Source organism: Macrobrachium rosenbergii, chromosome 25 (genome assembly GCF_040412425.1).
Source record: "Macrobrachium rosenbergii isolate ZJJX-2024 chromosome 25, ASM4041242v1, whole genome shotgun sequence".
NCBI classification, from domain to species: Eukaryota; Metazoa; Arthropoda; class Malacostraca; order Decapoda; family Palaemonidae; genus Macrobrachium; species Macrobrachium rosenbergii.
The window spans coordinates 30062972-30351329 of NC_089765.1; the positions used below are offsets into that span (position 1 = coordinate 30062972).

At 39.6% G+C, this 288358-nt stretch overlaps 2 protein-coding genes across 3 annotated transcripts; one reads left to right on the plus strand and one right to left on the minus strand.

Moving 5' to 3' along the window:
* Nucleotides 1-15128: 15128 nt before the first annotated feature.
* On the minus strand, nt 15129-170335 carry LOC136852524 (ATP-dependent DNA helicase RecQ-like). The gene is given in 20 exon segments (XM_067127235.1): nt 15129-16116; nt 34687-34844; nt 41747-41833; nt 41836-41887; nt 42438-42552; nt 42868-42996; nt 46124-46274; nt 58983-59124; nt 73668-73782; nt 80598-80777; nt 86499-86686; nt 89174-89259; nt 92557-92753; nt 111419-111526; nt 118092-118203; nt 128579-128696; nt 131986-132126; nt 137492-137635; nt 145081-145318; nt 170210-170335. Coding segments are annotated over 19 exon segments (3333 nt in total). The 5' UTR covers nt 145318; nt 170210-170335; the 3' UTR covers nt 15129-15243.
* Nucleotides 170336-258361: 88026 nt separating this feature from the next.
* LOC136852522 (lactosylceramide 4-alpha-galactosyltransferase-like) lies at nt 258362-286859 on the plus strand. Of its 2 annotated transcripts, none has more exons than XM_067127226.1 (6): nt 258362-258415; nt 260987-261082; nt 274720-274916; nt 279806-280029; nt 281016-281219; nt 285484-286859. In XM_067127226.1, exons 1-6 carry the CDS (start codon nt 258408-258410, stop codon nt 285619-285621), a joined length of 867 nt encoding a protein of 288 aa, XP_066983327.1. In that variant the 5' UTR covers nt 258362-258407; the 3' UTR covers nt 285622-286859. The 2 variants fall into 2 exon arrangements, with proteins under 2 accessions (XP_066983327.1, XP_066983326.1); XM_067127225.1 differs by lacking the exon at nt 285484-286859 and adding an exon at nt 283191-284479.
* The last annotated feature ends 1499 nt before the right edge of the window (nt 286860-288358 follow it).

Consider the following 288358-nt stretch of genomic DNA (forward strand, 5'->3'; position numbering starts at 1 on the left):
TCTGCTATACGTAGTCAAGGGTATGATGGGCAGACAAAAAGTTTATCATAATGCTGCATTTAGATTTTTTTATTTGTATATGCAAAACTTAGAACTGTTATGCAAACAGATTGTGCGTTTGTGTAATGAACAGATGGCTAATCCCAGTGGACACAGATGTTAAGTTACCATGTTATTTGATAAGAAAGAAAGATACACAAGTCTCTATTTTTCAAGGAAAAAGTATGTCCGTATGTCAGGAGATGAGCTGCTTTGAAGTGTCTCGTGCAGCACTATAAAAGTAACGGTACATATCTGGCTGCCCTTCTCAATAACACACGACTGAGACCAGTGAACAGTGTAAAAACCAAGAGATATCTGATACAAACATCTAATCCATCAAGATTTAAAGGTCAAAACAGCTGAAGCACCAAATTTGGAGGGCAGAACAGCTGCAGCATCACAATTTACAGGGGACCAGAATTTATATTGATGTCCATAAGTCTGCTTCAAGAAATTTGCGTGATTTCCCTATAAGCTCTTTACCTGTTCCAAACCACCAGTTTTTTGTAATAAATATCATCTAGATATACTGTGGCTTTATCATCACCTCAGAAAATTCTCACCCTCTGATATTCCAACTAGAGTACATAACTTGGGCATGTGTCAAAATTTAAAGAGGCAGATCAATGCCAGCTGGCAGCATCCTCAAGAGGTAGGTCAATGCCAGAGAAAGATTCTGAAGGATTTGAACAAGTATATGGAAGAAGTTCAAAAAGAATAATTAATGGAATAGATGATGTGACAACAACATGGGCTGCCAAGATGACAATGGGCAATAAAATGCCTGCATATCACTCGCTGTTCCCCGGCAACCATGGATGTTGGAAACATTATAAGTCTCCACCCTCCCTAATACGTAATAACTTTTGAACCCTAGGTTTCAGCCCTCACCATTCCACCCTGGCAGGTATAGAGGGTCCAAACCTAATCTTATGGCAGAAGTTACCTTTACAAAAATTTACAATTTTCTGTTATGGAAACAAGCCTTCCATTGGCCCTTGAGCTAATTCAGTTTGGGACATATGCAGGGATTACAATTAAATGGTGTAAGCAGACCACTGAGTTAACATACTGAACTTTTATAGGACTGGATTGAATGGTTTTTTCTTAATCCTCACCAAACCCTGACAGAGTAAACTTTAGGATGGCCATTTTCAAAGAAAGACAATCAATGGGACAGAGGAAGGCATGACCATGGTATAAAAACAAATTTCTTTCATTTTTGTTACTTACCACAGCAAGATGAAAGTGAATATTTCTGTTAGCAGTGAGCAGTGGCTTAGCTGACTGAAGAATTTGACTGGTGCACAGCCTCTTCACCAAAATGCTTGGAAAAATACCAGCTATAAATATTCTTTCTATTATTTCTTTGTACGTACTTGATATTGTAAAATTGCAACTACTGCTGATATGTATATCGTGAAGAGTTATGTCCGCGGACGTGTCAAGAGTCATGTCCTCAAACAGACTTGATAAAGTCACAACCACGGATGAGGGCAAACAGACGTGCATCAGCCTCCAAAGTTGGCTGTTACCTATGTAATCAAAAGGCACTGTACGGAAGTGCTGCTGATGACTTGTGCAGGGTTGTCGCTGACGGCCGCAGTCATGACACACAGCCATGGTCATGACTCGCACAGCTGCGGCTGTGATTCGGACGACTGTGGACATGATTTGGATGGTTGTGGACATGATTCGGCACCATTCTAGATGTCCAATCAAGTTTTATCAATGCTCTTCACCTGACAGAATAACAAGGCAGTAGATGGAAGGAAAACGGTACTGTACTTCAACATGGCATGGCTGTTGGCCATCCCATTCTCTTCTCAACCTTCCACTCGAGCAAGGTCGATGGTCTGTTCCCAGACACGCCATCTTGAGACAACTTCCACACACCCCCTGTGCGACAGCTGTATGTCCATGGTGTCATGTCTGAATGTAGGAGATGACCGACCAGGATGAACCAATTGCACAAACATGCATCTTCACGGACTCAGATGTGTGACAGGATTTGGTTGAGAAAGCTTGAATGAAGATCAGATGGTATTTTGGAAGAGTGTGGAAAGACGGTGACAAACGTCATGGATGTTCGAACATCGGGAAGACAACAGTCCTAGGATGGAAACATGTCCAAGGTAACTAAAATGAAGTTCTTACATCCTTCTTTGGTCCAAGTAAAGCTTCTATGCCCGTAGGAGTCACTGAAGAAGGGGCCTCAGACCCCTCAGAGAGATTGTTGAACTCATGTATGAGATCAATAACCTCCCTGTAGTAAGAAACTCATGACTCTCCCCATCCTCTGCTTCATGCACAAGAGGCTGACACCCTGAGGTACATGGAAGACAGAGATCCCAATCACTTGATGGATGTAGGCTATCCCTTGCCAACGACGAGTCACATCCACGAACGTAAGAACACGGCCATGCATCAGCTCTTGGGTGAGAAGAGCCACGTACGCAGATGTGCGAAGACGAACGACATACACGATCCCTTACAGGAGAGCGAAAAACCGAAGCATGAGACTTAGGCCTAAGTGAGTCACATCCACAGACTCGGGAAGACAAACGATGTATGTGGGTCCTCCTAGGTGAACAAGACACAGAATATTTCCTCCTCTTGAGAACTGGAGAACCACGGTAACTACCAGATCCACAGATGTGGCTAAGAAAACGTCCGCGGACAACACGATCAGGAGAGGGAACCCTAATCATCGAAGGAGAACGTCTTGCAGGCCTCGGAACAACTGGACTTCTAATGGGGGGTCCAATACTTTTGACTTCTTAATCGGAGCCTTATTACCTTTCTGCCAAACTTGCTTGGAACAAGGAAGAGAAGAATGAGTGGCTGAAGCTGACTTCTGAGGGGTTGCAGAGCAATGAACACCATCCACATGAACACAGACGCGACTACATCCGCACACGTGAATTGGAGACACGTGTCCTTGGGAAGAAACTGATGAAACAGTCCTGGGCTTCTCCAACAGCGAAGCAACAAACTCTTCAATCCTCCAACGTCTACCTTGAGCAAGAGTAGGGGGAGATGAAGACGATGATGATGACAAAGACGACAATGAGAGCAATGAAGAAGAAGGCTGAAGCCTACACCTCTTCTTGACAGAAGGACCGCCATACCTCTCATGAAAGGCAGAGTCCAGTCTGTCCACCACAGTCTGAACAAATGCCTCCAAAGGATCGCCAACTCCAGCAGATGACGTCACGGCAGTAGTCGGTTGTGACATCACGGGAGCAGTCGGAGGAAATGACGTCACGGATACTGTCGCCACAGGGAGAGACAACACACGGAGTGATGTCACAGGCAGGATTCCGACCCAGGCCCAATGGAATTGCTGTGGGTAAAGACAAACCAGGATGATGAGCAGCTAGTAACTAAGGCGTCCTGCTAGGTGGCATCACACAAGAACCAAAGAAGTGGAGGCTGGGAGGGGGGGGGAACTTCCAGGGGAGCCAACACTGATAAGCGTGAAGAGACGAAATATGACAACAGGCCATCCAGAGAGGTACCCCGGGTAGGCCTAAGGAGGCCCAAATAGATGACATCTTTTGCTCATCAGAATCTGAAACAAAGGAACAAGATGGCGCTGCCTCCTCTCTCCCTAAGGGGAAATAACCCCTCTCGAGTGAGATGGGGCAACATGATACATAAAATCACCTTGATCAACTCCCAATGCTTCCAAAGACAAATCAATGGAAGAAAAGGAAGGAGAAATGGCATTAGTGGATGACGAAGTGGATGGAATAGGCCTGGAAGAAGGGGGAGCATAAGCATCCACTTGAGGAGGAGGAAATCCTTCCCAAGATGGAACCTCCGACTTTCTTTTGTGTTCCCTCCTCTTGTAAAACTTCTTCTACCGCACAAAAGGCCTGGAACGACATTCCGGGCACGGACTGGTAACATTACAAAAATTAGAACGGCATCTACTGCAAAAAGAATGGGGGTCTATCTCTGAAGCAGCCAGGAAGAGGGGACATGGGAACCCTCACACACTGGGACACATGCATTGGCGTTCACGGGGCTTCTTAGGTTGATTAGCGGAAAGCAAGATAACACCACAAAACACACACAGACACCCGAAAACACATCACAGCCAATAGGAACGTATTACAGACTTGGGACAAAAACTGGCTTGGGAAAAGGAGAGCAAAAGCGAATGTCCACTCTCCAAGGCGGTTGAAGAAAGACTGAATGCGTCATGAGGTTCCAGCTGGGTCTCTGACACTCCTCCGCCTCATCTGCCTATCAGATGCCAAATGCCACAGATTCCTTGCATATACAATTTTTTATTGTTTTTAAAATGGTTTCCAGCAGGCACCAGAAGATTTATCCTAATGTTAAGACCGAAGGTTTGTTTTGCGTATGAACAAATAAAACTTTATCATATATATCTCTTTCCTTGAGCACTGAGGTCACTGATATGAAAGCTACACTAATTCTTCATTGTATATATCACATAGGGAAGACTATTGTTCATACACAGAAATAAAACTACTGTACCAAGATTTAAAATATTCCTCAGCAATTTGATAAGATATAAAAGTATTTATAAGTTGAAAGAAAAATCATATGTACATATTACCTGAATAACCGATATGCAAAAGTGAAATCATCTGGAGAAGGAGGTGGGCTGCACAGCACTGTTAGACTTATTTTCCCCGTTCACAATCTGGGTAAGTTGGATGTAGCTCATTATCAAGCCCTTAGTAATGTTCTTGATGGATTCAGGATTTTTCTTTACCCTTCTTAGAGATGGCTAAGTAATATTTACCATGGGAAGAGAAGGCTTTGAAAGGTGAGAATGGCACGGGTGCTTGAAATGGCATTTTCTCCATTCCCAAGAAGCTTTTTCCTCTGTTGGCAGCATTAGTCTGACAGTAGCAGAGGCTTCTTTTGGAATATGAGTAGTTGCTGAAATATCACCTGGCAGTGGTTTTATTGTGGTGGCCACTTCTGATGAAGCCACAGTTGTCTTCTTGGGGTTCATCATTAACTGGTTCAGGGAATCATAGTTTGGATCACACGACAGAGACTACCTGGAGCTGGACGTGGTCTACAACAGCAGTACTTCATTTGCACAATGGCTGGCATTTTTGGAGGCGAGATCATGCTGCATCCCCGATGAGTGAAAGTGGCAGTGGTGTCAGGGTGCTGGAAGCAACAGATGGTGGCACAGCAGCACAGCATGATGACATTGGGCTAGTAAGCCTGTCCAGTTCCCTTCCACGAGGCAATAAGTCACTGGACAATGAGCCAGCTGTCAGCAAGGCTGACTCGTGCGGTTTCACCTTGCCTGCAGTGTGGCCCATGATACCAGTCATAGGAAAGGGCATAATAGGCACTGTGACACTGTCCAAGGAAATACATTCCCTGTCAGACAAAAGGGGAGAGGGAGAGACTGGGGAACGGTCACACACTGAAGAGTCTGATGATGCTACTTGCATGGCTTTCTAAGATTGATACATGTAAATTATTTTCTCAGCAGAGCAAAACCAGTAGTCTACATCCCACTTCTCACACATCTGAGAATTCCCTTGACAAGAAATAGACAGTTTAGTTCACACCCAGCACAAACCTTGATTAATATGTAAGCAAAAATTACCGGGCCAAGAAACATTTTAAAGGAATGAATAACAAAAAAAAAAAAAACCCAGGCAAAATTCAACTCGGCAGCAAATAACAAGACAGGAACAGAGACTGTCCTTAGCAAAAATTATGCCTAAGAATAGAGTTAATAATATGGAATTTTGCAGAATGAAGGCTGAAGGCAATTGCCATATATGGCAGGAGCTCTGTTTCTCTATAGCAAGTTGGTGGATATTTCTACATTATAAGGAATCTTATGATTATTGGGTTGAAGTACATAAGATACATTTATTAAATACAATATACATACAGTAATCAAGTACTGTACAATGCACATAAGAATGTTAGTGCACCCAAGTAAATCATGGGTACCTGTAAAAAGCATCAAGTTCTAACACATTGGTTCGTTCTAAGTGCGGTTCTGCATGCACTCACATTTAACCTGACTGCTTTAGCATTCTTTTATGTAAGTTGCATTTGGTTATCAATATTTTGTTTAATAAATATATTTTTTATTCTGCTTCATCCACTCAGTTTACAAGAGGATATGTCAATACAGAATTTTCATAAACAATTTAACAATTGGGTTTTTTGAAGGTTGATGGCAATCAGTATACCCTCACATAATATTATAAATAATATTCTTAAACCTTGGGTTAGACCATAACCTTTATCACAGTCTTCCAATCTTGGTTTTGAGTTCCTATGCTTAGAGCATGGACAGCAAAAATAAATCAAATTACCCATAAAAATATGCTATGTACAGTGGTACCTTGATACACAAGTTTGATTCATTCCGTGACGAGCTTGTAACTCAATTTGCTCACAGATCAAATTGAATTTCCACATTAAAATGAATGGGAATGCTATTAATCCATTCCAGCCCCCATAAAACACACAAATATTTTTTACTGGGTGTTTTTAATAAGAAAAATGTGTTTTATAAATAACAAATGTATAAAAATTAATAATACATAATAAAAGTGAATGTAAAGAAATAAACTGGTTTTATTAAAAGTACTTTACCTTGAAAATCACATGAAGATGCTGGTGGAGATGGAGCAGCGAGACGAGCGGATTAGCGAGTGTCTCAATGGGTACAGAGGGTGGAGGTAGGAGGCAGGAGACTGGCGGTGGAGGTTTTTTCACATCGTGCCCTATCGCTAACTTAACTTACTCACTACACAATTAATGCTACATTGCTAAATTTAACTTACACACTGTGCCACACTTTATCGCTAAATTTAATTGCTACTTTTTAAAAATTTTTTTATTTTTAATCATCTTCACTTGGCTCACTTCTTGAAGCAAAAAATTGCGAGTGCATCGGCTCTTATCTGAGAAAACTTGTACGTTGGTTCATTCTTAAGTCAAGGTTTGACTGTATGTGCATTTTATGAGTCGGAGAACAGGTGAAGTATGTAAATTAAAAAGGAGTGAGCAAACATGTTGGGTGACAATAAAGTAAGAGGAGATTACTGATCCTACTCTCCTTTATATAAGTAAAGCAAGGGAGGTGCATGAAATTAAAAAAAAAAGTTGAAGCTACTGAGAATTGTTTGCATAGCATATATGTTGTTAGAAGATCTGAAAGGATGACAAACATATAGCTATACAGTAAACGCCCCGTATTCGCGTTCTCACGATTCGCGAGTTTCTCTGTGGAACATATCTACCCATTATTCGTGGAAAATTTGCCCAATAGCAGTATTTTTCACTGAGAAATATTCACTAATTACTGTACTTTTCACATAATTTTCATGAATAAATGCACTTTTTGTGATAAAACTATTAACCCTTAAATGCCGAGCCTCTATTTAAAAAAGTGTCTGCTGTATGCCGGCGGGGTTCGGGAGTTAGTGCCGAAGCGGAAAAAAGTTTTTTTTCAAAAAATCACAGCACACTTAGTTTTTAAGATTAAGAGTTCATTTTTGGCACCTTTTTTTTCATTGCCTGAAGTTTAGTATGCAACCATCAGAAATGAAAAAAAATGTCATTATCATATATAAATATTGGAATATATGACAGCGTGAAAAAAAATTTCATATATAATTGTATACAAATTGCGCTGTGAGCAAAACGGCTAAAGCTAATGGGCTATTTTTTTTCGTTGTATTGTACACTAAATTGCGATGATTTTGGTATATAACAAATTGTAAAATGATCAAAGCAACACAGAGAAAATATTATCACAAAATGATGCATGAATTCGTAACGGGCGGATGTAAAAGTTTTTTTCAAAAATTCACCATAAATCGAAATATTGTGCTAGAGACTTCCTGTTTGTTGCAAAATGAAGGTAACTGATTGAATGTTACTAGACTATAAGTTTTTTAGCTTACAATTGCAGTTTTCGACCATTTCGGTCAAGTTAAAGTTGACCGAAGGTCGAATTTTTTATTTATCGTGATTTATATGAAAATATTTCAAAACTGATAAAAGCTACAACCATAAGTTATTTTTTGTTGTATTCTACATGAAATTGTGCACATTTTCATGTATAACACTTTATGTAACGCCTAACAGAAAACGGTGCGAAAATTGCGACAAGGGGACTAAAGAAATTCTGAGATTTTCAGCAGAGTTAGTGCGCACGGAGTTAAGGAAAAAGTTTTTTAAAAAATTCACCATAAATCGAAATATTGTGCTAGAGACTTTCCGTTTGTTGCAAAATGAAGGTAAATGATTGAACGTCACTAGAATGTAAGAGTTTTAGCTTACAATTGCATTTTTTGACCATTTTGGTCGAGTCAAATTTGACCGTAGGTTTAAATTTTGGCACATCGTGATTTATATGAAAATATTTCAAAACTGATAAAAGCTACAACCATGAGTTATTTTTTGTTGTATTCTACATGAAATTGCGCACATTTTCATATATAAAACTTTATGTAACGGCTAATAGAAAACTGTGCAAAAATTATGACAAAGTGACTAAAGAATTTCTGAGATTGTAAGAGCTTGACACCGTCTCTTCCAAACACGTGTGTGTTCATGTGTTCGTGTGTTCGTCGTCCATCAGAGTGGCGAGACGTTTGGCGTCTTCACAAACAGAAACATACACACAGTTTGATACAGAAGATTCGTTGGAACATTACGAGTACATGATTAGAATGCTTGCATGGCAATGCAAGTAGTGGTGATTGTACATACATCAAGACAACAATGGTTAGGGAGAAACAGACAGAAATAGTGTATGGTTGAAATCGCGTTCCTTTAGAGAAAGAAAACAAGATGCTCTTGTTGTCTTGTCCACTCCGATGGACGACGAACACACGAACACACACGTTTGGAAGAGATGGCGTCAGGCTCTTACAAGATTTTCAGCAGAGTTAGCGCGGACGTGAGGAAAAAGTTTTTTCAAAAATTCACCATAAATCGAAATATTGTGCTAGACTTCTCGTTTGTTGCAAATTGAAGGTAAATGATTGAATATTACTAGAATATAAGAGCTTTACCTTAAAATTGCATTTTTTTACCATTTCGGTCGAGTCACAGTTGATAAAAGCTACAACCATGAGTTATTTTTTGTTGTATTCTACATGAAATTGCACACATTTTCATATATAAAACTTTATGTAACTGCTAATAGAAAACGGTGCAAAAATTACGACAAAGTGACTAAAGAATTTCTGAGATTTTCAGCAAAGTTAGCAGGGATGTAAGGAAAAAGTTTTTTTCAAAAATTCACCATAAATCGAAATACTGTGCTAGAGACTTCTCGTTTGTTGCAAAATGAAGGTAAATGATTGAATATTACTAGAATGTAAGAGCTTTAGCTTACAATTGCATTTTTCGACCATTTTGGTCAAGTCAAAGTCGACCGAAAGTTGAAATTTTGGCACATTGTGATTTATATGAAAATGTGTCAAAATTGATAAAAGCTACAACCATGAGTTATTTTTTGTTGTATTCTACATGAAATTGCACACATTTTCATATATATAAAACTTTATGTAAAGGCTAAAAGAAAACGGTGCAAAAATTACAACAAAGTGACTAAAGAATTTCTGAGATTTTCAGCAGAGTTAGCTGATGCTTTCTTTTGGGATAAGAAAGAAATTTGTGCATGCGCAGCTGGGTCACATTTGTAAACAAAACAACAGCGTGATCCGTGAACTCCCAGCATCCCTCAAGGCGCGATTTAAAATTTTTCGCAAACGAGGCCTATAAGTATTTTTCCGCGAATATTTTAAAAAACTTTTTGTAGTCAACGTATTTTACATCCACTTGGCACCCAACAGACAATGTTTGTCGAAGTAAAATACGTCCAGTCGGCGTTTAAGGGTTAAAATACTCAGGTATAAGTACTTTTACAGGGTTTTTCTTGTTTAAACTATCAAAATGGGCAGTTCTAAGCATTTTTAAGTATTTACGAATACGGGGGATTCACTGTATGTACTCTCAAGAATTATTACCTTTCTAAATTATTTCTAATTCCTTATTTACAATTCTTTATTTTAAACAACAGATTTGCAATTTTATTGACAATTACATATTTGTTATCAATATGTATTAAATTTCGTTTCCTGCCTACTTTTCCCCATTTGTCAAACTCAGGCTATTCTACATGTCAATGCTGGCAGTACCATGGTATTTTAAATCTATGCTCATCATCTTTGTGTCCATCACTAATCCATAGTAAATAAACATGGGTCAAGGGGAAGAGTATCATTTAATCTGTGGGCTCCTTTTTTATTTTTTAACTGCATTCATACAGAGTGCATATACAAACTGTCAGCTTTCCCTTTACTGTATTTTCTTCCACAACTTGTCTTTTGTCTGGCCTCCCACTCATCCATGCTTGAATAACTTATTTCTAACCTCCCACTACCATCCATCCTTTAATCCTGTCTTTTGTTTGAACTCCCACTGCCATCCATTCTTTAACAACCTGTCTTGCCTGAACTCGAATTGCAATCTATTCTTGAAAAAGTTGAAGAAAAAAAGATTAATATTATCGCCCAACTCTCCAAGAGTAATGCTATCTCCTTGGGAGAAAACTTTTGTCTTTTTCCTTTGATTTGTCTATTTAATAAATAACTACAATATGCTTATGTCATAATGCTCATTTCACATACCGTTATCTGCACATGCTTGGAAATATATGTGCATGGTTTAACTACAATGAAATACTTACCCCTCTTCTTAAGGACTATAATTTATCCCTCCATGCATGCATCTTTGATTCATCTTTGTAAATATATCTATTACTTTCTAATTAAAGCAGTTTTAACATCACATAATTCCCTAAAACCGGACCACTAAACTTGTAATAAATACCTCAGTGAGCATTTCAATATTTTCTTCTCTTTTACACATTTACTTTATCTTTCTTTTACTTCAAATCATGACTAATGAATTTATGGCTGTGATGTATCAATATGACTTAGTGTTTTTTCATGGATTACTCAGATCAGCATTGGCAATGAATGAAATCTGGCTCAACAGGAAACTATTTTACATTTATTATAATTATGTTAACATTGCCCGTGAATTAAAATTCCTAACTTTCATATAGCTGTGTAAATGGTTGGTATGGAGAAGTGTTGGAAATACTGTTTACATGAACAAACAGGCACAAGGAAAGAGTTTTCTGGGGGAAGTAGGGGTGGGAAGGCTGGGAAAGAAGTACAGTGCTCCCCCACTTTTTTGTGGGTATAGGTTCCAGAACCCACAGCAGAAATGCAAAATCCCCTCTAAAAATGCTTATAACTGCCATATACCTTGTATCCCTTAAACTAAAATGCTTATAACTTTCTATTTTAGAAGTTCACTGCCTAATTTAGTAGTTCAAACAAAAATATTCCTTAAATTATCATACTAAAACAATTTAATATCAATTCAAACAAAAATACACCCCAAACCATCATCCCAAAACCCCGAGTCATCTTGGATTAGTACCCTTTTACAATTGTTACTTTTATGTATATATGCCCCTAAAATGCTTATAACAATGATTTACTAATTTTAAAATATTAATATTAATGTAAACAGCAAAATATCAATAAAATATTTAATACAAATTAAATAAATCTTAATACAAATTAAATAAATCTGTCTTACAGAACATTTGATAACTAATCAAGTAACCCCCCCGTATACATAAGCATAGCTGTTTTCTCTCATAGTATTGAAGTTGTCCTGTTTTCTTTATATACAGGAAGTCCCTGGTTAACGGTGATCTGGTTTTACGGGGCTTGTCTAGCGACGAAAATTGGCAATTTTCGGCGCCGAAAACCACTGATTTCCAATTATCGGCGTCGATAATTGGGTATTGGCACTGATATATACCTAACAGAGGCGGTGGTAACCAAAAATTGGCGCTTTTCGCCGCTGATAAGCCTCGAAATTCGCCGAAAAAGCACAAAAATCGCCGATTTTTTATTAGCAGCAATTTTCGGTTATCATCACACCCTCAGAACAGAACCCCCACCGATAACCGGGGACTGCATTGGTAAAAACAATCAAAATTATTACTAATTTGCTTTTTTTCATAGAGCAACACTGTTTATTCACTAATTACTGTATTTTTTCATATTGTGTTCATGACTAAATGCAGATTTTTATAAAAATATTTTACAATGTACTTACACTGAAGTAACGTTATGTACAAAATCCATGAATTAGTGAAAAGTTCCCCAGTGGAAATATGAATAATGTGTTCCACAAAAATCAGTGATAAAATGAGGTGTGAAAAGTGAAGCGCAAAAAATCATGGTGGCGCTGCACTGTAACTGGTGCAGTGCGCAGGGGGAGAGAAACATTAATAAAGCTGTCCACAGGAATAAGCATGCAGCGAAAGGGTTGGGGGCAGGGGAGTTTCCTAAGCTGAGAGGGGGTGGGAATGCCATGCAGTATGAGTGGAGAAAGGTGAGTGAGTGTTTGATATCTTGCAGTTGATAAAAATACTTTTTGTATATTTTCACTTTTATTTTTTTTTACATTTTATTGCAAGGATATAAACTTGTAATAAAATAATTATGAACAATGCACAAAGGAGAGAGAGAGAGAGAGAGAGAGAGAGAGAGAGAGAGAGAGAGAGAGAGAGAGAGAGAGAGAGAGAGAGAGAGAGAGAGAGAGAGAGAGAGAGCAGCTCAATGTCCTGCCAACATCTATGAAAAATTTCATGATGAAATTTGCGATATATTTTTAATTAATATTATACTGTGAGGGGTTACATTTCCCATGGGGGGATATATCGATATCACCCGTTACCATTGCATAAAATCTATGTATTTCTATAAAAAAATATTTCCTATTCGATCCATGAAACAACAATTTTCAGGGTTACTGGGAAATAACTGCTGTATGGCATTTTTTGGAATATTTAAGACTTCTTTTTTTGCATGCAGACTCGGTGATAATCATCTCTCTCTCTCTCTCAATGTGCCTGATTATTTTATTACAAGTTTTTATTGTTAATTAAATTGTAAACAAATAAAGTATTAATTGCTGATGAGGCTTATGAAACATGAATGTAAACATTGTGCAAGTTTCAAAACATTAACCCTTACAGGCCAGACTAAAATGTATATTAAGCACACCCCTAGAACAGGCAAACTTTAAGGTCGGCAAATTTAAGAAAAAAACATCAACGGAAGGAAGAGGATATGAGATGCACATGGTGTAAGAAAAAAATTTCTAAAAATTTTTCTGTACATTCTACGGAAGTTGAAAGTGAATATTTCCAACCATGCTAATTTTACCAAGTTATACATATTTTCACTAATTTTTTTTTATTTTGCAAAATTATAATCACAACTCACACAATATCATAACAAATAAGAAATAAAATCAGTAACAAATTCTGAGTATAGTATATTTATTGTAAAATATTTAGATATGCTAAAATGGGAAGGTATACATGTTTTTGTGAAGTATACACGTTTTCCCTAATATTTCTTTGCACCTTACTTTGCAAGATTACAATTATAGCTGACACACTATCATAAAAGATAGGAACTTAAACCAACAGCAATCCCTGGGTATATTCATGAGCAAATAAATAAATGTCTTGGGATAGGGAAGTGTAGTAGATTCCCTAATGAAATCTCAAGTCACACTGATCCTCTTCTATCCTGTACTCAGTGTACTGAGCTACTAGAGTTGCCATAAGAATTGCCATGAGTCATTTGTGGCCCACTAAAGTGATATGAACATTTTTCCCACAAAATTTGTTCAAAGCGTACAGCACGAAATATTGACTCTCGCCTGAGGCAGTCTGCTCCCCACTCTAAGAGCTATTATTATGCCTCACATGATCATGTCTGTCCAGTAAGGGTTAAGAGATGAACTGAAAAATTAATGACTGAGATTAAACATAAAACCAACAGTACCAAATTATTATCTTGTATACTGTTATCATGTGTGTCATAATCATATTAAAAAAAAGCTAAACAGTGATGTCACCACTGATGGAATGCCATCTTTGGACATGTAATCATTGAGAAACACCAACTATTAATGATGTAAACACAGGGTAAGTTTTAAATGCACACAGTTTTCGTGGTAAGGCGAAATACAAAATTAGACATCATAAAACAGAAGACTATTGATGACTTTTTAAATAATGTTCTTAAAAACAACATACTTAAAAAGTGCAGTCTATGGCACAATATGAATGATGCAATACAGTACTTGGCATCATTCAGGGTAAAAAGCACAACAGTACATATAAAATGCAAAATTTATCAAATCATAGGTAAAACAAATTAAGTATAATGCAGTATGGTAACGATAAAAAACTTGCTGTATAAAAATACATTAATGGTGATAAAACTATGGTAGGCTGTGTGTAAACACAGGCAGGCTATGAGGTAGCCCATATATATACAAATATATTGTACCTACCATATTGTGTGTTGCACACAAGAAGAAAAACAAGATGAAAAAAATAAGATGTTTGGTTTTTTACGTAAATTTTTTCCAAAGTTATACAGTATATTTTTTTTATGTGCTTAGGCAAAATAATTAAAACAAAGTGATACTCAGTAGTCTACTGTACATACAGTACACCTACTGTATTGTGTGCTGCTTATGAGAGAGAGAGAGAGAGAGAGAGAGAGAGAGAGAGAGAGAGAGAGAGAGAGAGAGAGAGAGAGAGAGAGAGAGAGAGTCACTTTCTTTTTTTTACAAAGTGTATTATACAGTATACTGTCACAAATATGGGAAAGTAAGCTAGCTAATTGCCTTTTGCATCAAGTTTTCAATTTGAAGTGTGATGGTTGTGGTTACGGTTTTGCGGTAGTATTGATGAGGTTGGGGGAGTAAGTGTACAGTCACCATTTTACATCCACTGAGTTTTATTTGCCCATATCCAGATCCCGACCTTATCCGGCAGGGCCTTGGCTTTATTATTGCTGATAATCGATGGATTACTGTAATACTATTCATTAAAAGCAACCTGAGCATTTATGTTACTGTACAGGCATTTTTTCTCAAGTACTTTTTATAGTTTTACCAAAGTTTTGTACAAATAAAGAATCTAAAACAAGTAAATATATTTATGAAATTCATACAAGAGTAACAAAATTAAAATGGTATTCTTAAGAAGTGTGGCTCTGGCTGTATACCAAGATTATAAAGAAAATATTTTTTAACTTATCTCTTAAATAAAGAATTTTGTCTCATTTTCTTCTTCATTTTACGAGCATCAATCCATCCACTGGATTCTAATTTTTCAACTCTCTTTTTATTTTCATTCAATATGCGCTCATACTTGTTCAAATTCTGAGAACCTTCCTTCTCACTATCAGATTCTGAGTCTGAAAACACTACACCTCTTTTCTTTGCAGCAGTTTTACTAGGGGGAGATGTCACCTTGAAGAGAGGCAAGGATGGTAATTGATTCGCCTCATTATTTCTTTCCATCTCATATAGCGAAGTAGATGCTCTTTCCCTGTCTTTCAAGGGTGTGCTGCATGTTTCCTTCTTCAGGCCTGTTGTGTCAACATCACAAAAAAAGTCATCGTTTCCATCATCTAATGATGATTCCCAACTTTCCTGATTACAATCTACATTTTCAATTTTCAAATTTTCTATACCCGCATCTTTTTGTTTCAAATGTTTTGTTTTCAGTGGTTCTAAATCATCTGGAAAATCATCATCATCCATAAGTGAAAGCATAGAATGATCATTTGTTCTTGGAACGGTATATTTTGGAGCACCCACATTTCTGTCAGCATCAATTTTCTTACCAATTTTTACACTTGTGTTTGAGATATTTGTTTCATTTCCCATTGGGCTTGATGGTGTTCTTTTTAACAATTCATCTGCTGTACTACTAATTACTTTGTCTTCCTCTTTTATAAGAGATAAAGAGGTAATAGTTCCTTCACTTGGATACTGTGGAGTTCTGGCTACCGATTTACTCTTTGGTGCTGATATCCAACCTGAAGAACCATCATTTTCATCCCTTGTATCGTCAACCTTTTGAGCAGCGGCCCCACTGTTTGATCTGGCTGAACACAGAGGCTGGAATGTATAGTAAAAATTGTGTTAACAGGGAATTCAGCACATTATTCCGATAAAAATAATAACTAAAGGAATATTACAAGGGACTGTCAGCCTTGTTAAATAATGTCTATAATCACTCTCTGGTATCCTATCTAGAAGTTAATCAAAGACTAATAAATTTCATCATAAATCTACAATACTCATCATTCAAGATTTTAAGGGTTAAATTGGCTTGATTATTAGTACACCACATTCTTCTTAATGTTTCATTAACTTATCCAAGGTGAAAATGGTCAGCATCAGTCTACTGAACTTAAATTTATACAGGAAGCAGAAACATCTTAAAGAGATAGTTTCAATTAACAATTTCAAAAGAACTTGCAATTAAGTAATGTAACGTAATAAATCTGATACTCATGCCAACACACCTAACAAAATCCTTCCAGGGATAAAATTTTAATATAATACATCTTCCCTAATCTGCCTACCTGTAATCTGGTTCCTTCAATAATTCAGATTTGACTTCAAATTTCCTGGGCCAGCATAATAAAAAAAAAATCTCCATGGCCAGCAAAATTCAAAATTTTTGGTTGCTGCACTGCCTCTCACTCTTTTGTAAACACTCACAAGAGATCAAAGCTTGTTTTCAAGCATTTACATATACTCTTATTTCACCACAGTTATATCTCCAGTGAATAGGGGAGGTACATCCCAGGCTGTGAAAATCATGAAGTATGTGTGTGCATGTGCGCGGCATTTCCATACTACAGCACAAAAGGCTATGATTTACTTGCTACGCTAATTATTAATATAGATTTTTTAAAAGTAAAATAAACTATGGCAGGAAATAACGTAACTTGTATTGCACATGACATTACAATAACAATTAAAAAGTAATCACAAACTGAAAACACTTCAAGGGCAAACACGAAACACTCAAGAAGAGCTACAGCGCAAAAATTACAAATAAAACAAAAGTAAAATCCTGACAAAAAAATATATTCCAAGCTACCATACTTTGCCACTGTCAATTTAAATACCTGATGCATTTAAAGAAGTAAGCAAGATAACACAATAAAACCGCCAAAAAAATGAGAAAGTTACGCCTCACTATGTTATTGGGTAATTCTTAGTTTTGAATTTTGGATGAAAAATAACTAAAAATATAAAGTTCAGGATCCTGTAATGAAACAAACAATCACTTGCACTGCCCTGAAGGAGCTGCAGGATGCATGGATGATTTTCTCTCTTCAATACAGCTTCAGGTACAGTGGACTAACCTCCCCCAAGTTACGGTAGAGGAAACCAAGAGGACACTGGTTTTTGCTACAACCCTACATCCACTAGTGCTACTTGGTTCCCTGGCACATAACTCTCCCAGCTACTCACTGACTCAAGAAGGTCCTGTGGGCAGTTCCTTCCTACCTGTTCCTCAACTACCTATTCAAAATTGGAACAAACACTTTTAACAATATGTTTCCTCTTCCTATCTACTTCTCTATTGTTCCTGTGTTTAACATACAATTTCATGACATTAACAGGCCAATCTTCATATGTGGGGTAGCACTCTTCAATGCCATATGCTTTACCTAACAAATTAAACACTACACATGCCCATCATGCTTAGTAAATGAAATTATTCCAACTATTCCTGAAATATCTAACTCCATGAATTGGCTTACTATACAACAAACACATCTTAAAAAAACAAAAGGTAGAACTGAACCAATTTTCCAGTACAGCACAAGTAAAACAACCTAAATACTTTCCAACAGCCAGAGCACACTTCCAGAAACATGTACACTAAGGCAGCAGAAAACTAAAGGAGTCATTGAAACCAGAGTTGCTCTCTCCTTACCTACCAAAGGGAAGGTAAACAGGAAGATGAGATAGGCTGATAAACAAGGTACAACCCCTTTATTTTCTTTTATTTTTTCTCAACTGCTGAGTAAGCCTGTGGCTCAAAACCTATAATTTTATGAATATTACATACAATTCACAGAATTAATAGATATCAGTAATCAATGGGGTTTGAACCCGAAGGGAAATGAAAACACTATTTTTAGTCTGGGAGCCGCGAGAGCCTCATGCAGTTACGTCTGCCTTAGGCAGCACCCCGGCTAAATCCCCTATCAGAGAACTTATAGCACAGGGTTGGCACGTATTCATCCCCGTTAATGGAAGCTTGTCACTATTGTGATAGGATATCAGGTCTCAGGGGGTCTGCACTTTGACCCCCTATCCGCCGCATTGATGAATCAATTCATGGCTAAACATCTCCACTGGTTACACCTTTCCATTTGCGCTTCCGTGGCTAGTTCGAATGAATCGGGTCAAAACGTGACTACGCATCTACTGCGCATGCACATGTTGCCAACCCAGTGTAGGAATAGCCGCGCCTCTCTAAAAGGTTATACTCCCTGCAAATGAAGGGGTGGGCATAACCCAATATACTTAATGCTAACTGGGAGAGTCTGAGGCTCTTGCGGCTCCCAGACTAAAAATAGGGTTTCCATTTCCCTTCGGGTTCAAACCCCGTTTTTTAGTGAAAGGGAGCCGCGAGAGCCTCATGCAGGTGTACCAGAGAACATTTTAAAGAGGCTTTTTGTATATTTATAAAGCCATCAAACATCATTTGACAGGGAGGATGGACTTTTAGCCACTATCCCTAACCAAAAAAGCTTTTTCACTTCCCTTGGGTTCATACCAAATTCTAAAATCCTTTCCCTTTACAGCTGTAACAGCCCACCCTTTAAGCTGTCTCCGAAGAGACTGTGTATTGGTGAAGAGCAAAAGAAATAGACTATAATAGGAAAAAATAACCTACCGGTTTTTAAAACACTCACTCACTTTAAAGGATGAGTTCCTCTTGCCAGCCAATTCACCTTCCAAGCGTCCTTATCTCTTGCCCACGACTTTGCCGAGGGATATGCCGCAGTCTGGACACCTCGCATTTGTTTAACTTAATGTTTGACAAACACTCCATGCCCAGACCACCCCGTGTACTTGGATACGTCCTCCATACTAAAGTTACCGAAAAAGGCAAGTGAGGCTGCATACTTACGGAGGTCATGTGACTTTGGATCTGATCCTGGGCATAGATCTACAATTAACTTACAAATGCTGGTTCTGAGGCTTTCTAGGCAAAGTGGGGTGCTTTCATTTGGTACCAAAAAGAGGGGCCCTTGCGTGATATGGTTGGTGCGATCAAAGTACTTTTTCACTGTGGCCACTGGACACAGCTTCGGATTAGAGGGCAAACAAGGGATACCTATGGGTTTCCGTCTATGAAATGGATTCTTGTTTTTAGCTAAATAATCTTCGAATGAAAAGGTTACTTTATTCTTTCCGAAAGAACAAAACTGATCCCTTTCTAGTGCATAGATCTCCGCTGATCTGGCTCCCATCGCCAGGCCCACTAAAAACAACGTTTTTTCTAACAAGAATTTCATATTATTGTCTGAACGTCTGTTCAGAGCAGCTAGGACTATACCTAGATCCCATGAAAATTCACATGGTTGTTCACTCAGCCTGCGGAGAGCCATTGATTTCATCATCATTTCAAACACTTCTGAATGCACCTCTACTCCAAATCCGTACCTTAAAGGAACCGCAAGGGCCGCCTTGTGATTTTTAATAGGGGAGGAAGCCAACTTTTTTACATCAAATAAAAATACAAAGAACTCCCCAACGAAGTTATTATCAATGGTAGTTGGTTTACGGTCCCTAACAAATGAGACAAATTTGTTCCACACTGACTGATACTGTTTGGCGGATTTCCCCTTGATATTAGTGATTAAGAATTCCCTGACTTCAGGTGACCATTCCATGAAGCACAGGGATCTGAGAAAGTCCACACGTGAAGGCTTTTCGTCAGAAAGGAGGAGGCGTAGACAGTTATTCCTTGAACCTGCTGGGAAAGAATAGGAAGATATAGTGGCTTGTGATGAAAAGTCAGCTTCTGTAGGGTTGGAAACCAAGGGCTGTTCGGCCACATTGGAGCAATCAATACTCCCCTCCTCTTGAACTCCTTCAGGAGTTGTACTACTTTCATTAATAAATTTGTTGGGGAAAACAGATAAATGTTCCCCAGCAGGTTCCAGTCCAGCAAAAGCCGTCTCTGGCCACTGCTCGAAGGTCATGATAGGGGGTGACAAAATTCAGTAATTTGTGATTGTCGCGTGTTGCGAACAGATCTACCTGAAGATATGGGTGATCTCGGAGGATCCCGCTGAATGACCCGCTGTCCAATTCCTACTCCCCTTCCTGGGCTTTGAATCTGGAGAGGGAGTCCACTAGGACATTCTGAGCTCCCGCAAGGTGGGATGCTGACAGAGTCCGTTTCTTCACCTGAGCTAATCTCATGATCCCCAGCACTATACGATTCAATGGCTTTGACCTTGATCCTCCACGCTTCGAGCATTGTACCACCGGCTTGTTGTCTATGAACAAATGAATGTGTGATCCCCTCTTGGGTTTCAGTCCCTTGAGTGACAGGAGCACTGCCATCATTTCTTTGATACTGATATGGCAAGATTTGAGGGCTCCCGACCACTTTCCGGACACTTTGTTCTGATCTGAGTGTCCCCCCCATCCGTCCTTCGACAAAGCATCCGTATGAATGGTCACTGAGACTGGTTTCAGGACTAGCTGGACTGAAGATTTCAGGGCCTGATTCGATGCCCACAGTTTGCACCTCCTTTTCATCGGGACCCTGTGGTCTCTGAATGATTTGTTTGCCTTTAAAATGAGAATCCAGTTCATATCCTTCAAAGTCGTTTTCAAGACTGGATCTACTATTGATGCGAATAGTAGTTTGCCCTGCAGCGCTTCTAGGTTCCTTCTGGAAAAACTCTTGGCTTTTCTGAACCTCTTTACCTGATCTACTATTGACCTCCTGGAGGTCTCTGGTAGGGCTAGCTTTCCGCTTTCTAGACACCATTGTAGGCCTAGCCATCTGAACTTCTTTTCTGGCTTCAGCCGTGACTTTTCCCAGTTGATTAGGAACCCGAAGTCCTGCAAGGTCTGAACCACTATTCAGGACGCTTCTAGACACTCTTCTATTGATTCCGCCCAGATCAGCCAGTCGTCCAGATACGCCATGACATTCACCCCCTGTGGTCTTAGTTGTTCTAAGATCACTTTGGTCAATTTCTGAACACTCTGGGGGCTACATTGAGGCCGAATGGCACCACTTTGAATCTGTATGACTGGCGACCCAGACGGAATCATAGATACTGGCGAAAATGAGGTTGGATTGGAATGTGCCAATATGCGTCTTTCAAGTCGATAGAAGAGGTGTAGCTGTCCCTTGGCAAGGTATGTCTTATCTGATCTATCATCAGCATTTTGAATTTGGGACAGTTTATTGCTTTGTTGAGGACAGAGAGGTCCAGAATGACTCTCCTTTCCTGACAGTCCCTCTTTGGAACACTGAAAAGCCTCCCCTGGAACCTGATAAAGTGGCATTTCTCTATTGTGTCCTTTATTAGCATTTTGTTCACAAATAGGATCGACTCTTTTGTGCTGCGCTGATGAAAGTATTTGTTGCGGAAGGGGTCCTTCCAATCCCAGCGTAGACCTTTCAATACCACTTGATAGGCCCAAGGGGACACTTTCCAGGCTTCCTGGAACCTCTTCAGTCTGCCCCCAACCTGAAATGTCTCATTGGTTGAATTGACCTCTACCACCACCTCGTCCTCCCCTGTTACCTTTCTTCCCTCGAAAGGATCTGCCTCTTCCACGACCGCCTTGAGCCTCCTGGAACTGCCTAAATTGGGGTTGTTGAGATGGCAGTGCATTGCTGCTCTTCAAGGATGGCTGAGAGTGCGGCTTAGGGAATTGTTTCTGGGAAGAGGGACTTTGTCCTGGATCTGGTGCAGGAAGAGCTGGTGCTTTAAAAGCCTTCTTATATTGTTGCTTCTTCCTGTGTTTTACCCCCCTTGGGTCTGCTTCCGGGTCATATCCTAGTAACTCCTCAAATCTGATACCTCGGTGGGTAGCAATATTATTCAGCTTGGTTACTAGGTCCCTAGGGAAGAGGTCACTACACATAGGGGAGGCAAAGAGGAGCTCCTTTACTGGTATAGACTTCTGGTCAGCGAATTTCAGGGCTTGACGTCTAAGTTTTAATTCGGACGCTGTCCAAGCCTCCAGAAGGTGAATGAAGATTGGGCCCACGTTCCAAATTTGTAACCTTGGGAGCACTGAATCTCTTTGCTGGTCACAGCGGTATGCCTGAGATTCCATTAACATCAAGGTTGTAATGCAGGACATTAATAGTTTCCTCGCCTCAAACTCCTGAACACAAAGGGTGTGGGCAAGGTAAGGAGTGTCTGCAAAAAAGCATGAACGGGCATGGTTTGCTAGAAACTTGCCTTTCTTCATCACCTCTGTGAAGCCTGCTAATGGTTTTGTTAGATCGTCCATGGGATCTGGCAGAACTGTTCCAAAGCCCTGGAGTTCCTTTAAAGAGAACTTCGTCCCATGGGCGGCTGACTCTACCCAGTTCTTTTCCCAAGATTTGAACAGTTTATTGGTGATAGATGGGAACTTCTCACCAACTGGTACTTTCTAAGCAGGAAGGTTCCTAGCAAGAACCTGGGTGCCCAGAGCACTACCTCCCAGGTCCTGGCAGATATTAGAAAAGAAGCCCTTCGCCTGATCCTGGGTAAAAATCATGGTTTCCTCCGGTACCATAGCCAGTGTCTTAGGTGTTTGGCATCGAAAGCGAAACTTACTACCTTTGAAGTGGACAAAAGGTTTTGCAAACTCTAACCTAGCTAGAGGGGTGCATACATCACTATCATAGAAGATGCCATCCACCGCTCTAGCTAGCCGTGATGCCACCACCCAGGGATTATACTGCTCTGGCTCGTCCTCCACCACTCTCAAATCTGGGAAATCATCTAAATTAATGGGTGGATCTGACACTTGTGCTTGCTCCGGAGTCTGTCCCTGAGCCCCTGTATCCAAAGATTTTGCAAGTGTAGTTCTATCAACTTGTCCAGCTTTGATTCCATTGCAGACATCCTAGCTTCTTGTGCCACAAGCTTTCTCTTAGTAAAGGCAGTTGTGCGGACTGAAACATTATCCTCATCGACGTCCATAGGAGCCGATTTACTAGGGATGCTGCCAGGAATCAGTTGATCTATTGGGGGTCGAGGCTCAGCATCAGATAGATCCCCCTCATCATCCAGATTTTCAGATTCTCCCAAATCAACTTCATCCTCCGGTATGAAGGGGGGCACCACAGTAGATGCATTAGGAACCACCACGACATCATCAGGTGAGTTCTCATAACCTCTGACCGACTGAATTCTGGCCGTGGGGAAGAGAAAATCTCTTACACCGTTGTCTGGCAAATAGCCAAGAGGACCTTTTGGGCTGATTTTGGAGAATCCTCTTACCCATGCTCTTAAATGTTGTATATTAATATTTGCCATAGAGCCAGAAACAGTGTGATTGCCCATACAAGCCCATGACAGCCATTCAGTACATATGTCACACCCTTCCGGACTCCAGTATGGATGGTCCGTACCCTGTACACTGCAGGGAGCACACCCCCGACAAAACTCATGCTGAGTCTTGATGGAGTCTATCCGTTCCTTACAGGTGGCATTAGTGCACTTATTTGGCAGAGCCTATAAAAGAAAATAATACTATGAAACACCCCTAAAATGTTTAAGGAACTATGTTATATAAGCCATTATATCATGAGAAAAAACAAGCATATAATTTTTATATTCTCGAATGAGGTGACATTCATTCTACTATCTATTTTTATATTCTCGAATGAGGTGACATTCATTCTACTATCTTGAATGGCTGGATTCATGTCCAGTCGACATCCCTGTTCGAGGCTCGCCTCCAATGGGCGCTAGGCACAGGGGAAAAATGGGGGGGTACTCACGGGGGGAGAACTACAACTGAAGGGCAATCTATGATCATGAACAAGGAAGTCGAATAGTATTGGGATTATGTCAGTTCTATGACAGGGCAACAGGTAAATCCATGCCATTCGAGTTGAGGGTATCATAGACCAAGAATGTGGGCTACCATGTCGGCTTAGCCTAAACTAGGGGATCTAGGTATATCCAATACAGGACATCGATCGCCCCAGACGAATAACGTTGGCAAGAATCGATACTCATGATTCTGAGTCAAAGACTTCGACAGAGCTTCGATGGAACCTTCTAGAATGTTCCATAAGCCCGCATCCTTTTTCCACACTGATAATGGGACATAAATCGAAGGTTTTGAACAAAAAACTCTATCAAAATGTCCAAAATATAGTTATGTCACATAAATAACACTAAAAAGAATTACCTTAAGTACCGAAAGCGGCTATCATCCACTTCAGTAAACCTAAAAGTAGCAAAGGTTAGGCTAACTTTAGGGCTAGCATTAGCATTCGGGCTATCGATAATTTCATAACAATCAGGTTTATATAAACTTTCCAAGTATGTTTAACAGTTCATGCTAGGGCTTTTTGACATGCAGAATCTAAAAATCCTACCCTAATCTATGCTTTTCACCTTAATTAAGGCAGAATCCTAGCCTAAATAAGGGGTAGCGGTATGACGCTCCCAAGCCATCATTTCGGACACAAAATATATGAAAATATTAGTTAAGCAGGACTAAATTTTGTGACTGCGGTAGGGGAGGTACTTATCTTATTCCCCGCTAACTGAGATGAAGACTCCATGCCAAATAAAGTTGAAATCCTTCAAATTACGACGGAAAAGATTTTATCACACACCAAAAAGTGCGGCTAGAAAAACATTGGGTTGGCAACATGCGCAGTAGATGCGTAGTCGCGTTTTGACCTGATTCATTCGAACTAGCCATGGAAGCGCAAATGGAAAGGTGTAACCAGTGGAGATGTTTAGCCATGAATTGATTCATCAATGCGGCAGATAGGGGGTCAAAGTGCAGACCCCCTGATACCTGATATCCTATCACAATAGTGACAAGCTTCCATTAACCAGAATGAATACGTGCCAACCCTATGCTATAAGTTCTCTGATAAGGGATTTAGCCGGGGCGCTGCCTAAGGCAGGCGTAACTGCATGAGGCTCTCGCGGCTCCCTTTGACTAAAAATCCTTATCTGAAGGACTCTCTAAATGCTAATTCTAAAGGAGTTACACACCAAAGATGGCCACTAAAAAGTGCAGATATGGGAAACAGTTAAAAGAGAGCATTTTTTTTTTCTCGTTTTTTAACACGCTTTTTTTCCCATTTTTATATGGGGTAAGCACGATGCCTTCTTTTCAAGGACTTTGATTTGGCGGTGGGGTAGGCCGTAGCCTCGATCGGCTGCCCTGCCTGACATCGCTTAGACCCCTTTAGCGAATGTGTACATGTATTGTACCAAATCCCCAGCCCCCTTTCTCCCAGCAGCAAGGAGAACTGGGCGGGTAGGTCGACAGTTCGAGACGTGTGAGGTGTCATGTTTTTAGATGTTGGAGTGGCTTTGTTTGTGTGTGTATTAGTCTGTAACACCCATTTGCTTTCAGCAAACCTATCCGTTGATTACATACGTAATCCTGGGGTGTCTACACGGATAGCAAAGTGTCTGCCTTCTCTGACTGGTCGGCTGCGGGGACTGAACCCTCGCCACAGACTTCTATGAAGTCTGAGGTTGCTGCTTCTACCAACCGAGCCATCGAGGCTCTAAAAGAGAGCATTGTCTACAAATATTAATTTCTGAGTCCAGTCCCGTGTCAGCCGGTGAAATTCCATTACAGCACGAATTTCTAGGTATAAAATGCTAGATATACCAGAGAAAAGAGCTTTCAGGAAAGCTGGGGTTACTACCCCAGTCGAGCGTCTTCTAGGAAGACGTCGGGTATAAGGAAGGGTGAGTGAAATACCACTACCACGGAAACATACTCGAAAGATCTCTCCTTATCAAAACCCCCGGAACAGAGCGGTGAGCCGTTACAGCCCCTACACTCAACACCCGCCAGGACGGCGACACCAGCGCCACCTACCTCATTCCATTTTCTAGCACGTGATAATCATCTTTCGTTTTGTGTGCTCGTGCCTTTTTGGAATTTTCCCTATTTTCATCATGTCATCGAGCAGCTTTACTATCTCCAAGTTAAGTACTATGTTATAGGGGTTTTTTCGTTTGTTATTTGGCTGTTTTGGTCTCATTTTATATATTTATTTTGAGATCTTAGTATGACGCCACAGCGTCCCCCGCCAGCCATGTCGACCACGAGGCGACCCCATCAGTTTCCTGCTGTTGGAGTAGTCTCATTGTCGTTATAGTTATATTTTTTTTTTGCCCCTGGTTCTCCTCCTGGCGGGTTTCCTGCGGTGGCACCCCCCTTTTGATAATTTAGCACTTCTAAATATATTAGCCTATAGGCCCTTGAGGGATGCCCCGTCCAGGTTCCCCCCCTCCAGGTTGGGTTCCCTTTTATTTTAGTCTGTATTAGGCTATTTTTATTTTTTCTTGGCGATAGTGCTCTCGGTTCGTTATTGTTTTATGTTTACCTCCTCGTGGTAGCGGCAGCCTTAGATCTAACCGTTGCCTCGGGGTAGGCTACGCACCCTATTGAGCACATTTTTATTTCATATTTTGGTGTGATGGTTTTTTTGTGTGGAGTAGGTTATTGCTTCCATCCCCTTGCCCTCGGCGTGGTAGTCCATCAGGTTGAGAGAATTTTGTTACTGTTTCCTCCGGGGTCGTTTTTGGTGGGCAGAGTGAGCCCCTTAGTTCTCTTCCTTCCCTTAGGGGGGAATAGAGTTCTTTGGATGTGTCTCCTCTAGGCTATTCGCCTTCTTGCCCCCTCTCCTCGTTCCCGGTTGATTCTCGGCACAAAATTTCTCTCCTTGTTGGTTCCCCCTCCCCTCCGTACTCCTGCCCCCTTTTTCTAACCTATGTTAGGTTAGGTCCCTATTAGGCTATGCCTAGGCAGGAGTCGGGCATCGAGGCTTGGTCGCTCCCCTTTCCTAGTAGTAGGCCACCCTCCTATCACAGTTCCAGTTCATTCTTGGAGTGGTGTAGTGCAGTTGAGCGGGTCATAGTTTTCCCCCGTCTTCTGTTTCGTAGCCTACCTTTCTCCCCTACTCCACCCATTCCTCCCCCTCCAGCCTTGCTCTACTCGTGCGGGTGACGCTAAATGGCGTTTTCTCCGAGTTCAGGGACTTCTCTATTTGGTAGAGGGATTCGCTCCCTCCCATCCAGTCCCTCGCATCGCTGTGTTTGGTTTAGTGATTCGTTCACTCGTGAGCTCGAACGTGTTCGAACACTTTATCCCGCTTTCCTCCCGCCCGTCCGGGCTACTCGGATGGGTTATTGTTTTTGCTCCGGTTTACGTTAAAATTCTGAGCATCTGACCCACCTTGTTTCTCTGGCGGGTAGTAGTGAAGAAGGTTTTATTTATTTATATAAGGGGTGAATCCCTCCGGTCTCCGGAGTAATTCCGTTACCATCACTAGTTTATGTTCTTATGATATAAGTATTTAAATATACATATGTTTGTTATCTTCGGAGTACTCTCCTTAGTTTTATACATGAGTCCGGTTCTACGCCCGGGGGTTCCGCCGTTATAATTAACAGGCAATCCCGGCGGCGAGTTCCTGTTGTCTCACTCCTTCCATTCCCTGGAGTATTCCGGGGTCTGGTAGTCTTACTTGCCACTCGGTGTATTTTAGAGCTTATTGGCCTAGTTTATTAAAAGGTATTTCTTCTCCACGGAGTATTCCGGCTGCAGTTGAAATTCCCGGCCTTTCCAGCCTTAAATCGCTTAGAGTGGTAGGTTCATGTTCGTTTTCCACTTACAGACTGTTCGCTGTGAGGAGCCGGGTGTACTGCATCACTGCAACAACCTTACGGTCACGTGGTGTGCGGACCCACGCTGGTTGCGCGGTCCGACTTGGACGACCTGGTAGTCTGGCACCCGATGGTTGTGAGGTTTGTTTCGCCTTGTGTGCAACCATCCAGGATGAGTCGGTAAGTGACATTCTTCCTCCGTTTTGTGCTCCTCATTTTGAATTTTGTTTATGTGGTTTCCGGACTGTTTTTTCACCCTTAGCTAATTCTTGGCTTTCTTTCAGGCGGACGAGTCCTCTAAGAAGTCGGCCTTGGAATCTCTCCGGGCCTGGGTGGCTGGGTTTGGAAGGAATGTTCCGTCGGGGAAGCCCTACGTCCTCGACGCGAAGTTGAGGGACCTGCTCTACCCCGGCGCACGAGTGGCGGCCGCAGTGCCAGAAGATCTTGCTACCCCCATCATCCAGCAGATCCGGGATGCGACCCAGCCACCCCAAGTGGATATTCTTTATTCAGAAGTCTCAGAGGACGTCGCCGCCTTGAACTTAGACCTCGAACCGATGGCTATTGAACAGGACCTGGGGGTAAGTAGCGAGGTAAGTGAGGTAGTGGGGGCGGGCGCCCTTTTCGATTCCCCAGCTTCTTCATTGTCCTCTTTTTCAGGTTTTGGGAAGTCTTCCTCCTTGGGTGATAGGGCTCCATCAGCTATCCCCAAGTTGAAGTTGAAGACTTCATGGAAGGCGAAGGGCTATAAGTCCTCGTCCTCCAAGAAAGCATCGCCTTTCCCCCCGTCGAAGGCTAAGGTCTCAGCACCTGTAGCCTCCGGGAGCAAGTCTAGTTCCTCCGGCAAAGGCGCGAGTAAGAGGGCATCAAGATCAAGCCCTCCTCGCCAACCTGCCTTTGACGCGGAGACCTTTGCGAAAGAGATGTTCCAAAGGTTCTCCGAGGACTTTAATGACAAATTCAATCAAATGTCCGAAAAGTTTGCCACATACGACAGTAAGGTCTCGGAGAAGTTTGCCGCTTATGACAACATGCTGGCGGGAATGAAGAACCCACCCCAGCTGAACCCCAGTATGTCATTCCTGATACGGCGGAACTCCGCCTTCGATCCTGGCAACCCTTGGCGTTTACGCTCTCCGGGCCATCCAACATGATGGCAAACTAACCATTGAAGGTCTGGGTGCGAGACGGTTGGAGGAGTTGGAGTTCTTCCCGCCGATCTTTTGCCCCCCATATCCAGGTTTCGTAAGATTGACTGAGGAAGCTTGGATACGTTCGGATAAGGTCCCCAGGGAGACTGTCATCATCCCCAGGGACCAAGCTCAGTCGTCTCTCCTGCGCACTCTGACGGAGTGGCAGGCAGACAACACAAAGTTGACTCCCTTCAAGGGCAGCTTCACTATGTTTGCCCTGGGAGAGAACTTACCGACTCCCTGTTTAAACAAGGTCGCCCTGGCTACGGCCCGAGCGTGCTTTGATGGTAATCCGTTACCACAGCTAAGGGAAACAGACCCCACCTCCCTGGTTTTCCCGGCAAGTGACGAGTTCTGGATGGAGGCTCCGTCCACCTTCACGGTCGGGAAATTAGACCCCCTCTGTGCTTCCTCCCAGTTTAGCGAAGAACTCCCCAAGCTGCCGGAATCTTTGCTAAAGGCGGAGTTTGATGCCCGGACTAAGCTAGCCCGGTCCCTGAACTCCGTCTGCCTCACAGAAGCCACTGCCGTCTCCTGCGCAGACGAACCCTTCTTCCAGGTCTTAGCTAAGTCCCTGTTAGCTGGCTTTCAGTCTGACCTGTTTGATTTCATCATGGCCAGACTGGAATGTAGGAAGTTCGTCTTCACAAACGCTTCTATCCGTCCACGAGCCTAACAAGCTCGTAAAGAGCTCGATCTGGGGACCTAACCTCTTCCCAGAAGAAGAGGTTACGAACGTTATGTCAGAGGCTACAAGGGCCAACCAGAGTCTGCGCTCTCGTTGGGGCATCCCCACCTATAAACGCAAGACCCCTGAATCCGGCGGTCCCCAGACGAAGGGAGGCAAGCGTTTTAGGAGACATAAAAGGCCCCACCAGCAGACGGTAGTTCAAGCCGTCCCAGTCTCAGCAGCGACACAGTCCTCCACCTCAAAAGCTCTCCCCCAACAATATGTGCTGGTCCAACCAGCTCATTCCCTTGCTGCGCCCTCGTATGTTACTTCACCAGCTTACAATCCCACCTACGAGGGCCGGGGTTACTTTCACGGCCTTAACAGAATCGCAAGGGGGGGAAGAGGCAGGGCCTTTCACAGAGGGAAGGCGAACACCACCCCAAGGGGAAAACCTGGACGTGGTAGAGGGAACAAACCCACTCCCTCCCACTGAGAAAACACAGGTAGGTGGTCACCTCTATTGGTTCAGGGACCAATGGACCTTCAGCCCTTGGGCACACAGTATAGTGTCCAAAGGCCTGGGTTGGAGTTGGATCAAGGAACCTCCTCCTCCAAACATGTTTTACCAACCACCCTCATCAATCCTACGGGATTATGTGGCAGAATTGCTCAACAAACGAGCAATAAAGAAAGTAAGGCACCTAAAATTTCAAGGCAGGTTATTCACAGTTCCCAAAAAAGACTCAGATCAGCAAAGAGTGATCCTGGATCTGTCGCGTCTAAATCTCTACATAAAATGCGACAAATTTCGCATGCTTACAATAGCTCAGGTATGGACTCTACTTCTGCGTGGAGCCGTCACCACCTCCATCGATCTTTCAGATGCTTACTATCACGTCCCGATTGCGCGGAACTTCTCTCAGTTCCTCGGTTTCAGACTCGGGAATCAAGCCTACTCCTTCAAGGTCATGCCCTTCGGCCTAAACATTGCGCCCAGGGTATTCACTAAGCTGGCGGACACGGTAGTTCAACAACTCCGGTCCCGAGGATATCCCTAGCAGCATACCTGGACGATTGGATAATTTGGGCACCAACAGTTCTGGAGTGTCAGAAGGCTACGACCATAGTCATCAACTTCCTAGAATCGTTAGGTTTTCAACTGAACAGACAAAAGTCCCGCCTGACTCCGGAGTCCCAGTTTCAGTGGCTGGGCCTGCAGTGGGATTTGTCTGCTCACACGTTATCCCTCCCACCTCCCAAGAGAAAGGAGATAGCATCTCTCACCAGAAAATTTCTCAAAAATCAATCGGCATCCCGCCGATCACAAGAAAGGGTCCTTGGGTCCCTTCAATTTGCCTCAGTGACAGACCTGCTCTTAAAAGCAAAACTCAAAGACATAAACAGAGTGTGGCGGAGTCGAGCCAATGTCAAGCTCAGAGACAGGGTCTCCTCCATCCCTCGAATCTTGAAAACAAGACTGCGGCCTTGGACCTCTGTCAAGGGCCTCTCCAAGTCAGTTCCGCTTCAGTTTCCCCCTCCGGCATTAGTTGTCCATACAGACGCTTCCCTAAGCAGCTGGGGGGGGATATTCCCCAAAACAAAAAGTACAGGGAACTTGGTCCACAATGTTTCAGCAGTTCCATATAAACACCCTGGAAGCTATGGCGGTCTTTCTGACTCTAAAGAAAATCCACCCCCCCAACCGGATTCATATCAGGTTGGTATTGGACAGCGCAGTGGTAGTTCATTGCATCAACAGGGCGGCTCCAAATCAGGTCGAGTAAACCAAGTAATGGTTGCTATCTTCTCCCTGGCGAACAAGCACGACTGGCACCTGTCAGCCACCCACCTTGCGGGGTGCGAACGTGGTGGCGGATTCCCTGTCCAGAACGACTCCGTTGGAGACGGAGTGGTCCCTGGACACGGAATCTTTCGAATGGATTTGCCGCCAGGTTCGGGTCTCCAAGTGGATCTGTTCGCGACAGAAAGCAACTTCAAGCTCCCTGTTATGTGGCCCCAACCTGGACCCTCAGGCATACGCCACGGATGCAATGACAATAGATTGGAACAAGTGGGAGAAAATTTACCTATTCCCTCCAATAAATTTACTGTTGAAAGTATTACACAAACTCAGGACATTCAAAGGTCAACTAGCCCTAGTAGCCCCTACTGGCCGAAGAGCAATTGGTTCCCTCTTCTTCAGGAACTAGGACTGCGGAGTCTTCGATTCCCAAGCCCATACTGACCCAGACAGTACAAACCAAGACTGTGTCAGCTTCCTCAAGAATTCAGAATGCCCTAGCATTATGGACTTTATAAAATTCGCAGCCCAAAAAGGAGCAAACATTGACCCTGTCAACACTCTATTTCTTGAGTCAGATAAAAGAGATTCTACTCTTAGACAGTATGATTCAGCAGTCAAAAAATTAGCCTCCTTCCTAAAAGCATCTGAAGCCAAGGTTATGACGACTAATTTAGGAGTCTCTTTCTTTAGATCACAGTTTGAAAAAGGCCTTGCTCCAGCTACTATTACCACAACCAAGTCAGCCCTAAAGAAAGTATTCCTGTACGGCTTTAAAATCGACCTTACAGACTCCTATTTTTCATCCATTCCCAGAGCATGCGCTCGTCTGAGGCCCGTAACACGCCCACATTCCGTTACGTGGTTTCTCAATGACGTCCTTAAGTTAGCATCAGAGATAGATAACTTTCAATGCTCTTATCAGGATCTGTTAAGAAAAACCTTATTTCTGATTAGCTTGGCCTCAGGTGCTAGAATCTCAGAGCTGTCAGCTCTCACTAGGGGTGATCATTTTGTGAACTTCCTCCCTTCCGGAGAGGTCCTCCTTTCCCCTGATCCTAAATTCTTAGCCAAAAACGAAGACCCACAAGACAGGTGGTCTCCTTGGAAGGTGGTGCCCCTTCTACAAGACCAGTCTTTATGCCCATTTCATACACTTAAATCTTACCTTTTAAGAACTCCACAGAGTAAGTCGGGTCCTCTTTTTATCAGGGAGAAAGGTGGTACTCTTTCACTGAATGGTATAAGACAACAAATTCTATATTTTATTAAACAAGCCAACCCAGATTCAGTTCCTAAGGTTCATGATATTCGAGCAGTTGCTACTTCCATTAATTACTTTCATAATATGGATTTCTCAGAGTTGGCTAAATATACGGGTTGGAAATCACCCCTAGTGTTTAAACGCCACTATCTAAAATCGCTCGAAGCCCTGAAATTTTCTACCATAGCTGTGGGAAGTGTCATCTCCCCACCTTAACCAATCATATCCTTTTCCTCCTTTCCCCCCCCCCCCGCCTGCCTCATTTGCTTCTCTGCTTGTCCTCCTGGTTGATTATGCCTCACTGCCTTGCTCCTCATATTGATGTATTTTGTCTCTGTTGAGTGGAAACTGTAATCTGACATGTTACCATAATGTTTTCTTGTGGGGTACTGGGCGGTTTTTATTTGCACCATGTACCCCAGTTGTCTGTATATACACTGTATGTTTTAATTACGGTTTGGTTGATCTCTTATGTGTTTAACTTAAGTTTGCGTGTGTAGTTTTAAGATTGTATATACCGTTTGAGTTGTGTACACCATTGTACCTATCCAATTTCGTGTAATTTTGTTCTTTAACGACGTTAAGTGGTTTTGGGGAACCCTTCCCTGTCGTGCCGGGGACCTCCCCTTGTCTTTCTAGTCTTAAGTCTTTGATGTACCCTAGGTTTAGTGTTTTTCTCACATGTAAGAGATTCCCTCATTAAACTGCTTTTGTGATTTATGTTTTTTTCTTCAGATTACCCAGTTTCCTCGTAGTTTGCAGCCTTGGCATGATTCTCTGTCACTATTTCACCGGCTGACACGGGACTGGACTCAGAAAAGGGATTTTGACAAAGGAAAAATCTATTTCTGAGGAAGGTCCCGTGTCACCCGGTGACCCTCCCTGACTCACCTATGGCTCCCCCACCCCTTTTTTCTTGCACATGCCAAGTCTGGGGTTAGTGCTAGCATGGAATGAGGTAGGTGGCGCTGGTGTCGCCGTCCTGGCGGGTGTTGAGTGTAGGGGCTGTAACGGCTCACCGCTCTGTTCCGGGGGTTTTGATAAGGAGAGATCTTTCGAGTATGTTTCCGTGGTAGTGGTATTTCACTCACCCTTCCTTATACCGACGTCTTCCTAGAAGACGCTCGACTGGGGGTAGTAACCCCAGCTTTCCTGAAAGCTCTTTTTCTCTGGTATATCTAGCATTTTATACCTAGAAATTCGTGCTGTAATGGAATTTCACCGGGTGACACGGGACCTTCCTCAGAAATAGATTTTTCCTTTGTCAAAATCCCTTTTTTGTCTTTCGAAATTTCCCAGGTGTCCATATACCATAATCCGCAACTTTTCCTTATGATTTGGTGCACATTTCCATGTATAACTGCCTAGAAAGCATGATTCACATATAGCAACTCAATTTTCATTTCAACTAAGTTTTAATCTCTGAAATAACATAAAATAAAACACAGATTCTTTAAATTTTGTATTGTTTTTGAAACTGTTTCTAAAACTCTTGGTCACTCAAAAACAGTAGCAAATTAGGTAGTTTTGTTTTTTCATGTTTTTCATGACAATTAGATATTTGTTGTAAAGATTATTTTGATATATTACTTCAAAAAACTTGTGTTGTGAGTTGGAAATTATTCAAAAATTGACATGAATGATCACACTCCATGACTATTCTAAACCCAAAACACCACATAAATTGAAGTTTTAAATGAAGTTATGTTTATGTTTTAGGAAGGTGCTCTTAACATTTTCATATAACCAGAATTTCAATGCATCTAGTGTACTGACATCAAGCAAATGCTACACGAATGGTAGTACTTTATCATGTATAACTTTATCAATCTCAAACCAATTCTATAAAAGAGTAGTTTAAACCTTACCTTTTGAGTATTCATGATTAACCTCACCTTATCTGAAACTTCTTCAGGATCATCATTGCCTTCATTGAATGTGATATTATGCTTGAGGCAGAATGACTTCACATGACTTACAATTGCTGGACCAAACTTCTGGACTTTTGCTTCAACCAAGCCCTCAACTGAAAATATGTAATAAGCCTCTTCATTTACTTATGCTGTACTACCTTAAATAGAGTGATGTCAACTTCAAATAGCAATAAATAAATAAAAAGTTGGAGTACTATCCTGTGGAGATACCTTTACTTAATGTCACAAATATTCATTAGATGGCTTAGTGAACTGAAATAGCTGCAGGGAAAAAATAAATACAGGGAAAAAATAACTACATCAGTTCATGACATTTATATGAATTATGTGTCATCTTCATCACTAAAGCTTTTAAAGTGATATGTTCGTAGGCCTGGGAAACAAGATCTTTCAGTATGCCGATGACGCTGCACTTGTGGGTGTAGTAAAGTCTCCACTTATGAGAAATGAAGCTGCCCTAAGTCTCATTTAGGACATGGACCAGATTAGTGAATGGTGTAGTCACTGGAGTATGAGGGCGAACTCCAGTAAACGAAAACACTATTGATTACCAGATCTCATACAGATTTGCCACCCCATCCTCCCCTCCAAATCGGTGGGACTCTGCTGAGCGAGTCTGAAGCTTCAACTACTCTAGGTGTAACTTTTGACTCACTCACATCTTACTTTTGAGAAACATCTAATGAAAGTGTAAGCAAATAATGCAAGAAAGTTAAGAATTGTACAAAAGGCCTCATATATTTATAACAATGATAAAATAAATGCAACTTGTTTTAGGTAATTTGTCATTCCTTTACTAGAATACTGTTCTCAGATATGGATGTCTGCTTCTGCCAGAGATTTATCTCTTTTAAATAGTGATCTGTGGTAGCAGGTTTCTGTTTCCTAATAGTTACAATTATGACTTGGACCATCAAAAGGATGCTCTCTTGTTTGTCAATTTTCCATAAGATGCATTTCAACAGAGATCTTTCACATTCTCAATTGATCCCTGATCCTCTTTTCCTGCCCAGAGCAACCAGATTTGCTGAGCAGCAGCATCAATATACAGTAAATGTGCCTCACTGTAGAACTTCACAGTTCTGCAGATCCTTTATTCCTCACACAGTTGGACTGTGGAACAGTCTCCCTGAGGATGTCATGCAACTGAAACTTCAAAAGCTCAAGCAAAGATGTAATGCATTGCTAACCTAATACTATTCTCCTTGCATACTATTCTTCTTGCATTTTAATACATTTTAATCTATTTATTAATTATTTTTTTTAATAAGTAAGATCTCTTCTTTCTGTATATCCCTTTACATCCCTGCTTCTTCCTAATGACCATACTCTTTGGCAGCTTGAATTTCAAGCCAATGGCCCCTGTGGGCTTGTTCCACATGAATAGGGTTCATCTTCTGAAGACAGTTGTTTTTAAAAGGTCTCATTTTCACACCCAGGCCTTATTACTTGTGTTTAATTTTTTTATACATGTGTCTTATTGGAACAATGGCACTGTACTTTGAAATCCAATAGGCCTATATTGTATATTTTTTATATCTGGAAAGGCAAAATTTTATATGCCAAAGCCTCAAACTGGGAAAGGAAGCTGGCAGAGAAAGGAAAATAAGAAGTAAAGAATACACTAGAAACTAAAATACAAAGAAAAACGAATTGGAAAACTAATTGCTGTACTGTAAACAGTGAAATGAGATCTAAGTGAGCTTCTTAAAAAAAAAAAAACACACCTTTATGCCTAGTTTGAAATTCTGTAGTCCCAACAATTCAGCTAATACGGGTAGTGCTCGAGTTACAATAATTCATCTTACGATAATACGAGTTTACGATGGGGTTAGCAATTAATACCGATACAACAAAATTTAGAAAATATTTTTAAATTTCGCGCAGATGCAGGTAACAGCATACAATCAGGCAGCAAGAGAGACCAGCTTACAATAGACCACCTTCTTTTCCTCCGACTCTTTATTCCATCTTCTAGTTAAAAAAGTAAGAGAATGATAAAAGTATTGTTAGTAACGTTATACTCTAGCGAAAATGCATACAGCCATAAACAACCGAACGAGAAACTATTGTTTTGCTAATAACTGAATCAGATAACAACTGTTCTGCTTTACAATAGGACTGATATATTTTTATATTATACCCTTATCCGCTTTGGAGAAAAGATCGGCAAGGAAATATACTGCTACAGTAAATTTAAGCTGCAAGTTGTAACTGAAACTGAAAAAACAATGTTCAAGCTCTAATGACTATAAATTATCGTGCACTGGCAACATGGATGAAACTTGACCATAAATAAAACTGGAGAGAAAGTATTTTAATCAAAACTACTGGGCATGAAAGAACACATATTACTGCTGTTTTCACACTGATAAAAGATAAATACGTAAAGCTGTATTATGATGAAATCAAGAGAAAATATCAAAAGGAATCTTGATTTTTTTACACAAAACAAACATGCCCCCAAACAGCCAGCCGCCAACGTCATCTATTAAAAAAAAAAAAAAAAAAAAAAAAAAAAAAAATTTAGCTAAATTAATTTCACAATGAGACATATTTAAGTTATATTTCGACTTAAAAACACTTCTGAACTGAGTTAAATGCGGTGAAATAAACACCGCGTGATCGATTCCCAAACCAAAACATTTGATCGTAATTTATAGTGCAAAAGCAATACGAATATATACAATTGGATACAGTGTAGTAAAGCATAACATTTTAAAAGATCCCTGGAAAAGGTGCACATTCGTTATTTTGATATTTGTATAATATGGTGTTAATATGTGAAAATAGAGTACAGTATAATGTAGGCTAGGCTACCGTATATGATATACCAAAGTGTAGGCTAAGCCTTATTTGTTATTCAGTATCTCTTTACAATGAATTATCATACGTCAATCTGAATTGAACCGGCAGAATTAGCTGACAATAATAATTACTATACCGTATATGTATAGAGTATACTGTGTAGTGTAGGCTAGGCTACCATATATGTATAGATGGTACTGATTACCCTAGTGTAGGGTAGGCCATATTCGAGATACGATTTTTTCAACAAACGATGGGTTTTTTGGAACCTAACCCCATCGTAAGTAGGGCAATACCTGTAATTAGGAGGACCATACCATAATCTGGGCATAACTGGAAGTCAGGGCATGGTGCCCTAGGTTAGGTTAGGTTAGGTTAAGGGAAGTTTAGGATAGGATATATTAAGTGTATTTGGTAATTTTTTTAATCAAATACATACTTATACTGTACTCCCCTGACCTGCAGTCACTCCCAAGTTCCTGCATGTGACTTCAAACTTTGGTATATTTCTCAATAAGCAAGCCTTTGTATGTATTTCTAAATGTAAACTGTACCTATCCATGCAATTTGAAATTCATAGTTGTAATCTTCCTTTACACATTAACTCCAGCAACCCAATTAGCATTTCGTCAAAACTCAATCCCTTACACTTTCTTAGTTTTTAACCCTTAAACGCCGACTGGACGTATCGTAAGTCGACTAAAATTGTCTGTCGGGTGACGAGCGGACGTACCGTACGTTGACTACAAAAAACTTCAACCTTCGGTCAACTTTGACTCGACCGAAATGATCGAAAAACACAATTGTAAGCTAAAATTCTTACATGCTAGTAATATTCAATCATTTACCTTCATTTTGCAACAAATTGGAAGTCTCTAGCACAATATTTTGATTTATGGTGAATTTTTGAAAAACTTTTTCCTTACGTCCAGCGGTAACTCGCCAAAAATTTCAGAAATTCTTTCGTCATTTTGTCGTGATTTTTGCACCGTTTATATTAGCCGTTACATAAAGTTTTATATATGAAAATGTGCGCAATTTCATGTAAAGTACAACAAAAAATAACCCATGGTTGTAGCTTTTATCAGTTTGGAAATATTTTCATATAAATCACGATAAGTGCCAAATTTCAACCTTCGGTCAACTTTGACTCGACTGAAATGGCCAAAAAACGCAATTGTAAGCTAAAACTCTTACATTCTAGTAATATGCAATCATTTACCTTCATTTTGCAACAAATTGGAAGTATCTAGCACAATATTTCGATTTATGGTGAATTTTTGAAAAAATTGTATGTGCAAGGAATCTGTGGCACCTGGCATCCAAAATGTAAATGAAGTGGAAGCAGGTCAGAGACCCAGCTATTTAGCTATTCCTTGGGTGAGTTGGTAGAGTTGTGGCCTAGCACTCGCTAGGCCCGAGTTTGACTCTCCGGCCGGCTAATGAAGAGTTAGAGGAATTTATTTCTGGTGATAGAAATTCATTTCTCTCTATAATGTGGTTCGGATTCCACAATAAGCTGTAGGTCCCGTTGCTAAGTAACCAACTGGTTCTTACCACGTTAAATACATCTAATCCTTCGGGCCAGCCCTAGGAGAGCTGTTAATCAGCTCAGTGGTCTGGTAAAACTAAGGTATACTTAACTTAGAACCTCGTGACATATTCAGTCTTTCTTCAACCACCTTGGAGAATGGACGTTCACTTTTGCTCTCCTTTCAGCAAGCTGGCTTTTGTCCTAAGCCTGTGATATCTTCCTACTGGTTGTGTTGTGTGTGTGTGTGTGTGTGTGTATCGTCGTTTAATCATGGTTTCCTCTAATCAAACTAAGAGTCCTGTGAGTGTCATGTATGGTCCAGGCGTTCCAGGGTTCCCATGTTCGTGCTTCATGGCTTCCTCTGACAGACCCCCATTCTTCTTGCAGTAGGTGTCACTCTAATTTTTGTAATAACACCAATCCGTGCCCGGAATGTCATTCTTGGCCTGCAGAGTAGTGGAAGAAGTTCTGCAAGATGAAGGAACACAAAAGGAAGTTGGAGCTTCCATCTTGGGAAGGATTTCCTCCTCCTCAAATGGACGCTTCTACTTTCCCTTCATCCAGACCTATTCCAACTGCTTCATCATCCATTTATGCCTTTTCTCCTTCCTTTTCTTCCACTGATTCGTCTTTGGAAGCATCACGAGTTAGTCATGGTGATTTTATGTATAATGCTGCCCCGTCTCTCTCCGGGGGGGTGGGGGTTATTGCCCCTTCAGGGAGAGAGGAGGCAGCACCATCATTCCTTTGTCTCAGGCTCCGATGCACAAAAGATGTTGTCTATTTGGGCCTCCTTGGGGTACCCTCTCTGGAAGGCCTGTTGTTGCGTTTCGTTTTCACTCTTACAAGTGTCAACTCCCGTAGAATTTGGCCCCCCGCCCGACCCGGCCTCCACTTCTTTGGGTCTTGTGTGATGCCATCTACCGGAATGCCATCAGTACTACCTACGCATCATCCTGGGTCGACGTTTCCCTTGCCCGCAGCAATTCCACCAACTCGGAGGTAAACTCCGTCTGCTTCCATGACGTCACTCCCTGCATCGTCTCTCCTGTGACGACAGTATCTGTAATGTCATTTCCTCCAACTGCTCCCATGACATCACAACTGGCTGCTGCCATGACATCATCATCTGCAGTTGCCGGCCCATCAGATGCTTTTGTACAGACTGTGAAGGACAGACTGGACTCTGTTTTTCGAGAGAGATACGGCAGTCTTTCTTTGAAGAAAAGGCATACGCCTCCATTCCTTCTTCTTCTTCTTCACCCTCTTCATCATCTTTGTCGCCATCATCTTCGTCTCCCCTGCTCATACTCGAGTTAGGCAGAGGATCAAAGACTCTGTCGCTTCGACTTCTGAGAAGCCAAGAGCCTTTTCACCTTCGTCAGCTTCTTCTCACGGACGTGTGTCACCAGTTCATGGATACAGACGTAGTTGTCTCTCGCTTCCATGTTTCAACTAATGACTATACTCAGCTAACATCACACTGTTCCGGACAGCTAGCACAGGTAAAGCAATAGGTCTGACACTGAAATTACACAACCCTAATTTAAAAGAACTAAACTACATCATGACTACAGTGGTAATAAAGTCTGAGTTACTTTGTTGTGCATGTACAACAAGTATTACGTTAAAGGATTAAAACTCTTTTCAGGTAAAGGATCAAACTCTGTTAAGCATATTTTTCAATACTAGACTAGAGAAACTCATTTCTTTTCCTTATGCACCTACATAACTTGCATTTCTTAACACAAATTAAACAAGCAAAATCGAGAAAGTTGACAACAACACTGTCAAAAATGACATTTTTATAATAAAATAAAGTTTTATATAAACTTACCAAGTAATTACTTAGCTAACAATTATGCTCGCACCAACATTCCTAATTTCATAATTCGCAGCAAAGCCACTCATAGCCAACGGCTTCATTCTATGTTATGCTGTGCTACCGACAACATGTCAGTCTCCGCAATCCTGCCTGTTTCACCAGTTATTTCACGTTTGCTGCAAGTCGGTGAAGTATTCCACTTTCTTGTAGTTCAAGCTGTTGTTTTGGTTTTCGTCAGTCAATTTAGGTCTTTTGATAGTTATGTCTGATCTCAGTTCTTCCAGCTTTCACTACTGTAGTGAAGGCTGCAAGGTTAGGCTAACTAAACTTTGCTAGGATGCACGTACCATGTGCGCTAATTGTAGAGGGCAGGTGTGTAGATGTCATGAGATCAAGCTTGGGTCGGTGGTGTCACCCACCTCATTCGTGACAGATGCCAGAGGCCACCAATTCCTTGCATATACAATTAAAGGCAGTCCCCGATTATCAGCGATCTGGTTTTACAGGGCTTGTCTAGCAATGAAAATTGGCAATTTTCAGCGCCGAAAATCGCAGATTTCTGCTTATTGCCATGCCATCAGAACGGAACCCCCACTGATAACCGGGGACTGCCTGTAAAGTTTTATTTTTACCAGTTTCAGCTGGCGCCAGGTGATTTACCCCTAATGTTAAGACCCAGGTTTGTTCTGTGTATAAACAAATGTGAAAGTTGGCAACAATGCTGTCAAAATTAACATTCAATAGCTTTTAAAGGTTTTCTCAACATTTTTCAACTAGTACAGTACATGTAGTGTGCTTTATACCCTTTGAGATTCAATTACACTAACCCTTTCTCAGCGCCTTAAGCGTTGTAGGTCTTTGCTCTGTCACAAGAAGAAGAACTCTGTTCGTGGCCACCAAATATGGCATGAATCAATCTCCTCTCCAAGCTGGTTACGTAATTCTAATAGTGACTTGTATAGTTCAACCTGTAATTTCAAAACAAAATTTTAAAAATATGAACATTTTCCTTGGGGATTAATGGTAATAATTACAATTTGCATTAAAAAATAGAACAAACATTTAGGGTATCAAGCGAATAATACAAGAAAACAGACAATCAGAAAATTTGGAAAAGAAGCAAAAAAGAACTTAAAGTAGATTAAAAATTTTTATGAACAGTAGCTACGATAAAATAACACAAAAAGTAAATAAACAAAACAAAAATGACCATACCAAGTAAAGTGCAGACTTCTGCCAGTGCATAATTGTCACAACCTATCTGCTAATCACTCACTATAAATTTTTTAATTTCCGATGAGATATGTGTAGATTTTACTTTTTTCCAATTTAGGAGCCCAAATATTATGAATGGTAAAATCAATATTCACTTACGTATTAAATTATATCTGTATCCATTATGTCACTGTTCATCACATATAAGACATACAAATGCAATGACGTGAGTGAAAACTACCTGTAAACTCTGAAGGGGTTAAATAATTTATATGTTAGTGAATACTGTATTTGACACCATACCTTTAATTTTTCTTCCCTTGGGTCTGTAGGCTCTTTAACTTTCTCCACTGTTTGACGGCTAGAAATATTTCTTTCCATGGGCCCCAAAACTTTCTTATCTGGCCTCAAGTAGTCACTGGAAAATCATAAAAATATCACAAAAATGGAGCAACATATATTTGAATATTTTTTTTATTTTTACATATTCACTAATAAAACCCGACTCCTATATAAGTCTTTTGTTTTAAAAATATATTCAGTCATACAAAAACAATGCATGTGTTCAGGGAGAACAAAATTTCAAATAGCTATCTCCATACACAAACTAACTTTTCATTTTAAGCATACTACTTCTATTTCTGTTATTATGTCCTCAATAAATAAAGGTTGCATCATACATCAACTGCACAAAATTTCAATAATAATACCAAAGGAACTAGTGAAACATTACCTAGGATTGAAAGTTCTGTGGGCACTCGTAGATTTAGAATCAACACTGCTGACAGTAGGTCGAACCATCTTTACAATGTACCGCAACTCCTCCATCATTGTTGCTGATGGCTTTAAACATATCTTACAGCTGCGTAAATAATGCAAATTCACTCAACAGTCAACAAACAAAAACAGTTACAAACATAAATAACGCAAATTCACTTAACAGACTATTTTCTCTTAGGCAGTATTAAACAATGAAAGTGGCTTGCACAATGTATGTACATTTTTTCAAAAACTTCTCAGAAAAAAATGAAAAATATCAATATAGTATACAGAATAAATCAATGGAAAATAGGAGCAACAGACAGTAAGATTTTTTTTTATTTCTATATGAAATTATTAATAAATCATATCTCTGATATTTCCCAAGGTGAAAACAAAAAAAGAGGAGCCTCAGTTTCTTAAAATTCTTTGGTCAAGAAACCTTAACTGTCGGAGAATGTCTATTCTCCCTAGGCAACATTTAGTTAGTGTAAATACAGTCACTACCCAAATTACGAACGAGTTACGTTTCAGACGGCAGTTCGCTTCTTGAATTGTTCATAAGTTGGTTTTTAATATGTAGTGCCTAATCTTTGTTGATGTTTACATTCCATACTATTTTCACTGTATTTTTAAATCATGCAGTGTTATAAAGAATTACTTTGGATGCTAAAAAGGTAAAAAGAAGAAAATAAATTTTGACTCTGCAACATTCAAAATGTAGTATTTTTCCATGTTTTGAATGTTATGAACTTGGAGAGAATTTTGCAGGAGCAGCATCTGACATTGGAAGTTCACAAAGTAAACAATGCACACACAGCCATCTCTTGACAAAAATACTAAACGTTTCCTATGGGGAGAGGAAATATAGAAAATGTGAATTCATCAAAGAATAAGTTAAATCGGGAAGATAAAAATAAGCAGGAATATTTTACGAGTATGAATGAGCATTCTCAAGCTTCTAAGAGGAATACATAGTAGTTAATCACGAAAATACTCAGGATAATCAGGGAAGGGGTTCAAGGAACAGGTTTTTCGTCCTCCCTGTATTCTGTTCTTTGAAAAAAATTCTTATTAGCAGAACAGGAGCGCAGAACAAAATTTGAACTTACAGGTGACAAACGGGAGCACTCCAAACACAATTTTAACTTGTGACCCCGTCTGTTCGTATCTCCGAATGTTCGGAAGTAAGATGGTGACTGTACTAAACTCCATGGTAAGAAGTTGCAGAAAGAAATAATGCATGCCAGATGCATGTGTGTAAATCTATACTACCAAGCTTGTCTTGAAAATATAAATTAATGAAAATTAATTTTTTTATTAGATAAGACATTTTCCAATTACAAATCAACTTAATTTCCATGTACTTTGTATGTCAGATTTACAATAGTTACAGTCTATTTTCTTGAGTCATTTTATGACAAAAATAACATGAAAGTAGTAGATGTAAAAGTGACAAGATGACCTGTAGGAAGACTCATGAAATCACAGAGAAAGTGTTAGTTAGTTATAAATGATTTGTTTAACCAGACCTCTGAACTCTTTTAGGTTCTTCTCGGGCTGGGAAAAGAATGGGGAAAGAGTACATAAAAAATTAAGTAGTTAACTAAATAAATAAATAATAAAAAAAGGGGGAGTTAGAAAAACAATCTAGAGAAAAAAAAAAAAAAAAAAAAAGGAGATTATATTTTACTTATCAATTTAATTTTGTTTAGGAAAAGAATGATATTATTAATTGAAAAGTTATTACCTTCTGCTAGAATATCCTTTATTGATTTATTTTGTAAATAAGTCTTTCTTTCATGATGCCATCTGGGACAGTCAATCAAGATGTGTTTGATTGTTACTGGGATGTTACATCTTTCACAAGTTATTGGGTTTGTGTGCGGAGTTGGATAATATGGACCTAGAACTGATAAGAATTTAGGCAAAAGAGCATAGGATAGACAAAAGTAGAGAGAATTCATTTTACTTCTAACCCTACACAGGGAAAAGCTGACATATAAATAATGACGTTGAATGAGTAATGTATGTGCATACTTACAAGTAGATTCTATTTTTAAAGCATTACAGACTAGCAATTTACATTTCTATTTGCTGAAATTTATTTTTACTTTTCAAAGAAAGTTTATTAGTTGGGCCCAGCATCAGCAAAACACTACCCTACAGAAGGCCTGAAAATCTTTTATGAACATACATCTCAAACCACCTGGAGTTCATTATAGTAACATTCACTATAGTAATATTATATTTCCGAAAATAATACAGGTTTACAATCCTGTATCCAAAATTCTAAATTCCAAAACATTTTTGCAGAGGGCAGAGCAGCAGTCATAAGGTTTGCCTGGTGTGCCAACAGCTCAGCTAAGTCACCCCAAGTTACTTGGTAGGCTGCCAGAATGTTTGGGTGTGAATTGTTGGCCCCAGTTTGGCTGTTACGCCAAGTTTCCATTTGCAAAATTCAAATGGCACAGTTGTATTTAAATAAAAAAAAAAAAATAATTTCAATAACACTGTCATTTTACTGACTGTATTCGAATACGCGAACACTCGCCAAAGTTCTGCAAAACACGTCTGCATCAAAATATCGCTCCCGCAAGGTCCGACGCTGATGCTATCTGGCGTGAGTAGGAGGGAATTCGCGCATGTGCGTCTGGGTGACGCTCAAAAACAACACAACACCTGGATCCGTGAACTCCCAGCATCCGCCAAGGCGCGTGATTTGAAATCTTCCGCAAACTAGGCCTATAATTATTTTTCCGCAAATATTTAAAAAAAGGATTTTCAGTCGACGTTTGCAACGTCCACTCGGCATTCGACAGACAATTTTTGACGACGTTTAAAACGCCCAACAGGCGTTTAAGGGTTAAGTAGTATTGTCTGACTATAGGGTGCTGGCCCAGATCCAACTGGGGAGCAAGCTTCAGTTTGGATATCTGAAAAAATCCTAAAATCAAAACACAGTTGGCCCCAAGAGTTTTGGATAAGGGATTGTGAACCTGTACTTAATTTTACAACTTATGCACTATACATTATTCATTCTCTGTAGCATTATATTAGTTCATGTTAAATTTTTGTACTTCTGTATTCATAATAGTTGTTTAACTTCAGATATATTCACAATACCGAGTTAAACTTATAATAAATAAAACTACAACACCATTATCAAAATTACACAAATAAAAAGTAAAAGTACTGTATCTACCTTTGCTATGAATTAAGCTACTTACTTTGGATTCATTAATGCATGCTGCCCTTCTCTAGTTAGTGCAATGGCTTCATAAGCATAACTTGACTTCCACCCACGACCTCGGGAACCTCTGCCACCGGGGCCACCTACCATCTTTTCTAAAAGGTAACCAGCTGATACTAACATTTTTCCTAGAAAACAAAAAATCATTATTGTCATCATTATGCATCAAAACAATTAAAAACTATAAGTAGCAAGCAAAACATACAATCTTTCATTAACTAAGACACTACACTTTAACCCTCTCGCCTCCAAAGCACGTACCTGTACGTGTAGCAAAACTCAGCCTTTAACCCCCAACCACGTACGCGTACGTGGTATATAGTTATGCATGAGTAACTAGCCATTACACAAATTATTTGTTTTTTTTTCTTTATTTTTATCTTCCCTCTCAATGCAAGGGCATTTAGACATCTCATAGGCCATTTTTGATGCTCACACTGTAATTTACAATCATGTACCTTCACAATGACAGCAAAATCACTCAAATTACTCGTAAAATAACCGTATGGTAAGGATTTGAAAAAAAATTTCTACATAGCGTGTTTTGGGCCAAGCCAGCGGCTAAACTTGACTTTTCATATACGTACACTTGACAATATTTTTCTCCACTTTATTTTCTTGTAATTACCAAAGTTTTTATACTATTGTAAAGCTAATGACTTGGGCTTTACAACAAAATTATATTCAGATGTGTTTGTGCAACATCTTACTTACTACAGTCAATTATTTTACGTTTATTCGTTTTTTTTTATTTTTTTTATCTTCCCTCTCAATGCAAGGGCATTTAGACATCTCATAGACCATTTTTGATGCTCACCCTGTAATTTATAATCATTTACCTTCACAATGACAGCAAAATCACTCAAAATTACTCGTAAAATAACCGTATGGTAAGGATTTGAAAAAAATTTCTACATTGCGTGTTTTCAGCCGAGCCAGCGGCTAAACTTGACTTTTCATATACGTACGCTTGACAATTTTTTTCTCCACTTTATTTTCTCGTAATTACCAAAATTTTTATACTATTGTAAAGCTAAAGACTTGAGCTTTGCAACAAAATTATATTCAAATGTGTTTGTGCAACATCTTACTTACTACAGTCAATTATTTTACGTTTATTCGTTTTTTTTTTTTTTTATCTTCCCTCTCAATGCAAGGGCATTTAAACATCTCATAGGCCATTTTTGATGCTTACCCAGTCATTAACAATCATTTAGCTTCCCAATTACAGCAAAGTCACCCAAAATACTCGAAAAATAACCGGATGGTGAGGATTTGAAAAAAAACTTTTGTGATCGCTGGTTTGCACTACTCCCGCTAAAGAAAATTTTGCTTTTGATAATTTTGCTCATCCCATTTTTTTTCTGTTTCATTCCATCTAAATACAAAGTTACATATACCATTTTGTAGCTAAATAATTGCTTTATACAATGGTAAAATATGAAATTCCTGTGTTGTGTAGCCTTGGTGCTATATCTCAATATATACTATAAAAGAAAACAAATTTCGTTATCGGCAAAGTTCACCAAATGATAAAGACTATTCACACAGATTTTTTTTATTTTTTATGCCTACATCGTAAAATTCAGTCATTTTTCAAAAGAACGTGACCAACCTGACCTCTTTCTGACGAAAATTAAGTCAGCCACCACAATTTGAAAAAAATATTACAAAATGAGTTTGCAATCCAAAATAGTCCGGGGGTAAGGCTTATAGAAATTGCCATATCCGGCGGGGGTAAGAGGGTTAATAAATATATTCATTTTCATTAAATTTTACAAAGTTTCTGATTACCTATTTTTACCTTGACTCTGAAAGATCATATTTTTAATCAACAGATAATACCCCACCTAAATACTTTTAGCAGCAATCTGAAGATCTTAAAGCCAAGAAGCTCACTAGAAAAAGACTGGGACAGATCAGCCAATAACTGTAGAGTATAAATTTGCTGACTCACATAAAACTGACAACTAAAAAACCTGAAGGTGTGGGCTTTAGTTTACCTCATTCATCTTATTTTGCCTAACTGGCAAATCAAGACTCCAACTTATCAGATTTCATTACTTACTGGATACGTCAGAGTCCAGAAAAATAAAACTCACATTTCATATTAAATGGAATAATCTGGTAAGTATGCTAAACACAGATGTTGAAACAAATACAACTGATTTTTGCCTGCCAAATCTTGTAAATTGGCTTCTTTTTTTGCAAGCTATCTGACCAATCATTCCTTCCCTGTACCTTTCTCAGCTCACTTGAAAATGTATAGAAAGTTTTTGCCTAATAAAGAGCCTGCACATCATATCAAAATGTGATGTTTTATGTCTAGAGTGCTCTGCTGTGTAGTGACCTGGACGAGTTAGTCTACTCTAGTGCAACTGTGTTCCTTCTGAACATCCTTTGGGTGTGCTTTTGCTCTGCTACATTTTTTCATTCATGTGAATAAATCTGTGCTCAAACTTTTATCAGTTTTTGCTTAAAAATGAATATCATGCTCATTAATATGAAGACATTCTTTGACTTGTAGGCCTAGCGGAGGGAATTAATTTTCAGAATTAATTTTCAGATAAAAGTCAATGTAAATTCTCAAACAACACATTGATACAGTCCAAGCTCTTAAATCCTGGAACCTTGGGACCAGGCCACTGCTGGACCACAGAAAACCCCAGATACAAAATACATCCCTAAAAAATGAAGATAAAGGTATACCTTAGTTTTACCAGACCACTGAGCTGATTAACAGCTAGCACCTATGAAAACAGTCTTGCAAGCTAATTCCACATACAAATAGCCTAGCTGACAACTTAGCCTACTACTTGGCTAAGTTCTAACACTAATTTTTATCATTTTATTACTCATACATTTTCACTTTACCATTTTAAAATTTCATACTGTATCATTTTCTTTAAAACAGTGCACTTTATTAACACATTTAGCCTACATTCCCGAGTTAGCCTAACCGTAAGTCATCTACTTAACTTTTCTCAGGATCTGCAGAATATTATCGGTGATTTTCATCTCCTAAATTTACTATCTTCACACTTATCACCATTAGTTTCACCATTTATTCTGATTGTAGAGGGTAATGAGCTGACAAAAACTGAGAATGAATTTCGGCGATCACTCAATGGGTTTGACAGTTCGCTGTCAAAAAGTAAACAAACCAAATGCCATCTATTGAGGAAAATGAACACTAAACATTCGCTAACAGGAGGGGAAGGATAGAAACCTTTTCTAGCATAGATAAAGCTTTATGCTTGCACTTCTTACCTCTAGCACCATCTGATCTGATGGGTGGCATATCGAATTGGTAAATATGCAGCTATGTAAAAGAAATGATCAAGACTGTATCATTTGTCGTTCAACCACTCAAGAGTAAGGAATTTGTGTGTTGCCAAAAGTCTCACTGTTTTGATTAAAGTTTTGACTTGGTAGAGCCTTCTCAAGTGGAATGTTTAAACAAATATACAGGTATTTATTCAATTAAAGTTAATATCAACAACATATTTGACTTCACACATTTTCATTAACAACTGAGATCTGGCATAATTTTTCCTGTCGGGAAGTTGTAAACAATGTGGCGCCGCCCTTCTGGCTGCTCAATGAACTAATGGCAGCCGAACCACAGGACTGCACAGACTGCCGTTTTTAAGAGGTTCAACTGTACAAACATTTTTTCCTTTTCTTTAACAATGAATTTTCAACTTATAGTATTTTAGCGCTTGTTATTATTATTATTATTATTATTATTATTAATTAAAGTTTAACCAGACCACTGAGCTGATTTATTTAGCTCTCATAAGGGTAGCCCAAAATTTCCTCTTTATCAATACAGTAAAAAATTTTGGATTATATTTATTAAACTACCGTCTTTTTTTACGTCATAATTGCGTTAACTGAAAATGACGGAAATTGACAAATTTTTTAAAATTAATTTGCCATTCATTAAAAATATGTAAGACACATACAGATGCTATAATAATAATAATAATAATAATAATAGTAATAATAATAATAATAATAATAATAATAATAATCATCACCCTTTATAGTATTTTGAATATGAATTCATATATAATAATTTGCAAAAAATAGTAGTGGTGCCAAGAGGCTACAATTTTGATTTATTATTAAACAAACAAATTTACATAAAGAAAACTACAACTATCACAACCAAAGTGGGAATGCAACACTCTTTGTGTCTTACCAATAAACAAAACTTTAAAAACAGTTATACAACTAGACCTGAAAAACAAGCATAAATAAGCTCAATAACAACTACATTATTCTCCATCAACATAATCATACTACACATATCATTCCAGATACAATAAACCCCCAGTATTCACGGGGGATGCATACCGCAACCCCCCCCCATAGCTAAAATCCACTAATTTGCTTTTTTTCATAGAGCAACACTATTTATTCACTAATTACTGTACTTTTTCATATTATATTCATGACTAAATAAAGATTTTTATGACAAAAATAATTTACAGTGTACTTATAATGTAGTAATCTATCTATTAAGCTCATTCCAGGTTGGGTCCCAGATTGAGCATAACAAGTGTACGTCAGGCTCAGCTCACTCACTCTCTCTCTCTCTCTGTTTAAGGGTTATGTAAGATGTATTTGAAATTATATAACTGTAAAGTGTTTTTGGACAATGGAGCATATTGTACAATATATTTAAAATATTCACTAATTATTTTCATTTTATTTTCCAGTCTGCTTTTACTGGAAAATAAAATTAAAATAATTAGCGAATATATTTTAAATATTGTACAATATGCTCTATCATCCAAAAACACTTTACAGTAATATAATTTCAAATACATCTACATCTTACAGTACCTTGAGAGAGAGAGAGAGAGAGAGAGAGAGAGAGAGAGAGAGAGAGAGAGAGAGAGTGTACACTTGTTATGCTCAGTCTGGGGCCCAACCTGGAATGAGCTTAATAGATACATTACTAAGTTAGGAATACTGTACACTGTAAATTACTTTTATGATAAAAATCTGTAGAGGCAGTCCCCGGTTATTGGCGGGGGGTTCCATTCTCACAGCATGATGATAACTGAAAATCGCTGATAACCGAAAATGGCACTTTTTCAGCGATTTTCAGGGCTTACTGGCACCGAAATCACCAAAAAAACGCCGATTTTTGGTTATCGGCACTTCTGTTAGGTATGTATCGGCACCAATACCCAATTATCTGCGCCGATAAGAGGAAATCAGAGATTTTCAGCACCAAAAACTGCCGATTTTCATCGCTAGACAAGCGCTGTAAATTCGGGTTGCCAATAACCAAGCCCACCGACAACCGGGGACTGCCTGTATTTAGTCATGAACACAATATGAAAAAATGCAGTAATTAGTGAATAAATAGTGTTGCTATAAGAAAAAAGCAAATTATTGATAATTTCAAATGTTTTTACCAATATATAAAGAAAACGGAACAACGTCCATACTATGCTGAGAGAAAACGGCTATGCTTAAATGTACTGTATATATACAGGGGTAACTTGATTAGTTGTCAAACATTCTGTAAGACATATTTATTTAATTTCTATTAAAGATTTACTTAATTTGTATTAAACATTTTATAGATACTTTACTGTGTTTACATTAATATTAATACAGTAAACCCCCCATATTCGCATTCTCGGTGACTCTTGTATTCGCGGATTTCTCTGTGTAACGTATCTACCCATTATTCGCGGAAAATTCGCTGTATTTTTCACTGAGAAATATTCACTAATTACTGTATTTTCATATTATTTTCATGACTAAATGCACTTTTTGCAATAAAACTATTAACATACTTAGGGATAAGCATTTTTAAGAGGGTTTTCTTGTGTTTAAACTATCAAAATAGGTAGATTTAAGTGTTTTTAGAGAGTTTTAAGTATTTGTGGATTTTAGCTATCTGAAGAGGGTGTGTACCACACCCCCCACAAATACAGGGGGTTTACTGTATTTTAAAACTAGTATATCATTATTATCCCTTAAACGCCTGTTGGACGTAGCAAACGTCGACTAAAATTGTCTGTTGAATGCCAAGTGGGCGTATGGAGTCGACTACAAAAATTTCAACCTTCGGTCAACTTTTGACTCGACCGAAATGGTCGAAAAACGCAATTGTAAGCTAAAACTCTTACATTCTAGTAATATTCAATCATGTACCTTCATTTTGCAACAAATTGGAAGTCTCTAGTACAATATTTCGATTTATGGTGAATTTTTGAAAAAAACTTTTTTCTTACACCCGCGCAGTAACTCGGCCGAAAATTTCAGAAATTCTTTCGTCATTTTGTCGTAATTTTTGCACTGTTCTATATTAGCCGTTACATAAAGTTTTATATATGAAAATGTGCGCAATTTCATGTACAATACAACAGAAAATAACTCATGGTTGTAGCTTTTATCATTTTGAAATATTTTCATATAAATCCCGATAACTGCCAAAATTTCAACCTTCGGTCAAATTTGACTCGAACGAAATGGTAAAATAAACGCAATTGTAAGCTAAAACTCTTACATTCTAGTAATATTCAATCATTTACCTTCATTTTGCAACCAATTGGAAGTCTCTAGCACAATATTTCGATTTATGGTGAATTTTGAAAAAACTTTTTCCTACGTCCACGCCAGAAATTCTTTCGTCACGTTTGTCGTAATGTTTGCACTGTTTTATATTAGTCGTTACATAAAGTTTTATATATGGAAATGTGCGCAATTTCATGTACAATACAACAGAAAATAACTCATGGTTGTAGCTTTTATCAGTTTTGAAATATTTTCATATAAATCACGATAACTGCCAAAATTTCAACCTTCGGTCAACTTTGACTTGACCGAAATGGTCGAAAAAAATTGTAAGCTAAAACTCTTACATTCTAGTAATATTCAATCATGTACCTTCACTTTGCAACAAACTGGAAGTCTCTAGCACCATGTTTCGATTTATGGTGAATTTCTGAAAAAAAAAAATTTTCCCTTACGTCTGCATGCAATTTAACTTCGGCGAACATCTCAGAAATTCTTTTCGTCATGTTGTCGTAATGTTTGCATCGTTTTACATTAGTCGTTACATAAACTTTTATATATGAAAATGTGTGCAATTTCATGTAGAATACAACAGAAATTAGCTCATGGTTGTAGCTTTTATCAGTTTTGAAATATTTTCACATAAATCACGATAACTGCCAAAATTTCAACCTTCAGTCAACTTTAACTCGACCGAAATGGTAAAAAAACGCAATTGTAAGCTAAAACTCTTACATTCTAGTAATATTCAATCGTTTACCATCATTTTGCAATAAATTGGAAGTCTCTAGCACAATATTTCGATTTATGGTGAATTTTAAAAAAAAACATTTTCCTTACGTCTGCGCGGTAACTCGGCCGAACATCTCGGAAATTCTTTTGTCTCGTTGTCGTAATATTTGCACCGTTTTATATTAGTCGTTACATAAAGTTTTATATATGAAAATGTGCGCAATTTCATTTACAATACAACAAAAAATAACTCATGGTTGTAGCTTTTATCACTTTTGAAATATTTTCATATAAATCACGATAAATAGAAAAAATTTGACTTTCGGTCAACTTTAACTCGACCGAAATGGTCGAAAACTGCAATTGTACGCTAAACCACTTACAGTCTAGTAGTATTCAATCAATTAGCTTCATTTTTCAACAAACGGGAAGTCTCTAGCACAATATTTCGATTTATGGTGAATTTTTGAAAAAAAAAAAATTTTACGTCCTCGTGTTACGAATTCATGCATCATTTTGTGATAATATTTTCTCTGTGCTGCTTTGATCATTTTAAAATTTGTTATATACCAAAATCATCGCAATTTAGTGTACAATACAACTAAAAAAAATTAAGTCATTAGCTTTAACCGTTTTGCTTACAGCGCGATTTGTATACAATTATATACTAGTTTTTTTTTTCGCTGTCATATATTCCAATATTTATATATGATAATGATATTTTTTTTCATTTCTGATGGTTGCATACTACACTTCAGGCAATGACAAAAAAAATGAGCCAAAAATGAACTCTTAATCTTAAAAACTAAGTGTGCTTTGATTTTTTGAAAAAAACTTTTTTTCCGCTTCGGCGCTAACTCACCAAACGCCGCCGGCATACGGGAGATGTTTTTGTAAATAGGGCTTCGGCGTTAAAGGGTTATAAGCATTTTAGGGGGTGTATATACTAGCATGATGGTTTGGGGTGTATGTTTGTTTGAACTGATATTACAGTGGCCCCAGTTTTTACACATTTCGCATTTCCGCGTTTCATTTTGTTGTGGATTTTTGTGGAACACATTATTCACCTGTCCGCCGGAAATTTTCACTAATTTGCGAATTTTTTCACAGAGCAATATTCACAAATTACTTTATTTTCATTCTATTTTCATGACTAAATGCATATTTATGATAAACTATTTATATGAAGGAAATAGACCCTCTCTTAAAAAGGTCTTATTCAAAAGGATGGCTGTATTATGCGAATTTATCTTAAACAGGATCTTTTCTATTTTCCTTATAATTCGATTTTCAGCCTCAGCAATGTTGGTCAGCAATTGGCCAATATTCATATTGGAAAAAGGATAGTGTGTGGAATGTGGGAAGTCTTTTATTGAAACATTCAATCATAAATCTGTGGAATCCTTCATGGTCTGGATTCATGTTCTACTTCAGGTTGTGGTAGCGTCGACATGTTTCGACCATCTCGTTGGTCATCCTCTGGACGTGGTTGAGAAGGATCTGGAGAAACAAGGTGCTAGGGCAGGTATTTATAGGGGGTTCTTGATCAGTGCTGAATTATGATTGGCTGCCCAGGGCAGGTCATCTCGTGCGGAGCCCTTTCTCCAATGTTGATGTTCGGGGCTTGTCTTGCGTGCGAGCAGCATTGTAGTGCTGGGGATGAATGGGAGAAATTCCGATTCGCTCGTTTGCTATGGGGGTCGATCAGTGCAGGTCTCCTGGCTGCCATGGGGAGGAAGGTTTGCTATGAAATGTTGAAGGTTGGTTTCTCCTTCCCAGTGTGCAGTGCTTCCAAGAGGTGCAGGTGGCTGTGGTCTGTAGTTCAGTCAATTTTTTCCATGTTCATGATTATATCTTTTCTTGCAATTCTCTGACTATGAGCATCCTGGCATGGTTAAAGATGGCTCCCTCTTGGGCGTGGTAGGAAATCCTCTTGGAGAAACACATGGTGGTCATACCGATGTAAGAACCAAGGCATCCTCGGACAGGGCATGAGTACTGGTATGCCACATTGGTTTTCTTCAAGGGGTCCTGCTGAGGTGGGGCTGGATTGTTACACATCACCAGGCTGCTCGTCTTTTTGCTCTTGTAATAAATGACCAGATGAATATTCTTATTGGGATCAACAGGGCAGACATTACCCTCGATGATGTTCTTGAGGGCACGTTCATAAATAAAAAGAAGATGAACGTGCCCTCAAGAACATCATTGAGGATAATGTCTGCCCCGTTGACCCCAATAAGAACATTCATCTGGTCATTTATTACAAGGGCAAAAAGATGAGCAGCCTGGACCCCTTGAAGCAAACCAATGTGGTATACCGGTACTCATGCCCCGTCCGAGGATGCCCCAGTTCTTACATCGGTATGACCACCACGTGTTTCTCCAAGAGGATTTCCTGCCACGCCCAAGAGGGAGCCACCTTTAACCATGCCAGGACACCCATAACCAGAGAATTGCAAGAAAAGATATAAACACGAATATGGAAATAATTTGACCAAACTATGGCCCACTGCCGCCTGCGCCTCTTGGAAGCATTGCACATTGGGAAGGAGAAACCAACCTTCAACATTGCGCAGGAAACCTTTCTCCTCCCCATGGCCACCAGGAGACCTAGGCCGAACAACACCCATAGTGAACAAGCGAATCAAAATTCTGCATCTGAGGATCGAAATTATCCCATTCATCTCCAGCACTACAATGCCACTCGCAAGCAAGACAAGCCCCAAACATCAACAAGAGAGAGAAGGCTCTGCCCAAGATGACCTGCCCCGGGCAGCCAATCATAATTCAGCACCGATCAAGACCCCCATAAATACCGACCCAAGCACCTTGTTTCTCCAGATCCTTCTCAACCACGTCCAACCACAACCTAAAGTAGAAGAACACAAATCCAAACCACAAAGGATTCCACGGATTTCTGATTGAATATTTCAATAAAAGACTTCCTGCATTCCAAACACTATCCTTTCTCCAATATGAATATTGGCCAGCTGCTGACCAACATCGCTGAGCCTGAGAAGCGATCCTGTATAAGATAAATTCGCATAATACAGCCATCCTTTTCAACAAATGATTTACTAATTTTCAAATTTTAATATTAATTTAAACACAGCAAAATATCCATAAAATGTTTAATACAAATTAAATAAATCTGTAATACAAATCGTAAACTTCTTAAGCTTATTCTGGGGCCCACCCTGGAATGACAGGTGGGTCCCAGAATGAGCTAAACAAGTTTATGATGTGTCTCTGTCTCTCTCTCTCTCTCTCAACACATCAAAAATCTATAAAATGTCTGTAATATAAATTAAATAAATCTTTAATACAAATTGTACACTATTTAAGCTCATTCTGGGGCCCACCCTGGAATGAAAGGTAGGCCCCAGAATGAGCTTAACAAGATACTGTATCTCTCTCTCTCTCTCTCTCTCTCTCTCTCTCTCTCTCTCTCTCTCTCTCTCTCTCTGTTAAGGGTAATGTAAAATGTATCTGAAATTATATTACTGTACTGTAAAGTGTTTTTGGATGATAGAGCATACTGTACAGTATCTAAAATATTTGCTAATTATTTTCACTTTATTTTCCAGTCTGCTTTTATTGAAATCTAAAAATTTTGTACAATAATTGTACAGTACATGGAAAATATGAAAAAATGAATGACAAAGTAACATCACGTTTATCTATAACACTATACTGTACAAAAAAATAAACATACATGCATAAGAAACCAATCTTTCCCTAATCTCAGAGAGAGAGAGAAACTACTATCCCACGAAAAAGTGGGGGAGCATAGTAAATGAGAATAGCGTAAAATATAAATTTAAAAATCATAAACGTAACAACACAAACCAAAACAAGCTGTAGCAAGTTCTCTGATGACAGAGAATGAGTTTGTGCATTCGTGCATACCCTACACACAGGACTGTGTTTACCTTTTGGGTTTTAAAAATAAAATATGAGTAAATACAGCAATAACATAAATGAGAATAGTGTAAAATATAAATAAAAACATCAATTTCGTAACAGCAGCAACCAAAAACAAGCTGTATCAAGTTCTCTGATGCCAGAGAATGTGTTTGTGCATTCAAACATACCCTAAGCACAAGGCCTTTATCTTTTGGTAAAAATAAAAAATGAGAAAATACAATAAAAATATAAATGAGAATAGCATAAAATATAAATAAAAATGTCTTAAGATTAACAACAACAACAAAACTACAGTAGTAAGTTCTCCAATGCCAGTGAATAAGTTTGTGTTTGTATGTACCCTTTTGGGTTGTAAAAATAAAATATTAGACAATAACGTAAAATTACAAATGAGACTAGCGTAAAATATCAATAAAAGATCATAAGTGAACAACACAAGCCAAAACAAGTTGTAGTAAGTTCTCCGATGCCAGCGAATGAGTTTGTGCATTTGTACATACCCTAGGCATATGGCTGTGTTTATCTTTTGGGTTGTAAAAATTAAAAAAATTAGAAAATACAGTGAAAATATGAGAATAACCTAAAATATATATCAAAAAATTATAAACGTAACAACACAAACCAAAACAAACTGGTGCAAGTTCTCCAGCACCAGTGAACGAGTTTGTGCATTCTAATGTACCCTAGGCATGTTTACCTTTTGGGTTGTAAAAATGAGAAAATGAAGTAAAAATATAAATTTAAATACAATATAAATTTAAAAAATCATAAGTGAAACAACATGAACCAAAGCAAGCTGCAAGAAGTTATCTGATGGCAGTGAATGCCATCAGATGTAAAAACGAAAAATTATAAAATACAGTAAAAGTATAAATGAGAATGATATAAAATATAAATTTTAAAAAATCATAAGTGTGACAACACAAACCAAAACAAGCTGTGGCAAGTTCTCCTATGCCAGCAATTGAGTTAGTGCATTTGTATGTACCATAGGCACATGATTGCAATTATCTTTTGGATTGTAAAAATACATAATAAGAAAATACCGTACAAATATACAAGAGAATAGCATAAAATATATATATATAAAAATTCCAAAATGAAGAAGATGGGAATCCTGAGAGCCATTCACTTCAAACCATGTGAATGTGCTTAGTTGCAAATTCCAACTCTACACTTTGGAAGAAGCAATGATGAACTTTCTTGCGTAAGTCAACAGAATTACCTATACCATTTATTTTGCCCATGCTTCATTAAAATGTCACTTGATTTCCTTTTAATGTTTTTTTTCCTGTTAACCAACTTGTACTGATTTACAGAGTATTTCAAAGGTAGGATGAGGTGGTTAACTGTTAAGTGTATTCTAACCTAACCACTCTGTAATCCGGCAAAACCACTAAATGGCACCCTGCAGGTCCCAGTGATGCCCGATTAGTGATGTTCGACCTGTATTATAAGAGATAGTCATACTAGGACCAAAGTCCATGCACACTCTTATCTGAATATGGTATCTGAATAGAATGGCAACCTAAATAAATAACACTACTACTACAGAAAACAAATATAAAATGAACAATTCGAATACTGCCTGTGAGTAAAAATATTCCATTTCACTCACATACCCATACCTAAAGCCTTCCAGTATGTATCATTTCGATGTTTGCCAGCTGCAAATGTTGATAATGTTTTCCAGTACGGCTTCACACGTTGACAATTTGACCCTTTCAAAATAAAGATGATGGTGCCAAGAGCAGCAAATTCTCTGCAGCCCTGTTCATAAAAAAAACTTGGCTTCAATTCACGAGTCCTACTAAGAAACACGACGCTGAAAACTGCTCACTTCAATTACCATAACAGCAAACAAAGAGGCCGACTTCAAATTAATGTAAAAACACCTTTAAATAATGGATTTGTGTCAAAACATGTTTGTCAGTAAAGTACTAAAACATATGCGAGTTGCAATATGCTAAATGACTGATACTATTTTTCAGTGCAAACCTAAAACCCAAATTTGTCTAAAATCTTAACTCTTCATAAAATCTCATGAGATCTTAATTAATTATTATATATCACAACAAATATTTAATTATTCAAAGCAAATTCATCAATCATACTGAGCCCAAATCACGGATGCAGTGCTCCCAGACACATCCATTTTGAAGTATTCAAGACCATAAATAGAACCACAAGTGACCTGACCACACATATACACCAGTGGATTATTACCTGGTAAGAAGAACCTAGCTCATTCTATCATTGTCTGGTGACTGTAGACATCAATATGAGTCTTTCCAGCTTTGCTTCTGCAATTAATAACTGTGGATTCCATACTGTTTAATTTTCAATAATTTTTCATATCCTTCCTGGATAACCACAATTCACTCTTTATCCATTATTTGTCATGTCCTTTTTGCATCATTTAACTAATCCAACTGTTCCTCTTTTTCCTTTAAAGAGTGTGTGAATATTACTCATTACTTACAGCCTGCTGATATAAGAAACATAAAAGTATTGCAGTTTTTGTTTTCAGTATTTATTTGCTAAAGTTTTTCTTTGCTCTGTGCTGTGCTTAACTCAAACATTCTACATATATTAATCTTTTGCTTGGTATCTAAAACACAAGCTGGTCAGTATTCAGCAATAAGGGGTAAGACATCAATTTACTTCCCTCTTATTCTTTTTTTTATTAAGCACTATTAAGCTAATTTTACTGCTAATGCTATTGTAATCAATTTTCAATATCTATACCCTGTATTGCTTATTTCAATATTTTCCTAAAATCAATTTTTATAATCATGTTCTATTTCCCATACCTGATAATTGTAATGATTTCTTGTTTTTGCTCATTACACTATTCTTTCATAGCTGTACCATAAACCTTCAGTTATCAAGTACTGTACTGTAACTTATAATAAAACAATTATGAACAACACAAAAGAGAGAGAAAGTGAGAGAGCGAACTACTGGTATTGCACTAAGAAACACCCTACATATGTACAGCCTGCAACATGTTTATGTTTTTTCACATTTCAATAAAGGATATTACTGTACTGTAACTTGTAATAAAATAATCGTGCAAAATGAGAGAGAGAGAGAGAGAGCAGCTGATACAGTGCTAAGAAATACATCTTCATACATACAGCCTACAACACAGACATAAACACACACACACACACACACACACACAGCTTCCCTTTCTCCCCTATTATTTCTCATTTTTTAATTTCTTGATGTTTTGTCATTCAGTAATTTTCACTGCATAAAATGATGAAAAACCAAATATAGGATGAAAAGGTAACAAAACTGCCAGGACAAGAGGGGGGGAGAGACAGAGAGGCAGAGAGCAAGCTTTTCTAATTGTTATTGGTTTAAAAGTACGACATCAATCAACACATCATATGTAAATTTATCACCTTGAATTGGTTGATATGGATACGTCATCAATTCAACAGCATATGGTAGAAGGTGCATAGGTGGCCCACCACTCATGTTTTTCATAAGCTTTACCACTATTGGTATATATGCTTAATTAATTACACAGCATTGTGACTTTTTGCTTCTTAATGACTGATAGACATAACATCATACACAAATCTTTCTCTAATTGGCTACGTCCGGAAAGTATCAATGCACTCAGTAACAAAGAGCGTTTTCCCTCTTTGCACAGTCGTGGGTGACCAGCTGCTTGTTTGTTAACCCTTAAACATCGAGCCTCTATTTACAAAAGTGTCTGCCGCATGCCAGTGGGGTTTGGGAGTTAGCGCCGAAGCGGAAAGAAAGTTTTTTTCAAAAAATCACAGCATGCTTAGTTTTTAAGATTTAGAGTTCATTTTTGGCTCCTTTTTTTCTCATTGTCTGAAGTTTAGTATGCAACCATCAGAAATGAAAAAAAATATCATCATCATATATAAATATTGGAATATATGACAGCGCAAAATAAAATTTCATATATAATTGTATACAAATCACGCTGTGAGCAAAACGGTTAGAGCTAATGAGCTATTTTTTTTTTCGTTGTATTGTACACTAAATTGCAATGATTTTGGTATATAACAAATTTTAAAACGATCAAAGCAACACAGAGAAAATATTATCACAAAATGATAAATGAATTCGTAACGCGTAGACGTAAAAAAAAGTTTTTTTTCAAAAATTTACTATAAATCGAAATATTGTGCTAGAGACTTTCCGTTTGTTGCAAAATGAAGGTAAATGATTGAATATTACTAAAATGTAAGAGTTTTAGCTTACAATTGCGTTTTTATACCATTTCGGTCGAGTCAAAGTTAACCGAAGGTTGAAATTTCGGCACGTGATTTATATGAAAATATTTCCAAACTGATAAAAGCTACAACCATGAGTTATTTTTTGTTATATTCTACATGAAATTGCGCACATTTTCCTATATAAAACTTTATGTAACGGTTAATATAAAACGGTGCAAAAATTACGACAAAGTGACTAAAGAAATTCTGAGATTTTCAGCAGAGTTAGCACGCGTGGAGGTAAGGAAAAAGTTTTTTTTTAAAAATTCACCATAAATCGAAATATTGTGCTAGAGACTTCTCGTTTGTCGCAAAATGAAGGTAAATGATTGAATATTACTAGAATGTAAGAGTTTTAGCTTACAATTGCATTTTTCTACCATTTCGGTCGAGTCAAAGTTGACAGAAGGTTGAAATTTTGGCACTTACCATGATTTGTATTAAAGTATTTCAAAACTGATAAAAGCTACAACCATGAGTTATTTTTTGTTGTATTCTACATGAAATTGCGCACATTTTCATATATAAAACATTATGTAACGGCTAATAGAAAATGGTGAAAAAATTACGACAAAGTGACTAAAGAATTTCTGAGATTTTCAGCAGAGTTAGCACGCACAGAGTTAAGGAAAAAGTTTTTTTCAAAAATTCACCATAAATCGAAATATTGTGCTAGAGACTTCCCGTTTGTTGCAAAATGAAGGTAAATGATTGAATACTACTAGAATGTAAGAGTTGTAGCTAACAATTGCATTTCCGACCATTTCGGTCGAATCAAAGTTGACTGAAGGTTGAAATTTTGGCACTTATCGTGATTTATATGAAAATATGTCGTCAAAATTGACGAAAGCTACAACCATGAGTTATTTTTTATTGTATTCTACATGAAATTGCACACATTTTCATATAAAAACTTTATGTAACATCTAATAGAAAACGGTACAAAAATTACAACAAAGTGACAAAAGAATTTCTGAGATTGTAAGAGCTTGATGCCATCTCTTCCAAACACGTGTGTGTTCGTGTGTTTGTTGTACATTGGAGTGGCGAGACGTTTGGCGTCTTCACGAACAGAAACATACACAACGTTTTGATACAGACGATGCGTTGGAACATTATGAGTACATGATTAGAATGCTTGCATGGCAATGCAAGTGGTGGTGATTGTGCATACATCAAGACAACACTGGTTAGGGAGAAACAGATGGAAATATTGTATAGTTGAAATCGCATTCCTTTAGAGAAAGAAAACGAGATGCTCTTGTTGTCTTGTCCACTCCGATGGATGACGAACATACGAACACACACGTGTTTGGAAGAGACGGCGTCAGGCTCTTACAAGATTTTCAGCAGAGTTAGTGCGGACGTAAGGAAAATGTTTTTTTCAAAAATTCACCATAAATCGAAATATTGTGCTAGAGACTTCTCGTTCATCGCAAAATGAAGGTAAATGATTGAATATTACTAGAATGTAAGAGTTTTAGTTTACAATTGCATTTTTCTACCATTTCAGTCGAGTCAAAGTTGACCGAAGTTGAAATTTTGGCACTTATTGTGATTTATATGAAAATATGTCAAAATTGATAAAAGCTACAACCATGAGTTATTTTTTGTTGTATTCTACATGAAATTGCACACATTCTCATATATAAAACATTATGTAACGGTTAATATAAAAGGGTGAAAAAATTACGACAATGTGATAAAAGAATTTCTGAGATTTAGTTAGTGGCCGTGGACATAAGGAAAAAGTTTTTTTCAAAAATTCACCATAAATCAAAATATTGTGCTAGAGACTTCCCGTTTGTTGCAAAATGAGGGTAAATGATTGAATATTATTAGAATGTAAGAGTTTTAGCTTACAATTGCATTTTCGACCATTTCGGTCGAGTCAAAGTTGACCGAAGGTAGAAATTTTGGCACTTATCGTGATTTATATGAAAATATGTCAAAATTGATAAAAGCTACAACCATGAGTTATTTTTTGTTGTATTCTACATGAAATTGCTCACATTTTCCTATATATAACTTTATGTAACGTCTAATAGAAAACTGTGCAAAAATTACGACAAAGTGACTAAAGAATTTCTGAGATTGTAAGAGCCTGACGCCGTCTCTTCCAAACACGTGTGTGTTCGTGTGTTTGTTGTCCATCGGAGTGGTGAGACGTTTGGCGTCTTCACAAACAGAAACATACAGACAGTTTGATACAGCAGATTTGTTGGAACATTAGGAGTACATGATTAGAATGCTTGCATGGCAATGCAAGTAGTGGTGATTGTACATACATCAAGACAACAATGGTGGTTTTGGAGTGGCCTCCCTGGTGGAGGTAGCTAGGGAACAGAGTGGTATTGGCGAAGGACATCCCCAGAGGAGGTCTCATCCCAACAGGAACTCCACTCCATGCCTGATTTTATTCACCACACCAAGGTGGTGAGGTTGCGTGCCCAAAGGGGTGGTTACCTGAAGTTCAAATGTGGGAATGGTCTTGGTTTGCTCCTCTATCCAAGTCATCGTCCACCTGGTCTTCTCATCAACAGTGGCACTGGCTGGCACTTGGGCCCAGTCAATCAGGCTAATATCTGAGCCAGTGTCTACCAAAGCCGGCAGGTTCACTGGTAAGCTAGAGCCATCCAGGGGTGCCACTGAGACGGACTGAGACCAGACCCACTCAGGATGAGACATATTTGGTGGCACAGCCGCGGAGGTCATGCATTAATCAGGTTGACGTGCTTGCTAGAGGAGAGATACTTTGGGCAACCACGATATCCAGCAGTATAGTGCCCTGTTCCACAGTCTCGGCAGGGTCCCTTTGAATGGGCTGATTTCCCTATGGTGACTGTCGGTGGAGAAGGTTGAGTAAACGTAGAGGGAGAGGAGCTTTGGTGGTTGGTAGTAGGCTGCCTATTGTTGCCCAACTTGTAGCGGCAATCAGCTTCAGCGTGCCCGAACTTCTTACAGCTAGTGCAAGTAGGCTTGCTAGGCAGCCCATTCTTCGGGCGAGTTGAGCCTGAGAGGTACCCAGGTGGCACTATGCGGCAATGAGACGTGCTGTGGGACTGGTTGTACGTTTCACCATGAATCGGCCATACGGCAGGCTTCCAAAAGTGTGGTGGGCTGCTTATCACTGAGATACACAGCAAGGGGCCTAGGCACACATTGGAAAAGATCCTCCTGCATGGTCCGATTGAACAAGTCCTCGAATTTATTGCACGACAGGGAGTCGAGCCAGCAGGTACCAGACTGGATCTTGTGACAGGCCCATTCCGTCCAGGACCAGCCGACTTCCTTGGCAAGACCTCGGAACTGTTGTCTCCATTTCTCCAGGGTTATTTCGTAAGCTTTTGTGATAACCCTACGAACTCCAAGCAAGTCGCCTCTTTGACTCTTCTCCAGTGAGCGGAGGGCTGCCTTAGCTTTTCCTTTCATGTGCTTAGTAAGCACTAAGGCCCTCTCTGTCTCGGTGGTGCTGTAATTTTCAAAGAGTGCCTCTATCTCCAACCATGCTTCTGGCTGAGATCAGAGTATTTGGTGCAGCAGGTGTGGGGTTGGAGACCTGTTGGATCGCTATAGCTTCAGCACTTTCCTTTCCTGCCTTCTCCAGCTCGAGCTCGTCTTTGAGAGCTAGTTCGCTTTCCTTAAGGGCTAATTCTCTTGCTGTCTTAGCCTCTTTGTGCTTCCTCTGATCTTCTCGTTCTTCTAGTTCCAGCTGGAGTATGTCATCCAGCTGTTATTTCACCCACTAGGTGAGTTCCCGTCCTGTGTAACCTGCGTCCTTGCCCATGTCCATGAGGGCTTGGTGCTGTTCTAAAGGCATAGTTATAGTCTATTAGGACAACTAGGAGAAATGGTCTATGACGATGGGGAAGTGTCCCGTAATTTGATGGCACTTCAGTGGTGTGGCACCTTTTCAATAAAGTGGCACTGTGGTAGGGTGTGCCTTGCAAAGGTCACACTGATGGAGCGATCCTGAAGGAATAATGATCCTTATGGGTGGATATGCTAGTGAAGAGGAAGTGACCCTGAAGGAACGAAGGTCCTTGTGGGCAGATACACTGTTGTAGGCACTCTGTATCCCAGGTGCAGGTGCAGTGGCATATGTGTGATTACTAAATTATGTCTTGGTGGCACTGGGGTGCTGGTGTGTTCCTGGGAATAACACTAAAAGGCAGTGCAACCAAACTGCACTGAAGGAAATGGCAGAATGGATAATTCACTTGTCCACATGAACAGTGATAACTGCGAAGTTAATGTCCAAAACTATTCAGATAACAGACTAACACTATACGCAGGCATTGTCTTTTGCATAGGAATCACTCCCTATTAACAATCCTTTACTAACGGTAGAAGAAAAAGCATTTTTCTCTATAAATGGCCAAAACTCTCAATAAATTCAGAAGTAAACAAAACAGACTTTCCTGAAAACAGACACAAGTTAATGTAATAGCTATAGAAGGAGATAAACTAGGAAGAACAAATGTTCTGCAACATAGAATTTTGTTAGGTGATGGAGCCAAGCCCTTTTTTTTATTCCTAATTACAGATTACCGATAAGCCAGAGACCCATAGTTAGCAATTTGATAGAGGAAATGAAAAGAGATGGAGTAGTAGTTCCTTCTAAATCTTCACATAATTCCCCATTGTTACTTGTTCCAAAGAAAGATGGTAGTTGGAGACTTGTAACAGATTACAGGAAGTTAAATTCCAACACAGTTCCAGATAGAATGCCGATGCCAGTAATCCAGGATTTGTTAGCTCAATTAGGAGGGGCCAAAATATTTTCATCCTTAGATTTGCTTAGTGGATATTGGCAAGTACCTCTAGATGAAGAATCAAAACAATTCACAGCCTTCAGCACTCATAAAGAACATTTAGTTTGAAGTAATGCCATTTGGACTAACATCAGCCCAATTAACATTTGTCAGATTAATGTTACAAATTCTAGGAGATATAGAAAATGTTGCTGTATACTTGGACGATGTGATCATTTTTAGCAAAGACTTAGAAAGTCACCTCAGAACATTAGAAATGGTCCTAGAGAGATAAAGAATTGCAGGACTAAAAATAAAATGAAAGAAATGTCAATTTCTGATGAAATCCTTAGAATACTTGGATCATGTAATTAGTGAAGATGGACTGCGCATGCAGGCACGTAATGTAAAGACAATAACTGATCACCCAGCTCCCACTAATTTGAAAGCATTAAGAAGGTTCCTAGGTATGGTAGGTTATTATAGACCTTTTGTAAAGGGTTTTGCTACTATAGCCAAACCTTTGACAGAATTAACCAAAAAGGATAGAAACTATGAATAGAAGGATGAACAAGAAACAGCCTTTCAAACACTAAAGAGCAAAATGACCAGGAACCCTGTTTCAGTCTACCCAGATTTTTCCAAAGACTTTTACTTAGCTTGTGATGCCTCAAGTATAGGACTAGGAGCTGTATTGTTACAAAAGGCAAAAACTAGAATGAGGGCAGTATATTATGCTAGTAGAGTTTTAAATCCAGCAGAAAGAAACTACAGTACCACAGAAAGAGTGTTTAGCTTTATAGTGGGGTCTAAAGAAATTTAGACACATACTTTTAGGTCATAAGGTTAATGGGCTTACTGATCACAAAGCCATTTGTGACTTATTCAAAAAGAGAGCCTTTACCAATAACATGAAGTTCAATAGATGGTTCATTAGTGTATCAGAATTTGCCCCAGAACTCAGATATGTTCCAGGAAAATTTAACACCTTGGCAGATGCATTATCCAGATCTCAAGAAGAAACAGAAAAATGTATTACCACTAATACCTTTTGTTTTAGTTAAGTAGTAGATTTAGATCTGGAAAGAGTAAAAATACAACAAGAAAATGATGCACAAATCAGACAAATAGTAGGACAGTTAATACTAGACGAATCCTTAAAACCTGATTTTCAGTTAATAAATGGATTGTTTTACTCTCATATAAGTTAGCAGGACATCCAGGAATTAAGAAGACAAGCAGAATCATAACCAGAAATTATTTTTGGCCACATTATAGTGAAGATGCCAAAAACTTTGTACAAAACTGTATAGTTTGTAATCAACGTAAAGGTAACGTAAATCTTAAAGCTCCACTTGAAAAATATCCGTCAGAATTAAATCCATTTCAAGTAGTAACTATGGACTTTTTAGGTCTGTTTCCAACCACTATTAGAGGAAATAGACATAAATTAGTCTTCTTAGACTATTTAACTAGATATGTAGAAATCGTACCAGTAAGAAACCGAGATGCAGCTACATTGGCAGAAGCTCTTAAATCTAGAATTATCACAAGACATTCACGTCCACAAGTTCTTCTTTCGGACAATGCTGCTGAGTTTACTAGTGATCTTTTAAAGAAAATATTTGAATTTTATGAAATAAATGTGTCAAATAACCACTTATAAACCATGTTCTAATGGAGCAGTAGAACGAACTAATCATAAAATAAAGGATATCCTGAAAACTTTAGTGAGCCCACGGACAGAAGATTGGGATTTAGCATTACAAGACGTACACTTCACATTGAATAATACTGTACATGAGACAATGGGAGAATCCCCACACTTTTTGCTATATGGTTATCAGAAAAGAATGCCTAACACATTATTAAACAATGCAACACCACCCAGACATACTTATAACTATGATAACTATGTTGCATGGAAGACCAGACGTGCTTATGAGACAATCATGATAACAAGGGAAAAATTAAAAGAGGTTCATAACACTCATGCCAAATATTATAATAAAAGTACCATTAAACCAGACATTAAGGTAGGTACTCAAATTTAATTACAAAATCATATTCTAGAAGGCCCAAATGTGAAGGTTTCTCCCAAGTTCACTGAACCATATAGAGTTGTAGAAGTGTTAAAATTAAATAAATATAGAGTAACAAAGGAAAGAGATCTAAAGGAAAAAATAGTTCACTGGAATCATATAAAAATAGTAAAAACAGATCCATGGTCCACTGAAGTTGTAGATAATCTGAGACATGAAAATAATGTAGATAATGTTGTAAACAAAAGATACAATCTATGAAACAGACAGTTAAATATATATATAAATGTATATAATCTGTGGTAAAATTATCATAAATATAATGTATGTAGAGAGACCTATGTATATATAAAGAAAATCTGATAAAAGTCTATTTTTACAAATGCAAAAATGCAGAGCATCAGCAAACTAATAGTAATTATCCTGTTTGGACTCATCTCTTCAGAGGTGGAGATAGGATCATTGTTGGAAAAACATGGAAATGTCAAAATGATTAAAGACTTAGGGATCATTAATATAGACATATCATCAGTGTTAAGTAGTGAGAAAAAATTAAAGGCAATTCAAAGAGACATTAAATCAATCCTACAGAAGGGTGTTAATAAGAGTGTTATTTACTTTTTAGAAAACTTAAATACAGAAATAGAAACCACAGTGAAAACCAGATCAAAGCGATCCCTCTTACCCTTCATTGGAACTGCTTTGAACACATTATTTGGAGTTGCTACTGAAGCAAATGTAGAACAGGAAAAAGAGAGAATAGACCGACTAGAAAAGGGGCCGCAACAAGAGGAACAGTGATAAATAAGGTAATTACATCCCAAAATCAAAATGCAGAACAAACAGAAAAACTAAAAATTTTATAAACAAAGTCAACGAAGACGTAATAACAGAACTGAATAAGTTGGAGAATATATAATTTTTAAATACATTTGCTCTAGAAAGTGAAGTGATATTACAGGAACATAAAAACACAATAAATGCCATTTTGCTTGCTTATAAAGGTATTTTGAGGCCAACACTAATTACTCCTAAAGAACTTTAAGAAATAATTAAGTTTTGCATCATGGAAAAACATTTTTCACCACTTGTAGAAGATATATTCATGTACTACAATTCAATAAGTGTCAAAGTGCTTTATGATAAAATTATTTTAATTGTACCTTTCAATACTAGGACCACAAGCACATTAATCAGTGTGTACCCATTTCCCATCTTGATTAATGATAAAACAGTCATTCAAAAGGGAACAATCAAGCATTCTGCATTAGAACATGCTTTACTACAGGCAGTCCCCAGTTATCGGCAGGGTTCCGTTCCCAACAGTGCGACAATAACCGAAAATCGCCGACAACCAAAAATTGGCGATAATAGCACCGATCCTCGGTTATCAGCACCGGTATCCGGTTATCGGCACCGATAACCGGGGATCAGCACCGCCAATAACCGAGGATCCGCACCGATAACCAGAGATTGGTGCCGATAACTGGAGATCGGCGCAGATAACTGGGAATAGGTGTCGAAAATCTGGTTATCGTCACCGCTAGACATGTGCTGTAAAACCGGACCGCCAATAACCGAGGCCGCCAATAACCGGGGACTGCCTGTATTGTCATTCTTTACTGAGCAACAGTTTGGTGAGTGTATTCTGTTAAGAGAACAGGAATATATATGTAATTTTGATAACTTGTATAAGAGCACTAATACATATCCCTGTATTCAGGAGCTCGTATTAAACCAAAACCAAGAAAAAGATGTATGCACAAACAAATGTCAGAAAACTTTTGAAGCACTGATAATTGATCAAGAAATTTTTGTATTTTCACTAAATATTGTTATAGCAAAAATTAAATGTCACAACATTACTACAGAGGTAAAGTTTCAAAATGTTAAATCTTTTACATCATCATGTCAAACCAATTGTATTATGAACCTCATCTTTTCACAACATATAACTTCAATAAACATGTGCCATATAAGAATTACTCACATAAGATAAAAGAATTTGAGTTGTCTCAGCTAGAATTAAAAAACTTGAAAATTTGAACTATGTTGATGAATATTTCTACTATAAAGAAACTGTCTCCCTAATTTTATCATTAATAAATCTAGTTGTAATTGTGATACTTATTTTGTTTATAATTATAATGAGAAGTCTTATCAGAAAAATACATGGGATATTGACAGAACTCAGAGGTAGCAAAAATTGACAGTTGAGTTTGACATCACATGTTTAATATAATTGGATGTAACTTGGTATGTTTAATGTTTTAATGGACTTGTATCCTTCACTCCACAATTGGAGAGACAATTTTTATTATGTCATTTTGTTGCCAATTTTAGTTATTAATGTTGTATCCATTTTATTATAATTGTCTAACCTTGGTAGGTGACTGAGCGATGTAATGGTAGGAATTCTGAATGTTAATTAGGCATAGCATAAACATAAGAGAGAGAGAGTGAGGAACCTTCCACTGATTTGAGAGAGAGAGAGAGAGAGAGAGAGAGAGAGAGAGAGAGAGAGAGAGAGAGAGAGAGAGAGAGAGAGAGAGAGAGAGAGAGAGAGAGAGAGAGAGAGAGAGAGAGAGAGAGAGAGAGAGAGAGAGAGAGAGAGAGAGAGAGAGAGAGAGAGAGAGTGAGAGTGTTATGGCTGTGTCGTGATTACGAAGCCAAACTGGGACGCGCTTTAATCGACTGAAATCATAAAGGAATTCTTAAATAAGTGCCTAATTGCATTAGGTTTGTAAACTAGCGCCAGAAAGCATACCTTCCGGTGACATGAAAAGCACCTCCTTTGTAGGGGGGGCAGTTCAACAAGTCCACCCAAAATGGGGCATCTTTAGATAAGCCCCAACCATTAGCCGTCTACCAAAGGTGGGACAGAAGTAACTTCCCACCTACAAAATGGGCTGGACATTGGTTTTCAAGAATCTTTAAAACGTCAAGTTCAGAGGGAGAGCAGGAGAGAAAGATCAGAAAAGGAGCAGAGAAGGAACAGAGAGCGGCAGAGAGAAATTAGGAACAGAGGAGAAGCAGAAGAAAACTAGAGCCTTAGTGGGGGGAGGTCGTAGCCTCTCCAGTTGTGGGTTGACAAGACTTAGGTTCACACTTTGACTTACACTTCGATTCACACTCCGATTCATTTTGTAAACTACTGTAACTTTGTTATTGTGTTAATGAAGTAAGAAAAACTAAACAGCATCTTCTTAAGGCCTCCTGGGACTAACAACGCTACTACAATAACAAAGTCAGATACAATAAAGCATCTATAAAAGAAAGGTAAGCTTCTTGACATGGCAACGAATAACAGGCATAACAAAAAGTGATCAATTCAACGTTACAAAAATAAAGCACGGCATGAAAATTAGTACTTATTATTAGGTAAATAATTTATTTTACCATACAAAACAAATAAACATGTACGTGTAACCATAAATATTCTCTCATCTCTTACTGAGATGAGAGAATTTTTATAGTTACATGTATATGTTTATTTGTTTTGTTGATAAATAAATGATTTATCTAATAATAAGTACTAATTTTCAAATATTAATAAGATTAAATAACAATAACAATAATAATAATAATAATACAACTGTAATTAAAAAAATGTATACATTTCTATATTAAATTATGTGATATTTTAAACAAACAAATATCATTTCGTGATCTTTTGAGAAGCCTTTGTGTCAATTGTTGCCCATAGCATGTCAAAAGATTTCTGGTACTCTCTCTCTTCTTCTTTCTTTTTCCTTTTTCCTTCATAAATCAAGAATTTCCATCTTTTGATATATAAAATAACTTTCTCTCTCTCTCTCTCTCTCTCATGTTATTCTCTGTCTCCGTAATAATTCATAAATAATCTAACTTGATATTTCAAGTAAGGACAATCTCTCTCTCTCTTGGATTCACAAATGTCGGGTGTCTGTGAAAAAATCGTGTATGACAATTAGTTAGGCTCCAATGAAAAGTTCGAGTGTCTGAAGTTAACATAATGAGTTTGTGCACATGCATATTTGACCACCCACTACTCTTCCAACATGTTCAATCATTGAATCTAAGGCAAAATATAAGAGAGTTGTTTTGAATCTAAATAAAAAATCATATTTTCAGACAACACTTTGTGAGTGGGCGTTGTCAAATGACGACTATTTATAGCTTTACGGTAAATTTCAGGTATCGTCCTCTGACGATCAACATTTCCTGCTATACAGCTTGAACAAATTTTGCTGGAAAAGTGTTCAGATCACTTCCATGGGCCATAAATGGCTCATGGCAACTCTTATGGCAACTATAATAGCTATTCGGTACACAAAAGAGAAATCAGTTTGCCTTGAAATGTAAAAGGGGAATGTTGCCCCAACTTCCCATCCAAGGATGACTCGTAAATATTTTACATTAAATATACTCAGAATTTCTTACTGATTTTAGTTCTTATCTACTATGATATTGTGTGAGCTGTAATTATAAATTTTTACAAAATAAAATTTAAAAAATTAGAAAAAAACATATATAACTTGGTAAAATTAGCATACCTTTTACGACTGTCTTGGTAGAGAGGCCGTACACAGGGTTGGAAATATTTACTTTCAACTTCCGGTGCAAGGTACAGAAATTTTGTTAGAATTTTTTTCTTTATGCCATGTGCATATGTGTCTTCCTCTTTCCACTGATGTGTTTTTTTTTTTAAATTTGCCATCCTTAAATTTAACCCAGTCTTGGGGTGCACGTAATAGATATTTTAGCCCAGGCTGTAAGGGTTAATATATATCAAAACTAGTCATTGTTGCAAAAGCAAAAAAATGAAAAACACTGAAAGTTATAACCTATCAGAACAATTTTATCCTGGTTTGAAAGCAGGTCCAAGTCTAACATAGTTTACTTGCCTTAGACAAGGCAACTATAGCCCCATGCCTGAACCAGTTATTCAGTACAGATCCAGCTGTCCCAAGCAGGTGACTGCTGTGACATAGCCAAAATCAATTAAGTCAAAGAAGAAATCTTGCTAACAGCTAGGTAGACAAACACATGAGGTTCTGACCTAGCAGCATTGTGCTGCCATTCAGCCACCAGAGACAGCATATAATCTGTTTTTCATAAACAAATATATCTTGTGTATTTAGGAATGAAGTGTATGATTAGTGGTGACCATAAAATAAGCTGAAGTAAAATAACAGGTTTGTTAGACAAAACAATTTAAACATCAATTATAATCAAGACATAATTTTCACATATGAGAAGAAAATGGATACCTCTGCAGTCCGGATAATTTTAATAGCATCCTCTGTGAAATCATATTTTCCATCACCATCAAGTGCAGCTTCAACACGAGAAATACCCTTGTTTGTTGTACCAAAACCTGACAACCTGTATGGAAAATATAGTATCGGTAATAGCTGACATTTACATTTTTACAGTAAGACAATATTTAAATAAACTGTGATTAGAACTGCATTACAGAAGTACCAGTGGCAGTCACAAATATTAATGACGGAACACCAACAAAAAATTAACCAATACAATTAAGCTTATTGCTAAAATCCTTAATTTCAACATTCCACAGCACAGATATTTTATGTTACACATGTCTTCATTTGTTAAAAGTTGTAAAAAAATTAGCTTCAAAAGTGCTTGTTACTATTGTTAAGAGTAACAGCTGTGGTCACTCACCACAGATGTGCCATCAGCTCCCTCCAGCCAGTTGGTTACACTTCTGCCTTCCCATGAATTTACAGTGAGTCTGGTAATACACATCACAAACAAAATACATAAAACCTCTTTTAGGATTTTACTCATTACTGAAATTTGTTCAAGTATTGAATAAGCCAAACAAATAAAATCTTTTAACCCACTTTTTTAATAGCGTAGCCACTGTTCGTCCTTAAAGGAGTTACACTTTCACGGTTCCCCCAGGGCTCCATAAGACAGACTAACCAATTACAAAGAATTCTCTTACAGCTGATCTCAGCCAGAAGAGTGCTTGTTGGCACAGAGTGATAGAATATAAAGGACTTGGGACAGGAGGGCTCTATCTCCTGTCCTAAGATTACCTAGGCTCTACATCATACCTGCACAGATGTGACAACAAGTCGATGTCATTGCACTCTGGTCTGTCCAAGAGTTCACTTGTATCCAGGATGTGTTCTGGAATCACATTTGACTATACATTTTATTCTCCAACTTTACATGAGCCAAGCTAAGTACTTAGTTTTAAGACCCATTGAAAAGTATGTTTCTTAAACTTTTAACGGGAAGCCTTATTTTTGTTTAAATTGGGAGCCAGTAAGCTTCTCGCAAGGCGAGAGGTTAGGAATAGATCATTAGGTTACACTGTAATTGCTGTGCTGTTTCTTCTTGTTTAACAAAGTGAGATTTAGCATTAAGGCAATAATATTAGACAATTTTTTCATTGAAACTTATTCAACGCCCTTTTAATGATTACAGATAATTTGAAGTTACCAAAAAGTTCAATCAGGGTAGCCTAACTTTCTTGTTTACGAAACAGCCATGTTCATAGTTCCCAATTGTGCTTGACTTACAAGCCTTGTTGTTTACTAAAGGCCAGTATTTCCTTAGTGGTATTTTATAATCAAACTACAGGGTATCCTAAATATCAGGGTTCTTTCCAATCTTAAAGGATACATTCATGCGGATCTACTTCCAACATGCATTACTCCGCTGATTGTGACATCACAGGCATTGAGCATTTGTCATGGTTTATATTTTTCCTAAGGGAATACAAAAGTATTTTTTCGTTATGGATATGACCCATTGATCATGTTTCCTTACATCATACTATGGACATGTGCTTGTGACCATGTAGGCCTGGGTTCATATGAAGTGTTTGCAGCCTATACAGTGATATACAGTAGATAGCTAACACCAGGTAGTGTTTATCAAACACTTGTTATGATACGTAAAATTTCTCATCCTTGAAACTAGAGGATTGAGAGACTGCACAGTCTGCCCAGGCAGAGATAGGATTCCCATAAAAAATCCCAGGTCATGGAAAAAGGATAATAAAAAACCTAGGTCCAAAAAGAAGTTCAATCAGTTGTCTAAATTCCCTGTTGAAATCAGAATGGATAATGAGAGACAGCGTGCTTACTCCCAGAGCTCCGACTGGTAACAAATGAGACCAAGTCAGACAATAAAACCTCAAGTCAGAATGTAGTACGGGCACCAATATCTGCCCCTGAGAATGATACTGATAAGCCTTGGTGAGATATCTCAGTGTGCATCCTTTCACCATATGGAAAATACCTCATTAATGAAAGGAAAACTGATTGAGGTTGAGCATATATTTCAGGACAGAGTGACCCTTTCCCAATACTGAATGAAGCTAGGTCCCTCCGTCAGTAAGAATTCAGAAACAGTTGAAGGAGACAGTTATCCTGCCTAATATTATAGCAATGAAAGCCAAATAGAAGCAACCATATTAATGAAAGCCCTAGACGCAACTTTTCTCCAGTTTAATGGAAAACATAGTACAACAACAATTTTAGAGAACCAAAAACCTCTCCTTAATCTCACTTTGTTTTGCTGACTGGCCAATGGAAACTCTGTCACCTTTGCACCATCCGTGACTGCCATCCAAGTTGGTTCTATGGTGCTGCTTTCATTTGTTATGAGTAGTGGGCATTGACTTTCATGACAAAGTCGGGTCTTGGATTGTATTTTTTTGCTATAGTTCATGCTTACACAGTCACTCTTCCACTAACAGTGTTCCTGATACTGTTTGCTCATCCAGCATAACTAAGAAGGATCCCACTCTCATGAGTATCACTCCAATCAAGATGGACCTGCCCTTTCATTGCAGGCTGCAGGGCTTCTACTCCATTACAGTTTTACTCTAATCAGATGCCTAAGAAAGATATTATAAGCTTTCATAGTTGTATTTTGAAATCAAACCAAGGCTTCAATCTTCACAGCTCCCATGATTCTTGTCACTGACTGCCAAATGGGGTGATTCCCAAAAGAGGGCATGGGAGAAAGAGGACTCCAAGGAATCTCCTAGAATATTAAGAAGTTCATTCTTCTCTTAATGATTAAGATGTTTCTCTCAATGACTTATCCTTTAGGGTAAATCACTTACCTCCTCTGATAATTAATCTTCACCTTCCAATCAAATGATGGGGCTCACAGCCCTCCCACAAGCAGTAACAGATCACACACTATTTTTCCAGTAAAAAAATAAGTTCCTTCCACCTTGAGAAGAAATTTCTGATTTGTCTTTCATTCAAGTCCACTATTCTTTCAGTGAACATGAATAGATTTGAACTTCGTTCGGTGAGATCTATGCAGGCCCAAAAAAAGTTCTTTCAGTACTAGAATGCAGTCATCCTCTCAGGCATATGCTCTCCCTATGGATAATACTAGAGCTTAGATTTTAAAAGAGGCAAGGACTTTTCTCAGGCCAAGATGTCTCAAATATATATAAGAAAATCATGATTACTTCACAATTCTCCCCTCTTTGACTCTAGGGCTTGTAATTTTTCTAAGATGAGTTACTCAACACAGGCTCACGGAGCTTCTCCAGCAACTGAGGCTCCCAATAAAGAATAAACATCCTCTGTTCCCAAACCCTTTGTTGTTTTCGCTCTGATGGAGCTCAATTCTAGAGGGAATTTTTCTAAAAACTCTAGTTATGATAACCTGGCAGAGAGTTGGTTGTCAGAGCAACTACCTCCCTTCTCTAAAACAGCACTAAACTCTTGAACATTTTTAAGGCTAGAGGGTATCCTCCTTGTTCAGGAGAGCACTGGTACTGACTGACAAGCTGGACTCAGCAAATACTGTATACAAGCAGCTACGAAGAATTCAAGCAGCTCTAACACCAGAGACAAAACATAAAACTTTAATGTTTTTAACATGCCCCCTTACCTTAGCAATACAAAAGAGCAAAAGTTTCATGCAACCTCCTCCAAAAACCAACAATCACCCTTTCGTTCAAACCAAGGAGGCAGGTTACCTGTTCGCTCTCTGGTTTGAGACAGGAAAACTTTGAAAACTTGTTTTGCTCCTCACATCAATTCAGTCCTTATGGAGGCATCTCTCCATGAGTCTTGGGAGGCATGAGAGACTTTAGGAGCAAAAACTTGGGTAGTAAGGACCTCCCTTTATTGGAAACAAGGCCCCCCTGAAAATTTTGCTAGCCTAACCTATCCTTAAATTATTCAATTATGTGATCCACTCACCTGTTCACGTTGTTTTTTTTTTCTATGCAATCCAGCTTGCGACAACAAAAACCACAAACAGACTTACAACCCAACCATTATCGACCTAACCTTCAGAGAGCTCAACATTCTTTCAACAGTCCCACCCATGCTTTTGTTTACATTTTTCTCCCTTCTGCAATTTTCGTCCTGTGACGTCACTTCCTATGACGTCACAACAATAACACTTTTTAAACATAAGGAATGCTTTGCTATAAGAACATCTTATAAAATTAAATATGTGCTTTCTTTTTATACATTTTGTAATGTCCATACACTTCATCAATGCAGAAAATAAAAATAAAATAATGACTAACTTATAAAACTAACATATAATCACCCCCTACCCCCAAAAATTAGTCAATGGCATCCTGGCCTTATTTTCTACATTCAAAAAGCTGACCTTGGACTAGGAAGGAAAGTATGTTTGGCAATTGGGTTGTAGAGGAATTTACAGGCAGCTTAGGCAGCTTTTACAGTTGATCCAGCTCCTTTTAGTATTGAAGTCCTCTGAACCAGCATCTCCAATGCCTTTTCTTTAGCACAAAAAGTGTTTCATCAGTGTGAATATTAGTCTGAGAGGATGCCTTCCAACACCCATAGGAAAACCGGGATGCTTATGCCTTTCCACTGTTCTGTTTGCTTCACCTAGTGATCAACAGGGTGATGATCACCAGGAACCTCAGGGTGACCCTGGTGGCTCCCAAATGGCCACATGCCACATGGTATCTGGACCTGCTAGCTCTTCTCGTTGAAGCACCGAGAGAGATTCCCCCCCTGGCACAACCTACTGTGTAAGCTGCACGCAGAACAGTTCCACCAGTCTGTGAAGTCGCTTGTACACTTCACAGCCGGAGACTATCCAGCATCTCTTGCAAGAGAAAGGCTTTTCTCTCCACACAGCAACAGAGATGTCTGGATACCTGTGACAGTCCTATGCCGCAGTCTACCAGGGCTGTCTTCGGTGGTTGGTGTTGTGGACGGAGCCTCTCTCCGGTCAGAGCTACTGTTTAGCAGGTAGCGGATTTCCTTGTCTTCCTTCACCAAGAGAAGCTCTCTCCGTCTTGGCTGTCAAAGGCTATAGGACCACCTTGGGCATAGTCCTATGCCTGAAGGATGTGGATATCTCCTCCTCGCTGGAGATATCTCTGCTGATGAAGAGCTTCGACAGGTCTTGCCTTCCCAGGGAACTCAGGCACCCTGTGTGGGATTGACTCTTGTACTTGGGAGCCTGACTCATACACTGTATGAGCCCTTACGAGAGTCGTCAGACAAGGATCTGACCCTCAAGACCGTTTTCCAGCTAGTTCTGGCATCTGCAAAGAGAGGAGGCGAACTGCACAGACTTTCTTTCGATGTGAAACAATCCAGGGGAAGGGGATCGGTTACGCTCAATTTCGTCTGTGATTTCGTAGCGGAGACTCAGAATCTGTCAGTCCCTGACACCAGATTCGAGTCCTTTACAGTCCCCTCCCTAGAGGACTTTGTTGGCAATGATCCAGATGAGAAGCTACTGCGTCCCATTAGAGCACTGCAGTGCTATCTGAAGCGGACTCACTACCTCCGGCCTGAATGTTGGCAACTCTTGGTTAGCACTGGCTTGACCAAGAAAGAGGAGTCCAGGAACATTATCTCTTTCTGGCTTCGTGAAACAATCAAACGGGTGTACTTTGCGTCAGGCGGGGAGAACTCCAGTACGTCCCAGGTGAGAGCTCACAAAGTCAGGGGCATTGGTCCGTCCCTCGCGTTCAGGAAGAATTTGTCGGTTCTTCAGGTTCTGAAGGCGAGGGTGTGGTTGCACCAGGCCACTTTCACCTCCTTCTACCTTTGGGATATTGCCCACAAGTCCCTGGACACATTTTCCTATGGTCCTGTGTGGCTGCTCAACAAGTTGTGTAGCTCACCTGGCTCCTCTAAGAGGACAGGTAGCATCTCACCTAAGGTGTACGGCTGTGGGAGAGAGAGCATGTATGAGTGACTGGTCCTCCTCCCCTCCCTCTATCCCTCAACCTTACCCTCCCCTGCAGGCAGAGGGTAGGTTATCGAGCTGTCACAAAGCTGGAACGGGCGTCTGTGCAGGTGAGTTTTCTTCAACTGAGTAACCATTCTATACTCTATTGATGTGTAGAAGCAACCCAAACCCATTGCTTATACATGGTCTTTCCAGTGTCTTCGACACAAGATTCAACCTAACATTTTTCTCAAATGATGCTGCTTTATACTCATTATTCGAGAAAGTGCCCATAAGTCTGACAATTGAACATACAGTTCCTTTACTTTGTTCGATGGTCAGCAGTACGGTTCTCTTCCTTAATCTCTCGACCAGGAAGAAGACCTAGGTGTAAAACTACCAGTCAATTCAGAGACTTACTCAGCTTCCTCCCTCCAAGAAGTAAGTCTTCCTATATAAAGACCAAAAGGTTTGTATATTGTGTAGGAACAAATGACAAATTTTAAAGTAATCTGTATTTTTCCTAACCATACAAACCTGAGGCCTTTACAGTTAATGCCCACCTCATGTCACCCCTCAAGCTGACACAAAGCTTATACCTGGGCCAAAGGTAAAATGACGTTCTACCGACTGGACAGGTGGGACTCCCACCCGGTCGTTTGGTAGTTAACTACCATACCACCTTGTTCAAAGTTTAATGGGTAGTTCCCAGCTGCGAAGAAGGTAAATCCTATATAAAGACCTCAGGTTTCTATAGTTATGAAAAAAATAAATCACTTTAAAATTTGTCATTTTTTTACTTTGTTACTTAACCATCAGCTGAAATGTTCCTCTTGAAATGTAGGCAGCCTTTCACGTAGTTATATAACAGGATCTAGTAACACAATAGTTTGTACTTTCTATTAACAGAAACTGCACTTCATATTGTCTGCTTTTCTTATTACACTGCATACTTCCACTCCATAATAGAAATGACTTCTAATGATTCCACAATATGGATATTTACATAGCATTACCTTTTGGTACAATTATCACAACAGTCTGGTTTGGGAGTATCATCATAAGACTTGGAGGTGAAGTGTGACAAAATGTCACTCCGACGACAAGTAGTGAGTTCCAAGAATCGCTCCATTTTGTTCATCATTTCTTTCTTGTGCTCTTGGTAAGCTTGTGAGTGTATCTGACTCAGGAAAAACCTGGCAAAAGTTTCAACAGTTAATTAAACTTATTCCACACGATTCTCAAGGAAAGGTCTTACAACAGCATAACTTATACTGATTTAGCAGCAGTTTATATCACCTAATACAATTGTGCCAAAAAAACAAATTAAAAAAATTTAAGCAAAACTACTAGTACTAAATAAATTACAAATTAATTGTAGGTTAAAGGCTGCATTAAGTAACAGGTATAGATCTTGTTAGTAGTTAGCAAGTGGAGTCAGAGCACATGCACATACAGGTACTAAGAGGTATGAGAAAAAATACACAGTATAGCCATACCTCATAGAAGTACCAAGTTGGTGAGATTAAGAAAATCACAATAAGACAGATGAAGAGGATGGCCCTACCAGTAACATGTGACACACTGGGACAACTGGCCATAACAAGAATGCACATAAGTGTATATGAGTTAAATCTTTTAAACAGAACATCATAAAATCAGAATAGCACCTCCATTATTTCTCACCAAAGATTGGCAGAAAAGCTCTAAGTTGTACTTAAATATGAGGGATATGTCTGAGACCTCCAAGCATTTCCTTGTGAGTACCTGTCAGAGCCAGAGAGAGACTATATTCCCTAAAATTTACTGATGCCCCATCTTTAGAAAAAGTCTCTTAGGGGTAGATCAAAATATCTGAGTTTTAATGCAAATAAACTTCAATTGCTCCTACATGAAAAAGCAAAAGGTCACCATTAGTAGAGGAAGCCATAAGAATAGCAGGAATAGTGAAAGAAAAAACAATACAGACAGCCACTGGGTTACGATGGGCTCGGCGTATGACGTTCCGGTTTACGACGCTTTTCAAATGTATTCATCAAAAAAATGATTTCCTGGGTTACAACGCATGTTCCAGGTTTACAACGCTGACAACGCTGATCCGACAGAAGAACTAAGGCTCCAGAATGGTTAAATTTTGGAGATTTTTTATTGAAAAACTCAATATAAATGCAGGATACATTGTTTAAAAATAAGGTTTTCTTACGATTTTCGACGGTATTTCAGACAACGCTGATCCGAACCGAAGAAATATGCATCTTAAGGGGATTGGCCGGTTTCCGACTTTTTTAACGACAGGTTGTTGATATATAGGGGGTTTGTTAAAGGATATTGTGTGGAACTTCTGGGGAAAAAATTTTTGTTCAGTGACCTTAGGTTTTGTGACGCCACAGCATTTTTCGGCCAAAAATGGCCATTTTCAAAATGCATCTCCTCCTTTGCTTTTTGGTTTTAAGGGATGAGATTTGAACCACGTATAAAACACATATGGACCTTCGATACAAAGCCGGGGATTTTTGATTTTTCAATTATTTTTCGAGATATGAATTTTTATTTTTTTTAATGAAATTTTCCCGGAAAAATTACAGAAAAAAATTGCCAAAAATCAGAAAATCAAAATATTAAAAATCCCCGGCTTTTTTTTTTAATCTACCATGTTTCCTCATATTATATATGAAATTTCATTTAGATTGGTCCAATACTAAGGGAAGAGATACATTTTGAAGGTGAAAAACTTATGTTTTGAGAAATGGGCCTTCAAAGTTTTAGTTACATAAAAAAAGTAAAAGGGACTTCAAAAACTGTGTTATAATTAATTCTATGGTTTTAATTTTTATTTTTGGGTATTAATTAATGCAAAATTATTATAAATAAGAATATTAATTGATTATTTATGTGCCTAAGACACATTCTTATAAATTTTAGGTTCCTGGTCCCCCCCTGTCTGATCTTGCTGCAAGGTATTACTCTAGGGTATCATAGTTGCCTACACTTTTTATTAGTGTCTCGAATCCATCCCTTGCCAAATGGATCCTGGGAATTACTTTTCATTCACAATTAGGGATTCGTGATTCAAGTAATTCATCAAGTCTTGCTTCACTTATTATGATCATTTTATTTTCAGGATCGTCTATAATATCAGCCTCCGAGCTACTGCTTTCTTTTCTAAAATATCTTTGCCCTTTGGTAGTGACGAACAAATAAAGAGGCGTTTAGGGGTGGATGTGGTTGGTCTCTGGTCAGCAGAGATCGCTGCCTGCGCCGTTTGATGGGCGACAGCTCTCTCTCTCTCCGTCGCTCCATTCCCCTCTATGGCACTAATTTCTTGAAAGCTTTCTTCTACTTCTCGCCTGGACTTTTCCACTTGGCTTTTCCGCATTCTAGAAGCTTGAAGTGAACTCTTGGACCTTTTAGGCACGGCGAAAAAACAAAAACACCGCAGAAAATACAGAGTTCAGTCAAGGCAAGCAAGCATGAAAAACGTGTCCTTCTAGCTTGGAAGTTTATAGGCAACTCTCGGCCACAGTCGGCGTCATGGTATGACGTGTGCGTTGTCATGGCTAGGAATAACTAAAAAGGTGCCGAGTAGGATATTATTGACATTATACATTTCATTTCAAAGGAAGTTTTCGTAATATATATCGCAAAAACTATACCAGACTAAATCATTTGCGCTACTGGTGTTTTATGGGTATATAGTTATTGTTACATTTTAGGCCATAACTAGAGAAATACAGCAAATTTTAGCATAATATTTCGTGGACACATTCTTGAACCCTATACGAAGCCATAGAATTTTTTTCAGCAAATCGAATTTTTTAAAGATTATTGGGTTTTTTTAGGCGGCCGATCCCCTTAACCGGCAGAATGGTCAATATTTGGAGTTTTTTTTTTTTAATGAAAAACTCAATAATAAAAAAACAGGACTCGTTTTCAAGACACCAAAAGGATTAAAAGTAAGGTTTTCTTACAATTCTCGATGGTAATATTTCAGATGACTCAGTCCAACGCATACAACTGAAGAAAATTCATATTCACGGATTTTTTCATAGAGCAATATTCACTACTTACTGATTTTTACTTTATTTTCATGACTAAATACATTTACTAATTTTCAAATATTAATATTAAGGTGACCACAGCAAAGTGTCGATAAAATAATAAAATAAAGTCCACTGAAATCACAAACCTGCTTACCCATGTAATCATTTCTCTCTCTCTCTCTCTCTCCAAATAATTCACGAATAATTTCATTCTTTTGAGATTTAAGTAGGGCCAACCAACCATCTCTCTCTCTCCCCGAATAGTTCACAAATAATTTCACTCTCTCTCTCTCTCTCTCTCTCTCTCCCTGAATAATTCCACTTTTGAGATTAAAGTAAGGCCACCGCCCATCAACCCCCTCACTCCATGACGATACGCTATTGGCCCGAAGGACTGAGAGTAGCCAATAACAACTTGTAACAACCCCCTCCTCCCCCTCTTACTCTCCTTGACGACATGCTATTGGCAGGAAGGGTGAGATTTTAACCAACCACAAAGCTTGTACCTCATGGGCTTTGTGCACTGAAAGGAGGGTGAGTAGTATTTTTTTCTCACTCTCTCTCCGACATGAGAGAGAGAGAGAAAGACGGCACAAGAATTTTTTAACAAATTTGTGAGAGATGGTGAAGACTAACCACGTTTGTATGATAAATAAATGACTTACCTAATAAGTACAAATTTTCAAATATTAGTAAGATTAAATAATAATTATATACTGTAATTACAACGTTTATGCATTTTTAAAGTAAATTATTTCAATTTTTAAACAAAGAAATGTCACACCATGTCTTTTGCCCGAAGCTTTGAAGCTATGGGGGAGGATGGAACTGCCCAATATGTCAAATTACTTGACATTTCTGACCAAGGGCAGAAGATTAATTTCTCCCTACCTTCCTTTCTCTCTCTCTCTCTCTCTCTCTCTCTCTCTCTCTCTCTCTCTCTCTCTCTCTCCAAAAGGTAGAATGAGAAATGGATAGATACATAAATAGATAAATACTTAGTTCAGCCCTTCTCTCTCTAACTCTCTCAGGAAAAGATATTGCTAATTTGAGTCTCTTTACATATGCACACTGTTTGTGTTTGTGTGTGTGTGTGTATTCATAGTGTTTTAAAAATGCGTAGTAAAGGTAGTAGTACATATTTGGAAGACGAAGAAAAAAAAAAAATTTTTGTTGTTGTCAGTTGCAGTAAAGAAAAATGGATTAACATTCCTCGAGAAATTATGGAGATAAACCTCTCTCTCTCGGCCCTGCCAGCACAAGAATGGCTGAATGTAAATTGTAGTGGTAATTCTCTCTCTCTCTCTCTCTCTCTTTGGCTGGAAAAGGGTACCAATGTTTAAGATGACTTAGAAATTATATTAATAATATAATTTCAAAGATTAATACAGTAGTAATAGGATAATAATTTAAGCAATATTTGATGTAAGATGATACTTAAAAGTAAAAATGGAGGAGCACTGTAGTTCTGTGAAATTCCAAGTCTTTTTCTGGTTTCAAGATACCCAAAGGATACTCAAAGGATTAAAAGTAAAGTTTTCTTAAGATTTTTTAAGATTATTTCAGTTTACGACGATTTTCAGCTTATGACACGGCGTCAGAACGTAACCCCCGACGTAAACCAGAGACTGCCTGTACACTCGGTCACTAGAAGGAGACACTAACGGATGACCAGCCTTTGGAATGAATTACATTCAGAAACAAAACAGGAGTTTAGTGACATATGGCAAAGAAGCCACAACCAAAAGAAAAAATTTCAGAAGTACAATAAAGATACAGTACTTCAAGGTGAGGTTCATAAGGTACCCTGGCAAGGCTCCTAAGAACCATAACAAAGTCCCATCTAAGAGGTTTCAAGGAACCTTTTAGGGCACATTCCAAAACATTAATTAAATTACTGACTGAAGACATGGAAAAGGCTAGTCTGTACCCTACAATATCAAAATGGCAATTTCTTCTGAAAATGGGAAAAGATGAAAAAGTTTGCAATTAAAGGAATTGAGGCACTAACTACACCAGTATTTACAGAATCAAACAGGAAAATTTTCCCCACTTCCTGTGGTAAAGGCTAGTTGCTGAAATCCTGCATAGGCTTACAAAAGCTTGCTGCAGCAACCAATCAAAATCCTCTATCTCACACAGTTTGCAGGATAACCTTCAAACATGAAGATGGAGCATTCCAGTCAGGCTGCCTCAGAAGCTTCCTTCACAGTGGAAGATCCCTGGGCTGTCTAAAACTAGATCCAGATGGTTGGCCTACTGAGACCACAGGCATTATAAATGAATCTTTGTGCTCATCTAAACCCTCATCTTCACAAAGACCTTTTAGATGAGACTAACAGGAGGAAGGGCATAACCATCTAAAAACATACCGATGAGTGGAATCCATCTAACTGCCAAACTTCCTTAAATATGTTGACATTCAGTGATCATTCAAATCAAAGGACCTGGAACCTACTGCTGATGACATCAGCGATGATGCTCCCAGTTACTGAAATAAACCTGGAGAGTAATCATATGATGTGTTCTGTAAACCCTTAGATATCCATAGCCAACTGGCACAGCAACTCAGTGTGGCCTGCCTCTCTTGTTCCTTGAGTAAATGATGGAATTCATTTGTGGGACATGGCTAACTTTTCACCCTTCCATGGACATCAAGATTGGCTGAAGGCCAAAATTGAGGCTATGTTGTATATATTTTCTACAAATGAGGTTCATCCTTGATTTACCAGTCAAAGGATGATATGACAGTGACTTCTGTCTTTTTCGCCTCTGGAAACTTACCCTATCAGACAAAATAGATTAATGTCTTATAAATATTTAAAATTCGATTTAAATACAAAATCATATTTTCTTGTTACACATTTATAAATGTACCTGTTAACCCTGAAGTCTTCAGGAGAGTAAAATACTGAACATACTGAGGGCAATCCATCTCGTCCTGCACGACCAATCTCCTGGTAATATGATTCGTGATCTCTAGGAGCACCATAATGAATAATCCTTCGAACATCTGGTTTATTTATACCCATCCCAAAAGCAATGGTGGCAACGATTATTTCAATCTGGAAGATAAAAGCAGGTTGTGACTAGAAGCATCATTGCTGATAAATATACACATACAGTTTTACAATCTCTTATCCGTAATTCTAAAAATTGAAAAGGTCTAAACACTGAAATATTATTTTGGAGAAAAGTAATCATTTGCAAAAGTCAAATTGTACAACTATATATTTATAATAATGATGATCTATATAAAAGTTGTTTTGCTTGCCGTAATCGGTTACAGTATATTAGATGTATTATCATCATATTGTTATTTTATTACAGAACATACACATTGTGATCATAAAGCATTTGAATTTGATACTGTTTGCAATAAGGTATTTGCATTTGATATTGTTTGCAATCTCAAAATCTTTGCTGATTGAGTACTACCGATGTCTTCATTGCTATTAGTAGCTACAAGAAACAATTCATTGCCACTAGCTGCTGAAAGAAACAATTCAGAGATCATTTTTCTTGAAAATTAACAAGATTATGTTTAAAAAATATGCACATTACTTGGTTGTAAAAGAAGTGTGTGTGATTGATTGATTTATAGATTTTAGGCATTTATGCCAAGCACTGGGGCAATCAAGGCCATTCAGTGCTGAAACAGAAATTGATAGTAAAAGTCTGAAAGGTGTAACAGGACGAAAACCTCGCAGTTGCACTATGAATTAACTGTTGGGAGAGGGTGGACAATAAGATGGAAGAAAAAGAATATGAACGGAGGTACAGTAAAATGAATGAAAGTAGTTGTAGCTAGGGACCGAAGGGATAATGCAAAGACCCTTAAGTAATGCGTACATTGCACCGCATGAGGTGCACTGATGGCACTACCCCCCTATGGGGGATTTCACCAGTTCAGAATATCGCTTTTGCCTATTCTAAAACGTTTTGCAGCCTGCTCGTTATCAGTTTTATTCAACCATGCTAAAACCTGCAGCTTTAATTTACTGGTATTCTTTCTTAAGATCTCCATTGTGAAAATGATAAATAAAAATGTATTTTATTTTTAATTATAGAAGCCACAATTGAGAATCAGCTATGGTCGATGAAATGTAGAGAGAGAGAGAGAGAGAGAGAGAGAGAGAGAGAGAGAGAGAGAGAGAGAGAGAGAGAGAGAGAGAGAGAGACTATTGACCTGGTTAGGTTGTTACACTGACAGATATTCATTTGCAAAAGTAGAATAATAGTTGTGTTTTGAGAATAATGATAATTTTAATAAAACTTGTTTTACTGTATCCAATCATATTGCATGTATTACTGTCATATTATTATTGTATTGCACATGAACAGAGCAATCACACGCCACTTGCATTCTAGATCTGTTGACATTTTTCAAGCCATCAGCTAGTTGTGTTTTACCAACATCATCACTGCCTTTAATTGCTGAATGAAACTTAATTCAGAGATACATTTCTTTTGTAAATTATCAAAGCTGGGTTTACAAAATGCAGCTACTACTTATTTATAACCGCAGTAAATTAATGAAATACTTGTGTGATTTTGCCAGTTTCAGGCATTCCTTTTGCCTCCAAAACATTTTGAAATCTGCTCATCATGTGTTTCTTCCGTCACAGCTATAACCTACTGCTTAAATTTAGTGGCATACTTTCTTAACACTTTCTTCTCCATGGCATGACAGATGAATAAAAACATATTTTTATTTATGGAATTATATTGAAAATAAGCATGTTTTAAACAAGTCAGCAACTGTAATACACCTCGTAATATAAATGTGTGTTAGTTACAGTAATTAACATCAGCAAGTAGCTGTCTATCGATTCTGTTCTTTACGTCAAATACTAGCTGTTGCTTATTCCAGTGTATTGCATGCAGTAGCGATTGGTTGTTAATTGTAAGAAATAGTAATAAATTCTTGCAAAATCCACAAGTCTGGTAAGCCTGGTTGAATGTATGATGATTCACACTTAACCTAATAAACTTTTGCTCCTAGGCCTATTAATTAGTTAAAAGCTAACTTACATAAGCCTTATCAGTGAAATCTATCAAAACTGAGACAGGCATAGGAAGCCTAGCCTAGTACTATAATCTACTAAAAAAGAAACCTGCAAATTACACATATCAGAAAATGCATCTCTCACTATACATGATATTGCATGGAATGAAATCATGTTTGGGAAAAAATTTCAATGATCGCATTGATACACAAGATCAGATGATACATGAGTATACTGTACTGTATACAAAAATTATGGTTCTTTTTGATGCTGTATATTTTTTATTTGACGGAATGTTATTGTTGGAAATTAAGTGTGCTTGTGTATTGAGGAGCAACATTTAGTTCCGAAATCCAAAGAAATCCAGAAACCAAAACAGAGCATGCCCCAAGGGTTTCGGATAAGGGATTGTGAACCTGTATAACATTAATGTACGCACTAACTGTAAAATAATCAACTGTAATGTAATTACTCAGTTGATGCATGTAAAAAGTTTATGGAACCATACATCATTTCTAACAAAAAATAAACCTTTTCCCATACCTTGTCATACACAAACTGTTCATGAGCTGTTTTTCTCTGCAGAGGAGTCATGCCAGCATGATACATTCCACAATTCAAACCAGCACCTGTAAAATAAAATTCTTAAATAAGAAAAATGAAAAAATAATTTTGGAAACATATAACTAGCAAACTTTCATGAACCACATCAGTATATGATGCACCTTAAGAAAATAATCAGTGCTGATGAATGATGTGATTTCCCCATGAGGAAAACACCTCGTCTCAGTCAGAAATCTAATTTCATTTATACATCATACATTTACAAAATATATGATACAGTATTAAATCAATGCTTCCTAGATGAACACCCTAGGTTCACATGCATTTACTACTATTCAAAATATTTCCCAAAGTAAATGTAACTTTAAGTAAAATAGTTGGTTTTCAAACAAATACACCCAAAACTTTCAAATTTGTAAAAATGTTTGTATTCATCAATTACAAGCCTGTTTTGCAGTTACATTATCACTTACAACAGAAACATATGAACATATTCCTTGCAAACCTAATTTTCCACAAGCTATTTTTACATCACTATCAATTTCTGGACATGGAAAAATGTTCTAAAAGTATATCCCTAGTCAGAAAGTCAAACAAATTTAAAAATATACTACAGAAACATGAAAAAGACTGGACATATGATTAAAATGGATGAGGAATAGTTAGTCTGAAAGTGATAAATATGCAAAATAGTCAGAAGATAGCCCAAGAAATCACAGAAAAATGGCAAAGATGAAAGCCAAGACCAGACTGGCATCCCAGTGGAAAGTGCATAAACTAGATGTTTGCAGGGAACTCATGTTTAACCCCACATAAGGAAATGATAACAAGATAATGATGGCGAAGGTCCTTACCTTCTATTAATTTATAATTATATTCATAAAAAAAATGTCAGGATGATGTGAGAGCAGGTATTACTATAGTCATTTTCATTTCATCTGTCAACTCACCAATGTAGGTTTTATATAGATGTGGCAATATGCATAGCTAGCTCTCGACTGGCTGAAATCAATGTTTTTGTTATTGTAGTCTTATTGTAATATGCAGATTGTTTCTTCAGTAATACATCTGAATGCTTATACAGTAATACCTCGAACTTGCACGATTCGAGTTGCACAAATTCAGACACACAAATTTTTCACTGGAACCTAACTAACAGTCATACTTGAGTTTTTCACAGACACGTGAACATTTGCGAACACTAAGAAACCCAGCAAAAATGTTTGTTTAATTTTTTTATGTAATTTACAAGTTTTCAAGCTTTTATGTGTAAATTAAATAACATTAAATATTATTAAAAGTAACAATTTCTCTCTCTCTCTTTTAGTGCAATGAATTTTTATGGTACATATATACAGGTATGTTTATTTGTATGATAAACTTTTTACCTAATAATAAGTACTAATTTTCAAATAATATAATAATAATAATAATAATAATAATAATAATAATAATAAAACTGTAATTACAAAATTTGTATTATTTTGAACAAACAAATTCTTCCCTCATCTTTTGTAAGAAGGAGGTGAAAGCAAAAGCTGTCAGACATGTCATTTAACTTGACAAGGAGGGGAGTGTTGCTAATCAGTGGTCAAATTTTTCTTGTAATTCTCTCTCTCTCTCTCTCTCGTTCGAAGTTAGCCAACATACATATTACAGAACTTTAACTGTACAGTAGATAATTTTGAACTGATCTAATTTTACCTGTACCGTTTACAAACTGTAAATGCGCCGTTCTAAAACACAGAGACATAGAGCATTTCAGAACAAAGAGAAAGTGACAGAATAAAGAATTTTTTATGAACAAGGTTGAGAAGGCTTCTAAAAATAGATCGGCAGAATGGGGAGAGTATCACACCATTCATTTCTTTTTTTAAGGGTAATGTATTAAGCTAACTTTTAAATGAAAATACGGTAACTTTAATTTCATTTAAAAGTTAGTTTAATACTGAATTTCCATCTTTTGATGTCTAACATAATAACTCTCTCTCTCTCTCTCCCCGATAACATGATATTTCAAGTAAGGACATCTCTCTCTCTCTCTCTCTCTCTCTCTCTCTCTCTCTCTCTCTAATAGTTTAAATTGATCTAATTTGACCTGTATCGTCTATGAAGTGTAAATGTGCTAGTGTTGCAAATACATTCTAAAACACAGAGACATAATAACTAAGAGTTGTATTAGTGAAAATGTAAAACACTCTTTGTTCATGAAAAAGCATTTCAGAACAAAGAGAAAGAGACGCAGAATAAAGAGGTTGTTAAAAAGAGGTTGAGACGATTCTAAAAATAGATCAGTTGGGAGGGGAGGGGGAGAGAGAGAGAGAAAGTCTCTTCCAAATCTCAGTTTTTATGTCAACCATTTATTTCTCTTTTTTAAGGGTAATGTATTAAGCTAACTTTTAAATGAAATTACAGTAACTTTAATTTCATTTAAAAGTTAATTTAATAATTTGGGAGCATGATTAGGGTCATATTTAGTGTTTAAACTTTAGAAATAAGCATTTATTAGCCTTATTAGAGACCATGCCAAACTTACGTGAAAATTCACCCGGCGCGAGGGGTTCTGGAACCTAACCTCGCGTAAGTTCAGAGTATGACTGTATATACAAACAACCCTCACACCACCTTATTTAGATCATTAACATGCTGATTCATGTCGATATAAACCAATACAAGCAAACGAATGACATGTTTTAGCTGTAAACAATATTAAAGATTATTTTTCAGTTTACAGATGTAGATGTTACTTTGGTATCATAATGAAGTAGTTTTTGTATACATACAATGAAACTTTACATAGAATAGTTTGAATGATAAGAAATTTTAACGGTTTTTGAGCATAGGCCTATGTGTGGACTGGGCTATTATAATGAGATAAATTGTAATTACTGAAAGCTCATTGTTCGTTTGTGTTTGATCTTAGCAGACTGTCTGAAGCAATCTCATCTTTCATGTGCTTGTGTTGGTATATTATGAATACAAATTGATGAGTTTATGATTTATATCACAAGCGGCGAGGTTTCCTTGTCCATATGAACATTCAAATACATTATTGGAGAAATAATTTAATAGTTATAGTTTGATATTTATCACAATAAGCCAATGATATATGAACTGTTTGGTTGTCAGCCAATCACGCACTACCCATGCGCATGTGGACAGATAAATGAAACCAACTATACTGTATTACTATTCCTACACTAAAAAAAGGTACATTATCTCAAGACATTCATATACTTACTGATGAAGTTTAAATGTATTTCAGAAAGGCTGGGGAACTGACAATTTCAACTATTTTTAAATGTTCAAAATTTGCAAAACTGATCTAGAGGTTTTTTGCAAAACTGATCTACAGTACTAACCTCTAAGTGTTAATGCTACTTCTTCTGTTAACTTTTTGGTTGGACAGTATATAATGGTGGGTCCATCAGATGTGTACTTTCCACCAGTACCTCGAACCATTAAAGGGCGAATATCTTCAAATACATTCTTCGTCTTTAACTTAACTTCCAAGTATAAATTTGGACGGTCAAAGCTTGTTATAGTCACTACAGGATTTCTGAAAAAAATATTTGTGTAATGTTCAAGTAATTTAAAAACTTATCAAGTGCAGGAGACAAGATACAGTACTTGGAAAAACAAGAAATATACAAAAAATTTTACTATTGAGAATACCCGTAAGTTATCAACTTTGTAAACACGAATTTCCTTAAAATAAAAAAGTACAGACGTTAAAACAAAAACAAATTATTTTATAACTAAAATAAAGAATGAACACTAAGCCCCTTTTTAAAAATCAAAAAAGCCTGTTAACTGAACTACTATTCCTCATTAATGATAATGGGATTATACAATAATAACACTTTCAAGGATAAAGGTTACCTGGAAAACAAAGAATTGTAAAAATAAAATTAGAGAATCTCGGATATAAAACAAGGCAGTTTGCAAAAATAAAAGAACACACAATCAGCACACCTGAAATTAAATTTTTTGTATTTGACTGATCAGCTTCCAAGGGAAAAGCGACTGATTAGTTTCCAAGGGAAAAGCAACTAAACATGATTTACCACTTAAGGGCTAAGTTATTTAGGCAAATAATATTTTTGTTTTACGACATTAACCACACGACTGGAGAAGTGAACAAAGAAAACATCCTACGTATCCCACATATGAAGGACTAGTACTCCCACAGCTTGTCTAGGTTCCCTGAACCATGCCTCCTGAAGATCCACAAATATATAGTATGACCTTTTTACTGTTTGTAAGGTGCTTCTGTTGTCGCTTCTCCATAAAGATCAGCTATTTTGACTTCCACAGCATGAAATCATACCAAAAATTTATTACTTGAACCATCTTTTGCAAACTTTGACAAGTCCGCATTAGGCCATTTGAGTGGGAGAACCGGAGGGAGAATCGTTAATGAAATGAGAGTGACGAGAAAGAAAACTTAAGCATCAAAAGTGGATGGAGTCTATCCAAAAGGTAAGAAACAAAAATAGTGATGGGAGAGGAAATTCAAGCATGAGAAGTAGATGGACTATCCCTCCAAGGTGTAATAAGATGAGCAAAGTAATCAGACAGCTGGTAACCCTACAAGAAGGCAAATCCTCCAAGGAAGGAGGGGCAGCAGGAAGAGCAGAAGAGCTTTCTGGTCTCTTGTTTGTTTGTAGATCAGCCCCGTGGCTTCACAGGTAATGGAGGAATGGCTACAATTGAGGAATGGCTACAATTGAGGAGTTACCTGAGGAGACTGAATCCTTGTCTAAAAGGGCAGGAGAGGTAGAACACAAGACACAACTGAGAACAGATTGCAAAAAAGGCAGTCTGGTTAATGAGGGTGTAGTGAAAAATCTGTTTTGTGTTATAAAAGGGATTTTGACAAAGGAAAAATCTATTTCTGGGTTCGACCTGTGTCAGCCGGTGAAATTGGTTCCATCAAGCACATTTCTAGGTACAACAATTGCTAAAAATACCAGAGAAAAAGCTATCAAGAATGCTGGGGTTACTACCCCCAGTTCGCTCATCTATTAATTAAAAATAGATGTCGGTATACACAAAGGGTGAGTGTGTTGCCACTGCCACAGGCCTCTGCCCTGTAGAGATTCCCAATCTCAAAACCCGGGAAAATGCGGGGCCGTCGCATATCCAACGCCCATCGCCCGGCCAACCAACACCTCAGCCGCCATCTTAGCCTCATTCCATTTTAGCACGTTGGTATACGTCGTCGTATCTTTCTCTTGTGCTGCATTTTTGGCATTTTTACGTATCCATCATGTCATCCGTACAGGAATTCTCTTCTTCGAAGTCAAGTACCATCTTCTTTTGGGGTTTTTTGTTATAGAGGCTTCTTATTTTACCTTTAATTCGCCTCAGCCATGTTTGGCCTTTGTATTCAGATGGCCTTAGCAGTGAGATTCTGCTTGTGTTTTACATGGTTATATATTTTAGTTATGTTGTTTGATATTTCTGCCCCTTCAGGAAGTTCTTTTTGGCGAATTGTCCTTTCGTTGGCGGGGGATGTTGTGCCCGTATTTTAACGGAATTAGGCTAATATGGGAGGCTTCCCCCTCCCGCCTTTATGATCATAAATATTCCTTTTCCATGGGCACCTTCCTCTCGCGGCGAAGGGATACATTCTCCAAGGTGGTACTGTTTTGCTATTGATTTTCCTGATATGTACGGTGATGGATGACATGTATATTTTTGGATTAAAAATGTTTTTGATTCAGCGTTAGGGTCGGCCATTTTACGTATCACCCGTGTTCAACATGTCGCGAGTTGTTAGGCCCTCTCTATAGCGCGAGTCTTTATATATTATAAGTTTCTGTGCATTTATTTTTATATACATTATATTTCATATCATTTGGTTAACTTTTCGTAGTACTTCAAGTCAGGTAGTTTATTTGTTGGGTATTCTGGCCAAGCCCTCTCGTCCGCAATCGGAGGGCTAGGCTACTTAGGTTAGGCGCCTTTCATGACCCTCATGCTTCCAAGCTCCCCCGACCATGTCGTTTTGAGGCTTGGAGGGAGGTGTTGGTTGATTGAGGGAGTTCCTTGTTCTCTTGGCCCACCTGACCATGCCGTCATGTTTTTGGAGTGTCATTAGGCTTTGGAGACTCCCCACCCCCTCCCCCGTTTTAGCCTACCTGACCAGACCAGTTGGTTTTCAAGAGGTAGGTTAGAATGGTGAGGGTCTCCTCATTACTTAGTCCCCCACCTGTCCAGGCTGTCGGCGTTGGAGGGCATGGCCAGATTTTGCGTGGAATTTCTCTCCCCCCCTTCCATACCTCTGTTAACCCTTAAACGCCGAGCCTCTATTTACAAAAACGTCTCCCGTATGCCGGCGGCGTTCGGGACCTAGCGCCAAAGCAGAAAAAAGTTTTTTTCAAAAAATCACAGCACGCTTAGTTTTTAAGATTAAGAGTTCATTTTTGGCTCCTTTTTTTCTCATTGCCTGAAGTTTAGTATGCAATCATCAGAAATGAAAAAAAATATCATTATCATATATAAATATTGGAATATATGACAGCGAAAAAAAAAACTCATATATAATTGTATAGAAATCACGCTGTAAGCAAAATGGTTAAAGCTAATGAGTTACTTTTTTTTCAGTTGTATTGTACACTAAATTGCGATGATTTTGGTATATAACAGATTGTAAAACGATCAAAGCAACACAGAGAAAATATTATCACAAAATGGTGCATGAATTAAATGCCAGAACGGACGTAAAAATTTTTTTTTTCAAAAATTCACCATAAATCAAAATATTGTGCTAGAGACTTCCCGTTTGTTGAAAAATTAAGCCAATTGATTGAATATTACTAGACTGTAAGTTTTTTAGCTTACAATTGCAGTTTTTTATCATTTCGGTCGAGTTAAAGTTGACCGAAAGTCGAAATTTTTCTATTTATCGTGATTTATATGAAAATATTTCAAAACTGATAAAAGCTACAACCATGAGTTATTTTTTGTTGTATTGTACATGAAATTGCGCACATTTTCATATATAAAACTTTATGTAACGACTAATATAAAATGGTGCAAATATTACGACAACGTGACGAAAGAATTTCCGAGATGTTCGGCCGAGTTACCGCGCGGACGTAAGGAAAATGTGTTTTTCAAAAATTCACCATAAATTGAAGTATTGTGCTAGAGACTTCCAATTTATTGCAAAATGAAGGTAAATGATTGAATATTACTAGAATGTAAGAGTTTTAGCTTATAATTGCGTTTTTCTACCATTTCGGTCGAGTTAAATTTGACCGAAGGTAGAAATTTTGGCAGTTATCGTGATTTATGTGAAAATATTTCAAAACTGATAAAAGCTACAACCATGAGCTATTTTCTGTTGTATTCTACATGAAATTGCACACATTTTCATATATAAAAGTTTATGTAACGACTAATGTAAAACGATGCAAACATTACGACAACGTGACGAAAGAATTTCTGAGATGTTCGGCCGAGTTACCGCTTGCAGACGTAAGGAAAAAGTTTTTTTTTTCAGAAATTCACCATAAATTGAAATATTGTGCTAGAGACTTCCAGTTTGTTGCAAAATGAATTCACATGATTGAATATTACTAGAATGTAAGAGTTTTAACTTATAATTGCGTTTTTTTAACATTTCGGTCGAGTTAAAGTTGACCGAAGGTTGAAATTTTGGCAGTTATCGTGATTTATATGAAAATATTTCAAAACTGATAAAAGCTACAACCATGAGTTATTTTCTGTTGTATTCTACATGAAATTGCGCACATTTCCATATATAAAACTTTATGTAACGACTAATATAAAACAGTGCAAACATTACGACAAAGTGACGAAAGAATTTCTGGCGCAGACGTAAGGAAAAAGTTTTTTTCAAAAATTCACCATAAATCGAAATATTGTGCTAGAGACTTCCAATTTGTTGCAAAATGAAGGTAAATGATTGAATATTACTAGAATGTAAGAGTTTTAGCTTACAATTGCGTTTTTTTACCATTTCGGTCGAGTCAAAGTTGACCGAAGGTCGAAATTTTGGCAGTTATCGTGGTCTATATGAAAATATTTCCAAACTGATAAAAGCTACAACCATGGGTTGTATTTTGCTGTATTTTACATGAAATTGCACACATTTTCATATATAAAACTTTATGTATCGGCTAATATAAAACAGTGCAAAAATTACAACAAAATGACGAAAGAATTTCTGAAATTTTCGGCCGAGTTACCGCGAGGGCGTAAGGAAAAAGTTTTTTCAAAAATTCGCCATAAATCGAAATATTGTGCTAGAGACTTCCAATTTGTTGCAAAATGAAGGTACATGATTGAATATTACTAGAATGTAAGAGTTTTAGCTTACAATTGCGTTTTTCGACCATTTCGGTCGAGTCAAAGTTGACCGAAGGTTGAAATTTTTTGTAGTCGACGTACGGTACATCCACTTGGCACCCAACAGACAATTTTAGTCGACGTATGATACGTCCAGTAGGCGTTTAAGGGTTATCCTTCTCCCAAGTCAAAAAATTTTGACGTTGGGGGGTGGTCTGGGGTCGAAGGTTGCACGGTCTTTTTCATGTCGTTAGCCTAGCCTTTCCTTACCCAGTCTTTAACATTTGGTGGGTTCCCTAGTTTCTCCCTGCGCGAGGGACGTCGGTCTCCACGACCGGCACCCCGTGGGGAGTTTCTATAAGTGTCCAGGGGGTATTTCCCACCCACCTGGCCACCGCTTCTCGGCCCCTCCATTTTGTTACTTCCTCCTGTTCCTTAGCATTTGGCGTGTGACCTTGACTTCTCTCCCGCGCGAGGGACGCCGATCTCTTATGACCGGCACCCGTGGGAGCTTTCGACCGGCGTCCAGATAAGTGTTACCCACCTATCTGGCCTCCGCCTTTTGGTTTCCGCCATTTTGCTAGTGTTTCGTTTGTTCGCTTTCCTCAGGGTTAGCTAGAGCACCGAACACAAGTCCAGGGATACTGTCTTGGCTTCCACTAGGTTCATTCTCCGCTGGGTTTGTCACATCTCCCGTTGTTTTTGTACATGTTACCACTCCGGTGGATATGGTTTTCATTTGGTTGGCGTTTTCCACTACCTGTTCCCCGCCACAGGCATTGAGAGTTGATCCAGTTTTGGGGTCTCCTCTTCGCCTCTTCCGCCGCTACCATAGGTATGAAGTACCGGGTTTCTGAGACAACCAGGGCGGAGTATCATAACCAGCCAAGTAATGCTGTTTACATATTAGTTGACCATTCTGTAGCTTTACCATACCACTGCCGGATTCCGGCAGTATTTATTTATTATACTATAATTATATTATTATTGTTAATTGTTATGATGCATGATCCTAGGTTAAGGTGTACTGTTACCGCCGGACCAACTCCGGCAGTCCTTAACTTATCATTATTCATGTATTGTATATTATCTTATTCAGTCGGAGTCTCTCCGGCGGGTTTTCGGATTGACTGTAAGCATGCTCCATCACCCACATTAGGTTAAGGCTTCTATCTCCGCCGGCTCTACTCCAGCGAGCCTTAACTAGCATACTCATGTATCATCTATCCACTTACAAATGGTACGCTGTCAGGAGCCTGGGTGTACGGCGGTCCTCCAGCAGCCCTACGGCCATGTAGTGTGCCGCTCCCACTCCGGCTGTGCGGTTCGCGTCGGGGACCTGGTCGTCTGGCACCCAGACGGCTGTGAGGTGTGCTACGCTCTGTATGAGAAGGTGTTGGATGAGTCGGTAAGCTTCAAGTCTGCTAACCTTTAGTCTCACTTTGACTTCATGGCTTATATTGATGAATATGGCGTTCGGTGATTGTTTTAGTAAGCCTTTCTTCTCTTTCAGTCTGACCGTAGTTCCCGCGACTCTTCGCTGTCGACCCTGAAGGCCTGGGTCAGCGGGTTCGGGAGGAACGTCCCGTCGGGGAAACCCTACATCCTTTCTGAGGGGATCTGCAATCTCCTCTACCCCGGCTCCCGGATCTCAGCCGTAGTTCCGGCGGAAGTAGCCGCCCCCTTGATAGAGCAGATCCAGGTAGAGACGCAGCCCTCCCAAGATGATAATCTGTGCGAAGAGGTGGCGGCCATCAATATAAACATCGAGCCAATGAACGTCGAGCCGGACCAGGTAGAAGGTAGGGAGGTAAGTGAGGCAGGGGGAGCGAGCTCCCTTTCCAATTCTCCTTCTTCCTCTGCTTCTTCTTTTCAGGGTTTCCAGAAATCTGCTTACCTTGAGGACAGATCGAGGTCTACTGTCCCCAAGGTGAAATCCTTGAAAACAAAGGGCTTATCCAAGTCCTCTAGACCTCACAGGTCTAATCCTGTAGCTCCCTTGAAGTCACGGGCTCTTAGTCTGGTGGCTTCAACTAGCAAGGCTACTCCCCCTGCCAAGGGGTTGAGATCCAGGGCGGTTAAGGTGAGTCCCCCTCAACCTAACTTTGACCCTGAGGCTTTTGCAGATTTCCTCTTGCAAAAGCTTGACAAGAAGGTTGAAGCCAGGATAAGTGACCTTTCCTCTCAGCTCGCTTCGGGCTTGAAGTCTTCTGATGATCACTGGAAGTCTTTAGCTGAGAGGATGCAGAACCAGGAGAACGTGCTCTCCGGGTTTGTGCGCTCCCGAGTGGCGCCTCAAACGTACGCTGTTCCGGATGCCTCCAGTCTTCCTCCCTTTGATAAGGGAAATCCTTGGCGTCTGGCTCTTCATGCCCGACGGCATGAAGATACCCTTACAATTGAAGGCTTGGGTACACGCAGGTTGGAAGAATTGGAGTTCTTCCCACCCGACCTGGTGCCTCCCTACCCAGGCTACGCCAGACTTAAGGAAGAAGCTTGGATTAGATCAGACAAAGTCCCTAAGGAGACAGTTATTTTTCCTAGGGACCAAGCCCAATCCGCCTTGCTGCGCACTCTCACGGAGTGGGAGGTGGAGAACACCAAACTGACCCCCTTCAAAGGGACCTTCACTATGTTCTCATTGGGTGATGCTGTCCCTACTCCCTGCATGTCTACGGTAGCTTTGCTGACTTGTCAGGCAGGCATCAAGGGTAAACCGCTGCCTCAACTCCGAGAGACAGATCCTACTTCTCTTGTCTTCCCCGGAGATTCGGAATTTTGGTTGGGAGCTCCGGCCACGTTCACGGTGGGCAAACTCGCTCCGAGTGCGCTTCATCCCTATTCAGTGAACAGCTTCCCAAGATTCCGGAAGCTCTTCTAAAAGCTGAATTTGAGGCCAGGTGCAGATTGAGTCGCTCCATGAATTCCTTGTGCCTGACAGAGGCAACGGCGGTCACTTACGGTGAAGAACCTCTCTTCCAGGTCCTAACCAAATCCCTGTTGGCGGGATTCCAGGCGGACCTGTACGACTTTATTGTGGCGAGGATGAATTGCCGTAAGAACATCTTCGCGGACGCCACCATAAGGCATGAGCCCAATAGGCTCATGAAGAGCACTATTTGGGGCCCCAATATCTTCCCTGAGAGTGAAATGAACAATGTCCTGACGGAGGCAACCAGGGCAAATCAAAGCCTCCGCTCCCGCTGGGGTCTCCCTTTCAAAAGGAAGGCCACAGAGTCCGCCGAACCTCAAGCTAAATCAGGGAAAAGGTTCAGAAAGTACAGAAGACCTCACACCCAGACCATGATGCAGGCTGTACCGGTCTCCCAGGTCGGTCAGCCTTCAACTTCAAAGGCCCAGCCTCAACAACAGTTTGTGCTGATGCAGCATGCTCAGCATACCCTTGCTTCCCCAACCTTCGTGACGTCTCCGGCTTCCAACGCCTTGTTTGAAAGCCAGGGGGTGTTTCGTGGCTTTAACAGGAACGCAAGGGGAAGCAGAGCCAGAGCCTCCTTCAGAGGTAGGGCTGAGTCACGTTCCCTCTCTCGAGGGAGAGGAGGCCGGGGCAGTAGAGGAGCTAAGCCTTCTCCCGTCCAATGAGTCTCCTCAGGTAGGCGGGAGGTTGTATCTTTTTCGGGATTGATGGACCTTCAGTCCGTGGGCCCACAGCATAGTCTCCACAGGTCTGGGATGGAGCTGGTGCAAAGGTCCTCCTCCGCTAGTCAGATTCCATCAGTCCCCATCCAAAGCCCTCCTGGACTTTGTAAAGGACCTGCTTCAAAAGAGGGCTATAAAGAAAGTGAGACACCTGAAATTTCAAGGCAGACTGTTCAGCGTTCTGAAGAAAGGCTCCAGTCAGCAAAGAGTAATCTTACATTCAATGCGACAAAATTTCGCATGCTTACAATCTCGCAGGTGCGGACCCTACTTCCCCGTGGAGCCGTCACCACCTCTATAGATCTTTCAGACGCATATTATCACGTCCCGGTTGCGAGAAACTTCTCTCCTTACCTAGGATTCAGACTAGGAAAACAGGCCTACTCATTCAGAGTCATGCCATTCGGGCTCAACATAGCGCCCAGAATCTTCACCAAACTGGCAGAAACAGTAGTTCAGCAGTTACGGTCCCAGGGGATCATGTTAGCCGCATACCTAGACGATTGGATAATTTGGGCATCCAGCGCCGAGGAATGTCGGAGAGCAACAGCCATAGTGATCAACTTCCTGGAATCCCGAGGCTTTCAAATAAACAGGGAGAAATCCCGCCTGGTTCCGGAGGCTCGATTTCAGTGGCTAGGAATCCAATGGGATCTGGACTCACACAAACTGTCTCTTCCGCCAGCCAAAAGGAGGGAAATAGCCAAAGCCACCAGGCAGTTCCTCAAAAACAGGAAAGCCACTCGCCGTACCCAGGAAAGAGTCCTGGGTTCTCTTCAGTTCGCATCTGTTACAGACCTGCGTTAATGGTATGGTTCTTGCTCACATAAATATCAAGGTAATTTCAAAGTATCTTATCAAATACATTTCATTAAAGAACTAATTATCTGTAAATGAGTGAATACATTAATTTCAGAATATCATCCGAATATTACAAAAGCACAATAGTTTTATAACAAGTAGTGAAATTTATGGCTGATCAGTTATATGGTATTGTGGTTATAATAAAACCTAAATTGCACCATATCTGAGCATTAGTATATGAGAGTTCCCTCAAAGTTAAGGCAGAGTATATATGGAATGTAGTTCCATATAACTTTGTATTTGTGGTCTCACAATTTGCGGACTCACGTATTCACGGATTTCTCTTTGGAACATATCTACCCATTATTCGTGGAATATTCGGCCATTCGCGTTATTTTTCACTGAGAAATATTCACTAAATACTGTATTTTCATCTCATTTTCATGACTTAATGCACTTTCTGTGATAAAACTACTGAAATACTCAGGTAATGCTCGAGTTATGATAATTCACCTTACGATAACTCGATTTTGCAATAGGGTAAGCAATTATTACCGATATGACAATATTATTTATAAAATATTTTTAAATTTTGCGTTGGCACAGGCAGCAGCATAATCAGGCAGTGAAAGAGACCAAATTACAATAGACAACTTTTCCTCCATCTCTTCATCCCATCTTCTAGTTAAAAAAGTAAAAGAGAATGATAAAAGTATTGTTAGTAACGTTATACTCTTGCGTAAATGCGTACAGCCATAAACAACCGACCACGAAACTTTGCTTATAAACAAATCAGATAACAACAGCCGTTTACCTATATTTCAATCACTGTACGGTAATAAACAATAACCATAGGTTATGGCAAGAATGACGTTATATTTTTGCATTATACCCTTATTCGGTATGGATAAAAGTGCGTCAAGGAAATATACTGCTAAATTTAAGCTGCAAGTTGCAGCTGAAGCTGAGAAAACAATGTTCAAGCTGCTAATGACTATACTGTAAATTATTGTGCATCGGCAACATGGATGAAACTAAATCGTAATTAAAATGGGAGAGAAAGTATTTTAATCAAAACTCCTGGGCATGAAAGAACACATTACGGCTATTTTTACACCGATAAATGATAAATATGTAAAGCTTGTAATATGATGAAATCAAGTGAAAATAGCGAACGGAATCTTGAAATTTTTTTTACACAAAACAAACGCCCCCAAACAGCCATCATCAATCGTCATCTATTAACGAAAATAGATAAATTAATTTCACGAGGCATATTTTAGTTATATTTCGACTTAAAAACACTTTGTATAGTGAAAAATAACCTTGTCCCTTATAAATAAAGTATCTCGATTCTAGAGATTCATTTATGCTAACTAGAAGCAAGAAAAGCACTCCGAACTGAGTTAAATGCGGCGAAATAAACACCGTGTAGACATTTCCAAACCAAAACACTGATTGCTATGATCACAATTTATAATACAAAAGCAATATAAGAATATATACAATATTATTGGATACAGTGAATTAAGGCATAACATTTTAAAAGATCCATGGAAAAGATGCATATTCGTTATGTTGATGCTTGTGTAATACGATATGTGAATATAAAGTATAATGCAGGCTACGCTACCGTGTATGTATACAATATACTGTACAGTAGTGTAGGCTAAGCAAATTCTTGTTTGTTATTCAATTTCTCTTTGTATCGAATTATCATAAGTCACTTTGCATGAACCTCCAGAATTAGCTGATATTAGTAATTACTATACTGTGTACGTAAAAAGTATATTTTATAGTGTAGGCTAGGCTACCATATATGTATACAGTGAACCACCCGTATTTGCGGAGGATGTGTACTGCACCCCCCCCCTGCGAATAGCTAAAATCCGCGAATACTTAAAAACCCTCTAAAAACACTTAGAACTGCCCATTTGATAGTTTAAACACAAGAAAAACCCAGTAAAAATGCTTATACCTGAGTATTTTAATAGTTTGATCACAAAAAGTGCATTTATTTATGAAAATTATAAGAAAATACAGCAATTAGTGAATATTTCTCAGTGAAAAATACCGTGAATGGGCAAATTTTCCGCGAATAATGGGTAGATATGCTCCAAAGAGAAACCCGCGAATGCGTGAGTCCACGAATTGTGAGAACGCGAATACGGGGGGTTTACTGTACATGGTACCGAATACCCCAGTGTAGGTTAGGCTATGTTTGAGATACGTTTTGCTATAACTTACGTTTTTTCCAACAAACGATGGTTTTTTTTTAAATCTAACCCCATCGTAAGTAGGATAATACCTATATAAGCATTTTTAGTTTGTTTTGTGTGTGTTTGAACTATCACAACAGGCAGTTCTAAGTGTTTTTAGAAGGGTTCTAAGTATCCTCTGGTTTTAGCTATTCGTAGGGGGGTGCGGTACGCATGCCCCGCGAAGACGGGGGGTTTACTGTACTGTTGTTCAATGAATGTATAGGCTTACAGTACAGCACTGTTGCTATGAGGTGTGACAGGGATATTATTCTAAGTGTTGTAAATATAGGACATACCTTATACATACAATTAATATACAGTTTTACACAATTTTCTAAGTGCAAAGACTTATAATTTCAGCCACAGATGGTTTCATCAGAGACTGGTGAGATTTTGAGAAGATATAATGATTAAAACTATAACACCTCCATCTTCAGGTTAGCACATCCTCATATGGTAACCAAAGTTATTTACCCTGCAAAAGCTCAACATTTGAGAATAATATGATATTTTTATAATAAAATAAAGTTTGTTCATACTTACCTGGCAGATATATATATAGCTGTATTCTCCGAAGGGACCGACAGAAATTCAAAAACTTACGGCACACGCAGTTGGGCCAGGTGGTTAGTACCCATTCCCGCTGCTGGGAGGCGGGTATCAGGAACCATTCCCATTTTCTATTCAGATTTTCTAGACTCTAGAACTACTGTCTCCTGAGGGGAGGAGGGTGGGTACTATGATTATATATATCTGCCAGGTAAGTATGAACAAACTTTATTACATTATAAAAATATCATTTTGTTCATGACACTTACCTGACAGATATATATATAGCTGAATCCCACCATTGGAGGTGGGAAGAGACAGAATAGGATTTAGGAAACAAACATATGTAGGCGATTGACGCCTTGGTTCCTTACCTGTTAGCATTGCTGACTTCGTGATTACTGTCACCCAAGTCTGCTTCTGCTTTACTAGAGACTCCAGCGAGGTAGGGACCTATAAAGCTGGTGAAATCTAGATGATCTGTCAACGGGGGCGAGACCACAATGTGACTAGACCATATGACCTTATTGTGAGGGCAAGCGACAAACGAAACAACCACCTGAACAAGCCTAGTTACGTCATGAATCATAACATAAACTAAGGACTGGGACGACCACCACCGGTGGAGACCCAACAACCATAAAAACAACACCACTAGAATATTTAAAAAACACACCTAACCAAAAATTAAAGGAGAGGATGAGAGTCGCTTTCTGCCCCCAAAATCATATTTGCGGAAACGTTAGGCCCGAGCGCACAGCAATTCTCGTAGGACGTCTTTACTTCAGTAAGATAATGTGAAGCAAAGACAGAATTGCTTCGCCAAAAAGTGGCACCCAGAATGTCATTGAAAGACAGGTTTTTCTGGAAAGCCACTGAGGTAGCAATGGCTCTCACTTCGTGAGCCTTGACTTTCAAAGGTCTCAACTCCTCGTCTTGAACACCTGGAATGGGCATCTATGATGGTGCTTCTTAAAAAGAACGCCAGAGCATTCTTAGAGAGAGGTATATCAGGCCTCTTAACCGAGCACCATAGATTGTTAGAAGGACCTCTACAATTCTGGGTCCTCTGTAAGTAAAATTTCAGAGCCCTGACAGGGCACAGGGTTCTCACCGGTTCTTGTCCAGTGATGTCCGTCAAGCCCTTAATTTCGAAGGACCTGGGCCAAGGGGAAGACGGGTTTTCATTCTTTGCAAGAAACATAGGGCTCAGAGAGCAGACCGCATCAAGGCCTCTAAAACCTATAATCTTGCTGATCGCCTGAAGTTCACTAACTCTCTTCGCCGTCGCCAGAGCAGTTAGGAAAATAGTTTTCTTGGTTACGTCCTTGAAGGAAGCAGAATGTAAAGGTTCAAATCTTCTAGACATAAGGAATTTTAGAACAACATCTAAATTCCACGAAGGTAACTTAGGGAGGGCTACCTTAGAAGTCTCAAAAGACCTTACGAGATCATGATCATGAAGGTCTTTGTTGTCCGATAAGTCAAGGCCTCTATGCCTAAAGACTGCTGACAGCATGCTTCTGTAGCCTTTGATGGTAGGTACTGCCAGCTTTAATTCCTTCCTCAAATAAAAAAGAAAGTCTGCTATCTGGGACACAGAGGTTGTGGTAGAGGAAATTCCCTTAAGTTTGCACCACTTCCTAAAAATGGCCCACTTCGACTGGTACACTGCACTGGAGGAGGCTCTCCTGGCGTTGGCGATCGCCTTAGCCACTGGTCTAGAAAAACCCTCGCGCTCTGAGCAACTTTTTCGATAGTCTGAATGCAGTCAGACTCAGAGCGGGAAGGTTTTTGTGGTACCTTTTGAAGAGGGGTTGTTTGAGAAGATCTATTCTCATGGGAAGCGTTCTTGGAAAATCCACTAAGAATGTCATGATCTCTGTGAACCACTCCGCTGAAGGCCAAAAGGGGGTGATTAATGTCATTCTCGCCCCTTCTGAGACTACAAACTTCCTGATAACTTCCCCCAGAATCTTGAATGGGGGAAAGGCATACAGGTCCAGACCCATCCAGTCCCAAAGAAAGGCATCTACTGCTATTGCCCCCGGGTCGAGCACGGGAGAGCAGTAAAGAGGCAGCCTTGTGGTCCTTGACGTTGCAAAGAGGTCCACCAGGGGACGCCCCCAAAGCTTCCAAAGCTCCTGACACACTTCTGTGTGCAGAGTCCACTCTGTCGGAAGAAGTTGACGCTGCCGACTGAGAAGGTCCGCGTGTACATTCTCGACCCCTGCTACGAAGCGTGTGAGAATTGTAACTTGACGAGAATATGCCCACAGCAGGATCTCTTTTGCAATCAGGAACAGGGACCGAGAATGAGTACCTCCTTGTTTCTTGAGGTACGCCAGGGCCGTGGTGTTGTCTGAGTTGATTTGAACCACTTGGCCTGCAACTTGATTTTCGAAGAACTGAAGAGCTAAGAGAATCGCTCCCAGTTCTTTTAGATTGATGTGCCAGGACACCTGGTCCCCCTTCCAGGTGCCTGACACTTCCTCCCCCCCCACAAGTGTTGCTCCCCATCCCGATGTGGACGCGTCGGAAAACAACACTAGGTCGGGGTTCTGAAGAGAGAGAGAGACCCTTTGTGCCAATTTTACGGGATCGAGCCACCACCGTAGATGGTCCTTGACAGAGAGAGAGAACTTGAGAGACTCCTCTAGATCCTCCTTGTTCGTCCAGTTGTCCGCAAGGAAAAACTGGAGGGGTCTGAGATGCAACCTCCCCAGGGAAACAAACTTCTCTAACGATGAAATGGTCCCCAGCAGACTCATCCATTCCCTCACCGAGCATGTTTCTTTCCCCAGGAAGGCCGAAACTTTTTCAAAGCAGTGCTGCTGACGTTCCTGGGATGGAAAGGCTCGAAAAGCCACTGAATCCATCTGAATCCCCAGGTAAAGAATGGACTGAGAAGGGATCAGATGTGACTTCTCTAAATTCACAAGAAGTCCCAGGGACTTCGTCAGCTCCAATGTTGAATGTAAGTCCTCCAGACACCTTTCTTTCGAAGAAGCTCGTATGAGCCAGTCGTCCAGATAGAGCGAGATCCTTATGCCCGCAAGGTGAAGCCACCTGGCAATGTTCCTCATCAGGACTGTGAAAACCATAGGAGCCGTACTCAGTCCGAAACAGAGAGCTCTGAACTGGTACACTCGTCCCCCCAGGACAAACTTCAAACACTTTCTCGACTGAGGATGAATGAGGACATGAAAATAGGCGTCCTGGAGATCGAGAGAGACCATCCAATCGCCTGGTCTTAACGCATTTATAACAGACTGAGACGTCTCCATTTTGAACTTCTCCTTGATGACAAAATGGTTCAGTCTGTTGACGTCCAGGACTGGTCTCCACCCCCCTGACTGTTTTGGAACCAAGAAGACAATTGTAGAAACCTGGAGACTCCAAATCCAGGACTCGCTCTATGGCTTTCTTCTCGAGCATTTGTTCCAGCAGATCGAAAAGAATCTGTTGCTTCTCTGGGCGGTAAGAGGGCGACAGATCCCTGGGAGTTGAGGACAGGGGTCGAGGAACAGGATCCTGTAACCTTTGTCGATTACACTGAGGGACCAGGAGTCCGCCCCTCTTACTCTCCAGGCTTCCGAAAACAAGAGAAGCCTGGCTCCTACTGGTGTCTGGAGGTTTGGTGAGTCATTTCTTGCCCCTTGGGTTAGAAGGGGCTCCGCCTCTGGAGAGGCCTCTTCCTCGAGAAAAGGATCTTGAGGAGGAAGATTTGCCACGAAAGGGCTTCTGCCTCTTGGAGGCTAGTCCCTGCGACGACGTAGACGGGACATTAGGACGTCTGGAAGACTGCGCAAGGAGGTCCTGAGTAGCCTTCTCTCCTTAAGGCTGGAGGCAAGATCCTTGACTAGCGGCTGGGGAAGAGATGGCTAGACAGAGGGCAAAAGCAATTCCGCCCTCTGAACAGGAGAAACTGACTTAACGCTACAAAATTGCAGTATAAAGCCCTCTTCTTCAAGAGGGTCGTACCAAAATGAGAAGCCAGTTCATCCGCACCATCTCTGACGGCCTTGTCCATGCAAGACAGCACACTGGACAGCTCCCCCAGAGAGATAGAGTCTGGACTCCGAGTCCTCAAGTCCAAGGCCCCCAAGCACCAATCTAAAATGTTGAAGACCTCCATAGTCCTGAAAAGGCCTTTAAGATGGTGGTCAGTCTCAGAAAGCGTCCAGGTCACCTTAGCTGAAGAAAGGAGAGCCGTCCTCGAAGCGTCGACGAGACTCGCGAAATCGCCTTGGGAAGAAGAAGGGACCCTGGAGGCAAATTTCTTCTCCCGTCTCGTACCAAATTCCAGCTTTCCCGCACAATCTGGACGGGGGTAGAGCAAAGGAAGACTTGCCTTGCGATTTCCTATCTTCCATCCAAGAGTTAACTTTCTTGAAGGCTTTTCTAGTAGCGAGCGAAGTCTTCATCTGCAGGAAGCCAGGCGATTTCCTCACCTTCGAAGAAGCTAACTGCGAAGGGGGGGATAGAGGAGCAGAAGGCTGAAACTTATCAGGAAATAATTCCTTCAGCATACTGGCCAAAACCTGATAGTCGGAAAAAGACGACAAAGGGGGCTGTTCCTGCTCTGCAGAGTCCGATTCCTGAGACAAACCTCCCTCTTCGACGGGAGCGACAGGAGAGCCTTCCGGATTTGAGGAAGACTAAGACCTTTAGATCCGATTCGGCAAAGAGACCTCTTCTTGTGCGAAGAAGCAGAACACTCCGGAGCGTCCCGCACAGAAGCGTCCTGACGAGCGTCCTGCCTCGCAAGCTGCCGAGCGTCCCGACGAGCGTCCTGCAGAGAGTCTAGACGGGATGGGAGAGAAGCGTCCTGGTGAGCGTCCTGCCGAACGTCCTGAAGAGCGTGATGAGAAGCAAGACGAGCGTCATGTCGAATGTCTTGCCGCGAATCCCTACGAGGGGCTAGCTGAGCTGCAAGAGGGGCGTCCTGAGCAGCCAGAGAAAAGTCAGGAACAGCAGCCTGAGGAGCGTCACGACGAGGCAAGGAAAGCCAACGATCCAACGAACGATGAGGACGACTAGGAGAACTCGCAGGAGAGAGAGACGAACGAAGAGCAGGAGAGGGAGACCTCTTAACTGGCAGCGTCAAATCTTTGCGGCGCCTACGAGGCTCAGACTCCTTTGCAGCGAGAAGGGAAGCCAACTGCCGCTGCATGCCCTGGAGAAGACGCTTCGAAGGAGAAGAATCCCTCTCAGGAGAAGGGCTGCTCTTATGAGAAGAAGAGGGGGAAGGAGACGTCCTCCTCCTTCTACCATGGGAGACGACAGCTCTCTGCTTGGGGCGGCTGGGACGCTCAAAAACGTCCTCCTCAGAAGAAGTCCTGGTCCTCTTCTGCGGCGGCAACTCGTGCAACCAGTCAGGTGAAGAAACTAGCGCACGAGAAAGAGAAGAAGAAGCGTCCTCCTCTGCGAAGCTCCTCTTGAAAGAACAAGAGTCCACCCGAGAACACGACCCCTTGCGTGGAGAGGGCGCCTCGGAGGACGAGAAGCAATCCTTAAGGACTCGTGCGCGAGCACGATCCTTGGCAGCCTGGGAAACGTCAACATGGCCTGCCGAAGGGACGCCAGATCGGTGGGGGGTCCCCGTAACCCTCTTGCGGCTTTCGACATGCCCACTCCCTAAGTCCTGGGAGTTCGGCAGAGGTCCAGGCCTAGAGGCATTATAGGGCCGATCTGACACCCCCTCCACAACACTAGGGGGATCATTGCACTTCACTACACTCTCAATAGCCAGCACTTTCGACTCCAAGGCACGAAAGGAGTTCAAAATCTGCGCAAGGGCATTACCTTCCGCAGACACAATCACAGGGTTCGAAGGCGACTCTACAGGGAAAGGTGAAGCATTAGTAGGATTAACAGGTGACAAATTAATACCCTGACTCCCGCCAGCAGACACACTCCTGGAGGAAGACCTCCTGATACGGTCACGCTCTAACTTGCGTACATAAGAGTCGTAAGCCTTCCAATCAGAATCAGGCAAAGACTCACACTCCTTGCAGCGATCATCCAACAAACAGACATGCTCCCTACATCTCATGCATACTGTGTGAGGGTCTACCGAAGCTTTTGGTAGCCTCACCTTACACTCCTTCACAACACACACCCTGAAACTAGCAGAACTAGAACCAGACATCTTGTTCAAGAAAAGCCAAAACCAAAATCAAAACAGTCCACAGAAGCGTATGCCTATCCACAAATCCAAAGTCAAAAAACCAAAAGACAATCAGAATACTCAGTGGAAAAGTTTCCGAAATCCAACGGTGGAGGTATTGACAACAGGTGTTGACAATACCGGCGACAGAGAAAATCTGAATAGAAAATGGGAATGGTTCCTGATACCCGCCTCCCAGCGGCGGGAATGGGTACTAACCACCTGGCCCAACTGCGTGTGCCGTAAGTTTTTGAATTTCTGTCGGTCCCTTCGGAGAATACAGCTATATATATATCTGTCAGGTAAGTGTCATGAACAAACTACATTTTTAATATTTGTAAAATAAGTACATGCAAAGTGTATCAGAGTTTGTAAGGCTTGTGTTATATACAATAAACAGTATCTAAGTTCCCAATCACAACTGCACACGGCATACAGAGATCAAATCACAATATTTACCTCAATTTAAGTGAGCTACAGATGTCTTGGCGAACTACATGTGTAGCTGTAGCTGTCACGGCAAGAATAGGAACCCTTGGAAATTTCTGCTTCAAGATGCCAAGCTTCCTGAGAAAAGCATAGTAATTACAGTTTATAATTCTTAAATGGTTAAACTGTATAAGCACTTGAATCTTAAATATCATCATGGCACGTCAGTATGTTGAAGACCCCTTGAAATTTAAGGAGTGATATCAGTTATGTACACATAAACCATGTGAAATTACTAGGCACTTTACAGCAAGTTTTCATTATAAAAGCATACATAAACACTTTGCATTACAATGAAAAACTACCTTTATATTTAAAAAAATAAATTTTGAAAGTGAACTGAAAAAACTTACAAAAATTTAATTTAAAAATCAGGCTAACTCGACAAGGAGAAAGTAAAACACACACAACTGTTCCTGCTTAAATTCTTCAAATAATTTTGAAAACATCTGCAAATTTCAAACTGACCAATTTCTGTTAACAGTACAATGAAGATAATGTTAGATCCATGAAATCTTACACCCTCATCATCATAAACTCTTTCTGCCTGAACTCCATATAAGGTCAAGGTGTTCATTTTGACCCTTTTACCAGGATTTCCATGGCCTTTACCATGCTACTTCCATCTCCTGCTTTCCTGAACAACAGTTCCTCATCCCTTTCCATCAGATTCTATACCATCTCTACAATTGAGATCTCTGTCTTTTCCAAACCTCTTCTTACATCTCTCAATTACTTCCTCATTTATATTAAGATCCCACCATGCTCCAGGCCTGAATCTTAACATTACAGCACTACACCTATTTTAAATCTCATTTATTTTCTTGTGCTAGAAGTATTTAGTAATACTTCTCACTTTGCTATATTTTCCTTTTGAGAAGTCACATTCCACACCCAAGGAGAAAAGCCGCCTGCCACTCCTTGTTTTCAAACTTAATTCTGACAACAGATTCATCAAGGTCCAAAGTACCTTTCTATTATACTCCTACACCTCACCGAGCATCACTCTAAACTTAACTATATGATCTGCTGGCCGAAGATCTTTGATTCCAGGTAGTGCCATATCCTTGGAAGACACGCAAACAGCCAGCTAACAGCATTTGCCCACTAGTGAACTCTCTCACCTGACATGCCCAAGGCAGTGAAGCCGGCATTTTGGGGGCTGGTCATAAAAGGCCAGGACAGAGGTCAAGTGCCAGAGACGCACACCAAACACTTTAAGAGGAGCACACATCACTAGTGGCACCCCAAATTCCTTTGTTCCGCCCAAGGGCCTCCCTCTCCAAAAGTTAAGTATACTTTAGCTTTACCAGACCACTGAGCTGATTAACAGCTCTCCTAGGGCTGGCCCGAAGGATTAGACTTATTTTACGTGGCAAGCCCCTCTGAGTATCCATTTAGAAGTCCACTTGATAGAGGCTCCGCTGATGTTGATTCGCGCAATCTCCACTCAGAATTTAAGGTAAAGTCTGGTTAGAAGGTTCTTTGGTCCATACTTTGTTCTTATTCTCATTTCTATTCCTTTCTTTTCCATGCGCTAAGACCTGCTGATTTATTTCCGATATCAACTTATCAGTGTTAATCAGTGAACTGCCTGATCATGAACTGGCGTCACCCTCCTCGAGCCTTTGAGAATTTCCCTTTGTACAGTTTAGATAGTATTTCAATTTGTCAAGTATTAATGTGGCCTTTCTCCACCTTTGCAGAAAGCTCGTATAATGCTGTATCCACCGTCTGCTACACTGTACCCACATCCAGCAACCAAGTCCCTCAATTAAATCCTTGGTTATCTCTTTCTCAACTTGAAACCTCCTTTAAAGTAAAATTTTCTTTGTTATATACAGTACACGTTGATCGCCAGTCAGTTGTAGTGACGCCAAGGTAAGAGAAATAGATAAATCAACACTTATGACACTTGTCAGTGCCCATGTTTCTGCTGCAAAGAATAGCACATTTCTCATGTATCCACAATCCTTTGCTCTTTCTATTAATCAAACATTTTTATTTACCTGAAGTCCAGCTATCACTCACCATTTCACCCATGCTGTAGCTACTCTCTTTCTTAGTGATCAGCTCCTGCTTCAGGATAAAAAGTGTCCATAAGGCAACAGAAATGCTCTACCTCTTCTAAGACTTGCCCATTTATCAAAATAGGGTTCAAAAATCTCCTTTCTATCTCCTTTGTTCTTGTTGTACATTTGGGCATCAAAAATCTTTTACTTCACATAAATTCTGTAATTCAGAGGAAGATAGTTTACTTTTGGTACATAGTACAAGGTTCATCCTAAACCCTAGCCCACAATAACTACATAATCAGTTTCCTAACTGTACTTCTTCCTTTGCACTCCTTTCCAGTCATCACAAGCTTTGTTTTGCTTAAGCAAATTTTCAGTCCTCTCCTGCCTATTCTAATTTACAAACATTTTAACCACCTCTTCCTCAGATTTTGCTGCAAGCACTAGGTCATCAACAAAGAGCAAGTCGCATGAGGCTTCTGATACACCTCCACTGTCTCCACTCCCAAACTAGTGTTAAAGTAGTCTAACATCACTAGCCCAATGTCTTTCTCGTACATTCTGACCTCATCCAGCCCATTTAATTGTCTTCATACTCTATCAAATACCTTTTCAAGATCAAGAAGTATGTGGCATTACCTTATTTTTTGTGTGGTACTTTTCCAGCAACTGCCTCACTATACTGACTACTCCAGTTGTAGATATCTCAGAAACAGCATGTGCCTGAGTAGTCTTATTCCTCTATAATTTTTCTATTGTAGTGCACCCCGTTTCATTTTGAATACCTTTACTATAAGGTTCTCTTCCAACTTTTCCTGTGTCAAGTTTTTATATGGATGGCTAGGTCTCCTGCTCCTTTTATTAAGCAACTTGTTCAGTTTGGTGTTGGGACTTTCCCCATTTTCCATTAACACAAAGGCTCTTTTAACCTCCTCAGCTGTTTTGTTCTCTAATGGTTTCTCCATCATACCAATGCACTCCAGTTTGTAGTAATTTCTTTCATTCAGGTTTTCAAAGTACTACTTTCATCTTCCCAGTATAATGTTACTTTCAACTTTGTATAATGTTACTTTCATCTTTAGCTTCATTACTGTCATCTTTCCAGTATAATGTTACTTTCATCTTTAACTTCATTAATGTCATCTTTTATATATTTTGCCCTCTTCACATCTTTTCCATCTTCCCTTAGCCTGCTGTTCAGAATATCTTCTCTTTTTTCTCTGCTGTGTTGAGATTCTAATTCCTTTCAACCCAACTCTTCTTTGCCCGTGTCATCTGCCTCTTTGCCTCTCTCCCCTTTTCCCTGTATACATCTCTAACCTCTTCCCTGCCTGTCCCCTGCCAAAGCCTGAAGACTTTACTCTTCTCTTCAACTACCCTTTGCCTATCATAATTCCATCATGTCTTTCTTTCTTTCTTTCTTGACATTAAAATGCATACTTCTTCTAGGTACTTTTGTATGTCATCTTTTGGTAATTTACATCAACCACTTTTCAGTGGTCTATTTGCTGATACTTTTCTTCATACTCTCTTCTGACTTCATCTTTTAGTTTCCATGTTCAAACTGCTCTTACCATACCTTTCCCTCTATTGGCAACGTACTGATTTCAGTGACTATTTCTTTTCCAATAATGACAACATACTGAATTCCATGGTTCACAAATGCTTTCCTTCCTTTAACCCTTAAACGCCTACTGGACGTATCATACGTCGACTAAAATTGTCTGCTGGGTGCCAAGTGGACATACCGTACGTCGACTACAAAAAATTTCAACCTTCGGTCAACTTTGACTTGACCGAAATGGTCGAAAAATGCAATTGTAAGCTAAAACTCTTACATTCTAGTAATACTCAATCATGTACCTTCATTTTGCAACAAATTGGAAGTCTCTAGCACAATATTTCGATTTATGGTGAATTTTTTAAAAAACTTTTTTCTTACGCCCGCGCTGTAACTCGGCCGAAAATTTCAGAAATTCTTTTGTCATTTTGTTGTAATTTTTGCACTGTTCTATATTAGCCGTTACATAAAGTTTTATATATGAAAATGTGCGCAATTTCATGTACAATACAACAGAAAATAACTCATGGTTGTAGCTTTTATCAGTTTTGAAATATTTTCATATAAATCATGATAACTGCCAAAATTCCGACCTTCGGTCAACTTTGACTCGACCGAAATGGTAAAAAAACGCAATTGTAAGCTAAAACTCTTACATTCTAGTAATATACAATCATTTACCCTCATTTTGCAACCAATTGGAAGTCTCTAGCACAATATTTTGATTTATGGTGAATTTTTGAAAAAAACTTTTTCCTTACGTCTGCGCCAGAAATTCTTTCGTCACGTTGTCGTAATGTTTGCACTGTTTTATATTAGTCGTTACATAAAGTTTTATGTATGGAAATGTGCGCAATTTCATGTACAATAAAACAGAAAATAACTCATGGTTGTAGCTTTTATCAGTTTTGAAATATTTTCATATAAATCACGATAACTGCCAAAATTTCAACCTTCGGTCAACTTTAACTCGACCGAAATGTTAAAAACGCAATTATAAGCTAAAACTCTTACATTCTAGTAATATTCAATCATTTTGCAACAAACTGTACCTTCATTTTGCAACAAAAAAACTGCCTGAAGTCTCTAAATTCACAATATTTCGATTTATGGTGAAAAATTTCTGAAAAAAGCTTTATCAGTTTTGAAATATTTTCACATAAATCATGATAACTGCTAAAATTTCAACCTTCGTCAACTTTAACTCGCCGAAATGGTCAAAAACGCAATTGTAACATCTCATTCTAGTAAATTCAATCATTTACCTTCATTTTGTTGTCTCTAGCACAATATTTCAATTTATGGTGAATTTTTTAAAAACATTTTCATCGTTTTACAACATCTCAGAAATTACATAAAGTTTTTTATATTAGTGAAATATATGAAAATGTGCGCAATTTCATGTACAATACAACAGAAAATAACTCATGGTTGTAGCTTTTATCAGTTTTGAAATATTTTCATATAAATCACGATAAATAGAAAAAATTCGACTTTCGGTCAACTTTAACTCGACCAAAACGGTCGAAAAACTGCAATTGTAAGCTAAAACACTTACAGTCTAGTAATATTCAATCAATTAGCTTCATTTTTCAACAAACGGGAAGTCTCTAGCACAATATTTTGATTTATGGTGAATTTTTGAAAAAAATTTTTTACGCCCACGCTGCTACTTAATTCATGCATCATTTTGTGATAATATTTTCTGTGTTGCTTTGATCGTTTTACAATTTGTTATATACCAAAATCATCGCAATTTAGTGTACAATACAACTAAAAAAAATGAACTCATTAGCTTTAACTGTTGTGCTTACAGCGCGATTTGTATACAATTATATGGTTTTTTTTTTTCGCTGTTATATATTCCAATATTTATATATGATAATGATATTTTTTTCATTTCTGATGGTTGCATACTAAACTTCAGGCAATGACAAAAAAAGGAGCCAAAAATGAACTCTTAATCTTAAAAACTAAGCATGCTGTGATTTTTTGAAAAAAACTTTTTTTCCGCTTCGGCGCTAACTCACCGAACGCCACCGGCATACGGGAGACGTTTTTGTAAATAGAGGCTCGGCGTTTAAGGGTTAATTGATACTCTTTAAAATACTCTCCCTTCTTCAGTCTTCCAACACCCTTAGAATACTCAATTCTTTAAAATATGTTATAGCATCTTTCTGTAATAATCCTAATAATCCTCAACCTTTATCTACATTCTTTCTCTAATTTCCACTAGATAAGGGCATTGTACCACCCATCCCACACAAATTTAATGATTCAATAGATAAGGGCATTATGCTGCTCATCCCACACACATTTAACAGGTGTAAGCAAGTTCAAAATAGAAATCTTGAGTGAAGGTTCAAATAAAAGGAAAAGAAAATTTTGTGTAATAATTCACGTAAAAGAGAAAATGCACAAGTAAATGAAACTGCATACAAAATCTTACTGTTATTACATCTGAGAGCTCAATTCCCCAGCCAGCTGATGAAGAGTTAGAGGAATTTATTTCTGGTGATAGAAATTCGTTTCTCGCTATAATGTGGTTCAGATTCCACAATAAGCTGTAGGTCCCGTTGCTAAGTAACCAATTGGTTCTTAGCCACTTAAAATAAGTCTAATCCTTCGGGCCAGCCCTAGGAGAGCTGTTAATCAGCTCCGTGGTCTGGTAAAACTAAGGTATACTTAACTTTTTTACATCTGACAGACTGGTTAATAGTGGGATGACATAAAAATACCTTAAACATGGAATTTAAAAAAAAAAGACTGACCTATTTTAATGAATCTCTCTTATTGAAAAATGCCATTTGTCTAACATAGAGTAATTTGCTCAATCTTCTTTACTCTATTTCAGTTTGCTTTATACTTCTGCCTCTTATTCATAAGGATGCTTCTAATATAAAGTTCAACTGTGAAAAGGAATTTTCCTAAAAGTAAGTACAGTACCATGAACATTATAGGCTTAGCTCTGTTTATATCTTTATATTAAATAAATTTGATAACCAGTTAATTAGGTTACCCCTACAGCTTAAATTAAGAAGAAAGACAAAACTGAAATCAACCATACCTGTAAGAACTACGAAAGTCATGTCCCCACTGGCTGACACAATGAGCTTCATCAATGGCAAAAAGAGAAATTCCTTTCCTTTTGTTTAGAGTTACCAAAACATCTGAACATGCTGCAAGAAAAAGAATGAAACTGTCAGAAAGATTACATTCATCTCTAATAAAATTATCTGCTACTGCTGAGCAAATGAATAGGCTGTAAATAAAAACCAAATCAATATTCTGTTAGATTATCACATGATTCAACTTGGAAATCACTTGGTTAGTCCGTATTTTTGCCTCACCCTGCGTCAGAAGTCTATGGATAGAAACATGGAAATAGCCATACTGAAACTTAAATTTATAAAACAGTGAAGTGACCGAACAGGGCATTTTTCCCTAGGGAAAATATAACTTACTTTTATTAGAGCAAAGTGCAATGCTATAATCCCCGTTATTCACTTTTCCAAAATCAGAGCTCCATATTTTCAAGCTTTTTTCAATCATTATCTTCAGTTTACAATCCCTCTTGTCTTAAGATACTATTCAAATTAACAGTCAAAGATGACCAATTAACTAAGAATACTATGTTTCTACAATAAAACAAGTTTTTCTATACACTCATAATCGTAAATAGCCATGTGAAACACATCCATTCACACCAACCTGATGGATCTCGGAAACAGAAAGTCCTACTGCATGCACCCAACTTATGCATGCTACTGTCCCTCTGTGATAACGCCCAGCTGAAGTAAAAGGAAAGCACTGAACATTACAATTAATGGGTTTGAGAAAAAACATATTTTATTGTATAAACATTGTTTCTTCTTATGAAGGAAGGAGATCAAGCAGATGAGCCTCTGAAGAGTAGACTTTGGTGCAATATGTCCAACTTTCTTTAGAAAACAGACAGTGGAGACCATTATAACCTCCAGAACCATGAAAGCTCCAGTAAGTAATGGGTCTCCATTGAAAGACATAACTCCAAGATAGTATACCCACCAATGCACCTGAGATACACTCGTCATGCATGAGGCATGAAGACAGGTATTCCATAAAACCAACAAATCCATGTGTGTCATAATTATGAACTCATGAAAGTCAGGAAAAGGATGAGGATAAGCACTGGCAGCACATGAACCATCACAAAAATAGACCCAATGAAATAAGCACAGCTCTCACATGGCAACAAGACCTCCTTCTGACAAAGGGGAGGGATGGCAGGAATAACAAGTCCAAAACAAGCAGTTATTACTAAAAGTGGAGGGCAAGGCAGGAACAGCGAGTCCAAAGACAAGCAGTTATTATTAGGAGACCGAGTCTTGCCCATGAACTCTGGGGCAAATGAAAAACCCACTGATAACCAACAGTTTGAATGAGAGACTTCATCTAAAATGGCATAGAAGTTAGGGCAATCAGGAGCATAGTCTTGGGGTAAAATCCAGAAATAGGACAGCATCCTAAGGGGGTTTAGTGAGGCTGTACAGAACCAAAGTCAGATCCCAACTTAGAGGTTTAACAGTAACCCATGGGAATAGACCAAGCAAATAATGACATGTAAGAAATGTTTCCATCGCTGCCCAAGTCTAAACTATGCTGGAGGAAAATTGAAAAGAGGACTGAATGACAAGCTGTCCTCATTGCCTTATACATCTCTTAGCAAAGGACACTGCCACAGATTATCCCCATTCCTGAGCCATATGGGTGACTGATGTCTCCTTTCTTCAGTCATCCTGGGGAGTGTAAAAAATGAAGACCTCAAACTTGGTGTTCCAAGCTTCCTCTACTGTCAGCCTGAAGGTGTCTGATACTCTGCCCTACATAGGGTTCTGGTTCTTAACCATATTCCTCATCACCATCCTAGTCGTGTTCAAGTAGAGGTTACTGGAAGGTTCCCAAAGCTGATACTCTTGAAACATGCACATGTCCAAAAATTTAGTCACTCCAAGGCTGTTGAGGTCTAAGGAGTCAATAAGGTTTGAGAAATCTTTCATTGCTAAGTATCTCTGTCAATATAACATGCTCAGTGGTCTGGTAAAACTAAGGTATACTTAACTTGTCAAGAAGATACATTACCCAAATGTTAACGATAAGAGCATGGCCAAGAGAGATCACTATGCTCTCTGCCTTTAAGATACGAGTATTCTCTGATGTCTTGTCTTGTCTCATTCATTTAAAAACACTGTTCATCCCCAAGACACATTCCCACTAATTTGCATTGGTCAGGAGATTTTGGCAGGATATGCTAAATAGTGTCTATTTCCACCGCAGAAAAGTTATCTGAAAAAGCAAATGTTGTTCACACCTGGTGGAACAGTGCCTGCCAAGGAAACATGGTGCATTTCCAAAGACATGATCTACATACAACAAAACTCCCATAATCACTAGTCTAGAAATGCAGATATTATGAGTGACACATTCCTTACCAGAGCCACTATCTACCATCCTCATCTTCCTCTCAGTGAGGATCCCCAAATGTGTACTAGACATAGGTGTTTAAAACACCAAGCTTATTGAGTACCCAGGGGCTTATAAGGTTCTGGGTTCTACAGCCGACACCTTTCTTCTCTGGCTTCTGCTGCCTCCTCAACTCCAAGATGTCACATATAATCCAGCGCCTATGAGACCTCGTTTTGCAGGGCCACGAGTGCTTTGGGTTTATCTTCAACCACATGGTTCGTGCTCCTGTCAAACTTTGGTTTGTTGACCAGGGTCATTCTTGTCCTAAAGAAGTGGCCAAGAGAATTATCTCTTCTTGCTGGCAGTGCCCTAACATGACACTGAACCCTATGGTCTTTACTTGATGAAGAGGAAAATAAGCAAACTCAGGACCACCTCTTTTCTATGTCTGTGACACATACCACTTGAAGCTGCTCATTGGGGGCTTTAAAACTTCTCCGCAGCTAGCCATAAAAAAGCCTGAGGGCAAGTCTCTCTCCCTTGAAGGTCTTTGACAACTGTAGTGGCTCCTGACCTCCTTGATTGACTACCCAGTTTCAACTGTGTAGTTACTGCTTATAACTTCAGTCTGGGTTCTGCTTGATCTACAATCCTTGGATTGTGAACCTGTCCAATAACAATCCCCTGTTCCTGCGGTCATTTTGGTACGCTAGTTACTGCTGCTGCTCTCCTAAGTCCAAGCTTTAGACCAGTCCTAGCCTCACGATACAAGAGCTGGAGCATTTAGTATGGGCACTATAACACTACTGTCATAAGTCTGGTCCATGTTGCCTACAGCTGCAGTAGTCCTTTCAGTTTGGGCAATGATACTGCTCCTTCCCTGATACAGTTCAAAGAACAATCACAGACTACTAGCAGTCCTACTTACACCTGGAACCCTCATCATTTATAGAAAAGAAAGTTGTTGATGAGGGACAGGGATACTCAAAAATACCCTGAAGTGGCCAATTATGCACATCTTTCCGCAAGATCACTACGGTTGGCCTCTTCATAGAGGATGATCACCAACAGCTGGATTCTTGCACGGGAATATTCTCAACCCCAAGACGTGAGGTTGTTGAAGGCTGTTGTTGAGGTGGTGTCGGCAGTACAATATGAATTAATTAGCTGCCTCAGATGCTGCTGCAGCTATTGTCCAGACCACTGATAATTAAGATGATGACAGGAAGTGGTCAGTACCTGTTCACTCAACCACAATCTCATTCAAAGAGGGTTCAATGATCACTGCAAAAGATTATCCTACCACCTGTAGAGGTTGTAGAAAGGTAAAGGATTAGGATTTTAATATTTCATATAACCTCATCTTGTAGAGGTATACACTGAAAGTACTACCAATTCCAGTACAGGTAGTGCTCGAGTTACGATAATTCGACTTACGATAATTTGCTTTTACGATGGGATTAGCAATTAATATCGATACGACAATATTTTGAAAATACGTATTTTTAAATTTCGCGGCGACTGGCGCGAGGCAACAACGCACAATCAGGCAGCGTATGGTGTGCGATACGTTGGCCGAGAGGCTGGAATAGGTACATTAATTCAATGAGCTGACCTCACTTGCTCTCGTTGTGTCGGAAGTTAAAATAGGTCAGTGTTCGCTTGCAATTTTTGTGCGTTTGTAAATACAGGTAGTGCACGAAAGGACGATAATTTGTCTTACGATAACTCGAGTTTACGATGGAGTTAGCAATTAATACCGATACGACAATATTTAGAAAATATTTTTAAATTTCGAGCGGGCACAGGCAACAGCGTACACTACAATTGCCATAGAATCAGGCAGCAAGAGAGACCAACTTACAATAGACCAACTTCTTTTTCTCCATCTTTATTCCATCTTCTAGTTAAAAAAGTAAGAGAATAATAAAAGCATTGTTAGTAACCTTATACTCTTGCAAAAATGCGTACAGCCATAAACAACCAAACGAGACTCTGTTGTTTTGCTAATAACCGAATCGGATAACAACTGTTTTGCTTGTATTTCAACCATCGTACGGTTAAACAATTATCGTAGTTATGTTAAAAATGACGTTAAGTACTGATATGTTTTTACACTACCCTTATCAGCTTTGGAGAAAAGATTGGAAGGAAATATACTGCTGCAGTAAATTTAAGCTGCAAGTTGTAGCTGACGCTGAGAAAAGAATGTTCAAACTGCTAATGACTATAAATTATCGTACATTGGCAACATGGATGAAACTCAGCCGCAAATAAAATTGGAAAGTATTTTAATCAAAACTACTGGACATGAAAGAACACATATTACTGCTGTTTTCACGCCGATAAAAGGGATTTTGACAAAGGAAAAATCTATTTCTGGGGGAAGACCTGTGTCAACCAGTGAAATTGGTTCCAATTAGCACATTTCTAGGTATAAGATTGCTACATATACCAGAGAAAAAAGCTATGTAGAATGCTGGAGTTACTACCTCCAGTTTGATCACCTTATATAGGTGTCGATATACACAAGGGGTGAGCTATTACGCTTCCACAGGCCTTCGTCCAATAGACTTCTCAATTCCCAAAGTCCCAAATTGGATGAGCCGTCACAATCTTGTAACCCAGAATACTCACCCGATCGCCAAGTAGGCGTCATCACGAGACTGACACGTCATCCCAAATTTAGCACCCACCAAGCTGAGTATTTCTCCCGGGTGGGAAAAACCAAGGGGTGGGTCACTGGGTGAAACAGGTCTTCCCCCAGAAATAGATTTTTCCTTTGTCAAAATCCCTTTTCTGGGTGGACCTGTGTCAGCCAGTGAAATAGCGACAGAGAATTAGCTATACGAGAGCCTGGTGGCCCGCCTCAAGGAATATATAACCAGAATTAAAATAAAACATTTAAGAAAACTTCACTGTGTTTTAATACTGCCAAACCAAACATAATCCACAAAACTAGAATTCAGAGGCATACAGGTAAAAAATTTTGAAATTCACAGAAATAATTTTTTGAGGTACACAGGTAAAATTGAATTCCATGATATTAATCCAACTAGGATACTTAAGGCTAACAAAATAAATGACAATGAGGCATTTGTGGAAATAAATGGGCTAGGCTAAGGGGCAGAACTGACCCAAGGGTAGACGCAGGGCAAGCAGGTGAGACAGGGGTCAGGGATTAAATACACATAAACTAAACTTGGGTTGGGCCAGGGGGAACCACACTACCCACTGCAACTGTGGAAAATTTAAGGGCCTCTAAAGACTTAAGATAGTGGCGTTTAAATACTTTTGGTGATTTCCAACCCGTATACTTCTTGAGATAATCAAAATTCATATAATGAAAAAAGTTAGTAGAAGTGGCCACCGCACGAACATCATGGACCCTAGGAACTGATTCCGGGTTTGCTTGCTTAATAAAATAAAGAATTTGTTGTCTGATGGCCTTGAGTGAAATATTGACCCCCCATGAGCTGCCAAAAGGAAATTACGATCACACACAGAACGACGTTTACACGGCCAGTGCTAAAATTGGAATGACGTGTCAGTCTCGTGATGACGCCTACTTGGCGATCGGGTGAGTATTCTGGGTTACAAGATTGTGATGGCTCATCCAATTTGGGACTTTGGGAATTGAGAAATCTATTGGACGAAGGCCTGTGGAAGCGTAATAGCTCACCCCTTGTGTATATCGACACCTATATAAGGTGATCGAACTGGAGGTAGTAACTCCAGCATTCTACATAGCTTTTTTCTCTGGTATATGTAGCAATCTTATACCTAGAAATGTGCTAATTGGAACCAATTTCACTGGCTGACACAGGTCCACCCAGAAAAGATACATACGAAAAGCTCGTAGTATGATGATGAAATCAAGAGAAAATAGCGAACGGAATCTTGATTTTTTTTTTTTTTACACAAAACAAATGGCCAGCCGCCAACATCATCTACTAACAAAAAAATGGCTAAAATAATTTCACAACAAGACATATTTAAGTTATATTTCGACATAAAAACACTTCGTATAACGAAAAATACATATGTCCCTTATAAATAAAGTATCTAGAGATTCATTTACGCTAACTGGAAGCAAGAAATGCCCTCTGAACCTAGTTAAATGCATCGAAATAAAGACCGCGTGATCGATTCCGAAACCAAAACATTTGATCGCTATGATCGGAACTTATAATGCAAAAGCAATATATATAAGAATATTTACGACTGGATACAGTGTAGTAAAGCATAACTTTTTAAAAGATCCATGGAAAAGATGCACATTTGTTATTTTAATGTTTGTATAATACGGCGGTGTTATGTGAAAACAGAATACAGTATAATGTAGGCTAGGCTACCGTATATGATATACGAAAGTGCAGGCCAGGCCTTGTTATTATTCAATTTCTCTTTATACTGTCTTATCATGTCAGTCTGCATTGAACCTGCAGAATTAGCTGACACTAATAATTACTATACCATATATGTATAAAGTATACCGTGTAGTGTATGCTAGGCTACCATATATGTATAGATGGTACTGATTACCCTAGTGTAGGCTAGGCCATATTCGAGTTACGATTTTTTCAACAAACGATGGGTTTTTTGGAACCTAACCCCATCGTAAGTAGGGGAATACCTGAATGACTTACTGATATGGTCAGACCAAGAGACGTTTTTGATATCCACTACAATACAGATGAAGGTCCTTGTTATGGTTACATATACTGTATATATATATATATATACATACATGGGTTCATCTGGCAATTTCTTACAAGTTAGTATACATATTAAATAGAAAATGAACAGCAAAATACAAATAAAACAACATAGTAACTATATACTGTTAGCATACAAATCAAGATAGTGTAAGAAAATTACCAGACAAGGGCAGTTAGTATTTCTTGTATTTTTAATTTAAAAATACAAAACAATTAAGAACACACAACCTAATACATGAAGCAAACACATTAAAGCTCATTAAAATAAAATAAAAATACAGTAATCCTGAACCAGAAAATTCTCACAAAAGGTTGACAACAGCTGCTCAACAGAGATAAGGCAGGAAAAGGCACAGGATATTAACAAACATCTTAAGCATACACAAATACAAAATGAATAAGAACACAACTCGATAAATGAAGCAAACAAGATCAAGGCATACTGTATTTATATAAACAAAATGTTAAAAGTAGTCTTACACTCATAATGTCGATGGTTAGCAATACCTGCTCAATATAACTTATTCCAGAACTAATTATGTAGTTGGTATGAATTACATACCAACTACATAATTAAATGACACCAAAAATCATAATGCTCAATATAGCCAGCATTCTCCATAAGGATTTAGACTTATTTTGGAACTGCAAACTCTCCTAGATCAAAAATTAACAAAACTTATTCACAGTGTACAGGGAACACAATGCAACTAACAATAGACTTGAAACATAACAGCACCAATTGTTCCTCTTCTTTGAACAAACAAAATGTCTAGTGCTTCAATAAATTTCTTAGTGACTCTCACCTAGTTGAGGGGAAAACCACCAATCTAGTCGTTCACCTTTTTCCTTAAACCTTAAACGCCGAGCCTCTATTTACAAAAGTGTCTGCCGTATGCCAGCGGCGTTCAGGAGTTAGCGCCAACGCGGAAAAAATTTTTTTTTCAAAAAATCACAGCACGCCTAGTTTTTAAGATTAAGAGTTCATTTTTGGCTCCTTTTTTTGTCATTGCCTGAAGTTTAGTAGGCAACCATTAGAGATGAAAAAAAATATCATTATCATATAAAAATATTGAAATATATGACAGCAAAAAAAAAAAATTCATATATAATTGTATACAAATAGCGCTGTGAGCAAAACGGTTAAAGCTAAAGAGTGATTTTTATTTTCTTTGTATTATACACTAAATTGCGATGATTTTGGTATATAACAAATTGTAAAACAATCAAAGCAACACAGAGAAAATATTATCACAAAATGATGCATGAATTCGTAATGTGCGAATGTAAAAAAAAGTTTTTTTCAAAAATTCACCATAAATCGAAATATTGTGCTAGAGACTTCCCGTTTGTTGCAAAATGAAGGTAATTGATTGAATATTACTAGACTGTAAGTGTTTTAGCTTACAATTGCAGTTTTCGACCATTTTGGTCGAGTTAATGTTGACCGAAGGTAGAATTTTTTCTATTTATCGTGATTTATATGAAAATATTTCAAAACTGATAAAAGCTACAACCATGAGTTATTCTTTGTTGTATTCTACATAAAATTGTGCACATTTTCATATATAAAACTTTATGTAACAACTAATATAAAACGGTGCAAACATTACGACAAAGTGACGAAAGAATTTCAGAGATGTTCGGCAGAGTTACCGCAAGCGGACATAAGGAAAAAGTTTTTTTCAAAAATTCACCATAAATTGAAATATTGTGCTAGAGACTTCCAATTTGTTGCAAAATGAAGGTAAACGATTGAATATTACTAGAATGTAAGTGTTTTAGCTTACAATTGCATTTTTCGACCATTTCGGTCAAGTCAAAGTTGACCGAAGGTTGAAATTTTGGCAGTTATCGTGATTTATATGAAATTATTTCAAAACTGATAAAAGCTACAACCATGAGTTATTTTTTGTTGTATTCTATATGAAATTGCATACATTTTCATATATAAAACTTTATGTAACGACTAATATAAAACGGTGCAAACATTACGACAAAGTAACGAAAGAATTTCTGAGATGTTTGGCCGAGTTACATGGACGATAAAAGTTTTTTTTTCAAAAATTCACCATAAATCGAAATATTGTGCTAGAGACTTCAAATTTGTTGCAAAATGAAGGTAAATGATTGAATATTACTAGAATGTAAGAGTTTTAGCTTACAATTTTTTTCGACCATTTCGGTCAAGTCAAAGTTGACTGAAAGGTTGAAATTTTGGCACTTATCGTGATTTATATGAAAATATTTCAAAACTGATAAAAGCTACAACCATGAGTTATTCTTAGTTGTATTCTACATGAAATTGCACACATTTTCATATATAAAACTTAATGCAACGACTAATATAAAATGGTGCAAACATTACGACAAAGTGACGAAAGAATTTCTGAGATGTTCGACAGTTACCGTGCACGGACGTAAGGAAAAATTTTTTTTTTAAAATTCACCATAAATCGAAATATTGTGCTAAAGACTTCCAATTTGTTGCAAAATGAAGGTAAATGATTGAATATTATTAGAATGTAAGAGTTTTAGCTTACAATTGCATTTTTCGACCATTTCGGTCAAGTCAAAGTTGACCGAAGGTTGAAATTTTGGCGCTTATCGTGATTTATATGAAAATGTTTCAAAATGGATAAAAGCTATTTTACATGAAATTGCACATATTTTCATATATAAAACTTTATGTAACGGTTAATATAAAACGGTACAAAAATTACGACAAAATGACGAAAGAATTTCTGAAATTTTCAGCCGAGTTACCGCAAGGACGTAAGGAAAAAGTTTTTTTTCAAAAATTCACAATAAATCGAAATATTGTGCTAGAGACTTCCAATTTGTTGCAAAATGAAGGTAAATGAATGAATATTACTAGAATGTAAGAGTTTTTGCTACAATTGCATTTTCGACCATTTTGGTTGAGTCAAAGTTGACCGAAGGTTGAAATTTTTTGTAGTCGACGTACGGTACGTCCACTCGTTACCCGACAGACAATTTTAGTCGACTTACAATATGTCCAGTCAGCGTTTAAGGCTTAATGAGAGAGGAAAACTTTAGTAATCAATCATGTGAGCAATACACATGAATCACAAAGAAAGTGAGATAAAAGTGACAAAAATAATAGCAGTCCTTCCAGAAAGATCACAATTACCTAACACGTCCAGGAACTTCAAGGTAGAAAACATCACAAATGCATGAATAATGAGATATGGCTGTTTGAGACTGGGATCCGTCTATGTGTATGCAGTATTACAAACTGACAACAAGAGGGTATACACAGTGTTCCAGTCTAATACCAACAACATGCACTCAAGTCTAATGAACAAATATATGGTTAAGAAATATATGAAACTAATACATTAACAAAAATACCTCAATCACTTGCCTTCCACAAACTCTGGAGTAAGATAAACAACTCTGTATCTACCAGCAAACATATCTGAATAAACATCTGATTTGCTTGTCTGAGCGCTACCCAACAGACAAGCCTCTATATTGCAAGCCTGTAATGGTAAAAAAAATTTATATAAAAACATTGTATCTAACTTTTATACCAATAAACCACATATAAATACAAGCACAGAATATCTCTTCTATCTCTTCAATATGCAAATTCTTAGTGAATTTGGCATAACTGATAATTACATAGCACAAATTCTGAGTACAAGAAAGATACTTCAAGTTACATCTTTAACAAGGAAACTAGCCATTATATCTACATGTACAACATCTAAAACTATATATGTATTAAATTAACTGTTATCTAGACTCAGTGCCTAAGAGATCCTAAAGGAAAACTGAGCAGTTCAGCAAATAAATTTTTTCTCTTGCAAATTCTAATCTGGTGTCTATTAACAATACTATTATTAAAAATATAATTATAAATACAAGTTTTGTTTATTATTAAACCAACAAAAATATTAACTATATCATCAACAAAAATATTAACTATATCATTAAGTCCACAGGAAAAACATTCATCTCATTACAGTGGACTCCCGCCTATTTGCGGATTTTTCTGTGGAATGTATATACACGTTATTTGCGGAAAATTTGCCTATTCAGGGTATTTTTCATAGAAGAGTATTCGTTAATTACTGAATTTTCATATTTTTCTGACTAAATGCATTTTTTGTGATAAAACCAATAAAATACTCAGGTATAAGCATTTTTAGAGGTTTTTTTTGGTGTTTGAACTATCAAAATAAGTGGTTATAAGCATTTTTCAAGGGGCGTCAAGTATTTGCAGATTTTAGCTATTTGCAGAGGGTTGTGGTACCCATCCCCCCAACCCAAATACCAGGGGTTGGCTGTATATCAGTGTTTTTCGTCTATGGCCACATGCAGTTCAATAATTAACAATATCAAGTACTGCATGCCAATTCTGATTAGGATGCATTTTGAAATTTTCTCTTAATACTCATACTTAGCCCAATTACAAAGACTCTTAGGATTATTCATTGTATGTTGTGGAGAGTTCAGTGTTTCTTGAATTCATTCTATACATGGTAGCTAGCTTTTTGTTTTCAAGTCATGTTTATAATTATATACCATTTGAGTTTTATGAGATTGCTTTATCTGCAGCAGTTAATGGTAAAACCAGCAATTTCTTCGAGTCATTTTGGTAATTTTTAGTGCTTGTTTTCAGGTGTCATTTAATGAGATATAGTTCTTTACATTAATCAGGTTAACTCATTATAATTTTTTATGTGTTGTACAGGATAACTTGGACTTTCCTCTGACCTTTTTGTACTTTTTCACCCTTTAACCTGCATTTTTTATTCTGTGTTCTTCCAACCTAAATGCCATCAAGTAGAAGTGGGCCTTGCAGGCAAGTGGTTTGTTGCTGTCTGAAAGAGCCAAATTGATGTAGAACATCACAAAGGCCAAGATGATAGTGATATCTTTTGACTTGCCTTCATTTATCAACACTGATGGTTGTATCATCTCACCAATGTGCCTAAGCTATTTTAATCTAACTTCAAGATTTTCTTGTTCTGGGCTTTATATCAGTCTTGGGCTTTTACCCATTTCTATTCCAGGAAAAGCAAGTCTAGGAACTCTCCAGCAAGGTGAACTTGACAATTAGCAAGGCTCCCATGAGGGACCTGGGGAGATCCTTGATCCCAGCAAGGCCACAGTATCAGACTCACTTCAGGAAGAATCAGAGTCCAACCAGATTACCACAACAAGGAGTGAACTGCCAGAGGCACAATCTAGGAGATTTTTCCCCTAGTGCAACTTGCACTCCACAGAGAGAGAGAGAGAGAGAGAGAGAGAGAGAGAGAGAGAGAGAGAGAGAGAGAGAGAGAGAGAGAGAGAGAGAGAGAGAGAGAGAGAGAGAGAGAGAATGTTTAATGTAACCTTGATTAAAAGTGCAGCCATCTTCCACTCAAGTTGGGGTATTTTTGTCTAGATCAAAAGTAATAAGTAATAAAGTTAAAAACATTAATGCAAATTATATCTGAGTTAACTTTTAACAAATCTAGAAGAAAAAATTCATTAGTTTTAATGGGAATTTTCATGCATTAAGTCTGGCTTACAACCTTGTGACTTGTCTAGGAATTCATTACTACTACTACAGTATTTCTTACAACAACCAATTACTACTGAGTGCAAGACACTGGCATAAACAACAGCAAGTACTGACATAAACTATACAACTGAGAAACAGCCGTTTGCCGATGTCAGTTACAGTAACTAACACACAATTATTAAGGATTGCATTACAGTTGTCGACTTGTTAAAAATTTCCTAATTTTCAATGGTGACTTCCATAAATAAAAAATAGAATAAATCTTTATTCATCTTTCATGCAAAGGAGAGGAGGGGTTGTGAAAGTATGCCACAAAATTTACAGCTGCAGCAGTGGCTGACGAAACGCATATTGCGCAGGCCACAAAACGTTCTGTAAGAGGCAAACGCAGCATTCGATACTGGCAAAACCACACCTTTACTTCATTTAATTCATTGCATTTATAAATGAGGTAAGTTGCATTTTTAAACCCATCTCTGATAATCTACGAAATAAACGTATTTCCAAAATGTGTTTCATTTAGCAACTAGTAGTTGTGATGATGTCGTAAAATGTAATTAGCTGATGATTTTAAGAATGTAAACATTACAAGAATACAAATGGCACCTGACTGCTATGTGCATAAATTATAATGCGATAATATGACAATAATGCATGAAGTATAACAGCATATAGTATGTAAAACACCGGTTCTATTTAAATTATCACTATTCTTAATATAACTGTATCGAGTTCGAGTCTCCGGCCGGCTAATGAAGAATTAGAGGAATTTATTTCATGTGGTAGAAATTCATTTCTCAGTATGTGGTTCAGATTCCACAATAAGCTGTAGGTCCCATTGCTAAGTAACCAATTGGTTCTTAGCCATGTAAAATAAGTCTAATCTTTTGGGCCAGCCCTAGGAGAGCTGTTAATCAGCTCAGTGGTCTGGTAAAACTAAGGTATACTTAATTTTAGTTTTGCAAATGGATATCTGTCCGTGTAACGATCTAAACGGGGCTAACAGTTTTTCTCTCTCTCACTCTCTCATACACACACACATACACAAAAGTGAAGGTTTAAAGAAACAAAAGTAGCAGATTTTTATGTTTTTGAAAATGAAAGGTAGAAATGATTTCTGTTATCAAGGATTTTTTGTGGCCTAGCAGTGGCCTGGTCCTAAGGGTGCCGGTTTTAGAGGTCGGATGATTTCATACACTATCTTCCTTCATCAATGAGCCTAACATAAAACAAACTTATTAAAGTTATCAACATACCTGTAGAGCTAAAACCTGATCCTGCATTAGAGATATTAAAGGAGAAACCACAACCGCTACACTTTCAGTGTATACAGCAGGAAACTGGTAACACAAACTTTTTCCGTAACCAGTTGCCATAACAACACAATTATCATGTCCCTGTAAAAAAAAAATACACATGCAATACATTAAATGAGCTAAAGCTGATAAAAGTTACAAATAGTCAACTCTAATACCAAATGAATGATCTATATCTTTAAAATTAGGCAAGCTAGTCATAAATAGCTTTACCACTGAAACAACCAACCTTTCCAGACCAGAAATTCCATGAGAGCTGGTCAACAAAATGCAGAACTGTTTTTTTGGCTCTTGGGTAGAGAAATTTACAAGTAAATTAAACAACACAGAAAAGTGGGAGCACAAAAAAAAATGTATTTCCTTGACATTATCATAATGAAAACTGGCTTAATCCACTTCACATTCTTGTGGATACTAGACAAATTGTACACAAATAACTATCCTCAATAAAAAAATGACACCTCTCATATACATTAATGTCGTTTACACAAATTCAAAAAAGAAAGGTTATAAGTTTCTATAATTATTTTGACAAAAAAATCATGAGAAGTTATCAAGTAAAAGAAAAGATCTGCTGCTAAGTTACACAGAAAGGATCACATAAAAAACAGAAACATATGTATTCTGCACCGAATAAAAGTTGACCTTCAGCCAATATATATAAAAAAAAAAAAAACCAGTGTCATCTTTTCCATCCCTACCATTATCCCTTAGCTAAGGGGTCGGTTGCCTTTATGCTTATTCTTGAACTTTTCCTGTCAAAAGCACCTTCCTCTGCCAAACACTTCTTCAGATCCTCCCTTACTTTATCATGCCATCTCATCTCTTGCCTTCCAACTTTCTACCCTTAACTGGTTCCATTCAAGCCTTCTTCACTCCTCCCCACCCCTCACTCATCCTTACCACATGACTAAACCATCTCAATCTCGACTCTCCTTATCATATCTGTAAATCTTGACCACTTCTCCCACTTTATAGCCTTTTATACAGCAAGACCCCAAAAATTCACCTCAGCTTCCTCATCTCTGTTTGCTCGAGTTCTGTTCTTCCGTCCTTCTTAACACCCATGTTTCTGAACCATACATCATCACAGGTATGATGAAAATACAACAGATCTTTATTTTTAGTTTATTTGGCATTCTTTCTCACACACTAATCCTGCCATCTTCCTCCATTTCCCCCAAACTGTTACTATCCTGCTTTGAACCTCAGCTTCACATCCTCCCTCCTGGCTTAAAGCAGATCCTTAGTACCTGAAACTCTCTACCTGTTTTAAATCTAGACTTCTTTCATCTTGTATAAATAACATCCCCTCCCAACCTATCTTTATCTTCATACCATCTGATTCAAGAGAGCCCTGCCACTCTCTCACTCTTTTTTGTAATTCTTCGTTAGTCTCTGGCATAATCCTGAGTAAACACACGCACCTAATCCCAAGACCAACCACACACAGCATGATCAGGACACACCAACTCATTCAGTGGTGATACCAAATGCTCTCACTTAGAAGAGAGAAGAGAAGTCCTCTCGTTTGAGTGGGTAGATGTGGGAGCACCTGCCCTGTCAAAGGCTTGACAATCACACACCAGTAACCAAAACAGCTCCCTTCTACCTCCTCCCTCCCTACCCCCAAGAAGGAGCACACATGCCACGTCTGCCAGGCCTTCTTGCATGAGGCTTTAGACTTCCCTTTCTTCTTTATCCTTCTACATGGAAGAAAAAAAGCCTAGAAAGAAGAGAAAATGAAGATAAGCTCAACAGTGAAGAGGAGGACAATCATATGGGAAGATTAAGGCAAGAACTCAAGAAAACAAAGAAACCAGGGTTAGCTACTGGAAGCACTACCACAACAGGAAGTTCCCCCTTCATGGTAGCATAAGCCAAAACAACTGCAGACACACCAAGAGGAGCTGGCTAAGGAGATTCATCTTCTCAATCAGGTTATCCAGGCAGGAACGTGAAGAAAGAGAGAGAGAGAGCTGAGCTCTTCAAGAGAGAGAGAGAGAGAGAGAGAGAGAGAGAGAGAGAGAGAGAGAGAGAGAGAGAGAGAGAGAGACTTGAGTAGTGCTCCCTCCCCATATATCAGGCAACTGCTCCTTGTCCTTCCTCCTCCTACCAAACTCCTCCCACTATGAAGAACCCCACCAAACACACTCCCTGTAGGTGGAACCTTGAATGCAGACTTTTCCTGCACAAAAAGAACAGTACCTGTGGGGGTCTACTGTTACCAGAGACATGAAGTACCCACAGGGATGCCACTCCCCTCACAACCACATTGTTCATGTTTTTCTTCCATGCTTGAGGAAAAAGTCTAGAGCAAGCAAATAAATAAGCAATAAGAAAATTCTTCTACTCATCCAACAACAGGAGAAGAGAGAGTACAAGAAGTCTGCTCTTCAAAGTGAATGATGATGTACGGCAAGAGAGGGGTATTCCCCCACTCACCCCATAAGCACAACCTTGTTACCAAGTTTAATGACTACTCCAGCTCACAATCTGGAATACTCCTATTCAAAGACAATGGTTTGTATTTCCATAGGAATATATATCATATCATCTTCAGTCATCCATCAATAAATCTCACAATGGCCACTAGAGGTACTGTGAATGTGTAGCTCTGTTGTTGACAGATGTGTAGCCTAACCAGCCAGTAGCCTGATGCAAGTGACTTGATCTGTACTATGACCTAATTCTAGTTTTAATTAAATTATATTTTTTTCCTTTATCAGTTTGTATATTAAGTTATGATTATGACAATTAAGAGATTAAATCATTTATATAATGGAAATTATACCACAGTTTGACCATCACTAATCAGGCAATCATTAATCCGGTTCCATCACTAATCCGGGGCTAATTTCAGCTGGCGCAATTTCAAATTTTCCAGGGCCTACCCGACGCTACGTTTGTTGGTGCTACTTATGTACGTATGCGCGTTCCCTACACAGCACAATTGCAATTATCTTTTGGATTGTAAAAAAATTAGCAAAAGCATTAAAAATATATATGAGAACAGCATAACATATAAATAAGAAAATCATTTGTGTAACAACACAAAACAAAAGCTGTAAGAAGTTCCCCAATGCCAGCGAATGAGTTTGTACGTTCGTACCCAGCCTACGCACATGATTGCGGTTTACCTTATAGGTTTTAAAACTAAAAAATGAGTAAATAAAGTAAAATCATAAATGAGTATAGCATAAAATATAAATTTAAAAAATCACGTGTAACAACACAAACCACAACAAGCTGTAGCAAGTTCTCCAATGCCAGCAAATGAATCTGTGCATTCGTATGTACGTTAGGCACATGATTACATTTATATTTTGGGTTGTAATAATAAAAAATGAGAAAATACAGTAAAAATATAAATAAGAATAGACATCATAAGTGTAACAACGCCAACCAAAAGCAAGCTGTAACAAGTTCTCTGATGCAAGTAAATGAGTTTGTGCATTCGTATGTACACGCTAGGTACACAATTGCGTTCATATTTTGGGTTGTAAAAATAAAAATGAGAAAATAGCATAAAATAAAAATTTAAATATCATAAGTGTAACAACATGAAGTAAAACAAGCTGTACCAAGTTCTCCGATGTAAGCAAATGAGTTTGTGCATTTGCACATATCTACACACATGACTGAATTTATCTTTTGGATTCTAAAAACAAAAAATCATAAAATGCAGTAAACATCTAGATGAGAATGGTGTAAAATATAAATTTTTAAAAATCATAAAACTGACAACATGAACAAAAACAAGCTGTAGCAAGTTCTCCAACGCCAGCGACTGAGTTTGTGAATTCGTATGTACGATATGTACACAGTTGTGGTTATCTTTTGGGTAGTAAAAATTAAAAAATGAGAAAATACAGTAAAAATATAAATGACAATAGCAAAAAATATTTACAAAAAATCAAAGATGAAGAAATGGAAATCCTGACAGCCCTTCACCTAACAAGTAAGTGTGCTTAGTTGCAAATTCCAGCTCTTCACCTTGGAAGCAGCAGTGATGAACTTTCTTGCGTATGTCGACAGAATTACCTGTACCATTTATTTTGCCTGTGCTTCATTAAAATTTCAACTGATTTTCATTTAATATTTTTCTTCCTTGTTAGCTAACTTGTAATGATTTACAGGGTATTTTAAAGTAGGATGAGGTGGTTAACTGTTTGGTTTAGTATATTCTAACCTAACCAGTCTGCAATCTGGGAAAATCACTAATCTGGTGCCCTGCAAGTCCCAATGACGCCAGATCAGTGATGGTCGACCTGTATAATAGAATGTGAAATTTAGTTAACAATATTTTTTAACCAACAAATTAAAATGGTCACATAGAAATACTTCAGTAATTTTTTAATGCTATCAGAAGCATACAGCTACTTTCTTTCTTTGAATTTGCAGCTGAAAACCTGATGGACAGAGTCTGAAGACTGTAAACCCCAGAGGACTCCAAAAATATATCAACCTATAAGGGGTAAATTAAAGGAAAAGGTGATAAACACTTAAATAGGAGAGAAGAGAAAATAAAACCAATATACCTGAATTTAGATGTCAGCAGAGAGCAGGAATTAACAGTGCCTCACTTAAATATTTGGAGATCAGAAAGCTTGAAAACTGTACTAAGCAAACTATTCCACATTTTTGTTGTAGTCAAAATAAAACTCCTAGCAAACTGAGTAACATTAAATCTGATGCTAGAAAAGGACACTGTCTGCAGAAGCAGGCTTCACAGTGTTGCAAGGAAAAACATCTTGTAAAGAAGAGTGCAGGGGATGTTTGTCATTGGAAAATCACATTTTATGCAACAAACATAATGAACTCGCTTTACATTTATGCCACACTATCAATATTAAGAGTTGGCAATATAAACTTGACTGATGACATAATTCTATCCAAGAGTTTGAGATATGAGTCAGCACCCAAGACCACGAAGAAACTCCAAACCCCAAACTATGAAGACGAAGTGTTAAAAAGTTATAACAGCTGCATCACCATACATTCAAAAATATTTTGCATGATACCAGCTTTTTGAGGATCGGGAAGCAATATTACATGTATGCTTCTCAAAAGTCAGTTTCTTATCAAAAGTTACACCTAAAATCTTGAAGGAGTCACTAATACATACAACGGTACCATTTACATGTGGTTCAGAATGCAGAGGCACAAGTGTTCTGGATCAATCAACATAAAATAAAAATTATAGTGATTTCCCTTCCGTGGTAGCTTCACTTGTTAACTCCTCTACTATTTGTCAGTGTAACACTGACAAGGCACCATATCTTAAGTTAAGAAAAAGACATATTGGAAAACAACAGCCTGCACCTTTATTTGAACACTTTATATTTTATTTTATATAAATTCTGCAACAGCAGTTTAAAAGTTATCATTTACTTTTCCCCAAATAACTCAATATTACATGCCAAGAAATTAAGCAAAATACTACCTGTAAAACTGCATGGATGATTTTCCACTGCATAGGGCGGAAGGATGTGTGTCCAAAAGAATCATGTAGGACTCTCAAGTGATCCTGGGAGGGTTGTTCAATGTCTGCTGGAATTGTATCTTCATCTTGCACGGTTGTTCTGTCCTGAAACAAAAAAGATGCCAGAAGTACTCTTAAAGTTTCATATAACAAATAAACAAATCTGGAAAGTTTTGTCCTCATAAAAACAAACCTTTCAATGGTTCTAAAAATGACCTTTCATTGATAGTTTATGACAAATGTTCCATTCCTAGATTACCATCACAGTACTGATGAGTACCTTATAGGAAAGTAAGTATAGCCATGGGGGTACCTCGCACTTCCTACAAATACTTGCACCAGAAGGGCACAATGACCCTACTTCAATTTGAAGGGGCTGGTCTCACTTTATGGGGGCCTGAGGAAAAAACTTTAAAAGCAATGGCTTTAATCTATAACCTATTTTAATAATTTCCCATGTGACTATCTGGAATTTTTTATTAACAATGAGGGGGTGAGCACACAGATTAAGAAGTAAACCTGCTTAACCGTCTCGAAGAATGGCTGGAGAGTTACAAGAGACCATATGACTCCTGCAAGTAAAAGGTTACTCACCCACACTGTGGAGACTATCTTACCTACTTGGCAAAGTACAAGAATTTTGCCTTGTCAACTCACCTACCTTTAGCAGTCAGATATTTAGGTGTGTATTTCACTGTACTAAGTAGCTAGAGAAAAAAATATTTCTATGATATATAGCATATTTCTTTTCACTTCAATTTACTATACAAAATTTTATATAGATAAAATTATCAGCAGTATAGAAAAGTAACAATAATTCTATGATATAGCATAATTTCTTTTCAGTTCAGTTTACAATATAAAATTTTATACAGTTGAAATTATCAGTAGTACAGTCCATTTTCAGTTAAGGATACCTATTACCAATATAATCAAGTATCCTTGTGCAAATGCTCAATTCCAATAGACTAATAATATACAAATAACCAAGCTTGTTCATTTTAGCATACAGTATTTTACTTAGACCTGCTATTACTATTATATAAAAGGTAAGTAATACAATGTTCATTTACTAAACACCAAAAAATTAAAATTTTCATGATAAAATTATCTATTTGGATACTTACCTACTGTTAAAGTTAGCTTATATCTTTGCCTCATTAGGTGCAATCAGTATTAAACATAAAACAAAATAATGCTTGGCTAACCAACTAGGACTGTCTCTGTAATCACCTGTTTCCCACCAGGTGGCATTGGAATGTTCACATTCTTGTCAGAATTCTTCATAACCACCCACTACGCTGTTGGGAGGCTGGATGGGTTTCCACTTTAAGTTCCAAATAAATAATTTTATCATGAACATTTTCATTATCTGGAATGAATCTTATTGTTTAAGTTATCTGACTACCACACTGAATGAGGATGGTGGGTTAGTGCAGCCAGAGAAACAATGTTCAGTCAAGTGAAATAAAAGCTTTTAAATGAGGGGAAAAAAACTCAACATTCCTGCCTGTTGTGTGATCCTTACTAGCAAGCATTGGCAGCAGACGGTGGAAGCACTTAATCCTTAAACGCCTGTTGGACGTAGCAAACGTCGACTAAAATTGTCTGTTGAATGCCGAGTGGACGTAGCAAACGTCGACTACAAAAAATTTCAACCTTCAGTCAACTTTGACTCGACCGAAATGGTCGAAAAACGCAATTGTAAGCTAAAACTCTTACATTCTAGTAATATTCAATCATGTACCTTCATTTCGCAACAAATTGGAAGTCTCTAGCACAATATTTCGATTTATGGTGAATTTTTGAAAAAAATTTTTCTTACGCCAGCTGCTGTAACTTCTGGCGAAAATGTCAGAAATTCTTTCGTCATTTTGTCGTAATTTTTGCACTGTTCTATATTAGCCGTTACATAAAGTTTTATATATGAAAATGTGCGCAATTTCATGTACAATACAACAGAAAATAACTCATGGTTGTAGCTTTTATCAGTTTTGAAATATTTTCATATAAATCACGATAACTGCCAAAATTTCAACCTTCGGTCAACTTTGACTCGACCGAAATGGTCAAAAAACGCAATTGTAAGCTAAAACTCTTACATTCTAGTAATATTCAATCATTTACCTTCATTTTGCAACAAACTGGAAGTCTCTAGCACAATATTTCGATTTATGGTGAATTTTTGAAAAAACTTTTTCCTTACGTCCGCGCCAGAAATTCTTTCGTCACGTTGTCGTAATGTTTGCACTGTTTTATATTAGTCGTTACATAAAGTTTTATGTATGGAAATGTGCGCAATTTCATGTACAATACAACAGAAAATAACTCATGGTTGTAGCTTTTATCAGTTTTGAAATATTTTCATATAAATCACGATAACTGCCAAAATTTCAAGCTTCGTTCAACTTTAACTCAACCGAAATGGTCAAAAAACGCAATTATAAGCTAAAACTCTTACATTCTAGTAATATTCAATCATGTACCTTCATTTTGCAACAAACTGGAAGTCTCTAGCACAATATTTCGATTTATGGTGAATTTCTGAAAAAAAAAATTTTTCCTTACGCCTGTCTTGTAACTCGGCCGAACATCTCAGAAATTCTTTCGTCATGTTGTCGTAATGTTTGCATCGTTTTACATTAGTCGTTACATAAAATTTTATATATGAAAATGTGTGCAATTTCATGTAGAATACAACAGAAATTAGCTCATGGTTGTAGCTTTTATCAGTTTTGAAATATTTTCACATAAATCATGATAACTGCCAAAATTTCAACCTTCAGTCAACTTTAACTCGACCGAAATGGTCAATAAATGCAATTGTAAGCTAAAACTCTTACATTCTAGTAATATTCAATTGTTTACCTTCATTTTGCAATAAATTGGAAGTCTCTAGCACAATATTTCGATTTATGGTGAATTTAAAAAAAAAAAAATTTCCTTACGTCTGCGCTGTAACTCGGCCGAACATCTCAGAAATTCTTTCGTCTCGTTGTCGTAATATTTGCACCATTTTATATTAGTTGTTACATAAAGTTTTATATATGAAAATGTGCACAATTTCATTTACAATACAACAAAAAATAACTCATGGTTGTAGCTTTTATTAATTTTGAAATATTTTCATATAAATCACGATAAATAGAAAAAATTCGACTTTCGGTAACTTTAACTCGACCGAAATGGTCGAAAACTGCAATTGTAAGCTAAAATACTTACAGTCTAGTAATATTCAATCAATTAGCTTCATTTTTCAACAAACGGGAAGTCTCTAGCACAATATTTCGATTTATGGTGAATTTAAAAAAAAAAAAACTTTTTACGTCCGCTCGTTACGAATTCATGCATCATTTTGTGATAATATTTTCTCTATGTTGCTTTGATCATTTTAAAATTTGTTATATACCAAAATCATCGCAATTTAGTGTACAATACAAAAAAATTAAGTCATTAGCTTTAACCGTTTTGCTTACAGCGCAATTTGTATACAATTATATACGAGTTTTTTTTTTTTTTGCTGTAATATATTCCAATATTTATATATGATAATCATATTTTTTTTCATTTCTGATGGTTGCATACTAAATGTCAGGCAATGACAAAAAAAAATGAGCCAAAAATGAACTCTTAATCTTAAAAACTAAGTGTGCTGTGATTTTTTGAAAAAAAGTTTTTTTCCGCTTCGGCGCTAACTCACCGAACGCCACCGGCATACGGGAGACGTTTTTGTAAATAGGGCTTCGGCGTTAAAGGGTTAACTTGTTGGAGGATCCTTACAAGGAAAAATTCTGACTCCATCTCGTACAGTACTAGTGACTCTGTACACGAGTCAAAAGCCCATAACCGACAGTCCAAATCTAAAGACAATAACCAACTTCATAAGGTGTGCTCCTATACACCAATTTGTACCTTCATGCTCCCAAAATTCAACAGCGTGATTTCTTAACAACTAACAGTAAGACAGAAAGCACGGTTACTTCACATTTGGTTCAGGACAAAGCGTCACTGCTGCAACGATACGACTAAGGGTTTTACACCTCATTTGAATATTTTCACAAATAATATGAGTCAACAACAGTTACATCTCTGAACTGCATGACAACCTTCTCTAGTGAAAGGTTTTAAAGGAAATAAAGACGTGCTTACAATACAGAAGCCATGAGGATTATTTTAAAAAATGGTAAAAGCTCAGGAATCAACTGTGTGTGCACTGACTTAAGCATTCTTGGACATAAGAGTGTTTGATTTCCTAACACCACAGATAAATACTTAACTCCTCCTCTTAAAGGTTTATGTCTGTCCAGGTAAAACCTCAAGTGTTCTAACTGGACAGACAGCCACTTCTTCATTGCCTACCAAAGCAGTTAAATTAAGCACTGTCACAAAGCCGAGAAGGGCTTTCACTTCTATATTTTTTCTCTAAGCAATGAAAGAAAAGAGAGGTTGCCAATAGAACAAAGCCCAGATACAAGAAAGAGCTTGAAGCTTACTAACATACTTTGCTTCAGCAAGAAGTAAAAGAAAGGTGTCTTCAAAGTTCTTAAATGGTGCCTTATCAAAAGGCTCAAATACTTTATGTTAAAATCTGGATGATTACATCTAAATTTTACTGTAAACCATGATATGAAGGTTGAAATTTCCATCACAAATGATACAAAACCTGTTCAAACTTTAAATTGTCAGCAATACTCCAGTCAGCATGATGCAGAACTGAATGCAATGTAAAGCAGTATCCTTTGATCGCTATAACAGAAAACTGCTTTGCATACCCAAGATACTGGCAGAACTTAAATCAGGATACAGTATACCTAGTGAACAGGTGCTGGATATCGCTCTGGACAAGCACTGTTATTGATACATAAGTCTAACAGTGGAGGGCCTTCTAGACTTAAGGATTGCTTCCTTGGCCATTCTAGAAATTCCCTTAGCTCGTAACAGACAATTGACAATCTGCACACAGTCAGATGAAGCTTGTGGAGGTTCGATGGAATCTTCTCAAATAAGACTGTCTGAAAAGATCTTTTCTAAATGGAAGAAGAGGAGGAACATCTACCGCCATAAAGGAAGTCAGGGGAACCGTTCCCTTGGGAGCCACCAATGAACTATCAAAATCAGCCTGTGTTCTGCAAAGCTCACAACTTTAGTATTTCCTCAAAACAGTAAACAGAGGAAAAACATAAAGGTCTAGATTCGACCATTGTTGAAGGAAGGCATCAACTGTCCATGACTGAGGATCCTGGCATGGAGGGCAGTAAACTGGGGGAGTAGTGTTTTGGGCAGTCGCGAACAGATTGGCGTTTGGGTTTCCTCACAGGTTCCACAACTTCTGGCAAACCTGAGGAAGAGGATACTATCCGACTGAAGACCTTGCCCTTTTCTGCCAAGTTGGTCTTCAATTGGTCCAAGAACTTGAAACTTGCATGCTGAACAGAGGAAGGTGAAAAAACTTATTATAGCATATGTAAGTCCTAACCCAGCTCTAAGCAGCTTCAAAAACTGGAAACAGATGCAGTAGCATTCCGAGAACCAGCATGAAAGGATACACTACCGAGGTAACCTCTGTTGTTTAGATTAAGCCAGCAACAGGCTGACAAAACACCTACGTTGGTTGGTTCCTGAGAGCTCACTCTACAAACACAGTTCCAAGCACAATACACTGTTTGTGTTACGTACAGAACTGTTCAACACCAAACAGTTTCCTAGCTTTCTCTTTTGACTGTTCATCCATTTTCCAAAGGCTCTGCTTCCATGATAATGCACCTTACCATAATCAGTGTTAACTTCTTACTCATTTTAACAAGAGCTGAGGCAGAAGTAAACTACAGAGTGCCAGTCAATGGTTTAATCTTCAGCAGAATACTAAAGGAGAATCAACCATATCACACTTGAAACCCCCAAAGTCTAATGGAAGAACTGACAGAAAAAAACGGCAATCTGCGGATGATGACAGTGAGGTGAAAAACACCAGACGTGGTGACATACCACGGAAAGCCAGCAATGACGTTACGGAATGCCGGTAGTAAGTACCAGATGGCTGGGTGAGAAAGGTAAAGGGTTCTTGCATGATGCCACCACAGAACCATGACAACAGCAGAAGCAATCTGCACAACACTTACGAGAGCTGTTTTATCACTCTACATACATAAATGGTGAAAGGGGAAGAGCCGCTATTACGAATAGGAATAACTGTCACAAGGTCACGAATACAAGGCGATAGAGGGGAAAAACTGAGTAAGAGGGGGGAGGGTTATCGTCTGCTCGAAGGACAGGGTGAGCAAACACTAACAGCAGAATTGCTGCACAGTTCAGAACTATAGTGAGGTAAATATAGTACAGTATGTCTGTATCCCTAAATACATGACTACCAGTTCTCATACATCACCATCACTGTCTCCAGAATGGATGATATGTGAGCTGGTGAACACGAGTGCTAAACTACCAAATAACTCCTTCGGAGAACGTGTTAAATTCAAACTGAAGATGCTTGAGAGAGGTGGCAAAGGGCACAGACCTTGGTCCCCAGACACTCCATGGTTCCGTCCCAGGAGATGACTAACAGATCCAGACTAGTCCAGGGGGGCTACAGATAGATGCCAATGGTCTGACACCTTCTCCCTCGCAGGGGACACCAAAAAGGCTGATCACTATGAGGGGGGGGGGAGATCTTTGCCCTAATTTCTAACCATAATAAAAAATATTTTTCAATCACCTATTATTTTTCTCCTGAACCACATAGGAAGCAAAAGAAGGCAGAGCAAAAGGAGTGAGAGAGGAATTAACCTAGGCTATCAGGTAGGCTAATGCAGGAGAAGCAACACTGGAAGACAAAAGGAAAAGACTGAGTAGGCTTATGGTGTGCCCTAAAGAATTGTCTACATAATCTACTGGCCTCTAGCATCTTCTGATATTTCACAAAATTTTCATTCTCTCATCAGATCACTCCTTATCATCTTCACATCAAGAAAACCACACTTGTGCCTCAACAGCTAGGCTAACACACGTGGCCATCATGCACAACCAAAACATTCGGTTTCCACAAACTCTTTCCTATACAGCCTAATGCTTTCATCACTGCTTCTTGTAGATGACATAATGCAAAAACAGAAAACATGCACAATACCGTATATGAAAATCAGCAAGAAATAACCGATAGCATTACTAACACCGATTCACACCGTCTGCACAAGGACACTGCATGAAGAATCCTTACAAGAATTCATGCAGTGACAAGAACGTAAACATTCTGACACCAGCTGGTGGGAAACAGGTGATTACAGAGACAGTCCTAGCAGGTTAGCCAAGCGCTATTTTGTTTTACTTTGAATGCAGATCACGCCTAATGGTGCGAAGATATATGCTAACTTCAACAGTAGGTAAGATTCATTCCAAATAATGTGACATTAATACAATAAAGAATACTGTATACAACAACTTCAACACAGAATAACCTCATGACCTCCTTAACAAATTTACACAAAATTCCTATTTGAACACAACAGAGAAAACAAAATCACTCTTGACTTTTCAAATAAATAAAAAATCCTTACCAAAAATGATTTGGATGATGTAGAGGGGATTGTATCTGGATCAAAATCTGCATCAATATTTCCAAATATTTCTTCCAATTCATCTTGTGGTATGTCCTCAGAAGCTTCAGATTTTTTGGTACTCTTCCTTTCCTCCTCTTCTTCAAAATAATCAGCTGCCATCTCCTCAAAATGTTCATCTTCCATAAATGCTCCAATAGCTCCACTGATTTCATCAATCTCAAGGGAAGATGTCATTCTGCCAAGGAAAAATTACAGCTGTAGAAACTTTAATAAACCAGCTAAACAAACTCATCTTTCATGGCTTCATCTTAAAAGTTTTAAGAGTATGTGAAAACTTGCTAATCTTCCCACTATGTTTATTACATGCATTTTAGTTCAGTACATCAAAGTTGCCTGTTCATTTAAATTCATAAACGTGGATATGTAAAAAACTATACTGTAGTTATCTCAGCAACCTGAAAGGATCACTGTGGTTTCAAACTGGGGGAAAATCACCGAATATCTTTTTATGTGTAAAGAAAAAAGGGATTTTGACAAAGGAAAAATCTATTTCTGGGGAGGGGACCGTGTCACCCAGTGAAAAAGTCCATTCAGCACTTATTTCTAGGTAATTCCGTTGCTAGATACCAGAGAAAGTTAAATGAAATGCTGGAGTTACTACCCCCAGAGCGAGCTCCATTAAATGGAGTCGTGTATGGAAAAGGGTGAACTATAAAAACACGGAACCTTATCCTATAGAGATCCCAAAGTCAAAAGTCCCACTGAGAGGTGCCATTACAAACCCATGCACCACTCGCGGACAGTACACAAATCACCGCTAGCCGCATTCCATGAAAGCACCACCCCACCAGAATGATGTTTACTATGGGGGGGAGACAACACATGACAGAGGTGGGTCACCGGGTGACACGGTTCCCTCTCCAGAAATAGATTTTTCCTTTGTCAAAATCCCTTTTCTGGATTGGGTCCCGTGTCAGCCGGTGAAAAATTAACAGAGAAATAAATATCATTCTTATACTGTAAGAGATAACAAAATATAAGGGGAACAGAAGACCAAAGGTCCACCAAATAATTTAATTGCTAGCAATAACAAGTAATGTACAAATGGAACTGATGGGAGCTTAAAATTAACATGACAATGTAAAAAAAAAAATATACTTAAACAAAATAATTATACAAAATTGAAAACATTATAACATAAATGTGTCATTTAGACAAATATACAGATAACACGGTCAGGGGGTAATGTCAAGGCACGCCTGACTGAAATGACTGTAAGGGGATAACTGAGGCAGTGGAGGAAGAATTGACTAGGAATCAGAAAGGGTACTAGAGGGAGGGACAACATTCCCTGCCGCGACTGCTGAGAATTTAAGAGCCTCTAAGGATTTCAAATAGTGACGTTTGAAAACCAAGGGTGACTTCCAACCAGTGTATTTGGTAAGATCCGTGAAATTCATGTAATGGAAGTAGTTAATGGAGGTGGCCACAGCTCTAATATCATGAACTCTTGGGACTGAGTCAGGATTAGCCTGCTTGATGAAGTAAAGGATTTGTTGTCTAATATCAGACATAGAGATATTAGCCCCCCCTTCCCTGATAAAGAGAGGACCAGATGAGATGTGAGAGGACCTGTCTAAATAAGCCCTCAATGTATGAACTGGACATAGGGACAGGTCTTGAGGAAGGGGGAGAATTTTCCAAGGCGACCACCTATTCTGCGGATCTTCATTTTTGGCTAGGAATTTAGGGTGAGGAATCACCAAAACCTCCCCTGATGGAAGGAAGTCGACATGGTTGGATTCCCTAGAGAGTGCAGACAGCTCTGAAATTCTAGCACCCGAAGCTAGGCTAACTAAAAACAACGTTTTTCTCAATAAGGAAAGGTAGGGACAAGACTGATTATCGATATCTGAGGCTAACTTCAACACGTCATTCAAAAACCAGGAAACCGTATGTGGACGGATTACTGGTCTCAGCCGTCCACAGGCCTTAGGGATGGAAGAAAAGTAAGGATCTGTGAGGTCAATTTTGAAACCGTACAAAAATACTTTCCGTAAAGCCGACTTGACTTTAGTAACAGTACTGGAGGCTAAACCCTTCTCAAACAGTGACCTAAAAAAGGAGATTGCCAAATTTATGGTCACTACTGTAGCCTCAGATTCTTTCAAAAAGAGTGCTAGCTTCTTAATTGCTGAGTCGTACTGCCGAAGAGTAGAGACCCGCTTATCTGATTCCAAGAACATGGTATTGACAGGATCAACATTAGCATCCCTTTGAGCCGCAAATTTCATAAAGTCCACAAAGCCAGGGCATTTTGAATTCTTGAGGAAGCTGACACAGTCTGAGTTTGTATTACTTGTGTTAGTTTTGGACTGGGGATTTGGATGTGGCGAAGTTTCAGTTCCAGCAGAAGTGGAAACCAGTTGCTCTTTGGCCAGTAGGGAGCCACTAGAGCTACTTGACCCTTGAATGTCCTGAGTTTGTGAAGGACCTTTAACAACAAGTTTACTGGAGGGAACAGATAGATCTTCTTCCACCTGTTCCAATCCAATGACATTGCATCCGTGGAAAGAGCTTGAGGGTCCAGGTTGGGAGCTACGTAATGAGGAAGCTTGTTGTTGAGCTTGGTTGCGAACAAATCTACCTCCAGGCCCGGAACTTGGTTGCAGATCCAATTGAACGAGTCCCTGTCTAGGGACCACTCCGACTCGAGGGGAGTTGTCCTCGATAGAGAATCCACCACGACGTTCCGGACCCCTGCAAGATGAGTGGCAGACAGGTGCCACTTGTTCTTGCACGCCAAGGAGAAAAGTGCAATCATTACCTGGTTGATCCGGCTGGATTTTGAACCTCCCCTGTTTATGCAGTGGACTATCGTGGCGCTGTCCAGAACCAGTCTTATATGAATCTTCTTGGGAGGAAGAAGCTTCTTTAAGGTAAGGAAGACCGCCATGGCCTCCAGAACGTTTATATGGAACTGGCGGAACATGGGGGACCAAGTCCCCTGCACTTCTTGGTGTTGAGAATATCCTCCCCACCCGCTTAGAGAGGCGTCTGTGTGGATAACCAACGCCGGAGGAGGAAAATGAAGGGGAACTGACTTGGACAGGCTCTTGACAGTCGACCAAGGCCGGAGTCTCTTCTTCAAGATGGGAGGAATCAGAGACACCTTGTCTCCGAGTCTGATATTTGCTCGACTCCGCCACACACTGTTGATATCTTTCAGTTTTGTCTTCAGCAACAGATCTGTCACTGAAGCGAACTGAAGGGAGCCCAAGACTCTTTCTTGGGCCCGTCGAGAGGCTCGTTTGGACTTGAGAAACTGTCTGGTTGCTCTGGCTATCTCTTTCCTCTTGGGAGGAGGAAGAGAGAGCTTGTGAGAATTCAGATCCCACTGGATTCCTAGCCATTGAAAACAACTGCTCGGAACCAGGCGGGACATGTTGAGGCCGAAAGGCATCACCTTGAAGGAATATGCCTGCCTTCCGAGCCTGAACCCCAGAAAGGGGGAGAACCTTCTCGCAACCGGGACGTGATAATAGGCGTCGGAAAGATCTAAAGAGGTCGTTACGGCTCCACGGGGCAGTAGGGTCAGAACTTGGGAGACTGTAAGCATCCGAAACTTGTCGCAACGAATGTAGGAATTCACACAGGACAAGTCCAGAATTACTCTCCGCTTGTCGGAACCCTTCTTGGGAACACTGAAGAGCCTGCCTTGGAACTTCAGTGTCCTCACCTTCCTGATGGCCTGTTTCTGCAAAAGATCTTCCACAAAGTCCTCGAGATCCTTGGTTGGTGTCTGATAAAACTTGACTGGTGGAGGGGGACCATCGATCCAACTCCAACCTAGGCCCTTGGAAACTATACTCTGAGCCCAGGGACAGAAGGTCCACTGGGCCCGAAAATGGTATAGCCTCCTGCCCACTGGATGTATGTCATCGGTCCTGCGTTTGCTTCCTCCCTCTGGAGCCTCGACTTCCTCTGTTCCTGGGAGAGAGGCAGGGGGCTCCTCTTCCCTAACATAGCCTCGGGGCCTGTTGCCTCTGGTTGACTGCCCAGAGCGAAAAATTTCCCCTGGCTTTCATATGAAGCATTGAAAGCCGGGGAGGAGACGTAGGAGGGGGCAGCAAGAGACTGATGTGACGGGTGCACCAGGACATACTGAGGCGGAGGTTGGGAGGAAGAGGTTGAAGGCTGATCCTGTAAGGGAACCTGGACAAAGGACTGAGCCAGGAGGCGTTTGAAATGCTTAAATTTCTTGCCGGACTTTGGGGAAGGCCCGGCAAGATCTGACTGCTTCTGTTTATAGGGCAGACCCCAACGAGAACGGAGACTCTGATTGACCCTAGCCGCCTCAGATAAGACTGCGTCAACTTCTTCTTGGGGAAAAGATTAGCTCCCAGACAGAACTCTTCAGAAGCTTATTTGGTTCATGCCGAACTGTGGCTGCCGAAAGATATGCTTCCGGCAGGCCAGTCGGGCAGTCATAAAGTCAAACAGGTCTTGTTGAAAATTCGCCAAGAGAGATTTCGTCAAGACCTGGAACAAGGAATCTTCCCTATAAACCAAAGAAGTTGCTTCTGCCAAAGTCAGGGAGTTCAAAGACCTGGCGAGCCTATCCTTACTATCAGCTTCTGCTTTCAGGAGCGACGCCGGGATCTTAGGGAGCTGCTCACTGAACAGGTCAGAAGCGCAGTCTGGGTCAAGACGAGACACTGTAAACGTATTAGGGGCTCCCTTCCAGAACTCGGTGCCCCCGGGAAAGACAAGAGATGTTGGGTCCGTCTCCCGGAGATGAGGGAGGGGTTTACCTTCTAAGCAAGCCTGACTAGTCAGAGAGGCCACTTTCGAAGTACAAGGAGGAAGGAGAATATCACCTAAAGTGAACATAGTGAACACTCCCTTGGCTGGTGTGAGCCTAGTGTTCTCCGCTTGCCACTCCGTAAGTGTCCTCATCACAGACGACTGGGCTTGGTCTCTAGGATAGATAACGGTCTCCTTAGGGACTTTATCAGACCTGTTCCAAACCTCCTTCCTCAGCATGGCAAAACCTGTGTAGGGGGATGTCAGGTCCGGAGGATAGAATTCCAATTCCTCCAGTCTCCTTGTGCCCAAACCCTCTATGGTGAGAGTACCTTCGTGCTCGGGAGCATAAAGGGCCAGACGCCAAGGATTCCCCAGATCGAAGGGAGGGAGAGTGGAAGGGTCAGGAACAGAATGGGACTTACTGAAGACAAAGATATTCAAAAGAGGCAATAAATTATCAATTTTATACCATACATTACAAGATTTATGGAGATTATAAAGGTTCCATCTCCACTTTCCAAACCCAATTATGGATGACAATAAAAGCACCTTTAAAGCATTTACTTCTTTTGGTGAAAACTTTAAGTTTAAGAGTTCAGGATACAGTGGACCCCCGCCTATTTGCGGTTCCGGATTCGATGCTTCACCTACTCACAGATTTTTCTGTGGAACGTATATGCAGTACTGTACACACATTCACTAATTCCTGTACATGTATTTTCATATCATTTTTGTGACTACATGCATTTTTTTGTGATCAAACTATTAAAATACTCAGGTACAGGCAGTCCTCGGTTATCGGCAGGGGTTCCGTTCTCAGGAAACGATAACCGAAAATCAGCGATTTTCGCGCTTTTTCAGCGAATTTCGGGGCTTATCGGCGCTGAAAGTGCTGATTTTCAGTTATCGGCACCTCTGTTAGGTATGTATCGGCGCCAATAGCCAATTATCAGCTCCAATAAGCGGAAATCGGTAATTTTCGGCACCGAAAGTTGCCGATTTTTGTCACTAGACAAGCGCCGTAAAACCAGATCGCCATTAACCGGGGACTGCCTGTATAAGTGTTTTTCAAGGGTTGTTTTGGTGTTTGAACTACCAAGCTACCATAGGCAGTTATTAGTGTTTTTTGAGGGGAGTCAAGTATTCACGGATTTTAGCTATTTGTGGGGGGTTGTGGTACACATCCCCCACGAATACCGGGGGTTGACTGTAAAGCAGAATGCACTGAGAAAAAAACAAATACCTGACTCTGAGAAGAACTTCTGGGTTTCCTGACTAATGATGTATTGCAATATTTTAACTTGTAATCAAGGAGTGTCAAAAACCTCATCAACACCACTACAGTCAATGAGATGACATTTAATCTTGTCTTGGATAAACTTACTCACATCCATGCTCACCAACTTTTCATCTGTATCTACCTATATGAATCACCAAACCAAGGTTATTACTCCAAACATCTGTTGGCTGATGGGCATTATCCTACCTTCAGATGACAGTCACAAAGACCATTTGCTAATGAGTAGAGCACTTATTTTTTCACTCAATTCTAAAAATACATTTATGCTAAAATTGAGAGCACCTATTTATACATGTACACTATGCAAGGTTTATCCAGCTTTGATAAAGCATCAATTTATGGTAACTTGGAAAGCATCCCTAAGAGATTTATATAAATTAGCTCAGTTGTCTGGTTACACTAATTATTAGCCATAATAATATGCAAACTTGGCAATTCCATATCTAATACTTGTTAGGGGAGCTAATCTAGCCCTCAGCTGTCAATAACCTTTCTTACGGTACACCATATCCCTGATATATCTTGTGGAATCATCTTCCTACACTGTTTTTCCTGCTAGCATATACATAAACGGTCCAAAGTCTGCCATGTTTGATAAGAACCACAAGTTCAAACTAAATTCCTAGCCAAGCAAATCCGAGTACTGTCCATTTATGAATTCATGAACCGATTCCTGAAAAGAATCAAGATAATGCACTGCTATGACTGGCAACTGTAATAAATTAGTATATATAAAACATCACATGACCATACATCAGCTACAGTATTTCCTTTAGGGGATTAGAAGAGAAACAAGCTCTCTATCACAGTGATAAAATCAAGAACTCAAGTGTCTGGGAACTTGAAGTTATTAAAGAGAACAAGCTACGGCATACATTTCCATAGCCTGCTCCATACCTTCAATCTTGTACTCCCTTAGCAATGGTTAAAATTCAGGTTTAAAAATTTGCTGCACACTACACATTTGCCTCTACCACATAAATATAATTATAAAAATTATGCTTAACAAGAAAATTGTACTCTAGCACTGTAAGCCTCAAGACTAAACAATGGAACATGTTACTAATTTGTAACAATATCAGATTCAGCAAACTATAAATTTCAATTTGGCTATTACAGCATTTCCACAGCAATGAAGAAATACCTTGATGGGCATAAAAGTACATACAGTATTCATAAAATAGCTCTACTGTGAATATAGCATAACTAATCACTCATTAAAGGCACTGACAGATGCAATTTTATTTTTTTCTATGCAGGGTTAGTTCAAGTGACCCTGTGTTATGAGCCAACTACTTTAGTGTTGTACCATAATCAACAATGCACATGAAGTGGAGTTATGTCAGTCTATACAGTACTCAAAAATACATTTATGTATTTTTTCCCAATCCTGGAGATATACATAGCTTAACATGAGCTTTACTACTTGCAGAATATGTTTGGGGAAGTTGGTGAGTGTAAAACATATACAGGCAGTCCCCTGAGTGTAAAACATATACAGGCAGTCCCCTGGTTACGACGGGTCCGGCTTATGACGTTCCGAGGTTACGACGCTTTTCAAATATATTCATCAGAAATCATTTCCCAGTTTACAACGCATGTTCCGGGGTTACGATGCCGATCCGATGGAAGAAATATGACTCCAAAACACCAGAATAATAAAAATTTGGAGGTTTTTTGGGTGAAAACCTCAATAAAAGTGCAGTTTACATAATTTTCAATGCACCCAAAGCATTAAAAGTAAGGTTTTCTTTGGATTTTTGACAATTTTCGAAGATTTTTTGGCTTACGACACAGTGTAGGAATGGAAACCCCGTCGTAATCCAGGGACTGCCTGTACTGTACAGAAGGACATGTGCTTTGTCAAAGATGAGACTATAGCTCCTCAGTATCAAAGACTTGAGACAGATAGGCTGATGTTAAACATTCCAGTAATCTCAAAAGCAAAGGATGACAAGTTCCCAACTATTCTGCTTCTGAGACAAAACCACACGTTAGGCTCTTGGAAAAAAAAAAAGCCTCAGAAACTTGGACAGCATCATCACAAACTTGGAGGCTTATTATCAGTACAAGGTTGCAAGCAAACTACACTTACAATGAAGAGTCAGGCGTCACTGAATATCACTAGTATACAGTAAAACCCCCGTATTCGTGGTCTCAATATTCGCGGACTCACGTACTCGTGGATTTCTTTGTGGAACATCTACCCGTTATTTGTGGAAAATTCGCCCATTTGCGATATTTTTCACTGAGAAATATTCACTAAAATTACTGTATTTTTATATTTTCATAACTAAATGCACTTTTTGTTATAAAACTATTAAAATACTCAGGTATAAGCATTTTTAGAGGATTTTTTTGTTTAAACTATCAAAATAGGCAGTTATAAGTGTTTTTAGAGGGGTTTTAAGTATTTGTGGATTGTCGCTACTTGTGGGGGGGAGGGTGCGGTATGCATTCCCCACGAATACGGGGCTTTACTGTAAAGACATGTAACGGCAAAAGGTTGGCCTTAAGTTAGGATTCATAAACTTACCAAGGACAACAACAAATGAGAAACAACAGACACAGGGCAAGGAGATGACTTTTTATTTTTCTAACTGCAACCTTCCACAGCACTTCTTTGGTGCAAAATGTTATAATCTTTATCAAATAGAAACAAATTTCTCTTCTAGATTCTTAGAATTTAATCAGGTCATTCTTATACTGGAATATCAACTATTTCCTGCTGTAAGGGACAAAAATACGAGCAATTACTGACTAGGATTTTATGTTAGTGTAAATGGATACATGATCTTGGTTTTGGAGCTGCCAAAGGTCATGCAACTAGCTATTAACAAACATCTAGATCCCTAAACAGCTACGGTATTTCAAGTTTCAAAGAAAGCTAGAATAAAATACAAAGAAATCAAGGCAGTGTATAAGAATATTTACCAGCTTTAGAGATTCATTAAGGTCAAGGTTTGCAAATGCTGGTGACTGCAACTGTGAGGCAATTGGAGGGGCTATATGGTAAGCCTCTTCAGGAACTAAAGATCTGAGTTACTTTATTTCATGAATATTTGGTCTGACCTGGCACTGGATGTAAATAGGAAAATTACTAGTAAAAAGAAAAGGTGAGAAAGAAAAAAAAATTTATTTTCATGACAAAATTAAGTTTCATATATAGTAAAGTGAACCCCCACCCACGTATTTGCGGGGGATGAGTACCGCAACCCCCCGCAAATAGCTAAAATGCGCAAATACTTAAAACCCCTCTAAAAACACTTAAAACTGCCCATTTTGATAGTTTAAACACAAGAAAAACCCTGTAAAAATGCTAATACCTGAGATTTTAATAGTTTTATCACAAAAAAGTGCATTTATTCATGAAAATTATATGAAAATATATTTTAATGATAAAATAAAGTTTGTTCATACTTACCTGGCAGATATATATATAGCTGTATTCTCCGAATCCGACAGAATTTCAAAAACTCGCGGCACACGCAGTGTGGCCAGGTGGTTAGTACCCATTCCTGCCGCTGGGAGGCGGGTATCGGGAACCATTCCCATTTTCTATTCAGATTTTCTAGTGCCACTGTCTCCTGAGGGAAGGAGGGTGGGCACTATGATTATATATATCTGCCAGGTAAAGTATGAACAAACTTTATTTTATCATTAAAATATCATTTTGTTCATGAGACTTACCTGTCAGATATATATATAGCTGAATCCCACCATTGGAGGTGGGAGGAGACAGAATAGGATTTAGAAAACAAATAAATGTAGGCGATTGACGCCTTGGTTCCTTACGTGTTAGCATAGCTGACTTCGTGGTTACTGTCACCCAAGCCTGCTTCTGCTTTACTAGAGTCTCCAGCAAGGTAGTGACCTATATAGCTGGTGAGTTTTAGATGATCTGTCCACGGGGGCTTGACCACAATGGGCCTAGATCATACGACCATACTGAGAGGGCAAAAGGAGCAACGACCAACCACCTGACCGAGCCTATCTAAGTCATTGAACCTAACATAGGTTAACGACTGGGACGTCCACCTTCGGTGGCCACCCAACAACCAAAAACACAAAAGCAAGATTAAAAAATACTTCCTAACCCCTAAAGGATAGGATGAGTATTGCTCTCTGCCCCCAACATTGTCTGCGGAAACGTATGGTCCTAGCGAAGAGCAGTCTTCGAGAGTCGTCTTCACGTCCCGCAAGTAATGTGAAGCGAACACTGAATTACTTCACCAGAAGGTGGTACCCAGAAGATCGTTAAGGGACATGTTCTTCTGGAAAGCCACCGAAGTCGCAATGGCCCTCACTTCATGAGCCTTGACTTTCAGAAGTCTCATGTCGCTGTCTTGGCAGGTAGAATGAGCCTCTTTGATTGTACTTCTTAAAAAGAATGTCAGAGCATTCTTGGACATCGGTAAGTCAGGTCTTCTAACAGAACACCACAGATTGTCCGACGGGCCTCGACTTCCTTTCGTCCTGTCTAGGTCGAATTTGAGAGCCCTGACAGGGCACAGGACTCTCTCTGACTCTTGCCCAAGAATTTCTGTCATACCCTTGATCTCAAAACTCTTGGGCCAAGGGTTTGAAGGATTTTTGTTCTTGGCGAGGAACATAGGACTTAGGGAGCATACGGCATTGGGCCCTCTAAAGCCTATGTGCTTGCTGATGGCTTGAACTTCACTAACTCTCTTCGCCGTCGCCAGAGCAGTTAGGAAAATAGCCTTCCTTGTCACATTCTTGAGAGAAGTCGAAGAAAGAGGCTCGAATGAATTTGACATTAAAAATTTCAGAACGACATCCAGGTTCCAGGGAGGCGTCTTGGGTTGAGGTACCTTCACAGTCTCAAAGGATCTCAAGAGATCGTGAAGATCCTTGTTGTCGGCCAAGTCTAGACCTCTATGTCTGAAGACTGCCGACAGCATACTTCTATAGCCTTAAATTGTTGAGACTGCCAGCTTTTCCTTCTCTCGGAGATGAAGCAGGAAGTCTGCTATTTGCGGCACAGAGGTCGTGGTTGAGGAAATCCCTTTGCTTCTGCACCATTTCCTGAAATTGGCCCACTTAGATTGGTAGACCACATTGGAGGAGGCTCTCCTGGCGCTGGCGATAGCCCTTGCCACTGCTCTCGAAAACCCCCTCGCTCTTGCCAACTTCGTGATAGTCTGAATGCAGTCAGACTCAGAGCGGGGAGGTTTTTGTGGTATCTTAGGAAATGGGGCTGCCTGAGCAGATCTACTCTCAGGGGAAGCGTCCTTGGGAAGTCCACCAGGAAGGCCATGACCTCTGTGAACCATTCTGCCGCTGGCCAAAAGGGGGTGATCAACGTCATCCTCGTCCCTTCCGACGCTGAGAACTTCCTGATTACCTCCCCCAGAATCTTGAAGGGAGGAAAGGCGTAGAGATCCATACCCTTCCAGTCCCAGAGGAGGGCATCTACTGCTACTGCTCCTGGATCTAGAATGGGAGAACAGTATAGAGGGAGCCTCTTTGTCCTGGACGTCGCGAAGAGATCCACCAAGGGACGTCCCCATAACCTCCACAGCTCCTGACAAACCTCCTCGTGAAGGGTCCACTCGGTCGGCAGAAGTTGACGCTGCCAACTGAGAAGGTCCGCGCGGATATTCTCCACTCCTGCAACGAACCTCGTAAGGATCGTGATCCCCCACGCATGGGCCCAAAGCAGGATTTCCTTCGCCAGGGCGAACAGGGACCGGGAGCGAGTTCCTCCCTGCTTCTTGAGGTATGCCAGGGCTGTGGTGTTGTCTGAATTTACTTGTACCACTCGGCCTGACACTTGGCTCTCAAAGAATTGTAGGGCCAGCAGGATCGCCCCTAACTCCTTGAGATTGATGTGCCAGGACACTTGTTCCCCTCTCCAGGTGCCTGACACTTCCTCCCCCCCTAGTGTTGCTCCCCATCCCTCCCTGGATGCATCAGAAAATAACACTAGGTCGGGGCTCTGAAGGCGTAGAGAAACCCCTTCTGCCAACCTCGAGGGGTCGAGCCACCACCTCAGGTGATTCTTGACAACGGGAGAGATCTTCAGGGTCTCCTCTAGATTCTCCTTGTCTATCCAGTTTTCCGCCAAGAAAAACTGGAGCGGCCTGAGATGAAGTCTTCCCAGGGAAACAAACTTCTCCAGCGAGGAAATGGTCCCCAGCAAACTCATCCATTCCCTCACCGAGCATGTTTCCTTCCCTAGGAAGGGTGAGACTTTTTCTAAGCATTGCTGCTGACGTTCCTGGGATGGAAAAGCTTGAAAAGCCACTGAATCCATCTGAATCCCCAGATAGACGATGGACTGCGTCAGGATCAGATGGGACTTTTCTTCATTCACTAGAAGTCCTAGGGACTTCGTCAACTCTAAAGTCGAATTCAGGTCCTCCAGACACTTTGACTGTGAAGAGGCTCGGATGAGCCAATCGTCCAGGTAAAGCGAGATACAAATGCCCGCCAAGTGAAGCCATCTCGCCACATTTCTCATGATAATTGTGATGATCATGGGAGCTGTGCTTAGCCCGAAGCAAAGAGCTCTGAATTGAAAGACTCGTCCCCCTAGTACAAACCTCAGGTACTTCCTCGACTGGGGATGTATGGGAACGTGAAAGTAAGCATCCTGTAAGTCCAGAGCAACCATCCAATCTCCTGGTCTTAATGCTCCTAGAACAGACTGGGACGTTTCCATCTTGAAATTTTCCTTCACTACGAAGCGGTTCAGTCTGCTGACATCTAGGACTGGTCTCCATCCTCCCAACTGTTTCGGAACTAGGAACAGTCGGTTGTAGAATCCTGGGGAGTCCAGCTCCAGGACTTGCTCCACAGCTCTTTTTTCAAGCATTTGCTCCAAAAGGTCGAACAGGATCTGTTGCTTCTCTTGATGGTAGGAGGGCAACAGATCCCTGGGCGACGTGCACAGGGGTGGCGAGTCGAGAAAGGGGATCTTGTATCCTCTCTCGAGAACTTCGAGGGACCAGGTGTCCGCCCCTCTTGCACTCCAGGCTCCCGCAAACGAAAGAAGCCTGGCTCCCACAGGTGTCTGGAGGCACTGTAAATCACTTCTTGCCCCTAGGTTTTGTGGGGCTGCGCCTCTGGAAAAACCTCTTCCTCAGGGAGACGATCTCGAGGAAGAAGCTCCTCCACGAAAGGGCTTCTTCTTCTTGGAGGTCAGAACCGACGACGACGTCAAAGGGACTGCTGGGCGTCTTGACGAGTGGGCCAAGAGGTCTTGAGTGGCCTTCTCCTTCAGACTAGCGGCGAGGTCCTTGATTAAAGACTGGGGGAAGAGATGGTTCGACAAAGGGGCGAACAATAATTCTGCCCTCTGCGACGGAGAAACTGACTTAGACATAAAGTTACAGTACAAGGCCCTCTTCTTCAAGAGGCCCGTACAAAAGTGGGAAGCCAGTTCCTCTGAGCCATCCCTGACAGCCTTGTCCATGCAGTTCACCACGCTGGACAGCTCGCCCAGGCTGATCGAGTCGGGGCTTCTAAGCTTGACGTCCAAAGCTCCCAAACACCAGTCCAAGAAATTGAAAACCTCCATGGTGCGGAATAGTCCCTTCAAATGATGGTCCGTCTCCGACATAGTCCAAGACACCTTGGCTGCAGACAGGAGGGACCTTCTAGGTGCGTCGACTAGGCTGGCCAAATCTCCCTGGGACGAAGAAGGAACTCTTGAGCCGACGTCCTCTCCTGTCTCGTACCACATACCTGCCTTACCGCAAACCTTGGACAGAGGCAGGGCAAAAGAAGTCTTGCCTTGGGTCTTCCTTTCCTCCATCGTAGCAAGAGATGAAGTCATTTTAACAAACCCCGGCCCTCTCCTCGTCTTGGACGAAGCTAACTGCAAAGGGAGGAGAGAGAGGAGCCGAGGGTTTGAACTTGTCACCAAACAAGTCCTTAAGAAGACCGGCCAACACCTGGTAGTCGGTAGACGAGGAAGCAGGAGGTTGCTCAATGTCCGCAGGCTCCGACTCGCCAGAGACTTCTCCCTCTTCAATGGGAGAAACCAGAGAGTCTCCCAACACCTTAGGAGAACGAAGGCCTTGCGGCCCAACACGCAGGAGGGATCTCTTCTTCCCCGCAGTCTTTGATTGCTCTGGAGCGTCACGTCGAGCAACCAAAGAGGCGTCCTGACGAGCGTCCATCCGGGCGTCCAGCCTAGCGTCCAGCCGAGCGTCCTGCACGGTAGCGAGAGGAGCGTCCTGACGAGCAGCTACTGAGGCGTCCAGGATAGCTGCTTGCGGAGCGTCACGCTGCAGACGAACGTTACGATGGTGAACCAGCTAGCCGTGAGGACGACAGGGCGATGAAGCAGGTGACGGAGACGACGAAAAAGGCGCAGGAGAGGGGGACTTTCTGGACCTCTTGATGGGCAACTTCGAGTCCTTGCGTCGATGACACGGCTCTGCTTCCCTCTCTGCAAAGAGAGAAGCCAACTGACGCTGCATATCCAGCAAGATTTTCTTGGAGGGAGAGGTCTCCTTTTCGGGGGAAGAGCTGATCCTGTGAGAAGACGAGGGGCGAAGGGACGCCTTCTTCCTCTTCACGGGAGCTAAAACAGCTCTCTCCCTGGAGCGACTGGGGCGCTCACAAACGTCCTCCTCTGAAGACGCCCTGGTCCTCTTCTGTGGCGGGAAAGCGTCGAAACACCCCGATGACGGTGAAACAATGCCTTGCAAAAGATGACGTGAAGCGTCCTCTTCTCTGAAGCTCCTCTTCAGCGGGCGAGAGTCCTTCCGAGAGCTCCACCCCTTACGAGGGGAGGACGCCTCGGAGGACGAGAAGCAGTCCTTAAGGATACGTGCATGCGCGCGATCCTTGGCAGCCTGGGAAGCGACAACAAGTCCTGCCGAAGGGACGCCAGATCGGTGGGAAGCCCCCGTAACCCTCTTACGGCTTTCGACATGCCCTCTCCCTGAGTCCTGGGAGTCCGACAGAGGTCCAGGCCTAGAAGCGTTATGGGGCCGATCTGACGCCCCCTCCACAACACTAGGGGGATCACTACACTTCACTGCACTTTGAAGCGACGTCACTTTTGATTCCAGAGCACGGATGGTGTTCATAATCTCCGTCAGGGCCAAACCCTCCGCAGACACAACCTCAGGGCCTGAAGGCAAAACCACAGGGATAGGTGAAACTATGTCTATATTTGGGTTATCAAGAGAGGAATTAGTACCCTGACTCTTACAAACACTCCTGGAGGAAGACCTCCTGATCCTGTCACGCTCCAACTTACAAACATAGGAATCATAAATCTTCCAGCTTGCATCCGACAAAGACTCACACTCCTTGCAGCAATCATTGATCAAGCAGACATGCCCCCTACACCTCATGCAAACAGAGTGAGGGTCTACCGAAGCTTTCGGTAGCCTCACCTTACACTCACTCACACAACATAGCCTACTCTAAAGCTAGCAGAACTAGTTCCAGACATCATTCAAAGAGCAATCAAGAGCAAATTCAAAAACAGTCCACAAAAAGCATATGCCAATCCACAATCCAAAGTCAAAAACCAAAAGTCAAAGAGAATACTTAAGTGGAAACGAGTTAACGAAATCCAAAGATGGAGGTACTGAAAACAGATGTTGACAGTACCGGAGACAGAGAAAATCTGAATAGAAAATGGGAATGGTTCCCGATACCCGCCTCCCAGCGGCGGGAATGGGTACTAACCACCTGGCCACACTGCGTGTGCCGCGAGTTTTTGAAATTCTGTCGGATTCGGAGAATACAGCTATATATATATCTGACAGGTAAGTCTCATGAACAAAATGAAATTTTTATGATAAAATAATGTTTCACTTATACTTACCCGGTAGTTACATATAGCTGTCGTCTTTGACGTCACGGCAGTATTCAAATTTCGCGCTAGCGCTTATCGTTACAAAGGTGATCCTCTACCCCGCCCTCTATCGGGTATCGAACCGCCCCAAGAACACGCCATAAGTTTCTGCCCAACTGCCCAGGTGAGGGGAGGAGGGAGGGTTATGATTATGTAACTAACGGGTAAGTATAAGTGAAACGTTATTTTATCATAAAAATTTCATTTTCACTTATACAACTTACCCGGTAGTTACATATAGCTGATTGGCACCTTGAGGAGGTGGGGCACTGGCAGCTAATAAAATTCTTGGAATTATCTACTTGCAACAAGTTAGACATAGGTTCCTTACCTTTAAAGGTAGCTGACTCAGTGGTTACTGCCTCTGTAGTCTGCTGGCCTTTATATTGTGCCGAGAGGATATAAAGGGGATCCGTGTGTGGACACAATAAAAACAGTACCTGCCGTGAGAGAACATGGCTGCGCACGGACAAGTCTGATGCCCTTGATCAGGCGCAGTACAACGAACAACAAAACGAGGGATCACCTAACATTACCATAAAACCAATACCAAAGATTAAAAACTGGAAGATACTAACACATCATGTATCTCCAGGCAACCTTAAAAACAACAACCCCAACACCAAGGTGAAAATGTTAGTTAAGGAGCGGACTCCTTTTCACCCTCCCCAACACCGTGTCAGTCGCAATAAAGGGCCCCAGCGTACTGCACTCTTCAAAACAGTTTGCACGTCCACTAAATAATGCGATGCAAACACTGACTTGCATCTCCAAAAGGTGGACTTAACCAAGTCCTTCACAGATAAGTTTCTGCTAAAGGCTACAGAAGTCAGAAACCGCTCTAATCTCGTGCGCTTTACCTTAAGAATACTCATCTCCGAGTCAGCACACTGCTCATGAGCTTCTTTTATCAGGCTTCTCAAAAGAAAGAAAGGGCATTCTTAGAGAGAGGCCTAGAAGGATCTCTAACCGAGCACCAGAGGTGGTCATTGGGACCTCTGAGCTTCTTCGTTCTCTGAACGTAGAACTTGAGAGCTCTCACAGGGCAGAGGTACCTTTCGGGTTCTTCGGGACCGACCAATTGGGAAAGGTCCTTAATTTCGAACTCTCTTGGCCAAGGTCTAGACGGGTCTTCGTTCTTGGCTAAGAAACCAAGAGTAGACATACATACTGCCTTCCCCTTAGCAAAGCCTACTCTTTTGTCAATCGCATGTAGCTCACTTACTCTCCTGGCCGTAGCCAGAGCTACCAAAAAAAAAGTCTTTTTCGTGAGATCCTTCAAGGAGATGTTCGCCATCGGTTCAAAGGACTGAGACCGTAACAATCTCAGCACTACGTCAAGATTCCACGCCACTGGTCTCTTCTGGTCTCTCTTTGACGTATTAAATGATCTAATCAGATCTGAAAGGTCTTGACTCAAAGACACTTCAAGACCCCTATGTCGAAAGACCGGCTAACATGGCTCTATACCCTTTAATGGTAGGTACAGCAAGCTTTTTCTCTCTGTGGAGGAACAAGAGAAAATCGGCCATCTGGGCTATAGACGTCGAAGAAGAAGACACGCCTTCTCTTCGACACCAGGACCTAAACTGTGTCCACTTCGCCTGGTAAACATTGTCAGAGGATTCTCTTCTTGGCTTCGCGATAGCTTCCGAAGCCTCTCTTGAAAAGCCTCTCTTTCTGATGAGTCTCCTGACAGTCTGCAGGCGACAAGATGAAGAGCGGACAAGTTTTGGTGGAACCTCTGAAAGTGCGGCTGTCTGAGTAAATCTGGTCTCTCTGGCAGAAGTCTCGGAAAGTCTGACAGTAGGTTTAGAAGGTCCGGGAACCACTCCCTGGGCGGCCAGAATGGAGCCACCAGAGTCATCCTTACGCTTCGATGGCTTGAGAACTTCGAGATGACTTGCCGCAGGATCTTGAACGGGGAAAGGCATACAGGTCCAGGTCCAACCAGTCCATGAACATTGCATCCACGAAACCGCTTTGTTGTCTGGAACTGAGAGCAGTAAAGGGGCAGCCGAGTCGTTTTGTCGGCTGCAAAGAGATCTATGAGCGGACGTCCCCATATCTTCCAAAGCTCCTCGCAAACTAGGGGATGTAAAGTCCACTCGTTGGATAGGACCTGGTTCTTTCTGCTGAGAAGGTCCGCTGCTACATTTCTCTCCCCTTGAATGAATCTCGTTACTAGTCTGGTCCCGATCTCCTCCGCCCAAACTAGTAGCTCCTCGAGGTCTCGTGAGGGACCACGAGTGAGTGCCCCCTGTTTCCGAATGTATGCCAGAGCGGTCGTGTTGTCCGCCTGGACCAAGACGCATTTGCCTTCCACTTCTTTTTGAAAGGCTAACAGGGCTAAGTGAACCGCTTTTAGTTCCTTTTTTCGATTGATATGCCAGTTTCTCTCTTCTCTTGCCACTGGCCCGAAACTTCTTTTGTCCCCATAGTCGCTCCCTCAGCCCTTGTCCGAGAGGCGCCGGAAAACAGAGTTAGGTCTGGGTTCGGAAGCTGAAGAGGAAGTCCTTGTGACAGCCTTCCTTCTGACCTCCACCAACGGAGGCACTCCTTTATCTTTTCCGAAATGGCGAATGTGAAGGAGTCCGGGAACTGTTTCCTGGGCCACTTCTCTTGCAGGTAAAACTGCAGTGGTCTCAGGTTCAAGCGCCCAGTTTTACAAACTTCTCCACTGAAGTTAAGGTTCCCACGAGGCTCATCCATTCGTTCATGGAACAAATCTTCCTCTGCAGAAAGTCGTCGATCTTCTGCAGGCATGAGGCTATCCGTTGGTTGGACAGAAAAGCCTGAAAGTCTGAGAGTCCAGACTCACTCCCAAATAGACAATCTGCTGACTGGGAGTAAGGCAAGACTTCTTCTCGTTGATAATGAGGCCTAGAGACTTCGTTAATTGAAGAATCTTTGATAGGTCCTCCAAACAGCTCTCCCTCGAAGCAGCTTTGAGCAGCCAATCGTCGAGGTACATGGAAACTCAAATTCCTTCCAGGTGAAGATCTCTGGCTACTGACAACAGGACCCTTGTGAAAACTTGCGGGGCTGTCGACAGACCGAAGCAGAGGAACGGAACTGATAAACCTGTCCCTCAAGACGAACCTCAGGAACTTCCTTGAATCTGGGTGTATCGACGTGAAAATAAGCGCCTTGGAGGTCTATCAAACCATCCAATCCCCTGATGTAAAGACGCCAAGACCGACTGAGTTGTCTCCATGGAGAATTTTGTCTTCTGAACGAAGACATTCAACGCACTCACGTCCAGGACGGGTCTCCATCCCCCTGATGCTTTCGTAACCAGGAACAGACGATTGTAGAAACCTGGAGATAGAGGGGCATGAAGCAGTTCTATCGCTTCCTTCTCCAGCATGGCTCGGACTTCTGAGCGAAGGGGCGTCTAGTTTCATGGAGTTGTGCGAGCACGCCTGTAAAGAAACTGGAGCCTCCACTAAAGGAGGTTTGGAAAGGAAGGGGATGGCATATCCTTCCTTTAAAACTTGGATCGTCCAAGGGTCTGCCGAGATCTGTTGCCACTCTTGCCAGAACCTTTGCAGTCTGGCTCCTACAGCTGAATGGAGGACAAAAGGTTCATTTCTTCTCTGGGGCCGTCGAGGTTCTAGGCGTGGCTTTGCCTTTTCCTCTGGCCCTGCCAAAACACGTCTAGAGGGTCTTCCTTTATACTGTCCATATGAGAAAGCGGGGGACGAAACACCGCGCACAGAAGCGTGTAGAAAGCACAGGTCTCTTCGCTTTCTTGGCAGACTGCGACAAAAGATCCTGGGTTGACTTCTGGGCTAACGCCTGGGAAATTGCAGCAACCAACTCTTGCGAAACAGATGAGCCTTGTTTAAAGGAGAAAACAAGAGAGCCAACTTCTGGTTTGAAGAAACACCTTTGCTAGGAAGGAGCACCAAAGTTGCCTCTTTTGAGAACCCTGTCGTAAATAAAGAGGCCAGTTCTTGCACTGGCGTGTGGTGCCCCTTCCATGCAATCCACTGGCTACCACATCATCCAAGAGCTCGGAAGGAAGATTAAAATCAATCTTCCTGCTTCTCAGCCCAGTCCAGGAAACTCACTATTTCAAGAGTCCGAAATACGCTCTTGAAAACTTGATCCAGTTCGGAGGACGTAAAGAAGACCTTTCGCAGAGAATTAAGTGCGGTCCTCCTACTGGCATCCATGAGACTGGAGAAGTCCCCTGTGCGGAGGCAGCCACACCCAGGGAAAACATTTCCCCAGTCTCGTACCAACTCGGTTACGGAAGGAACGACGAGGAGGGGGAAGACAGAAGACGTTCTTTCCAATTTCTCTCTTCTCGGCCAGCCAAGCATCCATCTTCTTAAGGCCTTTCTTCGCCGAGACGGACAGGACAAGTTTGGTAAAGTCCGAAGAAGAAACAGAAGCCTTGTCCCTCTTGTACTGGGACCCAGGAGACGGAGGAGCCGCAGGCGAGAACGAATCAGGAAGTTCTCAATAAAGAACTTCAAGAGCTTCTTGTAAGAAGAGAGTTGCGGAGACTTCTCCTCCTTACACTGCTCCTCTAAGCCTGAGAGGAGTTCGTCAGAAATTGGGGATAAGTCCAGCTGGACAACATCTTCATCCAAGTCTCCTTGAACTGAAACTTGAGTTACACGAGCGGGGGCTGGAAGGCTCGTGACATATTCTTGCTGTGTCACCGAAAGAGTTTGAGCCTGTTGAGGAGCCATCGGAGGCGCCAAAGGAGGCGCAGTTGATACAGCAACCAAGGTGGCGCCAAAGCGGAGCCGTCGGTACCACAACGACAGGAGGCGCCAATGAAGGCGCAGCCTTAGTGCGCGCTACCGAGCGGCAGACAGAGTAGTCGAGGCGGCGCCGCTGGTATCACAGGAGGCGCCAAAGGAGGCGCAATCGGCACAGCAGCCAAAGGTGGCGCCAACGGAGGCGCAAGTGGCGGCGCTGCCGGCGACAGAACGAGGAGTTGAGGTGGGCGCCGCTGGCATCGTAGGAGGAGCCAAAGAAGAGACTTGATTTTTAGACAAAAGTTGTAAAATCGAGTCCAAACGGGCGTTAATTCCGTCAATCACAAGCTGTTGAGGTCCATCGAATGCTGGAGCAGGCGCCACAGGAACAGGAGTCACAGGAGTCGCTGGCGCCAAAGGAGCAGACCTCTCAGATGTAATCGTCTTATAGGGAGGATCAGCCGAAAACGAATGAGACGAGTCCGACGAAGAAAGCCTCTCCGGTTCTGCCCAAAAGCTACAGGAAGGGGTAGGATCCTCCAGAAGAGCCTTCTTCTTAGGAATCTTCAATGGTGAAAGCAGACGAGATCTCTTCAAAGGTCTAGAAGCGTCGCGAAACGCCAACCTCTAGGCGGGAGGAACTCCAACTGGATCCACTCGACACTCTCCGCTCCTCACCTTTTCAGTGGTGAGGGCCAGCAGCCTGGGAAGCGGCAACAGGACTGCTTGAGGGGGCAACTACTCGGGAGCAGGTCCCACTCACCTCCTTTCGGCTTTCGGCATGCCTTCTCCCTGGAACCTGGGAGCCTGACAGGGGCCTAGACCTGGGAGCGTGAATGGGCCGAGAAGCTACCTCCTCCACAACACTTACACAAGGCACAACACTTGCATTATCACTGCGGTCTACTAACACTGCAAATTGTCCCCATTCTCTGCATGGAAGACATAAACGCATTAAGGACTGACACGGTATCAGGATTGGGAGAAACGGTGTCCGGTAGGTAAAACTACAGGAACTACAGGGGAGCAGGGATAATAGGGTTTACGAAAACCTCTTGACTACCTCCTGACCTCGAAGACCTAGAAGAGGCCTTCCTAATCCTATCTCTTTCTAGCTTCTTCATGTACTTCCCCAAAGCACTCCAGTCAGACAAAGTTAGAAGTTCACACTCGTTACAAGTCAAATCAGCAGAACATTTTTGCCCCTGCATGAAAAGCACGTAGTGTGCGGATCTAAACTAAGCTTAACAAGCCTGGTTTTGCAGCCTTTGCTGCAAAAACCGGATACCACTAGAACCAGAATCAGACATAATAGTCTAACTAATAATAACCCTCAAGCAATAACTAGCGCCAGCAAAAAAAAAAAACAACAAACCGAGTACTTCACCAAAAAAGGAATTAGAAGTTCGAATTGTTGAGAAATACTACCAGCAGCAGAACCGTATTACCGGTTCGGCACGGCAAAAACTAATGACGTGTTCTTGGGACGGTTCCCGATACCCCGATAGAGGGAGGGGGTAGAGGGATCACCTTTTGTAACGATAGCGCTAGCGCGAAATTTGAATACTGCCGTGACGTCAAAGACGACAGCTATATGTAACTACCGGGTAAGTTGTATAAGTGAAAACAGTAATTACTGAATATTTCTCAGTGAAAAATGCCACGAATGGATAGATATGTTCCACAGAGAAACCTGCAAATGCGTGAGTCCGCGAATCGTGAGAACGCGAATACGGGGGTTTACTGTATGCTTACCAAGTAATTATACAGCTATACTTTTCCACTCGCACGGCAGCCTAAATTCAAAAAATCGTGGTAGCACTTGTTTTTGTGTAGGTGACTACACCAACCACTACTGGGGAACAATAGGAACAACAAAGCATAAAACGTCACTTCTTTTGTGCCCTTATGTCCATGAGAGGGGAGGAAGGAGGGCTCCGATCTGTAATTACTTGGTAAGTATATACGAAACTTAATTTTATGAAAATAACACTTCCATATAAGTAACTTACCCAGTAATTACAGAGCTGAATCCCACATTGCTGGGAGGTGGGATCCATGGACATACTCTACTCCAAAACATTCAGTCATGAAAATGAATCTGAAATTGACAATTTGCTAGCATTCAAACAATGCTTGTTGTTTCCTTACTTGGTAAGAGAGCTACTGCAGGTACAGTACAGTAATTACTGCCTCTGGTCAGTGCTCATCTTGACCTGTAGTGACGTAGCGGAATAGCCACGAGTCGTCTCTACTTTTAAGCGGGGGCTTTGGAGTAAAGGACAATCCTGATTGCTCACAGAGCAGAAGAACAATTCCCCTTGCCCTGGGCTCAGTACCAAACAACAAAAAACCAGACAATGCTGTCACCTACACTGCTATAAAACTAAAAAACCATCACCTAACCACTAAAGACCGGTGGGTACTCCAGGTCGAAGTACCCCCTAGGATAAAAATGAATGCTTCCTACGCTTCTTCCCCTAATACCATGCCAGCCACTGATAAAGGTCCCAAGGTAATGCAATTTTCAAAAACTGTTTCTATTTCTTTCAAATAATGCGTTGCAAAAATGGACATACACTTCCAGTAAGTTGACTGAAGGATTGCCGAGAGGGACATATTATGCCTGAAAGCATACGAAATGACAACCACTCTAATCTCATGCGCTCTCACCTTAAAGGTAGGCAGGACACCCTCCTGGATTTGTAAGTGAGACTCTGTAATAAGATTCCTTAGAAAAAATGACAATGTGTTTTTAGATAGGGGTCAAGAGGGATTCTTGACAGAACACCATAGATTACTGGAAGGGCCTCTGATTCTCTTGGTTCTGTCTATTTAATGCTAAAGTGCCCCAACAGAGCAAAGGACACTTTCCTCCTCTTCTGGACTGAGAATGTCCATAAGGTTCTTAATGGTGAACGAGATGCGGCAAGGGGTTGGATGCTGTCTCGTTCTTAGCCAAGAAACCTAGTGTGAAAGTACAGACTGCATCTCCCTGGGCAAAACCAATTCATTTGTCCATAGCCTGTAGTTCACTAATTCGCTTGGCAGCAGCCAAGGCTACAAGGAGGAGTCTTCTTAGTCAAGTTCTTGAGGGACATGAAACAGGAGAGGCTCAAAAGCCTATAACACCCCACAATATCTTATAATGAGAGGGAAAGACCACAGAGATAAAACCTTGGAGCAAATGCAGAGGGAGGGGACAGGGTTACTGTAGTAGGCTAGGCATTTCTGTGGGAATATGCCCTAAACAGATTTACCTTTACATAACCTAGCCTAACCTCGGATGCTATACCCTAACCTGGCTGTGTGGGCTTTGCCTCCTGGACCCCCTAAGTAAGTCATGGTAAATTATTAGAAAGAGGAACCAGCCCAAAATGACATGAAAATATGTTTTTCTAGGTGATTTTGATGTGTTTTGCACGAATATCACCTTCATTTTCTTCGGAAATTAACGATTTTAGACTTTACTCGGAGCACCTACAGTTTCCCGGGCCCACTTGACCGCCAACCGAAATCGGCAGAAGAACACCAAAACCAACATGTCGTCCTGTTTATGTGTGCTGTCAGTAAGCGTGGAAAATAACGCCTTATCCGTGATATTTAAAGATTCTTGGGAAGCACGACATTTTTCTGCCAAGGGTAATGTGTCGCTGTAGCCACAGGGGTTACAAAGGAACGGCGCCGCGCCTTATCCGCATATTTAAAGATTCTGGCAAGCACGACATGTTGGTTTTGGTGTTCTTCCGCCGATTTCGGTCGGTGGGCCCGGGAAACTGTAGGTGCTACGGGTCGAGTGGGCCCGGGAAACTGTAGGTGCTCCAAGTAAAGTCTAAAACCGTTAATTTCTGAGGAAAATGAAGGTGATATTCGTGCAAAACACATCAAAATCACCTAGAAAAACATATTTTCATGTCATTTTGGGCTGGTTCCTCTTTCTAAAATAATACCTAAGTCATGACCTTTCACTCTGCATTCTACCCACTCAGCTTTCCAAAAATACAATTAGGCTAAATCCAACTTTCACTCCCATTCAAGTTTCCCCAACATTCAAAGCTGCCAATCGGCCTATCAACTGGGGCTCCTCAGGGGATTGAAACGGATTAGTCAATAAGATATTGCCTTGCGAAGTTCATGTAACAAAAAGCCCAGGTTACGGCAGGCCTAGGTCCGAAGATCCCACTCTACCCTAGTCAAAATTGGCTCAAGATATTGCTTCCTGATTATCTTTATTCAATGATATTAACAACAAAAAAGCCTAAAGGAAAAAAAATGAAAACATATGACATACGACGCTAAATGAACATGGACCAGCAGCTTTGCCTCTCCTAGCTTGGCCAAGAGCAACGACACTTGGTCAGCTTATCCAAATTATGCGTTGATTTTATATGAATATTATTTTAAATAATCTCACATGATTGCCCAAATGTTATACAGTGCAATACTCCAACTCACCTTCTTAGGAGAGCTGTCGATAAGTAATATATGCTGACTAATAACCGAAGCAACAATTTGTTAATACTAAACAGCCGCCATAGCTTGTTACTGTAGGATGTGTCTCTGCAGTGCTGATGTAAAATTTCCTTAAATAGCAAACAAACGCTTTCCTTGCGTATAAGAAAGGGAATATTTATAGGCAGACTATGAATTCAACTGTTCATTTGGAACATAGCTATACGAAGACCTCTCACACTTTTTTTTATTTCACTATACATGTTACTAAGAAAAATCGTTGCACTGAACACTCCCACGAATTAGATTTAACAATGTAGGCGTTACCGGAGTGAAAAATAATTATATACCGTAGCTTTTAGGCTGTCAAGTTAATGGGAATGTGTGTAAAATACAATGGGCTGCTTATAAAATAAAATACATCGATGCCACAAGGCCAGCTTAACATTCAATTCAAAATAATAATTAGCTAATTTCTCTCTCTCTCTCTCTCTCTCTCTCCCCGCAAGGCGCTATGCGAGACCCACAAACTCATTTCATTATTTACATAATAATGCAGACACATTCTAAGATTTCCTTTTATTGCATGGCACACTCCATGTTAATTGCCAAATCCAAACAGCACTCAGCAAAAAGGAGTCTCATTATTTTTTTGAACGACTTGATATTTACAACCCTCCTGATATTAAGTGGAAGCTTGTTGTACAGTCTTGGAGCGGCAAATTTAAAGGCTCTAAAGCCTAGATTCGAATTGCATCTTGGCTCAAATAACTTGAGACCATCTGTAGCTATTCTTGTGTTGACTCCAACCGTTACGCATAGGGTGACCATTTATCTGAGGTGTGAAAGGGGGACACCCATATAAATTAACAAGTATGTATATGTACAGGAAAATATATTTCATTTTAGATTTACTGTATGTATTCAGTTATAGTGTGATGAAACGAAGAGAAGCTATAAGGTGGTAGTTGGGACGGTGACACAGATGCGAATCACTGCAGTCAGCAGATGTTTCAATTGTTTCAGCGGTTTTGGCTCGAAAGAACACACAAAATTGAAGCTGGTATGTGAGGTAGCCGACCTAGTTGGTATGCAAGTACGTAGGTTCGTGCGTTAGAAAAATGGAGATTGTGTATCTAGTTGTACCAAAAGTTAGGTCTGGTTGATTATTATCTAACCGAGAGCGATATCGTCCAGACGTGGCCTTGTGTGCTCCGAACTCTTAGAAACCGGCAGTTAAGGTAAATCCAGACTTCTCTTTTTTTTTGTGTGGACTGTGAACTAGTGAATTTACCATATCCAAGACACTTATGAATTTGTGGGGAGAATTGGACATAGGCATTTATGTCACTTTAATATTATATTTTATTGTGTTTTGATTTGATATTTGTTAACCATGCATTTTAGATTTTCAATATTATGTCATATGCTTGTGTACTGTGTTTGTGGGAGATTACTGTTTATTTAATTTTCAACAGATGTCTGTGGTGATGCTGTGGTGATAGAGAAAGAACACTGCAATTTTTGCAGTTAGTGGGTGTTTCAATGTGGTTGACTTTAAGACTAGACGTATAATGTCTAAAGATGGAATGTGTGGGAGTTTTGAGTGGAAAGGCATTCAGCCAGAGTAAGGTTAAATCTTGAATCAGACTATTTTGACTTGATAATTCATTTACTATGCATTTAAAATTTTTTTTTGTTAATTCATTACTTGTTGGGTTTTATTTGATAATAAATCTATTTATGTAGGAAAGATTGTGTTTCCTTAGAACATCCATTTGAGGATTATGTTAGAGAGAGAGAGAGAGAGAGAGAGAATATGTGGGTTGAGGGCAGGAGAGAGAGAGAGAGAGAGAGAGAGAGAGAGAGAGAGAGAGAGAGAGAGAGAGAGAGAGAGAGAGAGAGAGGGTTGCTAGTTACCTCGCTTCTGAAGATAGACCGCAAAACACGTTACGTAGCATTTTGAAAGAAATGTTTAATCTGTAGGTGTAACAGATTAAATTGGTGGCAGCGGTGTTGGTTTAAATTGGTGGCAGCGGTTAAAGGTTAAATGGTGGCAGCGAAAGATACGAAAAGATAGCGAAAGAGGGATAGGAATTACATAGGTTGGTTAGGTAGGTTAGGTAAATCAGTCAGGAGAAATAGGCTAATTGATAACACTACGCCTGGGGCACTCGCTGATAACTGCAAACCAAGAGCTGCAAATGCATTCATGTTCAGTGCTAAGATCTCGCGCGATAAGACAACTGTATGTCAGAAATATGCGTTGATGCGGTGAATCTTTTTTTTCTATTTAAGTATTTGGGAGTGGTGAATTGTGAAAATAGGTCTGAGTAATATGTAGAGTAGTTTTGGGTTAAGAAAACACCCAGATAAGTGTGAATAGTGGCGATTGTGAGTTAATTAAGTGAAATGGTGACCTTGCAAGATCAAAGCGGAGTTAACACCTTCCATTTTCCTTCAGGTTGGTGAGTTCCCATTCTCGCTAGTTGCGCGATGCTCCGTTTTCTGTTTAACAGTCACGAGACATAAGGCAAGTATTTCTTTTTTTTTTAATTGTTCTCTTTCGTCCGTCTTATCTAGTTTTCTTTCATGTTATTACGCTCGGGGCGTGTGATCACTTACAAAATGAATGACGCAGCCGCAAATACGTCACAATCAATTGTGTGTCATAGGCTGACGAACTTCAATGCAGGCATCACAAATTTTAAAGGTTTAGTTGACGGGAAGTTGACTCAGAGCGTTGAAATATTTATTGAATCAGTAAATAATTATCTGAATTCTAAGAAAATTGCGGATGGCGCCGAAGCTTTAACAGAGGCAAAAGCTTTCTTAGACTTAGACAAAGGGGATATTGGAATACGGGCACGCAGTTTTGCGTTCAGAAAGTGTAAATCTTGGAAAGACCTTCAGGAATTTTTACGTGCATCTTATGGCGGGATCGACCGAGAATGCGTTGTTCGGAATTTACGAGCGCTTATCAGAACTAGGAAAGGTAATGATTCATTAATCACGTACAGTTCTCGCTTATTTGATGCAGTAGGTAAGATAAAGAAATCTATGAAAAACTCTTTATGGGTAAATGGAAATAATATCTCCTTAGATAATTTTGAAAAATTGTTACACTTCACCTGCCTTTTGACGATGGTTCCGGATGTGGTTGTAGATGGTTTTGATAAAGGAATTGAGCAGGATGCAGATGAATCTTTTTTGTTTGCTCAGGTTAATAAAAATTTATCAAAATGTCCGACGCTGGACAGTAGTTTTGTGAAGGGAGGTGCTAAAATTTCAGCAGCGGTTTCGAAACCACAGAATAATGCTAGTGCTTCACATTTAGGAAATGATGCAGGAGTGAAGTCATGTGCGCGGGTGGAGTCGAAGAAAACTCCAGAGAGATCAGTCACAATGATTCGTTGTTTTAACTGCGATAAGGTGGGACATAGTAAATCGAGTTGCAGAGTGAGATATTGTTCAGCTTGCAAATCTTCAGACCATGGGTGGAAATTTTACCCTGCCACAAGGAATAGAGATTATTCAGGGAAAGCACGGGGTGGTTTTACTAGATATGACAGAAGGATCCCTCATGATACAAGTTCTAGGTATGCAAAGGAACATCAAAATTTTCACAGGATAAGTTCGAAGACGGACACAGGATAATGAGCAATCAGGTCTTAGAGTCACAAGAACATAGGCCGATTGTACGTGGTTTTTCTAATGGCATTGAAATTTCTATCTTCATTGATTCTGGCAGCTCAGTTAACCTGATAAGCGCTGATCTTTTCCACTCGAAGTTTCCAGAGTGTAAATTAGTCCCTGCTAATGAGACAGTGTGTGATGTACAGGCGAGAAGATTGAATATCTTAGGTTCGTCATCTCTTATGCTTTGTATCGGTGAAAAGACGATAGTAGAACCATTTTTGGTCATAGAAGGAGTAGCCTTAGGCGAAATGGTTTTGCTAGGACACCCTTCTTGTATGCGGCATAATATCAACATTCTTACTGGAATTAAGGGGATTACAATAGGTTGGCCAGGCTGTTTCGTTCCATATAGAAACATGGAAAAGGTTTGTGGGAAACCCAAGGCACATACTGCGACATGTGTAACACATTCATTAGAGAATGAAGACATTCCGCAAAAGTTTTTCAAAGGATTTCTGTTAGAGGATATTGAATTGCGTCCGCGAGTTCCTACATTAATTAAAGTGTCGATGAAAGAGAAGAATTTGCCTTCTCAAGTATGCGTTGTTGAGGGAACCGAGAAATTCAAAGACGTTGTAAGTACGGTATCAGTAAATGAAGTTTCAGTCGCAGGCGTAACTGCAGTAGAATTGGTAAGCTATCAAGATTCAGTGAAAAAATATCACAAGGGTACTCATGTAGATGATTTTGAAGAGTTTACGGAAGAACATAAGATAGTGGGTTTTTGTGGAGACGATAATATGTTTCCCAACGAGGAGCTACAATTCAGAAGTCAAGTCCTTCACGAACATTTGGGTAAGGCTGATTATTTCGAATATACAGATAAAGTAGAGAAAGTGTTGAAAGAATATTTAGATATTATTGCTTTGAAGGGAGATAAGCTAGGGGTTACAGATGTTTTAGAACATTCAATCCGCCTAGAGAAGGGTACAAATCCCATATATATTCCAGCGTATCGAATTCCTTTTAAGATTAGAGAAGAAGTAGAAAAAGAAGTCCAGAAGTGGGAGTCGGAAGGTATCATTAGGCCCAGTTCCTCGCCATTTAACTTTCCTTTACTAGCGGTCCCAAAGAAAGACGGTAGCGTCAGAGTATGCGTAGACTTTCGTAAATTGAACGAAAAGACATGCCCAGATAGATACCCTGTAGCCTGTCTGCCTGATTTGTTTGTTGAAATCGGTGGCAAGAATATATATTCGTCTATAGATCTCATGCAGGGATTTTTGCAAGTTCCACTTAGCGAGAATAGTCGTAAATTTACAGCATTTTCTGTACCAAAGGGGCATTACGAGTTAATAGGATGCCTTTCGGATTACAAGGGTCCCCAATAACATTTACTAGGCTGGTTAACACAGTACTTCACGGTTTATTAGGAAAGTCGGTATTTGTGTACATGGATGACATTCTCATATGCACAGATACAATCGAAGAACATCTAAAGGTGTTAAAAGAAGTCCTCAAGCGATTACGGTTCGCTGGGTTAAAGGTCAAATTGGCTAAATGTGAGTTTCTGAAGAAAGAAATTGTCTATCTAGGTCATGTTATCTCTAAAGAAGGGGTCAGAGTTAATGATGACAAAGTTAAGGCTATCGTGAATTTTCCAGTTCCTAAAACCAGGAAGCAGATTCGTTCATTCCTAGGTATGTCGGGTTTCTTTCGCCGTTTTGTGCGGAATTTTTCTACAATAGCGTCTCCATTGACAGATCTATTGGCAGAAGACGTTAAGTTTGTTTGGGGTGACAGTCAGCAATTAGCTTTCGAGAAGCTTAAGAATGCTTTAGTGAACCCACCTGTTTTGAAGTTTCCAGATTTTAGTCAACCGTTCACCTTGGTGACTGACGCGAGTCAGGAAGGTATAGGTGCGTGTTTGATGCGGAAATTTGAGGGAAAATTACATCCAATTGCTTTTTATAGCAGAAAGTTCAAAACGCATGGTAGTAACGAAAGGCTGATGTCAGTTGTGGACAAGGAGGCCTTTGCAGTCGTCTCTAGCCTTGTTCATTTCAAGATGTTGTTGATGGGAAATAAAGTTGAGATTTTTACGGATCATCAACCGTTGCTAGAGCTTTTCAATAAGCCAAATTTATTGCCCAAGAGAGCACGTTGGTTTTTGACGTTGAGAGATTTTGATGCAAGCCTCAAATACATTGAAGGTAAGCATAATGTGGTTGCAGATGCATTGGGCAGATATTTTCCGGTTGAGGATGATGTAGTACATACCGAGTCCTGTGCAGAAGACGAGAGTGGACATTTGGTGTCTCATGTCTCGGACACTAGTAGTTCTGAGATATCTCATGTGGGGGACAAAGACATTCCTATAGTGCATACTTCGGAGAGAAATAGTGTGTCGGCAGTCTCAGAAGAGATTGTTATTCGTGATGTTGAGGGAAACGCTGTGTGTTATATTACTGGTGAAAATGTCACTTGGGACATACCCTTGCTCGAAGAGAAGCAAGATAAAGATAAATTATTATCAGATGCTAAGGCATTTCTCAGAGGAGTTTTATTGAAGAAAGGTTATAAGTTGCCTTTTTCTGGACTAGAATTGGAGAATAATTTATTAGTTAGGAAAGTTAAGTATAACCTGCGAAGTAGTTTAAGTATGGGTGAAACTACACAGATCATTGTGCCAGAGAGTCTAGTATCACAAGTTCTAGATATTGTGCATTGTAAATTTGGTTCTCCTCATTTAGGTGTTGATAAGACGTATGAAAACGTTAGGTCAAAGTTCTTTTGGAAAAATATGCTTTCCGCAGTGGAGGCCTTTGTGAAGAATTGCTCTATTTGCAATGCGAATAAGCCGGCGACGACAGTGTCGTGTCGTTTGGGTTCGTATCCCATACCAAATAGGCCGTTTCAGAGAGTGCGTATGGATATTCTGGGTAATTTCTCAGAATCTGCTTATGGGTATAGACATTTATTAGTGGTTGTTGATGAGTTGACTCGCTTTGTCGAGATTTTCCCGCTGAAATTCAAGTCAGCTGATGAAGTAGCTATAGCGTTCTTTAAGAGATAATTTGTAGATATGGTGTCCCTGAATGTCTGCTCACAGACAATGGTAGGGAATTTATTAATAAGACTTTGGAGGGTCTTGCTAATTTACTGGGAATAAAGAAGGTATCTATAATTCCGTACAGGCCAGAAGCGAACGGGTTATGTGAGAGGGCAAATCGGAAAATAATTGAGGCCTTGCGCATGACAGTGGGTGGTTCCAATACACGTTGGGACAGGTCTTTGGATGAAGTTCGATATAGTATCAACACTATGGTGAATGACACAATTAAGATATCTCCAGCAGAAGCTTTGTATGGATACAAGTTGAAAGGACCTTTTGATTTGTTACCAGAACAAATTAAGGGCGATGTCACGGTTACTTCGTTGATAAATACAGCGAGAGAAAGATTTGCGCGTATTAGTAAAGAACTTGAACTTAGTTCGCGCACAATGGTAGAGAAGAGTAACGCTAAATCACAGGGTGTAGTTATTTCTATGGGTGATACAGTGTTTGTTAAAGTGAATGTTCGGAATGATCCAAATTATAAATTAAGTCCAAAGTTCCATGGACCTTTTGAGATTGTAGAGATTAAAAAGGGAATAGATTTGTAATAAAGGATGTAAATACTGGTGTGACGAAGTTGACCCATATTTCGAAGTTGAAGAAAGTTGGGATGTAATGGAACATTTGTATATAGTTAGAGGGGTAAATGGGTTGATATTTGTATGCATATGATATTTATTGTTTTTTTTGTCTCTTGTTCATTCTAGATGCTGAAGTTCTTAATGATAATCCTGTTGAGTACAGTAACCTGGGGGTCACAAGAAGTTCGTTTAGGACCAGGTGTAGTGGTTGAAGAAGATCATGAAGTCTGGTTAGCTTGGGACCAGGTGACCATAAGTGTGGAATTTGACAATATAGGATCAGCCAGAGCAGAATTGAATGATTCCAAGGATAGGTTGCACCGAATGAGAAAGACGCTAGGTGAAGTAGAGAATAAGAGGATTTTGCCAGTCTCTTTAACTAGGTTAATGAAGGAAGTGAGAATAACGCTAGATAGAGTTGATAAGGGGATAGATAAAACGTTAGAATGGATTCCTGACGTTACTCCAGGAAATTCACCCTCTGTAGAGAAAAGGAGGCGTAAAAGAGCAGCACCTTTGGTTCTTCTAGGTGTTGGTGTGATTGCTGCGATTGGAGCTATGTCCATTGGAAGTTTAGTCAAAGTGGCAGAGGTTCAAAAAGACCTAATAGCTCAGGGGAAACAGTTAAATCAGTTGCAAGAAAGTAATGAGAAATTGAGAAGTGGTTTTGAAACAGTTAGACGTTCTTTGAATGAGTTGTCAGTTACAGTAGAAGGTTTAAAAGATCTTGATGTGACAGTAGCGCTTCTTACGATCCAAAATACTCTTCTTAATATTGAGAAAGAAACTGATTCTTTAAGGATAGAAGTGCAAATGCAAATAAAAGCAATTATTGCTGCAGCAGATGGTCATGTGTATGGTGATGTATTACCTTTAGGGTCACTAGAAAATGTTTTAAGGAATTCTGCTTATCTACATGGGGTGACAGTATTATTCACAGGAGGAGATTTGTATTTATATTATAATGTTTTGAGGGTGAGAGTGTCTGATCGGGGATTAATAATATATGTTCCTGTCAGTACCATGAAAACTTTTCTTAGTTTTGTTATTAGACCTTTTCCGAGTGCTTTTGGAGACTCAGTAGTGACATGGGATGGATTAGAGACCATGTTCATTTTAGGGGATCAGTATCAAGGTTCGGGAATTGATTATAAGACAGGGTGTACCTTAGTTAGGGAGAAGTATGTGTGTGACAGTAGTGTTTTCCAGTTGCGAGTTGTATCTGTGGGTGGCTGTGAATTGTCATTAGTTCATGGACAGACACAGACAGAATGTGACTTTGTACAGTTTCCACTTGAATACCACATGATCTCCACCAGAACTCTTACCACCGTATACTGCAAAGAATGTCCTGTTACGACGATGTGCCAGGGTAACAAGTCGACGTCATTCGTTCTCCAGGGATCTAAGCTGTTTGATGCTTCATGCCGTGTGGTATCAACATACTTCCTCGTAATTAGCCTTCAATACTGATAATCTTAGCGGCTATTCTACTGATAATTCTTATTATGGGGGTAGTAAAGCTTGTTTGTGCTTGTAAAGCTAAATGCAAGGGCTCTAAGAAAACGAACCCAGTGACTTTGGAAATAGTTCATGAGAGCAGTACTTAAAACTGCAGTTCAGTAGACATTGCTGATTGAGCATAGCTCTTTTTGTTATATTTTATATGTATGCTTTTACTTTAGTTCGCCATTAAAAGAGCGAGACGCTCTTATGGGGTGGCCGAGCACTGTATAGGAAAATATATTTCGTTTTAGATTTACTGTATGTATTCAGTTATAGTGTGATGAAACGAAGAGAAGCTATAAGGTGGTAGTTGGGACGGTGACACAGATGCGAATCACTGCAGTCAGCAGCTGTTTCAATTGTTTCAGCGGTTTTGGCTCGAAAGAACACACAAAATTGAAGCCGGTATGTGAGGTAGCCGACCTAGTTGGTATGCAAGTACGTAAGTTTGTGCGTTAGAAAAATGGAGATTGTGTATCTAGTTGTACCAAAAGTTAGGTCTGGATGATTATTATCTAACCGAGAGCGATATCGTCCAGACGTGGCTTTGTGTGCTCCGAACTCTTAGAAACCGGCAGTTAAGGTAAATCCAGACTTCTCTTTATTTTTGTGTGGACTGTGAACTGGTGAATTTACCATATCCAAGACACTTACGAATTTGTGGGGAGAATTGGACATAGGCATTTATGTCACTTTAATATTATATTTTATTGTGTTTTCATTTGATATTTGTTAACCATGCATTTTAGATTTTCAATATTATGTCATATGCTTGTGTACTGTGTTTGTGGGAGATTACTGTTTATTTAATTTTCGACAGATGTCTGTGGTGATGCTGTGGTGATAGAGAAAGAACACTGCAATTTTTGCAGATAATGGGTGTTTCAATGTAGTTGACTTTAAGACTAGACGTATAATGTCTAAAGATGGAATGTGTGGGAGTTTTGAGTGGAAAGGCATTCAGCCAGAGTAAGGTTAAATCTTGAATCAGACTATTTTGACTTGATAATTCATTTACTATGCATTTTAAATTTTTTTTGTTAATTCATTACTTATTGGGTTTTATTTGATAATAAATCTATTTATGTAGGAAAGATTGTGTTTCCTTAGAACATCCATTTGAGGATTATGTTAGAGAGAGAGAGAGAGAGAGAGAATATGTGGGTTGAGGGCAGGAGAGAGAGAGAGAGAGAGAGGGTTGCTAGTTACCTCGCTTCTGAAGATAGACCGCAAAACACGTTACATAGCATTTCGAAAGAAATGTGTAATCTGTACGTGTAACATATATGCCATGCATAAGCATAACCTAATATATATATATATATATATATATATATATATATATATATATATATATATATATATATATATATATATATATATATATATATATATATAGAGAGAGAGAGAGAGAGAGAGAGAGAGAGAGAGAGAGAGAGAGAGAGAGAGAGAGAGAGAGAGTTACAGAATTGCAGCTGCTTGGTCTTTTCATTCTGGCATATGAGATTTATTCTTCAAAAAATTATATATTTAGATATACATGCAAACATTTGAATAAACGAAAGAGTATGACTCAGACAGCATTTATTCAGAGCAAGTGTTACTTTCAATAGTAAAATATATGTTCCGATGCAGCTTTCACATAGTTATTCAGTATATATATGAGCGGCGCACTTAACACCAATTAATATTCTTCCTAGATTTTGTTGTACCCGGTAAAAAACATTATTTTGGCTCCCCTTGATGATCCACCAAAGTTGCAATTTGTGTTGTCAGCACACAATGCCAACAATTTAGAAGACAATTCATTAGAGCTGAGAGTTTCTTGTACATAGTCTGAAAGTATTTCGCTCGTTTCTCCACCTAGATTTTTAACTTCAATAATTTCGACCTTGACACCATGGCAGGGCAAAAAGTATCCAACCAATAAGGGACACAATTTAATATTAGCGTGATTAGAGCAGTTACAATATAAAGTCACAATTTTTCTGAGACAAATCCTCTTTTAAGGATTCTAAGGCGTCAGGCAGGAAAACATTGTTCAAAATTGCCTCCGTTTTGGTGCGAGCGCATGCAAGCGAATTGTCAAAACACTTTTTAATAAGTCTGGAGGTGCAATCTACAGAACGGAATGAAAAACTGTGTCGCATTGCATAAGCCCAACTTCCTTCTGCTGCTGCCAAATTCTTTTCTTTTTCTCCAAATCCTTGCTTCTGTAGGAATGTGGTCATTGGCTTGCTAGAAGAGGAGGAGGCATCAGCACTCTTGCGCCTACTAGTCTTTAAATGACGTTCAATATCATATTTTCCACCGTTTGTCATCGAAAAGTACGACGTGCACTTTAAACGCTTGACATCACTTCCACTTTTTGTTTTTTTATGAAAGGATATTCACTTTTTGAAAGTACACTTCCTTCTGGATGCCACGATGCCGTCCTCTTTGGAGTGCTACTTGATTATTAATCGACTACCAACACGTAGCAGTTGGACTTAGCCGTACATGGACGAGTGCAAGAGAGGTATGGAGCACAATTCATAAATTTTAAGACCTACTGTAGCTATGCTGCAGCAAGAGCCTTAGAGGTTTCAAGAAAAAATATCTTAACTCTTGTCTTTGAACAATTAGCAATTTATTACTATTTGTGTATGCAATGGGGGACAGAAGGCGGGCACATTCCGTAAAGGGGGACATTAGTACGTCCCCCGAAGGTAGTGATTTTTAGGGGGACAGAGATTCGAATTGGGGGACTGTCCCCCGCAAAGGGGGACGTCTGGTCACCCTAGTTACGCAGTAAGTCATTCAAATATTTTGAACACAGTCTTGATAGCTTGATGAGTTACTACACATATTTTAAACATTATTCAAGTTCTGATAAGAAGCCAATGCAACTCTAACAATACAGGCGTAATCCTGGCACACGGTGCAACACTCATTATAAATCTTGCCGCTTTATTTAGGATATATTTGCAGCTTTCTAAGTTGCATGTTAGGCAGGTTCTATACTCTGTGTATGACGCAATTAATCACAAGTTTTGTTTTCATAGGACAATCATCAAGATCACTTTTAACAAAGGTAAGGTTTCTTAAATCGTTTTCCCTGTCTTCCAACATCAATTCAGTTTTGTTTTCGTTATATTTCAACTATTTAAACGTCATCCATTCCTTTACACTGGCAGAACATCATTTATTGTTTCATTTGTACCTATAAGATTGATTATGCAAAGACAAAATTGGATGTCATCTTCATATGGCTCGAGTTTTACTTCACGTCCCTGTAGTATGTCTGACAATACAATCGTATAAGAAATAAAATTGGGCCTAGTACACTTTCTCGTGGTACTCCCCCCCTTAATTAATTTTCGTGAAATTAGTAAGAGTTTCCACTCTATACCAAATATTTTCTGTCGCACAGGTAGTCTTTCAAATACTCAAAAGCTTCTCAAGTAATACCAAGAGACAGTAAATCATTTAGAAGTTCATGAACAACTATGACAAAAGCAGCGCTAAGATCGAGCAACACTATAATACCACATTTTCCTTCATCCATCGTTTCTAACAGATCATTTACAAAAGAACATACGGCAGTTTCTGTAAACATAACTGTCTGTAAGCCAACTGACCATTCGGTAAGGCTTACCCTGGAAAGTGTCAGTATTTTATCCTCTCCAACTGGCTAATTGGTTGTTCAAGAATTACATATTCTAACATTCTGGACATAAACGATAAATTCGAAAGAGGCCTGTATGAACTTAAACCTTGATGATCAGTGTACTTTTCAAGATTGGTTTAACAATAGCCACTTTCTCAGATGTAGGAACTTTCATTTATATATATACATATATATATATATATATATATATATATATATATATATATATATATATATATATATATATATATATATATATATGTGTGTGTGTGTGTGTGTGTGTGTGTGTGTATGTATGTATGTATGTATATGTATGTATGTATGTATGTATGTATGTATGTATGTATGTATGTATATACATACACACCTGTGTGTGCATGTGTAAACGTTTCTTTGAAATATGCTTCGAAACTTTTAATAATGAAATTTTTTCCTGTCTCCCTACGACAGTTAGAAACCTACAAAAACCATTAATTGAATCTAAAACCGCCAATCTTCCTATTTTTGTAAGACTTTTCCATTTGAGAAATAAGACCCACTTGGAGCTAAGCCCAGGACCTCGAATTACTAATATTATGCAAGTTTCCCGAACTCTGGAGCCTCTTGTGAAGGCAGAAGTCTCCTAAGAGACTGAACATTCCTTCAGATACATTCTTCGTGGACTCGATATCCAGAAATATAATTCCAGTGTCCTTCAGCTAACATTATGAAAACAAAATACAGCAAGTCGGAAGACCCTTCCCCTGGGATACCACCCCAGAGGAAGCCAGGGAACTCAGGGCAAGGAGCCCCTCCTCGGGGTAGCTTTCTTAGCAGGGCTCCAAGAAGCATCCCAGAGGAGGGTCTCACCTCGGAGATGGGGGTCAAGTTTTCCTAAGGAAAGCATCCCTCAAGGCACTCGTAGCAGGGGGCCATCCTCTTGGGCTGCAACCCCAGGAGGGAGGCAGGGCTCCTGCCAGACCGGAAAGCATCCCCAAAGAGGCATCCTGTGAAGGGGGACCCCTCTATCTCCTCCACGAGAAATACTTCCCAGAGAAAGCTAAGAAATTCCTAGAAGGGAGGCCCTCCTCAATAGCTGCCTTCCCAGGAGGGAGGCAGGCCTCCTACCAAGTTGGACAGCAACTCTGTAGGAGGATTCACCACAGGGGTGGAGGCTTAGGCTTCCCAGAGGAGGCCTCCCTTCAGGATGGCTCTAGCCTCTAGAGAGCAAGTTCTCTTAAAAAGAGAGTTACATGCATTTAGATATGTATTGTCATTTACACCCTCCAGAAAAATTAACTTGGGAGGGCAAGGGAGCCCTAGTGCATCACCTCCCATCTCACCTCTGATACAACCACGGGTATTGGTTATGGTAACATTGTCTGTCCATGCAGAACCACATGTTAGGGATCCATCTGATGGTTTAAATTAGTTATGTATTCCAATCACTATTGAGAGTAGTTTTGATGTAAAACACAAAGTAAGGATATTAGTCTCTCTCACTCTCTCATACGTGTTTATTGTCTCTTTGGTTGTTCATAGCTTCCAAGTAGTCAGTTTGTTTATGATCTTTGGGGATGGAGTTCTCTTTTCTTTCAAAAATCTTTTCTCAAGCATAACAACCATGATTGAAGATCTTCAGGAAGTTAGTTGAGGTTATCTGTATTTGTTCTGCAAGTTGTCTTTGTCACCTAGTAGTTGTTTTGACTTCTGAAGACATCTTGGGTGTCTTAGTTCAGTCATCTGATTCTACCACTGGTGAAAGTGAAGCGTTTCCTCACCCTCCATCTCAAAAGTTGGTTGGGTTTCTTTACTCCCTGTCTTGCCATCAGGCTGTTGGAGATTTTTTTTGGGGGGCTCATTCTGAAATATCTAATTAATAGTTTGATTGTCTTTTGTCGTTGTCTTGTTTGCAGTGTTTGTTTTGTGGTTGCATAAAAAGAATATTTGTTGAGCCATTGTCTTGTTTCAACGATCATAAGTTAAGATTCATTAATTTAGTTACTGAAATTACTTCATCATTAAGGATTTAAATTAAACACTGTATCTAGTTAATTCTTCAAACAGCTATGTCTAGAGCCATTCAAGTTAGTAACCATACCTAAGCGTGATAAGAACATAAGTCTCTCTGAGTTATGGTAACACCTGTTGATTGGAAGTCTTTCCCCTTACTCCACTCCCTTTCAAGCTCCACTATTCAAACTAGTTTTTGTATTGTTTCATGTCAAAGTACACTGATGCCTGGTTGAACATTACACTACTGACAAGCCATCTTCCTCACAGGTAAGTGAGGCAATTCGCTGCTCCTTGATCAACTGCTATTAATTTTTGTTGTACATCAATTTATATCTGACTCTCCCTTTGTTAGAATTTCTTCCTATCTATTGAGTGTAGAATTATTATCTATCACCTTGGGCCCTTTTTCACTGAGGAGAGCTGCCTTGGTTCCTCTTCTCCTTCACTAAACCACAGATGGATCCTCCTGACAATTTCCAACGTCGCGCTACTCACCCTACAATCATTAGCAAGGCTTTGCTGCCCATACATAGGAGTTATAGGGTTCACTGCTTTGTGCTTTGGTGTCTTTGTGACTGTTTTCGCGATCTCGAGCATGTAGGGGCAAGGGGAGGACTTACCCCACCCGCCTGAAATCCTCAGGAGGTTACAGCTCCTTTTCAAATGGACAGTGACTAACTTGAAAAAAAAAATTATTATATTTAACTACATCACTTTGTTTTCCTTCCATTCTACAGTACACAGTGTTCTTTCAGTTTAATTATATTAAAGGTATCCTTATTATATTGTATAATATTTGTATGCAGTATATAACTACGTTTACTCTTTCAAGAAATGCTTGAGTTCAGTTGAAAAGTATATGGTACTATTGAAAAAAAAGTCAATGTAACTTTCTGTACTTTTTTCTTTATCGCATCTTACTTCACTTAAAATATTGGCATCGTAGTTCCACTGCATGTAATAATATATATATATATATATATATATATATATATATATATATATATATATATATATATATATATATATATATATCTTCTTCTTCGTTTTTAACGTGCTTTTTCCCATTTTTATATGGGGTAAGCACGATGCCTTCTTTGAAGGACTTTGATTTGGCGTTGGGGTAGGCCGTAGCCTCAATCGGCTGCCCTGCCTGACATCGCTTAGACCCCGGTAGCGAATGTGTACATGTATCGTACCAAATCCCCAGCTCCCTTTCTCCCAGCGGCGAGGAGAACTGAGCGGTTAGGTCGACCGTTAGAGATGTGTGAGGTGTCTGTTATGTTTTTAGAAGATTTTGGAGTGGCTTTGTTTATGTGTGTATTAGTCTGTACCACCCATTTGCTTTCAGCAAACCTATCCGTTGATTACATACATAATCCCGGGGTGTCTGCACGGATAGCAAAGTGTCCGTCTCTCTGACCGGTCGGCTGCGGATTTGAACCCGCACCACAGACCTCTTGTGAAGTCTGAGGCTGCTGTTCTACCGACCGAGCCATCGAGGCTCTCAATATATATATATATATATATATATATATATATATATATATATATATATATATATATATATATATATATATATATATATATATATATATATATATTATATATATATAATTGCTTTATTCACTAAAGAAATGCAGGGCTGATACTGTTTTTTCAAATTAACCTGCTAGTTCAAAGGGTCAAAAGTGTTTGTCTGCTTGATACCGGAAACTATCCATGTATGCATTAAGATTTGCCCCTACTTGGAAAATATGCTGCAGGCGCCCATTAGCACGTCCCCCTGAATCTTACTTTTCCATTCAAGAGTGTGTGCAAAGTCTTGAGGTACCCTAATACTCCCACACTTCAAGTGTGTAAAGGCCAGTGCTGTCAGTATATGTCATGGCCCTTACCCGCCATCAAGGAATACAACCTACTCAGGTCCCATGGCCACTACCAACCACCAACACTACAACACTACCCAGGCCATTCTATTTAATGAAAGGCAACCGGCTGGGTCAAAGCCCAGATGAAGGTCTCTGACTGTGAACCTTTCCGGACGTTTTCCTAAAAGTCATTTGGTGAATCTTCTGCAGATGATTTACGATCTTGAAATAGGGTTTCTGTCAGAGAGCAATAATTTTGATGTTCCACTGACAGACAATTGTTAGGTTGTCAGATTACCATAATCTGTTAATGTTGGGAGAAAACGATTTCTAGGACGTCTTCTCTGTCTCTCTCCAAATTTTCCTCCTTTCACACCATGCTTGTGTATATATAATTCTGTCCTAAAAATAATTTTGTATTAGACCATAACTTGTCCCAATTTTTTACTCTGCCACATTTTTAAAGACAGAACATCCAAGAACAATCCCTGAAGTGACCAAGTTAGAAATTACATTAAACACTATTGACGTAAAAAATAAAGAGAAAAATTTAAAAATGCGAATATTTATGTCTTGTTTCTGAGATTCATTATTCAGGACTACACACACACGTGGGTGTTGAATCAGATATTTTTCCTGTTTTAAATTAAGTTTTTGTGTTTATATGGTTGGTGTGTGCAGCAATAAATCGCCTACGTCCCTGACCAGGTCTGGGTTTAAGGGACATCAGTCTGGACCCTTGGCGAGCAATCAATTCACCACGCCCCGACACTCAATTTTACATATCGTTTAAGGACAAGTGACGCAGATAACAAATTTCCATGTTAATTAATGCCTAGTAAATAACCACCACCGATCGAGAGAGAGAGAGAGAGAGAGAGAGAGAGAGAGAGAGAGAGAGAGAGAGAGAGAGAGAGAGAGAGTCTCAAATATTCATTATAGCTAACTAGCCGGGAGTTATATGAGAATTTGACAGTTTTGCACTTTAACGAGAGGCAAACCAAGCGACGCTCCCACCTCTGCGAGTCTCAGACGTTTCCAAGTTTTGGTCATAAAGGTATGAGGAATGAATATATATATATATATATATATATATATATATATATATATATATATATATATATATATATATATATATATATATATATATATATATATATATATATATATATATATATATATATATATATATATATATATATATATATATGAACTGCACATTAAAGCAAGCACATTTCACTGTATGAAATTAATCACATGAGCGAGCCTCCTTTCCATCAAGTAAAATGAATCAAAATATATAGACTTTAGATCACGGAACAAACCCCACTGGTGCACTTACGAAAATCTAGTGGTGCGGGACTTTGGAAAACATCCCATGTTTACTCAAGTCAATAAACACGAAATTCATGTTACACTGGTAAAAACAAAAGATGACTTCGGTCTTTGCAACATGAGCAGTGCTAGGAAGAAGTGTTAAAAAATTACTCGAGGTGGAAAGTTGCAACAGTGTTTTGAGGTGTTTCGCTTACGTGGAGTGAACGGAGAACAGTAGGCTCATAATGACAAGTTAAGGTAAGACGGAGAGAAAGTGCTGAATATATGGACGGAAACCTGTTTGGACAGAGGAGCTTCAATATCCAAAAGGCGCGCCAGTTCATGAAAGACAGTTTAGCGGTTCGATTTAGTGGTGTTAAGGGCCCCATAGACGTTACGACCGGCGGATCAGGTTCCGTTCTAACTCCGGTATCCGTGTTGCCCATAAACGTTCGGATTCACTTCAGTTTGCCGAAACCTGGTAGAGCGCAGACGTGTCAGTTCCGCTCAGTGATGACGCTATAGACTGTGCTCTTGTAGCAGAAATTGAAAAAACCCCAGCGAAAAGGGAGAACCTGGATTAAACTGAGGTTGAAGAAGATAAATGAATTATCTCACGATTGTTTATTAATAAATTGAAACTGTACCCTGGTGACTGGTTTAATTATCCGAGAATGGACGAGCAGACCGACATGGAATTATTATACATGGTCTCCCCTCTTCTAGAAATAAAAAGCACACTTCTACGAGACAACCAATATCACTGTACGGGAGGTTGCTGGCCGCACATCGCTTCGGCGCCACTAGTCGTTCATTAGGGCATATAATCTCAGAGACTTGTAAAGCAATTATTCAAGTTATGCAACATGAGTTTACAAAAGTAAAAAGTAACTATGTTGCATACACAGCATCCTGCATAGTTCAGTGGTATATAGTCTAGTATACAGTAGGTCTATGATCCGCTAAAGCAGAATAGGCCCTAACCTTCGTTTCTGCAGTCAAGTGAGGGCAAAATCATCAACTTTTTTGTACAAAAAATTTTTAATTTATACAAGGAAAATTGAAATATTATTGAAAATATTGTCATAAACTTTTATTTTATGTACGGGAAATAACAATGTTATTTAAACAATAGTGATAATACATACATACACACACATACAAATATATGTGTGTGTGTGTGTATTAGTGCTGTTGTTTAAATTACAGTTACTTAATATATGTTATTAAGTATATATATATATATGGGCAGGGGTGCATTTTAGTTTCATTGCAGTACCAGTTCGAGATTTAGGCAACTTTGCCTCTGTCATCAAAACTGGATTTCTGCCTACCTTTTGGATAGTGGCCTGTCTCCTCAAGGAAATCAGCAGTTGTCAGGCCCACGTAAGGTTGGGTATACCAGTTCTAGACATAGGCAACTATGCCTCTGTCATCAAAACTGGATTTCTGCCTACCTTTTGGATGGTAGCCTATTTCCTTAAGGAAATCAGTAGCTATCAGGCCCACTTAAGTTGGGTATACCAGTTCGAAACAGGTAATATTGCCTCTGTCATCAAAACTGGATTTCTGCCCACCTTTTGGATGGTGGAATATCTCCTTAAGGAATCACTAGCTGTCTGGCCCAGTTAAGGTTTTGTATACCAGTTCGAGATATAGGCAACTTTGCCTCTTTCATCAAAACTAGATTTCTGCCTACCTTTTGGATGGTGGCCTGTTTCCTTAAGGGAATCAGTAACTGTCAGGCCCACTTAAGGTTGGGTATACCAGTTCGAGACATAGGCAACTTTGCCTCTGTCATCGAAACTGGGTTTCTGCCCACCTTTTGGATGGCGGCCTGTCTTCTTAACGAAATCAGTAGCTGTCAGGCCCACTTAAGGTTGGGTATACCAGTTTGAGACATAGGCAGTGTTGCCTCTGTCATCAAAACTGGATTTCTGCTCACCTTTTGGATGGTGGAATGTCTCCTTAAGGGAATCAGTAGCTGTCTGGCCCACTTAAAGTTGGGTATACCAGTTCGAGACATAGGCAACTTTGCCTCTGTCATCGAAACGATTTCTGCCTACCTTTTGGATGGTGGCCTGTCTCCTTAAGGAAATCAGCAGCTGTCTGGCCCACTTAAAGTTGGGTATACCAGTTCGAGACATAGGCAACTTTGCCTCTGTCATCGAAACTGGATTTCCTCCCACCTTTTGGATGGTGGCCTGTCTCCTTAAGGAAATCAGCAGCTGTCTGGCCCACTTGAGGTTGGGTATACCAGTTCGAGACATAGGCAACTTTGCCTCTGTCATCGAAACTGGATTTCTGCCCACCTTTTGGATGGTGGCCTGTCTCCTTAAGGAAATCAGCAGCTGTCTGGCCCACTTAAGGTTGGGTATACCAGTTCGAGACATAGGCAACTTTGCCTCTGTCATCGAAACTGGATTTCTGCCCACCTTTTGGATGGTGGCCTGTCTCCTTACGGGAATCAGCAGCTGTCTGGCCCACTTAAGGCTGGGTATACCAGTTTGAGACATAGGCAACTTTGCCTCTGTCATCGAAACTGGATTTCTGCCCACCTTTTGGATGGTGGCCTGTCTCCTTACGGGAATCAGCAGCTGTCTGGCCCACTTAAGGCTGGGTATACCAGTTCGAGACATAGGCAACTTTGCCTCTGTCATCGAAACTGGATTTCTGCCTACCTTTTGGGTGGTGGCCTGTCTCCTTACGGGAATCAGCAGCTGTCTGGCCCACTTAAGGTTGGGTATACCAGTTCGAGACATAGGCAACTTTGCCTCTGTCATTGAAACTGGATTTCTGCCCACCTTTTGGATGGTGGCCTGTCTCCTTACGGGAATCAGCAGCTGTCTGGCCCACTTAAGGTTGGGTATACCAGTTCGAGACATAGGCAACTTTGCCTCTGTCATTGAAACTGGATTTCTGCCCACCTTTTGGATGGTGGCCTGTCTCCTTAAGGGAATCAGCAGCTGTCTGGCCCACTTAAGGTTGGGTATACCAGTTCGAGACATAGGCAACTTTGCCTCTGTCATCTGAAACTGGATTTCTGCATCTACCTTTTGGATGGTGGCCTGTCTCCTTGGCCCACTTAAGAAAATCAGCAGCTGTTTGGCCCACTTAAGGTTGGGTATAGCAGTTCGAGACATAGGCAACTTTGCCTCTGTCATTGAAACTGGATTTCTGCCTACCTTTTGGATGGTGGCCTGGCCTGTCTCATTAAGGAAATCAGCAGCTGTCAGGCCCACTTAAGGTTGGGTATACCAGTTCGAGACATAGGCAACTTTGCCTCTGTCATCGAAACTGGATTTCTGCCCACCTTTTGGGTGGTGGCCTGTCTCCTTAAGGAAATCAGCAGCTGTCAGGCCCACTTAAGGTTGGGTATACCAGTTTGAGACATAGGCAACTTTGCCTCTGTCATCGAAACTGGATTTCTGCCCACCTTTTGGATGGTGGCCTGTCTCCTTAAGGAAATCAGCAGCTGTTTGGCCCACTTAAGGTTGGGTATACCAGTTTGAGACATAGGCAACTTTCCCCCTGTCATTGAAACTGGATTTCTGCCCACCTTTTGGATGGTGGCCTGTCTCCTTAAGGAAATCAGCAGCTTGTCTGGCCCACTGGATTTCTGCCACCTTTTGGGGTACACCAGTTTGAGACATAGGCAACTTTGCCAGTTTGAGACTGTCATTGAAACTGGATTTCTGCCCACCTTTGGATGGTGGCCTGTCTCCTTAAGGAAATCAGCAGCTGTTTGGCCCACTGAAGGTTGGGTATACCAGTTCGAGACATAGGCAACTTTGCCTCTGTCATCGAAACTGGATTTTGGTGGTGGCCTGCTCACATTTTGGATGGTTTTGCCTGTCTCCTGGATTTCTGCCCAGGATATCAGCAGCTGTCAGGCCCACTTAAGGCTGGGTATACCAGTTCGAGACATAGGCAACTTTGCCTCTGTCATCAAAACTGGTTTCTGCCCACCTTTTGGATGGTGGCCTGTCTCCTTAAGGAAATCAGCAGCTGTCAGGCCCACTTAAGGTTGGGTATACCAGTTCGAGACATAGGCAACTTTGCCTCTGTCATTGAAACTGGATTTCTGCCCACCTTTTGGATGGTGGCCTGTCTCCTTAAGGAAATCAGCAGCTGTCAGGCCCACTTAAGGCTGGGTATACCAGTTCGAGACATAGGCAACTTTGCCTCTGTCATCAAAACTGGATTTCTGCCCACCTTTGGATGGTGGCCTGTCTCCTTAAGGAAATCAGCAGCTGTCAGGCCCACTTAAGGTTGGGTATACCAGTTTGAGACATAGGCAACTTTGCCTCTGTCATCGAAACTGGATTTCTGCCCACCTTTTGGATGGTGGCCTGTCTCCTTAAGGAAATCAGCAGCTGTCAGGCCCACTTAAGGTTGGGTATACCAGTTCGAGACATAGGCAACTTTGCCTCTGTCATCAAAACTGGATTTCTGCCCACCTTTTGGATGGTGGCCTGTCTCCTTAAGGAAATCAGCAGCTGTCAGGCCCACTTAAGGTTGGGTATACCAGTTTGAGACATAGGCAACTTTGCCTCTGTCATCAAAACTGGATTTCTGCCCACCTTTTGGATGGTGGCCTGTCTCCTTCAAGCTGAAATCAGCAGCTGTCTGGCCCACTTTTGGATGGTGGAATGTCTCCTTAAGGAAATCAGCTGCTGTCAGGCCCACTTAAGGCTGGGTATACCAGTTCGAGACATAGGCAACTTTGCCTCTGTCATCGAAACTGGATTTCTGCCCACCTTTTGGATGGTGGCCTGTCTCCTTAAGGAAATCAGCAGCTGTCAGGCCCACTTAAGGTTGGGTATACCAGTTCGAGACATAGGCAACTTTGCCTCTGTCATCGAAACTGGATTTCTGCCCACCTTTTGGATGGTGGCCTGTCTCCTTAAGGAAACCAGCAGCTGTCAGGCCCACTTAAGGTTGGGTATACCAGTTCGAGACATAGGCAACTTTGCCTCTGTCATCAAAACTGGATTTCTGCCCACCTTTTGGATGGTGGCCTGTCTCCTTAAGGAAATCAGCAGCTGTCAGGCCCACTTAAGGTTGGGTATACCAGTTCGAGACATAGGCAACTTTGCCTCTGTCATCGAAACTGGATTTCTGCCCACCTTTTGGATGGTGGCAGCTGTCTCCCACTTAAGGTTGGGTATCAGCAGCTGTCAGGCCCACTTAAACTGGATTTCTGCCACCTTTTGGATTGGCCTGTAGCAGCTGTCACCCAGTTCGAGACATAGGCAACTTTGCCTCTGTCATCGAAACTGGATTTTCTGCTCACCTTTTGGATGGTGGCCTGTCTCCTTAAGGAAATCAGCAGCTGTCAGGCCCACTTAAGGTTGGGTATACCAGTTCGAGACATAGGCAACTTTGCCTCTGTCATCAAAACTGGATTTCTGCCCACCTTTTGGATGGTTGCCTGTCTCCTTAAGGAAATTAGCAGCTGTCAGGCCCACTTAATGTTGGGTATACCAGTTTGAGACATAGGTAACTTTGCCTCTGTCATCGAAACTGGATTTCTGCCTACCTTTTGGATGGTAGCCTGTTTCTTTAAGGAAATCAGCAGCTGTCAGGCCCACTTAAGGCTGGGTATACCAGTTCGAGACATAGGCAACTTTGCCTCTGTCATCAAAACTGGATTTCTGCCCACCTTTTGGATGGTTGCCTGTCTCCTTAAGGAAATCAGCAGCTGTCAGGCCCACTTAAGGTTGGGTACACCAATTTGAGACTTAGGCAACTTTGCCTCTGTCATCGAAACTGGATTTCTGCTCACCTTTTGGATGGTGGCCTGTCTCCTTAAGGAAATCAGCAGCTGTCAGGCCCACTTAAGGCTGGGTATACCAGTTCGAGACATAGGCAACTTTGCCTCTGTCATCAAAACTGGATTTCTGCCCACCTTTTGGATGGTGGCCTGTCTCCTTAAGGAAATCAGCAGCTGTCAGACCCACTTAAGGTTGGGTACACCAATTTGAGACATAGGCAACTTTGCCTCTGTCATCGAAACTGGATTTCTGCCCACCTTTTGGATGGTGGCCGGTTTCCTTAAGGAAATCAGCAGCTGTCTGGCCCACTGAAGGTTGGGTACACCTGTTCGAGACATAGGCAACTTTGCCTCTGTCATCGAAACTGGATTTCTGCTCACCTTTTGGATGGTGGCCTGTACCCTTAAGGAAATCAGCAGCTGTCAGGCCCACTTAAGGTTGGGTATACCAGTTCGAGACATAGGCAACTTTGCCTCTGTCATCGAAACTGGATTTCTGCTCACCTTTTGGATGGTGGCCTGTCTCCTTAAGGAAATCAGCAGCTGTCAGGCCCACTTAAGGTTGGGTATAACAGTTCGAGACATAGGCAACTTTGCCTCTGTCATCGAAACTGGATTTCTGCTCACCTTTTGGATGGTGGCCTGTCTCCTTAAGGAAATCAGCAGCTGTCAGGCCCACTTAAGGTTGGGTATACCAGTTCGAGACATAGGCAACTTTGCCTCTGTCATCGAAACTATGCTTCTGCCCACCTTTTGGATGGTGGCCTGTCTCCTTAAGGAAACCAGCAGCTGTCAGGCCCACTTAAGGTTGGGTATACCAGTTCGAGACATAGGCAACTTTGCCTCGACATAGGCAACTTTGCCTCTGTCATCAAAACTGGATTTCTGCCCACCTTTTGGATGGTGGAATGTCTCCTTAAGGAAGTCAGTAGCTGTCTGGCCCACTTAAGGTTGGGTATACCAGTTCGAGACATAGGCAACTTTGCCTCCGTCATTGAAACTGGATTTCTGCTCACCTTTTGGATGGTGGAATGTCTCCTTAAGGGAATCAGCAGCTGTCTGGCCCACTTAAGGCTGGGTATACCAGTTCGAGACATAGGCAACTTTGCCTCTGTCATCAAAACTGGATTTCTGCCCACCTTTTGGATGGTTGCCTGTCTCCTTAAGGAAATTAGCAGCTGTCAGGCCCACTTAATGTTGGGTATACCAGTTTGAGACATAGGTAACTTTGCCTCTGTCATCGAAACTGGATTTCTGCCCACCTTTTGGATGGTAGCCTGTATCCTTAAGGAAATCAGCAGCTGTCAGGCCCACTTAAGGTTGGGTATACCAGTTCGAGACATAGGCAACTTTGCCTCTGTCATCGAAACTGGATTTCTGCCAACCTTTTGGATGGTGGCCTGTCTCCTTAAGGAAATCAGCAGCTGTCAGGCCCACTTAAGGTTGGGTATACCAGTTCGAGACATAGGCAACTTTGCCTCTGTCATCGAAACTGGATTTCTGCCAACCTTTGGATGGTGGCCTGTCTCATTAAGGAAATCAGCAGCTGTCAGGCCCACTTAAGGTTGGGTATACCAGTTCGAGACATAGGCAACTTTGCCTCTGTCATCGAAACTGGATTTCTGCTCACCTTTGGATGGTGGCCTGTCTCCTTAAGGAAATCAGCAGCTGTCAGACCCACTTAAGGTTGGGTATAACAGTTCGAGACATAGGCAACTTTGCCTCTGTCATCGAAACTGGATTTCTGCTCACCTTTTGGATGGTTGCCTGTCTCCTTAAGGAAATCAGCAGCTGTCAGGCCCACTTAAGGTTGGGTATACCAGTTCGAGACATAGGCAACTTTGCCTCTGTCATCGAAACTATGCTTCTGCCCACCTTTTGGATGGTGGCCTGTCTCCTTAAGGAAACCAGCAGCTGTCAGGCCCACTTAAGGTTGGGTATACCAGTTCGAGACATAGGCAACTTTGCCTCGACATAGGCAACTTTGCCTCTGTCATCAAAACTGGATTTCTGCCCACCTTTTGGATGGTGGAATGTCTCCTTAAGGAAGTCAGTAGCTGTCTGGCCCACTTAAGGTTGGGTATACCAGTTCGAGACATAGGCAACTTTGCCTCCGTCATTGAAACTGGATTTCTGCTCACCTTTGGATGGTGGAATGTCTCCTTAAGGGAATCAGCAGCTGTCTGGCCCACTTAAGGCTGGGTATACCAGTTCGAGACATAGGCAACTTTGCCTCTGTCATCAAAACTGGATTTCTGCCCACCTTTTGGATGGTTGCCTGTCTCCTTAAGGAAATAGCAGCTGTCAGGCCCACTTAATGTTGGGTATACCAGTTTGAGACATAGGTAACTTTGCCTCTGTCATCGAAACTGGATTTCTGCCCACCTTTGGATGGTAGCCTGTATCCTTAAGGAAATCAGCAGCTGTCAGGCCCACTTAAGGTTGGGTATACCAGTTCGAGACATAGGCAACTTTGCCTCTGTCATCGAAACTGGATTTCTGCCAACCTTTTGGATGGTGGCCTGTCTCATTAAGGAAATCAGCAGCTGTCAGGCCCACTTAAGGTTGGGTATACCAGTTCGAGACATAGGCAACTTTGCCTCTGTCATCGAAACTGGATTTCTGCTCACCTTTTGGATGGTGGCCTGTCTCCTTAAGGAAATCAGCAGCTGTCAGGCCCACTTAAGGTTGGGTATAACAGTTCGAGACATAGGCAACTTTGCCTCTGTCATCGAAACTGGATTTCTGCTCACCTTTTGGATGGTGGCCTGTCTCCTTAAGGAAATCAGCAGCTGTCAGGCCCACTTAAGGTTGGGTATACCAGTTCGAGACATAGGCAACTTTGCCTCTGTCATCGAAACTATGCTTCTGCCCACCTTTTGGATGGTGGCCTGTCTCCTTAAGGAAACCAGCAGCTGTCAGGCCCACTTAAGGTTGGGTATACCAGTTCGAGACATAGGCAACTTTTGCCTCGACATAGGCAACTTTGCCTCTGTCATCAAAACTGGATTTCTGCCCACCTTTTGGATGGTGGAATGTCTCCTTAAGGAAGTCAGTAGCTGTCTGGCCCACTTAAGGTTGGGTATACCAGTTCGAGACATAGGCAACTTTGCCTCCGTCATTGAAACTGGATTTCTGCTCACCTTTTGGATGGTGGAATGTCTCCTTAAGGGAATCAGCAGCTGTCTGGCCCACTTAAGGTTGGGTATACCAGTTTGAGACATAGGCAACTTTGCCTCTGTCATCAAAACTGGATTTCTGCCCACCTTTTGGATGGTTGCCTGTCTCCTTAAGGAAATTAGCAGCTGTCAGGCCCACTTAATGTTGGGTATACCAGTTTGAGACATAGGTAACTTTGCCTCTGTCATCGAAACTGGATTTCTGCCCACCTTTTGGATGGTAGCCTGTATCCTTAAGGAAATCAGCAGCTGTCAGGCCCACTTAAGGTTGGGTATACCAGTTCGAGACATAGGCAACTTTGCCTCTGTCATCGAAACTGGATTTCTGCCAACCTTTTGGATGGTGGCCTGTCTCATTAAGGAAATCAGCAGCTGTCTGGCCCTGTTAAGAGCCCCATAAACATTTCGATCTCTGGATCCGGTCATCTGAACCAGAAGTAAACCTCACTGTCTATGGTGTTCTCCTCCAACCAAAAGTGGGCGGAGTCCGTCACTCCTTGAACTTACGTTTATGTAGCCAAGTTAGAGTAAAATTTTCAACTTTTTTTCGCAAAAAATTTTTAATGTCTACAAGGAAAATTGAAATAGTATTGAAAATATTCATCATAAACTTTCATTGTATGTACGGAAAATAACAATGTGATTTAAACAATAGCACTAATTCACAGAAACACACACATATATATGTGTGTGTGTGTGTGTGTATGTATGTATGTATGTATGTATTAGTACTACTGTTTAAATAACATTGTTATTTTCCGTACATAAAATAAAAGTTTATGACAATGTTTTCAATAATATTTCTATTTTCCTTGTATAAATTAAAATTTTGTATAAAAAAGTTGAAGATTTTACCCTCACTTGGCTACAGAAACGAAGGTTAGGGCCTGTTCTGCTTTAACGGATCATAGACCTACTGTATATTAGACTCTATACCAGTAGACTATGCAGGATGCTGTGTATGCAACATAGTTACTTTTTACCTTTGTAAACTCGTGTTGCATAACTTGAATAATTGCTTTACATGTCTCTGGGATTATATGCCCCAATGAACGACTAGTGGCCCCGAAGCGAAGTGCGGCCAGCAACCTCTTGTACGGTGATATTGGTTGTCAAGTAAATGTGCTTTCTGGGTTCGACCTGTGTCACCCGGTGAAATAACCATTAAGCACTTATTTCTAGGTATAAGTATTGCTAAAAATACCAGAGAAAAAAGCTATCAGGAATGCTGGGGTCACTACCCCCAGTTCGATCATCTATTAATCAAAATAGATGTCGGTATACACAAAGGGTGAGTGTGTGATGCCACTACCACAGGCCTCTGCCCTGTAGAGATTCCCAATCTCAAAAACCCCGGAAAGTGAGGGGCTGTCACATATCCAACGCTCACAACCCAGCCAACCAACACCTCAGCCGCCATATTGGTCTCATTCCATTTTAGCACGTTGGTTGAGAACGTTGTGTCTTTCTCTTGTGCTGCTTTTTGACCCATTTTTACGTACATCATGTCATTCATTCAGGAATTCTCTGCTTCCAAGTTAAGTACCATCTTCTTTTGGGGTTTTTTGTTATTGAGGCTTCTTATTTGACCTCTAATTCAATAATTACGGGGTTAAATAACTCAGGCGTTCCTCAGCGTTCGCCTCGCCTCGGCCATGTTTGGCCTTTGTTTTCTTATAGCCTTAGCAGTGAGATTCTGCTTGTGTTTTACACGGCTATATATTTTAATTATGTTATTTATTATTTCTGCCCCTTCAGGAAGTTCTTTTTGGACGAATTGTCCTTTCGTCGGCGGGGGATGTTGTGCCCGTATCGTAACAGAACTAGGCTATTTGGGGAGGCTTCCCCCTCTCGCCTTTTTCATCGTAAATATTCTTTTTCCGTGGGCACCTTCCTCTCGCGACGAAGGGATACATTCTCCAAGATGGTACAGTTTTGCTATCGATTTTCCTGATATGTACAGTGATGGATGACATGTATATTTTTGGATTAAAAATGTTTTTGATTCAGCGTTAGGGTCAGCCATTTTACGTATCACCCGCGTCCAACATGTCTCGAGCTGTTAGGCCCTCTCTTTAGCACGAGTCTTTATAATTGTTATGTATTTCGGTACATTTATTTTATATACAATTATATTTCATATCATTTGGTTAACTTTTCGTAGTACTTCAAGTCAAGTAGTTTATTTGTTGGGTACTCTGGCCTAGCCCTCTCATCTGCAATCGGAGGGCTAGGCTACTTAGGTTAGGCGCCTTTCATGATACTCATGCTTCATAGCTCCCCCGACCATGTCGTTTTGAGGCTTGGAGGGAGGTGTTGGTTGGTTGAGGGAGTTCCTCGTTCTCTTGGCCCACCTGACCATACCGTCATGTTTTGGAGGGTGTCCTTAGGCTTTGGAGACCCCCCGCCACCCCTCCCCTGTTTTAGCCTACCTGACCAGACCAGTTGGTTTTCGAGAGGTAGGTTATCATAGGGAGGGTCTCCTCATTACTTAGCCTACTACCCGTCCAGGCTGTCGGCGTTGGAGGGTGGCCAGACCTCGCGTGGAATTTCTCTCCCCCCCCCCCTTCCATACCTCTGTTACCTTCTCCCAAGTCAAAAAGTTTTGACATGGGGGGGGGGGTTTGGGGTCGTAGGTTGCACGGTCTTATTCATGTTGTTAGCCTAGCCTTTCCTTACCCACTCTTTAACATTTGGTGGGTGTCTCTAGTTTCTCCCTGCGTGAGGGACGTCGGTCCTCACGACCGACACCCCGTGGGGAGTTTCTATAAGTATCCAGGGGGTTTTTCCCACCCACCTGGCCACTGCCTCTCGACCCCTCCATTTTGTTACTTCCTCCCTGTTCCTTAGCATTTGGCGTGTGATCTTGACTTCTCCCCGCGTGAGGGACGTCGATCTCTTATGACCGGCACCCTGTGGGGAGTTTCGGCCATCGTCCAGATAAGTGTTTCCCACCTATCTGGCCTCCGCCTTTTGGTTTCCGCCATTTTGCTAGTGTTTCGTTTGTTCGCTTTCCTCAGGGTTAGCTAGAGCACCGAACACAAGTCCAGGGATACTATCTTGGCTTCCGCTAGATTCATTTTCCGCTGGGTTTGTCAGATCTCCCGTTGTTTTTGTACATGTTACCACTCCGGTGGATATGGTTTTCGGTCGGTTGGCGCTTTTCACTACCTGTTCCCCACCACAGGCGTTGAGAGTTGATCCAATTTTGGGGTCGCCTCTCCGCCTCCTCTGCCGCTACCATAGGTATGAAGTAACGGGGTTTCTGAGGCAACCAGGGCGGAGTATCATAACCAGCCAAGTACTGCTGTTTACATATGAGTTGACTGTTCTGTAGCTTTTCTTTACCGCAACACTGCCGGATTCCGGCAGTGTTTATTTATTATACTATATTTATGTTATTATTGTTATAATGCATGATCCTAGGTTAAGGTGTACTGTTACCGCCGGACCAACTCCAGCGGTCCTTAACTTATCATTATTCATGTATTGTATATTACCTTTATTCAGTCGGATTATCTCCGGCAGGTTTTTGCTTTGTCAATAAGCATGCTCCATCACCCATATTAGTTTAAGGCTTCTGTCTCCGCCGGCTCTACTCCGGCGTGCCTTAATTAGCATACTCATGTATCATCTATCCACTTACAGATGGTACGCTGTCAGGAGCCCGGGTGCACGGCGGTCCTTCAACAGCCCTACGGCCATGTAGTGTGCCGATCCCACTCCGGCTGTGCGGTTCGCGTAGGGGACTTGATCGTCTGGCACTCAGACGGCTGTGAGGTGTGCTACGCTCTGTATGAGCAGGTGATGGATGAGTCGGTAAGCTTCAAGTCCGCTAACCTTTAGTCTTACTTGACTTCATGGCTTATATTGATGAATATGGCATCCGGTGTTCGTTCTAGTAAGTCTTTCTTCTCTTTCAGTCTGACCGTACTTCCCGCGACTCTTCACTGTCGACCCTGAAGGCCTGGGTCAGCGGGTTCGGGAGGAACGTCCCGTTGGGGAGACCCTACATCCTGTCAGAGGGGATCTGTAATCTCCTCTACCCCGGCGCCCGGATCTCAGCCGCAGTTCCGGCGGAAGTAGCCACCCCTTTGATAGAGCAGATCCAGGTAGAGACGCAGCCCTCCCAAGATGATAACCTGTGCGGAGAGGTGGCGGAAGAGGTGGCGGCCATCAATCTGAATGTAGAACCCATGAACGTAGAGCCGGACCAGGTAGAAGGTAAGGAGGTAAGTGAGGCAGGGGGAGCGAGCTCCCTTTTCAATTCTCCTTCTTCCTCTGCATCTTCTTTTCAGGGTTTCCAGAAATCCACGTACCTTGAGGACAGATCGAGGTCTACTGTCCCCAAGGTGAAGAAAATCTTGAAAACTAAGGGCTTGTCCAAGTCCTCTAGATCTCACAAATCTAATCCTGTAGCTCCCTTGAAGTCACGGGCTCTTACTCCGGTGGCTTCAACCAGCAAGGCTGCTCCCCCTGCCAAGGGGTTGAGATCCAGGGCGGTTAAGGTGAGTCCCCCTCAACCTAACTTTGACCCTGAGGCTTTGGCAGATTTCCTTTTGCAAAAGCTAGACAAGAAGGTTGAAGCCAGGATAAGTGACCTTTCCTCTCAGCTCGCTTCGGGCCTGAAGGCTTCCGATGATCATTGGAAGTCTTTAGCTGAGAGGATGCAGAACCAGGAGAGCGTGCTCTCCGGGTTCGTACGCTCCGGAGTGGCGGCTCGAACGTATGCCGTTCCGGATGCCTCCAGCCTTCCTCCCTTTGATAAGGGAAACCCTTGGCGTCTGGCTCTTCATGCCCCTCGGCATGAAAATACCCTTACAATCGAGGGCTTGGGTACATGCAGGTTGGAAGAATTGGAGTTCTTCCCACCTGACCTGGTGCCTCCCTACCCAGGCTATGCCAGACTTACTGAAGAGGCTTGGGTCAGATCAGACAAAGTCCCGAAGGAGACGGTTATTTTCCCTGGGGACCAAGCCCAATCTGCCTTGCTGCGCACTCTCACGGAGTGGGAGGCAGAGAACACTAAACTGACCCCCTTCAAAGGGACCTTCACTATGTTTTCATTGGGTGATGCTGTCCCTACTCCCTGCATGTCTAAGATAGCCTTGCTGACTTGTCAGGCAGGCATCAAGGGTAAACCGCTGCCTCAACTCTGGGAGACAGATCCTACTTCTCTAGTCTTCCCCGGAGATTCGGAATTTTGGTTGGGAGCTCCAGCCATGTTCATGGTGGGCAAACTCGACCCAGAGTGCGCTTCATCTCTATTCAGTGAACAGCTTCCCAAGATTCCGGAGGCTCTTCTAAAAGCTGAATTTGAGGCCAGATGCAGGTTGAGTCGCTCCATGCATTCCTTGTGCCTGACAGAGGCAACAGCGGTCATCTACAGGGAAGATCCTCTCTTCCAGGTCCTAACCAAATCCCTGTTGGCGGGATTCCAGGCGGACCTGTATGACTTTATCGTGGCGAGGATGAATTGCCGCAAACACATCTTCGCGGACGCCACCATAAGGCATGAGCCCAATAGGCTCATGAAGAGCTCTATTTGGGGCGCCAATATCTTCCCCGAGAGTGAAGTGAATAGTGTCCTGGCAGAGGCAACCAGGGCAAATCAAAGCCTCCGCTCCCGCTGGGGTCTCCCTTTCAAAAGGAAGGCCACCGAGTCTGCCGGACCTCATGCTAAATCGGGGAAAAGGTTCAGGAGATACAGAAGACCTCATACCCAGACTGTGATGCAGGCTGTACCGGTCTCCCAGGTTGGTCAGCCTTCAACTTCAAAGGCCCAGCCTCAACAACAGTTTGTGCTGATGCAGCCCGCTCAGCATACCCTTGCTTCCCCAACCTTCGTGACGTCTCCGGCTTTCAACGTCTCATTTGAAAGCCAGGGGGCGTTTCGGGGCTTTAACAGGAATGCAAGGGGAAGCAGAGCCAGAGCCTCCTTCAGAGGTAGGGCTGCATCTCGTTCCCTCTCTCGAGGGAGAGGAAGCCGGGGCAGTAGAGGAAGTAAGCCCTCTCCCGTCCAATGAGTCTTCTCAGGTAGGCGGGAGGCTGTATCTCTTTCGGGACCAATGGACCTTCAGTCCGTGGGCCCACAGCAGTCTCCAAAGGTCTGGGATGGAGCTGGAGCAAGGGTCCTTCTCCACTAGTCAGATTCCATCAGTCCCCATCCAAAGCTCTACTAGACTTTGTAAAGGACCTGCTGCAAAAGAGGGCTATAAAGAAAGTGAGACACCTGAAATTTCAAGGCAGACTGTTCAGCGTTCTGAAGAAAGGCTCCAGTCAGCAAAGAGTAATCTTAGACTTGTCTCGTCTCAATCTTTACATTCAATGCGACAAATTTTGCATGCTTACAATCTCGCAGGTACGGACCCTACTTCCTCGTGGAGCCGTCACCATCTCTATAGATCTTTCAGATGCATATTATCACGTCCCAGTTGCGAGAAACTTCTCTCCTTACCTAGGGTTCAGACTAGGAGAACAGGCCTACTCATTCAGAGTCATGCCATTCGGGCTCAACATAGCGCCCAGAATCTTCACCAAACTGGCAGAGACAGTAGTTCAGTAGTTACGGTCCCAGGGGATCATGTTAGCCGCATACTTGGATGATTGGATAATTTGGGCATCCAACGCCGAGGAATGTCGGAGAGCAACAGCCATAGTGATCAACTTCCTGGAATCCCTAGGCTTTCAAATAAACAGGGAGAAATCCCGCCTAGTTCTGGAGGCTCGATTTCAGTGGCTAGGAATCCAATGGGATCTGGACTCACACAAGCTGTCTCTTCCGCCAGCCAAAAGGAGGGAAATAGCCAAAGCCACCAGGCAGTTCCTCAAAAACAGGAAAGCCACTTCGCCGTTTCCAGGAAAGAGTCCTGGGTTCTCTTCAGTTCGCATCTGTTACAGACCTGCTTCTGAAAGCCAAACTGAAAGATATAAACAGAGTGTGGCGGAGACGAGCCAACATCAAACTCAGAGACAAGGTGTCCTTAATTCCGCTAGTGTTGAGGAAAAGACTTCGGCCGTGGTCGACAGTCAAGAGTCTATCAAGGTCAGTACCCCTCCAGTTTCCTCCTCCATCACTGGTGATTCACACGGACGCTTCTCTAAGCGGGTGGGGAGGATATTCCCAACACAGAAAAGTTCAAGAAACGTGGCCCACAATGTTCCGCCAGTTCCATATCAACATTCTAGAAGCAATGGCAGTATTTCTAACTCTGAAAAAACTACGTCCATCCAGACAGATACATATCAGGCTGGTTCTGGACAGTGCAGTAGTAGTGCATTGTATAAACAGGGGGGGCTCCAAGTCGAGCCGGATCAATCAAGTGATGATAGCAATTTTCTCCCTGGCAAGAAAGCACGGTTGGCACTTATCAGCCACCCATCTGGCAGGTGTCCGGAATGTCATTGCGGACTCTCTATCCAGGACAACTCCGCTGGAGTCGGAATGGTCTCTGGACAAAACATCATTCGAGTGGATTCGACATCAGGTACCAGGTCTCCAGGTAGATTTGTTTGCCACAGAGAGCTACCACAAACTTCCATGTTACGTTGCTCCCAATCTGGACCCTCTTGCTCACTCCACCGATGCAATGTCAATAGATTGGAACATGTGGCAGAAAATCTATCTGTTTCCACCAATAAACCTGTTGAAAGTTTTGCACAAGCTCAGGTCATTCAAAGGTCAAGTGGCCCTGGTAGCACCCAACTGGCCGAAGAGCAGTTGGTTTCCTCTTCTTCTAGAGTTGAAGCTCCGGTGTATTCAAATACCCAGGCCAAAGTTGACTCAAATAGTACAAACTCGGACTGTGTCAGCTTCCTCAAGAATTCTAAATGCCCTGGCTTTATGGACTTCATGAAATTCGCTGCTCAGAGAGATGCTAATATTGATCCTGTTAATACATTGTTCTTAGAATCAGATAAAAGGGACCCCACTCTCAGACAGTACGATTCAGCAGTTAAAAAGTTAGCATTATTCCTGAAAGAATCTGAAGGTAAAGTGATGACCACGAATCTGGCAATATCATTCTTCAGGTCATTATTTGAAAAAGGACTGGCTTCTAGTACTATTACTACAGCAAAGTCAGCTTTAAAAAAGATATTTTTACATGGTTTCAATATTGACTTAACGGACTCATACTTTTCTTCAATCCCTAGAGCATGCACTCGTTTGAGATCAGCAACCCGTCCACACACGGTTTCCTGGTTCTTAAATGACGTACTGAAATTAGCCTCGGACACTGATAATGAACAGTGTCCATATTTGAGTCTGTTAAGGAAAACGTTATTCTTAATTAGCCTAGCCTTCAGGTACCAGAATTTCTGGTTGATTTCCTCCCGTCAGGAGAAGTTCTACTATCCCCGGATCTAAAATTTTTAGCTAAGAATGAAGATCCACAAGATAGATGGTCCCCTTGGAAGGTTATCCCCCTTCCACAGGATCCGTCCTTATGCCCAGTCACTACTTTAAAGGCTTATTTACATAGAACTTCTAATATAACGCCTGGTCCTCTTTTTGTCAGGGAAAAAGGAGGAACCCTTTCCTTAAAGGCCATCAGACAACAAATTCTATATTTTATTAAACAAGCTAACCCGGATTCAGTACCTAAGGTTCATGATATCCGAGCAGTGGCCACCCCCACTAATTATTTTCATAATATGAACTTTGAGGAGCTTACAAAATATACAGGTTGGAAATCACCATCAGTGTTCAAACGCCACTATCTTAAATCACTGGAGGCTCTAAAATTTTCTAGTGGCTGCAGGAAGCATTGTCCCTTCCGCCCTAGATTAACATATGCAATCTTAATTATCCTGTCCTTTTCCTCTCTCGCCTACCTGCCTCGTTTACTTACCCTGCCATCTATTCTTAGGTCAGGCATGCTTCACAGCCTGACTCCTGACCATGTTATGTTGTACAGTTATTATCTTTGTTAGCATTTAAGTGTCTTGGTACTTTCCAATATTTTATATATATTTGCCCCTTGTTATTGACCGTGTCTTATCCTGTATTGTTAATCATGTCCTATTTTTGCTACTTGGATAATTAAACTCAGTTTGTACTGATAGTTTTATTTATCTCCATCTCAGTAGTTGTTAAGGGGTTTCGCCAAGCTTTGTATGATTCTCAGTTACTATTTCACCGGGTGACACAGGTCGAACCCAGAAAAGGGATTTTGACAAAGGAAAAATCTATTTCTGGGGGAAGACCTGTGTCACCCGGTGACCCACCCATATTCTCCGTTTCCCGCTCTAGTAGACATACTAAGCTTGGGGGGTGGGTGCTAACCTGGAATGAGACCAATATGGCTGCTGACGTGTTGGTTGGCTGGGCTGTGAGCGTTGGATATGTGACAGCCCCTCACTTTCCGGGGTTTTTGAGATTGGGAATCTCTACAGGGCAGAGGCCTGTGGTGGTGGCATCACACACTCACCCTTTGTGTATACCGACATCTATTTTGATTAATAGATGATCGAACTGGGGGTAGTAACCCCAGCATTCCTGATAGCTTTTTTCTCTGGTATTTTTAGCAATACTTATACCTAGAAATAAGTGCTTAATGGTTATTTCACCGGGTGACACAGGTCTTCCCCCAGAAATAGATTTTTCCTTTGTCAAAATCCCTTTTTTATTTCTGGAAGAGGGGAGACCATATATAATAATTCCATGTCCATCTGCTCGTCCATTCTCGGATAATTAAACCAGTCACCAGGTTAAAGTTTCAATTCATTAAATAAATAAGCATGAGATCATTCATTTCTCTTCTTCAACCATATATATATTGCATCCTTCTCCTGAAATTTTCAAACTAATTTATCTTAAGCCTCATTTCGCTTTCCTACGACGTTCAATAAACTCCTCCAAGAACTCATCTGCCGACGTAGCTGTCATGTTTCCCTTTCAGCTTCTAGTTGAAGCTGAAGTACATCTTGAGATCACGCCATAGACGTGGAGGCTTCGGGCCACCTGAACTAAAACGGAAGCCACGAACCTGGCAACGGCTGGTTGCGAGCTGGTCGGAGAGGCCGACGGACTCCGCCCATTTTTGGTCGAAAGAGAACACCATAGACGATGAAGTTTACTTCCGGTTCAGACGACCGGATCCGGCGATCGTAACGTCTACAGGGCCCTTTAGAAAGAATGGTTCTGCGAGTTCCTGAGACTGTGTGTTTGGGATTTTGATGCTGCAGATAACGTGGAAGTTTTCCACAATCTGGATTCATCCTTGATTAGGCAATTACAGAGGTTATATGCCAGTGGCTAAATTTACGTTTTCTTCTCCCATGGTAAATGGCCTTAAATATATATATGTGTGTGTGTGTGTGAGTGTTTTGTCACTTATGCTCGCGTGACTTCATTATACTCAAATAATAATCACAAATATCTCTTAATATAGGAATCGCTATACCTTGGCAATATCTTTCACCTAAAAGAAATTTTAAATGATAATTGCTTCTGGCCCAGCCAGGATTTGAACCTGGGCCGTTGGTCTAGGCACAGTGATAAACGGTCGATTTGACCATTCGACTACAAGAGACTTAAGTTGACAGTATCGACTTTGCTTTACATATTCCCGTCATTTTGTCATTTATATCTGATTAACTTTTCGACACTCCAGTGTTAAGCCACAAATATCACTTGATATCGAACTCACTGTACCGTTGAAATAACTGCCGGCCAAAAGGAATTATAAATCGATAAGCTTATCTGTCCCTGCCAGTGTGTGAGTGCGAGTGTATGTATACTTCAGCATTTCTTCATCTAAGTTTCATATAAATATACCTTGAATATATGGGGGGGGGTAAATTACAAATAACCTATTCTATTTTAATCTAAATACTTCTTACAATTTACAGTTTTCCTTTTCAAGTAACTGAGTGATTATATACAAAACCCGCCTGCAAATATTGTAAAAAGTGACCAGTAGATTCTATGAATATATTAATGTAACATACTCATGGGGGTTTTTGACACATGAAATAGCAAGAGGAGTTGAATGGTTGTTATGAGGAAGGATGTAAACACACACAATAATATACAATATTGAGAAATTCAGACCACAATATGGACTCTCTTAAGGAGTCAACTTTACTTAATTTCATCAGTAAGCGAAACAAAAAACCTTCGCCGGGAAGAACTTTCCTTTTACAGTTAATGAATTCTAGCTTTTTTGAATACTGAGCATTTGCGATCCCTATTTAACCCGGGTTTTGACAGGAACACTTTTAGTTTGCTGTAGAAGAAAACTATTGTGACGACTTTGTCTGTCCGTCCGCACTTTTTCTGTCCGCCCTCAGATCTTAAAAACTACTGAGGCTACAGGGCTGCAAATTGGTATATTGGTCATCCACCCTCCAATCATCAAACATACCAATTGCAGTCCTCTAGCCTCAGTAGTTTTTATTTTATTTAAGATTAAAATTAGCCATGATCGTGCGTCTGGCACCGCTACATGTGCCAACAATACAGGCCACCACAGGGCCGTGGCTATAGTTTCTTGGGCCGCGGATGAGAGCTTCACGGGTCAATGGCTGAGTTTCATACAGCATTATACGGTGTACAGAAAACTTGACTGCGCCGAAGAAACTTCGGCGCATTTTTTGCTAGTTTTACCATTGCCGTTTGTTATTTTCTTAAGACTTCTTTTCGATGAATCTCCTATCCCGCTCTCCTCCTCACCGCACCCCTTAAGGTATTATAAATCAACTTCAGGGATGGATAAAGACTGAGAATGTCAGTTCTGAATGAGTCCTGGAATAGAGATTAAATTTTAGCGATTAACTCTTGAGCTGATGTAGCTGTGACAACCAACGGGAAGACCATTAAGTAGTGTGTGTGTTTTGTGGGATCTTCTTTGGGCAATCTTTTCAGTTTAAAAAAGACATACTATGAAAATAGACCGATGTACAGTGTGCGTGCGAGCTTGCACACACTGTAGTGTGCTGTTTATGTATGAGCGCATGCGCGCGCAAGGCGTGTGTGTGTGTGTGTGTGTGTGTGTGTGGGGAGAGAGAGAGAGATTCGTTTTTTTTTTAAATGCATTTACCATCATGATACAGGGCAAGGAACGACCTTAATAGCCACACCTGCGGTACAATAACACCTGCTTGAATACTAGGTTCCGCATTCACCGGGAAGGGAATAGGAAAAGCATGACGCCTCCGCTCCGCTGATTCTTTTTACACTTTTGATGACTCACACTATTTATACCGGCTGGTGGACGGTAATCACTCAATAGGTGTCGTGTAGGGCAAAGGGCTTATCCTTGTATTAGAGAAAAAGTTCAAACAATATGTTTGCTAGATCATCGTGTGTCTGAAGGTGTCTTTCCATCAGGAAAAATGACACCGATTCTCTCTTTCAACCCTCTAAGCTTCCTTTACATTGGGATGCACAGACAGACATAACCCAGAAGCAACTATGGGTAACAGAGTGCATGATCTATAAGGTCTCCCTCCTTTCTCATATGCTTTTAGATTGGGCGAGATGCAAGCACAGCCAGAACTCCGGAGAAACTTCTTTCAGTTACCTGGCTTCATTTTCAAAAATCATTCCAGGTGGGAGGCACAGCATGAAGTTTCTACACTTACAGCTGTCACAGCACCAGTCAGAGTCACTAAAGAATCCTCAAAATTTGATGCAACAAGACTGACACTGATAACACCTAATTCTACTGTCTTATTATTCTCGGCGTCGGTGACCCTGGTAGTTGTGACGCCAGATAACCCACATTTCATCAATGTTATTATTCTTCACTGACACTATCTGTTGTCTAAAGAGGTGACGTCACACGCACCAGAGTATCTGGAAAGCAGAACTTGATGGCGGATAAGTCAGTACCTCTTGGGTCGACAACCCAATATTAGTGCATTATCTTGGGCATTTTTGGGTGGTCATTAGACAGAGAAAAACATCCACCTTTTTCCCAGATTTCTGGTGAATAGGGAGAATATTATGGGTACCTCCTTCAGCAAGATAAATATTAAAAAATGCTATTTGCATTCCAAAAAATATTGAGAGCTGTGGCGCACTATCTTCGTAGCAGTATGCATAGGAAAATCAAGTTTTCTCTTTTTGAAACAATTTTATTTAGATTTTTCCTAAATTTTTTATTAGGGTGTATTTCTCAATCACTTTGAATTATTTTAATTTAGCATTGTCAGTTTCAATGCTACAGAACTTGTTTCTCTTTATGGTGTGGCTGGAATGGAATGGGATACAGAGCTTAGCCTTAGGCCAAAAGCCAAACACTGGGACCTATGAGGTCATTCAGTGCTGGAAAGGAAATTGGGAGTAGGTAGGTTTGAAAGATGTAACAGGAGGAAAACCTCGCAGTTGCACTATGAAATCATTTTTAGGAGAGGGTGGATAGCAAGATGGAAGAAAGAAAATATGAACGAAGGAACAGTAAAAGGAGTGAAAGAGGTTGCAGCTAAGAGCCGAAGGCACGTGCAAAGAACCTTTAGTAATGCCTACAGTGCACACTGTGAGGTGCACTGACGGCACTACCCCCTACGGGTTATGGCGACACTGATGCCTTACGTGCAGTGTCTGCGAAAACTCCACAGTTTGTACACAAGAAAATACTGCAAAAACGGCCTTTCATTTTCTTTCTTGCTAAGAGTCCTGGTAACTAAGCCTGTTCTGTCCCACTAAACCGTAGGCTCAAAGTAAAGTAACAAATCTCCCACGAAAACACCAAATGTTCGTATTAGAAAGTAGATTGAATTGAATTGAACTGAATATAAAACTTAGGCCAAAGGCCAAGCGCTGGGACCTATGAGGTCATTCAGCGCTGAAAACGGAAATTGACAGTAAAAGTTTGAAAGGTATAACAGAAGGAAAACCTCACAATTGCACTATGAATCACTGGTTAGGAGATGATGGAGAGTAAGATGGAAGAAAGAATGTGAAAGGAGGTACAGTAAAGGGAACGAAAAGGGTTGCTGTAAAGAACCTTAAGTAATGCCTACAGTGCCCCGCACAAGGTACACTGACGGCACTGACCCCTAAGGGGTATTAGAAAGTAGAACGTGAAAAGATTATGAGTTCCTTGAATGTGCATCATCACTGCTTTTCCAGTGAATTTTGTAGATTTATTTAGATAGAATTATTTAGAAAATAAAGAGGCATTTGAATAAAAAAAAAAAAGATCTGAATGAAGAAATGAACTACGATGAGTAGAGAAATGCAAATATATTCTGTCATCAGCTACTTTGCTCTTAATCAACATATTAACTTTCGATAACTACCATGCACGAAAAAGCTTAACATTAACAGCATAAAATTAATCACGATATGCAACATCACTTCAACCTCTTAGTACGGTAGAACATTCAGTTCTGTATTTATAAAACGCCTTGAACACAAAAAGATCTTTCTTGAAGCTGCAGTAACATTCCTTAAATAAGCATTATTCCATTATCTACTGTTTTAGTACAGTCGGATGCCGATGGGACCGGCAACTGAATGCACTCATCTAGCTCGGGCCATAAGAAACAAGGAAAGGAGGAAGAAAAAACTGGTACCTAAAAAAACAAGTAAAAAATGCGCCAAATTTCTTCGACGAAATCGAGTTTTCTGTACAGCGTATAATGCTGCATGAAACGTTCACCCACAGCCCACGAAACCCTTAGCCGCGGCCCATGAAACTCTTAGCCGCAGCCCGTGAAACTCAGCCACGGTCCGGTGGTGGCTTGTGTTGTTGGTAACTATAGCGGTGCCAGAAGTACGATTATGGCTAAATTTAACCTTAAATAAAATAAAAACTACTAGAGGGCTGCAATTAGGTATGTTTGATGATTGAAGGGTGGATGATCAACATACCAATTTGCAGCCCTCTAGCCTCAGTAGTTTTTAAGATCTGAGGGCGGACAGAATAAGTTCGGACAGAAAAAGTGCGGACAGACAGACAAAGCCACCTCAATAGTTTTCTTTTACAGAAAGCTACAGAGGAGATACCGCAGCCTCTTAGATGTTGGAAACTTGTAAGAGCTGGATCAACAGAGGCAGGAAGAAAATTCCAATGCTCGGCAGCAAAGGGAAATAAATAGCTACAAGACCAAGTATATTCAGGAGAAGGTGGCACGTCAGGTGTTAAGCTTGGCAGAACAGCGTCCGAAATAGTACCTGTAGAGGGGAGACCACTTAGCAGCAGGTAGAAGGTGGACAAAGAGAAGGTGAACAGACGAGCTCCCTGTGATTCAGTAATATCGAGGAGAGACACAAATGATGCAGCACCATAAACATGATGGCACAGGGGCGGATAAAAAAGACCAATGCATAGTTTTAATGACTTTGATAAAGAAGACAATCGGCGACATCTAAGCAAAACGCATCAGTTTGTAAGAAGGTCTTGCAATTTGAACCATGTGAACATTGCAAGTCTAGTCTGAATGCTCCTGAACATCCAAACTGCTGATACAAATGAATGGCTGAACTAAACTTCACAAACCAGGACTGCGGTGTTCAATAAAAAAAGAATAAGTGTGAAGGGACGAAGCATCAGCAAAACCATGAATCGGAGAAGTGGTACATAGGTGAAAGCAGTTAACCAAAAGGAGACCTCGTTTCAGTTAATTACGGATTTTGATTTATCCCCGTGGTTGATGGTGTGCAAGGTATGTAAAACGATTATAAATCCAAAGCTAATATCAATTTATCGCCGTCGTACAAGGCCAGAATAGTTAAGATTTTAGGGTTGGCGAAAAAGAAGAATCCGGACGAACACCACCAGCAATGAGAACATGAACGGAAATAAAATGAAGAATGAAAGCCAAAAGCCCCAAAAAGGAAATCTGAGTCCGTCAAATACCTTAAAGAAAACTACCTCACCTGGTGACAACAAATTTTTTACAGCGTTAGTGGCGCCCGGGGTGGACTCTGAAAGTGCCGCCCCATTCCCGTGCTGAAAGGTACTATAGCAGTGAAAATTAAACGCACATTTTAAGCCTTAAAATCTCAGTCATTTATTTTATCTTATAAAGCTAAAAAAAAAAAAAAACACAGCACATTTAAAATGGAACCCTAAGAGCGTTGTAAGAAGCGAATTCGCTAATAACAACATCAGAAGATGCCAGAGTGTCGACACCCGCCCAGGACAGTGCTGCCCAGGCGGATGCCCCACCTCCCTTAGTTACGCCACTGGTTCAGCATAAAAGATGACAATCGTCAATAGGATAAAAAAAAAAAAAACTGATCACCAGTGATTCAAAAGTAATACGAATAGCATCAGAATTTCTAGTAAGCTAGAAAGTAAAATCTAACTATTCCGGTCTTGTACGACGGCTATAAATTGCTATTAGCTTTAGATTTTTAATCGTTTGACATACTTTGTATAACATCAACCACGGAATTAAAACAAAATCCGCAGAGAAACTGGATGATAAGATCATTTCAGATCTTACTACTGAGTTGGATAATCTCAACTGAGACATTTTAAGTCAAACTGTTGCGAAATTCTCTATTCCCAGTATTGTTTCATGCCACCACGAAAAGCAACACAAGTCTAAAAAAAAGAATGCTCATTCAGATAAACATAGTGTTGTCCTCTTATGACAACTTGAGCTATACTTCTTTTCCATCTTTTGCTTACAGGGGATGAGATGAACGAGAGAAAGACCGTAAAAGTTTCCATTTTTTTGCTTGCAGGGGATGAGATGAACGTGAGAAAGGCCGTAAAAGTTTCCATCTTTTGCTTGCAGGGGATGAGATGAACGTGAGAAAGGCCGTAAAAGTTTCCATCTTTTGCTTGCAGGGGATGAGATGAACGTGAGAAAGACCGTAAAAGTTTCCATCTTTTGCTTGCAGGGGATGAGATGAACGTGAGAAAGACCGTAAAAGTTTCCATCTTTTGCTTGCAGGGCATGAGATGAACGTGAGAAAGGCCGTAAAAGTTCCCATCTTTTGCTTGCAGGGGATGAGATGAACATGAGAAAGGCCGTAAAAGAGATTCCCGTAAAAGTTTCCATCTTTTGCTTGCAGGGGATGAGATGAACATGAGAAAGACCGTAAAAGTTTCCATCTTTTGCTTGCAGGGGATGAGATGAACGAGAGAAAGACCGTAAAAGTTTCCATTTTTTGCTTGCAGGGGATGAGATGAACGTGAGAAAGACGTAAAAGTTTCCATCTTTTGCTTGCAGGGGATGAGATGAACGTGAGAAAGACCGTAAAAGTTCCCATCTTTTGCTTGCAGGGGATGAGATGAAAGTGAGAAAGACCATAAAAGTTTCCATCTTTTGCTTGCTGGGGATGAGATGAACATGAGAAAGACCGTAAAGATCTTTTGCTTGCAGGGGATGAGATGAACATGAGAAAGACCGTAAAAGTTTCCATCTTTTGCTTGTAGGGGATGAGATGAAAGTGAGAAAGACCGTAAAAGTTTCCATCTTTTGCTTGCAGGGGATGAGATGAACGTGAGAAAGACCGTAAAAGTTTCCATCTTTTGCTTGCAGGGGATGAGATGAACATGAGAAAGGCCGTAAAAGTTTCCATCTTTTGCTTGCAGGGGATGAGATGAACGTGAGAAAGACCGATGAAAAGAAAGACCGTAAAGTTTCCATCTTTTGCTTGCAGGACGGAGATGAAAGTGAGATGAACCGTAAACATCTGAGAAAGAACATTCTTCTTAAAAGTTTCCATCTTTTGATTGCAGCCAACTATCTCCAACATCTAAAATAAAACCAGGTTCCTTTTGCTTGCATTGGTTTGACAGCGTAATATGAAAACATGCATTAGGTATTAAAAAGCGAAAGACCATAAAAGTTATCTTTGCTTGCTGGGGAAGAAACTGCAGAGAAAGACCGTAAAAGTCCATCCATCTTTTGCTTGTCCGCCTGAGATCTTAAAAACTACCGAAAAGCCATCTTTGAGGGGATGAAATTGAATGTTCAAAGATCCAAAAGTTTCCATCTTTTGCTTCAATGATCAACATGAGAAAGCAGCCCTAAAAGTTTTCATTTGATATGCAGGTGAGATGAACATTTAGAAAGGCCGTAAAAGTTTCCATCTTTTGCTTGCAGGGGATGATAGGTAAACGTGAGAAAGACCACAAAGGCCACCATCTTTTGCTTGTGGACTGAGATGAAAGCATTTTAGATGGAGAAAACATCTGCTGATCTGCCTTCTCAACATTCTTCTTTATCATCATAATCTGGAGATTTTCCTCAACAAGCCAAACTATCTCCAACATCTTGTTCAAAATAAAACCAGGTTCTGAATATGGCTATTGGTTTGGACAGCTAGTTAGATATACAGAAAACATGCAATTAGGTATTAAACAGCGTTAACTTGTTAGTTTGAAAATAAAGAAACTGCAGAATTTTGTCTTCAACAGTGAAACTGCAGAGAAGGCTTTGTCTGTTCATCCGCACTTTTTCTGTCCAAAAAGATCTTAAAAACTACTGAGGCTAGAGGGCTGCAAATTTGAAAATCAGATCATTATCCACCCTGATCAATCATCAAAGAAAATATACCAAAATGATGCAGCCCTTTTGTGTGCCTCCATATGTGTTCCTAGAAAGAAAATTGATATAAGAAAGAAAATTAAATGATGTAGCCTAGAAAGAAAATATGACGGGATGATGTGTTCAGAAAGAAAATATGAGGGATGATGTGTTCCTAGAAAGAAAATATGACGGGATGATGTGTTCCTAGAAAGAAAATATGACAGGATGATGTGTTCCTAGAAAGAAAATATTTGATGTGTTCCTAGAAAGAAAAATGACGGGATGATGCGCCTAGAAAGAAAATATGACGGGATGATTTTTATGACGGGATTGTTTACATATGAGGATGATTTGTTCCTAGAAAGAAAATATGAAATGATGTGTTCCTTGAAAGAAAATATGACAGGATGGTTTGTATGACAATTGTGAAAGAAAATATGACGGGATGATGTGATTCTGAAAGAAAATATGACGGATGACGAAAGAATTTTAGTAAAAATTTGAAGGATGATGTGTTCCTAGAAAAGATGAGAAAGAAAATATGACAGGATTTTTGAAAGAAAATATGACTGGATCTTGTTTCATAGAAAGAAAATATTACGGATGATGTGTTCATTTATGACATGATGTCTTCTTAGAAAGAAAATATGACAGGATGATGTGTTCTGAAAGAAAATATGACTGATGTGTTCCTAGAAAGAAAATATGAATAATGGAAAGAAAATATCATGATGTTTCCTAGAAAGAAAATATGAATGATGTGTTCCTAAAAGAAAATATTGACGGGATGATGTGTTCCTAGAAAGAAAATATGACGGGATGATGTGTTCCTAGAAAGAAAATATGACGGGATGATGTGTTCCTAGAAAGAAAATATGACGGGAAAGAAAATATGATGATGATGTGTTCTAGAAAGAAAATATGACGGATGATGTGTTCCTAGAAAGAAAATATGACGGGATGATGTGTTCCTAGAAAGAAAATATGACGGGATGATGTGTTCCTAGAAAGAAAATATGACGGGATGATGTGAAAGAAAATATGACGGGATGATGTGTTCTAGAAAGAAAATATGACGGGATGATGTGTTCTAGAAAGAAAATATGACGGGATGATGTGTTCCTAGAAAGAAAATATCCTGATGTGTTCCTAGAAAGAAAATATGACGGGATGATGTGTTCCTAGAAAGAAAATATGACGGGATGATGTGTTCCTAGAAAGAAAATATGACGGGATGATGTGTTCCTAGAAAGAAAATATGACGACGAAAGGATGATGTGAAAGAAAATATGACGGGATGATGTGTTCCTAGAAAGAAAATATGACGGGATGATGTGTTCCTAGAAAGAAAATATGACGGGATGATGTGTTCCTAGAAAGAAAATATGACGGGATGATGTGTTCCTAGAAAGAAAATATGACGGGATGATGTGTTCCTAGAAAGAAAATATGACGGTGTTCCTAGAAAGAAAATATGACGGATGATGTGTTCCTAGAAAGAAAATATGACGGGATGATGTGTTCCTAGAAAGAAAATATGACGGGATGATGTGTTCCTTAGGATGATGTGTTCCTAGAAAGAAAATATGAAAAATATGACGGGATGATGTGTTCCTAGAAAGAAAATATGACGGGATGATGTGTTCCTAGAAAGAAAATATGACGGGATGATGTGTTCCTAGAAAGAAAATATGACGGGATGATGTGTTCCTAGAAAGAAAATATGACGGGATGATGTGTTCCTAGAAAGAAAATATGACGGGATGATGTGTTCCTAGAAAGAAAATATGACGGGATGATGTGTTCCTAGAAAGAAAATATGACGGGATGATGTGAAAATATGACCTAGAAAGAAAATATGACGGGATGATGTGTTCCTAGAAAGAAAATATGACGGATGATGTGTTCCTAGAAAGAAAATATGACGGGATGATGTGTTCCTAGAAAGAAAATATGACGGGATGATGTGTTCCTAGAAAGAAAATATGACGGGATGATGTGTTCCTAGAAAGAAAATATGACGGATGATGTGTCCTAGAAAGAAAATATGACGGGATGATGTGTTCCTAAAGAAAGAAAAAAGAAAATATATGACGGGATGATGTGTTTCCTAGAAAGAAAATATGACGGGATGATGTGTTCCTAGAAAGAAAATATGACGGGATGATGTGTTCCTAGAAAGAAAATATGACGGGATGATGTGTTCCTAGAAAGAAAATATGACGGGATGATGTGTTCCTAGAAAGAAAATATGACAGGATGATGTGTTCCTAGAAAGAAAATATGACGGGATGATGTGTTCCTAGAAAGAAAATACGGGATGATGTGTTCCTAGAAAGATGATGTGTTCCTAGAAAGAAAATATGACGGGATGATGTGTTCCTAGAAAGAAAATATGACGGGATGATGTGTTCCTAGAAAGAAAATATGACGGGATGATGTGTTCCTAGAAAGAAAATATGACGGGATGATGTGTTCCTAGAAAGAAAATATGACGGGATGATGTGTTCCTAGAAAGAAAATATGACGGGATGATGTGTTCCTAGAAAGAAAATATGACGGGATGATGTGTTATGACCTGTGTTAGAAAGAAAATATGACGGGATGATGTGTTCCTAGAAAGAAAATATGACAGGATGATGTGTTCCTAGAAAGAAAATATGACGGGATGATGTGTTCCTAGAAAGAAAATATGACGGGATGATGTGTTATGACTAGAAAGAAAATATGACGGGATGATGTGTTCCTAGAAAGAAAATATGACGGGATGATGTGTTCCTAGAAAGAAAATATGACGGGATGATGTGGATGATGTGTCTAGAAAGAAAATATGACGGGATGATGTGTTCCTAGAAAGAAAATATGACGGATGATGTGTTCCTGAGAAAGAAAATATGACGGGATGATGTGTTCCTAGAAAGAAAATATGACGGGATGATGTGTTCCTAGAAAGAAAATATGACGGGATGATGTGTTCCTAGAAAGAAAATATGACGGGATGATGTGTTCCTAGAAAGAAAATATGACGGGATGATGTGTTCCTAGAAAGAAAATATGACGGGATGATGTGATCCTAGAAAGAAAATATGACGGGACGATGTGTTCCTAGAAAGAAAATATGACGGGATGATGTGTTCCTAGAAAGAAAATATGACGGGATGATGTGTTCCTGTGAAAGAAATATGACTGATGAAAGAAAATATGACGGGATGATGTGTTCCTAGAAAGAAAATATGACGGATGATGTGTTCCTAGAAAGAAAATATGACGGGATGATGTGTTCCTAGAAAGAAAATATGACGGGATGATGTGTTCCTAAAAGAAAATATGACGGGATGATGTGTTCCTAGAAAGAAAATATGACGGGAAAATATGATGGGATGATGTGTTCCTAGAAAGAAAATATGACGGGATGATGTGTTCCTAGAAAGAAAATATGACGGGATGATGTGTTCCTAGAAAGAAAATATGACGGGATGATGTGTTCCTAGAAAGAAAATATGATGGATGATGTGTTCCTAGAAAGAAAAAATATGACGGGAAAATATGATGTGTTCCTAGAAAGAAAATATGACGGGATGATGTGTTCTTAGAAAGAAAATATGACGGGATGATGTGTTCCTAGAAAGAAAATATGACGGGATGATGTGTTCCTAGAAAGAAAATATGACGGGATGATGTGTTCCTAGAAAGAAAATATGATGGATGATGTGTTCCTAGAAAGAAAATATGACGGGATGATGTGTTCCTAGAAAGAAAATATGACGGGATGATGTGTTCCTAGAAAGAAAATATGACGGGATGATGTGTTCCTAGAAAGAAAATATGACGGGATGATGTGTTCCTAGAAAGAAAATATGACGGGATGATGTGTTCCTAGAAAGAAAATATGTGATGATGTGTTCTAGAAAGAAAATATGACGGGATGATGTGTTCCTATGACGGATGATGTCCTAGAAAGAAAATATGACGGGATGATGTGAAAGAAAATATGACGGGATGATGTGATTCCTAGAAAGAAAATATGACGGGATGATGTGTTTCCTAGAAAGAAAATATGACAGGATGATGTGTTCCTAGAAAGAAAATATGACGGGATGATGTGTTCCTAGAAAGAAAATATGACGGGATGATGTGTTCCTAGAAAGAAAATATGACGGGATGATGTGTTCCTAGAAAGAAAATATGACGGGATGATGTGTTCCTAGAAAGAAAATATGACGGGATGTGTTCCTAGAAAGAAAATATGACGGGATGATGTGTTCCTAGAAAGAAAATATGACGGGATGATGTGTTCCTAGAAAGAAAATATGATGGGATGATGTGTTCCTAGAAAGAAAATATGACGGATGATGTGTTCCTAGAAAGAAAAATATGACGGGATGATGTGTTCCTAGAAAGAAAATATGACGGGATGATGTGTTCCTAGAAAGAAAATATGACGGGATGATGTGTTCCTAGAAAGAAAATATGTGTGTTCCTAGAAAGAAAATATGACGGGATGATGTGTTCCTAGAAAGAAAATATGACGGGACGATGTGTTCCTAGAAAGAAAATATGACGGGACGATGTGTTCCTAGAAAGAAAATATGACGGGATGATGTGTTCCTAGAAAGAAAATATGACGGGATGATGTGTTCCTAGAAAGAAAATATGATGTGTTCGAAAGAAAGGGATGATGTGTTCCTAGAAAGAAAATATGACGGGATGATGTGTTCCTAGAAAGAAAATATGACGGGATGATGTGTTCCTAGAAAGAAAATATGACGGGATGATGTGTTCCTAGAAAGAAAATATGACGGGATGATGTGTTCCTAGAAAGAAAATATGACCTAGAAAGAAAATATGACGGGATGATGTGTTCCTAGAAAGAAAATATATGATGATGGAAAGAAAAATATGACGGGATGATGTTTCCTAGAAAGAAAATATGACGGGATGATGTGTTCCTAGAAAGAAAATATGACGGGATGATGTGTTCCTAGAAAGAAAATATGACGGGATGATGTGTTCCTAGAAAGAAAATATGACGGGATGATGTGTTCCTAGAAAGAAAATATGACGGGATGATGTGTTCCTAGAAAGAAAATATGACGGGATGATGTGTCTTAGAAAGAAAATATGATGTGTTCCTAGAAAGAAAATATGACGGGACGATGTTCCTAGAAAGAAAATATGACGGGATGATGTGTTCCTAGAAAGAAAATATGAAAGGGATGATGTGTTCCTAGAAAGAAAATATGACGGGAGAAAGAAAATATGATGATGTGTTCCTAGAAAGAAAATATGACGGGATGATGTGTTCCTAGAAAGAAAATATGACGGGATGATGTGTTCCTAGAAAGAAAATATGACGGGATGATGTGTTCCTAGAAAGAAAATATGACGGGATGATGTGTCCTAGAAAGAAAATATGATGATGTGTTCCTAGAAAGAAAATATGACGGGATGATGTGTTTATGACGGGATGATGTGTTCTAGAAAGAAAATATGACGGGATGATGTGTTCCTAGAAAGAAAATATGACGGGATGATGTGTTCCTAGAAATGAAAATATGACGGGATGATGTGTTCCAGAAAGAAAATATGACGGGATGATGTGTTCCTAAAGAAAATATGAAAATATATGACGGGATGATGTGTTCCTAGAAAGAAAATATGACGGGATGATGTGTTCCTAGAAAGAAAATATGACGGGATGATGTGTTCCTAGAAAGAAAATATGACAGGATGATGTGTTCCTAGAAAGAAAATGACGGGATGATGTGGAAAGAAATGATGGGATGTTCCTAGAAAGAAAATATGACGGGATGATGTGTTCCTAGAAAGAAAATATGACAGGATGATGTGTTCCTAGAAAGAAAATATGACGGGATGATGTGTTCCTAGAAAGAAAATATGACGGGATGATGTGTTCCTAGAAAGAAAAATATGACGGATGATGTGTTCCTAGAAAGAAAATATGACGGGATGATGTGTTCCTAGAAAGAAAATATGACGGGATGATGTGTTCCTAGAAAGAAAATATGATGGGATGATGTGTTCCTAGAAAGAAAATATGACGGGATGATGATGTGTTTCCTAGAAAGAAAATATGACGGGATGATGTGTTCCTAGAAAGAAAATATGATCGGATGATATGATGATGTTCCTAGAAAGAAAATATGACGGGATGTGTTCCTAGAAAGAAAATATGACGGGATGATGTGTTCCTAGAAAGAAAATATGAAAATATGACGGGATGATGTGTTTCCTAGAAAGAAAATATGACGGGATGATGTGTTTCCTAGAAAGAAAATATGACGGGATGATGTGTTCCTAGAAAGAAAAATATGACGGGATGATGTGTTCTTAGAAAGAAAATATGACGGGATGATGATCCTAGAAAGAAAATATGACGGACGAAAGAAAATATGATGGGATGATGTGTTCCTAGAAAGAAAATATGACGGGATGATGTGTTCCTAGAAAGAAAATATGACGGGATGATGTGTTCCTAGAAAGAAAATATGACGGACAATGTGTTCCTAGAAAGAAAATATGACGGGATGATGTGTTCCTAGAAAGAAAATATGACGGGATGATGTGTTCCTAGAAAGAAAATATGACGGGATGATGTGTTTCTAGAAAGAAAATATGATGGGATGATGTGTTCCTAGAAAGAAAATATGATGGGATGATGTGTTCCTAGAAAGAAAATATGACGGATGATGTGTTTCTAGAAAGAAAATATGACGGGATGATGTGTTCCTAGAAAGAAAAATGACGGGATGATGTGTTCCTAGAAAGAAAATATGACGGGATGATGTGTTCCTAGAAAGAAAACATGACGGACGATGTGTTGTAGAAAGAAAATATGATGGGATGTGATGTGTTCCTAGAAAGAAAATATGACGGGATGATGTGTTCCCTAGAAAGAAAATATGACGGGATGATGTGTTCCTAGAAAGAAAAAATATGACAGGATGATGTGTTCCTAGAAAGAAAATATGACAGATAATGTGTTCCTAGAAAGAAAAATATGACGGGATGATGTGTTCCTAGAAAGAAAACATGAAATGGGTTCCAGAAAGAAAATATGACGGGATGATGTGTTTCCTAGAAAGAAAATATGACGGGATGATGTGTTCCTAGGAAAGAAATATGATGTGGTTCGGGATGATGTGTTCCTAGAAAGAAAATATGAAGGGATGATGTGTTTCCTAGAAAGAAAATATGACATGATGATGTGTTCCTAGAAAGAAAATATGACGGGATGATGTTCCTAGAAAGAAAATCTGACTGGATGATGTGTCCTAGAAAGAAAAATATGACGGGATGATGCCCTAGAAAGAAAATATGACGGGATGATGTGATCCTAGAAAGAAAAATATGACGGGACAATGTGTTCCTAGAAAGAAAATATGACGGATGATGTGTTCCTAGAAAGAAAATATGACGGACATGTAGTGAAAATATGATGTGTTCCTAGAAAGAAAATATGATGGGATGATGTGTCTTAGAAAGATGATGATGTTCCTAGAAAGAAAATATGACAGGATGATGTATTCCTAGAAAGAAAATATGACGGGATGATGTATTTCTAGAAAGAAACATGAAGGATGATGTGTTCCTAGAAAGAAAAATATGATGGGATGATGTGTTCCTAGAAAGAAAATATGACGGGACGATAATTCCAGAAAGAAAATATGACGGGATGATGTTCCTAGAAAGAAAATATGACGGGATGATGTGTTTCCAAGAAAGAAAATATGAAGGGATGATGTGTTCCTAGAAAGAAATATGACGGGATGATGTGCTCCCTAGAAAGAAAATATGATGATGATGTGTTCCTAGAAAGAAAATATGACGGATGATCTGTTCAGAAAGAAAAATATGACGGATGATGTGTTCCTAGAAAGAAAATATGACGGGATGATCTTGTTCTAGAAAGAAAATATGATCGGATGATGTGTTCCTAGAAAGAAAATATGACGGGATGATGTGATCCTAGAAAGAAAATATGACGGGACGATGTTCCTAGAAAGAAAATATGATGGGATGATGTGTTCCTAGAAAGAAATTATGACAGGATGATGTGTTCCTAGAAAGAAAATATGACGGGATGATGTGTTCCTAGAAAGAAAATATGACGGACGATGTGTTCCTAGAAAGAAAATATGACGGGATGATGTTCCTAGAAAGAAAATATGACGGGACGATGTGTTCTTATGTGTTCCTTCCTAGAAAAAATATGACGGGATGATGTGTTCCTAGAAAGAAAATATGACGGGACGATGTGTTCCTAGAAAGAAAATATGACGGGATGATGTGTTCCTAGAAAGAAAATATGACGGGATGATGTGTTCCTAGAAAGAAAATATGACGGGATGATGTGTTCCTAGAAAGAAAATATGACGGGATGATGTGTTCCTAGAAAGAAAATATGATGGGATGATGTGTTCCTAGAAAGAAAATATGACGGGATGATGTGTTCCTAGAAAGAAAATATGACGGGATGATGTGTTCCTAGAAAGAAAATATGACGGGATGATGTGTTCCTAGAAAGAAAATATGACGGGATGATGTGTTCCTAGAAAGAAAATATGACGAAAAAAGAAAATATGACGGGATGATGTGTTAGAAAGAAAATATGATGGGATGATGTAGAAAGAAAAATATGAAGGGATGATGTGTTCCTAGAAAGAAAATATGACAGGACGATGAAAGAAAATATGTGATTCCTAGAAAGAAAATATGACGGGATGATGTGTTCCTAGAAAGAAAATATGACGGATGATGTGTTCCTAGAAAGAAAATATGAATGATGTGTTCCTAGAAAGAAATATGATGGGATGATGTGTTCCTAGAAAGAAAATATGACGGGATGATGTGTTCCTAGAAAGAAAATATATGATGATGTGTCCTAGAAAGAAATTATGATGATGATGTGTCCTAGAAAGAAAATATGACGGGATGATGTGTTCCTAGAAAGAAAATATGACGGGATGATGTGTTCCTAGAAAGAAAATATGACGGGATGATGTGTTCCTAGAAAGAAAATATGACGGGATGATGTGTTCCTAGAAAGAAAATATGACGGGATGATGTGTTCCTAGAAAGAAAATATGACGGGATGATGTGTTCCTAGAAAGAAAATATGACGGGATGATGTGTTCCTAGAAAGAAAATATGACAGGGATGATGTGTTCCTAGAAAGAAAATATGACGGGATGATGTGGGTTCCTAGAAAGAAAATATGATGGGATGATGTGTTCCTAGAAAGAAAATATGACGGGATGATGTGTTCCTAGAAAGAAAATATGACGGGATGATGTGTTCCTAGAAAGAAAATATGACGGGATGATGTGTTCTAGAAAGAAAATATGACGGATGATGTGTTCTAGAAAGAAAATATGACGGGATGATGTGTTCCTAGAAAGAAAATATGACGGGATGATGTGTGATGTGTTCCTAGAAAGAAAATACATACGGATGAGAAAAAGAAAATATGATGGGATGATGTGTTCCTAGAAAGAAAATATGATGAGAAAGAAAATATGACGGGATGATGTTCCCTAGAAAGAAAATATGACGGGATGATGTGTTCCTAGAAAGTGTCTTGTTAAAATATGATGATGTTCCAGATGGACCTAGAAAGAAAATATGACGGGATGATGTGTTTGTAGAAAGAAAATATGACGGGATGATGTGAAAGAAATATGACGGGATGATGTGTTCCTAGAAAGAAAATATGATGTGTTCGAAAGAAATTATGATGATGATGTGTTCCTAGAAAGAAAATACGGGATGATGTTCCTAGAAAGAAAATCTGACAATGATGTCTTAGAAAGAAAATATGACGGGATGATGATCCTAGAAAGAAAAAATATGATCGGATGATGTGATCCTAGAAAGAAAAATATGACGGGATGATGTGTTCCTAGAAAGAAAATATGACGGGATGATGTGTTCCTAGAAAGAAAATATGACGGATGATGTTGTGAAAGAAATTATGACGGATGGGATGTGTTCCTAGAAAGAAAATATGATGGGATGATGTGTCCTAGAAAGAAAATCTGACGGATGATGTGTTCTAGAAAGAAAATATGACAGGATGTGTCCTAGAAAGAAAATATGACGGGATGATGTGTTCTAGAAAGAAACATGAAGGGATGATGTGTTCCTTCTAGAAAGAAAAATATGACGGGATGATGGGTTCCTAGAAAGAAAATATGACGGGACGATGTGTTCCCAGAAAGAAAATATGACGGGATGATGTTCCTAGAAAGAAAATATGACGGGATGATGTGTTCCTAGAAAGAAAATATGAAGGGATGATGTGTTCCTAGAAAGAAATATGACGGGATGATGTGCTCTAGAAAGAAAATATGATGATGATGTGTTCCTAGAAAGAAAATATGACGGGATGATGTGTTCCTAGAAAGAAAAATATGACGGATGATGTGTTCCTAAATGGGTTCCTAGAAAATATGACGGGATGATGGGGTTCCTAGAAAGAAAATATGATCGGATGATGTGTTCCTAGAAAGAAAATATGACGGGATGATGTGATCCTAGAAAGAAATATGACGGGACGATGTTCCTAGAAAGAAAATATGATGGGATGATGTGTTCCTAGAAAGAAAATATGACGGGATGATATGTTCCTAGAAAGAAAATATGACGGACAATTCCTTTAGAAAGAAAATATGACGGGCGGATCTGTCCTAGAAAGAAAAATATGACGGGATGATGTCTTCCTAAAAATATGACGGGATGATCTGTCTCCTAGAAAGAAAATGACGGGATGATGTGTTCTGAAAGAAAATATGATCGGGATGATGTGATCCTAGAAAGAAAATATGACGGGACGATGTGTTCCTGTTCCCTAGAAAGAAAATATGACGGGACGATGTGTTCCTAGAAAAAGAAAATAGACGGGATGATGTGTGTTCCAGAAAGAAAATATGACGGGATGATGTGTCTCTGCAGAAAGAAAATTATGACAGATGATGTGTCTTTAGAAAGAAATTATTATGATGGGATGATGTGTTCTCAGAAAGAAAATCTGATGGAGGATGTGTGTTCTTTAGAAAGAAAATTCCGACGGGATGATGTGTCTCAAGAAAGAAAAATATGACGATGATGTGTTCTAGCAAAATATGACGCGATGATGTGATCCTAGAAAGAAAATATGATGATGTTCCTAGAAAGAAAATATGACGGGGATGATGTGTTCCTAGAAAGAAAATATGACGGGATGATGTGATGTGTTCCTAGAAAGAAAATATGACGGGATGATGTGTTCCTAGAAAGAAAATATGACGGGATGATGTGAAAGAAAATATCCTAGAAAGAAAATATGACGGGATGATGTGTTCCTAGAAAGAAAATATGACGGGATGATGTGTTCCTAGAAAGAAAATATGACGGGATGATGTGTTCCTAGAAAGAAAATATGACGGGATGATGTGTTCCTAGAAAGAAAATATGACGGGATGATGTGTTCCTAGAAAGAAAATATGACGGGATGATGTGTTCCTAGAAAGAAAATATGACGGGATGATGTGTTCCTAGAAAGAAAATATGACGGGATGATGTGTTCCTAGAAAGAAAATATGACGGGATGATGTGTTCCTAGAAAGAAAAATATGGGATGATGGGATGATGTGTTCCTAGAAAGAAAATATGATGGGATGTGTTCCTAGGAAAATGATGATGTGTTCCTAGAAAGAAAATATGACGGGATGATGTGTTCCTAGAAAGAAAATATGACGGGATGATGTGTTCCTAGAAAGAAAATATGACGGGATGATGTGTTCCTAGAAAGAAAATATGACGGGATGATGTGTTCCTAGAAAGAAAATATGACGGGATGATGTGTTCCTAGAAAGAAAATATGACGGGATGATGTGTTCCTAGAAAGAAAATATGACGGGATGATGTATTCCCTAGAAAGAAAATATGACGGGATGATGTGTTCCTAGAAAGAAAATATGACGGGATGATGTGTTCCTAGAAAGAAAATATGACGGATGATGTGTTCTAGAAAGAAAATATGACGGGATGATGTGTTCCTAGAAAGAAAATATGACGGGATGATGTGTTCCTAGAAAGAAAATATGACGGGATGATGTGTTCCTAGAAAGAAAATATATGGCGGGATGATGTGTTCTAGAAAGAAAATATGACGGGATGATGTGTTCCTAGAAAGAAAATATGACGGGATGATGTGTTCCTAGAAAGAAAATATGACGGGATGATGTGTTCCTAGAAAGAAAAATATGACGGGATGATGTGTTCTTAGAAAGAAAATATGACGGGATGATGTGTTCCTAGAAAAGAAAATATGACGGGATGATGTGTTCCTAGAAAGAAAATATGACGGGATGATGGATGATGTGTGTTCCTAGAAAGAAAATATGACGGGATGATGTGTTCCTAGAAAGAAAATATGACGGGATGATGTGTTCCTTAGAAAGAAAATATGACGGGATGATGTGTTCCTAGAAAGAAAATATGACGGGATGATGTGTTCCTAGAAAGAAAATATGACGGGATGATGTGTTCCTAGAAAGAAAATATGACGGGATGATGTGTTCCTAGAAAGAAAATATGACGGGATGATGTGTTCCTAGAAAGAAAATATGACGGGATGATGTGTTCCTAGAAAGAAAATATGACGGGATGATGTGTTCCTAGAAAGAAAATATGACAGGATGATGTGTTCCTAGAAAGAAAATATGACGGGATGATGTGTTCCTAGAAAGAAAATATGACGGGATGATGTGTCTTGTAGAAAGAAAATATGACGGATGATGTGTTCCTAGAAAGAAAATATGACGGGATGATGTGTTCCTAGAAAGAAAATATGACGGGATGATGTGTTCCTAGAAAGAAAATATGACGGGATGATGTGTTCCTAGAAAGAAAATATGACGGGATGATGTGTTCCTAGAAAGAAAATATGACGGGATGATGTGTTCCTAGAAAGAAAATATGACGGGATGATGTGTTCCTAAAGAAAATATGACGGGATGATGTGTTCCTAGAAAGAAAATATGACGGGATGATGTGTTCCTAGAAAGAAAATATGACGGGATGATGTGTTCCTAGAAAGAAAATATGATGGGATGATGTGTTCCTAGAAAGAAAATATGACGGGATGATGTGTTCCTGATGTGTTCCTAGAAAGAAAATATGACGGGATGATGTGTTCCTAGAAAGAAAATATGACAGGATGATGTGTTCCTAGAAAGAAAATATGACGGGATGATGTGTTCCTAGAAAGAAAATATGACGGGATGATGTGTTCCTAGAAAGAAAATATGACGGGATGATGTGTTCCTAGAAAGAAAATATGACGGGATGATGTGTTCCTAGAAAGAAAATATGATGGGATGATGTGTTCCTAGAAAGAAAATATGACAGGATGATGTGTTCCTAGAAAGAAAATATGATGTGTCCTAGAAAGAAAATATGACGGGATGATGTGTTCCTAGAAAGAAAATATGATGGGATGATGTGTTCTAGAAAGAAAATATGAAGGGATGATGTGTTCCTAGAAAGAAAATATGACGGGATGATGTGTTCCTAGAAAGAAAATATGACGGGATGATGTGAAAGAAAATATGACTGATTCCCTAGAAAGAAAATATGATGGGATGATGTGTTCCTAGAAAGAAATATGACGGGATGATGTGTTCCTAGAAAGAAATATGATGGGATGATGTGTTCCTAGAAAGAAAATATGATGGGATGATGTGTTCCTAGAAAGAAAATATGACGGGATGATGTGTTCCTAGAAAGAAAATATGATGGGATGATGATGAGAAAGAAAATATGAGAACGATGTGTTCCTAGAAAGAAAATATGACTGGATGATGTGTCTAGAAAGAAAATATGACGGGATGATGTGTTCCTAGAAAGAAAATATGACGGGATGATGTGTTCCTAGAAAGAAAATATGACCTAGAAAGAAAATATGACGGGATGATGTGTTCCTAGAAAGAAAATATGATGGGGATGTGTTCCTAGAAAGAAAATATGATGATGTGTTCCTAGAAAATAGACAGGATGACGGGATGATGTGTTCCTAGAAAGAAAATATGACGGGATGATGTGTTCCTAGAAAGAAAATATGACGGGATGATGTGTTCCTAGAAAGAAAATATGACGGGATGATGTGGATGATGTGATCCTAGAAAGAAAATATGACGGGATGATGTGTTCCTAGAAAGAAAATATGATGGGATGATGTGTTCCTAGAAAGAAAATATGACGGGATGATGTGTTCCTAGAAAGAAAATATGATGACGGGATGATGTATCTCCTAGAAAGAAAAATATGACGGATGATGTGTTCCTAGAAAGAAAATATGACGGGATGATCTTGGAAAATGATGTGATGTGTTCCTAGAAAGAAAATATGGGATGATGTGATCCTAGAAAGAAAATATGACGGGACGATCCTAGAAAGAAAATATGATGGATGATGTGTTCCTAGAAAGAAAATATGACGGGATGATCTGTTCCTAGAAAGAAAATATGACGGGGATGTGTTCCGGATCTGTCCTAGAAAGAAAAATATGATGGGATGATGTCTTATGCTAAAAATATGACGGGATGATCCTAGAAAGAAAATAAGGACAGGATGATGTGTTCTAGAAAGAAAATATGATCGGGATGATGTGATCCTAGAAAGAAAATATGACGGATGACATGTGTTCCTGAAAGAAAAATATGATGGGATGATGTGTGGTTCCTAGAAAGAAAAATATGACGGGATGATGTGTTCCTAGAAAGAAAATATGACGGGATGATGTGTTCCTAGAAAGAAAATATGACGGGATGATGTGTTCCTAGAAAGAAAATATGATGATGTGTTCCTAGAAAGAAAATATGACGGGATGATGTGTTCCAGAAAGAAAATATGACGGGATGATGTGTTCCTAGAAAGAAAATATGACGGGATGATGTGTTCCTAGAAAGAAAATATGACGGGATGATGTGTTCCTAGAAAGAGAAAATATGACGGGATGATGTGTTCCTAGAAAAAGAAAATATGACGGGATGATGTGTTCCTAGAAAGAAAATATGACGGGATGATGTGTTCCTAGAAAGAAAATATGACGGGATGATGTGTTCCTAGAAAGAAAATATGACGGGGATGATGTTCCTAGAAAGAAAATATGACGGGATGATGTGTTCCTAGAAAGAAAATATGACGGGATGATGTGTTCCTAGAAAGAAAATATGACGGGATGATGTGTTCCTAGAAAGAAAATATGACGGGATGATGTGTTCCTAGAAAGAAAAAAGAAAATTCCTAGAAAGAAAATATGACGGGATGATGTGTTCCTAGAAAGAAAATATGACGGGATGATGTGTTCCTAGAAAGAAAATATGACGGGATGATGTGTTCTAGAAAGAAAATATGACGGGATGATGTGTTCCTAGAAAGAAAATATGACGGGATGATAGAAAGAAAATATGACGGGATGATGTGTTCCTAGAAAGAAAATATGACGGGATGATGTGTTCCTAGAAAGAAAATATGTGTTCCTAGAAAGAAAATATGAAGGGATGATGTGTTCCTAGAAAGAAAATATGACGGGATGATGTGTTCTTAGAAAGAAAATATGACGGGATGATGTGTTCCTAGAAAGAAAATATGACGGGATGATGTGTTCCTAGAAAGAAAATATGACGGGACAGGATGATGTGTTCCTAGAAAGAAAATATGACGGGATGATGTGTTCCTAGAAAGAAAATATGACGGGATGATGTGTGTTCTTAGAAAGAAAATATGACGGGATGATGTGTTCCTAGAAAGAAAATATGACGGGATGATGTGTTCCTAGAAAGAAAATATGACGGGATGATGTGTTAGAAAGAAAATATGACGGGATGATGTGTTCTAGAAAGAAAATATGACGGGATGATGTGTTCCTAGAAAGAAAATATGACGGGATGATGTGTTCCTAGAAAGAAAATATGACGGGATGATGTGTTCCTAGAAAGAAAATATGACGGGATGATGTGTTCCTAGAAAGAAAATATGACGGGATGATGTGTTCCTAGAAAGAAAATATGACGGGATGATGTGTTCCTAGAAAGAAAATATGACGGGATGATGTGTTCCTAGAAAGAAAATATGATGGATGATGTGTTCCTAGAAAGAAAATATGACGGGATGATGTGTTCCTAGAAAGAAAATATGACGGGATGATGTGTTCCTAGAAAGAAAATATGACGGGATGATGTGTTCTAGAAAGAAATATGATGGGATGATGTGATCCTAGAAAGAAAATATGACGGGATGATGTGTTCCTAGAAAGAAAATATGACGGGATGATGTGTTCCTAGAAAGAAAATATGACGGGATGATGTGTGTTCCTAGAAAGAAAATATGACAGGATGATGTGTTCTAGAAAGAAAAATATGACGGGATAGAAAGAAAATATGACGGGATGATGTGTTCCTAGAAAGAAAAATATGACGGGACGATGTGTTCCTAGAAAGAAAATATGACGGGATGATGTAGAAAGAAAATATGACGGGATGATAGAAAGAAAATATGACGGGATGATGTGTTCCTAGAAAGAAAATATGACGGGATGATGTGTTCCTAGAAAGAAAATATGACGGGATGATGTGTTCCTTTAGAAAGAAAATATGACGGGATGATGTGTTCCTAGAAAGAAAATATGACGGGATGATGTGTTCCTAGAAAGAAAATATGATGTGTTCCTAGAAAGAAAATATGACGGGATGATGTGTTCCTAGAAAGAAAATATGACGGGATGATGTGTTCCTAGAAAGAAAATATGACGGGATGATGTGTTCCTAGAAAGAAAATATGACGGGATGATGTGTTCTAGAAAGAAAATATAGAAAGAAAATATGACGGGATGATGTGTCCTAGAAAGAAAATATGACGGGATGATGTTCCTAGAAAGAAAATATGACGGGATGATGTGTTCCTAGAAAGAAAATATGACGGGATGATGTGTTCCTAGAAAGAAAATATGACGGGATGATGTGTTCCTAGAAAGAAAATATGACGGGATGATGTGTTCCTAGAAAGAAAATATATGATGTGTCTTTAGAAAGAAAATATGACGGATGATGTGTTCCTAGAAAGAAAATATGACGGGATGATGTGTTCCTAGAAAGAAAATATGACGGGATGATGTGTTCCTAGAAAGAAAATATGACGGGGATGATGTGTTCCTAGAAAGAAAATATGACGGGATGATGTGTTCCTAGAAAGAAAATATGACTAGAAAGGATGATGTGTTCCTAGAAAGAAAATATGACGGGATGATGTGTTCCTAGAAAGAAAATATATGATGTGTTTCTTAGAAAGAAAATATGACGGATGATGTGTTCCTAGAAAGAAAATATGACGGGATGACTAGAAAGAAAATATGATGGGATGTGTTCCTAGAAAGAAAATATGACGGGATGATGTGTTCCTGAGAAAGAAAATATGACGGGATGATGTGTTCCTAGAAAGAAAATATGACGGGATGATGTGTTCCTAGAAAGAAAATATGACGGGATGATGTTCCTAGAAAGAAAATATGACCTAGAAAGAAAATATGACGGGATGATGTGATAGAAAGAAAATATGATGTGTCCTAGAAAGAAAATATGACGGGATGATGTGTTCCTAGAAAGAAAATATGACGGGATGATGTGTTCCTAGAAAGAAAATATGACGGGATGATGTGTTCCTAGAAAGAAAATATGACGGGAATGTGTTCCTAGAAAGAAAATATGACGGGATGATGTGTTCCTAGAAAGAAAATATGACGGGATGATGTGTTCCTAGAAAGAAAATATGACGGGATGATGTGTTCTAGAAAGAAAATATGACGGGATGATGTGTTCCTAGAAAGAAAATATGACGGGATGATGTGTTCCTAGAAAGAAAATATGACGGGATGATGTGTTCCTAGAAAGAAAATATGACGGGATGATGTGTTCCTAGAAAGAAAGAAAGAAAATATGACGGGATGATGTGTTCCTAGAAAGAAAATATGATGGATGATGTGTTTCCTAGAAAGAAAATATGACGGGATGATGTGTTCCTAGAAAGAAAATATGAAGGGATGATGTGTTCCTAGAAAGAAAATATGACGGGATGATGTGTTCCTAGAAAGAAAATATGACGGGACTAGAAAGAAAATATGACGGGATGATGTGTTCCTAGAAAGAAAATATGACGGGATGATGTGTTCCTAGAAAGAAAAATATGACGGGATGATGTGTTCCTAGAAAGAAAATATGACGGGATGATGTGTTCCTAGAAAGAAAATATGACGGGATGATGTGTTCCTAGAAAGAAAATATGACGGGATGATGTGTTCCTAGAAAGAAAATATGACGGGATGATGTGTTCCTAGAAAGAAAATATATGATAGAAAGTGTCGGATGATGTGTTCCTAGAAAGAAAATATGATGGGATGATGTGTTCCTAGAAAGAAAATATGACAGGATGATGTGTTCCTAAGAAAGAAAATATGACGGATGATGTGTTCCTAGAAAGAAAATATGACGGGATGATGTGTTCTAGAAAGAAATTATGAAGGATGATGTGTTCCTAGAAAGAAAATATGACAGGACGATGTGTTCCTAGAAAGAAAATATGACAGGATGATGTGTTCCTAGAAAGAAAATATGACGGGATGATGTGTTCCTAGAAAGAAAATATGACGGGACGATGTGTTCCTAGAAAGAAAATATGACGGGATGATGTGTTCCTAGAAAGAAAATATGACGGGATGATGTGTTCCTAGAAAGAAAATATGAAGGGATGATGTGTTCCTAGAAAGAAAATATGACGGGATGATGTGCTCCTAGAAAGAAAATATGACGGGATGATGTGTTCCTAGAAAGAAAATATGCCAGGATGATCTGTTCCTAGAAAGAAAATATGACGGGATGATGTGTTCCTAGAAAGAAAATATGACAGGATGACTAGAAAGGGATGATGTGTTCCTAGAAAGAAAATATGACGGGATGATGTGTTCCTAGAAAGAAAATATGACGGGACGATGTGTTCCTAGAAAGAAAATATGACAGGATGATGTGTTCCTAGAAAGAAAATATGACGGGATGATGTGTTCCTAGAAAGAAAATATAGAAAGAAAATATGACGGGATGATGTGTTCCTAGAAAAGAAAATATGACGGGATGATGTGTTCCTAGAAAGAAAATATGACGGGATGATGTGTTCCTAGAAAGAAAATATGACGGGATGATGTGTTCCTAGAAAGAAAATATGACGGGATGATGTGTTCCTAGAAAGAAAATATGACGGGATGATGTGTTCCTAGAAAGAAAATATGACGGGATGATGTGTTCCTAGAAAGAAAATATGACGGGAATGTGTTCCTAGAAAGAAAAATATGACGGGATGATGTGTTCTAGAAAGAAAATATGACGGGATGATGTGTTCTTAGAAAGAAAATATGACGGGATGATGTGTTCCTAGAAAGAAAATATGACGGGATGATAGAAAGATCTGACGGGATGATGTGTTCTTAGAAAGAAAATTCGGATGATGTGTTCCTAGAAAGAAAATATGATGTGTTCCTAGAAAGAAAATATGACGGGATGATGTGTTCCTAGAAAGAAAATATGACGGGATGATAGAAAGAAAATATGACGGGATGATGTGTTCCTAGAAAGAAAATATGACGGGATGATGTGTTCCTAGAAAGAAAATATGACGGGATGATGTGTTCCTAGAAAGAAAAATGACGGGATGACTTAGGATGATGTGTTCCTAGAAAAAAAAAATGATGTGACAGGATGATGTGTTCCTAGAAAGAAAAATATGACGGGATGATGTGTTCCTAGAAAGAAAATATGACGGGATGATGTGTTCCTAGAAAAGAAAATATGACGGGATGATGTGTTCCTAGAAAGAAAAATGACGGGATGATGTGTTCCTAGAAAGAAAATATGACGGGATGATGTGTTCCTAGAAAGAAAATATGATGATGTGTTCCTAGAAAGGGACGGGATGATGTGTTCCTAGAAAGAAAATATGACGGGATGATGTGTTCCTAGAAAGAAAATATGACGGGATGATGTGTTCCTAGAAAGAAAATATGAAGGGGATGATGTGTTCCTAGAAAGAAAAATATGACGGGATGATGTGTTCCTAGAAAGAAAATAACGGGATGATGTGTTCTAGAAAAAGAAAATATGACGGGATGATGTGTTCCTAGAAAGAAAATATGACGGATGATTGTTCCTAGAAAGAAAATATGGAAGGGGATGATGTGTTCCTAGAAAGAAAATATGACGGATGATGTGTTCCCTAGGATGATGATGTTCCTAGAGAAAGAAAAATATGACGTCAGAAAGAAAATATAGATGATGATGTGGATGATGTGAAAATATCCTAGAAAGAAAATATGACGGGATGATGTGTTCCTAGAAAGAAAATATGACGGGATGATGTAGAAAGAAAATATGACGGGATTCCTAGAAAGAAAAAATATAGAAAGAAAATATGATGGGATGATGTGTTCCTAGAAAGAAAAAATATGAAGGATGATGTGTTCCTAGAAAGAAAATATGACGGGATGATGTGTTCCTAGAAAGAAAATATGACGGGATGATGTGTTCCTAGAAAGAAAATATGATGGGATGATGTGTTCCTAGAAAGAAAATATGACAGGATGATGTGTTCCTAGAAAGAAAATATGAAGGGATGATGTGTTCCTAGAAAGAAAATATGACGGGATGATGTGTTCTTAGAAAGAAAATATGACGGGATGATGTGTTCCTAGAAAGAAAAATATGACGGATGATGTGTTCCTAGAAAGAAAATGACGGGATGATGTGTTCCTAGAAAGAAAATATGACGGGATGATGTGTTCCTAGAAAGAAAATATGACGGGATGATGTGTTCCTAGAAAAGAAAATATGACAGGATGATGTGTTCTAGAAAGAAAATATGCCAGGATGATGTGTTCCTAGAAAGAAAATATGACAGGATGATGTGTTCCTAGAAAAAAATATGAAGGAATGTTCCTAGAAAGAAAATATGACGGGATGATGTGTCTTAGAAAGAAAATATGACGGGATGATGTGTTCCTAGAAAGAAAATATGACGGGATGATGTGTTCCTAGAAAGAAAATATGACGGGATGATGTGTTCCTAGAAAGAAAATATGACGGGATGATGTGTTCCTAGAAAGAAAATATGACAGGATGATGTGTTCCTAGAAAGAAAATATGTTCCTAGGATGATGTGTTCCTAGAAAGAAAATATGACAGGATGATGTGTTCCTAGAATATGACGGGAGAATGTGTTCCAGAAAGAAAATATGATGGGATGATGTGTTCCTAGAAAGAAAATATGACAGGATGATGTGTTCCTAGAAAGAAAATATGACGGGATGATGTGTTCCTAGAAAAAAATATGGCGGGATGATGTGTTCCTAGAAAGAAAATATGACAGGATGATGTGTTCCTAGAAAGAAAGAAAATATGACAGGATGATGTGTTCCTAGAAAAAGAAAATATGACGGGATGATGTGTTCCTAGAAAGAAAATATGATTTGGGATGATGTGTTCCTAGAAAGAAAAATATGACGGGATGATGTGTTTCTAGAAAGAAAATATGACAGGATGTGTTCCTAGAAAGAAAAATATGACGGGATGATGTGTTCCTAGAAAGAAAATATGACGGGATGATGTGTTCCTAGAAAGAAAATATGACGGGATGATGTGATCCTAGAAAGAAAATATGACGGGACGATGTGTTCCTAGAAAGAAAATATGACGGGATGATGTGTTCCTAGAAAGAAAAATATGACGGGATGATGTGTTCTAGAAGAAAATATGACTAGAAAGAAAATATGACGGGATGATGTGTTCCTAGAAAGAAAATATGACGGGATGATGTGTTCCTAGAAAGAAAATATGACGGACGATGTGTTCCTAGAAAGAAAATATGATGGGATGATGTGTTCTTAGGAAAGAAAATATGAAGGATGATGTGTTCCTAGAAAGAAAAATGATGGGATGATGTGTTCCTAGAAAGAAAAATATGCGGGATGATGTGTTCCTAGAAAGAAAATATGACAGGGATGATGTGTTCCTAGAAAGAAAATATGACGGGATGATGTGTTCCTAGAAAGAAAATATGACGTAGCGGGATGATGTTTCTAGAAAGAAAATATGATGGGATGATGTGTTCCTAGAAAGAAAAATATGACGGGATGATGTGTTCCTAGAAAGAAAATATGACGGGATGATGTGTTCCTAGAAAGAAAAATATGACGGGATGATGTGTTCCTAGAAAGAAAATATGACGGGATGATGTGTTCCTAGAAAGAAAAATATGACAGGGATGATGTGTTCCTAGAAAGAAAATATGACGGGATGATGTGTTCCTAGAAAGAAAATATGACTAGAAGAAAATATGACAGGATGATGTGTTCCTAGAAAGAAAATAAATATTAGGATGATGTGTGTTCCTAGAAAGAAAATATGACGGATGATGTGTTCCTAGAAAGAAAATATGGGATGATGTGTTCCTAGAAAGAAAATATGACGGGATGATGTGTTCCTAGAAAGAAAATATGAAAGGATGATGTGTTCCTAGAAAGAAAATATGACAGGATGATGTGTTCCTAGAAAGAAAAAATGAAAATGATGTGTTCCTAGAAAGAAAAATATGACGGGATGATGTGTTCCTAGAAAAAGAAAATATGATGATGTGTTCCTAGAAAATATGAAGGGATGATGTGTTCCTAGAAAGAAAATATGACGGGATGATGTGTTCCTAGAAAATATGACGGGATGATGTGTTCCTAGAAAGAAAAATGACGGGATGATGTGTTCCTAGAAAGAAAATATGACGGGATGATGTGTTCCTAGAAAGAAAAAAATGATGTTCCTAGAAAGAAAATATGGGATGATGTGTTCCTAGAAAGAAAATATGAAGGACGATGTGAAAGAAAATATGACGGGATGATGTGTTCCTAGAAAGAAAAATGACGGGATGATGTGTTCCTAGAAAGAAAATATGACAGGATGATGTGTTCCTAGAAAAAGAAAATATGGAGGGATGATGTGTTCCTAGAAAGAAAATATGACGGGATGATGTGTTCCTAGAAAGAAAATATGACAGGATGATGTTCCTAGAAAGAAAATATGGGGATGATGTGTTAGAAAGAAAATTATGATGGGATGAGAAAGAAAATATATGTGTTCCTAGAAAGAAAATATGATGGGATGATGTGTTCTCAGAAGAAAATATGACGATTGATGTGTTCTGAAAGAAATTGGTGACGGATGTTCTAGAAAGAAATACGGGATGATGTTCCGCAGAAAGAAATTAGACGGATGATGTCTTAGAAAGCAGTGGAATTATGACGGGATGATGTGTCTTAGCGCAAAATAAGACGGATGATGTGTTCCTAGAAAGAAAATATGACGGGATGATGTGTTCCCTAGAAAGAAAATTATGACGGGATGATGTGCTCAGAAAGAAAATATGACGAAGATGTGATCCCAGGAAGAAAACATGACGGGACGACAGTGTTCCGATAAAGAAAATATGACGACGCGGTTCGTAGAAAGAAAATATGACGGACGTATGTCTTGTAAAGAAAATGACGGACAACGTGTTCCTAGAAAGAAAATACGACTGATGATGTGTTCTCGTAGAAAGAAAATATGACGGGATGATGTGTTCTTTAGAAAGAAAATATGACGGATCAGATGTGTTCCTAGAAAGAAAATATGACGGGATGATGTGTTCTAGAAAGAAAATATGACGGGATGATGTGTTCCTTGTGAAAGAAAATATGAAAGGATGATGTTCCTAGAAAAGAAAATATGACGTGGATGATGTGTTCCTAGAAAGAAAATATGGCGGGATGATAGTTCCTAGAAAGAAAATATGAAGGATGATGTGTTCCTAGAAAGAAAAATATGACGGGATGATGTGTTCCTAGAAAAAAAAAATATGACGGATGATGTGTTCCTAGAAAGAAAATGTGATGGGATGATGTGTCTCCTAGAAAGAAAAATGACGGACGATGATGTTTCCTAGAAAGAAAAATATGACGGATGATGTGCCCCAGAAAGAAAATATGATGTGTTCCTAGAAAGAAAAATATGACAGGACAAATATTTCCTAGAAAGAAAAATATGACGGGATGATGTGTTCACAGAAAAGAAATATGACGGGACGATGTTCTAGAAAAATATGACGGGATGATGTGTTCCTAGAAAGAAAAATATGACGGGGACGATGTGTTCCTAGAAAGAAAAAGGCGACGATGATGTGTTCCTAGAAAGAAAATATGACGGACTATGTTCCTAGAAAGAAAATATGACAGGATGATGTGTTCCTAGAAAGAAAAAAATATGACAGGGATGATGTGTTCCTAGAAAGAAAATATGACGGATGATGTTTCCTAAAGAAAATATGACAGGATGATGTGTTTCCTAGAAAGAAAATATATGATGATGATGTGTTTCCTAGAAAGAAAATATGACAGGATGATGATTACAGAAAAATATGACGGGATGATGTGTTCCTAGAAAGAAAATATGATGGGATGATGTGTTCCTAGAAAGAAAATATGACAGGATGATGTGTTCCTAGAAAGAAAATATGACGGGATATGCAGTTCCTAGAAGAAATAAGACGGGATGATAAAACTTGAAAGAAAATGACGGGATGATGTGTTCTAAAAAAGAAAATAAATATGATGGGATGATGTGTTCCTAGAAAGAAAATATGGCCGGGATGATTACCATGTTCCTGAAAGAAAATATGAGGATGATGTGTTCCTAGAAAGAAAATATGACGGGATGATGTGTTCCTAGAAAGAAAAACATGACGGATGATGTGATCCTAGAAAGAAAATATGACGGATGATGTGTTCCTAGAAAGAAAATATGGCCCGGGGATGATGGTTTCCTAGAAAAAATATGATGGGATGATGTGTTCCTAGAAAGAAAATGACAGGATGATGTATTTCTAAGGAAAGAAAATATGACGGGACGATGTGTTCCTAGAAAGATAATATGACGGGATGATAATTCTTGAAAGAAATATGATGGGATGATGTGTTCTAGAAAGAAAAATATGACAGGATGATGTGTTCCTAGAAAGAAAATATGACGGGATGATGTGTTCCTAGAAAGAAAATATGACGGGATGATGTGTCTAGAAAGAAAATATATCGGATGATGTGTTCCTAGAAAAAGAAAATATGACGAAAGATGATGTCTTAGAAAGAAAATATGACAAGGACGATGTGTTCCTAGAAAGAAAATATGACAGGATGATGTGTCTTAGAAGAAAATATGACGATGATATGTCTTAGAAAAAACATATGACGGACCAGAAAGAAACATGATGGACTGTTTCGTGAAAGAAAATATGACGTGGATGATGTGTTTTCCTAGAAAAGAAAATATGTGGACGATGATGTGTTCCTAGAAAGAAAATATGACGGGATGATATTCCTAGAAAAAAATATGACGGATGATGTGTTCCTAGAAAGAAAATATGACGGGATGATGTGTTCCTAGAAAGAAAATATGACGGGGCGATGTGTTCCTTTAGAAAGAAATTATGACGGGATGATGTGTTCCTAGAAAGAAAATATATGACTGGATGATGTGTCCTAGAAAGAAAATATGATAGGATGATGTGTTCCTAGAAAGAAAATATGACGGGATGATGTGTCTTCTAGAAAGAGAAAATATGACAGGATGATGTGTTCCTAGAAAGAAAATATGACGGGATGATGTGTTCCTAGAAAGAAAATGCAGAAGATGACGGGACGAGCCTAGAAAGAAAATATGGACGGGATGATGTGTTCTAGAAGAAAATATGACAGGATGCAGAAAGAAAACATGACAGGATGATGTGTTTCCTAGAAAGAAAATATGACGGGATGATGTGTTCCTAGAACACATGACGGATGATGACAGAAAGATAGACGGATGATGTTTCCTAGAAAGAAAATATGAAAGGATGATGTGTCCTAGAAAGAAAATGACGGGATGATGGATGAAAGAAATATGAAGGGATGTTCCTAGAAAGAAAATATGGCGGGATGATGTGTTCCTAGAAAGAAAATATGACGGACGATGTGTTCCTAGAAGATAAATATATGAACGGGACGATGTGTTCCTAGAAAGAAAATATGACGGATGATGTGTTCCTAGAAAGAAATATGACGGGATGATGTGTTCTAGAGTGAAATATGATTTAGACGATGTGTTCTAGAAAGAAAATATGACGGGATGATGTGTTCCTAGAAGAAAATATGACGGGACGATGTGTTCTAGAAAGAAAATATGACGGGATGATGTGTTCCCACCAAAGAAAATATGACGGGATGATGTGTTCTGAAAGAAACAGGATGATGTGTTCCTAGAAGAAATTATGATCGAATGATGTGTTCCTAGAAAGAAAATATGATGGGATGATGTGTTCCTAGAAAGAAAATCTGCGGGATGATGTGTTCCTAGAAAGAAAATCTGAAAATGATGTTCAGAAAGGATGATGTGTTCCTAGAAAGAAAAATATGATGGGATGATGTGTTCTAGAAAGAAAATATGACAGGATGATGTGTTCTTAGAAAGAAAATATGACGGGATGATGTGTTCCTAGAAAGAAAATATGACGGGATGATGTTTCCTAGAAAGAAAATATGATTTGGATGATGTGTTCCTAGAAAGAAAATATGAAGGATGATGTGTTCCTAGAAAGAAATTACTGACGGGATGATGTGTTCCTAGAAAAAGAAAATATGACAGGATGATGTGTTCTAGAAAGAAAATATGACGGATGGATGATGGTTCTTAGAAGAAAATGAAGGTGGGATGATGTTCCTAGAAAGAAAAATATGACGGGATGATGGGTTTCCTAGAAAAGAAAATATGACAGGATGATGTGTTCCTAGAAAGAAAATATGACAGGATGATGTGTTCTAGAAAAAAATATGATGGGACGATGTGTTCTAAGAAAGAAAATATGATGGGATGATGTGTTCCTAGAAAAAAAATATACGGGATGATGTGTTCCTAGAAAGAAAAAATATGACAGGATGATGTGTTCCTAGAAAGAAAATGACAGGGACGATGTGTTCCTAGAAAGAAATATGATGGGATGATGTGTTCTTAGAAAGAAAATATGAAGGATGATGTATTCCTAGAAAGAAAATATGACGGGATGATGTATTTCCTAGAAAGAGAGAAAATATGGCCAGGATATGATGTGTTCCTAGAAGAAAAATATGAGCGGGATGATGTGATCCTAGAGAAAATATAGCGGGATGATGTGTTCCTAGAAAGAAAATATGGCGGGATGATGTGTTCCTAGAAAAGAAAATATGACGGGATGATGATATGTGTTCCTTAGAAAGAAAATATGATGATGGGATATGACGGGATGATGTGTTCCTAGAAAGAAAATATGAAAGGGATGTGTTTTAGAAAGAAAATATGACGGGATTTTGTTCTAGAAAGAAAATATAACGGGATGATGTGTTCCTAGAAAGAAAAATATGACGGGATGATGTGTTCCTAGAAAAAGAAAATATGACAATGGATATGAAGGGATGATGTGTCCTAGAAAGAAAATATGATGGGATGATGTGTTCCTAGAAAGAAAATGACGGGATGATGTGTCTTAGGAAAATATGACGGATATGTTCCTAGAAAGAAAATATGACGGGACGAAATGTTCCTAGAAAGAAAATATGATGTGTTCCTAGAAAAAAATATGACGGGATGATGTTTCCTAGAAAGAAAATATGACAGGATGATGTGTTCCTAGAAAGAAAATATGACGGACGATGTGTTCCTAGAAAGAAAATATGACGGGATGATGTGTTTCCTAGAAAGAAAATATGACAGGATGATGTGTTCCCTAGAAAGAAAAGGAAAATATGACAGGATGAGAAAGAAAATATTTGTTCCTAGAAAGAAAATATGACGGGATGATGTGTTCCTAGAAAGAAAATATGAAAGGGATGATGTTCCAGGAAAGAAAAAAATATGACGATGATGTGTTCCTAGAAAGAAAGAAATATGATGGGATGATGTGTTTCTTAGAAAGAAAAATATGACGGGATGATGTGTTTCCTAGAAAGAAAATATGACGGGGATGATGTTCCTAGAAAGAAAATAAGAGGGATGATGTTCTAGAAAGAAAATATGATGGGATGATGTTCTAGAAAGAAAATATGACGGGATGATGTGTTCTAGAAAGAAATATGACGGGATGATGTGTTCCTAGAAAGAAAATATGACGGGATGAAATGTTCCTAGAAAGAAAATATGACGGGATGATGTGTCTTAGAAAGAAAATATGACGGGAAGATGTTCCCGAAAGAAAATATGACAGGATGATGTGCTCCTAAAAGAAAATATGACGGACTATATGAGAAAGAAAATATGACGGGATGATGTGTTCCTAGAAAGAAAATATGACGGGACGATGTGATCCTAGAAAGAAAATATGACAGGACGATGTGTCTTAGAAAGAAATATGACAGGGATGATGTGTTCCTAGAAAGAAAATATGACGGGATGATGTGTTCCTAGAAAAAAAATATAAAAATATGACGGGATGATGTGTTCCTAGAAAGAAAATATGAAGGAATGATGTGTTCCTAGAAAGAAAATATGACAGGATGATGTGTTCCTAGAAAGAAAATATGACGGGATGATGTGTTCCTAGAAAAGAAAATATGACGGGATGATGTGTTCCTAGAAAAAATATGAAAAGAAAGAAAATATGATGGGATGATGTGTTCCTAGAAAGAAAATATGACGGGATGATGTGTTCCTAGAAAAGAAAATATGACGGGATGATGTGTTCCTAGAAAGAAAATATGACGGGATGTGTGTGTTCCTAGAAAGAAAATATGACAGGGATGAAAAATATGACGGGATGATGCCTAGAAAGAAAATATGACGGGATGATGTGTTCCTAGAAAAAAAATGATGTGTTCCCTATGAGAAGAAAATATGACGGGATGATGTGTTCCTAGAAAGAAAATATGACGGGATGATGTGTTCCTAGAAAGAAAAATATGACGGGATGATGTGTTTCAGAAAGAAAATATGACGGGATGATGTGTTCCTAGAAAGAAAATATGATGTGTTCCTAGGACGATGATGTGTTCCTAGAAAGAAAATATGACGGGATGATGTGTTTCCTAGAAAGAAAATATGACGGGACGATGATGTTCCTAGAAAGAAAATATGACAGGATGATGTGTTTCCCTAGAAAGAAAATATGACAGGATGATGTGTTCCTAGAAAGAAAATATGACGGGATGATGTGTTCCTAGAAAAAAATATGACGGGATGATGTGTTCCTAGAAAGAAAATATGACGGGATGATGTGTTCCTAGAAAGAAAATATGACGGGATGATGTGTTCCTAGAAAGAAAATATGACGGGACGATGTGTTCCTGATATGACGGATGATGTGTTCCTAGAAAGAAAATATGACGGGATGATGTGTTCCTAGAAAGAAAATATGACGGGATGATGTGGTCCTAGAAAGAAAATATGACGGGATGATGTGTTCCTAGAAAGAAATTATGAAAATGATGTGTTCCTGTAGAAAGAAAATATGACGGGATGATGTGTTCCTAGAAAGAAAATATGACGGGATGATGTGTTCCTAGAAAGAAAATATGACGGGATGATGTGTTCCTAGAAAGAAAATATGACGGGATGATGTGTTCCTAGAAAGAAAATATGACGGGATGATGTGTTCCTAGAAAGAAAATAAAATATGACGGGATGATGTGTTCCTAGAAAGAAAATATGACGGGTGTTCTATATGATGTGTTCCTAGAAAGAAAATATGATGATGTGTTCCTAGAAAGAAAAATATGATGTGTTCCTAGAAAGAAAATATGACAGGATGACGGGATGTGTTTCCTAGAAAGAAAATATGACGGGATGATGTGTTCCTAGAAAGAAAATATGACGGGATGATGTGTTCCTAGAAAGAAAATATGATGATGTGTTCCTAGAAAGAAAATATGACGGGATGATGTGTTCCTAGAAAGAAAATATGACGGGATGATGTGTTCCTAGAAAGAAAATATGACGGGATGATGTGTTCCTAGAAAGAAAATATGACGGGATGATGTGTTCCTAGAAAGAAAATATGATAGAAAGAAAATATGACAGGATGATGTGTTCCTAGAAAGAAAATATGACGGGATGATGTGTTCCTAGAAAGAAAATATGACGGGATGATGTGTTCCTAGAAAGAAAAATATGACGGGATGATGTGTTCCTAGAAAGAAAATATGACGGGATGATGTGTTCCTAGAAAGAAAATATGACGGGATGATGTGTTCCTAGAAAGAAAATATGACGGGATGATGTGTTCCTAGAAAGAAAATATGACGGGATGATGTGTTCCTAGAAAGAAAATATGACGGGATGATGTGTTCCTAGAAAAGAAAATATGACGGGATGATGTGTTCCTAGAAAGAAAATATGACGGGATGATGTGTTCCTAAAGAAAATATGACGGACGATGTGTTCCTAGAAAGAAAATGTGATGATGTTCCTAGAAAGAAAATATGACGGGATGATGTGTTCCTAGAAAGAAAATATGACGGGATGATGTGTCCTAGAAAGAAAATATGACGGGATGATGTTCCTAGAAAGAAAATATGATGGATGATGTTTCTAGAAAGAAAATATGATGATGTGTTCCTAGAAAGAAAATATGACAGGATGATGTGTTCTAGAAAAGAAAATATGACGGATGATGTGTTCCTAGAAAGAAATATGACGGGATGATGTGTTCCTAGAAAGAAAAATATGACGGGATGATGTGTTCCTAGAAAGAAAATATGACGGGATGATGTGTTTCCTAGAAAATATGACGGGATGATGTGTTCCTAGAAAGAAAATATGACGGATGATGTGTTCCTGAAAGAAAATATGACGGGACGATGTGTCCTAGAAAAGAAAATATGACGGGATGATGTGTTCCTAGAAAGAAAATATGACGGGATGATGTGTTCCTAGAAAGAAAATATGACGGGATGATGTGTTCCTAGAAAGAAAATATGACCTAGAAAGAAAATATGATGATGAGAAAGAAAATATGACGGGATGATGTGTTCCTAGAAAGAAAATATGACGGGACGATGTGTTCCTAGAAAGAAAATATGACGGGATGATGTGTTCCTAGAAAGAAAATATGACGGATGATGTGTTCCTAGAAAGAAAATATGACGGGATGATGTGTTCCTAGAAAGAAAATATGACGGGATGATGTGTTCCTAGAAAGAAAATATGACGGGATGATGTTCCTAGAAAGAAAATATGACGGGATGATGTGTTCCTAGAAAGAAAATATGACGGGATGTGTTCCTAGAAAGAAAATATGATGTGTGTTCCTAGAAAGAAAATATGACGGGATGATGTGTTCCTAGAAAGAAAATATGACGGAATGATGTGTTCCTAGAAAGAAAATATGACGGGATGATGTGTTCCTAGAAAGAAAATATGACGGGATGATGTGTTCCTAGAAAGAAAATATGACGGGATGATGTGTTCCTAGAAAGAAAATATGACGGGATGATGTGTTCCTAGAAAGAAAATATGACGGGATGATGTGTTCCTAGAAAGAAAAATATGACGGGATGATGTGTTCCGAAAGAAAATATGACGGGATGATGTGTTCTAGAAGAAAATATGACGGATGATGAAAGAAAAAGGAAAGGATGATGGTTTCTAGAAAAGTTCCTGATTTCCTAGAAAGAAAATATGAGGACGGAAAGAAAATATGGCAGGATGATGTGTTCCTAGAAAGAAAATATGACGGGATGATGTGTTCCTAGAAAGAAAATATGACGGGATGATGTGTTTCTAGAAAGAAAATATGGGATGATGTGATGAAAGAAAAATATGACGGGATGATGTGTTCCTAGAAAGAAAATATGAAAGGACGATGTGTTCCAGGAAAGAAAATGATGTGTTCCTAGAAAGAAAATATGAAGGATGATATTTCCTAGAAAGAAAAATATGACGGATGATGTGTTCCTAGAAAGAAATATGACGGAAAGTTCTAGAAAAATATGACAAGGATGATGATTCCTAGAAAGAAAATATGACGGGATGATGTGTTCCTAGAAAGAAATATATGATGTGTTCCTAGAAAGAAAATATGACGGGACGAAATGTTCCTAGAAAGAAAATATGACGGGATGATGTGTTCCTAGAAAGAAAAAAATATGACAGGGATGATGCGTTCCTAGAAGAAAATATGACGGACGATGTGTTTCCTAAGAAAATATGACGGGATGATGTGTTTCCTAGAAGAAAATATGACGGGATGATGTGTTCCTAGAAAAAGAAAATATGACAGGATGATGTGTCTTAGAAAGAAAATATGACAGGATGATGTGTTCTAGAAAGAAAATATGATGGGATGATGTGTTCCTAGAAAGAAAATATGACGGGATGATGTGTTCCTAGAAAGAAAATATGACGGATGATGTGTTCCTAGAAAGAAAATATGACGGGATGATGTGTTCCTAGAAAGAAATACATGACTTCGGGATGATGTGTTCCTAGAAAAGAAATTATGATGGGATGATGTGTTCCTAGAAAAAAAATATGTGCCAGGATGATGTGTTCCTAGAAAGAAAATATGAGGATGATGTGTTCCTAGAAAGAAAATATGACGGGATGATGTGTTCCTAGAAAGAAAATATGACGGATGATGTGTTCCTAGAAAGAAAATATGACGGGATGATGTGTTCCTAGAAAGAAAATATGACGGGATGATGTGTTCCTAGAAAGAAAATATGACGGGATGATGTGTTCCTAGAAAGAAAATATGATGTGTTTCTAGGAAAATATGATGGGATGATGTGTTCCTAGAAAGAAAATATGATGTGGGATGATGTGTTCCTAGAAAGAAAATATGACGGGATATGTGTTCCTAGAAAGAAAATATGACGGGATGATGTGTTCCTAGAAAGAAAATATATGATGATGTTCCTAAAAGAAAATATGACGGGATGATGTGTTCCTAGAAAAAAATATGAAGGGATGATGTGTTCTAGAAAGAAAATATGACAGGGATGTGTTCCTAGAAAAAATATGACGGGATGATGTGTTCCTAGAAAGAAAATATGATGTGTTCCCTAGAAAGAAAATATGACGGGATGATGTGTTCCTAGAAAGAAAATATGACGGATGATGTGTTCTAGAAAGAAAATATGACGGGATGATGTTCCTAGAAAAGAAAAATATGACAGGATGATGTGTTTTGTTAGAAAGAAAATATGACGGACGATGTGTTCCTAGAAAGAAAATATGACGGATGATGTGTTTCCTAGAAAGAAAATATGATGTGTTCCTAGAAAGAAAATATGACAGGATGATGTGTTCCTAGAAAGAAAATATGAAATGATGTGTTCTAGAAAGAAAATATGACAGGGATGATGTGTTCCTAGAAAGAAAATATGACGGGATGATGTGTTCCTAAAGAAAATATGACAGGATGATGTGTTCCTAGAAAGAAAATATGACGGGATGATGTGTTCCTAGAAAGAGAAAATATGACAGGATGATGTGTTCCTAGAAAGAAAATATGACGGGATGATGTGTTCCTAGAAAGAAAATATGACCTAGAAAGAAAATATGAATGATGTGTTCCTAGAAAGAAAATATGACGGGGATGATGTGCTCCTAGAAAGAAAATATGACGGGATGATGTGTTCCTAGAAAGAAAATATGAATGATGTTCTAGAAAGAAAAAATGACAGGATGATGTGTTCCTAGAAAGAAAATATGACGGGATGATGTGTTCCTAGAAAGAAAATATGACGGGATGATGTGTTTCCTAGAAAGAAAATATGACGGGATGATGTGTTCCTAGAAAGAAAATATGACGGGATGATGTGTTCCTAGAAAGAAAATATGACGGGATGATGTGTTCCTAGAAAGAAAATATGACGGGATGATGTGTTCCTAGAAAGAAAATATGACGGGACGATGTGTTCCTAGAAAGAAAATATGACGGGATGATGTGTTCCTAGAAAGAAAATATGACGGGACGATGTGTTCCTAGAAAGAAAATATGACGGGATGATGTGTTCCTAGAAAGTATGACAGGATGATTTTCCTAGAAAGAAAATATGACGGATGATGTGTTCCTAGAAAGAAAATATGACGGATGATGTGTTCCCTAGAAAGAAGAAAAATATGACGGATGATGTGTTCCTAGAAAGAAAATATGACGGGATGATGTGTTCCTAGAAAGAAAATATGACGGGATGATGTGTTCCTAGAAAGAAAATATGACGGGATGATGTGTTCCTAGAAAGAAAATATGACGGGATGATGTGTTCCTAGAAAGAAAAAAATATGACGGGATGATGTGTTCCTAGAAAGAAAATATGACGGGATGATGTGTTCCTAGAAAGAAAATATGACGGGATGATGTGTTCCTAGAAAGAAAATATGACAGGATGATGTGTTCCTAGAAAGAAAAAATATGACGGGATGATGTGTTCCTAGAAAGAAAATATATAGCGGAATGATGTGTTCCTAGAAAGAAAATATATTGGGACGATGTGTTCCTAGAAAGAAAATATGACAGGATGATATGTGTTCCTAGAAAGAAAATATGAAAGCGGGATGATGTGTTCCTAGAAAGAATGTAGCGGGATGATGCTGTTCCTAGAAAGAAAATATGGCCAGGATGATGTGTTCCTAGAAAAGAAAATATGACGGATGATGTAGTATGACGGGACTAGAAAGAAACATGACGGGATGATGTGTCTCAGAAAAATATGATGTGTTCCTAGGATGATGTGTTCCTAGAAAGAAAATATGACGCCAGAAAGAAATTATATGACGATGATGTTCCTAGAAAAAAATATGACGGGATGATGTGTTCTAGAAAGAAAATAAGACGGGATGATGTTCTCAGAAAGAAATATGACCAGAAAGAAAATATGATGTGTTCCTAGAAAGAAAAATGACGGATGATGTGTTCCTAGAAAGAATATGATGATGTGTTCCTAAAAAAATATGAAGGGATGATGTCTTTGTAAAAAGAAAATATGATGGGATGATGTGTTCCTAGAAAAAAAATATGATTGCGGGATGATGTGTGTTCAGAAAGAAAATATGACGGGGATGATGTGTTCCTAGAAAGAAAATATGATATGACGGGATGATGTGTTCCGAAAGAAAATATGACGGGATGATATGACAGGATGATTTCTTATGACGGGACGATGTTCTAGAAAGAAAATATGACGGGATGATGGTTCCTAGAAAGAAAATATGACGGGACGATGTGTCTCCTAGAAAGAAAATATGACAGGATGATGTGTGTTCCTAGAAAGAAAAGAAAATATGACAGGATGATATGTTCCAGAAAGAAAAATATGACGTGGGATGTGTCTTCCTAGAAAGAAAATATGACGGGATGATGTGTTCCTAGAAAGAAAATATGACGGATGATGTGTTCCTAGAAAGAAAATATGACGGGATGATGTGTTCTAGAAAGAAAATATGACGGGATGATGTGTTCCTAGAAAGAAAATATGAAAGGATGATGTGTTTTTAGAAAGAAAATATGACGGGATGATGTGTTCCTAGAAAGAAAATATGACGGGATGATGTGTTCCTAGAAAGAAAATATGACGGGATGATGTGTTCCCTAGAAAGAAAATATGATGGGATGATGTGTTCCTAGAAAGAAAAAATATGACGGGATGATGTGTTCCCTAGAAAGAAAATATGACGGGATGATGTGTTCCTAGAAAGAAAATATGACGGGATGATGTGTTCCTAGAAAGAAAATATGACGGGATGATGTGTTCCTAGAAAGAAAATATGACGGGATGATGTGTCCTAGAAAGAAAATATGATGGATGATGGGAAAATGATGTGTTCCTAGAAAGAAAATATGACGATGATGTGTTCCTAGAAAGAAAAATATGACGATGTGTTCCTAGAAAGAAAATATGACAGGATGATGTGTTCCTAGAAAGAAAATATGACGGGATGTTCCTATATGACAGGATGATGCGTTCTAGAAAGAAAATATGACGGACGATGTGTTCCTAGAAAGAAAATATGACGGGATGATGTGTTCCCTAGAAAGAAAATATGACAGGACGATGTGTTTCCTAGAAAGAAAATATGACAGGATGATGTGTTCCTAGAAAGAAAATATGACAATGATGTGTTCTAGAAAGAAAATATGACGAGATGTGTTCCTAGAAAGAAAATATGACGGGATGATGTGTTCCTAGAAAGAAAATATGACGGGATGATGTGTTCCTAGAAAGAAAATATGACAGGATGATGTGTTCCTAGAAAGAAAAATATGACGGGATGATGTGTTCCTAGAAAGAAAATATGATGGGATGATGTGTTCCTAGAAAGAAAATATGACGGGATGATGTGTGTTAGAAAGAAAATATGACGGGATGATGAGAAAGAAAATATGACGGGATGATGTGTTCCTAGAAAGAAAATATGACGGGATGATGTGTTCCTAGAAAGAAAATATGACGGGATGATGTTTCCTAGAAAATATGAAATGATGTGTTCTTAAAAGAAATATGATGGGATGTGTTCCTAGAAAGAAAATATGACGGGATGATGTGTTTCCTAGAAAGAAAATATGACGGGATGATGTGTTCCTAGAAAGAAAATATGACGGGATGATGTGTTCCTAGAAAGAAAATATGACGGGATGATGTGTTCCTAATGTGTTCCTAGAAAGAAAATATGACAGGATGATGTGTTCCTAGAAAGAAAATATGACGGGATGATGTGTTCCTAGAAAGAAAATATGACGGGGACGATGTGTTCCTAGAAAATGACAAGGATGATGTGTTCCTAGAAAGAAAATATGACGGGATGATGTGTTCCTAGAAAGAAAATATGACGGGATGATGTGTTCCTAGAAAGAAAATATGACGGGATGATGTGTTCCTAGAAAGAAAATATGACGGGATGATGTGTTCCTAGAAAGAAAAGAAAGAAAATATGACGGGATGATGTGTTCCTAGAAAGAAAATATGACGGGATGATGTGTGTTCCTAGAAAGAAAATATGACGGGATGATGTGTTCCTAGAAAGAAAATATGACGGGATGATGTGTTCCTAGAAAGAAAATATGACGGGATGATGTGTCCTAGAAAGAAAATATGACGGGATGATGTGTTCCTAGAAAGAAAATATGACGGGATGATGTGTTCCTAGAAAGAAAATATGACAGGATGATGTGTTCCTAGAAAGAAAATATGATGGGATGATGTGTTCCTAGAAAGAAAATATGACAGGATGATGTGTTCCTAGAAAGAAAATATGACGGATGATGTGTTCCTAGAAAGAAAATATGACGGGATGATGTGTTCCTAGAAAAAGAAAATATGACGGGATGATGTGTCCTAGAAAGAAAATATGACGGGATGATGTGTTCCTAGAAAGAAAATGATATGAAAATATGACGGGATGATGTGTTCCTAGAAAGAAAATATGACGGGATGATGTTCCTAGAAAGAAAATATGACGGGATGATGTGTTCCTGAAAGAAAATATGACGGGATGATGTGTTCCTAGAAAGAAAATATGACAGGATGATGTGTTCCTAGAAAGAAAATATGACGGGATGATGTGTTCCTAGAAAGAAAATATGACGGGATGATGTGTTCCTAGAAAGAAAATATGACGGGACGATGTGTTCCTAGAAAGAAAATATGACGGGATGATGTGTCCCTAGAAAGAAAATATGACGGGATGATGTGTTCCTAGAAAGAAAATATGACGGGATGATGTGTTCCTAGAAAGAAAATATGGGATGATGTGGAAAGAAAATATGACGGATGATGATGATGTTCCTAGAAAGAAAATATGACGGGATGATGTGTTCCTAAAGAAAATATGACGGGATGATGTGTTCCTAGAAAGAAAATATGACGGGATGATGTGTTCTTAGAAAGAAAATATGACGGGATGATGTGTTGTAGAAAGAAAATATGACGGGATGATGTGTTCCTAGAAAGAAAATATGACGGGATGATGTGTTCCTAGAAAGAAAATATGATGGGATGATGTGTTCTTAGAAAGAAAATATGACAGGATGATGTGTTCCTAAAGAAAATATGAAAATATGAAAATATGACGATGTGTTCCTAGAAAAGAAAATATGAAATGTGTGTTCCTATATGACGGGATGATGTGTTCCTAGAAAGAAAATATGATGTGTCGGGATGATGGGACGATGTGTTCCTAGAAAGAAAATATGACGGGATGATGTGTTCCTAGAAAGAAAATATGACGGATGATGTGTTCCTAGAAAGAAAATATGACGGGATGATGTGTTCCTAGAAAAAATATGACGGGACGATGTGTTCCTAGAAAGAAAATATGACGGGATGATGTGTTCCTAGAAAGAAAATATGACGGGATGATGTGTTCCTAGAAAGAAAATATGACGGGATGATGTGTTCCTAGAAAGAAAATGACGGGATGATGTGTCCTAGAAAGAAAATATGACGGATGATGTGTCCTAGAAAGAAAATATGACGGGATGATGTGTTCCTAGAAAGAAAATATGACGGGATGATGTGTTCCTAGAAAGAAAATATGACGGGACGATGTGTTCCTAGAAAGAAAATATGACGGGATGATGTGTTCCTAGAAAGAAAATGACGGGACGATGTGTTCCTAGAAAGAAAATATGATGGGATGATGTGTTCTTAGAAAGAAAATATGAAGGGATGATGTGTTCCTAGAAAGAAAATATGACGGGATGATGTGTTCCTAGAAAGAAAATATGACGGGATGATGTGTTCCTAGAAAGAAAATATGACGGGATGATGTGATCCTAGAAAGAAAATATGACGGGATGATGTGTTCCTAGAAAGAAAATATGACGGGATGATGTGTTCCTAGAAAGAAAATATGACGGGATGATGTGTTCCTAGAAAGAAAATATGACGGGATGATGTGTTCCTAGAAAGAAAATATGACGGGATGATGTGTTTCCTAGAAAGAAAATATGACGGGAAGATGTGTTCCTAGAAAGAAAATATGACGGGATGATGTGTTTCCTAGAAAGAAAATATGACGGGATGATGTGTTCCTAGAAAGAAAATATGACGGGATGATGTGTTCCTAGAAAGAAAATATGACGGGATGATGTGTTCCTAGAAAGAAAATATGACGGGATGATGTGTTCCTAGAAAGAAAATATGACGATGATGTGTTCCTAGAAAGAAAATATGACGGGATGATGTGTTCCTAGAAAGAAAAATATGACGGGATGATGTGTTCCTAGAAAGAAAATATGACGGATGATGTTCCTAGGGATGATGTGTTCCTAGAAAGAAAATATGACGGGATGATGTGTTCCTAGAAAGAAAATATGACGGGATGATGTGTTCCTAGAAAGAAAATATGACGGGATGATGTGTTCCTAGAAAGAAAATATGACGGGATGATGTGTTCCCTAGAAAGAAAATATGACGGGATGATGTGTTCCTAGAAAGAAAATATGACGGGATGATGTGTTCCTAGAAAGAAAATATGACGGGATGATGTGTTCCTAGAAAGATGACGGGATGATGTGTTCCTAGAAAGAAAATATGACGGGATGATGTGTTCCCTAGAAAGAAAATATGACGGGATGATGTGTTATGACCTAGAAAAGAAAATATGACGGATGATGTGTTCCTAGAAAGAAAATATGACGGGATGTGTTCCTAGAAAGAAAATATGACGGGATGATGTGTTCCTAGAAAGAAAATATGACGGGATGTGTTCCTAGAAAGAAAATATGACGGGATGATGTGTTTTAGAAAGAAAATATGACGGGATGATGTGTTCCTAGAAAGAAAATATGACGGGATGATGTGTTCCTAGAAAGAAAATATGACGGGATGATGTTTCCTAGAAAGAAAATATGACGGGATGATGTGTTCCTAGAAAGAAAATATGACGGGATGATGTGTTCCTAGAAAGAAAATATGACGGGATGATGTGTTCCTAGAAAGAAAATATGACGGGATGATGTGTTCCTAGAAAGAAAATATGACGGGACGATGATGTGTTCCTAGAAAGAAAATATGACGGGATGATGTGTTCCTAGAAAGAAAATATGATGTGTTCCTAGAAAGAAAATATGACGGGATGATGTTCCTAGAAAGAAAATATGACGGGATGATGTGTTCCTAGAAAGAAAATATGACGGGATGATGTGTTCCTAGAAAGAAAATATGACGGACGATGTGTTCCTAGAAAGAAAATATGACAGGATGATGTGTTCCTAGAAAGAAAATATGACGGGATGATGTGTTCCTAGAAAGAAAATATGACGGGATGATGTGTTCCTAGAAAGAAAATATGACGGGATGATGTGTTCCTAGAAAGAAAATATGACGGGATGATGTGTTTCCTATATGACGGGATGATGTGTTCCTAGAAAGAAAATATGACGGGATGATGTGTCTCCTAGAAAGAAAATATGACGGGATGATGTGTTCCTAGAAAGAAAATATGACGGATGATGTGTCTCCTAGAAAGAAAATATGACGGGATGATGTGTTCCTAGAAAGAAAATATGACGGGATGATGTGTTCCTAGAAAGAAAATATGACGGATGATGTGTTCCTAGAAAGAAAATATGACGGGATGATGTGTTCCTAGAAAGAAAATATATGATGGGATGATGTGTTCCTAGAAAGAAAATATGACGGGATGATGTGTTCCTAGAAAGAAAATATGACGGGATGATGTGTTCCTAGAAAGAAAATATGACGGGATGATGTGTTCCTAGAAAGAAAATATGACGATGTGTTTCCTAGAAAGAAAATATGACGGGATGATGTGTTCCTAGAAAGAAAATATGACGGGATGATGTGTTCCTAGAAAGAAAATATGACGGGATGATGTGTTCTAGAAAGAAAATATGACGGGATGATGTGTTCCTAGAAAGAAAATATGACGGGATGATGTGTTCCTAGAAAGACAATATGACGGGATGATGTGTTCTTAGAAAGAAAATATGACGGGATGATGTGTTCCTAGAAAGAAAATATGACGGGATGATGTGTTCCTAGAAAGAAAATATGACGGGATGATGTGTTCCTAGAAAGAAAATATGAAAGAAAATATGGGATGATGTGTTCCTAGAAAGAAAATATGACGGGATGATGTGTTCCTAGAAAGAAAATATGACGGGATGATGTGTTCCTAGAAAGAAAATATGACGGGATGATGTGTTTCCTAGAAAGAAAATATGACGGGATGATGTGTTCCTAGAAAGAAAATATGACGGGATGATGTGTTCCTAGAAAGAAAATATGACGGGATGATGTGTTCCTAGAAAGAAAATATGACGGGATGATGTGTTCCTAGAAAGAAAATATGACGGATGATGTGTTCCTAGAAAGAAAATATGATGAATGTGTTTTAGAAAGAAAATATGACGGGATGATATGTGTTCGGAAAGAAAATATGACGGGATGATGTGTTCCTAGAAAGAAAATATGACGGGATGATGTGTTCCTAGAAAGAAAATATGACGGGATGATGTGTTCCTAGAAAGAAAATATGACGGGATGATGTGTTCCTAGAAAGAAAATATGACGGATGATGTGTTCCTAGAAAGAAAATATGACGGGATGATGTGTTCCTAGAAAGAAAATATGACGGGATGATGTGTTCCTAGAAAGAAAATATGATGGGATGATGTGTTTCTAGAAAGAAAATATGACGGGATGATGTGTTCCTAGAAAGAAAATATGACGGGATGATGTGTTCCTAGAAAGAAAATATGACGGGATGATGTGTTCCTAGAAAGAAAAAAAGATGATGGGATGATGTGTTTCCTAGAAAGAAAATATGACGGGATGATGTGTTCCTAGAAAGAAAATATGACGGGATGATGTGTTTCCTAGAAAGAAAATATGACGGGATGATGTGTTCCTAGAAAGAAAATATGAAGGGATGATGTGTTCCTAGAAAGAAAATATGACGGGATGATGTGTTCCTAGAAAGAAAATATGACGGGATGATGTGTTCCTAGAAAGAAAATATGACGGGATGATGTGTTCCTAGAAAGAAAATATGACGGATGATGTGTTCCTAGAAAGAAAATATGACGGGATGATGTGTTCCTAGAAAGAAAATATGACGGGATGATGTGTTCCTAGAAAGAAAATATGACGGGATGATGTGTTCCTAGAAAGAAAATATGATGGGATGATGTGTTCCTAGAAAGAAAATATGACGGGATGATGTGTTCTGTATGACTGATGTGTTCTAGAAAAAAATATGATGGGATGAAAAGAAAATATGACGGGAAACTAAAGAAAATAAAATGCTAGAAAGAAAATATGACGGGATGATGTTTCTTAGAAAGAAAATCGAATGATTTTCTGAAAGAAAATATGATGGTAATGCTGTACGAAAAAAATCTGACCATGATGCCCTGAAAGAAAATGGTGATGCCTGAAAGAAAATTGTTAACACTTATGACGGGATGATGTGTTCCAGAAAGAAATTATGATGGGATGATGATCATGGCTAAAAGAAAATTTGACCCTAGAAATAAGATAAAAAGAAAATACTGAGGATAAAGAAAATATGAGGGCTGACAATGATGTGTCTTAAAATATTGATGATGATTGACAGATGGGTGGATGATCAACATGTGTTCCAAAAGAAAATATGACAGCCCTGTGTTCTAGAAAGAAAATATGACAGGATGTTTTCCTAAAAGATCTGAAGGGATGATGTGTTCAGAAAGAAAATATGACGGGATGATGGAAAAGACAAATATGACATCTGAAAGAAAATATGACGGGATGATTTTCTTTGACAGAAAATGTAAAAAAATATGAAAAGAAAGAAAATATATGATTCTGAAAGAAAATAACTGATGTGTCAAATGACATATTTTCAGCCAAAATAACAAGAGTGTTCCTAGATTCTGGAGGCATGATGGTTCCTGGAAAAAAACTATGTGGGATGATGTGTTGCTGCAGTAAAAACAAGAACAAAACAACGAGAACAGTTTCTTCTTGATCGACAGCCTTCAGAGCCTCCCTCTGATGCACAGGTAACAGGAGTTCTATCTGATTGCACATTAATGCCAAGTTTATCTTAACAAATCTGGAAAAAAATTGCGAACTTATTATTTAGTTTTCTTTGACAAAACTAAAAAGAAAAGAAGTTATATATTCTTTATTTAATGAACTTCAGCCAATAACAAGAGCGAGATTCTGGAGGAATAAACCAAACTATTCTTAACCAGAATGACGAAGCCTTCAGAGCCTGGATTTTTTAATGCAAACATAAATGAATAAATAAACGAAAATTTGTGGATTTTTTATGCAAACATAAATGAATAAATAAACGAAAGTTTACCCATAATTCTATATAATTATTTACGACAAGACTTTCACCTTTATTTATGACTGACAATATTCTTAAGAATAAACCAGTTCTTAAGAATAAAAGTCGTGAAATTTTTTGCTACAGACATAAATAAATAAACAAATGAAAATTTACCCATGATTCTACATCATTATTTACAACAAGACTTTCACCTTTATTTATGACTGAAAATATTCGTAAGAAGAAACCATAATCTTCAGAACAAAAAGTCGTGAAAAAAAATTGTTTTGGCCACAGACGAACAAATAAATAAATAAATGAAAATTTACCCATAATTCTATATAATTATTTATGAAAAGACCTTTCACTTCATTTATGACTGACAATATTCTTGAGAATAAACCATAATCTTCAGAACAAAAAGACATGAAATTTGTTGCTACAGACAAATAAATAAATAAATGAAAATTTACCCACAATTCTATATCATTTTCAAATTCATATAACTACAAAAAATTTCTTCAGGCAAAACTGGGTCATTGTCTGTTACAAATGAGGCCACAGCAGTTTGATATTAAGTAAAACATACATTACCTCGGTCAAATTTCACACTTGCTTACAAATCATAATCTGCTTGGGATATATCCAGCCGTAGCAGAGCAAGAGGAGAAGACTTTTTATATTATTCATGCTTGTCATAGATTTATATGGCCATGACTCAGTAAATGGAGATATAAAAAATATTCTTAAGTACCTTTCTTCTCTGTGATTTCATGCGGTTGAAGCTCCTCAATGTAATGAGAGTATTTTGTCTTATATCTCATTCATGTACACACACACACACGTATATAATATATATACTGTATATATTTATTTATTTATATATATAATATATATACATACATATATATATCACTAAATGTACTTTAATATCCAATTCATATTTTGGGAATATATTACAAGAAAATGAACTGTATATATACTACGTGTAATTTGGACTTACAGGTTTCAGGGTTTGTACACAGAACAGAACGGGTGACTGACGCATTCAGCCATCATCTGAGATAAGAACTGGTTTTGAGTGAAGTATATATTCCTGAAGGAATGTATGAAATCTGGCCATATGGTCCAGCAATGGGACTGAGAAGGCCATTCAGTGCCGTTATACATTCCTATCCAACTTAGGTATCGAAGTAACCAAATGTCATGCATAAATATTAGTAACTAACTATCTTGCATATGTGGCCAGATAATACTTAGCACTGGGCTACCATGCTGAAGGTTTGTTATAGATTCTTATCTCAGAACCTGAATTCGATAACATTGTGTACCACAGCGTCAATATCAGTTTTGATCTCTCTTGATGACTCACTGAACAAGTCACTGCCTCACATGCACAAATCCTAAAAGGCATGGTTTTTTGAATCATGATTAGGGTAGGTGCAGCTACCATATATAGAATTCCTTTTTAGGTATAAGTTATTCTAAAGTTACTCTGCACCATACACCTCCATCTTGCAAGCACTTTTCCGCTTACTAAAATTTAGGTCCTCCCTCTCCAGTACCTCTTCCACATCTATCCAGTCCTTTCTAGGCTCTCTTCTTCTCCCTTTTACAGTTTTGAATAATGATATCTTTTCATCACTTTTCATCCTCCATTCTTTCCATATGACCGAAATCATCTCAAAAACACGAAGATTCATCCTTTCAGCAAATCTAACCTTTGTATCACTTCTATATGTCTTCACATTTCTCACCATTTCAGTTCTTCCTACGCGGCATTTACACACTTTACGTATATTTACTCTCAGCCTCATCCTTTTTCATCCTTCATTTGCATTCAATATCCACACTACTTCCTTAAGAGAGCTCGCTCAATAATCCCGGCACACTTTCCCACTTTGGCTCCAAAGCTCCTCTCTGTCTTTTCCAAATCTGTGGCACACATCTTGCTGCCTCTCTGGCTACGAAGATTTGTGAATCAATTCTTCTCTCATCCTACCATCATCCATTATATTCATTCCCAGATACCTATGCAAATAAACATCTTCCATTCTTCCACCATCCGTAATACTCTCAACTTTCTCTTGCAAACACTTTCAAACTTTTACTAGCCTCTACAGTTTCTCTTCACTATCCCAATCAGAATTCTATCATTAGCCAATTTATTTTTTATCCTAGAATTCCGCACAAACATATACTGTCATTACTCTGACTTCTTGCAAAATTCCATCCATAAAGACATTGAACAACAACAGAAACCTAACATAGATTTGTGTTCTATACCCAACAGAGACGTTACACCAACGGTCCACTCGAAAAACATCTTTATAGTAGAGACTACTTGCAATCCTCAATCTTTATATAGAAATTGGTGTTCAGTAGAGAGGTAGGTGAAGTTTTAAGAATGCATATTTTAATACACACTGTGATACCATTAAGAAGAAGTAGAGTGAATTTGTTATTTGTCTATAAGTGCTCATTCCCATACACAACATTGGCCTATCACTTATGCAGCTTCCATTCTAATCAGTATAAATATTCAATATATACAGTTAATAACAAATTCAATTCTATATCAGCTTAGTAGAGCATCTACTGCAAATGCAACTTTTAAAGAGAATTATCAATGGTGATACAAGCATCAAATTTTCCAGAGAAATTTTCTGAGGGTTACTAGTCAAGTCTGCATGATTGGCCATTTGAAACTTCACGATGGTGGACATTTTTCAAGGTTGGGTGCTGTACTAACCTTCAAAAATTTGATTTTTCTTCTAAAAATTTATGTAGTTGGTCAGTACAAATGACCATGGTCCATTATAACCCATTTATCAACATTAAAACTTCTGTAAAAAATGATAACAAAATAGACCTCATTATTAGCACTGTTTTTACTGCATTTCAAACAAGCGCCTTTAGGTGCTGCGCACTGATTTCCATGCAAAAGTATTTTCATCTCTGGTAACACCATTTCATTCAGGATCTTTTGGTCAGCTCCTGACAGCATGTAACAATGGAAGAAGAGTTGTCTACTGTATCTGGCATGACTCTCCATTCAGCACCCACCCTCAATTGACTTGACTGCTGGTTTCTGGAGTTAAAATTGTTGCTAGTCCCAGAAGAAAACAGCCTAGTAGGTTCTTTGAGGACTGTCGAGGTTGATGAAATGGAGTCATATGGTCTTTGCTTGTGGCAAAAGAGGTTTGGTCTTGTCTAATCTAAACTAAATGGCTGCACTAGACTTGTCATACATGAGGACAGCAAATCTTCCTTGCCTTTGTAAGTCAGCATCATCAACTGTTCATGGATACTGGCAGAGTTTGGTGAAAGTTTCCAAAACATCATCACAGGCATTCTATGTCTTCCAAGAAGCATTCTTCCCTTTTCCATGGAAGCCATATACAATGTGAGCCTGTGAAAGCAAGGAGGCATAAGATCCCACTTGCCAACTAGCTTTCTTAGGTCCTATCAAAGAAACTACAAAATGAGATGGAGACAAATGATGACTGGCTCCTTGGCCAAAGGCCACCCACATGTTATAAAAGACCGAACTCCTGTACCTGTAATGATGATAGAACAGATACTGCTATATTGACCATGTCAGTGTCATTATCTTAGGTGACGAGGGACTTCCTATATCCTATTACTGCATCCATGACATGCACAAATAGTTGTATCTATTCCCTCATTACAGCACAGGGTCACAACTTCTATGGAATTCTCTGTGTTGATCGTAGCATCTTTGTCCTTTGTCAAAATCACTGTGCTTGTAGTCTATACTGCACACTTTTTCTCCTTGAGAAAGTAGAATAAATCAGTCTTGTCATCTTGCTGTAAGCTTTCCAGGTGTTTCGGAGTCTTATGGGCTCAAGAAACTCTTCTCCTTATCCCCTATTCTTGCTCTGGCCTGGCTTCAGACCTAGACATTTTGTGTATGTTAGGAACAATCGTTTGCCGATTGTTCCCTTAGTGGGTTGTTGCCTCCTTTGTTTTTTTTTTTTTTTTGCTGGCAAGTTGACGTCTGTTGAATGGCGTCAGACTTCGTCAGTCAGGTTCGTAACAGCAACAAGTCAGGTTCGTAGCAGCAATGAATCGGGTCCAGGGTAGCAGCGAGTCAGTTGGGGTAGCAGCAGCAGGTATCCGTACCTGTGAGTCAGGTCCTAGCAGCAGAGCAGCGGAGAGTTTCTTGAGGACAAGATGGTTGCCGTGTCGGCTCTGTCATGGTCGTCGTAATTGGAGGATGACGTCAGTACGTTTCTTGGAGGACTAGATGGTTGCCGTGTCAGCTCTGTCATGGTCGTCAGTACTGGAGGAGGACGTCAGTACTGTGCTTGAGGACGAGATGGCTGTCGTTTCGACTCTGTCGGAGTTGTCCTGCACTGTTCCTGTAAAGCAGCTTGGGGCTGTTTCGACGGCTCTATTGAGTTTGTCTGGTGATGCTACCCAGAGTTATGCAGTTTTGATGTTATGTTTTGGTGCTGCATGATTATTTAATTTTGCTGCTATATTATGAATAACTGTATTTTGGTAACTGACTCATTTGATTGTTTATGGTTTTGATAATCTATTATATTGATTTGATTGTTCTGGCTTTTATTTTGTTCTATGTTCTAAATTTGTGTAATGTAATTATTGTGCTGGTCATTTGTGTTTGTGCTGCTAATGTTTATGATGTTTTTGACTCGTCATTTATAATGTTTTACTGACCAGTTAATTGTTGCTGCTCCTGTTAAGTGATTAATTCACTTGTAATAATGTCCATTTAATTGTTTATTCTAAATTGAACCAATTGACTCATCTGTAAATATGTACTGTATATAACTTTGTAAATAAATTAATTTTAAGGTAGTTTTTTTGGTTTTGTTCTGCTCCTCCCTCCTTTGTTTGTCACCTCTCGTCAGTCATTTCAGCCCAATTGTTTGTTTCTGTAAAGAACCTTTTGGTCTCGAAGTAGCGAGATCTTAATAGTGTACATTAAAGAAGACATCTACCCTATTGCATCTGGCACCACAGAATTTCATTGTTGGCAGGGTGCCTTCTCTAGCAGAGGCATCAAATTTTTTTGTGGTGCATGGAGGGAGGGGCATTGATCAGTGATGAGCCATCTGCAAAGATGTGATTCGTTCTCCATAGCATTTACCTTAACTAAAAAAATTTCAGCCAGCTGTGACTTCTGACTTGTATGAAGCTTGCCATTGTAGTTGAGAGACATATTTACTGGTTTTCATGCTTAAAAGTTTCTTGCAAGTCACGTTATCTACTCTGGCAGGAGATGAAGAGCCATCAGAACATCTGACAGTCACCATTTTGGACTTTGTTATCAGTGCTAACAATGTGGTCATGTTACAAAAATAAGACCGTTTTTCATGATTGGATGGTAAAATAGACATTTACCTTCACTCTTTGCGCCCTCTAGCAATGCGCCAATCTTTCAGCATAATCTAGATATAAAATGTTCATTGGGTCTAATGCCCAGAAAGTCAGATGAATTTTCATGGGAAGGGGTGCCCATGTACAGCATCTTGATGTGCATTTCCACCTTCTCAAAGAAAGATTTGTGCACACTAGGGATTTGTTTATGATACTGGTGGTGGTGGTTCCATCCTTTGCACCTGATGCAACAACAAGAGGCCCATTTCAGGTCCAGCCACCAATTGCCTATGAAGTATTGATGGGCCCTCAGTACACCCATTGTTCCTCCATCACCTTTAATCAACAAAATAATTTGGCTTGACCAACATAATATCACTGCCAGAGAGCTCTCTTCCAAACTCGTGGACATAATCAACATTCTTGTTTGTAAAGAAGTAGGTTCCCACAATTATTCAAGGCAGAGTTTGAAATTAACTCCCTAAATGAGAGGATCAACATGAAGTTGTGCGATTTATGTCCTGCACAGGTTTCAGAATTTCATCACCCACATCCTTGGTGACCATGACCTCTTTCAGCTAAGCATAATCTTCCTGCATATGAGACTGGATTGACTCACATGGTGGCAATGACAGAAGTGCTAAAAAGGGAGGATTGGGATTCTTCATAATAACAGCTGGTTGGACATTGTTGAATGCCTCTGGAAGACTGGGACTTTCTTTCAACTACTGTATCCACACTCAGGGCTTAGATGCTGGAAGACGGACTCACCGATCCCATGGAAGGACATTCATGCCATAGATGCAGTGGGGCTGCAGTCAGTGATGCCCAGTGCTGAAGCCAGTAAGTGCCAGTCCATCCCCTCCTAGTTGGTGTGACAATTGTAGAACTGTTATATTAAATGCTGACCTTATTTTCTTGTTGCATGTCAGTGAGCTGCCTCTTTCTTGTCTTAACAAACAGACATACCATTGCAGAAAGTAGCTTTGCCAGCTACAAGGCAGTAACACATCCACAAACACTTCAGCTATCATATAGCTGAAGTGTTTGTGGATGTGTTACTGCCTTGTAGCTGGCAAAGCAGTTTTAACTGAAGCTCTGCACAGAAAGGTTGGACACTGATGCAACATGCTGGAAATTAGATTTTATATCTGCAACATGTCTGACATTGCATATAAAATAGTGATGTCATGGTGGACCAGCCTGTACTGCCAATATGTGACTTATGATGAATCATATCCTGTCATAACAGCCCACTGGCCCTGATCAGAAGAACTGCATCACTATACATGTTTCCTAATGTCAGGATTCACCTATATTCTTCTTAAAGGCCAGGATTTATCCTTCATCACCCTGATGAACCCATTCTTCTAAAAGATTCAAAGACATACCATTTGCCCTGCACTTAGTTCAATTGCTTATCCAGTGTCAATAGTCCCATGCTAACATCACACCATCCAGATAACCAAAATCCCATTTTCCTTGCCTCAGCTCTCCAATGTACAACTTTCTGTCAATACAAGGTGGATGCTTAACTAATTTTGGGGTTGGTTAAACAGCATTTGGGATGCTAAATTGTTGCAGTAACATTTGATACTATAAGACACATCCAGGATAGAGTATATGTGTGTATGAGTATACACTGAAATTGCACATTTCTGAAGGCCTTACTAAGGGTCCTATTCACTACTTTCTACAGGGGCCTCATTGAAGAGAGGGTCTTCAACATGATCCACTGCTCGCCCCCCTGCCTCATACTGCTGGTATGTAGATAATGCCTTTATGAGAGTGGAGAGTAAAAACTGGAAAATTTATGAAGAATGTTTGAGGAGTACTATGTCCTTTGTTTCCCATGAGAACAAAGTACTGGTGATGTCTTCCCCTTCCTGGACATGCACGTGCAGAAGACTACCATTTGTCATGCCACTATATTCTGTAGGAAACCACTGGACCTGGGCCTCAGCCTTAATGGTTCTACTGAGTGCCAGAACACATAAAAAGTTCTGTGATAAACACCTTTGTCTATTGTGACCTCACACACCATTCCATGTATGGGATGCCACCAAAGAGATCAAAAAGTCAACTTTAATATTTATCAGTAACAACTTTTGGAACATTAGGCATTCCCCGGTTATCGGCGGGGTTCCGTCTCTGAGGGTGTGATGATAACCGAAAATCGCTGCTAACCGAAAATCGGCGATTTTCGACGCCGAAAATTGCCGATTTTCGTCGCTAGATAAGCGCCATAAAACCGGATCGCTGTTAACCGAGCCCGCCGTTAACCGGGGACTGCCTGTACTGGAAGACAGACAAGAGCACTATAAACAAATGGCATATTGACAAGATGATCAAAAAGTTTCCATGAAACTCTTCTATAGAAACCACATGCACCATAGGGGATGAAAAGCCTTAGTGGAAATGATTTACGAGGTCTTCCTGACTATTGAATGAGAAAAGGTTTACCTTGTAATATACTTAAAAAGATGAAGACCAGCTTCTCCTGAAGAACAACCTGGTTCTCCCAGACATCTATGAAGAAAAATAATATCATTTATGAATTTAAATGCCTGGTAGAACGCGTTACCACCACTCATATATAACAGACTGCCCCTCTTATACCTTCTTGAGCCCCTACTCAATATGGAAAAGATGCCCAGCATAAATAGAAAAAAACCGTCGATTTTTCTTCTGAAAATTATTTAGAAGAAATAATGTGAAATCATACGACACCAAACCTAACACCAACAAGAGAGGGAGAGAAAGTGAGATGGGAAGAAGGGAAGAAAATCACCCACACTTGAGCAAGCTATCATAAAAACCATACCAGCATGAGATACACTAGCAAACCTCTCCCTCCCCCTCCAGCCCAGCCCATCGATACAACCAAGGAGGTCTCAACAAATAAGAAATTTGAGAAACCAGCAAAAGCATCTAGCAGCCAGTACAATTCGTCAAAGTTTAACACAGCCCCATCCACAGACTCCTATCCACCAATCCTATTATAAATACTGTGTACCTTTACACTGCATTCATTCACTTTGCATCTCTCCATAGATGACTGACAGTTTGTGTGCTGAAGTAAAAGATTTTACTTGATTTATGATATTTAGGCTGTCAAGCCAAGACCTGGGGTACTTTCAGCCAATCGGTGCTTAAGAGGGTGACAAGAGTGAGTTGGAATGGTTGGACCGTAAGGTACAGAGATCCAGAAAATAAAACAAACGAAGTAGTACTGTACAAGGATCTAAAGATGGAACTGGAAAATACTCTAAAATTGTACTAAGAAGTAACAGTCAAGAGAGGTTAGACAGGAAAACTGAAGAAGAGAAGAGGTAATGGAAGTAAAGTAAAAGGCAAAATGTGGGTGCAGCAAGGGGCAGAAGGGAAGCGGCAATACTTTAGTTAGGCCTATAGCGCACCAGTGAGGTGCACTACCTCCTATGAGGTCATAGTGAAAGAGGAAAATAAACTTTCTACAGCAAAACATATTTGCACAACCTTTGGAAACCTGTAAAACTAGCTACCTGCTAAGGAAAAAATATAACACATGCAGAGAAGGCTATGCAAACTGAATGCCTCAGGAACAGTGTTATGGGCCCACGCCCATCAAACATACACAAGTCTCTTAAAATACAAATAAAGTCACTAAAGACCAAGTCCACAATAGGTGGAATGGCTGCAACAGAGTGTACAGAGATGGAATCAAGGAGGATAAGTAAAAACTGAAAATAAAACCTTAATATTTAATACAAACTTTTTAGAAAGAAATGACCACTGAGCCTCTTACAAAATACATTAAATAAACACAAAAATCAACCACACACTGAAAACATCGAACAACAAACACACTTACACCAAATTAAGATAGACTTGTAAAGTCACCACATCGGCGCCAGCGAAGTGTTTCGAAGGCGCCATTAATTAAGTCTCCGCTGAGCAAGTTTTCTTTGGTGACTTCCCATTTTCTTCACACTCAATTAGTCATGACTAAAACGTGCCAGGTCATGCATTTTTAACCATTTTTACTTTATGCGTATTTGTACAAGTGTCACACATTATGTATCGTATGTTTCTTCATTCACAGGCATCAAGACTGTATCCATATTGAAATTCTGTATGTTTTGTATTGTAAATTGTACTCGTTCACTGCATATTATTGTTAATTGTTTCGACCTCAGGTCACAGTCAATACCATTGTCTTCCGCGGTCCGGCGCCAGTCGACCGCTATATAAACTGCCTGGATCTGTAATAAAGTAGCAGTAACTTTTACCTGCTCGTTTCTTTGACACCTCTTACAGTGGTGACCCCCGGAGTATCCCGGAGCCATTAGCGGACCGACACGGCAACTTAGTCTTGGCTCCAGGAATCCTCCAAAACGCTCTTAGCGGACTAAGCACGGCGCTGTAACCAGCGTTTGAGCGTGCTGACTCTCGTCGGCGTACCCCACCAGCGTCACTAGCAGACCCACATGGCGCACGAAAGTGCGTTCTGACGCGAGTACCCCACTCCAGTAAGAGATCAAAGGAGCGAGCATGGACGCGGGTATCCCCTCCTTCATGCAGTTAAACGCGGGCCTCGCGGACTCGGAGGTTTACCTACTTCCCATCGCACCCGCCCCTGAATCGAGGCCCTCCCGCACTTCCACACCCACGCCAGCGCCCCGAACACACAATGGCCGGGCAACACAATCGCGGGCCGCCCTCACCATAAAGCTGCCGCCTTTTATACAGGGGAACCCAACAATGTGGCTGCGCAGGGTGGAGAGCCACTTCAGGGTGGCGGACCTGACAGACGAAATCTTGCAGGCCGACACAGTGCTCAACGCCCTTCCGGAGGACGTATACAGAAAACTCGTCTCGCAAGTACCCGAGACACACACCCTCACATACAGCGCCACGAAAAAGTTCCTCCTCGAAGCGTGCTCCCTGCCCATCGCCGAGCAGGCCGCCCGTGCTATCGACCTTGCCATCAACCCACGCCACGACCTCAACTCAAGAGACGCATGGAGCATGGTCGTGGATCTCCTGTCACTGCCAGATTTCGACGGCACAAAAAAAACGACAGGAGATAAGCTTTGCACGGGAAATCTACCTTCGCCAGCTCCTCCCGGAGGTCTGCAACCAAATTGCTCACCCCTATACCATGCCCATCAAGGACGTCATAGAGACGGCACAACACCTCACAGACTCCGTCAAGGCTTCACAGCAGCTAAAACCGGCCACACAGTCGGTCAGCTCCGTCCAGCCGGAAGAGGACGTAGAGCAGCCCGTCAATGCCGTCGCCAACAGGCGTCCACCGAACCACAACAGATGGAGGTCCCCGGGCTTCTGTCGCTACCACAAGTGGTTCGGAAAGGACACCCAAAACTGCCTGCCGCCCTGCTCGTTCGCCCGTTCAAAAAACGGGGGTGGCGGCGGCCAACAGGACAAACCGCCATGGCAACTGAAAAACCCAGGGGCTCAGAAACAGTAGGTTTTTACGTCCGCAACACCGTCTCTGGCAAGATGATGCTGGTCAACACAGGGGCCTTTAAATCGATCTTCCTGGCATCCAGAGAGGACCGTAACCAGACACCACACCCAGCCGCCTGCCTGACGGCCGCCAATGGATCCCCCATCCTCTCCTATGGCACCAGGCCCCTGTCGATCTCCATCCTTGGCCAGAATTACTCCTGGGACTTCATCGTCGCGGACGTAGGAACCCCACTCCTGGGGGCCGATTTCCTGGCGCACTTCGGCCTGCTAGTCGACGTGAGGTGTAAGCGCCTCCTCGATACTGACTCCTGCCGGTCTCTCCCGTTAACAGCGGGACCCAAACCCACCATTAGCGCCGTTGCCCCCCACCAATATGCACACCTACTGTCGGAGTTCCCTGAGGTATTCAAGCCCGAGCTTCGTCAGGTCCCCGGGACCCCAGCCAAGCACGGCATATACCACCATATAGCAACTAAAGGGCCCCCGACTCATGCGAAGTTCTGAAGGCTTCCCCCTCAGCGCCTTCAGGAGGCGAAAAAAGCATTCGCGGAGATGGAGCGGATGGGAATCTGCAGAAAGGCCTCCAGTCCATGGGCCTCCCCCTTCCACATGGTGCAGAAACCAGACGGCTCCTGGAGACCTTGCGGCGACTACAGGCGGCTGAACACTGCAACGGAGCCCGACCACTACCCTCTGCCCAACATGCAGGACCTCACGGCCTCCTTTCACGGGGCCAAGGTATTCACTAAATTGGGCCTTCTTAAATCATATTTTCAGGTACCTGTCGCACCAGAGGACATACCAAAGACAGCCATCATCACGCCGTTCGGGTCCTATGTGTTCGCCTTCTCCACTTTCGGATTGAGGAAAGCCCGGGCGACCTTCCAGCAGCTCATGGACAGCATCCTGGGGGACCTAAAGTTCTGCGTCTGCTACGTCGATGACATCCTCATATTTTCCAGGTCTCACAGTGAACACCAAAGGCACATCAGGGCAGTGCTACGGCGCCTCCAAGAGAACGGCCTCGTCGTCCATTTTGACAAGTGCACCTTCGGCGTCCAGAAAGCAGAGTTCCTGGGTCACGAGGTGTCTCCGGCAGGCGTCTGCCCTCTCACATCAAAAGTGGCAGCCGTAACCAGGTTCCCGACCCCCACCTCCGTCAAGGCCGTCCAGGAGTTCCTCGGGATGGTAAACTTCTACAGGCAGTTCATCCCCGGGATCGCGCACACCACGGCCCCCCTGACAGAAGTCCTTAAAGGCCAACCGAAGTCCCTGTCTTGGGGACCCAGCCAGCAGCAGGCCTTCTCCCTGACGAAGGCAGCCCCAAGCCCCCCTCCAGCTGACAACGGATGCCAGTAACGTCGCCTGCAGTGCTGTCCTGGAGCAAATCATCAACGGCGCCCCCCAGCCCATCGCCTTCTTCAGCAAGAAATTCAATCCCGCAGAGACCCGCTACAGCACCTTCGACAGGGAACTCTGCGCGATGTACCAAGCAGTTCGGCACTTCAAGTTCCTCATGGAGGGGACGGCCTTCACAATCTTCACAGACCATCAGCCACTGGTTCACGCCTTCACGAAACAGGGGGACGCATGGTCTTCCAGACAGCAGCTCCACCTCTCAGCCATAGCCGAATTTACCTGTTCCGTCAGGTACCTCCCCGGCAAGAAAAATCCTGTAGCAGACGCCCTCTCCAGAGTCGAGTTGAACGCAGTGCAGCTTGGTGTAGATTACCAGGACCTCGCCAGAGAACAGGCCGCTGACCCAGAAACCCCAGCATACCGCACCGCTATCACGTCCCTTAAGTGGTGGGACGTGACCCTCGTCCCCGGAGGCCCAAGCCTGCTCTGCGGCATCAGCACGGGTCAGCCCCACCCTTTGGTTCCAGCCTCACGTCGCCGCCAGATATTCGACATAATTCACGGCCTCTCACACCCCTCCGGCAGGACCACGGCCAAACTGCTCTCAAAAAAGTTCATCTGGCACGGGGTGCAAAAGGACGCCACGTCCTGGGCGAAACAGTGCCTGCAGTGCCAGACCAGCAAGGTGGGTCGTCACACGCAGTCAGGGGTAGGCGAGTTCCCGCAGCCAGAGCGCTGCTTCGGCCACATCCATATTGACGTCGTCGGACCCCTCCCCCCATCAGGCGGATCCAGATACCTCCTGACGGTGGTAGACCGTTCGACGAGGTGGCCTGAAGCCACACCCATGCAAGAAGCCACCGCCAGCGCGTGCGCCGAGGCCCTGCTTTCCAGTTGGGTTAGCCGCTTCGGCGTCCCGGATCACATCACAACCGACAGGGGCCCCGCCTTCCTCTCCGATTTGTGGTCCGCCCTGGCTCAACTGCTGGGAACCACGCATCACACCACCACGGCGTACAACCCAGCAGCCAACGGCCTGGTCGAACATTTCCACAGGTCCCTGAAGACATCCCTCATGGCCCGCTGCACCGCCGAGGACTGGAAACATCAGCTGCCGTGGGTCCTCCTCGGGTTGAGGACCGCCCCCAGGGCCGACGGCACCCCGTCTGCAGCCAAACAAACCTACGGGGAACCCCTTGTGGTACCGGGAGAGCTCATGACAGATGAACGCCACACCCCATCACTACAGAGGCTCCGCGACGTGGCCGGCAAGTTCTCCCCTTGCAGGCGCACGTACACCGTCAAATCAACCACCTTCATGCCGCCACAGCTGTCATCCGCCACCCATGTCTTCGTCAGAGTCGACGCCGTCCGTCCACCACTAACCAAGCCCTATAGGGGCCCCTTCCGCGTGCTGGAGCGGAACAGCAAGGCGTTCCGTCTGGTACTCCCTGGGAAGGATGACTGGGTTTCAATAGACCGCTTAAAGCCCGCCTTCCTGTCGGAGAGCACCGACGGCGCCGCGACACCCCTTCCGCCCAACCGCACTCCGGCACACCCACACCCCCGCAGTTGGCGGGCGCACGGCCGCCCCAGGAAGGGACCGCCCGGCCAGCAGCCTCACACGCGGGAGACCCCTCCGTTGTCTTCAAGGAGCCGCGGCACCCTTCAGCGTCCCAGCAGATATACAGATTAGTCAGACGCGTCCCACGTCTTGGGGGGGGAGTACTTGTAAAGTCACCACATCGGCGCCAGCGAAGTGTTTCGAAGGCGCCATTAATTAAGTCTCCGCTGAGCAAGTTTTCTTTGGTGACTTCCCATTTTCTTCACACTCAATTAGTCACGCCTAAAACGTGCCAGGTCACGCATTTTTAACCATTTTTACTTTATGTGTATTTGTACAAGTGTCACACATTATGTATCGTATGTTTCTTCATTCAAAGGCATCAAGACTGTATCCATATTGAAATTCTGTATGTTTTGTATTGTAAATTGTACTCGTTCACTGCATATTATTGTTAATTGTTTCGACCTCAGGTCACAGTCAATACCATTGTCTTCCGCAGTCCGGCGCCAGTCGACCGCTATATAAACTGCCTGGATCTGTAATAAAGTAGCAGTAACTTTTACCTGCTCGTTTCTTTGACACCTCTTACAGACTATACAATTACACTTTAAAGAGAGGGCCCTGAAAATAATAGAATGTCGAAAAGTCAGAATAACCTAACTTATTACATTCTAAACATTTATCAAAAAATAAACTGCTTCCCTTAAGTGAGCTCTGAACGGTGGTAGTGGCAAACACAGCCTTCAAATCACGGGTCGACAGGAATAATATAATTTCTTAGGACCTTACCAAACGTAAGAGAGGTCCCCTTGGCTAATAACTAAACCAAGGGCGTAGACTGGAGAATAAATCACTTTAACGTCGCAAGACGATCAACGGACACGGCCATCCGACAGGTAATCACACCTTACCAGTTGGCAGAGAGGTCCCCTTGGCTTAATGACTGAACCAAGGGCGTAGACGGAAGAATGAATCAATCTCCCAAAGGAGGACAGCAGCAGCAACTGAAGAAAGGCAGGTATCGTAATCCAGCGTAAATTAATCCAGCCCTCACAATGTTAATGGTCCAGAAAACAACTGACTACTCCTGGCCAGACAGCGCCGAATACAGCTCCAACACCACACGTGAAAATAAAACAAGCTCATTGTAATTAAAACTATACAACAAGTTAGAAATGTCGGGGAGGAGGAAACGGGTCATTACGTTCCAAAAGAATAATTACTGCCAAAGTGACTTATTCAAAACAAATCAATTTACGTTAAATTAAACACATACTGACAACAGCTATACAGCAATAGCTCTTGGTTTGAAATATAACATAAGCCAGCAAACTATGCGTTCAAGAAAAAAACAAAAAATCAGCCATAAAAGATTGATAGAGTGACAGAAATAAATCATCAGAGCATGCTTGAAAACATACATATCAAAGCTATCATTTTGAATGACCAACTACATGAACTACATCAACTTATGAAGCTCAATACAGCAATCCTTTTGGAAAATGGTCACCATCTAGGATATTGAAATAACCAGTCAGGCAGACCTGACAAGTATCTCCTGAGGTATGTTCACTACAATTTTCATGTTGTATCACCATTTGCACAATTTCTATTATCAACTCTATATTTATATCAGATTAATTTGAACATCAACAATAGGCAAAATCCAAACAACAGGATTTCCCCATTTTTACCACGTAGCATCAAACACAGCATGAACTGGGATGCATCATACACTGTTTGTAAAAGTACTTGCAGGTGTAACCCAGATTAAGAATTACAATATAAATTAACTCCTAACCTCATACAAGCCAGATTGCCAATGAAAATTTTCATGGGGCTCATTTTGCAGAAGACTAACATCTTCTCTTAGCTTAGTCGTGACACACTGTGAAAAAATTCGCTCAAAAATTTAAGTTCCATACGTGATAATTTTACTGAACTACTATGATGCCAACTTGACTTTAAATTTTCTCTTTTAGAAAAAAAAATTTTGATTAAAATTACAATAAAAGGTTTTTACTTACAACTGGGATTAAATTAATCCCCAACACTGAATAACTGTAATTTGGCTAATAATCATCACAGTAATTAAGGATTGAATCATTAACACTGTTAGCTTTAAATAGCCTATTCGATGACAGGAATTTTATACAGTGAAATAAACCCAATCTTATAATACGAATTATCTAATATATTCAAAGTAATCCATGAACCTTTCTATTCTCTATCAACTGTCCGTTCTGTCCGTGCAGTTGGGCAAGTCAACACCCAGATAAGGAGCTGTGGTACATCTTAACTTCTCCATTCATAAGCGACACTACGGGAATCATGAAGAGCCTTCTCGACCAGTATCCTAACATCCGGGTTGTTAGCAGTAAATTTAGAGAAATATTCCAGGAGACGCCTCTCTGGGATCTCTTCAACTCTGACAAATGGCTTAAGGACACAGGTAAACTTCGCTTTACTTCTAAAAGCTGGCACACAAGTCATGTATTCGACCCTGAAGCACAGTTTTAAAATATATTTCTATTGCACACGTACCAGTGATCGCTGTAGATTGTAGAAGTAGTGATGGATTACAAAGCTAGCCTGCATGGGTTCGTAACTAGCGTAATGGATGGCTCCACTCGCGTCGGTGTAAGGAATTACCCGGTCAAACATCATATTGTGGCTCATATTCTTACTAATTACTGATTGTAATTATGTATTTTTTTCTTTCTATTTCTTCTCTATTTCTCTCCTACACTAGCTACAATCCAAACAATCAACTGACATCCATATACTTGACTTCCTATTTAGGCTGAAAGATACACTCATGGTTTTAAGGAAATGTCCCAGACAGCTTCTTCCTCACCGAAGACCGCGCCGGTTACTGCTAGATATGAAAGGGAAAGACTTGGTAGTTACTGCTAGATATAAAAGGGAAAGACTTGGTAGTTACTGCTAGATATGAAAGGGAAAGACTTGGTAGTTACTGCTAGATATAAAAGGGAAAGACTTGGTAGTTACTGCTACATATAAAAGGGAAAGACTTGGTAGTTACTGCTAGATATAAAAGGGAAAGACTTGGTAGTTACTGCTAGATATAAAAGAGAAAGACTTGGTAGTTACTGCTAGATATAAAAGGGAAAGACTTGGTAGTTACTGCTAGATATAAAAGAGAAAGACTTGGTAGTTACTGCTAGATATAAAAGAGAAAGACTTGGTAGTTACTGCTAGATATGAAAGGGAAAGACTTGGTAGTTACTGCTAGATATAAAAGAGAAAGACTTGGTAGTTATTACTAGATATAAAAGGGAAAGACTTGGTAGTTACTGCTAGATATGAAAGGGAAAGACTTGGTAGTTACTGCTAGATATAAAAGGGGAAGACTTGGTAGTTACTGCTAGATATAAAAAAGAAAGACTTAGTAGTTACTGCTAGATATAAAAGGGAAAGACTTGGTAGTTACTGCTAGATATGAAAGGGAAAGACTTGGTAGTTACTGCTAGATATAAAAGGGAAAGACTTGGTAGTTACTGCTAGATATAAAAGAGAAAGACTTGGTAGTTACTGCTAGATATGAAATGGAAAGACTTGGTAGTTACTGCTAGATATAAAAGGGAAAGACTTGGTAGTTACTGCTAGATATAAAAGAGAAAGACTTGGTAGTTACTGCTAGATATGAAAGGGAAAGACTTGGTAGTTACTGCTAGATATGAAAGGAAAAGACTTGGTAGTTACTGCTAGATATAAAAGGGAAAGACTTGGTAGTTACAGCTAGATATAAAAGGGAAAGACTTGGTAGTTACTGCTAGATATAAAATGGAAAGACTTGGTAGTTACTGCTAGATATGAAAGGGAAAGACTTGGTAGTTACTGCTGGATATAAAAGGGAAAGACTTGGTAGTTACTGCTAGATATAAAAGGGAAAGACTTGGTAGTTACTGCTAGATATAAAAGAGAAAGACTTGGTAGTTACTGCTAGATATAAAGGGAAAGACTTGGTAGTTACTGGAAAAAGGAAAAGACTTGGTAGTTACTGCTAGATATGAAAGGGAAAGACTTGGTAGTTACTGCTAGATATAAAAGGGAAAGACTTGGTAGTTACTGCTAGATATAAAAGGGAAAGACTTGGTAGTTACTGCTAGATATAAAAGGGAAAGACTTGGTAGTTACTGCTAGATATGAAAGGGAAAGACTTGGTAGTTACTGCTAGATATAAAAGGGAAAGACTTGGTAGTTACTGCTGGGAAAGACTTGGTAGTTAAAGATATAAAAGGGAAAGACTTGGTAGTTACTGCTAGATATAAAAGGGAAAGACTTGGTAGTTACTGCTAGATATAAAAGGGAAAGACTTGGTAGTTACTGCTAGATATGAAAGGGAAAGACTTGGTAGTTACTGCTAGATATAAAAGAGAAAGACTTGGTAGTTACTGCTAGATATAAAAGAGAAAGACTTGGTAGTTACTGCTAGATATAAAAGAGAAAGCCTTGGTAGTTACTGCCAGATATAAAAAAAGAGAGACTTGGTAATTACTACTAGATATGAAAGGGAAAGACTTGGTATTTACTGCTAGATATAAAAGAGAAAGACTTGGTAGTTACTGCCAGATATAAAAAAAGAGAGACTTGGTAGTTACTACTAGATATGGAAGGGAAAGACTTGGTAGTTACTGCTAGATATAAAAGAGAAAGACTTGGTAGTTACTGCCAGATATAAAAAAGAGAGACTTGGTAGTTACTACTAGATATGGAAGGGAAAGACTTGGTAGTTACTGCTAGATATAAAAGAGAAAGACTTGGTAGTTACTGCCAGATATAAAAAAAGAGAGACTTGGTAGTTACTACATATATATGAAAGGGAAAGACTTGGTAGTTACTGCTAGATATAAAAGAGAAAGACTTGGTAGTTACTACTAGATATGAAAGGGAAAGACTTGGTAGTTACTGCTAGATATAAAAAAGAAAGACTTGGCAGTTACTACTAGATATAAAAGAGGAAGACTTGGTAGTTACTGCTAGATATAAAATAGAAAGACTTGGTAGTTACTACTAGATATAGAAGAGGAAGTCTTAGTAGTTGCTGCTAGATATAAAATAGAGAGACTTGGTAGTTACTACTAGATATAAAAGACGAAGACTTGGTAGTTACTACTAGATATAAAAGACGAAGACGGTAGTTACTGCTAGATATATAAAAGAAAGACTTGGTAGTTACTACTAGATATAAAAGACGAAGACTTGGTAGTTACTGCTAGATATATAAAAGAAAGACTTGATAGTTACTACTAGATATAAAATAGGAAGACTTGGTAGTTACTACTAGATATAAAAAAGAAAGAATTGGTAGTTATTACTAGATATAAAAGAGGGAGGCTTGGTAGTTACTGCTAGATATAGATAAGAAAGACTTGGTAGTTACTACTAGATATAAAAGAAGGAGACTTGGTAGTTACTGCTAGATATACAAAAGAAAGACTTGGTAGTTACTACTAGATATAAAAGAGAAAGGCTTGGTAGTTACTAGATATAAAAGAGAAAGACTTGGTAGTTACTGCTAAATATAAAAAAGAAAGACTTGGTAGTTACTACTAGATATGAAAGGGAAAGACTTGGTAGTTACTGCTAGATATAAAAAAGAAAGACTTGGCAGTTACTACTAGATATAAAAGAGGAAGACTTGGTAGTTACTGCTAGATATAAAATAGAAAGACTTGGTAGTTATTACTAGATATGGAAGAGGAAGTCTTAGTAGTTGCTGCTAGATATAAAATAGAGAGACTTGGTAGTTACTACTAGATATAAAAGACGAAGACTTGGTAGTTACTGCTAGATATATAAAAGAAAGACTTGGTAGTTACTACTAGATATAAAAGACGAAGACTTGGTAGTTACTGCTAGATATATAAAAGAAAGACTTGATAGTTACTACTAGATATAAAATAGGAAGACTTGGTAGTTACTACTAGATATAAAAAAGAAAGAATTGGTAGTTATTACTAGATATAAAAGAGGGAGGCTTGGTAGTTACTGCTAGATATAGAAAAGAAAGACTTGGTAGTTACTACTAGATATAAAAGAAGGAGACTTGGTAGTTACTGCTAGATATAGAAAAGAAAGACTTGGTAGTTACTACTAGATATAAAAGAGAAAGGCTTGGTAGTTACTAGATATAAAAGAGAAAGACTTGGTAGTTACTGCTAGATATACAAAAGAAAGACTTGGTAGTTACTGCTAGATATCAAATAGAAAGACTTGGAAGTTAGCACTAGATATGAGAATACCTGGTAGTTATTGCTATATACAAAAGAGAAAGACTTGGTAGTTACTGTTAGATGTAAATGAGAAAGACTTGGCAGTTACTACTAGATATAAAAGAGGAAGACTTGGTAGTCACTGCCAGATATAAAAGTGAAAGACTTGGTAGTTACTGTTTGATATAAAAGTGAAAGACTTGGTAGTTACTGCTAGATATAGAAGAGGAAGACTTGGTAGTTATTGCTAGATATAAAAGTGAAAGACTTGGTAGTTACTGCTAGATAAAAAAGAGAAAGACTTGGTAGTTACTGCTACATAAAAAAGTGAAAGACTTGGTAGTTACTGCTTGATATAAAAGTGAAAGACTTGGTAGTTACTGCTTGGTATAAAAGTGAAAGACTTGGTAGTTACTGCTAGATATTAAAGAGAAAGACTTGGTAGTTACTGATAAATATCAAAGAGAAAGACTTGGTAGTTATTGCTAGCTATAAAAGTGAAAGACTTGGTAGTTACTGCTAGATAAAAAAGAGAAAACTTGGTAGTTACTGCTTGATAAAAAAGAGAAAGACTTGGTAGTTACTGCTTGATAAAAAAGAGAAAGACTTTTATACTGCTAGATATAAAAGAGAAAGACTTGGTAGTTACTGCTACATATAAAAGAGAAAGACTTGGTGGTTACTGCTAGATATAAAAGAGAAAGACTTGGTAGTTACTGCTAGATATAAAAGAGAAAGACTTGGTAGTTACTGCTAGATAAAAAAAGAGAAAGACTTGGTAGTTACTGCTAGATATAAAAGAGAAAGACTTGGTAGATACTAGATATAAAAGAGGAAGACTTGGTATTTACAAATACATATCAAAGAGGAAGACTTGGTATTTACAGATAGATACACAAGAGAAAGATTTGGTAGTTACTGCTTAATGCCTAGATACCAAGAAAGTAAACTTTAGAATTCTGACATGAAGCCCAAGCATCATAAACTGTAAAGATGAGGCTGTTAAGTAAATTATGCAAGCATCCAAGCAGTCGCAGCTCTGTAACTTAAATGGACCAGAAGTCCAATTCCAATGAGTCTCCCTCCTTGTCACGACGAACAGCCTGGCCGGAATCGAACCTGAGCAATATGGTGAGAGGGGCCCTCGTGTGGAAGTGGGGAGGCGTTTACGCAGACACCGACACCATCTGCATTAGAAGCACGACCAAGTTCACCAACTCAGTGGGACTCGTCGTAGACGGTAGCATCAACGTGGCAGTTCTGATTGGCCAGCCTCATCACCAAGCATTCTGGATGCTCATGGAACACATAAAGGAGAATTTCAAGGTACGATGTAATGAATAAAAACTTTATTATTTTCATAATTTTACAGTTTTAATCATAATCATCTTTTTCTTTTCACTTTTTAATTCATAATTTTTTTTATTTTAAAATTTTTTTACCTACTATTTACATAATATAAAATTTCATTTACATCTTTATCATTTTTATTTTTTGTTTTTTTATTTTATTGATTTTCACTCTTATTAATCCTTTAATTTTTCTTTATATCTTCATTTTGGGTTGTATTTATTTTTAATTCCATTTCTATTATTTTTCTATTTGAATAATTTTTATAAATGGTTATTTTTTTTTCAATTTCAAAAACTTTTTTATACTGTTATTTTAATTTATTCTTGTTATAAATGCACCCATTTATATTTATTTTTTTATCTTTGTTTTATTATTATTATTATTATTATTATTTCCATTTTCATTCTTTCATCATTTATATTTCGTACAATTTTTATTATTGTTTTTTCTCTTTTCATTATTTTCATCTTTGTTTTTATGATTTTTTTACTTTTATTTGTTCATTTTTTAAATAGTCTTTATTATTTTGATTTTTACTTCATTTATTATGTTATATTATTTTTAATTTTAATTTCTTGTTCATATTTACTATTTTCAAATTCATCATTGTTATATTCATTAGTTTCATTATTTTTTCTTATTTTTAAAATTTTTGTCTTGATATTTAATTTTTCTATACATTTGTTATTACTTTTTCATTTCTCATGTCCTGTACGGAAAGAGAGTAGCGTTCAAGACCAAACGGTCCCAAAAGCGCAAGACTGACAGCATTTCTCAACATGCCGTTTAGGAACAGAGACCACCTCAGCTAATGAAACCTCCAGATTTGCATTTCTTGATTTATTTTTTCCAGATAAAGAACTGACTACTTATCTAATCTCCTACGAATCCTTATCAGTTTCCATCAATAAGAATGAAATTGTTTTGCAATCTAAGGACCCATTACTTCTTTTTAACAGGGCAACGTCTGGGGTCACAACGGGCCCAAAGCCATCACAAGTGTAATGACGAAGCTGTGCAAAGGCGGCAGCTTCCACGAGATTGCTAACAACGAACAAGGCTGCCAGAACATGTCCCTCCTCACAGCTAAGCACTTCTACCCTATACCGTTCCGGCAACGCCAAACCTACATGCTTGAGAGAAAGGAAACGGACTTGGAGAAGGTAAATAAATGGTAAATTACCGATCGTAAAAGATATCGAATTGAATTAAATATAGAATTTAGGCCAAAGGCCAAGCACTGGGACCTATGAGGTCACTCAGCTCTGAAACGGAAATTGACAGTAAAAGGTTTGGAGGGTGTACCAGGGTAAAATCTCGCAGTTGCACTACGAATCAATTGTTAGGAGAGGGTGGAAAGTAAGATGGAAGAAAGAGAATAAGAAAGAAGGTACAGTGAAAGAAATGAAATGGGTTACAGCTACGGGCCGAAGGAACGCTGCAAAGAACCTTAGGTAATGCCTACAGTGCACCGCATGAGATGCACTGACTGCACTACCCCCCTACGGAGTACTGAACTTATTGAACATCCGACCTAATCACCACTTTCAGGATATACACATGACCCTTCAATCTAATGAGGTCAACCCCGATGCTGAGGGCTATATTTTGAAATACGTTCCCCATTATTCAATCACGAAAGATACGGAAAAAAGTATTAAATTTTAGAGGAACTCCAGCAATTCCACCTCTCTCCAGGTACAGTCAGCAATCAAACACCTTGAACCTATTCATGAACATTCATCTGCAAGTAGTAAATCTTAATGAAAATGTACTTAAAGGGAAGGACAAAAATACCCGATTTATTTAGTCTGGATATTAACATAACTTCAAAGAAATCAGGGTTATATTGCTGGTTTCCATGAGCCCTCACGTCTAGGGGTCAGAAATCTTGGTAATAGTTGACTTTACACCTCTCATTCGATGGTTTTTATTTTTCCTTATTATGTTCTTACACCCATGTATTCAACGGATGCACCCTTTCACCTCCAGCCCTTTCATTTATCGTTACGTTTGTGCCACCTTTTTCTACCTTGATTACGTTTGTGCCACCTTTTTCTACCTTGATTACGTTTGTGCCACCTTTTTCTATCTTGATTACGTTTGTGCCACCTTTTTCTACCTTGATTACGTTTGTGCCACCTTTTCTACCTTGATTACGTTTGTGCCACCTTTTTCTACCTTGATTACGTTTGTGCCACCTTTTTCTACCTTGATTACGTTTGTGCCACCTTTTTCTACCTTGATTACGTTTGTGCCACCTTTTTCTACCTTGATTACGTTTGTGCCACCTTTTTCTACCTTGATTACGTTTGCGCCACCTTTTTCTACCTTGATTACGTTTGTGCCACCTTTTTCTACCTTGATTACGTTTGTGAGTTTTGAAACTTTTCACTGTTCAGTTCTCTTTACATTACGAATACTGTACAGATTACTATATAGTTTTCCCCATAATGTTTCTTGTTAATAATCATACTCACTTGTGTGTGGAGACTATAGGACAAGCATATACAGCATGTTTAAAACCTGAATGAAAAACTGAGAAGTCTAAAAAAATAAAACCACCATGATCAAAATAGCAAATATCAAATAAGAAACCGATAACATACGTTCCTACGCTATCCTAATTTCTCCAAAGGAAATATTGTACTGCTACTGATCAAGAAGAGATTTAATGCTGCTGCTAGGTTGAGTTCTTTGGGTTCTGATTAATACATTATTCATGTATAAAATGAGAGATGTGTTCAAAACCAAACTATGTCCAAAAAGCAAAAGACTGACAGCATTTCCAAAGTTGCTCTTTAGAAACAGAGACAACCACAGTTAACGCAAACCTCCAGTTTCTCATATTCTGCACCTATTTTTTCAAATATGTTTAACAATAAAGAAAAACTAAAAAACTCAAAGGAGCGATAATTCAGCCATAGCTTTCCTCGGTATACTAAGAGGTTTATCTTTTTCTTTACTGGGATGAGTAACAGAATGTGCCTGTGTTGGTTTAGTACTAAATATTACTCTACACGCTTCTGGTTGCTAGCATTATGACTTTTCCACTAAAGGTAGTAGCAGTACGATACAAAATAGCAAGAAAAAACAAACTAAAGCTATAATATGTTTTGTTTTCTCCTCCACAGCTTTTCGAAGGTTCATACGTCCTGCATTTCTGGAATAGGTTGACAAAGACGGATCCAATCACAGTAGGAAGCAAGAGTATCCTGGAAACTGCTGCAAAGAAGTTTTGTCCCATTACGTACAGAGCTGCAACAATGCATTCTCGTTTCTTTTAGAACCACTGGCCGCTGTCATCTACGCCACTTGAAGAACAGAGCACACTTACTGCGTCTTGTAAACTTCTATAAAAGCCGGTTCTAACCGAGACTTTTATCATTCCTTGATATTTGCAAGGTTTTCTGTGTGTCTTTCCTTTATTCAATTTTCATTTTACCCCTGCCAGGATTCCAACAGCAAAGATAAGAATATAAATAATATGAATTAAACATTTTAATCGAATGCCTCAAAATTATCATCTTTACTATTAACAACAAGATCATACTCCTCTATTAATAATAATAATAATAATAATAATAATAATAATAATAATAATAATAATAATAAAGTAGCAGCAGTAAATATGCCTAAGAGATATGCAATGAAACGAAATAAACTTTCAATCTAAACAGCAGAAAAGGTGAGAAGCAGTATCTAAAAGAATTAGGCAAATCCTTTCCTTTCCTTTGGGAAACCCAATTGTATATAGTCTGCCAGAACCGATTCTTTCCTGTTATAACCTTATAATGATCACTGGTTAAGATTCAAGATTGATGAGCACGTTAACAGACTGGCACGAGCGAATCGAGCCAGATGAATCGTACAAGAATAACAAGTGATTTCAAGGACCGATATTCCTTAAGACTATAGCCTATATAATCCTGGGAAAAATTTCTTTACAGTTTTCGTAAACTCACAAACCACCAGCATAACCATTCAAAACCACCTTAATTCCTTCTTAATTATATCAGACCTAAGCGGAGTATTCATATTGGGTTTGTAAGATTCTCTTCCAAGAGTTGTTCTCTGTGTCGTTCAGGAGTAACAAGTTTTTCCCAGAACCATCCACGGAAGTCACTTAAAGCTGGTTCCTAATTCTCCAGATCTGCTGAACAGCAGCACCAACATGCAGTAAATGGACCTCGCTGTCGAACTTCTCAGTTCCAGAGGACTTTGATTCTTCAGTTCCAGAGGACTTTTCTTCTTCAGTTCCAGAGGACTTTTCTTCTTCAATTCCAGAGGACTTTTCTTCTTCAGTTCCAGAGGACTTTTCTTCTTCAGTTCCAGAGGACTTTTATTCTTCAGTTCCAGAGGACTTTTCTTCTTCAGCTCCAGAGGACTTTTCTTCTTCAGTTCCAGAGGACTTTTCTTCTTCAGTTCCAGTTCAGAGGACTTTTCTTCTTCATCAGAGGACTTTTCTTCTTCAGTTCCAGAGGACTTTTATTCTTCAGTTCCTTCAGTTCCAGAGGACTTTTATTCTTCAGTTCCAGAGGACTTTTATTCTTCAGTTCCAGAGGACTTTTCTTCTACAGTTCCAGAGGACTTTTATTCTTCAGTTCCAGAGGACTTTTATTCTTCAGTTCCAGCGGACTTTTATTCTTCAGTTCCAGAGGACTTTTATTCTTCAGTTCCAGAGGACTTTTCTTCTTCAGTTCCAGAGGACTTTTCTTCTTCAGTTCCAGAGGACTTTTATTCTTCAGTTCCAGAGGACTTTTATTCTTCAGTTCCAGAGGACTTTTCTTCTTCAGTTCCAGAGGACTTTTATTCTTCAGTTCCAGAGGACTTTTCTTCTTCAGTTCCAGAGGACTTTTATTCTTCAGTTCCAGATGACTTTTATTCTTCAGTTCCAGAGGACTTTTATTCTTCAGTTCCAGATGACTTTTATTCTTCAGTCCCAGAGGACTTTTCTTCTTCAGTTCCAGAGGACTTTTATTCTTCAGTTCCAGATGACTTTTATTCTTCAGTTCCAGAGGACTTTTCTTCTTCAGTTCCAGAGGACTTTTATTCTTCAGTTCCAGAGGACTTTTATTCTTCACACCGCTGGACTGTGGAACAGGCTCCCTGAGGATGTTGTGCAACTTGGCTCTTCAAAAGTTCAAGCGAAGCTGCAATGCATTATTACCCTAAAACAATTCTCGTTGTATTTTAATAATCTACTTATAGTTTTACCTATCTATTTATCAATTTAATTTATCTTTTCTTTTAGAATAAGTGATCTCTTCTTGCTGTACTTCCTGTTACCTTCTGTTACTTACTTCTTTCAAATGAACGCCATATTCTTTGAAAGATTGAATTTCAAGTCAATGGCCGTTGTGGGATTGTTCCATATGAATAATAATAATAATGATAATAATAATGCACCCATTCCCATCTTCACAGCCATGGCACCAAAATGATTCAGGACGCGTAAATGAAAGTGAGAACGTGATGGGTGCCGCCAAGAATATCAAAGATACAGAATCATCTTCACTCTGTCGTCCTGACAAGCAAACCAGAAACTTTCTAAGGGTTCTGTAAAACTCGTTCTTCATGATGGTTTGACTGATGGATTTTTTACTGTAAACTGGTATCATAACGACGAAAAGATACGCATTAAGATTTTCACATCAAAATTCACTTATAAAAAAAAAACATTCTCATAATTATTATGCTCAAGGACATCTACGTTTTAACAGAAAGACACGCTCCTCGCGGGCGCACATACGTATGTACGTACATACATACATACACACACACTTATTTACATGTATATATATATACATGCGTGTGTGTACGTGTGTATATATAGGCTATACATATATGTATATATAATATATGTATTTAAGGACACAGACTCATTTCATAACTGCAATACTATAAGGTGTGATGAAAGAGAGAATAGCTGTGAGATGGTACTAGGTCAAATCGACAGTCGCCAAATCATTGCATTCAGCAAATAGTTTGGTTACTTCAGCTGTTTGCTTGATGAACACACAATATTGGCTCTGGTATGCGAGTCATATGACTGAGTTGGTATGTGGGTACATAAGTTCGTACGTTAGAAAATCTAGATTTTGTGTCTAATTCTGCCCAAAAATAAGTCCGATCGTTCATTAGCGAAGCTAGAGCGAGATCGTCAAGACATTAGCTTTGAGTGTTGCAATCTCTTAGAACTGGCAGAATAAGGTAAAGTTCAGACTCTTCGTTTTTCTGTGTGAATTGTGAACTTATGTTTTTTACCATGTTTCAAGACATTTTTGAACTTGTGTGGAAAGTTCAACATAACCTTTTACCATTTCAATATTCTATTTTATTGTGTTCTGTTTACCAGTGTTTACTCATGCATTTTAGACTTTTCATTATTATGTTTTGCACTTGCATATTTTTGGGAGATTATTATTTGTGCTTAATTCTTTCGACAGATGTCTGTGGTGAGAACACTGTGGTAGTGATGACTTTGTGGGAATGACATGATGTTATCATGGTGGTGTGATTATAGAGAGACAGATGCAAACCTTGCAATGTCTATTTTTCTCATGTGGTTGACTTTTTGAGACTAGACTTACAATGTCTAAGATAGAGTATGTGAGAGTTTTTGAATTTGCAGGCTATTAGCCACAATCAGATTTTTAGTTGGACTGAGACTAAATCTTGAGTTAGATGTTTTTTACTTGATAATTTCATTTATGATGCATTTTAATCTTTGCTGTGTTTATTCATTACTTTTTGGGTTGCTTTAAATAATAAATCTATTTTGTGGGAAAGATTGTGTTTCCTTAGATGATCCATTTCATTTCTTTAATGTGGAATGCAAGAGAGAGAGAGAGAGGGAATGCGTGTGGCGAAAACCGCGAGAGGGTGAGAGAGAGAGGAAAAAGTAGAGTGAGTGTCAGGGGGAGGTCTGTGTGGGCTGAGAGTTAGAGGGGGGAATAAGGGTCGAATTACCATAAGCCCTCCGAAATTAGATCGCAAGACACGTTACGTAACACTTCAAAGAAGTGTTTAATCTGTGGGCATAACATATGCACATTATACTGTATACATACATACATATATATACATACATATATATATATATATATATATATATATATATATATATATATATATATATATATATATATATATATATATATATATATATATATATATATATATATATATATATATATATATATATATATATATATATATATATATATACAACGTTCTTCAATCTCTAGTGAATTATATAATCCTCAATGAAATTTGGAGAACAATCCTCCGTCAAACCTACGCATAGTACTAAAAATTAAATATATAACTTACTCTTCAAGTGAAATGAGAAGAGGGAAATTAGCCTCTCCATTCCAGCCCCATAAGAGGATACAAAATTACAGTCCTAAAGATTAACCATTTAACAAGCAAATAATTTGCTCTCAAGGTAATCATGCACGTGCTGCTTTCAGCTGAAGATGAGTCAAAGGCCATGTGTCAATGGAACATGGCTGATTCTGAACGGTTTACATAGCTTTCCTGCCTTCTATGGCGGAGACACCGTAGTAACCTTCACGACTTTCTCGTTGTTATCAGGCAACGATACGAAATCTCTTATATCGTTGACAGGACATTAAGAACGAGTCTACCCAGCAGTTAAATTTTTAAAATATTTTAGAGATGTTCCGCACAAAGCCACAACCTCTTTCCTTTGAAACTAAATGTGCGTGTGCTGATACTCAACAAAATCAGGTTTTGACATTTTTACAACTTATCTTAAAAGAAAGCTATGAAACTCTCAGCCACGGCCCATGAAACTCTCAGCCGCGGCCCATGAAACTTTCATCCACGGCCCGGTGGTGGCCTGTGCTGTTGGAATCTATAGCGGTGCCAGACGCTTGATCATGGTTGACTTTAACCTTAAAGAAAATAAAAACTACTGAGGCTAGAGGGCTGCAATTTGGTACGTTTGATGATTGAAGGGTGGATGATGAATATGCCAATTTGCAGCCCTCTAGCCTCAGTAGTTTTAAAGATCTAAAGGCACACGTAAAGAGTGCGGACGGACAGAAAAATAGCAATCTCAAAAGTTTTCTTTTACAGAAAACTAAAAAAGCATTATAAACCTTCTTCAATTCATTGCTGTTTAGGATGAAAATCTTCTAAAATGTGATATTACAAAATGATTTATAGAAGAATTTTTACCCTTTTTCTCCAGTTGTAATTGTCTTGATACTAGTAGAAAAAGGTTATAATTCATGAAAAACAGAAGACGCAAGAGAATTCCAAATCGAGGCAG

Coding starts and splice junctions, on each gene's coding strand:
- LOC136852522 (XM_067127225.1), top strand. Junction 261,083..274,719: donor AATTGGTGTTCAGTAGAGAG/GTAGGTGAAGTT, acceptor CTGTCCGTGCAG/TTGGGCAAGTCAACACCCAG. Junction 280,030..281,015: donor ACATAAAGGAGAATTTCAAG/GTACGATGTAAT, acceptor TCTTTTTAACAG/GGCAACGTCTGGGGTCACAA.